Source organism: Hemitrygon akajei, chromosome 16, assembly GCF_048418815.1.
Source record: "Hemitrygon akajei chromosome 16, sHemAka1.3, whole genome shotgun sequence".
Taxonomy (NCBI): Eukaryota; Metazoa; Chordata; class Chondrichthyes; order Myliobatiformes; family Dasyatidae; genus Hemitrygon; species Hemitrygon akajei.
In genome coordinates this window covers 82,244,549-82,496,830 of record NC_133139.1, presented here as the reverse complement: position 1 = coordinate 82,496,830, position 252,282 = coordinate 82,244,549, and the positions used below count along the sequence as shown (strand labels likewise).

The following is a 252,282-nucleotide window of genomic DNA, read 5'->3' as shown; positions in this document are numbered from 1 at the left end:
CAACCACAAGCTGATCTAAGTACTCCTAAAATTTGTAGGAATTCTAAAAATTCGCTCTCTTAGGATCCAGCACCAACCTAATTTTTTTCAATCTGCCTGCATATTGAAATCATCATGACTATTATTACGTGACCATTTTTACATGCCTTTTTTTAATCTTCCATTGTAAATTATATCTCATATCCAGTCCACTGTTCAGAGGCTTGTATATAACTCCCATCAAGATTGTTTTACCCTTGCTGTTTCCTAAATCAACCCACAAGGATTCTACATATTCCGAACCTATGTCACCTCTTTCTAAGGATTTGATTTCATTTTTACCAACAGAACCACCCTACCCCACTCTGCCTACCTCAAATTTCAAAATTCAAAGTAATTTTATTATCTAAGTATATATATGTCACCATTTACAACCTTGAAATACATTTTCTTGTGGGCATACTCAATAAATCTATTTAATGATCAGCATAACAGAATCAATGAAAGACCACCTAACTAGGGTGTTCAGCCAATGTGCAGACAACAATAGACTGTGCAAGTACAAAAAGAAGAAATAATAACAATAATAAATAAATAAGAAATTAATATTGAGAACATGAGATGAAGAGTCCGTGAAAGTGAGTCCATTGTTTGTGGAAACGTTTCAGTGATGGCCAGGTTAAGTTGAGTGAAGTTATCCCCTTTGGTTCAAGAGCCCGATGGTTGAGGGGTAATAACTGAACCTGGACCGAGTAGTGTGAGTCTTGAGGCTCCTGTACCCTCTTCCTGATGGCGCGGCAAGAAGAGAGCATGTTATGGGTGGTGAAGGTCCCTGACGTAATCAGTATACTCTCTGGGAAGGATTCCTGATTCAATATGTAGACGGGCCAGCTAGAGGAGATTAGCATCTATATAAGTTTGTCATATTTTCAGATGCCATGCCAAATCTCCGCAAACTCCTAGGAAGAGGAGGTGCTGTCTTGCTTTCTTTGTAATTGCACTTACGTGCTGGGCCCAGGACAGGTCCTCCAAAATAATAACACTGAGGAATTTTGAGTTGCTAATCCTTTCCACCTCTGATCCTCCGATAATGATACCTGTACTTTCGATACAATACGTATCCTTGGATGTTAAGTTCCCAACTATGATCAGTAAACGTCTCATCTATGTGGTTTTCAGCCTCCCAAACAGCCCTGAGTACATCCACTGCTTTGTCTCCTGCCTGTCAGCCAGGCTTCTGTCCGTACCAGTATCTTTCTGGAATATGATGGGTTCTTGTTTAGCTGAAGTTAACATGCAAGTACACAGTTAGGAGTGAAAACAACAGTACATTGGCCTTTACTGGAGCCCTCACTGCAGCTATGGCAGCTATTGGAGAAACCATGCCTACAAAAGAATGTGGCTGCCAAGGAGACAATGCATCAGAGCTTCACTGGAGTTCCACCTTGCTCCAGCCAATGAGATCGGCTCTCAGCCCTCTTGCCACCACTGTGTTTATGGAAGTCCTACTCCAGCTATCCTCAGAGAATGATACCATCACCCCAAGACTTGGTCTGTTGAAGCATGTCTGTGAGACAATGTGGCTACAACTCCCTGCTTTTGACCTCAGATTATGCTGCTGCAAAACGGGATGTTTGTGGACACAAAGGATTAATTATAAATGCAAATCATTCATGTAGAGGTTGAGTGGCTGGAGCACAGACCATGTTATTGCATTAAACAAGTCCCATTGTTCCTTTGAGATGGAAGGGGGGCTTTAACTTGGTGAGTTCTGGGACTCAGAGAGGAAACTCTCAGTTTGTTGTTTGCTTATTAATCCATAATTCCCTGGGATCCTGGCCTCTTCAGAACATAGAACATAGAATGGTTCAGTGCACATGACCATTTCCACTGTCACTGCAATTCCTGGAATTCTCCTTCCACCCCAAAAAGCAGCTGGCTAGTTGCAGCCACTGTTATCTGTTACCCTCTGACCCATAACCCATCTGATCATTATTTAAGTATGACTGATGTTGGATTGGGAGATTCTTCGGAAGTCAATATGAGGTATAAAATTCGGTGGTTATGGCCATTTTATTACAAAGAAGGGAAAAAAAAGAAACCATGGTTGTCTCATACTCAGACTAGAGATAAAAGCACATTCCATTGATGAGATGTAACCTATGAATTAGCCAGATTCAAACAGCGAGACACCTGCTGCACAGAAACTGGGGAGCTTCTAGAAAATACAAATCATCTACACTATAGTGACTGGAAAATTTACTGACAATTACACATACAGTCAGTAGCCACTTTATTAGGCACTCCTGTACTTAATGAAGTGTGTTCGTGGTCTTCTGCTGCTGTAGCCCATTCACTTCAGGGTTTGACATCCTGTGTGAGATGCTTTTCTGTATACCACTGTTGCTACTTTCCCCTCCTCCTGAACCAGTCTAACCGCGTTCACTATCAAGGCATTCTCGCCCTTAGAAATGCCACTGAATGGATTTTGGGTTTTTTTCCACACCATTCTCTGTAAACTCTAGAAAATGCTGTGCGTGAAGATCACTGGAGATCAGCAGTTTCTGAGAAACTGAAACTTCCCTGTCTGGCAACAACAATCATTGCACGATCAAAGTCACTGAGATCCCATTTATTCCCCATCCTGATGTCTGGTCTGAACCTCTTCATTAGTAGTGTCACAGCTGAATAAAGATCATGTAGGGATTATCTACTGAGTCAGTGTGGGTGAAAGTCAGAAACAGGAAAGGAGAAACCACTCTATCGGACGTATTCTATAGCCCCCCTAATAGCACCAGAGACACTGAGGAACAGATTGGGAGGCAGATTTTGGAAAGGCACAAAAATAACAGGTTGCTCTCATGGTGAACTTCAGCTCTAATATTAATTGGTAGCTCATTAGTGCAAAATGTTTACAAGGAGCAGAATTTATTAGGTGTGTCCAGGAAAGATTCCTGATTCAGTGTGTAGACAGACTGGATCTGGCACTAGGCAATGAATCAGGTCAGGTGTCAGATCTCCTGGTGGGTGAGCAGTTTGGAGAGAGTGACCATAACTCCATGGCCCGGGAGAGTGGTAGGAGCAGGCGGCAAAGAAAATAATTTAGTTGGAGGAATGTGAATTACAATGACTGTTCCTGTACCTGGTTTTGAGGGACCTAAGGCTCCTGTACCTCCTTCCTTATGGCAGCATTGAGAAGAGAGCGTGGCCTGGACAGTGGGAGTTGCTGATGATGGATGCTGCTTTCCAAGGACAGAGACCAGACTTGCTTGTATGCAACAGCTGAACATGGTAGGACCAATTAACCAGGTAGCTGATGAATTATTTGACACCCTGAACTTAGTACAAAAGACAAAAGACAATGCTGAACTTTCATAAAACACTAATTTGACCTTATCTGGAATATGAGTCCAATTCTAGCCATGGAAAGTTTGAGGGAGTATTGAGGGATGTATTGGTCTGTGCCTAGAATGAAAGACTGGAGAAGTTGGAATTGATCAAAATCTGAATCAGGTTTATTATCATGGACACTATATCATGATGTTTGTTGTGTAATGGCAGCAGTACAGTAAAATATATAGTTAATTGTCCATTCAGAAATCCAGTGAGGGGAAGAAGCCATTTCTAAAACATTAGCTGTGCGCCTTCAGGCTCCTGCACCTCCTCTCCAACCATAGTAACAAGAAGAGGGTATGTTCTGGGTGGTGATGGGTTCTTAATGACAGATGACGCTTTTTTGAGGCATTGTCTTTAGAAGGTATCCTCGATGTGAGAAGGCTGCTGCCCATAGGGGAGCTGGCTAACTTTACAGCCCTCTGCAGCCTTCTCCGATCCTGTGCAGTGACCCCTCCATACGAGATGGTGATATACACCCAGTTAGAATGCTCCCCGCAGTACATCTGTATAAATTTTCGAGAGTCTTTGGTGTCATACCAGATTCCTAATGAAATATAACCACTGGTGTGTCGTTTTGTAATTGCATCAATATGTTGGGCCCAGGGTAGACCTTCAGAGATGTTGATACCCAGAAACTTGAAACTACTCACTCTTTTCACTGCCGATCTCTCAATGAGTTTGTATTCCCTCAACTTCCCCCTCCTGAAGTCCACAATCAATTCCTTGATTGTTCTCAGAGTCAATAACATCAAGAGGAAATTTGGCGGAAAAAGGGTTTAGGTAAAGTAAGCAGACACTGTTTCAGGTGGCTGAATATTGTGTAGCCTGAGATGCCTGTTAAAGAGGATTGGCCAATAAGTAGGTCGATGGGAGTTGGGGTGAAAGGTCACTTTACTGCCCAGAGGACAGTGAACATCACAAGACTCAGAATGGTTGGAACGTGAGGTCAGCCACCCAGTTGACTAGTTCAATCAGACCCTTCATACAGAAAATGGAAAAATGACCAAAGGAGGATAAAATCGAAAAATAAGGAGCAAAAATGGTTTTGTCTTAGTTGAATTTTGAGACTTAATTACCAGGGAGAGGGTCTGGTCTTCAGGAGTTAAATTCCAGGAAGTATCTGTCTTTGAAGCTCTCATCCCTTATCAGTGAAAGAACACACAAGAATGTGCCATTGGAAAATAATTCCCATTCCTCAACCTTAATAGAAAGTCCCTGCAAATGTACTTCAGAGTGGAATATCCACCCTGGAACTGGGAGGTAATGAGGCTCTTGGAACTGATACTTAAATCCTTTACTCAGCCCTTTCATCCTCTGATATCCTTTCCCAATTAAAATGCAATGCCTTAGAAGCTCCAAATGTCCTTTTGCACCCAGTCCTTTTGGAGCAAGAATTCCAGATTTCCACCAGCTTTTTGTGGAAAGAGATGTTCCCTCATTTTCCTCTTGAAAGGCCTAGTTCAAATTTTCTAGACAGAACTTCTACTCTCAGTGTTCAATTCCCCCCCCCCCCCCACCCCACTCCATCAATACTGCCCACCAACAACCAGAGCTCAAGTTTACACAGATTGATAGGGTATAAGCAGAGGGAGTTCCTGGAGTGACAGAATTTGGATAAAGGATTTTCCTTGATTGGTGGGATCCAGAGAAATGGAATTCCTTGTGTGTTGGAATATGTGTTTGGAGACATAAGAGACTGCAGATGCTAGAATCTGGAGTTAAAAGCAAACTGCTGAAGGATCAAAGATCAAGAAGTCCAGCAGCATCTGCAGAGGGAGACACACAGTCAACATTTTAGGACAAGACCCTTCTTCTGGTTTTGGAATGGTTGGGTATTTGGGGCATTCTGGCTTGTTCCATGTCAGACAGAAGACTTCTGAGATTATAGGAGTTAGGCGAACACCACACAACCCCCTCATTAGTCAAGAAGGCACAGTATCATCTACATTTTCTGATGATATTAAGGCAGGCAGGTCTCCCCGTTCCCAATTTAACAACTTTCTACAGGAACTCCATCGAGAGTGTCCTGACTGGCTGCACCATTGTGTGGTACAGAAGCTGAGGATTTACCAGAGCTGTTGTATATGAAGGGCTGGAACAATTTTAAGGATTCCAACCATCCATGCCACAATCTGTTTGATCCATTACTATCAGGAATGAGGTTCAGGAGCATCAGGACTAGGATGGGTAATCCTGCCACCACAGAGGTCTCATCACAAGGACAGTGGCCTGTTTACTGTACTGCTCAGTTTACTCATGTCACACATTTCACTTGCACTTTGAATTAAATTGTATTAACATATTTATGGTAATGCTTTATTTTCTGTGCTGTGTGAGATATATGTATCATGGATGCACCATGGTGTAGAGGAATGTTGTGTTGTTTGGTTGTGTTTGTACAGTCAGATGACAATAAACTTGACGACTTGGTGACTGTGTGGCGGAGTGTTCAGAGACCTGTTGAAATGGTGAAAATTCCTTCATCAGCTTCCAATGTAATACAGGTAGAGCATTCCCTTATTGACCTGAACATTCTACGGGGAGCTGTGTGACACACAGGGCACTTTAACCTCCCAGTAAATAGTTTACCAGCTCTTCTCAATACATGGTGTAGGTCGAGCCAGGATTCTAAGGGTTTACAGTGCAGTGGTTGTGCTTCCTCCACAGTCCTGCTGACAGCTGGGCCCATAGGTAGGATACAGGAGCAGCCCATTGAACTTACTCTGCTATTCATCTTAGTTAACGTTTTTCTCAACCTCATTCTCCTCCCTCTCCCTGTGATCCCCACTACCAATCAAAAACCTATCATTCTTTACTTGAAACAAAAACACCCAATAATTTTCCTCCACAGTTGTGGCAATGAATTCTGTAGGTTCCCCACCATCTAGCTCTAGAAATTCCCCCTAAACTCAGTTCTAAAGGGACTCCTTCATTTTGAGGCTGTGCCCTTAGATCCTACACTCTCCTACTAATGGAAACAGCCTCTTCATCCTTCCAAACATTGAGTTCAGGTCCAGGGCCGCTGAATTTATCCAGATACATTTAACCTTTTGTTCCGGGGGTCATTCTTGTGAATCAATTTCACCAGGGGCAGCACATCGTTCGTTTTATATAGGGCCCAAAATTTCCTATTCTATTTCAAATGCAGTCTAACCGAAGCCTCATAAAGCTTCAACAATACATCCTTGCTTTTTATGTTTTAGCCCTCTTGAAATGAATACTAACACTGCATTAGCCTTCTTTACCTTAGAGTGACTCTGCGCAGGAGACCCACATCAGCTGGTGTACAGACCATCTCCTGGCCCTGACAATGGGGAAGGTGGACAGAACAAAGGGAGCTGAGACCAGATTCAACCGCAACCCGTCCTGATCATTCCCACCAATGGTTGTGCAGGCAGGTGGTTCCTGCCTTACAGCTGTTAATGCTTTTGCTCGCGGTCACAGCGAGGGGAGCTCATCGGTGGAAATATTCTGTCTGAAACAGAAAGGGTGATTTGTGAAGGGATTAAGGCTGACAAGGGGCGCTGAGGGATTTATGAGCAAAGTCTGCAGGATTATTCGGGGAAAATTCAACTGAGCATTTCAAAGTGTTGTGCGTGTCAAAAGCATCTTGTGCGTGATGGATTGATGGGTGAAGCACCTCCTTCAGAAAGTCCATAGGAATTCCCTCAGCATTCCAGGTCTGCTAAGAAGCAGATGCTGCAGGAGCCAGCTTGGTGGAAGAGCGACTGTTCCTCTCCGGCCCACCACAGGACTCCTGTGCTCTCCCGCTCTGGGAACCAGCTCCTGAGTGATGATGACAATTCCTGTTGAATAACCATCCGGCACTCAACAGAGGATCATCTGCTGGTGGTGTGATGGCACCTAATGTCTGAATTACCCATGGCCAGTTGTACAGCAATCAGAACAACCCATTCTGTTAACCCCCAGGTCCCCCTCCTTCCCTTTCTCTCCTCTCCTATCAGATTCCTTCTTGTCCAGCCCTTGACCAATTCCACCCACCTTTTTATTCTGGTATCTTCCCCCCCCCCCCCCTTCCTTTCCAGTCCTGAAGAAGAATCTCAGCAGAAACATCGACTCTTCATTCATTTCCATAGAGGCTGCCTGACCTGCTGAGTTCCTCCAGCATTTTGAGTCTGTTACTCTTGTCATTACGTTACCTTGATATTTATATTTAGATGGGAATGTGGATTGCAATAGTTAGTCACTGCCTGTTGCACCGCTGGTGTTTAGGGCAGCAATGAAGGTCCTCCATGACTGCCTGTCCTTGGCCATCTTCTCTGTTGTGCCCCAGGTGCGGTTCACCGTGCTGTCGGATCCGAATCACGCTGTGTGTATGAGAGGTGTGCTGGGCAAGGAGCTGGTAGATGATGCAGGAGGTGATGTATTGCCGATGGTTTATATAGAATATACAGTGTGACTGGTGACCCATACTGAAGGTACGAGTAGGTGACAAGTTACGCAGTGCTTAGTCCAAAAGATCAATCAGAGTTATTACCACTGACTATGTGATAGCAAATTTGCTGTTTTGCCAGGAGGGATGTTGAGGCTTTGGAGAGACTTACAACAGTTCTACCTGGTTTAGAGGGCATGTGCGATTACAAGAGGTTGGATAAACTTAGGCTGTTTTCTTTGGAGCGGTGAGACTAAGGAGAGATCTGATAGAGGTTTATAAGATACTGAGAGGCGTAGACAGAGAGCATGTTTCTCAGGGTAGAAACGTCTAGAACCACTATAGGTGAGAATGGGCAGGTTCAAGGGAATGTGAGGGGTAAGATTTTTACTCAGACAGTGGTGGATAACTGGAATGCACTACCTGGTATGGTAGTAGAGGCAAATACATTAGAGGCTTTTAAGAGCTGTTTAGATAGGCACATGACTGTGAGGAAGGTGGAGGGATGTGGACATTATGCAGGTAGGAGGGATTAGTTTTGGGTGCTTTTGATTGGCTTTTTAGCGGGTTTGTGGGCTGAGAAGCCTGCTCCTGTGCTTGTACTCTTCTATGTTCTAAATAAAAGTAACGAGGTTGGGCTTGTGGACCATCCTGTAATGCAATAGCTCCAGGGAAGAGGTGATGGCACGGTGAGGAGTGAGTGAACATGAGGTGAAGTGGAGGGAACGTGGTAGTGATATTCTTGTGTGTTTGAAAGGCTTCTACTTCTTGGTGGTAAAGGCCACAGAGTTTGAAAGGTCTTGCCAGATTAGCCTCAGCAAATTACACGCTGAAGGCACTGTGTACCAGTTGTGGAGTGAACGTATGTTTCAGTTGGATGAGCCCCCAATCCAAACCAGCTGCTCTGTCATGCTTGTTGACTAGTTACTTGCATTTCTTCGAGATGGCAGACATTCCTCTGCGCTCCTGCTGCGTGCTGTAGGTGAAAAGGAGAGAGGAGGCCAGTCTCCCTCTTGTAGCAGTCCAGTTAAATCCTCATCAACTCTGACATTGATTGCAGGGGACTGGTGAATGCTCAATATTATGAAATATGAGTAGATTTTGTTGTTGACGATGGTTCTTGTAATCATAAATGCTGCTTGCCACTTTGAAGTCCAAGGTCATTTATGGCCCAGATTATTTATACAAGTGTGCTGGACTCTGGCATGAGGGGCACTGGACACGGCTAGAATGCATTGAGAGCTCTGGACAGAATGTAGACGTGCAGAGGTTTCAGAACACTGTCTGATGGGCTTTGGAAGTATCACGTGAGTACAGGTATAAGATGAGTCCTGGGCTCTCAATGTGGCACGAGTGTACGATGGGTTTGGTTCACAGGACAGGTGCATGAGGGTCTGGGTGTGACACAGGCTTGAAATGAGACCCAGGTGCACGGGTCAACCCAGATGTGACCAATTGCACCACTGGTCTGGTGTGTGCTCACACGTAGAACATGTGCAGGTGCGTTACAGTAAGGGTCTGGTGAATGCAGTACTCTGTGCACACTTAAGAGGATTGAACTGAAATTTCTGAAGTGAGATTGGAACTCCAAGGTTAACAGAGGAGCCAGAGAGCTGCCTCTGCTCCACTCCCATCCTTTTAAGGAAGTTTAAGAATAAAGCAGGCCGATGCGAGGGAGGGTCCTCCCGGAGCGGTCTTGACACATGTGCTGCCTCTGGAGGACTCTGCAGGTAGTGCTGCCTTACAGCTGGTGACTCATTGGCTGGAGCTGGATGAGATTTGTTTTACTCATGGTTAACGTGGTTTCTGCAACACTCTGAGGTATTTGGACCTGCTGACACCCGGCAGCTCACCGGCTAGCCATGCCAGGAATGTCGTATGAAATATGTGTCAGTGCAAGGATTCAGGGTACAGATGCGCTTTAAATACTCCAATTCACTCACTCCATCACAAACACCCAGCAGCAGCGAAGCAACAGCAGCTGAAATTAAAATCAGATAAAGAACTCAGAGCAAGCGCAGGGAACTCACTCTGCTTGGTCATCGCAAGAGTATCTTCTTTTGTGGAGAGGCATTCTGCACACTGGGACAATGGCATCCCCATGGTTGCTAACGCTCCTGGTCATTTTTCCCATTGCTTATCAACCAGCCAGGGGAAGTGGATCTCCGGAGGACAGTGACCCAATGCCGCATCTGCCTGGTAAGTAAAACTCACACGTTCACTGATGACGAGTTTCAAGATAGAGTGAGAGAGTGTGCGAACACACACAGGCAGTCACGGTAGTATAATGTCTGCGTGACGTTATTACAACTTGGGCATCAGAATTTGGAGTTCAATTCTGTTTTCCTCTGTAAGCAAGTTCCCTCCCATGTGCATATGGGTTTCCTCCCAAAGTTCAAAGACATACCGGTTAGGTTAACTGGTCATTGACAAGTCTCCCGTGATTAGACTAGGGTCGGGTCGGTGGAGTGCTGGGTGGTGCGGCTCAAAGGGCCAGAAGGACTTATTCTGCGCTATATCTCTAAATAAATATTTATAATTGAATGTCAGTTTCATAAAATAACCTGCACCGAGATTATTAATCCTATAAAGCATAATCCAAATGAAGTTCCATCCGGGTGAGGGTCCATGTCCAGTACTGGAAGGAACGGAGACCAGGTTCGTGGCTCCTGCTGGAGACACCTACCTAGGTGAATAGAGGGATCTGTTTCCACTTGCACAGAGAATCTGGATTACATAAACAGGCCTGGGATGTGATCCCAGTAGATGTCAACCTGGGATTCCCCTGTTTGTAGCTTTTGTTGGAAAGAGGCAAACTTCCCCAAAGTTTTACTCCGGGTAACGTGCACCCGTGCTTCCTCCACAACTTCAAATAAACCCCCACGAATAAGCAGCTGGTATCAGTAACATGACCACAAGCCGCAGGATTGTTATAAACAACCTGTCTGGTTCACTAATATCCTTTAGGAAGCCTGATGTTCTTTCAATATCTAATCTAAAAAAACACCAGACCCAGCAGAGTAGTTGTGATTAGCTGGTCACCCAGGAATGGAGAGACATTAGTTTTGCTTGTAAAGGCTCTGTGGTTAGTGAGTAAAACCTCTGATGAAATGGTTGAAATGAAATACTGTATGAGTTCATTTTCTGCTTTTGCCAGAGATGGGGGCTAGTACGCTCCAACGATCCGACGGAGATCCAGATGGGGAATTCGTCATTTCACCGTCTCCTTCATCAGTCTCGTCTCTGGAAGCTTCAGACCCACAGCCGTATGCAGGAAGGTCACGAAGAAAGCGGAAAATGTCTGTGACAAGGAAGGGAGAGGCGTGGGAGGAGAGGAGCTGCCGGCTGCGGGCACTGCAGCTGCGGGTGCATGACCTGGGTCTGGGCTATCGCTCCGATGAAATTATTCTCTTCAAGTACTGCAGCGGCAGCTGCCCCCTGGCTCGCACCAACCACGACCTCACCCTCTCCCTCCTCCTGCGCAAGGCCGACCTCCTCAACCTGTCCCGAGAGAAGATCGTTAGCGACCCGTGCTGCCGGCCGACACAGTTCAAGGATGTCAGCTTCCTGGACAACGAAAACCGCTGGCACAGGGTGGAGAAGCTGTCAGCTTCAGAGTGCAGCTGTATCGGGTAACCATTGGTGGTGGCAGGGGGGTGGGGGGGGGGGGTGGTGGTGGGATAGTGAAGGGAATTTAGGAAGACCAAAGGGGGAATCCAAACGAGGCAAATTCTTGAGCTGGTTGGGGGTGAAGAACAAAGGTCAGGGTGTGGGCATGAATGGAACCACTTCCACAGGGTAACCACAGGTTGCCTTTGGTTGTGTTGGGGTAAATGACTGAGACCGGTCCCTGGAATAATGGTTGAGGGGAGGGTTCTATATGGTGGAGCTCTCTCTCTCTTCTGTGCATCTCCTTTCCATCCCAAGTTCCTCAACTCAGCAGGATTGGGCTGGAGGCTCAAAGGTGCTTCAGTACCAGCAGGCAGTTGGGAATATGTCAGCATGACCGTGAGCGGTTGGAGGGGTGGATCACAGGTCCACCGTGCCGTTCCCACACTGCCCGCACTCTGCAGTCACCGGCCCAAGGAACTTTGCACACAGAGACAGACAGACATTTGAGATATAACACAGGAGGTGAATGAGGAACTGATGCCTCATCGGACCAAAGGTTTCAGAGAGGGGATTGGGGGGGGGGGGGGGGGGTTGTGGTGTTCAAGGAGAGAATAATGGACTTTTGAGAAACATAGACTTTCTGTTGCCTATTGAACTGCCGCTAAGCTCAATGCTGTAAATACAATAAGTATTTATACTGAACCTGGCACTCTTTAACATTTCCACTATCTGTGACGAAGGTAGTTCGATGTTTAGGGTGGGTGGGGGAGTAGGAGGTTGACTCAGCAACAAGCTGCTGGAGGCTGAGATCGCCAGTGGTTCATATCGTCAGAAATATTTATGTATCTAAATTATTTATTTATTTTAAAGACTGCTGTTAAACGCTTGGACTTATTCACTCTATTCAAATAAAGGCCTCTGTAGTCTCAGCCCAGTGTGTGATTACTGTGAGTGAGTGTGAGAGTTGGGGAGAAATTGCCAACAAAACCAAACAGCACAACTCACAAGTTGGATTAACTTATAAATGAACATTGGTTTATAAATTACCATGGGTACATGAGGGATGATCAGCTGACTCTGAGCTGATGGGCAGGTTCCTGCAAATAATGGAAATCCGCCGATCTCGAGGTACTTTCTGGCTTCCGAAGAAGGACTCTTCGTCTCTGAGGATCTGGTGGCTGAACTGGTATCGGGCAGCTCCCCTGTAAAACATACCCAGTGGGGTGATGAAGAAGTATCTGTAACTCCTTCTAATCTCACCCACTCGTCCCACACCACACTCTCTCCCCTTTCCCTTCACATCGCATATCACCTTTCCCTTCTTCCATATGCAAAAACGTACACCCAGGTACAGACACAGACCCACACAGATTGAGACGTACACACACAGATACACGTGCAGACAGAAAGAAACACAAACGCACAAGACATTTTTTAATAGAAACAGCACGGTAACAGGCTTTTCTGACCCACGAGCCCCACTGCCCAATTATACCCATGTGACCCATTAACCTCCTAACTGGTACGTCTTTGGGATGTGGGAGGAAACTGGAGACCCATAGGAAACACATGCAGTCACAGGGAAAACCTACAAACTCCTTACAGATAGCAGTGGAAGTGAACCCAGGTTACCGGTACTGCAATAGTGTTACACTACTGTGCCCACTTATCCCATCTCCTCCCCGCATTGTCCCTCTACCATTCCCACAAAACCCTCTTTTCTTTCCTCCCATCACAAACGAGATGCTGGAAATCCGAGTAACACACACAAAATGCCGGAGGATCTCAGCAGGTCAGGGGGCATCTAGGGAAAGAGTATAGTCGACGTTTGGGGCCAAGACCCTTCATCAGGACTGGAGGAAAAAAGCTGGAGTAGATTTAAAAGGTGGGGGAGGGGTGAGAGAAACACAAGGTGACAGGTGAAACCTGGAGGGGGGAGGAGGAAGTAAAGAGCTGGGAAATTGATTGGTGAAAGAGACAGAAGGCCATGGAAGAAGGAAAAGAGGGGCGAAGCACCAGAGGGAGGCCATGGGCAGGCAAGGAGATACAGTGAGAGAGAAAAAAGGGGATGGGGAATGATGGAGGGTGGGGAGGGGCATTACTGGAAGATTGAGAAATCAATGTTCATATCATTAGGTTGGAGGCTACCCAGATGGAACACAAGGTGTTATTCCTCCAGCCCAAGTGTGGCCTCGTCACAACAGTGGAGGAGGCCATAGATGGACATATTGGAATGGCGGGAATGGGAAGTGGAATTAAAATAGGTAGCCTCCATCATTTGTCCTCTTCATCCTACCATTTATCATCCCCCCCAATACACATGCCCCACTCTGCAGCTCACCTCAGGACGTACGCAGACCGGCGCTGTAGTAGCAAATCTACCCAATCCTCACTGCTGTCTTCACTCACCAGCCGCATCACACTGCTCGACAGGAGGCACATGCCAGCAATCGTGTCCCCGCAGAACTTTGAGGGAGAGAGGGATGTTGACATGTCAGCACAGATAGAACAGTACACCTTCACACACACACAGTCAAAATCCATCAGCAAAAACGTGCGACTTGAAGGGCCTATTCTGCGCTGTATCTCCAAAACAAAATAGGGAAAATATGTGAGAACAAGGGAGAAACAGTAAAAGATTAGCAGGAACCTTAACAAGAGAGTTAAAGAAAAAGTGAAGCTAATTAGGGAAAGGTATGCACTCAGTGGCCACTTTATTAGGTACACCTATGCACCTGCTCATTAATGCAAATATCTAAACAGCCAATCATCTGGCAGCAACTCAATGCAGAAGAGCATGCAGACATGGTCAAGAGATCCTGCTGTTGTTCAGACCAAACATCAGAACGGGGAAGAAATGTGATCCAGTGACTTTGACCGTGGAATGATTGTTGGTGCCAGACAAGCTGGTTTGAGTATCTCAGAACATGCTGATCTCCAGGGATTCTCACACACAGCAGTATCTAGAGTTTACAGCGAATGATGCAAGAAACAAAACACACCCAGTGAACGGCAGTTCTGTGGTGAAAATGTCTTGTTAATGAGAGAGGTCAGGGGAGAATGGCCAGACTGGTTCAAGCTGACAGGAAGGCAACAGTAACTCAAACTGTTACAACAGTGGAGTGTAGAAGAGCATCTCTGAATGCACAGCATGTTGAACCTTGAAGTGGATGGGTTACAGCAGCAAAAGACCATGAACATACACTCAGTGGCCACTTTATTAGGTTAGGGGGTTCCTAATAAATGCCACAGTGTGTATATCCAAGGTAAAAGCAAATCCTATCTTCACCAGAGAACAGAAAAAAAAGAAACTGGTTACAATTAAAATAAATAAGTACAGGTTTCCCCCGCTATCCGAAGGTAAAGCATTCCTGTGAAACTGTTTGTAAGCCGAAATGTCATAAAGCGACGAAGCAATTACCATTAACTTATATGGGAAAAAATTTTGAGTGTTCCCAGACCCAAAAAATAACCTACCAAATCATACCAAATAACACATTAAACCTAAAATAACACTAATATATAGTAAAAGCTGGAATGATATGATAAATATACAGCCTATATAAAGTAGAAATATTGTATGTTTGGTGTAGTTTCACTTATCACAATCGGGAAGCCAGCAAGCCAAAATCGATTTGGAGAAAAAAAATCGGCATGTACACACATGCGCACACAACTGTACGCACAAGACTTCATGGTCACGATAGTCTTTCTCAGGGTAAACACACGTATAAAGCGGGCGTCTTTTTTCGTAAAAGCAAAAATCCTCTTTGGTTAGCGAAAACAGGCACTAATGTAGGTCTTTCCTAACAGCGAGCTGTTGTAAAGCGAATGTTCGAAAAACAGGGGCCACCTGTAAGGGGTTATGGTGACTGACATTACTCATGGTAATAAGTCACTTCAGGTTCATCCTGTGTTGACAAGAGAATATGGTGAGGCACTAGCATGAACACTGATGACAATCCTTAAATCTTTCTTGGATGTAGGGGCAATTCCTTCATAAGTACAATTCTGAAGAAAGCATGGCAGCACTCTACTTCCTTCGGAGTTTGTGGAGATTCGACATGACATCTAAAACTTTGACTAACTTCTATAGATGTGTAGGGGAGAGTATATTGACTGGCTGCATCACAACTTGGTACAGAAACACCAATGCCCTTGAAAGGAAAATCCTACAAAAAGTAGTGGACATGGCCTAGTCCATCATGAGTAAGATAGTGGTGCCTTCGGACATAGTGGCCTTTTGGGGGATGACCAAAGGTGTTTTTCTCTTTGTTAATTTTTTTTTTACAATCCCAAGACAATACTGGACTCACAAAAACTTTGGGTACTGCTGGCCTAGCCCATAAGTAAGATGCCTGTTGATCAGAGGAGCTAGACTAGGTGCAGACCATGTTACTGCCTGCTACTGAAAAGCATTGAAGGCATCAGAGTCAATGCGCAAAGGCTGCATGCATTGTAACCGTGGGTGATCGTACTGAACATTTCTCTTGCAATCACAAGAATCTGTTGGACATTATCAGTTGCCCTTGTTTGGTGGTGTGACAGACAGCGGGAGAGCTGCGTGGCCTCGGTTGTAGTAAGGCTCAGGCCACAACCTATGGCCTTGCCTGCTGCTGCAGTCCAGGTGAGGAGAAGTGAAGAGAATTGTTTCCAACTGGAGAGAGATGTTCAGATGCTAAAGTATTGGAGAAAGCCTAAAGACTTGTCCTCCAAGAGGTCCACAACCTTGTTGTAGGGTTTGGAGGCTTGTGTGCCTCAATGACCCGGAGATCTATGCTGGCTGGAGTCAGGGCTTTACGCTTTGGCTCTTGGTAGGGTCACACATGCCAAACATGTCAAAGTGTAGAAGCTGGACTAAGAGTGGCCCACAGGTCCTCCAGGTTCAGGGGTTTAACTCAGGGCTAACAACCCTGACTGGTAAAACAAAATTGTTACGGAAACAGCAATGAAGAATCCTTCTGCATCTGAGTGTGACGGTATTCCTGAGTCTCCACACAGGACTTGAATGGCTGATGGTAGTGAAAACCAAGAAGAACCATAGGATATTACAGCACAGAAACGAGCCTTTTGGCCCTTCTTGGCTGTCCCGAACCATTTTTCTGCCTAGTCCCACTGACCTGCACCTGGGCCATATCCCTCCAAACCCTTCTCATCCATATACCTGTCCAAGTTTTTCTTAAGTGTCAAAAGTGAGCCCGCATTCACCACTTCATCTGGCAGCTCATTCCACACTCCCACCACTCTCTGCGTGAAGAAGCCCCCCCCCCCATGTTCCCTTTAAACTTAACCCATTCACCCTTCACCCCTTCACCCTTAACCCATGACCTCTGGTTTTGTTCTCCCCTGGCCTCAGTGGAAAAAGTGAGGATTATGCTAAAGCTCATCAATTTGAAAAAAAATCGACGCAATGAAGGAAGCCCGGAACACAGCTGGAGATGAGGTACCCTCACGGCTGCTCTAAATACCAGCAGTGTAACGGCCAGTAAATAGTTGACTTGTAAGTAATGACAAAGTAGCGAACAAGGAATTCCTGCTAAACAGGGCAAACTGCAGGCCAGGCCCACTGGAGAACTGTATATAATTCTGGCTCCACACCTCAAAATACACAAAGGTGATTTATTGAGATGTATTGCCAGAGGTTTCAGATGTGCAGACCCTCCTCAGAAGGTTATAGAAGTTTGATTGCAGAGATAGGAAGCATCTTTGCAGTGAGAAGCAGAATTCAGTAGCAGCTGCATGTATATTTAAAAGTAATTAGCAGAATAATACAAGGGGAAACGAGAAAAGTCTGTTATAGAGCAAGTTGTTCTGTTCTAGGGTGTGCTGCCCAAATATGCTACAGAAGGAGATCTCAACAAGGTCTTTGAAGAATTAAATTAGGAAGAGAAAGTAAATGAAACTTTCCAAGGGGGCAACAAATATTTGTCCTAACCCCAATGCCAACATTCTCCGAACAGACTGGATAGATCAAACTCAACACAGGAACTTGGGCCAAACAGCCTGTTTCTGTGTTGTAATTTTCTGATTCTCTGAGTGGAAAAGGAAGGGTAGAAGAAAGAAGAGCCCAGCATGCTGTACATCAAACTTGCGACTGACAGAGATAACATACAGCAGCCTCAGTCACTAACCTTCACACTGTCCACATGGGGATTGATGAAGCCAGTCTTTTCAAGGTCCAACACATGCACCATTGAGAGCTGAGGCACCCCTGGCAGGAAGGCAACATCTCGCAGTCGCTGCAGGACGGCTATGTTCTGCTCGGTCCACTGCGACTTCTCTATCTCTCGATATCCATGGATTGCCTCATATCAGTTAACACAATTTTAAAAAATTCAATTAAAACCCCGAACCATTTACAGGAGAATATTCTTCACTATGCAATTAGCAGGGCAAAGAAGTGGCACAAGATGTCACTAGCGGCCAAGATTAAGGAAAATCTACAGCACACTCCAAAGAGATGGCTACAATTCCAATATAAAAGCAAGGATTTAATGGTGAGGTTTTATAAGACGTTGGTGAAGCCTCACTTGGGAGTACTGTGAGCAGTTTTGGGCTGTTATTTAAGAAAAGATGCATGAAGAGCATTTGATGGCTCTGACCCTTTACTTGCTGGAAGTTAGAAGAATGGGTGTGTGGGGGGGGGGGGAGTATCTCACTGAAACCTATCGGATGTTGAAAAGCCTAGATAAGGTGAATGTGGAGAGGATGTTTCCTATGCAGGGGGAGCACAGGATCAGAGGGCACAGCCTCAGAATAGAGGGATGTGCTTTAGTACAGAGATGAGAAAGAATTACTTTAGCCAGAGGGTGGTGAACCTGTGGAATCTGTTGCCACAGGCAGCTGTGGAAGCCAAGTCATTGGGTATGTTTAAAGCAGAGGTTAATAGATTCTTGATTAGTCAGGACGTGAAAGGTTATGGGAAGAAGGCAGGACAATGAGGATGAGAGGGAAATGGAGCAGCCATGACAGAATGGTGGAGCAGACTCAAAGGGCCAAAAGCTTAATTCTACACCTATGTTTTATGGTCGACAAGGTTTAAAACACATTTGGACAACCTCATGGATAGGGACTGTTTACAGCAGGGGTTCCTTATGCCAGTAAGCAAAGGGTCTATGGACCCAGATTGTGAACCCCTGGTTTAGAGTAACGCAAGCCACGTACAGGAAAATGGTACTGACTCAGGAAGGACCTTTAGTCACAAGGGCGTTAGGCCTGTTTCAGGGCTGTATAATTTTATGTATATTAAGGGCAAGAGCATTACCTGGGACAGAGTAGGGCCCAACGTGTCCAGCTGTGCATGGGCCCAGAGAAAAGGTCGTAAATGAATACCGCTCATTGGTTTTCAATGTAAAAAGGACATTGTAGTTGGAGATCAGTGGTATTCAAGAACAAACCACAACTGAAAAGTCAGAGGTACTAGATGTCTTAGAGTCTTTAAAGGTGGATAGATTTTCAGACTATTAATCAGGTCTATAAGAGATTACTAGGGCTCTCTTACCTCTGACATAAATTTCAAACCTTTTCTACCACAGAAGGGGTGACAGATGACGAGACAAGTGTGATACAAACATTTGCTTAGATGCAGAGAATGTGAGTGAGGTGCTTAATGAGTACTTTGCTTCAATATTTACCAAGGAAAAGCATATGGAAGACGACGAGATCACTGCTGAGTTTGTAAGTACATTAGGGTGTTTAGAGGTCAAGGAGAAGGAAGTGCTGGGCCTCCTAATGAGTATTAAGGTGGTTAAGTCCCCATGGCCTGTTAGGATTTACCCCAGGTTATTGAAGGAGGCAAGGGACAAGATTTCTGGTGTTTTTACTAGAATCTTTGTGTCCTCTCTTGCCATAGGCAAGGTTCCGGAGGACTGGTATGTGGCTAATGTTGTACCTCTACTTAAGAGGGGAACATGGGAAAATCCTGGGAACTATAGACCTGATGTCAGTTGTGGGGAAATTGTTCGGAGAAAATCCTTAGGGATAGAATATGTGAGCATTTGGAAATCCATGGCATAATTAGGGAGAGCTAGCATGGCTTTGTGTGGGGGCAGATCGTGTCTTACAATTTTGATTGAGCTTTTTTGACAAGGTCACGAAAGAGATTGATGAGTGTACGGCAGTTAATGTTGTCTATGTGGATTTTAGTTATGTGTTTGACAAAGTCCCTCATGGAACATAAGTCCAGAAGATTAAGGTGCAAGGGATTTGTGACAAAATGGCTGTTTGGATTCAGAGCTGGGAGTGGTTGAAGGGACTTATTCGAGCTGGAGGTTTGTAGTTAGTGGTGTTCCACAGGGTTCTGTGCTGGGACCTCTGCTAATTGTGATGTATATAAATGACCTGGATGAAAATGTAGATGGGTGGGTTAGTTAAGTTTGTGGATGATAACCAAGATCGGTGGAGTTGTGGATAGTGCAGAAGACTGAAACAAATGCAGTGCAATATAAATCAGTTGCAGATATGGGCAGAGAAATGGCACATGGACTTTAACCCAGATAAATGTGAGGTGTTGCACCTTGGTAGGACAAATGCAAGGAGACAGTACACTGTTAATGCAAGATCCTTAACAGTGTTGCTGAGCAGAGAGATCTTGGCATACAAATTCATAGCTTCTTGAATGTAGCTACACAGGTCAATAAGGTGGTTAAGAAGGCTTATGGAATGCTTGCTTTTATTAGTTGAGGCACTGAGTTCAACTTTATAAAACTCCAGTTAGACCACATATGGAGTATTGCGCATAGTTCTGGTTGCCCCTCTATAGTATGGATGTTGAGGCTTGAAGAAGGTGCAGAGAGGTTTACCAGGATGCTGCCTGCTTTAGAGGGGACGTGCTATCGTGAGATGCTGGACAAACTTGGTTTGTTTTCTTTGAAGAGGCAGAGGCTGAGGGGAGATCTGATGGAGGTTTATCAGATTATGTGAGGGATAGAGAAAGTAGGCAGGGAGTATCTGCTTCCCAAGTAAAAAATTCTAATACCAGAGGCAAGCATTGAAGACAAGAAGGGGTAGGTTCAAAGGGGTATGTGAGGGGTAAGTTTTTTTACTCAGAGAGTGGTGGATGCCTGGAATGTGCTGCCTGGTATGGTGGTAGAGCCAAATACATCAGAGGCTTTTAAGAGATGTTTGGATAGGCACATGGATGTAAGGAAGATGGGGGATATGGACATTGTGTAGGTATGAAGGACAAGAGTTTGGACGTTTTTGGTTTGCTTTTTAGCTGGTCAGCACAACATTGTGGGCTGAATGGCCCGTTCGTGCGCTGTACTGCTCTATGTTCCATATGATAATCTTAAGTGCCAGAAAAACCTATTTACGATGAGATTTGCTAGGCTGGGGTTGTTTCCTGTGGAAGGAAAGGAAAACGAGAGGGAGATTTAATTGAGGTTTCTAAAATTATGGCTGAGCTTGTGCAGGATGAACAATGAGGACCCCGTGTAGAGTACAAACACTATGGACATGATAGGACAGTAATAAAAAGCAGCTGTACTATGTCAACCATGAGAAAGATTCTTTTACACATAGAATCTGTTCATATCTAGAATGTGTAAACAGAGGAGTTGGTGTCAATTTAAGAGACATCTGAATTGGCACGGCCACTGAGCACATCTACATGAAAGGCTGTCATAGGAAAGCAGCTTCCATCATCAGAGATCCCCCACACCCCAGAACATGCTCTCTTCTTGCTGCTGTCATCAGGTACAAGAGCCTCACGACTCACACCACCAGATGCAGGAACAATTACTGCCCCTCAACCACCAGGCTCTTGAATAAAAGGGGATAACTACACTCAACTTCACTTGTCCCATCATCGAAATATTCCCACAACCAATTATTTCACTTTCAAGGACTCTTTGTCTTTATTTATTGCAATTTATTTATATTTGCATTTGCAGAGTTTTTTTTGCTTTCTGCACTCTGGTTGATCTTTCAATGATCCTGTTACGGTTACTATTCTACGGATTTGCTGAGTATGCCCATAAGAAAATGAATCTCAGGGTGTCATATACAAACTTTGATAATACATTTACTTTGGCATAGGAGGATATGGACTTAACCCGGGCCAGTGGCATTAGTGCAGACTGACAGAGCATTTCTGGGCTGCGTGGATGTGTACTTAATTTTCAATGTAGGTCCCATCTGCTGACTTATGCGGGAAGAGGCTGACCTTATTTAACTCCCAGAAAGTGCTGGAGGAACTATGGAAACGAAGTCAACGTTTCAGGCAGAGACCCTCTTCAGGACTGAGAAGGAAAGGGAAGACCACCAGAATAAAAAGGGGGTGGGGGGAAAAGGAGGCTAGCTGAAAGGTGATAGATGATGCCAGATGGCTGGGAAAGGTCAAGAGCTTGAGTAAGAGGACTCTGATTGGAGAGGAGAGTGGACCACAGAAGAACGGGACCCAGGAAATAAAAGGCAGGTGAGAAGAAGTGGGGAATAGAAGAGGACTGAAGATTCATTTCTATAGATGCTGCGTGACCTGCTGAGTTCCTCCAGCATATTATGTGTCTGTTCCCTGGATTTCCAGCATCTGCAGGCTTTCTCATGTTTATATTTAACCCTCAACCATCATCCCTGAACTCTGATCACCTTTGCCCCTCATTACAACACCTCTCCCGCCGTGAGACCGCTGGCTGTCTCGGTCGCTGTCAGTTTCCACTCAACAGACGTTGCTTTCCTCGTCGCTCCGGACCCTGCGGCCTACCTGGTCCCAGTGGTCCCGCTGGTAGCGCTGCCGCCTCAGCCGCGGCTCCCGCTCCAGCTCCTGCAGCAGGGCCGTCTCCTCGGCCGGGCTCAGGAAGTCGGGCCGCAGCTCTATGTCCCGGGATAATCGGCGGAGCAGCGCGGGGCTGGAGCCCAGCATCAGCTGCAAGCCTGAGGCTCCATGGGGCCTGCGGGGGTCGAGCAGAGGCTGCTGCGGGGTCAGCGCCTTGCACCGTCCCAGGACCCGCACACACTGACCGCTCAGACCCATAAACAGACCGATGGCACAGGGCTCAAGTGGCCGCCATCAGCAGGCTGTGCACTGTCAGCAAGGCGCATGCGCGACCTTGACGTCCCGTCGCAGGACATCGGCCATTCAGCCCATTAATTTCATGCTGGTTCTCAGGGCAAGCCCATCAGTTTCACCACCCCACTAACTTCCGTTACCTATCCTTCCTGAAATATCAACTTACTTCATCCTCTCACTCACCTACACTTGGGGCAATTTACAAAATAGTGTAACCTTCAGTAGAATATGCAAACTCCACACACAGCGTCGAAGTTGTGATTAGTTACCAACAGCAAGGACAGCTGCATACCTGAAGATACTGGGAGAAGATCAAGCAGAAGCGGGGATCTGTAACCATGTAAGGAAATAGGAGGCAGATTTGGGGGAAGGCTGACTGGAAGGGAGAATCAAATAGATGATAGGATGGGGCTGGGGAGGCGAGAGAGAATGATAGATAACAGGAAGATGGGGAGCAGTTTCCTCTCATCAAGAGGGGAAATTGACGATTCCTGTCTATTGCACCAATGAGGCAGTAAAGAGTCTTTAAAAAACTGGCAGGGTAGATTGAAATCAGTGGTGACCACAGTTGAAATAAAGGCGTGTTCTAGATGAGGCCACAAGGAATGTATTGGTGGTTCAGTTAAATCCTTTGTCTGTCCTACAAAGGAAAAGTAGTCCTTTTTACATTATCCTTCATAATATCCCCATGTGATTAGCATAGACTGGCTCTCACTATGACTGACATTGCAGCCAACTCACAATCTTGGAGAACTAGCCAGGATCTTTGTGCTTGCACATCCAGAGGTCTGACAACACAAGTATTAATCAGATCACACTCCCACAAAAACAATCACCTGCTCGGGCGGGGATAATGCAGCTGTGGTTCACTTTGATCATGGATTGATGACCAGTCACTGTGAGCAGTGGACCATTGCTCTCATAGTTCAAAGTATTAAGAAGCCTCTCTTCATTCCCCTCAATCACACCTCCTTTCTCTGCTAACATCCCGTACTGGATGAGTCCTGAAGGGTCTTGGCCCAAAATGTCAACTGTTTACTCCCATCCATAGATACTGCCTGGCCTGCTGAGTTCTTCCAGCACATTGTGTGTATTCCCTTGTCTTCCATCCGGGTAGCCTCCAACCTGATGGCATGAATATCAATTTCTCCCACCGGTGAACAAATACCCCCCAACCCCTTCCTCTATTCCTCACTCTGATATTTCGTCTCACCTGCCTATTACTTCCCCTGGTCCCTTTCTCCTATTGGCCACTATCAGATTCTTTCTTCTCCAGCCCTTGACCTTTCCCACCCACCTAGCTTCACCCACCAATCACTTTCCAGCTAGCTCTTCCCCCTCCCCCCACCCACTTTTTATTATGGCATCTTTCCCCTTCCCTCTCAGTCCCGAAGAAGTGTTTATTCTTTTCCATAGATGCTGCCCGACCTACTGAGTTCCTCCAGCATCTTGTGTGTGTTGCTTTGGATTTCCAGTAACTGCAAACTTTGTCAAGTTTGGTCACTCTTACAGGTGAGACATGGTTAAATTGTAAAGAGTGCAGAAAAGATTTATGGGAATGTTACCAGGTTTTGGCCAGGCTTGCTCTTTATTCCTTGCAATGTAGGAGAATGAGGAACGACCTCATACGGGTTTTCAAAATCAAGAGAGGCATAGATAAGGTGGATGATAACTCTCTTTTTCCCTGGGTAGAGGAATCCAAAGTTAGTGGGCATAGATTTTGGGTGAGAGGGAACATATAAAGGGGGCCTGAGGGGCAGACTGTGGTCAGTACTTGGAATGAGCTGCCAGAGGAAGTGGTTGAGGCAGGTACAACAATATTGTTTACAATGCACTTGTATAGGAGTGGCCTATACAAGAGAGGGATATGGGCTAAACACAGGAAAATGACTAATTGGGCTGAAGGCCCTGTATCTGTGCTGTATTGCTCTATGAATCTATGCTACTCACCGGCATACTCAGACAAATTACCCTGTCAATTGAACCTGCCAGAAAGTCATTAGAAAGTGAGAGAAAATCGGAGCAGCAGGTCAATGCCACGCAGGAGAACGTGCAAACTCTACACACACAGCACTTTAGATCAGCATTGAACCCAGACTGCATGAAGCAGGTAGGATATGAGGCGACAGCTCCACCAGCTCTGCCACTGTGCTGACCGGGTGCTTGATGGCCGGCCTGGATTTGGCGGGCCATGCTGTGACACTCCAATGAGGCACCTCAGCACATTCTACCGAAATGAAGAGCTATAAAATACATGGAACTTGCTGAAGCTGACAGCCCGAGCTCTACACACTCCAATGGTAACGGACGTCACGGTTCAAGAACAATGAACAGCCTGGTCAGTGATATTGTTCCGTTACACTAGCTATAAACTTGGGAACATTCAGCAATGCCCATTGGGCGATGCCTTAAAAAGGGCGGCACCCTTCATTATGGACCCCCACCACCCAGGACATGCCCTCCTCTCATTGCTATCATCAGGAGGGAGGTACAGAAACCTGAAGGCAAACACACAGCTTCTTTCCCTCTGTCATCAGATTACTGAATGGACATTGAACCCATTAACACTACCTCACTACTTTTCTTTATTTCTGTTTTTGCACTAATTTTATTTAACTATATTGTATATAAGTGTGTGTGTGTGTATATATATACACGCATAGTAGTTCGGTATTTTTCTATAATGCAAAGACAGCAAATTTCATGACCTTTGCCAGAGATATTAATACTGATTCTGATTTTGTGCATGGTTGTACAGTAGTTCAATGGGCCTCAGTGGTCTGTACACAGACACAGCAACCATCAATACAACCTGATACAGTATCACAATTCCAACGCCCTTCTGCAGACTACACACATCCCCGGTCAAATTTATTTACTGAGTTATTGAGATACAGCATGGTATCAGTAGCCCTTCAAACTGCAATTCCCCAGTTTAACCCTAGCCCAATTACAGGACAATTTACAATGAAAAATTAACCTACCAATCAGACTGTGGGAGGAAACCCACAAGGACACTGGGAGAACATACAAACTCCTTACAGGTAGCGGCAGGAATTGAACCCAGGATGCCTGCACTGTAAAGCATTGTGCTAACTACTACGCTATCATGCCATCCTCACCTTTGTCACCAAAACTCCTCCAAGATCACAACTGAGGTGTGACCCCCTACTCCTACCAATCCCAAGCAATAAGATATGATGGCAGTAAGATCTTAATGTCTTACCAAGTGATAACAGATCCACACATTTCACAGAGTTATGATTAAAACATTAGCAACCAAGAAGTTCTATTTGAGCAATAAGTTAGACTTTATTCAAACCACCGATTAGTGCTGTGACAGATATTACTGTAATGTGCACACTGCACAATTCAACAATGCTTCCTCACTTGGAAGTCAGGGCCAGCATTGCCACCAGAACTCAGGAGGAAGGCAGCTGGCATTGGAACGATGAGCATCCTGTACCCTTGGCATTAATGTTTGCCCTAGCGATAGGGCAGGGGAGGGAGGCGTGTTCCTGCATCAAGGAGGAGGGTGGGGAAGGATTGGATTTACAATATTCCCTCCCGTGTGCATTACCAGACGGGAATGTGGCAAAACCTTTTACCACGGCGGTGACATGGGCTGTGGGTTCTGAAGGTACGACATCACCACAGCTGAAATCGACAACCTGCAAAGCCAGACAGAAAGGTGAGGTGAGGTGCTTATACAAATCAAATCGCACAGCTACCCAGCCTCCTTGACTGCCTAACAACTAGTCACTTCACCACTGAGATCTTTTTACACTTCCCAACCTTCCCTGTTCAAGTCCCGCTACAAAACGGCATTTATCAACTTAGCTAGGAAGCAGCATACTGTCCTTTGGAGGAGATAACATTGTCTGCGCTTCAAAAATTCTTCGACATCTGTATGTTGTTCTGTAATGTCCTGATATGATAAATTCAGAGACTCAGGCTCTACAGCCCAGTAAGTCTGTGCCAAACTGCACTCGGTGTCCACTTTATTCTGACACCGGTGTGTCTGTTCATATCGAATCAGCTAATCATGTGGCAGTATCTCAATGGGAGGTTCAGATGTTGTTCAGACCAAACGGCAGAATGGGGGAGAAATGTGATCTAACTGACTTTGACTGTGGAATAATCGCTGGTCCCAGATGAGGTGGTTTGAGTATCTCAGAAACTGCTGACCACCCGAGATCTTCACACGCAACAGTCAATAAAGTTTAGACAGAATGGTGCAGAAAAACTAAAAACTTCTAGTGAGTGGCAGTTACAGGGGCAAACCCGCCTTGTTAATGCAAGAGGTCAGAGGAGAATGGCCAGATCAGTTCAAGCAGACAGGATGTGTGCACCCAACTTGTCAAACCTTGGCTGCAGCAACACAAGACCATGAATCTAACAGAAATACACCCAGTGGCCACTTTATTAGGAACCTAATCCTACATCAATCCGCTTCTATTTCCCCACATTTTCCTCAACTTCCCCAATGTTCTATCATTTACCTGCTGATTCGGAGCAACTTACAGCCGCCTACTAACCCACATGACTTTGAGAGGCGGGTGGAAATGCACCCAGTCACAGGGAGAACGTGGAAACTCTACACAGAGATATCTAGAGTTCTGGATTGAACTGGGTCTCTGGCTCTGTGAGGGATCACCTCTACCACTGTGCCATTAATGTGCCCAGGACGCCCTCTACTCATTGCCTGAAGGCACACACTTAACAATTCAGGAACAGCTTCTTGTCCTTTGCCATCAATTTCTGAATGGGCATTGAACCCAAGAGCACTACCACACTTTTTATTTTCTATTTTTGCACTATTTGTTTAACTATCTAATTTATTTTTATATATATATATAAATTTACTGAAAGTAACAGTTTTTCTCTTTATTTTTCATGTTTTGCATTGTACTGCTGTCCCAGAGTTAACAATTTTCACGACATAAACTGGTGATATTAAACTTGATTCTGATGTGTTTAAAAATAATGGGTTTCACTCACATGAAACTGCTCATCATCTGTTTGGTGTCTTCCGAGCTGCGGGAGTTAGCGAAGCTGATGAAAGAGCAGTACACGGCAATCCAAGCACAGCATTTCAACTGGGAAAGGAGGAGATGGCCATTAGAGACTGGACACACTACATATCACACTCTCAATCCCAAACCAGTGTTTAAAAAAAACCCTCCCCAGGCCCAAATGATGCCAGGTTTGATTAGGAGATTAGGAAAAAAATCAGCTAAATCCTCTGTTCTGGAACTGTCTGTGAAGGCAGCAATGAGTTGACTTGCCTGACACCGTACACAGGGAGTTGCTCACGGTGACTTGCCTGACACCGTACACAGGGAGTTGCTCACGGTGACTTGCCTGACACCGTACACAGGGAGTCGCTCACGGTGACTTGCCTGACACCGTACACAGAGAGTTGCTCACGGTGACTTGCCTGACACCGTACACAGGGAGTTGCTCACGGTGACTTGTCTGACACCGTACACAGGGAGTTGCTCACGGTGACTTGCCTGACACCGTACACAGGGAGTTGCTCACGGTGACTTGTCTGACACCATTCAGAGGGAGTTGCTCACGGTGACTTGCCTGACACCGTACACAGGGAGTTGCTCACGGTGACTTGCCTGACACCGTACATAGGGAGTTGCTCACGGTGACTTGCCTGACACCGTACACAGGGAGTCGCTCACGGTGACTTGCCTGACACCGTACACAGGGAGTTGCTCACGGTGACTTGCCTGACACCGTACACAGGGAGTTGCTCACGGTGACTTGCCTGACACCATTCAGAGGGAGTCGCTCACGGTGACTTGCCTGACACCGTACACAGGGAGTCGCTCACGGTGACTTGCCTGACACCATTCAGAGGGAGTTGCTCACGGTGACTTGCCTGACACCGTACACACGGAGTTGCTCACGGTGACTTGCCTGACACCGTACACAGGGAGTCGCTCACGGTGACTTGCCTGACACCGTACACAGAGAGTTGCTCACGGTGACTTGCCTGACACCATTCAGAGGGAGTTGCTCACGGTGACTTGCCTGACACCGTACACAGGAAGTCGCTCACGGTGACTTGCCTGACACCGTACACAGGGAGTTGCTCACGGTGACTTGCCTGACACCATTCAGAGGGAGTCGCTCACGGTGACTTGCCTGACACCGTACACAGGGAGTTGCTCACGGTGACTTGCCTGACACCGTACACAGAGAGTTGCACGCGGTGACTTGCCTGACACCATTCAGAGGGAGTTGCTCACGGTGACTTGCCTGACACCGTACACAGGGAGTCGCTCACGGTGACTTGCTTGACACCTTTCAGAGGGAGTTGCTCACGGTGACTTGCCTGACACCGTACACAGGGAGTCGCTCACGGTGACTTGCCTGACACCGTACACAGGGAGTTGCTCACGGTGACTTGCCTGACACCGTACACAGAGAGTTGCACGCGGTGACTTGCCTGACACCATTCAGAGGGAGTTGCTCACGGTGACTTGTCTGACACCGTACACAGGGAGTTGCTCACGGTGACTTGCCTGACACCGTTCAGAGGGAGTCGCTCACGGTGACTTGCCTGACACCGTTCAGAGGGAGTCGCTCACGGTGACTTGCCTGACACCATTCAGAGGGAGTCGCTCACGGTGACTTGCCTGACACCGTTCAGAGGGAGTTGCTCACGGTGACTTGCCTGACACCGTTCAGAGGGAGTCGCTCACGGTGACTTGCCTGACACCATTCAGAGGGATTCGCTCACGGTGACTTGCCTGACACCGTTCAGAGGGATTCGCTCACGGTGACTTGCCTGACACCGTTCAGAGGGAGTCGCTCACGGTGACTTGCCTGACACCATTCAGAGGGAGTTGCTCACGGTGACTTGCCTGACACCATACACAGGGAGTTGCTCACGGTGACTTGCCTGACACCGTTCAGAGGGAGTCGCTCACGGTGACTTGCCTGACACCGTACACAGAGAGTTGCTCACGGTGACTTGCCTGACACCATTCAGAGGGAGTTGCTCACGGTGACTTGCCTGACACCGTACACAGGGAGTTGCTCACGGTGACTTGCCTGACACCGTTCAGAGGGAGTCGCTCACGGTGACTTGCCTGACACCGTTCAGAGGGAGTCGCTCACGGTGACTTGCCTGACACCGTACACACGGAGTCGCTCACGGTGACTTGCCTGACACCATTCAGAGGGAGTCGCTCACGGTGACTTGCTTGACACCGTACACAGGGAGTTGCTCACGGTGACTTGCCTGACACCGTTCAGAGGGAGTCGCTCACGGTGACTTGCCTGACACCGTACACAGGGAGTCGCTCACGGTGACTTGCCTGACACCGTTCAGAGGGAGTCGCTCACGGTGACTTGCCTGACACCGTACACAGGGAGTTGCTCACGGTGACTTGCCTGACACCGTACACAGGGAGTTGCTCACGGTGACTTGCCTGACACCGTACACAGGGAGTTGCTCACGGTGACTTGCCTGACACCGTACACAGGGAGTTGCTCACGGTGACTTGCCTGACACCGTACACAGGGAGTTGCTCACGGTGACTTGCCTGACACCGTACACAGAGAGTTGCTCACGGTGACTTGCCTGACACCGTACACAGGGAGTCGCTCACGGTGACTTGCCTGACACCGTTCAGAGGGAGTCGCTCACGGTGACTTGCCTGACACCGTACACAGGGAGTTGCTCACGGTGACTTGCCTGACACCGTACACAGGGAGTTGCTCACGGTGACTTGCCTGACACCGTACACAGGGAGTTGCTCACGGTGACTTGCCTGACACCGTACACAGGGAGTTGCTCACGGTGACTTGCCTGACACCGTACACAGGGAGTTGCTCACGGTGACTTGCCTGACACCGTACACAGGGAGTTGCTCACGGTGACTTGCCTGACACCGTACACACGGAGTTGCTCACGGTGACTTGCCTGACACTGTACACAGGGAGTTGCTCACGGTGACTTGCCTGACACCGTACACAGAGAGTTGCTCACGGTGACTTGCCTGACACCGTACACAGGGAGTTGCTCACGGTGACTTGCCTGACACCGTACACAGGGAGTTGCTCACGGTGACTTGTCTGACACCATTCAGAGGGAGTTGCTCACGGTGACTTGCCTGACACCGTTCAGAGGGAGTCGCTCACGGTGACTTGCCTGACACCGTACACAGGGAGTTGCTCACGGTGACTTGCCTGACACCATTCAGATGGAGTCGCTCACGGTGACTTGCCTGACACCGTACACAGGGAGTTGCTCACGGTGACTTGCCTGACACCGTACACAGGGAGTTGCTCACGGTGACTTGCCTGACACCGTACACAGGGAGTTGCTCACGGTGACTTGCCTGACACCGTACACAGGGAGTTGCTCACGGTGACTTGCCTGACACCGTACACAGGGAGTTGCTCACGGTGACTTGCCTGACACCGTACACAGGGAGTTGCTCACGGTGACTTGCCTGACACCGTACACACGGAGTTGCTCACGGTGACTTGCCTGACACTGTACACAGGGAGTTGCTCACGGTGACTTGCCTGACACCGTACACAGAGAGTTGCTCACGGTGACTTGCCTGACACCGTACACAGGGAGTTGCTCACGGTGACTTGCCTGACACCGTACACAGGGAGTTGCTCACGGTGACTTGTCTGACACCATTCAGAGGGAGTTGCTCACGGTGACTTGCCTGACACCGTTCAGAGGGAGTCGCTCACGGTGACTTGCCTGACACCGTACACAGGGAGTTGCTCACGGTGACTTGCCTGACACCATTCAGATGGAGTCGCTCACGGTGACTTGCCTGACACCGTACACAGGGAGTCGCTCACGGTGACTTGCTTGACACCTTTCAGAGGGAGTTGCTCACGGTGACTTGCCTGACACCTTTCAGAGGGAGTTGCTCACGGTGACTTGCCTGACACCGTACACAGGGAGTCGCTCACGGTGACTTGCCTGACACCGTACACAGGGAGTTGCTCACGGTGACTTGCCTGACACCGTACACAGAGAGTTGCACGCGGTGACTTGCCTGACACCATTCAGAGGGAGTTGCTCACGGTGACTTGCCTGACACCTTTCAGAGGGAGTTGCTCACGGTGACTTGCCTGACACCGTACACAGGGAGTCGCTCACGGTGACTTGCTTGACACCTTTCAGAGGGAGTTGCTCACGGTGACTTGCCTGACACCGTACACAGGGAGTCGCTCACGGTGACTTGCCTGACACCGTACACAGGGAGTTGCTCACGGTGACTTGCCTGACACCTTTCAGAGGGAGTTGCTCACGGTGACTTGTCTGACACCGTACACAGGGAGTTGCTCACGGTGACTTGCCTGACACCGTTCAGAGGGAGTCGCTCACGGTGACTTGCCTGACACCGTACACAGAGAGTTGCTCACGGTGACTTGCCTGACACCATACACAGGGAGTCGCTCACGGTGACTTGCTTGACACCTTTCAGAGGGAGTTGCTCACGGTGACTTGCCTGACACCGTACACAGGGAGTCGCTCACGGTGACTTGCCTGACACCGTACACAGGGAGTTGCTCACGGTGACTTGCCTGACACCTTTCAGAGGGAGTTGCTCACGGTGACTTGTCTGACACCGTACACAGGGAGTTGCTCACGGTGACTTGCCTGACACCGTTCAGAGGGAGTCGCTCACGGTGACTTGCCTGACACCGTACACAGAGAGTTGCTCACGGTGACTTGCCTGACACCATTCAGAGGGAGTTGCTCACGGTGACTTGCCTGACACCGTACACAGGGAGTTGCTCACGGTGACTTGCCTGACACCGTACACAGGGAGTTGCTCACGGTGACTTGCCTGACACCGTACACAGGGAGTTGCTCACGGTGACTTGCCTGACACCGTACACACGGAGTTGCTCACGGTGACTTGCCTGACACTGTACACAGGGAGTTGCTCACGGTGACTTGCCTGACACCGTACACAGAGAGTTGCTCACGGTGACTTGCCTGACACCGTACACAGGGAGTTGCTCACGGTGACTTGCCTGACACCGTACACAGGGAGTTGCTCACGGTGACTTGTCTGACACCATTCAGAGGGAGTTGCTCACGGTGACTTGCCTGACACCGTTCAGAGGGAGTCGCTCACGGTGACTTGCCTGACACCGTACACAGGGGAGTTGCTCACGGTGACTTGCCTGACACCATTCAGATGGAGTCGCTCACGGTGACTTGCCTGACACCGTACACAGGGAGTCGCTCACGGTGACTTGCTTGACACCTTTCAGAGGGAGTTGCTCACGGTGACTTGCCTGACACCGTACACAGGGAGTCGCTCACGGTGACTTGCCTGACACCGTACACAGGGAGTTGCTCACGGTGACTTGCCTGACACCGTACACAGGGAGTTGCTCACGGTGACTTGCCTGACACCGTACACAGGGAGTTGCTCACGGTGACTTGCCTGACACCGTACACAGGGAGTCGCTCACGGTGACTTGCCTGACACCGTACACAGGGAGTTGCTCACGGTGACTTGTCTGACACCGTACACAGGGAGTTGCTCACGGTGACTTGCCTGACACCGTACACAGGGAGTTGCTCACGGTGACTTGTCTGACACCGTTCAGAGGGAGTTGCTCACGGTGACTTGCCTGACACCGTACACAGGGAGTTGCTCACGGTGACTTGCCTGACACCGTACATAGGGAGTTGCTCACGGTGACTTGCCTGACACCGTACACAGGGAGTCGCTCACGGTGACTTGCCTGACACCGTACACAGGGAGTTGCTCACGGTGACTTGCCTGACACCGTACACAGGGAGTTGCTCACGGTGACTTGCCTGACACCGTACACAGGGAGTCGCTCACGGTGACTTGCTTGACACCTTTCAGAGGGAGTTGCTCACGGTGACTTGCCTGACACCGTACACAGGGAGTCGCTCACGGTGACTTGCCTGACACCGTACACAGAGAGTTGCTCACGGTGACTTGCCTGACACCATTCAGAGGGAGTTGCTCACGGTGACTTGCCTGACACCGTACACAGGAAGTCGCTCACGGTGACTTGCCTGACACCGTACACAGGGAGTTGCTCACGGTGACTTGCCTGACACCATTCAGAGGGAGTCGCTCACGGTGACTTGCCTGACACCGTACACAGGGAGTTGCTCACGGTGACTTGCCTGACACCGTACACAGAGAGTTGCACGCGGTGACTTGCCTGACACCATTCAGAGGGAGTTGCTCACGGTGACTTGCCTGACACCGTACACAGGGAGTCGCTCACGGTGACTTGCTTGACACCTTTCAGAGGGAGTTGCTCACGGTGACTTGCCTGACACCGTACACAGGGAGTCGCTCACGGTGACTTGCCTGACACCGTACACAGGGAGTTGCTCACGGTGACTTGCCTGACACCGTACACAGAGAGTTGCACGCGGTGACTTGCCTGACACCATTCAGAGGGAGTTGCTCACGGTGACTTGTCTGACACCGTACACAGGGAGTTGCTCACGGTGACTTGCCTGACACCGTTCAGAGGGAGTCGCTCACGGTGACTTGCCTGACACCGTTCAGAGGGAGTCGCTCACGGTGACTTGCCTGACACCATTCAGAGGGAGTCGCTCACGGTGACTTGCCTGACTCCGTTCAGAGGGAGTTGCTCACGGTGACTTGCCTGACACCATTCAGAGGGAGTCGCTCACGGTGACTTGCCTGACACCATTCAGAGGGATTCGCTCACGGTGACTTGCCTGACACCGTTCAGAGGGATTCGCTCACGGTGACTTGCCTGACACCGTTCAGAGGGAGTCGCTCACGGTGACTTGCCTGACACCATTCAGAGGGAGTTGCTCACGGTGACTTGCCTGACACCATACACAGGGAGTTGCTCACGGTGACTTGCCTGACACCGTTCAGAGGGAGTCGCTCACGGTGACTTGCCTGACACCGTACACAGAGAGTTGCTCACGGTGACTTGCCTGACACCATTCAGAGGGAGTTGCTCACGGTGACTTGCCTGACACCGTACACAGGGAGTTGCTCACGGTGACTTGCCTGACACCGTTCAGAGGGAGTCGCTCACGGTGACTTGCCTGACACCGTTCAGAGGGAGTCGCTCACGGTGACTTGCCTGACACCGTACACACGGAGTCGCTCACGGTGACTTGCCTGACACCATTCAGAGGGAGTCGCTCACGGTGACTTGCTTGACACCGTACACAGGGAGTTGCTCACGGTGACTTGCCTGACACCGTTCAGAGGGAGTCGCTCACGGTGACTTGCCTGACACCGTACACAGGGAGTCGCTCACGGTGACTTGCCTGACACCGTTCAGAGGGAGTCGCTCACGGTGACTTGCCTGACACCGTACACAGGGAGTTGCTCACGGTGACTTGCCTGACACCGTACACAGGGAGTTGCTCACGGTGACTTGCCTGACACCGTACACAGGGAGTCGCTCACGGTGACTTGCCTGACACCGTTCAGAGGGAGTCGCTCACGGTGACTTGCCTGACACCGTACACAGGGAGTTGCTCACGGTGACTTGCCTGACACCGTACACAGGGAGTTGCTCACGGTGACTTGCCTGACACCGTACACAGGGAGTTGCTCACGGTGACTTGCCTGACACCGTACACAGGGAGTTGCTCACGGTGACTTGCCTGACACCGTACACAGGGAGTTGCTCACGGTGACTTGCCTGACACCGTACACAGAGAGTTGCTCACGGTGACTTGCCTGACACCGTACACAGGGAGTCGCTCACGGTGACTTGCCTGACACCGTTCAGAGGGAGTCGCTCACGGTGACTTGCCTGACACCGTACACAGGGAGTTGCTCACGGTGACTTGCCTGACACCGTACACAGGGAGTTGCTCACGGTGACTTGCCTGACACCGTACACAGGGAGTTGCTCACGGTGACTTGCCTGACACCGTACACAGGGAGTTGCTCACGGTGACTTGCCTGACACCGTACACAGGGAGTTGCTCACGGTGACTTGCCTGACACCGTACACAGGGAGTTGCTCACGGTGACTTGCCTGACACCGTACACACGGAGTTGCTCACGGTGACTTGCCTGACACTGTACACAGGGAGTTGCTCACGGTGACTTGCCTGACACCGTACACAGAGAGTTGCTCACGGTGACTTGCCTGACACCGTACACAGGGAGTTGCTCACGGTGACTTGCCTGACACCGTACACAGGGAGTTGCTCACGGTGACTTGTCTGACACCATTCAGAGGGAGTTGCTCACGGTGACTTGCCTGACACCGTTCAGAGGGAGTCGCTCACGGTGACTTGCCTGACACCGTACACAGGGAGTTGCTCACGGTGACTTGCCTGACACCATTCAGATGGAGTCGCTCACGGTGACTTGCCTGACACCGTACACAGGGAGTCGCTCACGGTGACTTGCTTGACACCTTTCAGAGGGAGTTGCTCACGGTGACTTGCCTGACACCGTACACAGGGAGTCGCTCACGGTGACTTGCCTGACACCGTACACAGGGAGTTGCTCACGGTGACTTGCCTGACACCGTACACAGAGAGTTGCACGCGGTGACTTGCCTGACACCATTCAGAGGGAGTTGCTCACGGTGACTTGCTTGACACCTTTCAGAGGGAGTTGCTCACGGTGACTTGCCTGACACCGTACACAGGGAGTCGCTCACGGTGACTTGCCTGACACCGTACACAGGGAGTTGCTCACGGTGACTTGCCTGACACCTTTCAGAGGGAGTTGCTCACGGTGACTTGTCTGACACCGTACACAGGGAGTTGCTCACGGTGACTTGCCTGACACCGTTCAGAGGGAGTCGCTCACGGTGACTTGCCTGACACCGTACACAGAGAGTTGCTCACGGTGACTTGCCTGACACCATACACAGGGAGTCGCTCACGGTGACTTGCTTGACACCTTTCAGAGGGAGTTGCTCACGGTGACTTGCCTGACACCGTACACAGGGAGTCGCTCACGGTGACTTGCCTGACACCGTACACAGGGAGTTGCTCACGGTGACTTGCCTGACACCTTTCAGAGGGAGTTGCTCACGGTGACTTGTCTGACACCGTACACAGGGAGTTGCTCACGGTGACTTGCCTGACACCGTTCAGAGGGAGTCGCTCACGGTGACTTGCCTGACACCGTACACAGAGAGTTGCTCACGGTGACTTGCCTGACACCATTCAGAGGGAGTTGCTCACGGTGACTTGCCTGACACCGTACACAGGGAGTTGCTCACGGTGACTTGCCTGACACCGTACACAGGGAGTTGCTCACGGTGACTTGCCTGACACCGTACACAGGGAGTTGCTCACGGTGACTTGCCTGACACCGTACACACGGAGTTGCTCACGGTGACTTGCCTGACACTGTACACAGGGAGTTGCTCACGGTGACTTGCCTGACACCGTACACAGAGAGTTGCTCACGGTGACTTGCCTGACACCGTACACAGGGAGTTGCTCACGGTGACTTGCCTGACACCGTACACAGGGAGTTGCTCACGGTGACTTGTCTGACACCATTCAGAGGGAGTTGCTCACGGTGACTTGCCTGACACCGTTCAGAGGGAGTCGCTCACGGTGACTTGCCTGACACCGTACACAGGGAGTTGCTCACGGTGACTTGCCTGACACCATTCAGATGGAGTCGCTCACGGTGACTTGCCTGACACCGTACACAGGGAGTCGCTCACGGTGACTTGCTTGACACCTTTCAGAGGGAGTTGCTCACGGTGACTTGCCTGACACCGTACACAGGGAGTCGCTCACGGTGACTTGCCTGACACCGTACACAGGGAGTTGCTCACGGTGACTTGCCTGACACCGTACACAGGGAGTTGCTCACGGTGACTTGCCTGACACCGTACACAGGGAGTTGCTCACGGTGACTTGCCTGACACCGTACACAGGGAGTCGCTCACGGTGACTTGCCTGACACCGTACACAGAGAGTTGCTCACGGTGACTTGCCTGACACCGTACACAGGGAGTTGCTCACGGTGACTTGTCTGACACCGTACACAGGGAGTTGCTCACGGTGACTTGCCTGACACCGTACACAGGGAGTTGCTCACGGTGACTTGTCTGACACCGTTCAGAGGGAGTTGCTCACGGTGACTTGCCTGACACCGTACACAGGGAGTTGCTCACGGTGACTTGCCTGACACCGTACATAGGGAGTTGCTCACGGTGACTTGCCTGACACCGTACACAGGGAGTCGCTCACGGTGACTTGCCTGACACCGTACACAGGGAGTTGCTCACGGTGACTTGCCTGACACCGTACACAGGGAGTTGCTCACGGTGACTTGCCTGACACCGTACACAGGGAGTCGCTCACGGTGACTTGCTTGACACCTTTCAGAGGGAGTTGCTCACGGTGACTTGCCTGACACCGTACACAGGGAGTCGCTCACGGTGACTTGCCTGACACCGTACACAGAGAGTTGCTCACGGTGACTTGCCTGACACCATTCAGAGGGAGTTGCTCACGGTGACTTGCCTGACACCGTACACAGGAAGTCGCTCACGGTGACTTGCCTGACACCGTACACAGGGAGTTGCTCACGGTGACTTGCCTGACACCATTCAGAGGGAGTCGCTCACGGTGACTTGCCTGACACCGTACACAGGGAGTTGCTCACGGTGACTTGCCTGACACCGTACACAGAGAGTTGCACGCGGTGACTTGCCTGACACCATTCAGAGGGAGTTGCTCACGGTGACTTGCCTGACACCGTACACAGGGAGTCGCTCACGGTGACTTGCTTGACACCTTTCAGAGGGAGTTGCTCACGGTGACTTGCCTGACACCGTACACAGGGAGTCGCTCACGGTGACTTGCCTGACACCGTACACAGGGAGTTGCTCACGGTGACTTGCCTGACACCGTACACAGAGAGTTGCACGCGGTGACTTGCCTGACACCATTCAGAGGGAGTTGCTCACGGTGACTTGTCTGACACCGTACACAGGGAGTTGCTCACGGTGACTTGCCTGACACCGTTCAGAGGGAGTCGCTCACGGTGACTTGCCTGACACCGTTCAGAGGGAGTCGCTCACGGTGACTTGCCTGACACCATTCAGAGGGAGTCGCTCACGGTGACTTGCCTGACTCCGTTCAGAGGGAGTTGCTCACGGTGACTTGCCTGACACCATTCAGAGGGAGTCGCTCACGGTGACTTGCCTGACACCATTCAGAGGGATTCGCTCACGGTGACTTGCCTGACACCGTTCAGAGGGATTCGCTCACGGTGACTTGCCTGACACCGTTCAGAGGGAGTCGCTCACGGTGACTTGCCTGACACCATTCAGAGGGAGTTGCTCACGGTGACTTGCCTGACACCATACACAGGGAGTTGCTCACGGTGACTTGCCTGACACCGTTCAGAGGGAGTCGCTCACGGTGACTTGCCTGACACCGTACACAGAGAGTTGCTCACGGTGACTTGCCTGACACCATTCAGAGGGAGTTGCTCACGGTGACTTGCCTGACACCGTACACAGGGAGTTGCTCACGGTGACTTGCCTGACACCGTTCAGAGGGAGTCGCTCACGGTGACTTGCCTGACACCGTTCAGAGGGAGTCGCTCACGGTGACTTGCCTGACACCGTACACACGGAGTCGCTCACGGTGACTTGCCTGACACCATTCAGAGGGAGTCGCTCACGGTGACTTGCTTGACACCGTACACAGGGAGTTGCTCACGGTGACTTGCCTGACACCGTTCAGAGGGAGTCGCTCACGGTGACTTGCCTGACACCGTACACAGGGAGTCGCTCACGGTGACTTGCCTGACACCGTTCAGAGGGAGTCGCTCACGGTGACTTGCCTGACACCGTACACAGGGAGTTGCTCACGGTGACTTGCCTGACACCGTACACAGGGAGTTGCTCACGGTGACTTGCCTGACACCGTACACAGGGAGTTGCTCACGGTGACTTGCCTGACACCGTACACAGGGAGTTGCTCACGGTGACTTGCCTGACACCGTACACAGGGAGTTGCTCACGGTGACTTGCCTGACACCGTACACAGAGAGTTGCTCACGGTGACTTGCCTGACACCGTACACAGGGAGTCGCTCACGGTGACTTGCCTGACACCGTTCAGAGGGAGTCGCTCACGGTGACTTGCCTGACACCGTACACAGGGAGTTGCTCACGGTGACTTGCCTGACACCGTACACAGGGAGTTGCTCACGGTGACTTGCCTGACACCGTACACAGGGAGTTGCTCACGGTGACTTGCCTGACACCGTACACAGGGAGTTGCTCACGGTGACTTGCCTGACACCGTACACAGGGAGTTGCTCACCGTGACTTGCCTGACACCGTACACAGGGAGTTGCTCACGGTGACTTGCCTGACACCGTACACACGGAGTTGCTCACGGTGACTTGCCTGACACTGTACACAGGGAGTTGCTCACGGTGACTTGCCTGACACCGTACACAGAGAGTTGCTCACGGTGACTTGCCTGACACCGTACACAGGGAGTTGCTCACGGTGACTTGCCTGACACCGTACACAGGGAGTTGCTCACGGTGACTTGTCTGACACCATTCAGAGGGAGTTGCTCACGGTGACTTGCCTGACACCGTTCAGAGGGAGTCGCTCACGGTGACTTGCCTGACACCGTACACAGGGAGTTGCTCACGGTGACTTGCCTGACACCATTCAGATGGAGTCGCTCACGGTGACTTGCCTGACACCGTACACAGGGAGTCGCTCACGGTGACTTGCCTGACACCGTACACAGGGAGTTGCTCACGGTGACTTGCCTGACACCATTCAGATGGAGTCGCTCACGGTGACTTGCCTGACACCGTACACAGGGAGTCGCTCACGGTGACTTGCCTGACACCATTCAGAGGGAGTTGCTCACGGTGACTTGCCTGACACCATACACAGGGAGTTGCTCACGGTGACTTGCCTGACACCGTTCAGAGGGAGTCGCTCACGGTGACTTGCCTGACACCGTACACAGAGAGTTGCTCACGGTGACTTGCCTGACACCATTCAGAGGGAGTTGCTCACGGTGACTTGCCTGACACCGTACACAGGGAGTTGCTCACGGTGACTTGCCTGACACCGTTCAGAGGGAGTCGCTCACGGTGACTTGCCTGACACCGTTCAGAGGGAGTCGCTCACGGTGACTTGCCTGACACCGTACACACGGAGTCGCTCACGGTGACTTGCCTGACACCATTCAGAGGGAGTCGCTCACGGTGACTTGCTTGACACCGTACACAGGGAGTTGCTCACGGTGACTTGCCTGACACCGTTCAGAGGGAGTCGCTCACGGTGACTTGCCTGACACCGTACACAGGGAGTCGCTCACGGTGACTTGCCTGACACCGTTCAGAGGGAGTCGCTCACGGTGACTTGCCTGACACCGTACACAGGGAGTTGCTCACGGTGACTTGCCTGACACCGTACACAGGGAGTTGCTCACGGTGACTTGCCTGACACCGTACACAGGGAGTTGCTCACGGTGACTTGCCTGACACCGTACACAGGGAGTTGCTCACGGTGACTTGCCTGACACCGTACACAGGGAGTTGCTCACGGTGACTTGCCTGACACCGTACACAGAGAGTTGCTCACGGTGACTTGCCTGACACCGTACACAGGGAGTCGCTCACGGTGACTTGCCTGACACCGTTCAGAGGGAGTCGCTCACGGTGACTTGCCTGACACCGTACACAGGGAGTTGCTCACGGTGACTTGCCTGACACCGTACACAGGGAGTTGCTCACGGTGACTTGCCTGACACCGTACACAGGGAGTTGCTCACGGTGACTTGCCTGACACCGTACACAGGGAGTTGCTCACGGTGACTTGCCTGACACCGTACACAGGGAGTTGCTCACCGTGACTTGCCTGACACCGTACACAGGGAGTTGCTCACGGTGACTTGCCTGACACCGTACACACGGAGTTGCTCACGGTGACTTGCCTGACACTGTACACAGGGAGTTGCTCACGGTGACTTGCCTGACACCGTACACAGAGAGTTGCTCACGGTGACTTGCCTGACACCGTACACAGGGAGTTGCTCACGGTGACTTGCCTGACACCGTACACAGGGAGTTGCTCACGGTGACTTGTCTGACACCATTCAGAGGGAGTTGCTCACGGTGACTTGCCTGACACCGTTCAGAGGGAGTCGCTCACGGTGACTTGCCTGACACCGTACACAGGGAGTTGCTCACGGTGACTTGCCTGACACCATTCAGATGGAGTCGCTCACGGTGACTTGCCTGACACCGTACACAGGGAGTCGCTCACGGTGACTTGCCTGACACCGTACACAGGGAGTTGCTCACGGTGACTTGCCTGACACCATTCAGATGGAGTCGCTCACGGTGACTTGCCTGACACCGTACACAGGGAGTCGCTCACGGTGACTTGCCTGACACCGTACACAGGGAGTTGCTCACGGTGACTTGCCTGACACCGTACACAGAGAGTTGCACGCGGTGACTTGCCTGACACCATTCAGAGGGAGTTGCTCACGGTGACTTGCCTGACACCATACACAGGGAGTCGCTCACGGTGACTTGCTTGACACCTTTCAGAGGGAGTTGCTCACGGTGACTTGCCTGACACCGTACACAGGGAGTCGCTCACGGTGACTTGCCTGACACCGTACACAGGGAGTTGCTCACGGTGACTTGCCTGACACCGTACACAGAGAGTTGCATGCGGTGACTTGCCTGACACCATTCAGAGGGAGTTGCTCACGGTGACTTGTCTGACACCGTACACAGGGAGTTGCTCACGGTGACTTGCCTGACACCGTTCAGAGGGAGTCGCTCACGGTGACTTGCCTGACACCGTACACAGAGAGTTGCTCACGGTGACTTGCCTGACACCATTCAGAGGGAGTTGCTCACGGTGACTTGCCTGACACCGTACACAGGGAGTTGCTCACGGTGACTTGCCTGACACCGTACACAGGGAGTTGCTCACGGTGACTTGCCTGACACCGTACACAGGGAGTTGCTCACGGTGACTTGCCTGACACCGTACACACGGAGTTGCTCACGGTGACTTGCCTGACACTGTACACAGGGAGTTGCTCACGGTGACTTGCCTGACACCGTACACAGAGAGTTGCTCACGGTGACTTGCCTGACACCGTACACAGGGAGTTGCTCACGGTGACTTGCCTGACACCGTACACAGGGAGTTGCTCACGGTGACTTGTCTGACACCATTCAGAGGGAGTTGCTCACGGTGACTTGCCTGACACCGTTCAGAGGGAGTCGCTCACGGTGACTTGCCTGACACCGTACACAGGGAGTTGCTCACGGTGACTTGCCTGACACCATTCAGATGGAGTCGCTCACGGTGACTTGCCTGACACCGTACACAGGGAGTCGCTCACGGTGACTTGCTTGACACCTTTCAGAGGGAGTTGCTCACGGTGACTTGCCTGACACCGTACACAGGGAGTCGCTCACGGTGACTTGCCTGACACCGTACACAGGGAGTTGCTCACGGTGACTTGCCTGACACCGTACACAGAGAGTTGCACGCGGTGACTTGCCTGACACCATTCAGAGGGAGTTGCTCACGGTGACTTGCCTGACACCGTACACAGGGAGTCGCTCACGGTGACTTGCTTGACACCTTTCAGAGGGAGTTGCTCACGGTGACTTGCCTGACACCGTACACAGGGAGTCGCTCACGGTGACTTGCCTGACACCGTACACAGGGAGTTGCTCACGGTGACTTGCCTGACACCGTACACAGAGAGTTGCATGCGGTGACTTGCCTGACACCATTCAGAGGGAGTTGCTCACGGTGACTTGTCTGACACCGTACACAGGGAGTTGCTCACGGTGACTTGCCTGACACCGTTCAGAGGGAGTCGCTCACGGTGACTTGCCTGACACCGTACACAGGGAGTTGCTCACGGTGACTTGCCTGACACCATTCAGAGGGAGTCGCTCACGGTGACTTGCCTGACACCGTACACAGGGAGTTGCTCACGGTGACTTGCCTGACACCGTTCAGAGGGAGTCGCTCACGGTGACTTGCCTGACACCGTACACAGGGAGTTGCTCACGGTGACTTGCCTGACACCGTACACAGAGAGTTGCTCACGGTGACTTGCCTGACACCATTCAGAGGGAGTTGCTCACGGTGACTTGCCTGACACCGTACACAGGGAGTCGCTCACGGTGACTTGCCTGACACCGTTCAGAGGGAGTTGCTCACGGTGACTTGCCTGACACCATTCAGAGGGAGTCGCTCACGGTGACTTGCCTGACACCATTCAGAGGGATTCGCTCACGGTGACTTGCCTGACACCGTTCAGAGGGAGTCGCTCACGGTGACTTGCCTGACACCATTCAGAGGGAGTTGCTCACGGTGACTTGCCTGACACCGTACACAGGGAGTTGCTCACGGTGACTTGCCTGACACCGTTCAGAGGGAGTCGCTCACGGTGACTTGCCTGACACCGTACACAGAGAGTTGCTCACGGTGACTTGCCTGACACCATTCAGAGGGAGTTGCTCACGGTGACTTGCCTGACACCGTACACAGGGAGTTGCTCACGGTGACTTGCCTGACACCGTTCAGAGGGAGTCGCTCACGGTGACTTGCCTGACACCGTTCAGAGGGAGTCGCTCACGGTGACTTGCCTGACACCGTACACACGGAGTCGCTCACGGTGACTTGCCTGACACCATTCAGAGGGAGTCGCTCACGGTGACTTGCTTGACACCGTACACAGGGAGTTGCTCACGGTGACTTGCCTGACACCGTTCAGAGGGAGTCGCTCACGGTGACTTGCCTGACACCGTACACAGGGAGTTGCTCACGGTGACTTGCTTGACACCGCACACAGGGAGTCGCTCACGGTGACTTGCTTGACACCGCACACAGGGAGTTGCTCACGGTGACTTGCCTGACACCATTCAGAGGGAGTCGCTCACGGTGACTTGCCTGACACCGTACACAGGGAGTCGCTCACGGTGACTTGCCTGACACCGTTCAGAGGGAGTCGCTCACGGTGACTTGCCTGACACCGTACACAGGGAGTCGCTCACGGTGACTTGCCTGACACCGTTCAGAGGGAGTCGCTCACGGTGACTTGCCTGACACCGTACACAGGGAGTTGCTCACGGTGACTTGCCTGACACCGTACACAGGGAGTTGCTCACGGTGACTTGCCTGACACCGTACACAGGGAGTTGCTCACGGTGACTTGCCTGACACCGTACACAGGGAGTTGCTCACGGTGACTTGCCTGACACCGTACACAGGGAGTTGCTCACGGTGACTTGCCTGACACCGTACACAGGGAGTTGCTCACGGTGACTTGCCTGACACCGTACACACGGAGTTGCTCACGGTGACTTGCCTGACACTGTACACAGGGAGTTGCTCACGGTGACTTGCCTGACACCGTACACAGAGAGTTGCTCACGGTGACTTGCCTGACACCATTCAGAGGGAGTCGCTCACGGTGACTTGCCTGACACCGTACACAGGGAGTTGCTCACGGTGACTTGCCTGACACCGTACACAGGGAGTTGTTCACGGTGACTTGCCTGACACCGTACACAGAGAGTCGCTCACGGTGACTTGCCTGACACCGTACACAGAGAGTCGCTCACGGTGACTTGCCTGACACCGTACACAGGGAGTTGCTCACGGTGACTTGCCTGACACCGTACACAGGGAGTTGCTCACGGTGACTTGCCTGACACCGTACACAGGGAGTTGCTCACGGTGACTTGCCTGACACCGTACACAGGGAGTTGCTCACGGTGACTTGCCTGACACCGTACACAGGGAGTTGCTCACGGTGACTTGCCTGACACCGTACACAGGGAGTTGCTCACGGTGACTTGCCTGACACCGTACACAGGGAGTTGCTCACGGTGACTTGCCTGACACCGTACACAGGGAGTTGCTCACGGTGACTTGCCTGACACCGTACACAGGGAGTTGCTCACGGTGACTTGCCTGACACCGTACACAGAGAGTCGCTCACGGTGACTTGCCTGACACCGTACACAGAGAGTCGCTCACGGTGACTTGCCTGACACCGTACACAGGGAGTTGCTCACGGTGACTTGCCTGACACCGTACACAGGGAGTTGCTCACGGTGACTTGCCTGACACCGTACACAGGGAGTTGCTCACGGTGACTTGCCTGATACCTTTCAGAGGGAGTTGCTCACGGTAACTTGCCTGACACCGTACACAGGGAGTTGCTCACGGTGACTTGCCTGACACCTTTCAGAGGGAGTTGCTCACGGTGACTTGCCTGACACCGTACACAGAGAGTCGCTCACGGTGACTTGCCTGACACCGTACACAGGGAGTTGCTCACGGTGACTTGCCTGACACCTTTCAGAGGGAGTTGCTCACGGTAACTTGCCTGACACCGTACACAGGGAGTTGCTCACGGTGACTTGCCTGACACCTTTCAGAGGGAGTTGCTCACGGTGACTTGCTTGACACCGTACACAGAGAGTTGCTCACGGTGACTTGCCTGACACCTTTCAGAGGGAGTTGCTCACGGTAACTTGCCTGACACCGTACACAGGGAGTTGCTCACGGTGACTTGCCTGACACCTTTCAGAGGGAGTTGCTCACGGTGACTTGCCTGACACCGTTCAGAGGGAGTTGCTCACGGTGACTTGCCTGACACCGTACACAGGGAGTTGCTCACGGTGACTTGCCTGACACCGTACACAGGGAGTTGCTCACGGTGACTTGCCTGACACCTTTCAGAGGGAGTTGCTCACGGTGACTTGCCTGACACCGTTCAGAGGGAGTTGCTCACGGTGACTTGCCTGACACCGTACACAGGGAGTCGCTCACGGTGACTTGCCTGACACCGTACACAGGGAGTTGCTCACGTGACTTGCTTGACACCTTTCAGAGGGAGTTGCTCACGGTAACTTGCCTGACACCGTACACAGAGAGTTGCTCACGGTGACTTGCCTGACACCGTACACAGGGAGTTGCTCACGGTGACTTGCCTGACACCGTACACATGGAGTTGCTCACGGTGACTTGCCTGACACCGTTCAGAGGGAGTTGCTCACGTGACTTGCTTGACACCTTTCAGAGGGAGTTGCTCACGGTAACTTGCCTGACACCGTACACAGAGAGTTGCTCACGGTGACTTGCCTGACACCGTACACAGGGAGTTGCTCACGGTGACTTGCCTGACACCGTACACAGGGAGTCGCTCACAATACGGCCTCTCCACAGGGAGGTGCTCAGGAACAATGAGCCCATTTAGGGAAAGGGGGAGGAAGAGCATGACAAGGGATGTGAGTACCTTCAACATCAGCCCACACATACTGAAGATCATGCCCAGCAGGTTCATGTAATCGGGCGTCGGGTCCTCCAGCGTTGGATTATTGTCACTGGCGGGCGGCTTGTACCTGCAAGAAAGCAGAATTGTTAGAAGCCAGTGGCAGCCATTCAGCACCCGCCACCAAGCCCACTCCGCCATTCATAAAGTTCAGGGCTAAACCCTGTCCTCACGTCTTGCTTCCCACCTGATCCCATGCCATCCAATTCCCTCAAATGTCTAAAAAACTACCGATTTCAAACAGGAATTAATGTAATATCAAAGCATTCTCTGAAGCAGAGAATTCCAAAGATCCATAATTCACTGAAGTAGGAAATATCTTTTCATCTCAGTTCTAAATTTTTGTACTGGTTACTCATCCCTATGTTTCAGTCCAGATGAAGATTCTCAAACTGAAATGCTGACAGTCCATTTCCCTTCATAAATGCTGCCTGACCTACTGAGTTCCTCCACCTTTTTGTGACTTCAAATTCCTGGGTGTCACTATCTCAGAGGACCTGTCCTAGACTCACCATATTAATATAATTGCGAAGAAAGCACGACAGCGTCACTACTTCCTCAGATGACTCTGGAGGTTCGGCGTGTCATCAAAAACCTTGGCAAACTTCTACAGATGTGTGGTGGAAAGTGTACTCACTAGCTGCATTATGGCCTGGTATGGGAACACCAATGCCTTTGAATGGAAAATCCTACAAAAAGTAGTGGATTTGGCCCAGTACATCATGGGTAAAAACCTCCCAACCATTGAGTACATCTACATGAAACATCCATCAAAGATCCTCACCACCCAGGCCATGCTCTTCTCTCACTCCTGCCATCAGGTTGAAGGTACAAGAGCCTCAGGACTCACACCACCAGGTTCAAGAACAGTTATTACCCCTCAACCATCAGACTCTTGAACAAAAGGAGATAGTTACATTCATTTAAGGACTATTTTATCTTGCTATTTCATGTTCATTATTTATTTATATCTGCATTTGCACAGTTTGTTGTCCATTGATCCTGTTTAGTTACTGTTCTGTAGATTTGTTGCTAAGTATGCCCACAGAAAACGAATCTCACATTGTGTGTGGTGACATGTGTGTACTCTGATAATAAACTTTACTTTGAACTTTTGTGTGTTGCTCCAGATTCCAGAATCTGCAGAATCCCATGCCCACAAACTATCAAATACTTGTTCAACTTTAACAAGTGGCTGTATAATTTTTCAACTCAAATGAATGACCCTATCCTTTGCTACATTATATCCCACCTGTGAAATCCACACCATTCACTTAGCCTGTCTATAAAGATATATATAGACACAGATCCCAACATACTGCAATCTAGGTGTAATAGGACAGCAGGGTGGCGTAGTGGTTAGCACAACGCTTTACAGTACCTGCAACCCGGGCTCAATTCTTGCCGCTGTCTGTAAGGAGTTTGCACGTTCTCCCTGTGACCTTGTGGGTTTCCCCCGGGTGCTCCAGTTTCCTCTCACAGGCCTAAGATGTACCAACTGGTCTTTGTAAATTGTCCCGTGATTCAGCTAGGGTTAAATCCGGGACCGCTGTGCGGTGCGGCCCAAAGGGCCTGTTCCACACTGAACCTCAATAAACAAACATAAAAAAGACCTTTTTGTCTATCTGTTAATCAATTCTCAGTCCGTGGAAGGATTCCCTCCCCAATCCAATGTACTCTTATTATACTTAATAATCCTGAGAATGGCTCTTTGCAGAAGACCCACTGGAAATCCAGGAACACCTCAGCAGTTGGCTTACTCAGGCCTACAGGTAGTATCTTTTAGATCGAATCTCAGAAAGTGCCAGGACAGCATAGCAGTCAGTGAGACACTATTATAACCATATAACAATCACAGCACGGAAACAGGCCATCTCGGCCCTCCTAGTCCGTGCTGAACTCTTAATCTCACCTAGTCCCACCTACCCACACTCAGCCCATAACCCTCCACTCCTTTCCTGTCCATATACCTATCCAACTTTACCTTAAATGACACAACTGAACTGGCCTCTACTACTTCTACAGGAAGCTCATTCCACACAGCTATCACTCTCTGAGTAAAGAAATAACCCCTCGTGTTTCCCTTAAACTTTTGCCCCCTCTCAAATCTTGTCCTCTCGTTTGAATCTCCCCTACTCTCAATGGAAACAGCCTATTCACGTCAACTCTATCTATCCCTCTCAAAATTTTTAAATACCTCGATCAAATCCCCCCTCAACCTTCTACGCTCCAATGAATAGAGACCTAACTTGTTCAACCTTTCTCTGTAACTTAAGTGCTGAAACCCAGGTAACATCCTAGTAAATCGTCTCTGCACTCTCTCTAATTTATTGATAGCTTTCCTATAATTTGGTGACCAGAACTGTACACAATATTCCAAATTTGGCCTTACCAATGCCTCGTACAATTTTAACATTACATCCCAACTTCTGTACTCAATGCTCTGATTTATAAAGGCCAGCGTTCCAAAAGCCTTCTTCACCACCCTATCTACATGAGACTCCACCTTCAGGGAACTATGCACTGTTATTCCTAGATCTCTCTGTTCCACTGCATTCCTCAATGCCCTACCATTTACCCTGTATGTTCTATTTGGATTATTCCTGCCAAAATGTAGAACCTCACACTTCTCAGCATTAAACTCCATCTGCCAACGTTCAGCCCATTCTTCTAACCGGCATAAATCTCCCTGCAAGCTTTGAAAACCCACCTCATTATCCACAACACCTCCTACCTTAGTATCATCGGCATACTTACTAATCCAATTTACCACCCCATCATCCAGATCATTTATGTATATTACAAACAACATTGGGCCCAAAACAGATCCCTGAGGCACCCCGCTAGTCATCGGCCTCCATCCCGATAAACAATTATCCACCACTACTCTCTGGCATCTCCCATCTAGCCACTGTTGAATCCATTTTATTACTCCAGCATTAATACCTAACGACTGAACCTTCTTAACTAACCTTCCATGTGGAACTTGGGATTACAGCTCGGGACATCGGAGTTCAATCCTGGCATCCTCCCTGTGGAAGGCATGGGTTTTCCCCAGGTGATCCGGTTTCCTCACACAGTTTAAAGATGTACCAGGTAGGTAGGTAAATTGTCCCATGATTGGGTTAGGGTTAAAGCAGAGTTGCTGGGTGGTGTGGCTCGAAATGCTGGAAGGATCTATTCTGCACTGCATCTCTTCGTAAAACACACGTTTCTCAACCAAGGTGATGCAGCTGTAGTGCTACTGCCTCACTTTCCACGATTTGAGCTTTTGTGTTGTCAGTCTCGAGTTTGCATGTTCTTCCTGTTACCACATGGATTTCTCCCACCTCCATGTAAATTCGTGGGTTACCTCACAGCCTTAAATTGCCCCCCAGCACAGGTAGAAGTCTGGAGTTTTGGGGAGGGGGGTGAATTGATGGGCATAGGTTGCAGGGAAATAAGTGGGAGAATAGGATTGCTCTCAGAAGCAGCAGATTTGATGAGCCAAAAGGCGTCCTATGTTGTCAGGAGATACAAATCCGACATTGTACTGGAGTAGGTGGCACTCCAAATCCATATTTTGCCAGGATTAAGCAAACCCACTGATAAATCGTCACTCCTAGAGGCCAGGTGAGTACTAAAACCCTGGGAGAGGACGATAGGTGGGCCTGTTTTTCTCTGCATTTCTCCACACCCTCAGCTTCGTTCCCATGTATCCACGCTGACTTTTCCCAATTGTCCAAGTGCCTTTGTGCTCCCTACTTCGGAGGGGGGTGAGCGTGTATAACCCCATCGCCGTCTCATCCTTGACTCTAAACATTCTGCTCTCTCGCCCTGACCCCGTACACCCAACTCTACCCTTACCCCCGACCCAAGAACCCAGTTGTCCACACCCCTACACAGTCCACTCTCTCCAGTTCCCTTCCCACTGGACCCCAAACACCCGGCTCTTTCTCTCTCCCGACCTCGAAACCACACACACGGGTCTCTCGCGCTCTCTCTCTATATATACACCCAACTCTCCCCTACCGCAAGATCTTGTTCGGTCTCCGTGGGTCCGCCATGATGCTGACGACAGAATCGTAACTTTGCCCCCGGAAGCGGAAATCATCCTCCAGTAGCGGGGCAGGGTTGACGATGACATTCCCCGCACCACCGCCGCGGTTACCGCAGTTTCCAAACGAACAGTTCAGAAAGTTGGAGTGTAAACAGGGCGCCGTGAGAGCCGTGCGTTTCAACGGTGAGTGCTGCCCGCTGAGACTGAAACCAGTTAGTGTGGGGGTGGCCACACTGAGTTAAGATGCAGCTGTCGCGCCCCCGGTGGCGCGGAGGACCTCGAGAACCCTCCCTGGACTACAGGTGCAGTTGACGCGCCCCTAGCGGCGGGGAGGACCTCAAGGACCCTCCCTGGACGACAGGTGATAAACCGCGTCACTACAACACCCGAATCGCCTTAACATCACCGTTCACACATCGAGACACGAACTGAAAAGAAAACTTCTGAGTTGATTTGTTTACTTTCTTTCCACGCGATTCCTCAAGAGTGAATCTCCCAGTTTCCCAGGAGAATGTTTTTCCCATGGTACCTTGGCTGGCTTGTTGGCTGAAGCGTTAAAACTGGTCACATTGTCTAAATCTCAGATGAGTCACGGGCCATGAGAACGTGAAGAAGCTGAGGTCAGATGAGATGGTGCTATTTGAGCAGTTGAAACCTTGAAATTAAAGGCAGAAGTTCCTGCTGGAGCAAAGGCATTATAGGATAAATTCATAATATTTAATGTGTTGAGGCTGTACCAATGAGGAAGGAGAAAGTGGGTGGATCTTGTGGGAGAGAGTTGCATGCTTATTTATTTTCATACAGTAGACATCTCTTGCAAATCCAGCATTTAATGGAAATTTTGAACTATCTGCCCAAATAAGTCCCAATTATGCGACCACTGATGCCAGGTAGACAATCTCTGAAGAGTATTGATCATGGCTGGGGGTCACTTGTCTTGTAAAGAAACTGCCCAGAAGAAGGCAGTGGCAAACCACTTCTGTAGAAAAGTTTGCCAAGAACAATCATGATCAAGACAGTGATCACCCACGTCATACGACAGGAACTTAATGATGATGCCCCAATAGCTTTTGACTCTGGGGGCTCAGACTGCTCTGTGTTTTGTTGGGATTTGGAGAAGTGACAGGGAAATGGTGATGAGTTATGATTTGACCATGACGTTAAATGATGCAGTGGCTGGGTGGATCCTTAACGGTTTATAAATAGCTTTTCTTTATCAGATGCATAACTGACTTGTACTTGGTGTAAAGGGCACTGTTTCCAAATCAGCAGCTGACACAAAACTGTGAGGTCTGATGAATTGTGAGGATGATTGCACTAAATTTCAACGAGATGGAGATGCATCGGGCAGATTGGGTAGATGGATGAAGGATGGAATTCAGTGTTGAGAATGCCGAATGCTACATTTTTGGTTGGATAAATGAGAAAAGGTGACATGAATTGGATGCCATAATTCTAAAAAGGCATGAGCAGATATTTGAGGATTTATATGAAATGTTCATTGAAAGTGGTTAAAAAGAGCATTCTGGAGGTTGGGTTTTATGGACAGAAGCATAGAAGAGTAAGGAGCACTTACAGAAAACACCAGTTCAATATTAGCTTGAATGGTGTGGCTGGGTGCCTCGGCTTTGAACAGCTCTGCGTTGGAGAAACGTGGGATCCTTGCCGATCACCAGACCCATTCTTTTCCTCCTGGTAATGGAACAATTGATTGATTTGATAAGCAACAGCAAGAAACTCATTGTAACTTATCTCTGCAGGCGCTAGTCGTTGGTTTGCGTTTTTCAGTCTATAGCTAGCATTGGTCAATTCATTGGGGATATGCAAGTTTGCATCAGTATTTTTTCTTTGCCAGTGTAGTGCTCGAGGAGACACAATACCTTTACTTCCAGGATAAACTCTGCACTAAACTGAGGCTGTGGCCTGCAACTAACGGGCTCCTGGACCAGCTGCGGTGATGACCGGCTTCATGGCTCTGAACTCACTTTCGTGAACTTTTGTTCCGAATGTTATTTACTTACATTTTTTGGCACTAATTGTTCTTTTTTCCACACGTTGGGTGCCTGGCTGTCTTTTTAATGGGTTCTTTGTGTAAGGAGACGAACCTCAAGGTTGTATATAGTAGTGTATTTTGAACTTAGTAACTGTTTTATGATGCACACCTGTGTTGGTGATTGGGTGTTCAACAAAGTGAATAATTCGAGCTGCATCTGAGATAAAAATTGCTAGAAATCTGCTGGGCTTAGTTTTTGAATAGCAAAATATATGTTATAAATTGTGTTGTGATTGGTGGCATCTGTTAATCTCGCGGGACCACGGATCTGTGCCTGGAATGATTTCCAGGGCGCAGGCCTGGGCAAAGTTGTGCGGAATACCGGCTGTTGCCCATGCAGCAAATCTCCCCTGTCCCCGCCATCGATGTTGTCCAAGAGAAGGGCAAGGGCCGATACAGCTTGGCACCAGTGACGTCGCAGAAGTTGCCAGAGCGAGGTTGAAGGTAACGTCGGACTGCCTTAGGGACTCCAGCTCCGGATTTATCCTCAGGGTTTACTCCTGAAGCCTTTCCCATGAGTGGGTATGACCGCAAGGCAGCGGAGGTTTGAAATCAGAGTTTTCCCTCTCTTAGATGGACTGCCTTCCCAGGCTGACGAGCTCCATCTACCCGAAGCACTAGCTTTAAGGCGCTAGGACACGCCTCCGCCCCTTCTCCTGTCAGTAGAAACAGTTCGGCCAGGTTTAGAGGCTAAGCCACACGAGAAGGCCAGGAGTTGGACTTGGTTGTCAGAGGCTATTTGAGGCGCATGCCATGAGGAGCATTTTTAAGTAGTGGGAGCTTGTCCCCACTACCACCCCTCGGCTTGACAACCTTGGAACCGGTGTTGTGATGGAGCAGCAGAATTCTGCAGATTATTATGAAAGATTAAAGAGGTGCTGGAAACACTTAGCAGTGAACATCAGTGGGATGAGGAACAAAAATTAACATTTCATTTCAGTCAACGCTGGACAAGTGAGAAGTTGGTTATAAGTTGCAGACTGGGTAAAGAGGGATGGACAGGACAGATCCATTATGATGGATTTTCAGAAATCGAATTCAAGACACATTAGTTGTGGAAGTAGGTACAAGGGGGATGTCAGAGGCAAGTTTTTTTACAGAGTGGTGGGTGCATGGAATGCATTGCCAGTGACAGTGATAGAAGCAGATACAATGGGGTCTTTTAAGAGACTCTTTGATAGGTACATGGAGCTTAGCAAAATAGAGGGCTATACCCTCTATTTTCTAGGTAATTCTAGGCAGTTTTTAGAGTAGGTTACTATAGAGTAGATTTCTGTGATTCTATGATAGTCCATCATCTGCTGTTACTCACTTCCCGGCTAATTCAAACCCAAATCACTTTTGTGGCATCTTCACTTTTAAATCTCAAAGACTCCACCACATCAAGTTCCTGACCAAACTCCAAGTGGAGTCAGCTTGGGCTTTGTTTACTGAACATCTGTTACAGAAGGGACGAGCCAAGTTGCAGCACAGAGACAGAAAGGGAACTGGTGTATTACAGGCAACCTAGTTACTGGGTTTTGAATCACATCAGTCCTGGACAAGTGCTAGTGTTTGTCGTCAAGGACAATTGTCCATGTTGCATGTTTGGTAATTCTTTGCCTGTCATACTTTTTTTCTCCCTTCCAGTGGACGGTAATTATTGCCTGACCTGTGGGAGCGACAAGACCCTGAAGCTGTGGAATCCACATCGAGAAACGCTCCTGAAGACTTACACTGGCCACGGATATGAGGTTCTGGACGCAGCTGGGTAAGGCGCTCCAGGAGAGGCTGTGTGCACAGATGCCACTTTCCATCCTTGCAAGGCTGTCGTCTCCTTGTGCTGCATCCTGCTGGCCAATCTTTTGCTGCATTCTTCTTCGCTCCCCTAGACCATTCTCACTGTTGGCAAGAGACGATTGAGTGGCTTGAGAATCGAGAATAAGAGCGGGAGTGCTGGTTAATCTTACCTGTTTTCTTTGTCCCCTCTGTAGTTTTATCACTGTTCCAGTGCTCTCCTCCCTGATCACCAGGCCCAGTGCTTTGTCCAAGTGTTTTATGCACCATTCTGACACTGATTTGCCCTCAGCTGTCTGACCTTTCACCTTCGCAGGTCCTGCGATAACAGCCAGATCTGTTCGTGCAGTGGTGACAAAACCATCATACTGTGGGACGTGGCGACGGGGCAGCTGGTCCGGAAGTATCGGGGCCACGGCGGGGTAAGAGCGGCTCTGGTACACAGATACAGTGTCACCAACAAGCTACGGTAGCATCTGCTTTTGTGGGATGTTGCTGAGGGAAACGGTGGATGAGATGCAAGGGCAACATATTCTGGTGCTGGGGCTGTGCTGGGACGGGATGGTGTGGAGGAGAGGGGTGATGAAAACATGGTTCAGTATGACCTTATTAAAGAATCAATGCTCCTCGATAGTCTCCCTTCTCCAACCCAGATACTGCTTTGTTGTTTTAGCTGGTGGGTCGACCTCCAGTGTTCAGCAATGTGATTGATTCATAGAGAAATACAGCACAAAGCAGTACGTGGTGTCCATCAAACACTCATTTCCACACTAGTTCATTTCCCCTGCTAATTCATTTTCTTCTCCCCATATTCCCATCAACCCCAACACCACCAGTCCACACTCACTTCTCACTGCTGCCATCAGGAAGAAGGTACAGGAGCCTCACCACACCACCAGGTTCAAGAACCTTCCTCCCAGATTCCACCACTGGCCTACACACCAGCTGCAATTTAATGCAGCCAGTTATCTACCAAACTGCGTGTCTGAGAAGCGGGAGGAAACTGGAGCTCCTGGGGTTGGAGGAGGGGGAGCACATATGATCAGAGGAAGAACGTACAAGCTCATACAGACCGAGCTGGGTCGTTGGAACTGTGTGGTAGCGGTTGCACCCATTGCTCCATTGCTTCGGCACAGTTCCCTGAAAATGGGACACCGTAAGACAGAGAGGTGAGGAAGGCATTTGCCACACTTGCCTTTATCCATCAGGGCGTTGAGTACAATTGTTGGGTCGACTCGTTACAGCAGCACAGACGCTGGGGTGACCGTACGGTGGGCAGTTCTGGTTGCCAGGGCATAGGAAGCATGGAAAGGATGCAGAAGAAAAATTGATAAGAATAGCTCTGAGAATGGAGAGCTTGAGCCATAAGGAGAGACTGGACAGGCTGGCACTTTTACATGGAGTGCAGGAGGCCGAGGAGTGACCTTGTAAGAGGGTTATAAAGTCACGAACGGCAGAGATAATGCTTTTCTTTTTCCCAGGGTAGGGGAATCTAAAACTAGAGGGCTTGGGTTTAAGTGAGAGGGTGAAGATTTACGAAGGACCCAGAGGGTGAAGATTTACGAGGGACCCGGCGGGCAGGCTTTTCACACTGAGGGCAGTGGGTATATGGAAGGAGCTGCCAGAGAAAATGGTGGTGGCAGGTACGATTAGAGTGTTCAAAAGACACTTAAACAGGTACATGGACAGGAAATGCATGGACTAGCTGAAGTAGACAACGTGGTTGACGTGGACGAGCTGGGTTGTAGGGTCTGTTCCATACTATATATCTCCATCACTTTGCTCTTCACCCTCCCCAGAGTCCTTTCTCTACTCTGACTGAAAAGCCTCTCACTTCTCTCTTACAGAAAGTGAACTGTGTTCAGTTCAATGAGGAGTCGACGGTCATTATTTCAGGTGAGGAAGCTGCTCGGATTGGGCAGTGTGCGATATTGAAAGCCATGGCAGTACACCGGTGGTCCACTTCCAGAAGGCTTGGCAATCCTCGGTTCAGATCAGCCTGGGCACTATCAATTCACTGTGGGGACAAACAGATGACAAACTCTGAGCCCCAGCAAATTGTCGCACATTGGCTCAGCTCACTCTCCACCCTGAATCTACCAATCCCTCTCTCTAGATTTAACTTATCAGTGGAGCTTCACTCTCACTCGGGCTGCATTTAGGGAGTGGATGGAGAGAGTCAGTGGGGAACTGTTCACTGGCAAGATGATAGAGGGTAAATAATTTATTAGTGGAGAGTCTGATGAGCATTAAGGCAGCTATTTCCCCTCCCCACAGTGGTTCTGGTAGGGACCTTGTGTTTGGGAGTGTTTTTTCATGAAGAATTGAAACATTTATGACAGAAGGCCATTCAGCCAATCACACGTGCACTAGTTGTAAAAGAATGAGTGCAGAGAGTTGTGGGCACAGCTCAGAACATCACAGGAACCAGCCTCCCCTCCAGGGACTCTGTCTACACTTCTCACTGCCTCAGTAAAGCAGCCACAATAATCAAAAGCCTTATGATTCTCTCCTCCCTGCTCCCATTGGACAGAAGGTACAAGAGTTTAAAAGCACATACTTCCAAGCTTCTATCCGAACCCTAGAACACACCACATGAACAATAACATGGACACTTGACCTCACAATCAACCTCATTATGATCTGCACTTTACTGTTTACCTGCTCTGTATTCTGCATTGTTACTGTTTTACCTTATTCTAGCTCCATACACTGTGTAGTGACCTGACCTGCGTGAACAGTGTGCCAGCCCAGCTTTTCAGTGTCTTGCTACACAATTATAGACCAAAGCAACAAAACCCAGTAAAAGCTCACCTTCCGGTACAGGATCAATGGCCTGTACGTCACTGGTCAGGTACACTACGCAAGCTCAACACTGAAGCCACTTGTGAGGGGGAGACAAATCTATATTTCTGTCATTCAGTCCCCCTGGTTCCTGAAGGTTGTCATAGCCGGGGTGGTAATGGGGACAAGCATCCATAAAATGCTCCCAGTTATGTGCGCTTCAAATAGCTTCTGACAACCAAGTCCAGCTCCTGGCCTTCACACGTGGCTTAGCTACTAAACCCTACTGACAGGACAAGCCGACAAAGGTGGGTTACTGGTGTCTTAAAACTAGTTGCTTCGAGCATATGGGGCGTGTCAGCTGTGGTTGGCAGCTCACCTAGGAGAAGGAAACTGATCTCAAACCTCCACTGCCTTGTGGCTGTACCCACTCATGGGGAAGGCTTGGAAAAATGCAGAGCTGGAGTCCCTGATGCCGTTGTCTGTTGAGTTCATGGGAGTTTCCTCCAACTTTCTGTCCTGTGACTGAGGACAAATCCAGCTGATCATCTGATTGCAGGTTCCATTGACTCCTTGATTAGATGTTGGGATTGTCGCTCCCGGAAACCAGAACCCATTCAGATTCTCGATGAGGCAAAGGATGGGATCTCCAGCGTGAAGGTTTCCGACCATGAAATTCTGTCAGGGTAAGAGTTGTGGTGGGAACGTCACCGTTGTGTGGCAGTGCGCAGAGTGGGAATGTCAGTGCTATTCAGTGGCGCGTCGAATTGGAATGTCACCGTTATAACGGGTGTGGAGTGGGAATGACACCGTTATAACGGGTGTGTGTGGAGTGGGAACATCACTGTCATAACCGGAGTGTGTGGAGTGGGAACGTAACCGTCATAACGGGTGTGTGTGGAGTGGGAACGTCACCGTTTTAACAGGTGTGTGTGGAGTGGGAACGTCACCGTCAGAACCGGTGTGTGTGGAGTGGGAACGTCACCGTCAGAACCGGAGTGTGTGGAGTGGGAACGTCACCGTCAGAACCGGTGTGTGTCGAGTGGGAACGTCACCGTCAGAACCGGTGTGTGTGGAGTGGGAACGTCACCGTCAGAACCGGAGTGTGTGGAGTGGGAACGTCACCGTTATAACCGGTGTGTGTGGAGTGGGAACGTCACCGTCAGAACCGGTGTGTGTGGAGTGGGAACGTCACCGTTATAACGGGTGTGTGTGGAGTGGGAACCTCACTGTCATAACCGGAGTGTGTGGAGTGGGAACATAACCGTCATAACGGGTGTGTGTGGAGTGGGAACGTCACCGTTATAACGGGTGTGTGTGGAGTGGGAACGTCACCGTCAGAACCGGTGTGTGTGGAGTGGGAACGTCACCGTCAGAACCGGAGTGTGTGGAGTGGGAACGTCACCGTCAGAACCGGTGTGTGTGGAGTGGGAACGTCACCGTCAGAACCGGAGTGTGTGGAGTGGGAACGTCACCGTCAGAACCGGTGTGTGTCGAGTGGGAACGTCACCGTCAGAACCGGTGTGTGTGGAGTGGGAACGTCACCGTCAGAACCGGAGTGTGTGGAGTGGGAACGTCACCGTCAGAACCGGTGTGTGTCGAGTGGGAACATCACTGTCATAACCGGAGTGTGTGGAGTGGGAACGTAACCGTCATAACGGGTGTGTGTGGAGTGGGAACGTCACCGTTATAACAGGTGTGTGTGGAGTGGGAACGTCACTGTTATAACCGGTGTGTGTGGAGTGGGAACGTCACCGTCAGAACCGGTGTGTGTGGAGTGGGAACGTCACCGTCAGAACCGGTGTGTGTGGAGTGGGAACGTCACCGTCAGAACCGGAGTGTGTGGAGTGGGAACGTCACCGTCAGAACAGGTGTGTGTGGAGTGGGAACGTCACCGTCAGAACCGGTGTGTGTCGAGTGGGAACGTCACCGTCAGAACCGGTGTGTGTGTAGTGGGAACGTCACTGTTATAACCGGTTTGTGTGGAGTGGGAACGTCACCGACATAACCGGTGTGTGTGGAGTGGGAACGCCAGCACTCTGTGAAGTGGGACGAGTGAGTGAGGTTTTGGGAATGAGTCTTGTATATAGGAGGTTTGTTGGCCACTCTAACTAACGCTGTGCTCTTTTAGGTCTGTTGATGGACGGGTGCGGCGGTATGACCTACGGATGGGACAGCTCTTTGCGGATTTCATTGGAAGTGAGTACTGGACAACAGAGCCGTTCTAATGCTGGATACGATGGAATAAAAGTATGTCTGTCTGACTCTCTTTAGTACGACAATAGACACAAAACTCAGCAGGTCAGGCAGCATCTTTGGAGGGGAATAAACTGTCACCGTTTCGGGCTGAGACCCTTCGTCAGGATTGGAGAGAAAGGAGGCAGAAGCCAGAATAAAAAGATGGCGGGGAGGGGAAAAGAGTACAAGCTGGCAGGCCATAGGTGAGGCGAGATGAGGGAGAAGGTAGGTAGGTGGGGGAAGAGGGATGAAGAAGTAAGCTGGGAGATGATACTTGGAAAAGGTGAAGCTTGAAGAAGGATGAATTTTATTGGAGAGGAGAGTGGATCATGAGAGAAAGGGAAGAATGAGGGGCACTGCAGGAGCTAATGGGCAGGTTAGGAGAAAGGAAAGGGTGACAGAGGAATCAGAATGGAGCATGGAAAAAGAGAAGGCAAGAGTTTTATTGGAAGTTAGATTAATATGAACAGATTTTCAGTCTGTCTGCTTGTCCTGTAAAGTCATCTGTTTCACTGTGCTACAGATGGACTGATTGTTTACTTTTGTGCTTGTTCTACTGATTACTGTCTCTTTCTCATACAGGTCCAATAACAAGTGTATGTTTCAGCAGAGATGGGCAATGTACACTTAGCTCCAGCCTGGATTCCACACTTCGCCTCTTGGATAAGGAGACTGGAGAGTTACTAGGACAGTAAGTGAAGCTCTTGAGGCAGGAAGAGCACAGTCACATGACTCCCAAGCCTCTTCACCCACAGTACAACTCCCTTAGTGTCGCAGTCTAATTGCTTGTGTCCCCCAGTCCCCTAAGAACATACTTAACACAACTCAATTCACTCAGCATTCACCCAGTGCTTGAGAGCTCCATGCCTTCAGTTGTATAGAGACGGCTGGTGGAGAGGAGTAGGAAGATAGAGATGTAAGACAAAGGACTATATGAAGATTGGTTAATATACACTCAATGGCCACTTTATTAGGTACCTCATGTGCCTACAGAGTGGCCATTGAATGTATGTTCGCGGTCTTCTGCTGCTGTAGCCCATCTACTTCAAGGTTCAACTTGTTGAACGTCCAAAAATGCTTTTCTGTGTTCCACCATTGCAACACATGCTCATTTGAGTTACTGTCCCCTTCCTGTCAGCTTGTCGTGTTGCAACAACAGACTTGCTCTCAATGTCAGTAAGACCAAAGAATTGGTTGTGGACTTAATGAAGGGGAAGTCGAGGGAACACACACCAGTCCTCATTGAGGGATCAGTAGAGGAAAGGGTGAGCAGCTTCAGTTTCTGGGTGTCAGCTTCTCTGAAGATGTATCATGGCCCAACATATTGATGTAATTACAAACAAGGTATGACTGCAGCTATATTTTATTAGGAGTTTGATGAGACTTCGTATGCCACCAAAAGCACTCGCAAATTCCTGCACATGTACCATTCGAACTGGCTTGCATTGGAAGTTGTGAACTCAGACAGCCCCATCATGGGCACCTGACTCCCCGGCATCAAGGACACCTTCAAAAGGCACTGCCTCAAAATCACGGTATCCATCATCAAGGACCCCCATCACCCTGGTCATACCCTCTTCTCTCTGCTACCATCAGAGAGGAGGTACAGGAACCTTAAGACACATACTCAGTGTTTTAGAAACATCTTCCCCTCTGCCCTCAGATTTCCCAATGGACAATGAATCAATATACACTACCTCACTACTTTCTTCTTTTTTGCTGTACTTATATACTTGTGTGTATATGTTGTAATTTAGTTTTTAATTATTATGCATTGTAATGTACTGCTGCTGCAAAACAACAAATTTCATGACATATGCTAGTGATATTAATGCTGATTCTGAGATACTCAAACCACCCATCAACAAGTATTTCAGTCAAAATCACTTCGATCACACTTCTTCCCCATTCTGATATTTGGTCTGAATAACAACTGAACCTCTGGACCATGTTTGCATTGAATTGCTGCCACGATTGGCTGACTAGATATTTACATTAACAAACAGATGTACAGGTGTAGCGAATAGGAAAGTATGGATTAGATGTTAAGGAGCCTAAGTTCTGGCCATTGGAAGAGCATTGTAGAGAAATGGTATAAGAAGGGACATTAATAAAGGGTGGTTATGAAAGAAGTTTATATTCGAAAATTCAGTATTTATTCTAAAAGGTTATAAAGTGCATAAACACAAGATGTTGCTTGCGTGGGCCTCAATACTGACAGTGGAGGAGGCTGTAGACAGATAACACGGATGGGAGTGGGATTGAAAATTAAAGTGATGTGTAGCAGAAAGCTCAGGATTACTCCTGTGGATTGAGTGCAGGCACTCCACAATCACCCAATCTGCATCAGTTTTGTGAAATTGCTCTCTGTTCTGTTTCAACAGGTACACAGGCCACAAGAGTGAACAGTACAAACTGGACTGCTGCTTCAACGAGTCCGATACACACGTGGTCAGTGGCTCCGAGGATGGGCAAGTGTATTTCTGGGACCTAGTCGAGGTGAGTGAACCCTTCCCCTGACTCACACCCTCCTGTTCTCTGGAACACTGTTGGATATTGTAGTCGTGAATAGGACAGAATCAGCCCAATGCCTGATGTTGTCCCAGCTCACACAAGAAAAACAGCCCTTTGATGACCTGGCTGTGGCTCTGGGACACCCACTTTTTCTCAGAGTAAGAAGATCATGGGTTTGGGTTCCATGTTGAAGGTGAATGTCACTCTAGACTGACAGTCCAGCAGTGATTTTGAGAGAGTGCTGCACTATTGGAAGGGCATTGGCAATATTGAGGGGACACTTCCACCAGGGTGGTTCGAGAAAGTACTGCATTGTCATCAGTGGGCAGAAAGGGGAGATGCTGAGTCTGAAATAGAGGCCCTGCTATTCAGAGCAGGGAGACTCCGTCAGTATTTCTCTCTCTACCAACCAGCACAGGAAAAACACACCACTTTGTATTTATCCTATTGCAATTGGTGGGATTTTGCTATGGACTAAGTGGGTAGTAATCCCCTCTTCTCATCAGGCAGGAGACAAAGAGGTTTAGGTCCTACACCACCATGTTCAGGAACAGTTATTACCCTACAGCCAACAGACTCTTGACCCAGCGTGGGTAACTTTATTTATTATTAGTCTGAACTGATTCTCACTTCCAATGAGTTCCTATTACTCATGTTCTCAGTATAATTTTTATTTGCATTTTGTCTTTTACACATTCTCTAACAGTCTTTGTTTAGGAATAGTTTTTTATAAATTCTATTGTATTTTTCCTGTGGATGTCTGCAATTAAATGAATCTCAAGGTAACACTTACTGTCTGTTCTTTTATGTTTACTTCAAACTTTAAGCACAGTTTTTGCTGTCAGTGAAACGCTTGTGATGTTTGAATCTGACTCGATGTGTCTACTGTTCGCAGGGCTCCCAAGCTGCAACACTAAATGTTGGGAAGGGTGTGGTACAGAGTCTGAATTATCACCCAACACATTCGTGCTTGCTTGTCGCCACAGAGGGGACCGTGCAGCTCTGGGGAGACCAAACGTACGCAGCCGAGATGCAAGCAGCCACGTGACACTCTGACACAGGCTCTGAGCCTATTCGGCAGATAAGCTCTTAGCCTCTGCCCTGGTTACAGACTAAAGGAAAGACGCTATCGCTCTGGTCAGTCTGCTCTCGTGATGCACAGGGATCCACAGTGTAGTTAACTGTAACTGGCAATTGTCCATTGCCCAGCATCTCTGCCCTCCATAATTTACACATCAGTTTTCTGATGAATAAAAGGATTTGTTTTGGAAAATCAGAGTTTCACTGAGCTGTGTCATAATTCCAGATGGCAAAACTGGGACATGTGGTGAACAAAATCATCTTCAGACACAATCGCTACGTTTTCAGCCATTGATTTTATTCATCTCCAGACAGCAGTCAGAACCTCAAGTAAGGATTTGATTTTTTAAAAATTGTGCAAGTTTCTCCAGTCTTCTCCCTCTACTCGCCACCCATGCAGCAAATACCAGTTTAAAATGTGGGCGTAGGGATCTACCAGCACCTATTGAGGAACAAAGTGGCACAAGCCAGGCATTCCAAGCTCTGCTTACATCTGTAACACAAGAGATTCTGCAGATGCTGGAAACTCAGAGCAACATACACACGAAATGCTAGAGGAAGTCAGCAGGTCAGAGTCTCGATGAAGGACCTTGGCCCCAAACATCAATACCATCTTCCTCTCCATGAATGCTGCTGGACGTGCTGAGTTCCTCCAGCATTCTGTGCGCACTACACTGCTTACATTTGCTCATGCAACTGGCCCATGGTTTAACTCATGAAAGCCTTCATAAGTTTTTAATGAAGTAATATGTTCCTGACCATTCTCTGCTCCTTATTTCCTCACTTTGTGTGCAAGCATCCACCACAGCCTGTTACTCAGCTTCCCTAATGACATGGAAAAGCAGGAAGGAATCAGAATCAGCAACTTATATTCTAAATCACAAAGCAAACATCCATTTCTCCCAGTAGTTTGGTCAGGTACTGAACGTGGACGAAAGATAATCGCCCCACATTGCTCTCCTTCCTTCCAACACTGTCGATCTGTGAGATTAGGAATCACAGCCTGCTCCTGTGGCAGCAGCAGCTTCCCACTAGCGGGGAGAATATGTGGCAGACGGGATCCCGAGGGCACCGGAACACAAGGGATGGTGTCATCGGCAGCAGCAGCTCGTAGGATTTGCTCGCCTTGCGCGGGCAGTGGATTAAATCATCTTCAGATGAGATGAAAATGCACTCGACTTGGTCGCAAATGTTTCTGCGACCAGCAGAGGGAAAATGAGAGTGGCGTCGGCACAGACCTAGGAGAGAAATAACAAATGCAGTGACCTCTCTTCCCACGCTCCAATGACCACATCCCAGACACTTCCATCAACACCAGCTTCCCCCCTCCCCACCATCTGAACTTCCCACACCAGGCAACAGTGCTGTAATTTGGACCACCGCAGGCAAGTGGAAGAAACCCACCTTCACAGGCTTAGCATCCATACGAATTTTACCCCAGGAGACAGCTTCATCTGGCCTGGCTCCAGAATCAGAGCCATCAAACTCCTGGCCTGTGTTCACGTACACCGAGTAGTTCGCTCCATTCCTCTGGGTATAGTGGGAAAGAAAAAGCAGGATCAAGAGACAATAAATGGACCAGGGTCACAAGAATAACTCACAGGACAAACACCGAGTACTGACCATGAGGTTGGCATTGGCTATGTGATGCTTCACCACACCCCCTCCCAGAATGATCATCCCTGTCTGTTTGGCGTACACTGCCATGTTGTTTATTCTGCGAATGTCTGGAGAGAGGAGCAAAAGAAATGGGAGTCATCGTAGCACTCTGAATTTCACTCCCCCCCCCAATATCTTAAATCTCCCCCAATATGTCCACATTAACGACACCTCCCCCGCACTGCTGAAACGTAGCAGTTCCCAGCAGTAAATGTGGACAATATCCAACACGTGTCCACTGATAAGTGTGTGTAACCATTTTGCTAAGGTCTCATTTGCTGACCAGGCTTTGGGCCCACTAAAGTTATCAACTGGAATATGCTACGATACTATATACAGTCAAGGTCCACACACCTTCAACAATGTCAAGCACCAGCCCAGGGTTCTTGTAGGAGTGGAAGTAGATCATGTCACCGATCGAGCCGTCCGTCAGGGCAGGGCTGAAGACAGGAATATTGTTCTGCAAATGAGGATCAAAGTTGGAGGGTCATGGAAACAAACTGTAGTCTGAGCCAGAAACAAGACACAGCTGTACACGTGGGGATGCACACACGGACACACACACACCAGGAAAATGGAGCTATTAGGAAGAATGGAAAGAAGCTTAATCAGAAGGTGTGAAGGATTTTAAGAGAGGGTGTTGTCAGACTGGGAACTAATTTTAGTCACACACAGGGTTCACAGGGCTTCATGGGTTGAGCACACTGATGTGCTGAGACTGAGAGATGCGAAAGCTATCTGTGCCAACATGGCTGAGTGCAAGGTAAACACTCCAATCGAGTTGGACACGCAGCCATATGTTGTCACGAGAAGGGAAGTTGCTGGTCCTTGTGATAGTGAGGATGTGGGGCTGAATCTTATACTTGAAGTCAGAGACAGTGGTTCAACTTGCATCAAGGAAGAAGGTATACATTGGTGAGGGTTCAGCGGTTATCGGTGGAGGCAGAAGGCAAGGGCTTGCTTTTGAATATTTCAATGGTATAAGCTGGCCTGTCCAGGTATTGGACAAGCAGGCGGAGAGAGAGCTGGCTGTTGTCTGTGTATTTGTGATTTCTAATGCAATATCTAAGGACGACGTCTCCACGGTATGAGCTGTCGAGAAGGGACATGAAGCAGCTCCTTGAGAGATTCCACAGGACATCTTTCAGGGTTGCAACTCAATGAGGGAATCAGGAACCAAATGAGATGCTGAAGGGGCACTGCTGGGCAGATGTAAAGAAGTTTTCACTAGTGCCAGAGGCTTATACGAAGGGATATGGTTACAAGATAAGACGTTAATAGTTGAAAAACATAGGAACTTCTTGCAAGGGTGGTGAATCTCTGGAATTCTCCACCTCCGAATTACAACAGCTAGGTCAATGGGAAATAGGCACAGAAGAGTTAACTGAACACCTATGACTAAATTGAATGATGGGACAGCTAGAGGGGCTGAGTGGCCTACTGCTGCTCACGTTCAGGCGCGAGCAGTACCACTGATGGGATAACAGGTTCACTCATCCCTCAGGACAGAGAAATGGTGCGAAACGATGGTACTCAGCAGCCATAATCCACACGAACTTTGATCAGGGTTTTCTCAGTGCTGAGAAGACTATGTTCTTTGGGAAGAGACACGGACATGCCAAGCAGGATCGGAAAACTGCAAAAACACGGTGTCAGACTCAACGAGTGACCCATAGGGCAAATCCCATACCTTGTAAGCCCAGTAGTAGACCGACTCTGGGTTATCGATTTCTTTCCCTAGTCGAGCAATCACCTTTGATGGGGTCCATTTCACTCCCTACAGTATAAACACAAATGTAAGCACCGTCTATCGTACATACAAAAAAAAAACATGACAACTGAGCACAGGATTGGGGCTGCTGACAATTCATGCTTTAAACAATCACCCACTTTTAGCACAAAGGGGTTCCTTCAGTGTCTCGCGGCACAGGACTGTGGAGGGACAAACACCACTTAGTGAATTAGATGCTGAGCCACTGGGATTTCCGAGTTAGACAGTGGATTGTCAGAGTTTGACAGCACATTCTTTGTCAGTTCCAGGCCCACGCAGTTATCGTGAAGTGGTCCCGCTCTACGTGGACAACATGCACACATCCCTGCCTGTGTGGGTGTGGTTTCTGTTAAATCCAGGCTCAGCACTGACGTAGGCTCATTGTAGTATGGGTGTTGTGGCTCATTTGCCAGTTGAACGCCGCTTCTGCATTGTCGACCGTGAATGGTCAGCAGCCGCCCTTTCCCACTGTGCGCCGCAGCACCTGGTGTCCAGTTTCCTTTTATTCCCAGGGCATGACTCACAGAACCATTTGGCAGGTACGCTCCACGCACACTATTAGCTAAGTGTCTGTTCGTTGAATATTTAGTTCCGTAGTTTGTGTAACTTGGAGGATCTTAAATGCTTAGTCAAATTTTTTACTGTTTGTAAATAAATGATTAATGTCTATTCACAGTCAGTCTCGCTCACCAAACCCGAGAACCTGCTTCCACATTACACGAGCTTACTGGATGCAGTTACCTCAACAATATCACACAACTGTCAAGGCAGCTGCTTCTGCATTTGTCCCACTGGCTGATGTTTGTCCCACTCCCTTCTGGCTCAACACCAACAACCTTGCCCTGATGGACCAGAAGATTACAAGAACAAAGGAAATCTGCAGATCAAGGAGTTTTTATCTAACGCTGTACAGCAAGGAAACTCTACTGGCTTATTAAGCTGCACAAGACAATGTCGGAGTTCATCATAAAAACAGGATGAGTTCCACAAGCCTGCCGGGCAGAGATGGCGGGCTGCTTTTTGGCACCTGCATACCCAGAGGGCACACAGCTCATCCCTGGCACTGCTCCACCATCAGAATGTCACTCTGTACAGCAGTGAGCATTCTCATACTGAGAGCATCAGAACAGAATTCACAGCTCTAATCCCTGGGTGACGGGGGTCTGCTATTTTAGGAAACATTACAAACAAGAGGTCATTCAGGATCTCAAATCAAATCATGGTCTCTATACCTCAGCCAAATGCAACCATCTTCTCCCTCAAGTCTCTTGTTACACCCCCCCAATTAAAATCTACTAGCCTGCTTTAAACAATGGCCCCCAGCATCTATCATGCACCAGAGAGAGGAAAAAAAACCTTGATTTCCACTAACTATTCTTCACCTAGTTTTTGACACCAGAGGAAAATTTCTCACGATTTACCCCTATGAATTACTTTGCCATTTTACACTAAGTGGCACCTTTATTAGGTACACCAGATCGTTAATGCTAATATCCATCACTGGGCACCAACTCGATGCACAAAAGCACGCAGGCATGGCCAAGAGGTTCAGTTGTTGAGATTAAGCATCAGAACGGGGAAGAAATGTGATCTGAGTGACTTTGACTGTGGAATGATTGTTGGTGCCAGACGGGGTAGTTTTGAGTATCTCACAAACTGCAGATCTCTTTGGCTTTTCCGCACACAGCAGTCTCTAGAGTTTACAGAGAATGGTGCAAAAAACAAAATAAAACATCCGGTGAGCGGCAGTTCTGTGGGTGAAAACGCCTTGTTAACGAGGGAAGTCAGGAGAATGGCCAGACTGGTTCAAGCTGACAGGAAGGCGACAGTAACTCAAATAACCACACATTACTACAGTGGTGTGCAGAAGAGCATCTCTTTATGTGGATGGGCTACAGCAGCAGCAGACCATGAACATACAGAAATAAACTCTGAGGCCACTTCAGTAAGTACTTCCTGTGTCTAATAAAAGTGGACACAATAGACAATAGGTGCAGGAGTAGGCCATTCAGCCCTTCTAGCCAGCACCGCCATTCACTGTGATCATGGCTGATCAGACACAATCAGTACCCTGTTCCTGCCTTCTCCCCATATCCCTTGACCCCGCTATCTATAAGAGCTCTATCTAACTCTCTCTTGAATGCATCCAGAGACTTGGCCCCCACTGCCTTCTGGGGCAGAGCATTCCACATATCCACCTCTCTCTGAGTAAAAAAGTTTTTCTGCATCTCAATTCTAAATGGCCTACCCCTTATTCTTAAACTGTGGCCTCTAGTTCTGGACTCACCCATCAGCGGGAACATGCTTCCTGCCTCCAGTGTGTCCAATCCCTTAATAATCTTATATGTCTCAATCAGATCCCCTCTCATCCTTCTAAATTCCAGTGTATACAAGCCCAGTTGCTCCAATCTTTCAACATATGACAGTCCCGCCATTCCGGGAATTAACCTTGTGAACCTATGCTGCACTCCCTCAATAGCAAGAATGTCCTTCCTCAAATTTGGAGACCAAAACTGCACACAATACTCCAGGTGGGGTCTCACCAGGGCCCTGTACAGCTGCAGAAGGACCTCTTTACTCCTATACTCAATTCCTCTTGTTATAAAGGCCAGCATGCCATTGACTGATGTATAAGAACACCTAGATCTCGTTGTACTTCCCCTTTTCCTAACTTGACTCCATTTAGATAGTAATCTGCCTTGCTGTTCTTGCCACCAAAGTGGATAACCTCACATTTATCCACATTAAACTGCATCTGCCATACATTTGCCCACTCACCCAACCTGTCCAAATCACCCTGCATTCTCATAACATCTTCCTGACATTTCACACTGCCACCCAACCACAAAGTCATATTAACCAAGTTGTACGACCAGTTCTCTTGTTTAAACCTTAAACAGTGTGGGTGACAAGCACTCACGCTATGCACAAGTAAAACAAATGTTTGAGTCGTAAGAGGTCATGTGTTCTGGGCCCAACTATTTTTTTACTGCTAATGACAGTTACTTCAACAGTTTCTATGAGGACCTACCGAGATGACTAACCCTTGGCTTTGTTATACGGGAGAAAGAATTCAGCCCCGGTAGCCAATCAGTCCTAAATCACAGGCTGCTCGTATTTGAGCAAACGACTGTCTGCCATGAGGGAGGGGGCCTCGGCGGTGTAGTGGTTAGCAGAACACTATCAGAGTTCAGAGTTCAACTGCGGCATCCTCTGTAAGGAAGTTTATATATTCCTTCCCATGTGTACGTGGGTTTCCTCTGGGCGCTCGGGTATCCTCCCACTGTCCAAAGATGTACCGGGTAGGCTAACTGGTTTTTGTAAATTGTCCTGTGGTTCGGTTAGGGTTAAATCGGGTTGTGATGGGTACTGGGTAGGGCAGGAAGGGCCTAAAGCTGCATCTTTAAATAAATAAAATAAAATCTACAACAAGATCGACAGCTTCATTTTGTTCCATTGCCTTCGAGAGACTGGGGGTGTCACCTTACCTGCTCCTTCTGCTCCAGGACCATCTGATCCAGGATGGGCATCAACCAGTCCTCAAACTTGCAATAGTTGTCATTGGGAACGAGAAGATTTCCAATTCTGTCAAGTAATCGTGAGGCAATTGAAAATAAAAACCATCAAAAGGCTGTATGAGAAATTAGCAGTGAGCTTGACTCCATCGTTTCACATCTGTGAAAACAGTTCACTATGTAGAGACTGGAGCCAAGATTCACTGTGGACACAGTGCAAAGTGAGATCCACCCTATAATCTCGCTGTCCCTGCCCTGGATACGTTTGAGGAGACTGTGTTGAGGGAGCGGTGCTGTATCTAACCAGGGCCATTTTACTCACCCTAGCCTGTTCACACGTCAGATTTCCAATGCACACCCCAAGCATCTCCCTGTCCCATGGGCACCGATGGTTGCTGGGTCCAGATCCACAGGCATTGAGCTTTCTCCAGCGCCTGGGCAGGAGCTGAGACAGAGAACAGCAACAAGCAATGCGACAATATATCGAAGCCCAGCTTCCCCGACATCTGAACACGACTCCAGAGCCCAGGAACTGTGCAAGCCACAACCTGCGACTCCGACTGCCTGCCTGGCTGAGATCACACTCGGCAAACACTATTAAAGGCACCTGGTTGGTTTAACTGACTAACACGATGCATTAATCCCATCCACAGTGCCTTGTTGGGGCAGTGTGAGGCTGAGGAGGTCCAGATGATAGGACGATAGTTAACTCCCTACCTGTTAATCCCACTGACACGCAGCTCTTTACCCTTCAGGCTGAAATCGCCAAGATAGGTCGGCGCCAAGCACTTGATGAGATCCTCCTCAATACCGCCTGCCGTGGTCACCACACAGTCAACCTGCAGGGTTGGGTGGGGGGAGCAAGTTAAGCCAGTTAACAGGAAGAGTGAAATGCTCTAAGAAGTAGCATTAATAAACCGTTTCCTCCCTTAAACACGATGCACAGAGATCCTCATCCAGGGCCTGAGAGGAAGACGTCGCACTGACATGCATGAGTGACCACACAGTAGCGATGCTTTGGCACCTCTGCTGGGCAGTTTTCTCACTGGGCTTCCTCCTGGAGAGTTGCCAGGGTCCATCAGGAATTCTGAAGCCGTACGGCTCTCTGCACGCTAAGCAAGTGTGGGTCTTCAAACAGCTGGGCGTTGCGGTTAGTAGAGCTGATGTGTCAGCTCCAACAGTCCAGCTTCAGCCCTGGCCTGCCAGGCTGTCAGTGTGGACTTTGCTTGTTCTCCAGCTTTCTCACACATCATAACCATTTTATTATTGATTGATTGATTGAGATACAGCGCAGAATAGGTCCTTCAAGCCACACCACCAATTTAACCCGAGTCTTAATAATGAGAGAATTTAGAGTGATCAATTAACCTGCTAACTAGTACGTCTTTGGACCGTGGGAGGAAACTGGAACAACCAGAGGAAACCCATGTAATGACGTACAAACTCCTTACAGGCAGCGGCAGGAATTGAACCAGGGATGCCTGCACTGTCGAGTGCAGTACCACCCAGATGTGTGCATCGGTGGGTTAACCGGCCACCATAAGATGCCCTTAGTGTGTGCCATCCTTCAAATGGCCACTAGAACGGAGGGAAGACACTACCCAGGCCATACCATATTGTGCTGCACAAGATATCGGATAGTCTCCCGGATCCCAGAACTGATGAGGTTCGAGGTGTATCCCAGGAAAATGGTGCAGCCCGTTATCTCCCGCTGGCATGGGTTCAGATTTATTGCATTCTTCTCAGATTCATCCAAGGGTTCCAACTTCTTCTCAATCTAAGGGGAAAGCCATAGAGACAAGCCCTTCAGCCTGACACATGCATGCTGACTGTGATGCACAGTGAGCGAGTCCAGCAGCAGGCAGCTCATTCCAAACGTGCACTACCCCTTGTGTGAAGAAGCTGCCCCTCATGTCCTTCTTAAATTTCTTGCAATTGATCTGAAACCTATGCCCTCTCTGAGAAAAAGACTACGTCCCTCAGGATCTTACACACGTGCATCAGGTCACCCCCTTCATCTCCTACGTTCCAGGGAATAAAGTCCCAATCTACACAACGTTACTTTGTACCTCAGGCACCCCCCCCCCCACCCCCAAGTCCAGGCAATACCTTGGTAAATCTGTTCTGCACTCTTCCTAGTTTAATAATTTCCTTCCTATATCAGGAATTTCCTAAAACTATACATAAGACTTCAAATGCAGCCTCACCACCGTCTTTTCTAAGAAATGAACATACATGCCAGGAATGGAGCACACAGTGCACCGAGACAGAAATAGAACATGCCAGAAACACTGAGCAAGGTAGGCAGCGTTAATGGAGAGAGAAACCACCGAACTAAAACACTGGCTGAGCTTCTAGCTTCTCCTTCCACAGATGGTCTGTTGAACTGAGCCACGAATGTGCTAGACAGTGACTTCTTTGAGCTCCCCCGAGGAAACAGTTTAATTTCTACCTTTTTCCTTTTCAAGGTGGATTGGGTTCTGTCGAAGACCGGGACCTAGAGCCACCCCCAAACTTTGGTTCTTTGCAGCGAAGGGACCCACTCTCAGGACTCACCGATATCCCACGGACGGGGCCTAGAAGACGAGTGTGCTGTCAGGGTTCTGAGGCTTCGCAGCCCCGGGTACGAGTCGATTCTATGCCTGTGCCGCCTACTGAAGCGTCACGGGAAAAAACTGAACAACAGAAACAGCAGATCAGCTGTGGGGGGGGGGGTTCTATTCACAGATCGTACTCTCTCTCTCGTTAGTGGGGGAGAGTTTGTTGTTGATTCTCGAGTCAGAGAACTCGGGGGGGGGGGGGGGGGGAGTGACATGGCAGACTTTAACACTGTGAATCAGCAAGTCCTTTTGTTAAGGTCTCCCCTGTTGCTGAGTGACACCTTTCTGTCCCTTTATTAGGGAGAGGGGGAGCCTGTGGTACGTCAAGTTGTCAAATGAACAATTAGTTTTTCTTCTACAGCTGTTTATCGTCTTTACTGGGGGCTTTGCTATTGCTATTGCTTGCTTGGTGTGTGGAGGGTGCTGATGCTTTTTTGCTGAAATAAGTAGGGGAGAGGGAGGATCGGTGCTTTGCTGCTGCTTGTGCGTGGGGGGGTAGGGGGGCTTTGGGGTTCTATCATTTTTACTGTCACTCATTCTTTGGGGCACTCTTCTGTTTTCATGGATGTCTGCGAAGAACAAGAATTTCAGGTTGTATACTGTGTACACTCTCTGATATTAAATGGAACCACTGAGCCAGTTCTGCTACCTTTTCTAAATTTGGTGTCAGGTTTCCAGCATGTGTGGTTTCCAACAGTACACCGGAACAATGTGTTCACACCAGACTCAACATTCCTTCCTCTGCCTAAGCACTGCAGTCCCAATGCTTGCATCCTGTATCCTGATGTGATGAAGAGTACTCGGTAAACACACTCCTCGCACGCAGAAACCTTGCCTGGACACTCTGCTGCTGTTGTGCTCAGTGTGCATACATAGGGTCCTAATCTGAGCTGACGCCTTCCTACCCTACACGATGGATTATTCCCTTTCTTTAGTAATGTGGATGTGTAAGTATGTACATGTTGTTTGTATACTGTATTTAATGTGGAATTTTCTAACATGATTGTAACTACTTTGTGGGGTGTGTCACATTCTAATTCATGGGTAGCCTTAAATTAACCTGGCTGGTAATTGATGATGGTGTGTCCTAGTGCCTAAAATAAAGGGCAACTTTGCTCTCAGTGGGACGGAGATGGAGCTGCCAGCAGATCACTGGCCAAGTACAAGTACAGAACTAATATTGGATTTTCTGGTAGATATCTTTCTGTAAATATTTCACTAATTTTTGTAAGTTTCATTTTTGATAAACACCCTTGCACTAAAGTGCTAAGCAACTCCAGCCATTTTTCCTTTGGTCATAACCAAGCGTATCTAACTCCTGACAACCCTGGGCATTTCATGACTCCAACCTTCATTTCTTTTATTCTTTCCTCCCTCACCCTTCCCCCTCCACATCTCTCCCCGCCCTCCACCCAAACCAATTCTGGAGTTCTGGCTCAGCTTCCAGCCCAATGCCCCATGTTATGGTTTGTAATCACTATCCTGCATTGTATTACTGGTAAGTTGTGTCTGATACCACCCGAGACAGGAAGGTACTTGCCATTGCATTGATCTGGTGCACAGCCTGGCCAAAATTGGATGCCTGATAACCCGTGGTCAGGTAGGACTGCAGCAGCGCGTGGTAGTCAACACCTCTGTTGAAGTCATAGCCCTTGATCTGCACTGAGCCCTCAGGCATCGCGGTACTCCGTTTGAGAACTGAGTCCACGGCCAAGGATGGAACCGGTTCTGCCATTCCCTCTGTTTCCATCGGCTGGTCAATGAGCTTCTTCTGGGGTACGGCCTTGGAATGGATGAGGAAGCCAGTCAACTGTAAAGACACCCATGTTATAGGATTACAGCCTGAGGCCGTGCCATGGTCATAGAACTACTTATAAACTGCACAAGCGGTCCCCTTGGCACATCAGCTCCACGCCTCCCGTTGTATCTACCTATATTAACCCCACTAGGCCCGGTGCTTTCTAATGCTAGTGATCCGTAGTTATTGCAGCGCGGAATCTCATGCAGGCTGACTAGGTTGCCTAGACGCTTCGTACATAGGCGCAACCTCCGCCTCTGGGCAAAAGCCTGGGACAAAACGAGCGACGGGAGGCAGCAGCAACATGGGTCCGAGCAGCCTTCTCAGACAGGGGAACACTTTGGTTGCACCGCAGCAAACGCCGCCGCAGCCGACCTGTAAGAGCAAGATCCCAGCAGGGGACAGCGGGTCAACAGCGGCCCCGTTACCCGACGGGCAGACGCTCGGTTTCGTGACTTCCCACCTCGTCTCGGGACCTACCCACCGCGATCTCCGCACAGACCCCAGACCCCGGACCCCGGACCCCGGACCCCGGACCCCGGACTCGCTTGCTCTCACCCGGCGTGAAGATGCCCAATCTGCGGCCGTGCACTGTGACCCCAGCCGGATGCAGAACACAAATAGGCGGGGCACCGCCTGTTACTCCTACTGGATGTTGGGACACCGTCTCTTACTCCTATTGGATGAGGCAACGAATGCAGCCAATAGCAATGCACGGAAATAAACCCATATGTCACACACACAAAATGCTGGAGGATCTCAGCAGGCCAGGCACCACCTATGGAAAAGAGTAAACACTCGACGTTTCGAGCTGAGATGCTGCCTGGCCTGCTGAGTTCCTCCAGCTTTTTTTGTGTGTGTTACCTGGATTTCCAACCTCTGTAGATTTTCTCTTGTTTGTGATTGGAAAACCACGTGTACACGGCTTCTCAGTTGAGGTCTTTGGTCGTGCCCACCTTGCTGGGGAGTTGGGTTTTCACACCAGCTTCTGTGGGAAGCGGATGAAAAGCAAGTATTTCAGGTCGATCTGCCCTGATCAAAACTTGGAAAGTAAACTTTCAAAGAGAAACAAGAGGTAGAATTGTAGAGGGGAAAGGGTCATTATGAAGAGCAGACAAAATTGAAAACCTTCAATTTAAGTAAGTGCAATTATAATTTTATGAAGGCGAATCTGTCTAAGGTGGACGAGAAAAATAAGCTAAGAGACAAAAAATGCCGTATTTAAGTTTGCTAATGACACTATTGTTGGCTGAATCAGTGTATAGGAGGGAGATTGAAAATTGGACTGAGTCGTGCTACAACAGCCTCGCACTCAATGTCAGTACAACCAAGGAGCTGATTATTGGCTTCAAGAAGAGGAATCTGGAGCTCCATGAGCCAGCTTTCATCAGATCAGAGGTGGGGAGGGTCAGCAACTTGAAGTTCCTTGGTGTTATAATTTCAAAGCATCTGTTCTGGGTCCAGCACATAAATGTCATTATGAAGAAAGCACAGCAGTGCCTCTACTTCCTTAGAAGTTTGCAAAGATGTGGCATGGCATCTAAAACTTTGAAGAACTTGTATAGATGTATGGTGCAGAGTATATTGTCTGTTTGCATCACAGCTTGGTTCAGAAACACCAATGCCTTTGAATGGAAATCCCTGCAAAAAGTATTGGACACGGCCCAGTCCATCACGGGTAAAGCCCCAACAACAACCTTTCACCCAGTGTCAGCAAAACCAAAGAGCAGATTGACCATATCTACTGTACATGGGAGTGTTATGGCAAGAAAGCAGCATCCATTATGGACACCCACCACCCAGACTATGCTCCCTTCTCATTGCTGCAATCTGGAAGGGGCCCAGGAGCCTCAAGATCTACACCCCCAGGTTCAAGAACCATTATTACCCCTCAGCCATCAAGGTTTTGAACCACAGGGGATAACTCTTCTCACCTCATCACGGAACTGTTCCCACAACCATGGACTCATTTTCAAGGACTCTTTATCTCATGTTCTTGACATTTATTGTTAATTTATTATTACTTCTTTTTGTATTTGCAGTTTGTTGCCTTCTGCACTCCGATCGAACACCCTAGTTGGGCAGTCTTTCATTGATTCTATTATAATATACTTTTTTCTCTTTTGTATTTGCACAGGTTGTTTTCTTTGCATATTAATTGCTTGTCTCTCCTGGTGGGTACAGTCTTTCATTGATTCCATTTCCTTTCTTGGATTTACTGTGTATGCACAAAAGAAACTTAATTTTCAGGGTTGTATATGGTGACATATAGGTACTTTTAATTTGAACTGTATAAATTTACTTTGAACAATGGAATAGTTGAATAGTGGCAAATATTCAATAAGAAGGACCAAAGCAATGTATTTCAATTAGAAAGAGTAATTCCTTGAGAAGTAATCTGTGGTTAGGGATCAAAGGAGGTCAAAGATGATGAGCTGATGACTGGGAAACTTTCAGGACTCAGCAGCTAAAGATTCAAAAGCTCACAAGAAGGGAGAACATCTATTTTGATAGAAAACATTTGTGTAATATCACAACAAATAGTTTATAGAATATACTGTAAACAGGAAGTTATGGAATATACTGTAAATATGAAGGAGGCAGCTAAACTTAGTATAAGGCATCAAGAAAATGAGCCTGGTATATTAACAACAGGATGTAAAGGTTACGGGTGAAGGCAGGAGAATGGGGTTGAGGAATAATTAATCAGCCATGGTTGAATGACTCGATGGACTGATTGGCCTAATTCTGCTCCTATGTCTTATGGCCTACTTAGCAGATTATATTAAATTAGTGTTTTTTATGCGTCAGTCTTCTTAGTGACAAACTGTAAATATTCCTTAGAAAATAGATGGACCTGTTTCAAATAAATGAAATTGTAAAGCTCTCGATAAAATGGAACATAGTATTTGAGAAACTCGCAAGTCTAAAAGCAGACTAATTGCTGGAAGCTGACTGCCTGTGCCCAAGGGTGTTAAAGGAAATGGCTGCAGAGATAGTGAGCCAATTAGATTAGCTGACAATTTTCAAAACTCACTAAATTCCGGGTGTGTACCAGAAGATTGGAAAATAGCCAATTTAACTCTTGTTTGAAAAAGGGATCCAAATCAGAATCAGGTTTAATATCACCGGTACATGTCATGAAATTTGTTGCACAAGTAAGTACATGTTCAGCACAGCATTGTGGGCAAAAGGGCCTGTTTTGTGCTGTGGGCTTTCTATGTTTTTAACCAGTTTTCACATCCAATGGGTTACTATTGTCCTGCAGCCTTCTACAAATGAAAGGCTGTTGACCTATTAGATTAACTCAATTCTCTTTTTGCGGACACTGTCTGACCGTCTGAGTATTTCTGCTGTTTCAAGATTTTATTCCAGAGTTCCACGGATTTCTGGGTTTTAATTCTCCTCCCCTGAAAGCACAGCGTGCACCTCAGAGCAACTCTGGCGGGGAAGTTTGGATCTGGGCTTCACAGTGGCCTGTGCTTTGGCTGGGTAGGAGCTTTGCAGGACCCTCTGTTCAGATGGTTTTAGCTTCTTGTGAAGTGCAAGGTGAAGAACTTGAACAGGCAGCTTTAAATCAACACAAATCCAAAGGGAATGTTAATATCTTTATCAACCACCTCCCAACTTCATTTATTGTCACAGACACCCCTTGAAGCATTAGAACAGGAGAACTGAGCTGGGGCTCCTCAAGGATTAAAAGAATTCCAAAGGGGACTCATTTTGAAAACAAAGACTTTATAAATAAGTAAAGAGCAGCAGAAGGAGGGATGGGTTGTTTTGAAGTCTGACATTTAACTGTATGACCCCTCGGTGTGAAGGCAGCTTTCAGCGAGTGAGCTGCCATTCTGAAGCACCAGGTAGCAAATAAATCAGGCAGGGAGGTGGGATGGTGGCTTAGTGTGAGCCTTGCCCACTAGCAGCAGTGGTACATCAGTCAGTCAGAGGACTCCACTCCAAGCAGGAGGAGGGGCTGCAGTCTCTCTGATTCTCCCTTCAAAGGAAAATCAGGTTCCCATTTGAAGTGATTTACCTGCATTATCTACACGGAGCTCCGAAGAGGGAAAGCAGAAACTGGAAACTGCTCCTTGCCTCAGGTATGTAGTTCTGTCTAATCGTGGTCAATTAACAAACTGTTTTCAACATCTTATTAATATAATCAAAGCTATTTGAATAAGTTGATAAACTACGGTAAAACTCTGATCATTAACAAATCCAACTCATCGCTGCCTAAAGCTCGTCTGCCAAGACTGATGCTACCTCCAGATAACTTAGCGTTTACTTACACTGTCCCAATTTTGATCCTTTCCCAGATTTCAACTCTCTGCCACTGGTATTTCCACCACCACTTTCCCTAAACCTCTCTTTTCACAATCTTGAGCTATTCATAACCAAGCTTAGTAACCCACCCTAACCCCCTTATTTTTGATTACTCTACGGTGGAGTATCTTCAGATGGCTTGCAGTGTTAGAGGTGATGAATCTCTGGGAAATGCTGTTGCTAATGGACGGTACATCACACTAACTGCAGCTGCTCTGAGACTCTGGCAGCATTCTGTGATGACATCCATCAAAAACATCTGTGCTGAATGTTCTCTAAGGTACCCCCTGTTGTGGGACTGCTCAGACAGAAAGAACGATCGGAGCCTGAAGGTAAGACATGCTAATAGGACTAGGAATGAAATTTTTGAGCTAATTTCAATATTCTCAAATGAGGGAGGGGAGAGAGAAGTATATACTCTGTAGCCACTTTGTTAGATACACCTGCTCATTAAGGCAAATATCCAATCAGCCTATCATGTGGCAGCAACTCAATCCATAAAAGCATGCAGACATGGTCAAGAGATCAGTTACTGTTCAGATCAAACAGGAGAATGGAGAAGAAATGTAACTTTAACTGTGGAATGATTGTTGGTGACAGATGGGGTGGTTTGAGTATCTCAGACACGACTGAGTGGCAGTTCTGTGGTCGAAAATGCCTCGTTAACGAGAGGTCAGAAAAGATTAGAGAAGCTAGACTCGTTCAAGCTGTCAGGAAGGTGACAGTAACTCAAATAACCATGCCGGGGGGGGGGGGGGGGGGGGGCTTTGTTGTCGCTTGCATGGTGGAGGGTGGGAACGCTGTTGCTTTATGCTAGAATAAATGGAGGCGGGAAAGTTGATGCTGCTTGTGCATGGGAGGGGTCAGGGGGCTTTGGGTTCCTATATTTTTCCTGTCATTCGTTCTATGGGGAGTTTCTTCTGTTTCGAGGATGTCTGTGGAGAGTAAGAATTTCAGGTTATATATTGTATATATTCTGATATTAAATGGAACTAATACAACCATGGTTTGCAGAGCTGCATTGCCGAATGCACAACACATCGAATGTTGAAGTGACGGGTACAGCAGCAGTAAAGCACACCAGGTCCCTCTCCTGTAACTAATAACGTGGTCATTGAGTGCAATTTTAAACAAAGTACTGGAGGAATTGAGCAAGTCAGGTTGCATCTATGAAAAGGAATAAACAGTTAATGTTTTGGGCTCAGATCCTTCATCTGGACTCAAACAGTCAACAGTTTGGGCTAGGACCCCAGGATCTCAGCCCAAAACACCAACTGTTTATTTCCCTTCATAGAAGCTGCCCGACTTGTTGAGTTCCTCCAACATTTCAGCATCTGCAGAATCTCTTGCTTGTTGATACAATTCTCAGACCAGAATCAATGCAGCTGTATGTTCAATAGTTCTGGCCCACAGCTGCTTTTGGAGACAAAATTATTTGCCTGGTCAATTAAGATGGTGATAGCATAGCCACAAATGAATCAGCAAACCCCCAGGAGTTTGGGGTGAGGGCAGTGAAGTGCCAGCACTTTTAGAAAATCCTTGGAATTGGGCACAACATCAAGGGAACAGGAAGTCCATCACTGAACCTCACACCATGAAGACAAAAGTGAATATTCTGCTAAACCAGACCCAGCAGGTCTGACTGATTGGGGAAGACACGGATGGAGAATTGGGAGCACTGACCCAGACAGACACTGTGATGTGGGGGAGATCAGATTAATTGCTCTCTATTTATTAATCAGTCTTTCACTGAGCCCCTGAAAACTGATACCATCATTCAGACATAGGTCATATCCTGGAACGTAGCCAACCTTTATCCATTTTGGGAGATTAAAACCCATTATTTACCACGAGGGGCCATGTTTCACAACAGCTTGTTACTTCAGCAAATGCTGAGATGTTGATCGTATTCTGTAGATGTACACTTGTGTTTTCTTGTACTTGCTCCTTGAGTTCTGCCCTGTTTTGCCTCCCGCAGGACTGTTGCTGGGCTTGCTAACTGTACTTCACACAGGCTCAAGAATGTCCACAAAGGCGGTCACAGCAAATTACATTGCTCACACTAGAAAGGCGGTGGAACAGCTGCGGATGGAGGCTGGCATCGACAGGATTAAGGTACTTTAGCAGTCCCAATTGATCAAAAGATTATCTGGAGAATATATCAGGGTAGTAGACGCTGGACGGCAGACTGATAGCAAAATAACAGCAATTGCAGAAAGGCAAATAATTGGCAAGTGAAGTTCAACACATAAATACTAGGTAGTACATTTTGGTGCAAAAATAGGCAGATTACTGAATGACTAGGCATGGTAGAGGAACAGAAAGATTTGGAGCAGATACACAAATTACTTAAATTTGTACCATGGGTTAACGTAGCAATTAAAACTATTCAATCCAAACACTAAGGTTTAAGAAAGGGGAAGGTACCATTAGCTGAAGGCATCTTAATTAAGCCACATGAGTACCACATTAAGTTGTGGTGACAGTATTGTACAGTGTTGAATAGTGAGGGATAGACCAAGGAGGAGGTGGACATTCAGTGATGGGACTGGGTGAAGGGGAGGGGGAGTCAGTGAATGACTGACCTAGAGGAAGGGAAGGGGTGGACGATACTGATCTAGTAGTTCTGGACACATTGAGCAGAGGACACCCTGACCAACTCCACCACAGATGGTTCCCAACCCCAGCTGCAAAAGGAGGAGGATTGGGCATGGGGCTAGCAACTCCATCCCCATTAGAACCCAGAGCGACAGAAACACCAACAAAAGCTCCAAAGATCTATTCCCTGGGAGAGGAAGGATAAAATAGGCCACTTGGAAGAGTGGCACAGGACAGAGAAATCTGGCAAGATGCTGCCCGCAGCCTATGCCCTCAGTATGGGTGATGGGCTTAAGAAGAAGACAACACCCTGATTGTATGGTGGTGATGCAGCCCTTGACTGGCTCACTGACTTCCAGTAGATTCAAACTCAGTGGCAAATGGTGTAAAACGGGCGAAGGATTGTTAGTAATTCTATAGGAAAAACAAAAATAAAATCAATGACAAATCTGTCCAAGCAGAGAAGACATGTTCCTGGATTTTAAGAACTTTTTAAAAATCAGACAGCAGGTTACATTCTTAAACTTAATCCTAAAATCATCTTTCAGCAAACTAGCGTAGTGATTATCACAACACTTTACAGCATGTACAGGCAACCGGGGTTCAATTCCCACCGTTGCCTACAAGGAGTTTGTCTGTTCTCCCCATGACACATGGGTTTCCTCCCAAAGTACAAAGACTGACTGGTTGGTAGGGTAATTGGTCGTTGTAAATTGTCCCATGATTAGGCTAGGGTTAAATCAGACATTTCTGGGTGGCACAGTTCAAAGGCCCATTCCCTGCTGTATCTCAATAAATTTGCATCTCTCCGTAATTGAGTACATTTTAAAGTCTGCTTCATCTTATTTTGTTTCATTCAAGCTACATGAAGTAAATTCTGATCAATTTCATACATCAGTAAAAAACTGGTGTGGATATTGATCACAAGCAGGATTGGCTCCATCTTTTAACCACCACCTCTCTTCCTATCAGCATATCTTTTCTACTCCTGTCACCCAATTTGTTTATCCAGACAATGCCTCAGAAAGGACACCCATCACCCAGGACATGCCCTCTTCTCATTCCTACCATCGTGAGGTGGCACAGGAGCCTGAAGAGAGACACTCATTATTTTAGGAAGTTTCTTCCCCCTCTGCCATCAGATTTCTGAATGGACAATGAACCCACATACATTATCTCCTTTTATTTGTTTGCTCTTTTTGCACTATTTAATTTTAAAATATATTTTGATTGCAATTCAGTATTTTTTTTTATTATGTATTGCAATGTACTGCTGCTGCAAAACAAATTTCATGACCTATGCCAGTGATATTAAACCTGTTACTGGGTCCCCAGAAACACGATAGTACTATTCTCCTCAGTGACAGCCCTTGTGTAACAGTTCCACATTCTTCCTGAATTTCTAATGGGATTTGTTGGCTTTATGTTCTGCCAGGCTCCAGGGATGATTTTACTGTTGAGGGTGGGGGGGGGGGGGGGTGTAGAAGAGGGAGGGAAAATGCTCATAATTAGTCATACTGTCTTGTACCGGAGATGAGTTGCTGGTAAGCTGGACAATTTAACTACCAGGGGAACCAGCTCCAGGGCTGCTCCCTGCAAGATCAGCTGTGAAAGGTCTCAAGCACCATGACTTTAAATCAACACACACAAAATGTTGGAGGGACTCTGCAAGCCAGGCAGCATCTATGGAAAAGAGTTCTGAGTTGATGTTTCAAGCCAAGACTCTTCATCAGGACTCATAACTTCAATCTCATTTTTATGGTCAATAACTCTGGACTGGGGAAGAGATGTTTGAGTTAGGTGTATGTCAACCACCCCTCCTGCTAGCATCACCCCATCTCTCTCTTTCCCTGACCCAATTTCTCTTCTAGGTTTCAAAAGCTGCAACAGACCTGATGAACTACTGCGAGGAACACACGACAAAAGACCCACTGCTGATAGGAATTCCAACCTCGGAGAATCCTTTCAAAGACAAGAAGCCTTGCATCATATTGTAACCTTACTGACACATGTTGACACCCAGCATCTACCACATCCTAGAACCACAATCCATTCCTGCATTATCCTAATATGATCAGCCTCTCATTCCTCAGCTATCATTTTGGATGACGTATTCACCATCCTTTCAAGAGTGGGAGGTTGCAAAGGGAAAGGAGCTTGTCATAAGACTGAGGAGAGTGACAGCAGAAACATAACTCTAGAAACATAGGAAATTACCCAAGCACAAATGCTTCAAATGTCATTTGTTTTATAGCTTCCCCAGAGAGTTGAGTTGAAGAGTGGGAATGACACAGGGCCTTTGTGTCTTCCTGTTTGCCCAGAATTTGACTGTTCACCTCAGACACTGCCCTGCATACAGGCTGCATTCTGACTTCAGCCTTGACGGCAGAACTAGTTAGCAGGGACCCTGGAGGCTGGGCAGAAAGGCAGGCAAAGGGTGGGAAAAGGTGGGGCTGAGGCTGATGCAGTAGTTTATAGGGATCATCAATTTTGAAGCACAATTGTTGGAAATTAAAGGCTTTTGTCACATTTCACATTCAGCTTCAGCCTTCTGTTTGTCATGACTGAGAGTGCTCCAGCAATATGGTGTGACAGGTGATGAGTTATTTGATTAGCATCTGCCCCAGTTTCCTCACGTTCCACAACAGCAGCAGGACGTCCCCAGTTCAACAACAGCAGACCGAATCCAAAAGGTATCAGTGTCAGTGTGAGGAGGGAGTGAAGGGATAACACGAAGATAATCAGACACTAAGATTCAGTTAGTTATCCAGAATGTTATGTTCCTTCTCCAAGAAGGGTGAACAGGAAGCATTCAGTGTCAGAGAACAGTTGTGATGGAAAGGGGAAGGGGGAAGAATGTAAGCTAGGTGGGGAGTGAGGGTGGACACTGGTGTATTGATACCAGCAAGAAGCTTCAGGATTATGACATGTCTAACCTGGAGCTGGGCTGTATACTGGTGAAAACTAATACCACAGAGCAAATTAAAGATAGGCATTGAATGGTTCCAAGGTCAATTTGCTCTTGTAGTGATGGAAATACAGTAGTATATTCAATTTTCTTTATAGCACGCTCACAAGAAGAGTGATGTGATCAGATAGTTTTATTGAATCCCGTACAACAGTGTGACACACTCCCAATGCTGCCCCTTGTAGTGGATGTCACAACCTTACTGCCGTCCCACTAGCAACACAGCATATCTTCAGTGTAATAGTGTTTGGAGCTGCCCCTCTGACTCTCAGGCATCTGTGAGAGCAGAAGGCCAAAAAAAACCCACTTGTGATCAGAACATGTCAGCTCTGGGCCCTGTGTGCACCTCTTCATGGGGTGTGGGTTATCCAGTGAAGAGACACAGGACACAGAGTAAACAGCCTGGGGATTCATCAGTGATTTCAGAAAATACTGCAGGTTAGGCAGCATCTGTAGAAAGACAGAGCTAATGTTACATGTAATATTAACTCTTCCTCTCTCCACAAATACTGACTGATAGCTGAGTGCTTCTAGAATTTTCTGATTATGTTTTAGATTTGTCATCTGCAGATTTTTGCTTTTCAGTATTTTCAATACTGTGTCCATTTGTGTTTTCACTGCAGTGCGGAGCAGGATAACCTCATTTATACAGTTACTCTCTGTAACTCTGGAAAAGATTCAGGCTAGCAGTCAGTGAGCTCGAATGAGGTCACTTCCCTGTCATAGTTTGATCTCTTAACTAGTCAGCATCTCATTGTAGCCTCATGTGCTCAATAACACCACGGTCCCTCCCAACGTTGTGTCACCAGTTAAGGGCTAGGGATGCAGTAAAGGAAGAGCACTTCTAATAGGACCAGATCTCTATATTACACCTGATCTTGCAGCTCTGTGTCTCTGCCTCCATGGTGGAAGTAGAATTCCACCACAGCAACATATACAGGCACAAAAACTGCACACATATAGTGAACAGATATACTGGAGCAATACACACTATGTGCTGAAGGATCTCAGCAGGTCGGGCATGGGAATAAACATTGCGTGTATTGCTGTAGATTGCCAGCATCTGCAATACCTCTTAGGTCTAAGATATACCAGGGCATTGAAGAGGACCAAGTACAGGATACTAATGTTCCTTTCCTCCTCCTCAGACTAAAGTGAAGAAGTCTTGAATGCAGTTGGACAACTATTAAAATAAAGAACCTTTCAAGTATTAAATTTACAGCATTCTCTTACGTTAAGTTTCTTTCTGCTATTTGGGTACCATCTCCGCATCTTCCCTTCCATCACCTGCTCCACTCGAATATTGTTCAGAGCCATATTTTATACTCAGAGAGATTTAGTCTCCACCCAATTCAAGCAAGGCTGATCAATTGCCACACAGACCTGTCTTAGGCCAGTGCCTAGATGAACGGACAGCTTTTATACCCTAAAATCACAGCTATCAGGGATGTCAGTTGGAGGATTTGTGGCCACATAGGGTGAAAGACTGTTGGGGTTCTGTTACCTAAATGATACTAAAATTCCTGCCTTGAGCTCTAATCTCAGTTGACCAACCTTGTCCCAAAAAGGAGTGCTAAAGGAATCCACTCATGGGTACATTTATCCAGTGTCCTGTGTAGCCTCAGAGAAATGAGGAACAATGGTGAAACCTGTGCACAGATTCCAACCGACGCAAAGTCCCATTACTCAGTAGTCTGTGCTGCCTGGGAAACTTGGCAACTGATTTGCCCAAACCTAAACACCTCAAACAACAAGATGTTGGATGGTCACATAATGTGCCTCTGGAGTACAGGCTTAGAGGTTAATTTTTCCTAGGATAATGGAGAAAAGTCATAATACAATATGATAGGGTCTTTTAAGAGACTCCTGGATAGGTATATGGAGCTCAGAAAAATAGAGGGCTATGGGTAACCCTAGGTAATTTCTAAACTAAGTACATGTTCGGCAGAGCATTGTGGGCCGAAGGAGCTGTATTGTGCTGTAGGTTTTCTATGTTTCTAAGGACGTATTTAGATTGACTGGTTGATGATGCTGAAGTCAGTTCATCACGGTGAGACCCACAGCTCGTTCTGTGTATGCACTGGTGCCATATGCAAGGAAAAGTTCAGATACCAGGATTGCATACAGGCAAATAGAACTAGTGTCAGAGTTGCATGCCAGCAAGGGTATGGATTTTATGAACAACTAAGTCGGAGGCATTGCCACAGTTATTTTGAACCCACGTGAAGAGCAGAGTGATCATCCAAAACCACTGCACTGGAGTGTCAATCTCACTTATTGTGCTGACGTCACCAGCGTAGGAATCAAACCACAACTTTCTGATTCAGGCAAATGTGCTAACTCGCAGGTAAGAGTAACTACCCGCACTAAACCCGTTTACAGAACAGGCACAATTCCTATAATCACAGAGGAAATGATTCACCAATGGAGAGGGAGAGAGGGAGGGTGGGAGTGAACTACATGGCCTGTTCTGTGATGCCATGGAACTTTACAAAGTGATTCTTCATCCAGATGTCAGCACAATCTTGAGTAAGAGTCGCTCTTCAGCGTACAGAGCCTGAAAAACAGACAGAATGTCCACCATAAACATCCCACCACTGGTCACTTAAGGTTTGAGGGAGGGTATCACCATTCCCAGCCCAATGCTAAGCCCCTCACCAAAACAGGTGCATATTAAACATGCAGTTATAACTTCACGTCTCTGAATGAGCGTCAAAGAAGCAGGTGGAGGGATCCCAAATCATGGATTGGAATTGCTACAGGAAGAAAAGTTGATCTAAACCAGAGTGGCGTCAAACTTTGGCATATATTGACAGGGCCGTTCACTGACATCACAACCAGCTCTTGATGTCCAGTTCTGCTCTCTTAGCACCTTCCACTCCCACATAGAGAAAGGAGAGATTCAAGCAACCACAGGAAGAATATTAGTGTGTAAGTGTCTCATTCAATAGGAATTTAATGCATTAGGAGAATGATGGGGGTGTTGTCTGTAGTCATATGATGCCAGTGGAGGTTCTTACTGAAGATCCTGACAACACCTGTAGCCTTGCTGATGATGGCAGGGGCTGAAGACCTCCTGGTGCTGCTCTTCAGGAACCCAAACACTGAGCTCAGGCCAGTGTCCTCATCACTTGCCCATTCTCCAGATCTCCACAGACATGGATCCAGAAGCTGCTGCCAACACGTCCTTCTCCACACTTATCTGGAGCAGAGAACACCGTTCCAGCATTAGCAGGGGGTACACCCAATCCAAAGTATACAGCTCTCCCCATGCCCTTCTGGCATAGGATTCTCTCCATTTCTCCACACACTCAGCCCTCCCACACCCACTCGTGTGGAGGTTCATGGAGATCTATACCCACCCTCACCGCTCTCCCACCTCGTCTAGGGATTCTACGGATTGACTGATTAGCTTTATTTGTCACGTGTATATTGAAACATGGGGAAATGTGTACTTTCTGTCAAATCAAATTGGTGAGGATTTCGCTAGGCTGTCTGTAAGTGTTGCCATGCTTCCAGTGCCAACACAGCATGCCCACAACTCACTAACCCTAACCGGATGTCTTTGGAGTTGGGGGGAGCCAGAGCACTTAGATGAAACCCATGTGGTCGTGGGAAGAACGTACCAACTCCTTACAGACAGCGACAAGAATGAAATGCTAATCTGCGTGGAATCAATTTGAACTGGCTGATCTCACCCCCGTGTCCATTTTCCACATGGGTGAGTGCTGCCTCAAAACTAACAGAGCCGAGCCACACCTGGTCCTCACCAGACAGCCCAGTGGGAAGTGGGGGTAATTGATCTTCCCTTGGATAAGCCAAGAGACCCTAGATCCAAACCTGGTCTAACCCTGGCCAGACCTGACCCTCATCAGACAGCTCAGCGGGAACTAGCAGCATGCTGATCTTTCCCTGGATGAGCCAAGTGCTCCTAGATGAGGGGTTCCCAACCTTTTTTATGCCATGGACCGCTACCATTAAGCAAAGGGTCTGTGGACCCGAGGGGGGAACCCCTGCCCTAGATACTCTTCAAATGTGTAACACCAGAAGACAGAGGGGTAAAATTGGATCATTTGACCCATCCAGTGATCTGCCATTCCATTATGACTGACTCATTATCTTTCTCAAACCCTACTCCTGCCTCCTTCCTGAAACCTTTGATGCCCTCACTAATCAAGAACCTATCAACATCCGCTTTAAATCTCACCCAATGACTTGGCCTCCACAGCTGTCTGTGGCAATGAATTCCAGAGATTCACCCCCCACCCCCAGCTAAATATATTCTTCCCCATCTGTCTGTGCCCTGATCCCAGACTCCCCCAGCACAGCAAACATCCTCTCCACATCCACTGTGTCTAAGGCCTTTCAATGAGAGCGCCTGCCCCCGACTCATTCTAAACTCAAGAGAGTATGGGCCAAGAGCTATCAAATACCCCTCATACTTTAACCTTTTCTTCCTAGGATCATGAACCTCCTCTGGAGCCTCACCTTCCACAGCCCCACCCTCTGCCCACATCGTCAGTTTCTGAGACTATCATACTGAGAGACAGGCAGCAAATAAGCACCAAACCATAAGTACTGACTCAGGAGTAGCCACGTGCAGATATTGTACTCACCCCATTCACGACGTCATTGTGCGGTAAAGTGCAAATTGTGTGAGGTGGCGCTGTTGGCAAGTGCACCTGTGGACAAAGTAATACATACGATTACAGAAACCTACCAGCAAATCAGAAGGGTGCTGGAGCTCCGCGGTGGGGCACAAACTTGGATAAACCACATGCAAAGTTCCCTCTAAGGTGCGCGCGCATACATGTCTTTTGCTACTAGCGCACAAAGGAATTTATACTGTGCACAAAAGGTTGTCACCCTCTATCACATTGGCATGTTAAATATATTTCACAATCATACACAATCACACTTCCTTTTTCTGGTTTCTGATGTGGACGGTATTGGCAATGTAGAGTTTGCAATGATTTGTCTGCAAATTTTAGAACTGGCTTATTTATACCTTCTACTCAAGAAATAATTGATTCACTACATCAAAATCCAAAGCAGCAAATGGCGTGAAGCTCAAAAGAATTGCTAGTTTCTTTAAAGCGGAATAGCTTAATGAAACAGTAGAAACTGCTACACCAAAAGCAATGAACAATAAACTGGACTTGGAAGTTTATTATCCTTATGATAGCTTCAGGTTTACTTTCACTTAAATACTCAGTGTGCACCTATTGTCGACACTGGGTAAAAATTGCACAGCACAAGTATTTTTGCGCACACTGGACATTGCAAATTAGAGGGAACATTGACCATGTGTTCCGACAGGGTAAGATCTGATCAGTGTTTGGGGTGAGAGGATCAGAGAAAAGTTTCCCAAGGCCAAACTAAGGAGAACAATCTTGACACCAGGAGGTAGTCACTGAATTTATTTTATCTCATATATTGTCTTCTAAAGTATGAAGATTTTTGGAATGCATTTAAAAGGTTATCCTCCAAGAGGACCACAACCTTGTTGTAGGGTTTGGAGGCTTGTGTGCCTTAATGACCCAGAGATTTATTTTGTCTCTATTCAGGGCCTTGTGCTTTGGCTCTTTGTAGGTTCAAAGCCAAAGGAATGGTATGAAAGGAATAGTACTTTCATACTCTGTTACCCTCCTCCAAGAGGACCACAACCTTGTGGTTGGAGAGTTATGTGCCTCAGTGACCTGGAGAGCTATGCTGGCTGATGTGAGGGTGCTTTTGGTAGGGTCACCCATGCCCAACAGGTCAAAGGGTAGAGGCCAGATTAAGAGTAGTCCGAACAGGTCAAAGGGTAGAAGCCAGACTAAAAGTGGTCTACCATTCCTCCAGGTTCAGGGGTTCAGCTGACAACCCTGACTGGTCAAAATAAATTGTTATGGAAACTGCAATGAAGAATCCTTCTATATGGACAGAGATGGAGGACTTTCATTGCTGCCCTAAATGACTGTGGTGTAATGGGCAATGAGTTAATAGGTTATGAAACCAATGAATATAGAATAAAAAAGTCAGGATTTAACTGAATGGTATAATATATCTGGAAGGACTGAATGGATACCCCTTGTTCCCTTCGAACAGTCTTCACGATCTGTGACCTGATTCCACAGACAAGGTTCCAGGTCCTGAATGATATCTCATTATGAGTTGTCATAATGAGTTCATTAGGAATTGCAGATATAATAAATCCTCTGGTTTCTGGCATCTTACACCAATGTTAGCCACCAATAGTAAACAAGATTAATCTGTGCCCTTTCTATTATTCAGGAATTAGGGGTTTAGTGAACAGAGATTAACTGATTTTTACCTACAAAGGCTGCTGTAATGTGAAATACAGGGAATAGTACTTTTAGCCTCTGTTATCCTCCTCCAAGAGGGTCACCTTGTTGTGGTTGGAAAGTTGTGTGCCTCAATAACCTGGAGAATTATGTTACCTGGTGTGAGGGCCTTGTGTTTTGGCTTTTGATAGGGTCACCATTGCCCAACAGGTCGAAGAGTAGAGGCCAGATTAAGAGTGGTCCACCAGACCGCCAAGTTCAGGGTTTAGCTCAGGGCTAACAGCCCTGACTGATAAAATAAAATTAATATGGAAACAGTAATGAAGAATCCTTCTACATCTGAGTCCGATGGTGTTCCTGAGTCTCCACCTGGGACTTGCAAGACTGACAGTAGTGAAAACTGAGAGAAGCTAATGACACGGTAAAAGGAGCCCTAAATGAAGCATCCTGAACACACCATCATTGCCGCCCTACATGCCAGTGATGTAATGGGCAGTAAAATAAAACTGTTACTCTACAGGAGGGCCATTCAGCCCATTGTGCTCATCCCAGTTCTCAAAGCTGTCCAGTCAGTCTCATTGCCCTGTTCTCTCTCACATACCCATCAACTTCCCACACGACACTTACAGCAGCCCATCAGTCTACCAGAGTTGGGTCGAGGGAGCCAAGCACACCTAGTAAAATGGTACATGAAGCGAAACTATGCTAACCAGCTCAGGCACCTACCTTAATAGTTTTATCCATTGAACAAGTGTAAAGGGTGCCTACAGAATGTCTGATTCCCGTAAGCTGGGAACGATGGCCAACATTGAAGCACTGGGGAGAAAAGCAGAATTGTTAATTGTGAGACAAGATCAGTCTCAACACTTGATGAAAAACCATTTCCTTTTCCACTATTTCCAAATCCATAACCCGCAGGCTGTTTACACTCAGAAATGCTCCACCAGCACACACAACTCTCCCTTATTGTCAAACACAACAATGAAAAAAATGTATAGGGCCTTACCTTGGCATGCTGGAACTTGCCATCCTGTTGGTCGAAGACGTGGACCAAACCCCACCTGTCTCCGGCCCAAAGCTCACCACGTTCATATGACATGCTCAACAGGTAAGAATCAAACTGAGAGAAGAGATAAAAGCAAGTGGTATTAGACATTTCAAAGTTGGGGAAGAGATGCTGTCTACTCTATCTATGCCTCTTATGAAACCCTATCAGATCACCCCTCAGCCTCAGCCACTCATTATACCACAAGCCCTCTAATCCAGGCAGCATCCTGGTAAACCTCTTCCACACCCTCTCCAAAGCCTCACCATCAAAATGGGGCAACCAGAACTGTATGCAGTACTCCAGATGTGGCCTAATTAGAATTTTATGAAGCTCCAACATAATTTCCTTGCTTTTGAACTCAATGTCTTGACAAATTAAAGGCAGGCATGCCATAAGCCTTCTTAACCACCCTATTAAGCTACGTAGCCACTTTCAGGGGGCTATGAACCTGGACCCTAAGCTCCCTCTGCTCATCATCTGTTAAGAGTCTTGCCTTCAACAGTGTTCCATCCCTTTGCATTTGACCTACCAAGGTGCAACACTTCATATTTCGTCCGCTTAAACTCCATCTGCCATCTCTCCGCCCAGATCTGCCAGGCAGACACCTTTTGGCCCACTGAGTCTGCACCAATCATTAAGCACCAGCAACACTAAACAGGCTCTAATTTTATTCTACTCCCAATATTCCCTTCATTTCTCGTCCATATTCTACCATTACCACTCGCTGTAAGTTGCCGCCAATCGATCAATCCACACGGTCACACAGAATATCTGCAAAGTATACATGTGTATACACAACAATGGACACCAGGGTTGAATCCAGGTCGCTGGAGATGTGAGGCAGCAGCTCAGCCAGCTGTGGCACCTTCAATTCAATGCCACTGCTCTGTATACTATTATTCACAATAAATGGAGCTGGAGGAGTGATGGTTTTGGCAAGTGCACCACTCTATAGAGTTGATTGACAAGGTACTGACAGGTTAGATACCTGAAAGGCCATTCCTTTCAGACAAGGAGTCTACTAGTTGGGCACATGGCCTCAGGACCAAATCACATTTAGAAATGGAGAGAGAAGTTCTTCTGCAGAGTCTAACGATACTCACATGGAGAGTAAATTCAAAGCTGACATTGATAGACTCGTGTACTCAATAGAACATAGTAGTACAGCACAGGAGCAGGCCCTTCAGTCCACACTGTAGTGCCAAACCAATTAAATTAATAATCAAATGGCCAATTAAACTACACAACATCCATTTCCCTTACACTCACATGCTTATCTAAACGTCTCTTTAAAAATACTCAATGCATTTGCCTCTACCATCACCCCAGGTAGCATATTACATGCAGTCACCACTCCTTACATAAAAAACCTTATCCCTCATACCTCCTTTGAAATTACCCCCTTACCTTCAATGCATGCCCTCTTGTATTAGACATCTCAACCCTGGGAAACAGACACTGTCAATTCTATCTATGCCTCTCATTTTCTTATAAACCTCTATCAGCTCTCCCCTCACACTCTGCCACTCAAGAGAAAACAATCCGTTTGTCCAACCCCTCGTGATAGCACATGCCCTCTAATCCAGGCAGCATCCTGATAAACCTTTTCTGCACCCTCTCAAGAGCCCCAACATCCTTCCTACACTGGGGCAACCAGAACCGTATGCAATACTCTGCACAGGACTTAATTAGAATTTTATGAAGCTCCAACATAGCTTCCTGGGCTTTTGACTCAAAGCCTTAACTAATAAAGACAAGTATGCTAAATGCCTTCTTAACCACCCTATTAACCTGTATGGCCACCTTTTGGAAGCAATGAACTTGGACCGCAAGATCCCTCTACTCATTAACACTATTAAGGGTCTTGCCTCCAAGTGTTCTGTCCCTTTACATTTGACTTACTGAGGTGCAACACTTCATATTCTGCCGGCTTAAACTCCACCTGCCATTTCTCAACCCACATCTGCAACTGACCCATCTTCATTGCCAGTTTTCTACACTATGCACAACTCCACCAATTTTGCAAACTTACTAACCGACCCTTCTACATTTTCACCCAAATCAGTCCGGTGAGTGGTTTATGAATCAGCTTTGCGGCCATCCTGTTCCTACACAGTGAGTGAGTGAACGGGGAGAGCAGGGAGGTGATGGCGAATGGACCCAAGGGGCATGGGTGCCCAGGCGGGGTCCAAAGCAGGTTGATCGGTGACAACACATACCTGCAGCCTTTGTAGAACATGATTAGTTCTGCGATCTACTACCACCAGGGTCCTGTCCTCACTACTAGACAGTACAAAACGATCATCGGCTACCAGGGAGAGAACAGCGCTGGAGTGCAGCTTCCATCTGGCCACCACGGGGTTATCGACTGTGGAATAGAGGACAGTGCAATTAAACAAATACCGACTTGCCTACAGCAAACTATCAAAATGATACACATCACTGCTCAAACCAGCGTCTACATGAGATTGCCCACTGTGCGCGTATCAGGAGAACAAGGGATGAATTCTACCCCTTCCCCCATCGGAAGAAAGCACATACTGACCTCGTGGATCGTACATGGTGACCAGCTTATCATATGATCCTGCTACCAGGACGTCGGGAAGATACACCAAACAGAGCACAGCCGCTTTCCCGCTGTGGAAATAAAATCTCAGTCAGCAATACAACAGTTTGCATTACGCATCCTGCTGCCTCACATTTCCCAACTGCACCATAAGGGGGCAGTTCAGACACTAATTTGCCTCGTCTCCCCCTCCCATGCCACCCAGTGGCTCAGGAACACACCTTTGCCTCTGGTTTCTCAGTGAAGAGCATTCTCTTATGGGGAAACTGCATTCTGTTGTTACCTCATATCTACATGTACATGGCAAGGACTTAGACAAGATTGGGCGAGGGGGGTGGGGTGTTTATGCCACAAGTGCAGTGTAAACTCCAATGCCTCCTAAAGAAGTCACAACTCCTGGACTGATACACAACTTAAAATTTGTATGACCGTACATATATGAAACAACATTCCCCCAGACCATGGTACATCCACAAACATCACATTAACCTAAATATGCTCATAAGTTAATAAAATATAATTCAAAATGCACAACACAGATAAACAGTAAACAGCTCGCAATCCTAGTGATGAGACCTCAGTGGTGACAGAATATTCATTAATCTCACAGCCTGAGGGAAGAAATTGTTACCCAGCCTGGCAGTCCTAATCTGAATGCCTCTGCACCTCCCTCCTGACGGTAGTGGGTCAAAGATTGTGGGATGGGTGGTAGGGATCCTCGACAATGATTCAGGCCCTTTATCTGCAACAATTCCAGTAAATGTCACAAATGGGGAGGGGGAAGGGAAGAGGGAGATCACAGTGATCCTCTCAGCCATTTTTACAATCCTCTTTAAAGCCTTGTGGTCTGATAGCTTCCATACCTCACGATAATGCAGGCAGACAGAACACTCCATGGTGCTCCTGTAAAAAAGTTGTTAGGAAGGGGCCGGGAAGCCTCGCATGTCTCAATCTCCTCAGAAAGTGTAGATGCTGCTGTGTCTTCTTCAGTGAGGTGGTGTTGTGGGACCAGGTTAGATCGTCCGTTATGTGCACACCAAGGAACTTTGTGCTCTTCACTCCATCCATGACAGACATCGATGCGCAATGGAGAGTGGTTTGACTTGTACAGTCACTTCTTTTGTCTTATCCACACTGAGACTCAGGTTGCTGTTCTCACACCACTTTCCAAACCCCTCTACCTCCTCTCTGTATGTCGACTCATCATCGTTGCTGAAGAGGCCAACCACTGTAGCATCAGCAATGATGATGTGGTTTGAGCTGGATCTGACAGTGCAGTTGTGAGTCAGCTGCATGAACAGCAGTGGGCTGACTGCACAGCCCTGGGGGGGGGGGGGGGGGTACCAGTACTCTGTGATGAAGCTTGAGAATTTGCTGCAAACTCGGACTGAATGGGCCCTTTCCGTCAAGAAGTCCAAGATCCAGTCACGGGGAGGGGCATCGAGTCCCAACAAGGACAGCTTACCCACCAGCCCCTGAGGGATGATCATATTAAACAGCAAGCTGATGTTGATGAACAACATCTCAGTGTATGAGACATTGTTTTCCAGGTGGGACAGGACAGAATGGAGGGCTATGGCATCATCAGTAAACCGGTTTGAGTGTAGGCAAACTGGAAAGGGTCCAATGTAGCAGGAGGGTGGAATTTTACACAATCCATCACCAGCCTCCCAAAGGACTTCACGATTCTTGAGGTTACTGAGTGGTAATTGTTTTGGCCAGTTACCATCGCTCTCTTGAGCACAGAAATGATGGTGGCTGCATGAAGCTTGTTATGGTTGAATACCTTGTCACATGCACATGTCCTTGGCGTCACAAAGATGTCCGTGAATTTCCTGTCAGTACTCACGCTTTGCTTTCCTAATGGCACTGATCAGCATATCCCATTTTTCTGGAATATTCTGGTGGAAGCAGGGAGCCATGCAGTATGAACATTCAGCAAGTGTGCTGACTGTGAGCCAGAGTGATGCAAGTGTCTGATAGCCTCCACACTATGGAAAACTGAAGAATCACACAGCCACTCAACTCATGCTCTCAGATTACTCATCTCCTAAATCAGGAATCGAGAATGAGATGGAAAGCAATGAAGCCAAGACATGTGTGGACACCTGGAACGATGAGCCTGAGCAACAGCACTGGCTGCTTTGAGAGGCATAGAAAAGTACAGAACAGAAACAGGCCCTTCGGCCCATCTGAACTATGCTGAAAACATTTAAACTGCCTACCCCCATCAACCTGCACCAGGACCATAGCCCTCCATACCCCTATAACCCAAGTACCTATCCAAACTTCGCTTTAACTTTGAAATCAAGCGCGCATGCACCACTTACGCTGACAGCTTTTTCCAAACTCATGCGATCCTCTGTGTGAAGAAGTTTCCCCTCGTGTTCCCTTTAAACTTTTCACCTTTTGCCCTTAAAACCATTTCATAACCATCTAATTGTCTTCTGGAATATGAATGGGAAGCACAGGCTGATGGTGTGTGCAGTAATGCCTCTCTGGGCACCTACATCCCAACTGCCCTGAGATATCCAGTGAAGTGGAATGCTTGAAACAGTGAATGACTAGCACCACTTCAGTGGGTTGGGGTCTAACCTCCCACTGTCACACAATGTTACTTCACTCACACCTCCACTCCCTAGACTTAGACGCTACCTCATGTCTCGTACTGCTGCACCATCTGAAGCCATGTCCCAGAGCTTGACACTGCTGTCCCACGATCCAGAGCACAGCATATTGTCCTGGGCTGCGAGAGCCCAGACCCAGCCCTGCAACAAGAGCAGAGATAGGGTGGCAGAGCTAAAAGAATCAAAAAACATCCCACTCAGAGCCAGAACAAAGTCCACATTTCTACAGTACTTTTCACCTCAGGATATTTAATAGTGCTCCAAAGAGAATTGGTTTAGAGGTGCAGTCTCTCTGTTATACGGTAGGAAAAGTGGCTGTCAAAATATGCACATCAATCTCCCATTAAAAAGCAAAATCACTCTGATCAAAGTAATTTTGAGTTAATAGAAAGAGTTGGAAAAACTCATCAAGTCAGGCAGTATCTGTGGAAAAAGAACAGTAAAAAAACCTCCCTCTCCTCGTTCTGATAAAGGATCTCGGACTTGAATGAAACCGTTACTCTTTCCACAGATGCTGCCTTACCTGCTGAGTGCTTACTGTACTACTGATTTTTTTTTTTACTTCAGATTTACATGATCAGTTTATATAAAGTTCATTTAGTTATTTGATTGATGTTTGAAATCTTTACTCTTCTTCCACTGGTAGCCATCAGATGGTTAATGTTCAACTGACAGAACAGAGAGTTTATTCCTAAACTAAATTCACCTCCTTAAACCGACTTCTCCCCTCCCTCACCCCTCTGTCCTTTTCCACCATAAGGCTCCTCACTGAGTACAATTCACTGCAGCCCTACAGAATCTCATACTGCAGACTGAGCAGGAGACTGGCTCAGGGATGGTTTCCCTGACCCGAGGAAAAACAAAATTCTGAGGCTGATAAGGTCACTATTGGGCATAGAGATTGTGTCAAAATCCCTGTTATAGATTTTTAAGCTGGCATCCTCACCCTGTGAGTTCCCTGTTGTTCATGTCCAAGAGTTTTCACCAGAACCTTCTCATTATCCTGGGACAAACGCCGTAGGTCCCAGATGTTAACATTCCGATCCCTGGATCCCGAAATACAGAGCGAAGCATTCTGAGAAACATGGAGAAGCAGGGATGGTTAAACAGTGTGTGCTGACAGAGACAAAGAGAAGGGGGGGGTGGGGGAGAAGAGACAGGGAGGGGGAGGGGGAGAGAGAGAGAGAAATAGACATGGACAGAGCCACAAAAAGACAGGCAGAGACACGGAGAGGAAAATACAGATGTCAATAAAGGCTGACAGAGGAGGAGAGGGAGAGTCAGAAACAGAAAAACGGAGGCATATAGAATGGGGGAGAGAAGGCTGGGGAGGGAGGAGAAGCATCAGTAGACATAGGTGTGGCTTTGCTGGGATCAGCTGATGAGCACGTGGACAAGACCTGGAGCATTACCTGAATCAGCAGCACACAGTCCACCGAGGCAAAGTGCCCCTCATTCAGTGTAAAATGCTCCACCTTGGGATTCATGCCTGACCAATGGGAAAGATGTTCTTCGAGCTCAATGCATGCAGTTGGCCAATCAAAGTCTTTACCTATTAAAAAAGGAATGAATGAAATGAATCAGAATTAAGTCTGCCTGAATTTCACCCACTGAGTTTAGTCTCTTCTCTCTCACACCTCGTCTCCCTACCAGGCTTAGAGACAACCCCATTTCATGCCCCATTGTCTAAGAATGTAGCTTGTACTCTTCCCAACCTCTCTGCCCTTATCCCGAAACCTCACTCCTTGTCATTTCCCCCTTCTTTCTCCTCTAAAGTTCATCCTCTGCCATCTGTCCCTGATGTTCCTCTCCCTGATCTCAACAGCTTGGAGCTTGTGTCTCTGAACTTGTGAATATTTGAATATTTTCTCAGCTCCTCTTGGATGTTCTCCAAATACACTTGCCGAGCCTGGACACCCTTTCCAACACATACCTAAGTACATATATGTCACCATATGCAACTCTGAGATTCACTTTCTTGTAGGCATACTCAATAAATCAATAGAATAATAACCATAATAGAATCAATGAAAGACGGCATCAGTGTTCAACCAAGGTGCAAAAGAAAATAAACCGCACAAATACAAAAAGAAAGCAATAATAATAATAAAATAAGCAATAAATATCAAGAACACGAGATGAAAAGACCTTAAAAGTCCATAGGTTATGGAACATTTAAATGATGGGGCAAGTGAAGTTGAGTGAAGTTATCCCCCTTTGGTTCACAGTCTGATGATTGAGGGATAGAAACATAGCCTACACCTGGTGGTGTGAGTGCTGAGGCTTCTGTACCTTCTTCCTGATAGCAGCAGTGAAAAGAGAGCACGTTCTGGGTGTTGGTGGTGGTGGGGGGGGGGGTGTCCCCTGCTGATGGATGCTGCTTTTCTGTGACAGTGTTTCATGTAGATGCACTCAGTAGTGGGGAGAGCTTTACCCATGATGTACTAGTCCAAATTCACTACGTTTTGTAGGATTTTTCATTCAAGGGCATTGGTGTTTCCATTTTAGGATGTGATGCAGCCAGTCAACATACTCTCCACCACTGTCTATAGAAGCTGGTCAAAGTTTTAGATGTCACTCCCTCTGAGCTGGCATCTATTCTACAATTGTGTAGCCCCCACCACAACCACCAAGTGTGCACCCTGCCCCTTGTTCAAGTTCAAACTCCAAGCCTTCTCCTCCTTCCTTGTGGGCCTAAGTATATATCTTCAGCCATAATGACTCATCTCTTCTCGGCACTCCCATCCAATGCACAGTCCATCAAGCCCCAATTTGAACTCTCAGCCTTCTCATCACCCCTGACCTTGTCTGTACTTCCCCCATCACATTTTCCCAAATATCCCCTCTTTGGGTTTATCACCATAGCGATAACAATCTCAGGGGAATAACGCAGAGCAATAAAGATTAGGATGCAATGCCATGGCTTTATAAGGCATTGGTCAGACATTTGGAGTACTCTAAGCAGTTTTGGGCGCCTAATCTACAGACGGATGTGCTGGCGTTGCAGAAGGTTCATAAGAATCTTCACAAGAATAATCCCAAGATTGAAAGTTTTAACATGAGGAGCATTTTATGGCTCTGGGCCTGTACTCATTGGAGTTCAGAAGAATGAGGTGGGATCTCATGGAAATCTCCTGTAGAGTGAAAGACTGGACACAGAGAGGATGTTTCCATGGACCAGAGGGCATAGCTTCAAAATAGAAGTGTCCCTTTAGATTAGAAATGAGGAGGAATTTCTTTAGCCAGAGGGTGATAATTTGTGGAATTCATTGTCACATATCGCTGTGAAGGCCAAGTCATTGGGTATATTTAAAGAGGAGGTTAATAGGTTCTTAATTAGGGGTACATCAAAGGTTATAGGGAGAAAGCAGGAGAATGGGATTGTAAGGCAATAATGTATCAAACATTGAATAGTGGAGCAGACTCGATGGCCAAATGATCTAATACTGATTGTATATGCACAAATGTAGAGCTCTATGCCAAGTCATGGTCATTTCCTTCTCCGAAGTAAATTAAATGAAGGGCCCTGTATTCAACATCCATAAAATAAAGATCCTCTGTCAACCTACCCACCAAGTAAAAAGTTCACAACAATCCCCTTGGGGGAAAAAAATACCTTGAGAGCCTGAGCTGACTGATGTAGGAACTGCAAACTCTGCCATGGGTGGAACAGGTGGTTGGGTAGTTTGAGAGAGTGCACACTCTTTCTATCGTTTATACTGGGCTACAGACTGCGCTCAACCAATGGATCAAGCTTCTCAGGACAATCCTGAATGTTCCTTCTCCATTTTCAGCAGTCAGGGACTAGGAACTTCCAGGCAATGAGGATGCTACATTGTTTAAAGGGGCTCGGAGTACAATTCTAAATCTTTTCTTGTCCAGCTGGCAATGGTGTGTCATGATAGAGCCCAAAACAGATCGACTGTTTTGGGAGTCTGGTGTCAGGCATAGAAATGATGCGGCTCACCCAGTGACTCTGACTGAGTCTAATTAGAGCCTCAGTGCTGGGGATGGTGGCTGGGGAGAAGATGCTGACAATGGTTTTGCATACCATTTGATGGCTCTGGGCCGTCTGTGCTGGAGTTTCAAAGAATGCAGGTAGGATTTCATTGCAACCTACCGAATATTGAAAGGTCTAGATAGGGTCGATGTGGAGAGGATGTTTCCATAATTGGGAAGAACCCAGAACCAAAGGGCTCAGCCACAGAATACGTTTGTCTATTTAGAACAGAGATGAGGAGGAATTTCTTTAGCCAGAGGGGGTGAATCTGTGATTTCATTACCACAGACTGCTGTGGAGGCCAACTCATTGGGTATATATAAAGCAGATGTTTATAGATTCTTGATTAGTGAGGGCATCAAAGATTTCAGGAAGAAGGCAGGAGAATGGGAAAAGGCAGGGATAATAAATCAGTAATAATGGAATGGCAGAGCAGTGGATAGGCCCAATGATCCAATTCTGCCCCTCCGTCTTCTGGTGTTACGTATTTGAAGAGTATCTAGGGCACGGGTTCCCACCTCGGGTCCACAGACCCTTTGCTTAATGGTAGCGGTCCATGGCATAAAAAAAGGTTGGGAACCCCTGATCTAGGGACTCTTGGCTCATCTAGGGAAAGATCAGCATGCTGCTAGTTCCCGCTGAGCTGTCTGATGAAGGGTCAGGTCTGTCCAGGGTTAGACCAGGTTTGGATCTAGGGTCTCTTGGCTCATGCAGGGGAAGATCAATTGCCCCCACTTCCCACTGGTCTGTCTGGTGAGGACCAGGTGTGGCTAGGCTCTGTTAGTCTTGAGGTAGCACTCACCCACGTGGAAAATGAACACGGGGGGGGGGGGGGGGGGGGGGGGGGGGGTGAGTTCAGTAGTGAGCCAGTTCAAATTGATTCCACTTAGATTCCAAACCGAAGTAGGTTTGGATGGGACCTTGCACCACTGCAGCACTCTACTGCAATGGGAGGGACATCCGTATCCCTGCATTCTCCACATTGCAGCCAATAGCAGAAGTGGAGGGGATTCAATATTCCTGAAATTCTCACACCAGTGTGGAGTGGTGGAAGAATTGATATCCACAAAATCCTTTGCAGTGGGAGAGATAGAATCTCTGGAAAAATCACATTTGATCAGGATAATTAACATCATTAGGTATATTTAAAGAGGATAGTAGATTCTTGAGTAGTAAGGGCATCAACGGTTAGAGGGAGAAGGCAGAAAAATGGGGTTGCGAGGAATAAACAAATCAGCCCTGGGGCAAATGGCGTGTTCTGCCCCGTGCCTTATGGTCTTATGTCTTAATGTCAACGTCGCACAAATCACAAACCTTCCAATATTGGGTAGCTCAAGCCAAGGATCTTCTGTGCTCGGATTCTCCAGGTCACCTCATCAGTCAGGATATACTGGAATGTTCGGCACACCAACGGGAGGACGCCAAGCACAAATCTGGCATCTAGATAGGAGAAGATCTCCAGGATGATCTCCCAGGGGAGGGAGAGCAGGCTGGACTGCACGTTGTCAGTAGGCAGCACCTGACTGGATCGCAACTTCACGCTCAGGTCAGAAGCACTGGACCTGCTGCTGCGGGGCTGACACTCCGTGCTCAGCTCCGGTGGGCAGCTGGGGGGCCTGGGGCCACATAGGTCAGGGTTCCAGATTCGGTCCACGTACTCCTGGGCCTGGAGCTCTAGCTCCTCTTCTGTCTCCAGATCCAACCTGCCCTCGGCCTGAAACTGGTCACACGAGAATTCATCCGATCCACTTGCCATACTGCATTCACTGCCCCAGGGTCAGCAGAACAGGCTGCAAGAACAAGGGAGTATAAGTTTACCTGCTGAATGCTCTGACCACATTAAAAGATGCAACACAGAATATCCTAGAGGAACTCAACAAGTCAGGCAACATCTATGGATGCTACATTTAGGATTGAGAGGCTTCATCTAATTCAGGTGAAGTCTTTAAGGTTTGAAGTAAATTTATTATCAAAGTACATATAACTACCTTGGAATTTATTTTCTTTCAGGCATTCACAGTAGATAAAAAGAAACAGAATCAAATCAATGAAAAACTACACACAAACAACCAATGTGCAAAAGGTGACAAATCGTGCAAACAGAAAAGGAAAAACAAAATTATAATAAATAAATATCAAGAATTTGAGCGAGAGTCCTTGAAAGTGAGTTCTCAAGTCCAGGAATCAGTTCAGTGTTGGCGTGAGTGACATTATCCACTCTGGTTCAGGACGGGTAATAAATCCCAAAGATCACTGTGTTGCCTGCTGCTCCAGACTCCAGCATCTTCACTCTATCAAGTCTGAGCCTTGCATTCTAAGAACTCAGGTTGCTCATGATCTGCCAGGACTTGCATTGCTCATGGACCCTTCCCAACTCGTTTCCCTGTTTTCCTACCTCTCCGAACAAAGATCTCAAGCCTCACTCTAGTCACAGCAGAGATCACACAGGTTATGGGATACCTTACATGCTTCATCAGTCCATACACCAATGACAGGGTCAGGACACCAGCCTTGTGTTAACCTTTGTTCTAAAAAGGATGAATCAGTTAGGTTTCCAGCTCCTGATTACAATTCAGTGCCTATAGCTGGTGAGTGTAGTCCCAGATGGGCATTTTTGGCTACATTCCGGCAGCAGCAAGTACCAGAGCCAAACACGGCATCTGCTCCCCCCTCTCTAACAATTGGGAATCCCTACAATCTTTAAAATTTACTAATTAATTTAAATACAAAAATTTTCAAGGCTTGCATAGCCTCTAAAACCAATCACAGGCAACAAGACCTGGCCTAAAACTAAATGAAAGTTGGACGTCACAGGGATTAAATGCATTTCATTTTTGCATTATATTCTCTTTGATAAAAGAGGCATTTAGGTCTGATTATAAACAAAATGCTCCTTTTATCTCCAATTCCACCCCTCCCTTAAGTAGTAATCTCGAACAAATACTGTTGCAGGTGTTTGAGACAAGTACCTGATCATATGCCTTCACTACACATTCTTACTTAAATCCATCACTTTTAGTAAGGATCTGAGAGATAATTGCTGTAGGTAAACATTTGAGGACAGTGGTGGATGGGGGGGGCGGGTTCAACTGAAACATTTAAGAGAAGTTTGGATAAATACATGGATGGGAAGGGGAATTTATTTATTGGGGTACAGCAAGAAACAGGCCCTTCAAACTGCACCACTCTGATTTAACCCTAGCCTAATCCCAGGACAATTTATAATGACCAATTATCCCACCAACTGGTGCGTCTGTGGACTGTTGGGAGGAAACTGGAGCACCCGGAGGAAACTCAGTCACGGGGAGAATGTACAAACTTCTTACTGGCAGCGGCGGGAAACGAAACCAGTATTGTAGTGCACTGCGCTAGCCACTATGCTACCAAGCCGCCACATAGAGGGTTATGGCCCCAAGTGCAGGTTGATGGGACTTGGCAAAAAAAAAACCAAACAGGTCAGGCAAGTACGAGCTGGGCCAAAAGTCCTGTTTCTATTCTGTAGTTCTCTATGACTCTTGTGTCGCACACACCTGGTGCCAACATGGCATGCTCACAATGGTTGAAACGGACACTTAAATCTGAAATATCAAAATGCTGGAAACACTCAGCAGGTCAGTCAGCATCTAGAAAGAGAAACCGTTTCTAAGTAACAGGCACAGACCTAAAAAGATTACTTTTTCTCCTTCTATACACACTGCCTGATCTGTTAATGTTTCTGACATTTTATTTTTAATTATGGTCTGTACAGAGTTAGATGTCTTGAGTGAGGAGTCTAGGAGCCACAAAAAGTGTTCCTGGTTATAGAGACAGAGAGGTAGTTCAGTCAATGCTTCTTAGCTGATCACCTGTCTCTGCAGGGGGCATGTGCATGAGCAGTGAATACTGGATGAAATCACCATTCAGCTAAACTTGAAGAATCAGAGAGCCATACAAAAGTACACAGCCTTTTGGCCCATCTAGTCATGCCAAAACCACTTAGATTGCCTACGCTCATCGACATGCACCAGGACCATGCACCTATCCAAACTTCTCTTAAACACTGAAGTCGAGCTTGCGAGCACCATTTGTGCTGGCAGGGCATTCCACATTCTCACGGCCTTCCGAGTGAAGAAGTTTCCCCTCATATTCCTCTTAAACTTTTCACCTTTCACCCTTAACCCATGTTCTCTAGTTGTAGTCTCAACCAACCTCAATAGAAAAACCCTGCCTGCATTTACCCTATCTGTACCCCTCAATTTTATACACCTTTAGCAAATCTCCTCTCAATCTTCTACATTCTTAAGTATACAGTCCTAACCTATTCAATATTTCCCTATAACTCAGGTCCTCCAGACCCAGAAACATCCTTGTAAATTTTCTCTGTACTCTTTCAACTTTATTTGGCCGGAGGTTTGCTAATGGGGATGGTTTAAACTAGATTTGCAGGGGGGTGGGAACCGACATGAAGAGGCAGAGATAAGAAGGTTGAAGCACAAGTAGAGACAGCTTGTAGGGAGTCTGTGAAGGATAGGCAGATGATAGAGCAAAGATGCACTCAGCCTGATGGTTTGAGATGTATCTATTTTAATGCAAGGCGTATCATAAATAAGGTGGATGAACTTAAGAGCACGTAACACTACGTGGAACTGTAACGTTGTGGCCATTACAGAGACTCAGATGTCTCAGGAGAAGGAATGGCTGCTGAGTGTGCCAGGCTTTAGATATTTCAAAAAGAACAGAGAGGAAGGCAAAAAAGATGGGGGTGTGGCATTGCTAATTAGGGATAGTGTCACGGCTGCAGAAAAGGAGGATGTCATGGAGGGATGGTCTACTGAGTCAGTGTGGGTGGAAGTCAGAAACAGGAAAGGGGCAATAACTCTACTGGGTGTTTTTGTTGACCTCCCAATAGCAACAAGGATAGGGAGGAGCAGATAGGGAGGCACACTCTGGAAAAGTGCGATAGTCGTAGGGTCATTGTGATGGGAGATATTAACTTCCCTAAGGTTGATTGGCATCTCCCTAGCACCAGGGGTTTAGATAGGGTAGAGTTTGACAAGTGTGTTCCGGAAGGTTTCCTGACACAATATGCAGATAAGCCAACTAGAGGAGAGGCTCTACTTAATCAGGTATTGGGAAATAAACCTAGACAGGTGTCAGATCTCTCGGTGGGAGAGCATTTTGGAGGTAGCGACCACAACTCTATATCCTAATCCATAGCGCTGGAAAGGGATAGGAGCAGACAATTTGGGAAAGCATTTAACTGGGGTGGGGGGGGGGGGGGGGAGGATATGATGCTATTAGGCAGGAACATGGGAGTCAAAATTGGGAGCAGATGTTCTCAGGAAAATGCTCAGCAGAATTGTGGCGAATGTTCAGGGAACATTTGCATGGAGCTCTGCATAGGTACATTCCATCGAGGCAGGGAAAGGATGGTAGCGTTAAAGAACCATGGTGTACAAAATATGTAGAAAATCTGCTTAAGAAAAGCTTACGAAAGGTTCAAGAAACTAGGTGCTGATAGAGCTCTAGAAAATTACAAGATTGCTAGGAAGGAGTTTAAGAATGGAATTAGGATACCCAGAAGGAGCTATGAGAACGCCTTGGTGAGCAGGATTAAGGAAAACCCCAAGACATTCTACAACTATGCGAAGAGCAAGAGGATGAGCGGTGTGAGAATAGGACCAATCAGGTGCGATAGTGGAAATGTGTGCATGGAGTCAGAGGAGATAGCAGAGGTACTTAATGAATACTTTGCTTCAGTATTCACCAGGGAAAAAGACCTTGGCAATTGTGGGGATGAAGTGCTTGAGCATATAGACATTAAGAAAGAGGATGTGCTGGAAAGCATGAAGTTAGAAAAGTCACTGGGACCGGATGAGATATACCCCAGGCTACTGTGGGAACCGAGGGAGGAGATTGCTGAGCCTCTGGTGATGATCTTTGCGTCATCAATAGGGACGGGAGAAGTACCGGAGGATTGCAAATGTTGTTCCCTTGTTTATGAAAGGGAGTAGAGATAACCCAGGAAATTATAGACCAGTGAGTCTTACTTCAATAGTGGGAAAGTAGTTGGAGAAGATCCTGAGAGGCAGGATTTATATGCATTTGGAGAGACACAATCTGATTAAGGATAGTCAGCATGGCTTTGTCAAGAGCAAGTCATGCCTTATGAGCCTGATTTAATTCTTTGAGGATTAAACAAAACACATTGATGAACGTAGAGCAGTGGAGGTAGTGTATATGGATTTCAATGAGGCATTTGATAAGGTTCCCTGTGCAAGGTTCCTTCAGAAAGTAAGGAGGCATGGTATCCAAGGAGACCTTGCTTTGGGGATCCAGAATTGGCTTGCCCACATAAGGCAAAGGATGGTTGTAGATGGTTTGTATTCTGCACAGAGGTCAGTGACCAGTGGTGTTCTTCAAGGATCTGTTCTGGAACCCCTCTGTGATTTTTATAAATGACCTGGATGAAGAAGTAGAAGGGTGAATTAGTAAATTTGCTGATGACACAAAGGTTGGGGGTGCTGTGGATAGTCTGGAGGGTTGTCAGAGGTTACAGCAGGACATCAATAGGATGCAGAACTGAGCTGAGAAGTGGTAGCTGGACTTCAACCCAGATAAGTGTGAAATGGTTCATTTTGGTAGGTCCAATTGAAGACAGAATATAATATTAATGGTAAGAATCTTGGCAGTGTACAGGATCTGAGAGATCTTGAGGTCCGTGTTGATAGGACACTCAAAGCTGCTGCGTAGGTTGACAGTGTTGTTATGAAGGTATATGGTGTGTTGGCCTTCATCAATTGTGGGATTGAGTTAAAGAGCCATGAGGTAATGTTACAGCTATAGAAGACCTTGGTCAGACCCCACTTGGAGTACTGTGTTCGGTTCTGGTCACCTAACTACAGGAAGGATATAGGTACTATAGAGAGTATGCAGAGGAGATCTACAAGGATGTTGCCTGGATTGGAGGGTATGCCTTATGAGAATAGGTTGAGTGTACTTGGCTTTCTTTCCTTGGAGCGACAGAGGATGAGAGGTGAACTGATCGAGGGATATAAGATGATAACAGGCATTGATCGTATGGATAGTCAGAGGCTTTTGCCCAAGGCTGAAATGGCTGAATCTAGGGGGCACAGTTTTAAGGTACAGAAGTAGGTACAGAGGGGATGTCGGGGTAAGTTGTTTACGCAGAGATTGGTGAGTGCGTGGAATGGGCTGCTGGTGACTGTGGTAGGGGTGGATACAACAGAGTCTTAAGAGGCTCCAGGATAGGTACATGGAGTTTAGAAAAATAGAGGTCTACCAGCAACTCTAGGTAATTTCTAAAGCAATTACATGTTCGGCATAGCCGAAGGGCCTGTAATGCACTGTAAATTTCTATGTTCATATTGACAGCTTTGACCAAAACTGCGCACAATACTCCATATTGGGCCTCACCAGTCTTACACAACTTCAACATAGCATTCCATCTGCTGTACTTTGATTTATGAAGGCAATATGCAAAAAGCTTTATGACCCTATCTACCTGTGATGTCACTTTCAACGAATTATGTACCTGTATTCCCAGATCACTTTGTTCTACCACACTCCTCAGTGCCCTAACATTCACTGTGTAAGACCTACCCTGGTTGATCCTTCCGAAGTGCAAAACCTCACACTTGTCTGCAATAAATTCCATCTGTCATTTTTCAGCCCATTTTCCCAGCTGATACAGATCCCTCTGCAGGCCATGATAGACTTCTGACTGTCCACTACACCCTTAACCTTGGTGTCATCTGCAAATCTGCTGATCCAGTTAACCACATTATGATCCAGATCGCTGATACAGATGACAAAGCAAGGGCCCAGCACCGATGCCTGTAGCACACCACTAGTCACAGGCCTCCAGTCAGAGAGGCAACCCTTTATGACCACTCTCTGGCTTCTCTCACAAAGCCAATGTCTAATCCAATTTACTACCTCAGCTTGAACGCTGAGCAACTGAACCTTCTTGACCAGCATCCCACGAGATACCTTGTCAAATGCCTTAACTAAGGTCCATGCAGACAACATCCACTGCCCTGCCTTCATCCACTTTCCTGGTAACTTCCTCAAAAAACTCTAAGATTGGTTAGACATGACCTACAATGCATAAAACCATGCTGGCTTTTCTTAATCAGTTCATGTCTATCCAAATTCTTACATATCTGGTCCTTTAGGATACCCTCCAATAAACTTCCCACAACTGATGGCAGACTCACTGGCCTATAATTTCCTATTTTATCTTTAGAATCTTTCTTAAACAGCAGAACAACATTGGCTATCCTCTAGTCCTCTGGTACCTCTCCTTTTGCTAAGGATGATATAAATCGCTCGGCTAGGGCCTTGACACTTGCCTACCGTAGGGTCCGATGTGATACCTTGTCCGGCCTGGAGGATTTATCCACCCTGATTTGCCTCATGATAGCAAACAACTCCTCCTCTGTAATCTGTACAGGGTCTATGAAGTTGATGCCACTTTGCTTCACTTCTATAGACTGTGTCCATCTCCTGAGTAAATACAGATGGAAAATATTTACTCAAGATCTTCCCCATCTGTTTTGGTCCACACATGGATTACCAGTCTATTCTTCAGGAATACCAAGTTTGTCCCTTGTAATACTTTTGCTCTTAACATATCTGCAGAATTCCTTAGGATTCTCCTTCCCTTTGTCTGCTAGATCAATTTCATGCCTTCTTTTAGCCCTGCTGATCTTTATATTAGCATTCCCTTGCAATTCCTGCACTCCATAAGCACCTTATTTGTTCCTACTTGCCTATACCTGCTGTGCACCCTTTTTGTCTTAACAAGGGCCAAAATACCTCCTGAAAACCAAGGTTTCCTACACTTGTTATCTTTATCTGTTACTCTGACAGGCACATACAAGCTTTGTATTCTCAACTTTACTTTTGAAGGCCTCCGACTTACAAAGTACACCTTTGCCAGAAACAGCCAGACCCAATCCACAATTGTCAGATAACTTCTGATACCATCAAAACTGGCTTTTCTAAAATTTAGAACTCAAAACGTAGACCGGACCTATCTTTTTGCACATTTACTTTGAAACTAATGGCATTGTGGTGACTGGATGCAAATTGTTTCCCTACACAAACTTCTGTCACCTGCTCTGTCTCATTCCCCAACAGCAGATCCAGTATTGCGCACTCCTTTCTATGTACTGAAGGAAACTTTCCCAAACACATTTGACAAACTCTATCCCACCCAGTCCTTTTACAGTATAGGAGTCCCAGACAATATATGTGGAAAGCTAAAATCAACTACAGTAACAACCTTGTTTCTTGCAACAGTCTGCGATCTGTCTACAAATTTGTTCCTTGGAATTCCTTGGGCAGTTGGTGGTTTGTAACCCCTCCCACACTGTTGTATCTAAAACAATAGAACCCCAGAATATCAAGCATAGGACTTCTGCTTTTCTGCCTATGTCATTGGTGCTAATGATCACACCCTCAGCCTCTTGAATGACCCAAAGTTCATCTAGTTTCAGCTCCAACTGCTTAACACTAAAATGGAAAGTATCATGCAAGCAATTCATGATATAAACTAGAAGTTTCAATAACCAGAATAAGCTAATTATTGGATTTTGTGTTGCCCACAATATGCAAATATCCATTGGTAAAAGGCAGGCAGTAGGCTATAACGAACAGGGGTGTTCCATGGAAGCCTGTTGTAGGCAAATTAGCTGCTCCATACCCTACAATGGAAACCACATAAATAAGGCTCCACACAACTCAAGGTGAACTTCAAACAAAACTGTAGCCAAATTGTGAACAAGACAAAGTTCAAAACATTCAAGGTAAATTTATTGCCCAAGTACATATAAGTCACCACATACTACCCTGAGATTTATTTTCTTGAATCATTGAAAAATTGTACACAAACAACCAATGTGCAAAAGACAAAAAAAATTGTGCAAATACTAAAATAAAAACAAAATAACTACATACAAGTAATAAATATTTTTGAGAACAGGAGGTATAGAGTCCTTAAAAGTGAGTCTACAGGTTGTGGAATCAGTTTAGTGCTGGGGTTCAGGAGCCTGATGGTTGAGGGGTAATAACTGTTCCTGAACTTGGTGGTGTGGGAGCTAAGGTTCCTGTACCTCCTTCCTGATGGCAGCTTTGAACTTAAGTTGTGCAAAAGTAAAATTACTTTTATTAATTCAGTTTATATGCAAAAGACAATACAGGTATTCATTTCTGTGAGGAAAACTGCTTAACCTACATAAAACATGTCTTAAACATAAAAAAAAATTAAATCCGGTTATTAAAACATGCTTTTTAACATCATTAACCATCATATTTTACCCCGCAACCTACTCGCCCCAAAGCATGCTTCTCTGAACAATAAATTGCTCCAATCCAGGAATGTGACTGGTCTGTTTTGCAGTGTTGGCTGCAGAAACAGGCATATCTGGGATTGGAGATGCAGAATATAAATTCCAGAAGAGTCTCCAGGAGGTGCTTAGGGACCTGAACTGTAGGGAAGATGTTAGGAAAGAGTGAGTCAGACAACACAACCCATTCCAGTAGAGGCCCAATAGTATGGGACTTACAAGGAAGGCCTTACGCATAAATAATTTCACCGGTTGTGAAGAACTTTGGGGTGACCTTGGGTCTTCAAAAGACACTGCAAAACTTATTTTGAACCAATACTTTGTGCAAGGCTCAATAAAACATTGGTAGAATGTCAGTGCTCAGATTATTCTAAGTGTGGTTAAAAGGCAAAGTCATAGCAGTAACTAAACAAAGGATAAAGTCGTCACATGCAAAGAGAAGATACTGAGTGCAAGACTTACATTTCAGGAATAGTCCTCAGCTGAAGAACACTGATGGAAAATGTCTCCACAAATCACTTGATGCCACATTGCAATTCATCAGTTGGACTGAAATCAGTCTCAACAGCCCCTCCTGCAAAGCGAGAATCGACTGGCCTGCGTGGCTCGTACAACACCGTTCTGAGGTTGTGTTTCAAGAGTCAGCACTAATCAAAGAAAGATCACAAGTACTTTACCCAGGTTTAAATACACAAGCCAACTTTTCCCCATGCTCAGAGTCTAAATACTTTGATCCCCAATGCATCAAGTTAAGAAATTAGACTGACATGGAATTGTCATGGAATTCAGGGTTATGCAGAAAGAACAGGGTTTAATTAGAGAGCTCTTTTACTTTATTGGGTACAACTGTACACCCACTCATTAATGCAAATATCTTATCAGCCAATCACTGGGCAGCAACACAAGGAGCTTTCAAGGAGCCAGTGCAGAACAATAGCTTTAGAGTATATCATTATGATGCCACAGTGACATTAGTCTCACAAAGCAACAAATACTTTTTGACCAGCTTGTAATTCTATAAGTGATCCTTCCTAGTTTCCTACCCCAAGATTAACGCTGAGGTCCCAAAATAAAAACAAGAAATGCTAGACTCACTCAGAAGATCCGGCAGCAAGAGAAACAGAATTACCATTTCAGATCCATGTACCTTCATTGGAACAGAGAACGAGAAAACATTAATTTTCAGTATCACTAAGATGGGAAGGATGGTTAGCACAAAAGCAACAGCTCAGATCGGCCGAAAACAAATGAGTTCAGCCTATCAAGTCTGCTCCACCATTTGATAACGGCTGATTTGGTTTCCCTCTCAACCCCATTTTCCTCTAACTTTTGATGCCCTACCTCTGCTAAAAACACTCAATGACTTGGTTTCCACTGCTGCATGTGGCAGTGAATTCCACAGAATCACAACCTCCTGGCTGAAGATATTCCTCCTCACCTGACATCCTTCTGTTCTGAGGCTGTGCCATCTGATCCTAGACTCACCCACTATAGCATGCTTCAATAACACACCCTTAATTCTTTCTAAGCTCCAGCAAGTAACAGCCTAGAGCTATCAAACACTCCTGATATGTTAAACCTTCCACTTCCAGTATCATTCTCATAAACCTCCTCTGGACCCTCTCCATTGCCTTTCTTAGAAATAGGGCCCAAAAACTGCTCACACTACTCCACGGTGGTCTGACCAATGCCTATAAAGCCTCAGCATTACATCCTTGTTTTTATATTTTACTCCTAGAAATGAATGCTAACATCACATTTGAATTTCTTATTATTGACACAACCTGCAAGTTAACCTTTAGGACTCCCAAGTCCCCTGGCACCTCCGATTTCTGAATTTGCTCCATTTACAAAATGGTCGACACCTTTATGTCTTCTCCAAAGTGCATGACCATACACTTCCCTACAGTGTATTCCATCTGCCACTCACCTGATCTGTCCAAGTCCTTCTGCAAACTCAGTTTCTTCAACACTACTTGGTAGATGGTGATATATCATCCAATTTGGTGATAAGTAGTGGAAGCAACATCAATCCCTGTGGAACAGCAACCAACCACAAAAGGTCCCCTTTATTCTTTCCTGTTGCTTTCTGCCAGCCAGCCAAGTTTTCCGTTCATGCTAGTATCTTTCCTATAATAAAATGGGCTCCTGGCTTGTTTAACATTCTCATGTGCTGCATCTTTGCAAAGAACTTCTCAAAGGAAAGAGTTAACTGTGATTCCTCCTTGGTTCGTGCCAAAATAAAATGGAAGTTCGAAGTCGACATGGTGTGAACTTGGAATGTGGAGTTATTCTGTAGCTGTACACTAGCACATATCCCTAAGATTAGAAAATGAAGACTGTTTTCCTCCTTACAGACCTGTCTGTTTTCCTAAATTGTGTGCCTGGGCTGAAGGCTGTAAGAGGTAAGGGGGTGTACCTCACAAGGATGGAAAAGAACTGGAGTGACAATTATGTTATTGTTTTGAAGGAATTATTACATCTTCTGCAAATCCAAGTAAACAGCATCCACTGACTCTCCTTTATCTATCCTTCCTGTTATTTCCTTAAAGAATTCCAACATATTCGTAAAGCAAGATAACAAACCTGATTTCAGACTATTTCAAGTACCATGAAACCTCATCCTTAATAATGGTCTCTTAACATCTTGCCAACCTCTGGTCAGGCTAACTGATGCATAATTTTCTGTCTTTTGTCTCCATTTCTGTGATATTTGTGATTTTGTGGTCCTCTAGAATCTAGTGATCCTGGGTTCCTTCCCCTTCCTTTCCAGGTCTGAAGACACAAGGTTGTTTGTGTCTTCAACAATGAAGACTGATATTGAATACTTATTCGGTTCGTCCGCCACTTCTTTGTTCCCCATTACTACCTCTCCAGTGGCACTTTCTAGTAGGTTCATGTTCACTCCTGCATCCTTTTTACTCTTTATACTTATGAAAAAAAAACTTCTGGTATCTTCTTTTGTTATTGGCTAGCTTACTTGCCCTTCCATAGAACTTTGGCCAGTTCCTCTCTCATGCCTTTACTCAACTGAAATACTGATATATCCAAATTTCAGCTTCTCCCTCATGAACTACTACAGGGTTAATTCCATTATATTATGATCACTGTCTCCTTAGGATTCCTTTCCCTTAAGCTCCCTAATTAAATGTTTCACTACACAACACCCAACCCAGAAGTGCCTCTTCCCTAGTGACTTGACGACACTGCTCTAATATACACTCAGTGGCCACTTTATTAGGTGCTTCCTGAAACTGATACGAGTGGCCACTAAGTGTGATCTTCTACTGCTGTAGTTAATCCACTTCAAGGTGTAACGCGTTGTGCATTCAGAGATGCTCTTCTTCACACCACTGTTGTAACACTTGATTATTTGAGTTACAGTCACCTTCCTGTCAGCTTGAACCAGTCTGGCTATTCTCCTCCGACCTCTCTCATTAACAAGCCATTTCTGCCCTCAGAACTTCAACTCTGGATTTTTTTTTTGTGGTTTATCGCACCATTCTCTGTAAATTCTAAAGACCTGAGTGAAAAATTGCAGATCAGCAGTTTCTGAGATGGCTCCAATCATTCTACAGTCAAAGTCACTTCAATCACACTTCTTCCCTCTTCTGGTATTTGGTTTCAACAACTGATTCCCTTTTAGGCACTGTGTTGCTGCCCAGTGATTGGCTGATATTTGCATTAATGAGTGGGTGTACAGGTGTACCCAATAAAGTGGCTACTGACTGCAACTTCTCTAGGGATCCAGCACCAACCTGATTTTCCCAATCTATCTGCAGATTTAAATCCCTCATGACCACATAACATTGCCTTTTTAAAAAATCTCTCATTGTAATTTATACCCTACATTTTGCCTACTGTTCGGAGGCCTGTGTGACTCCCATCAGCGCCTTTTTACACTTGCAGTTTCTCATCTCTACCCACAAGGACTCTACATCTTCCAATTCTATTTCACTGCTTTATAAGGATTTTATTTATTTTTTTAAACCCACCAACCAGTGCTCACAAAGGGATCAGAGTGGGGAGAGTGAGCAATTTCAAGTTCCTGGGTGTCAACATCTCTGAGGACCTAACCTGAACACAACACAATGATGCAGCTATATTTCATTAGGAGTTTGAGAGATTTGGTTTGTCAACTAAAGCACTCAAAAACTTCTAGAAATGTACCACAGAGATATTGTGACTGGCTGCACCACCATCTAGATATTGTGGGGTGGGCAGGGGGGGGGAGCTAGTGTACAAGACTGAAGTAAGTTGTAGAAATTTGTAAAATTAGTCAGCTCCATCATGGATACTAGTTTATACAGAATTCAAGATATCTTAAGGAGCGACTTCTTAGGACAATGATATACAAAATTATCAATATAATCACAGTCCTTTTCCTAGGGTCAGGGAGACTAATACCAGGAAGCATAGGTTTATACTGAAATGGGAAAGGTTTAAAGGGAACCTTGAAGCAATTTCCCCCCCCCCCACACACACACACACACACAGGTTGGTGGGCATGTGGAGCAAATTTTAAGAAGAAATGTAGGCAAGGAGTTAAAGGGATATAGGCCAAATGCAGGCAAACAGGACAAGCTCAGGTCGGCATCTTGGTCAACGTGGGCAATGATCTGAAGGGCCTGGTTCCGTGCCATATATCTCTCTCTGACTCTAATCTCAGCTATGTTTAGTACTCCTACACACGAGCTTGAATACAAATCAGAAACCAGTCCCTTACCCCACCTTTCATTGTTTTGATACCTTTCTTTTCCAGCTGAGATGAAGGGTCTCGGACCTGAAATATTAACTTCGCTTTTCTTTCTATGTATGTTTCAACCAATGTTCTATTATTTGCCAAATTTCAGACTTCTGCTAAATTTCCATTTACTGAAGTTCTGCAGGGAGGGAATTGGGAAATGACAAATTTCACGACATATGTCAGTGGCAATAAACCGGATTCTTAGGATAACGCAAGAAAACCCCCGACATCACCAACCATCTCCTTTGGCTTATAGATGTACCAAGGCAACCTGCTCCCTTGCATCCCTCCACCCTTTCCCAATGGCCCCAACCTTCCCCCCTCCAATTGACCTCGCCCCTCAAGCTAACCCTTGACCCATACCACCAATAGCCGGTCGCGCCCGGCACGTAACTGAACCCTTCTGAGGCGCCGGCCTGTGTCGAGAAGCTGGGGGGTCCGGATACCTCCGGCGGGCGGCAAACCCTCCCCGACCCGCCTTCGCTCCCGCTTAGCCGCCGCATCTTGGCTCCGCCTGCCTACGACGCGTGCTGCCCGCGTCACAAATGCCACGTGACGCACTGCGCACCCCGGCTGCTTGTTATGACGTCACTGCCCAAGTACCGCCCCCATCTTGTGCTCGGAGTCCTCCGGCGCGTTGCCTCGGGTTACGGATGTATTGGGGTAGACAGAGCCATTCTCCGTGAGGTGATGTGGCTTGCTGGCCGGGCAAATGCTCGGGTTGCGATCCGGCCCCTTCAATTCCTCATCTCCCAAATTACTGCGGCTTTCTAATGTTGCCATTGGCCTTTTCTAACAGGATCTTCTTTTAAGAATCACATTAACACATTTAGTTTTGACATATCCTAACAACTCACGTTGTTTGTGCACTGAACCACGTTATAGCTATTAGAACTGTAGACGCTCTTGCTGAAATAATTTCTCGCTTTCATGCCTACATTTTCCAGCGTCAAATACCCCCAGAACTGTTTTCCAACTATTTCCACCAACCACCACCTGTTTCAATTTGCCCATGATCCCCCACCTCTACCTATCAGCCCATTTCACACCTCTCTAGCTTGGCTTTCTTCTAAGCTCTCAATCCAAAAGCAGTGCATCAAGTTGAAATTTGCTGATTTGCTAATTTGCTGATCCAATTTTTCTCTCAGCCCCAATCTCCAGCCTTCTCCCTGTATCCCTTCATGCCTCAACCAATCAAAAATCTATCAAACTGTATACATAAATATTTGGCCTCCACAGCTGCCTGTGGCAGCGAATTCCACAGATTCACTTAAGACTAGTTAGTCACCCCTTGTTCTTCTGAAATCTCATGAATAAAGGCCCTGAGCTATAAAACGCTCCTCCTATGACAAGCCATTCAATCCTGGAATCCTGTTTGAGAATTTCCTTTGAACCCTCTCCAGTTTCTAAGTGGCCACATCTCCTCACAATACTCCAAGTGAGGCTTCACCAGTGCTTTAAGTCTCAACATTACATTCTTGCTTTTATATTCCAATTCTCTTGAAATAAATGCTACCTCACCAGACTCAACCTGCAAATTAACCTTTAGGGAATCCTGCAGAAGGATTCCCAAGTCCCTCTGCACCTCCGTTTTTTGTATTTTCACTCCATTTAAAAAAATAGTCAACCCTTTCATTTATTTTGCAAAAGTGTATGACCATACACTTCCTGCCACTGCATTCTATCTGCCATATTTTTGCCAATTCTCCTAGTCTAAGTCCTTTTGTAGCCTCTCTACTTCAAAACTACCTCCCCCCTCCACCTATCATACGGTCATCAAATTTTGCAAAAAAAATGCCATCAATTCTATCATCCGAATCATTGACATATAACATGAAAAGAATCAGTCCTAACAGACCCTTGTGGAACACCACTAGTCACTGGCAGCCAGAAAAGTCTCCCTTCATTCCTACTCTTTGCCTCCTGTCAATCAACCACTTTTATCCATGCTAGAACCTTTCCTGTAATACCATGGGATCATAGCTTGTTAAGTAACCTCATACATGGCAACCTGTCAAAGGCCTTCTTTAAATCCAAGTACACAATATCAACTGATCCTCCTTTGTCCATCCTGCTTGTTATTTCTTCAAAGAATTCCAACAGTTTTGTCAGACAAGATTTTCCCTCGAGGAAACAATGCTGGCTGTAGCCTATTTTATCATGTGCCCCCAAGCACCCTGAGAACTCATCCTTAATTTTCCCAACCACTGAGGTCAGATTAATTGGCCTATAGTTTCCTTTATTCTGCCTCTCCCCCTTCTTGAAGAGTGGAGTGACATTTTCAATTTTCCAGTCTTCCAGAACCATTCTAGAATCTAGTAATTTTTGAAAGATCATTACTAATGTCCCCACAGTCTCTTCAGCCACCTCTCTCAGAACTCCGTGCTGTACATTATTTGGTCCAGGTGACTTATCTAGCTTCAGACCTTTCAGATTCCCCAAGAATTTTCTCTCTTGATATGCTAACTTCACACAGTTCATGCCCCTGCCACCTGGAACTTCTACCATACTGCTCATGTCTGCCACAGTGAAGACTGATGCAAAATACTTATTCAGTTCATCTACCATTTCATTGTCGTCGTCCCCCTTACTACCTCTCCAACATCGTTTTCCAGTGGTCCAATATCCGCACTTGCCTCTGTTGTACACTTTATAGAACTGAAGAAACCTTTGTCTCCTCTTTAAGATTGTTAACATTTGCTCCATGTTTCAGCAGCTTCCACTTGTTTGTATGGTTAAAGTAGGTGGGAATGAGAGGAAGACATCTAAGTCAACACTTGCTGCAAGTATCACTAGACAGGAACCATTCTAACCTCAGATTAGACAACTGAATCAACCACCCCGACTGTCCAGAACACAAAATACACTGTAGATGCTGGAAATATTTTCAGCAACAGAAACAAAATGCCAGAGGAACTCAGGTAGCGTCTATGAAGGGAGTAAGCAGCTGATATTTTGGAAAAGATAAAGTGGGGGGAGGGGGAACAGAAGTTAGAAAAAATCATGTTCATACCTTAAGGTTGGAAACAACACAGACGAAAATGAGGCGTTGCTCCTCTGACTTGAGTGTAGCCTCATGGCAGGCACGCAGAATGGCAGGGCACTGGGAAACACCACCTTTTATACTGGATGGAGTGAAGTTGCTTGACAAAGCAAGCAGTCCCTCAAACTATGCCATGTCTCACCAATGTAGAGGAGGCTGCACTGGGAGCACCAAACACAATAGATGACCTCGAAAGACTCACAGGTGAGGTGTCGCCTCACCTGGAAGGACTGATGGACAATTTCTTTGCATTCAATTTAATTGAATGTCATATAGCCATCTGAAATTTCAAAAATCCAAAAACCTCTGAAATCCATTAAAAATTCACAAGATACTGGGAAAGTTCCGAGGCAATGCACAGGTCTCAGTGCACCACAGACAGATCTGAGACGTGGCATGACATACGCAATGAACAGAAGTAAATGAACTAAAAACTAAAGTTAATTGAATATTCAGCAGGCAGTTCGCAGAAACTTAAGAAAAGGCACTGCCTTAAGATTTTAAAAGATAAAGCGTCTGCTGACCATGATGCTGCAGATAAATTCATACATCTGCAAAGATTGTCACCAATGAAAATCTAACACCAGAACAAATCTATAATGCTGATTTTTTTAGGTTTTTATGCATGTAAAATTAAACAAATAGAGTGTACTGTAACCTTTTAATCTTAACATAACACCGTGGGTGGAGACTGAATACCTGATTCTGGTATTCTCTCGATGCTGCTATGTTGCTCTGGATACCCTGCACACATTATAGTTTCACAGATACGGTATGTAGATAAGCCTACAAGAGAGGCTGGACTTAATTTGGTATTGGGAAATGAATCTGGTCAGGTGTCAGATCTCTCAGTGGGAGAGTATTTTGGAGATAGAGATCACCATTTCTATTGCCTTTACCATAGCGTTGGAGAGGGATAGGAGCAGACAAGTTAGGAAACCATTTAATTGGAGTAAGGGGAAATATGAAGCTATCAGGCAAGAACTTGTAAGTATAAATTGGGAACAGATGTACAGTAGAAATGTGACAAATGTTCAGGGGATTCTGCATATGGAAACAATGCAGACGATCCTGACGAGGGGTCTCGACCCGAAACATTGACTGCTCCTTTCAACGGATGCTGCCTGACCTGCTGAGTTCATCCAGCTTTTTTGTACGTCTCAGTTTTAAGGTGCTTGGTAAGTTGTTTTTTTTTAAATGCAGAGAGTGGTGAGTGCATGGAATGGGCTGCCAGTGGTAGAGGCAAATACGATAGGGTCTTTTAAGAGACTCTTGGATAGGTACATGGAGCTCAGAAAAATAGAGGGCTATGGGTAACCCTAGGTAATTTCTAAAGTAAAGACATGTTCGACACAGCATTGTGGGAAGAAGGGCCAGTATTATGCTGTAAGTTTTCCATGTTTCTATTATATTAATAGTATGTAATAACTTACTGTTAAGCACGTGTGATGAACAAGTATAAGACAAAGAATGATAGAGCTGGAAATGATGGCAATCCCAAGCTATCTCATTATAGGTTTCAAAATCAGAAAGCCGAAACACTTCCAGCCCTAAGCATTTCAGATAAAGGGTACTTAACCTGTTCTATATACGTATTACTCAGGTTGAAGGATCTTTAAGTACTGTTATTTTCAACATATTAATTTTATTTTATCGTTTACTGGTCTTAAGTGTTAACCAAACATTGTTTTTTGTTTTACGGAACTGTGCATGAAGTTCATTGAATAATTTACTCCGGATCAATCAAAGGGAAGGGAGCAGGAGCAGCAGTTTTGCACAAGCTGGTGACTTCATGCGCTAGTTAATATGCAAACAATACTTTATAAACAGCCTATTTGTTATTGCCTGCAATGGGCTTTCGTCGCCACTGTGGTGTGCGTTGATTATGGTTCAAAGCAGTAGGGTCTGGACTTTACAACTCCATTATGTAACAATGTAGAGCAGCACAGAGTCACAAACCTGACAATGGGTATAAGAAAGAGGTAAATAAGGCAAATAGGAAAAATCTTTTCAGTGTTAAGTCAGAGAAACATTCATACTTACAGTCCTTTAATTAGCAGGAACCAAGGAAAGGAGTGGGCGGACTACAACACCAATAGAAAGTGGATGCCTTAACTCTATAGCAACATGCCCACAAAAGAAACACAACCGACTTGAATCAGCTGCTTGGAAAAGCCAAAAGCCATAACCTGCGTGAAAAGTTAAAGCTCATCGATTGCACTATGGTGGGGTGGAGGGAGAAGGAAGAAGCATTGGAGAATTCACGAAAGCAAAGCTGTGGAACAGATTGAACATGAGTAAAAGGGTAGGAAACATTGGAAGCATTTGCAGACCATTCAGCATATTACTTTTCCTGCCATTACACATGGAATAAATTTAAAGCACGTGTAACAAATGAAATGCTATGTTGTGAAGGATGTGAATCTTCAAACAGACTAAATGACCTAAAACTGCAAAAATACTTTCAAGACAAAACTAACAGTATGCAAAAAAAACTAGGAACGGGTTAACTTCAGAATTAATGTGATATAGATAGTTGTTAGGAAAGCTAAGAAATGGTTATTTCATAGAATTTAATAACTAAGGTAGATAAAGGAGAAGCCAGTCTAGAATATTTAAATTACCAAAAATATTCATTAACATGCCATAATTAATTACACTGTTAGAGTCCCTGCATTAGGGAGCTTTGGGAAATTTTCCAAGTTGGTGAGCTTTCAATAGTGGAGTAATGAAATACTGCAGCTATATAGGACCCTGGTCAGACCCCACTTGGAGGACTCTGCTCAGTTCTGCCATAGAAAGGGTGCAGAGATTTACAAAGATGTTGCCTGGATCAGGGAGCATGCCTTATGAGAATAGGTTGAGTGAACTTGGCCTTTTCTCCTTGGAGTGACAGAGGATGAGAGGTGACCTGATAGAGGTGTACAAGATGAGAGGCATTGATCGTGTGTATAGTCAGAGACTTTTTCCCAGGGCTGAAATGGTTGCCACAAGAGGACACAGGTTTAAGGTGCTGGGCACTAGGTACAGAGGAAATGTCAGGGGTAAGTTTTTTTTCTCCGAGAGGTGAGTGCAAGGAATGGGCTGCTGGCAACAGCGGAGACAGATACGATAGGGTCTTAAGAGACTTTTAGATAGGTACATGGAGCTTAGTAAAATAGAGGGCTATAGGTAAGCCTAGTAATTTCTAAGATAGGGACATATTTGGCACAACTTTGTGGGCCAAAGGGCCTGTATTGTGCTGTAGGTTTTCTATGTTTAATCAATTATTCATATAAATAGCAGACTACAGAGACCAAGTGTAATTTATCCAAGTTTCTTAATGCAAGATTAGATAGGATTTTTAAAAATTCTTTGAGATACAGCACAGTAATATACCCTTCTGGCACAATGTGCCCACACTGCCCAATAACACAGATGATCAATTAACCTATTAACTCATGTGTCTTTGGAATGTAGGAGGGAACTCAGTCACAGGGAACGTACAAACTCCTTACAGAAAGTGGCGCCTTTGACCCTGGATTGTAAGCAGTAGCTGGAAGGTCTCTTAATAGATCAAAGAAAGAAGCAAATGACTGGAGGACAAAACCATGCAAAGTTATTATAGAAAAATTACTAAATATTTCTTCTGATGAAAGACATGTTTATTTGGCAGGAACTGGATGCTCTTGTATACAAATCGCAACCAATTTGGGGGGGGGGGGGGAGGAGAGAGAGAAGGCTATAGCAGCTGCTTCACAGTTTTAACAGCCTGGCCTCAATCCCAACCTTGTATATTCTCCCTGTGATTGCTTGGTATGTCAACAGGTACTCTTGTTTCATCCCACATCCCAAAGATGTCAATTGGCAGGTTAATCTTCTGTTGTAAATTGTTCATAGTGCAGGTAGGCAAAAGAATATCATAGGGGACATGAGGAGCAGGTTAGGCAAGTTATTGGGAAATTGGGAAACGGGGAGTCTGCACGGATCTGAATAGCTGCTAAGTCATAAGGAATGGCGACACCAGGACATTAGCCTTTATTACAGAGGAATTGGACTAGGAGAGCACTTAAGTATTACACAAGGCTTTGGTGAGACTATGTTTGTTTGTAATTTTGTTTTTCCAACTTAAGGAAGTCTGTGTCAAGCAAGTGCCACAGACATTCACTGGATTGGAACTGGAGAGAAGGGAGATGAATGTGGTAATAGGACATCAGTAGACTAGCACTGCATTCTCTAGAACAAGATGCAATTATATTAAAATGAAACCATAAAGTCTTGACAGTAATTCCTGAATAGAGATTCCAGAACTATGATGACCTCAAAGTATCCTCACCACACTAATGGCAAATCTTTGGAAATTTTCTACTCAACCCGAGCATGCATTTTAAAAAAAAGCTGAGTACTACCCAGATCTATGGTGTGAATATAAAGGGGCATAATGATTTTGGGGGAAAGATCTTGGAGGTTGATGATCAGTGGTCTTGCAGGGATCTGTTCCAGGACTCCTGCTCTAACTTTTATAGATAACTTGGACAGGGAATTGGAAGGGTAAGTTAGCAAGTTTGCTGATGACACAACGGTTGTTGTAGATTCAATGGGTCATTGATAGCATGGAAGTACAAAATCACACATTGTAAGTCTGGCTTGAAGGCAGAATTCTTAGCAGTATGAGGAATGGTTGGGATTTTGGTGTCCATATCCAGATCCCTCAAAGTTGCCACACAAATTGATAGGGTGGTTAAGGAGTATGGTGTGTTAAACTTCTGACTAATGAAGGCCAAGTTCAAGCGTCATGAAGTATTATTGCAGCTCTATAAAACTGGTTAGATGACGCTTGGTATTATGGTCAGTTCAGGTCACCTCATTATTAAGGATGGGAATGGTTCACCAGGATGCTTACTGAGAGCAAGAAATTTGACTTGTCTTCTGCAATGCTTTTATTTAAGAGTTAGGATATAAATACATGTACTGTTTACAGGTTAAGGTCATCAGAGCCAGGGGCGATAACGGGGATAAGCTGCCACTAGCTATCAAATACTCCCGAGGCATGCGCAAATAGCCTCTGAGAACCAAGTCCAACTTCTGTCCATCATGCTTGGCTTAGCTACCAAGCCCAGTGAAACCATTTCTGACAAGGCACAAAGGCAGGTTACTGGCACCATAAAAAGTCACTTCAGGAAAATGGAGCTTGTCTGCAATGGTTGGTAGCTCACCTATAAGGAAAACTGATCTCAAAAACCTGCTGCCTTGCAGTATACTCACTCATGGGGAAGGCGTTGGGAGTAAACCCCAAGGAAAAATTCAGATCTGGAGTCCCTAAGGCAGCCCTGAGTTGAGCTCTACACTGACAGGCAAAGGGTGCTGCATGGAGAGGGGGAGCTTGCTGCATGGGCAAGACCTTGATCCCGATATCATACTGTCCTGGCTCGCTTGTCATGCAGACAGCTGGAGGCTAATTGCTGACAAGGTAACATTGGATTCTGGGCTACATATCAGACACAAGGAATATTTTTAGACTTTGAAAAGGCAGTTTGCCAACTATCCGATTGTGATTAGCACACTTTAGGATGAAGCATGAGATACCGAGAAACAATTTACTAAAATAGCTCCCAGTGAATTAAGTTTGAGGACCAGCAAGGTGGTTGTTCTTCTTGGAGCAGATGTCAAGAGATTTGATAGCATAGATCACGATAGGTTTAGATATGCTAAACTGAGATGAACTATTCCCATTGGTAGTGATATTTAGACATTAAATGTAAATATACTATTTAAAAAGGTCATGATTTAGCCTCTGTACCATTCCCCTCAGTTACGCTATAGTTCAAATGAACATCAGTCTTAATTCTGAATATATTGAATGATACTGGGGACAGAATGGTGAAGTTTCTTGATTCAAATTCCTCATCTTCACTTTTAATCAGCAACCCCTTATTCTAAAACTAGGTCCCCTTGTAGGAAATAAGCCCACCTAAGCTCAATTCCACTCAGTTTTGTTAATTTTGTACTACATTATATACTCAAAGCTCAATTTGTTTTACTACCTTTCTTTGTGTTTACAGGATAAATTAATGTTTTCCCATATTACTCTCCACTGTCAACTTTTAAATGCCACAGCCTGTCTTCATTTCCTTGCAGGCTTTTTGGTGGCATTTTTACAAACTTAACTCAGATTCTAGCAAATCTGTCAAATACATTTCCTTCACATTAAGCAAGTTGATTCTTATCACTCCTGATGAAGGGTTTTGGCCCGAAACATCGTCACTACCTCCTCCCATAGATGCTGTCTGGCCTGCTGAGTTCTGCCAGCATTTTGTGTTTTTATTGATTATTTTGAAACATCCTGGCCTTACGTAATGAATTCCAGTACTTCCTAGTGATAGATCATAGACTAATTGGTCCAGAAATTCCATCTGCAGCTTTCTAATCCACTTGGACACCTCCAGAACCAGAACATTGTTATATTCATAGTCTGCAACCACTAAACTTTCTTCAATGCAGGCCTTCAGGTCCAATGTACATCATCCTTTAAATCAGTAGTCTGTCTAGTGTTAGAAATTGTTTGCTTGTTTCTCTATAGCCCTGTGATCATCTTTATCAAGATGTTTTGTCTTCTGTGATGAAGAATTCAAACTGGTACAATCTGCCCATTATTAATCTGTCAGTAGCATTTATTTTAGTGTACATAGCTTATAAAGCTTGTGTTTTTATATCATTTGCTAGTTTACTACCATTCTCTTCACGTCAATCTTTGTTGGTGTAAAATAGTTTTCTAATCTCACCTACTATTAACCTTTGCAGCAGTGCACACCTTGTTCATAACCTTCCTAAATTCCCTTCGGCAGCCAAAGATGACATCTTTTTCATGAAGCCTTTCTTTCCCAATGTGGTGCAGGTGAAAGCTTCAGACCACTGTCGATCAATGTCGCTAAAGCTAGGCTCCGAAACATGAGACCCAATTCAGTGAAATCATAATAAAAAAAAACAGGACTGCACAAACTAGAGTCACAAGAAACCGATTTTAGTCCATAAAGGAAAAAAATAAAAAACAAATTTATATAAAAATGAGAAAAAATCTCAGTTGAGCAAAGGTGCAAACGGCCGGCATTACACTGATCAATTCACAGGAAACACACCGCACATTTACAAATATACAACTCAAAGGTTAAAAGGGGACAACAGCATAACACTTGTACAGGAGTTTAGGGAGGGGTCAGTTTTAGTCATTGGCTGAGGAATAAGAGTATCTGAGAAACAGTCAGTTCATCTCTTCTGAGCACCCAGTGTGATAACAAATTCTTTGACAGAACAGCACACCTGCAAGAGCTTGCCTTCATGCAGATCAGGACATGGCAAAATCCAGCAGGGAGACTGCGGCCTTTTCTCAGATACTTTCTTTGCCTGAACCAGATTTCACAGCTTACAGTGTTTTTATTCTCAATCTTTTCTGTAAACCCAAATTCCATAAAAATATTCTGAAATAGGACTGTTTGAACAGTCAACCATTATAGTTTGTTGTATAATTGGTAACTTTTGACAGAAGAATCAAGCTAAACCATCTTTTACAGGCCACTGAGATTAGTGTCAGTGATAATGTTAACACAGTACACAGTACACTGACACAACTCACTTCCTTTCTAGTGGTCCGCACAAGACAGGTATAAGAGTCCATCCCAATGTGAGAAAATGTGCCAATCCTCTGCCCACTCAAAGTCTGTGCACAGGGCCCACCATCTGCAAGCAGCAGTGGAACCAGGGAGCAGCGAAATTCCAATTCAGTCTTCATCTCAGTCATGTTGGTTAGACCAGTACCCAGCATAGCCAGGAAGCAGACCACAGCAAATGCAGTTGCTCGACTCTCAGCCAGAGGAAAGGAGACCTAGAATTCAAATCACTACAAAGGTTTCCCAATGGGTTCCCACCCCTCCCTTTAATCATAATTTATTAATACAATTTATTAATGCAATACATATCAGACACCCCTGTAAAAAATGCTTGCTGTTTCCAGGCGCGCTCCCACCTGGATTTCCTCTTTCCAGGTAAAATGACTGCTCTGCAGAACATCAGGGGAAATCTCACCTCTGCCTAATTCCAACTGATTGCAGGAACACCAAACAATGGAAGAACACCTTTCAGCCAACAATGCCTGGTGTAGGCCTTTGACTTTTTTGGTGTAACTTCACTCACGGAAATGGCAGTGAGTGAAGCAAAAAAAACCCAGAAACTCTTGGTCACACAGTTAAAACAAAGCAGCTCGATATCTGTTCAATGCTCTGTCACTAACATCCCAAATTACCTTTTCTTCCCCCCTCCCCATTTACCTTTCCCCCTAACCCACCCAACTCCCTGAAATAACCACCTTCCCAGTTTAGATCTTCAAACAATATACCCAGGTTACATCAGCATGACAAAGATACACTGCTGTCTACATCTATGAATAACACTTAAGGATACGGAAAGTATGTGTCACATTGAGCATGCTACATCCAGTCCACAAGTGCTCAGACAGTCTGAGATACAGCCAGATAAAGTCAACTGTTTGCTTCTAGATGTTATGGCAGAGGAGCACCACAAACCCTTTAATAGTTTCACTCACCTTCAAAGATCATTCTTGCCTACTTACTGGTACTGTAGAGAGCCACAGCTAAACACACACTTAATAAATTAAAACAGACAATGAACACAATCTATTGGCAGGTACTCCAAGCACAGCTTTCTTCAGCACCCATTGCAAGCCATACAAAATACAACTCGACCCTAGTCTTGGTGACTGCTGGTAAAGATAATATATTTGGACTTGCTTCACGGAGGAGACCTAGGCTCTCAGTCCCATTTTTTGTCCAAAGGGAATTCCATACCCATCCACTGCACCCCCCCACCAAAAAAAGTCAATTCCTGGCAGGTTTGTACCCTACCATTCCAGTGGCAATGTGTCTGAAGATCTGCGATTAGGATCTATGGCAGCAGACAGAACTAACTGCCTAGCGCCACTTCAAACTGCAGAAATCAGAAATGTACAAGAATACCTCACTTTGGGCAGGGAGAGAAAGGGTTATTTAAAGATACTACAGAATAGGTCCTTCCAGCCCGATGAACCGCATCCACTGACTTAACCCTATCCTAATTACAGGACAATTTACACGGGCCAATTAACCTACCAGCCAATTCTTGGACTGTGGGAGGATTTCTGGGAATGTTTGTAGAAAATCAAACACAAGACAAAGTTGAAGGCAAGAAACTGGGAATGAAATCCTGACATTAAGGGCAGGTGGGCAAAAATGAAGTTACTGGGTCTGGTCCAAAATTCCTGCTCAATTTTCACCCCTTACCACCAAGTGGAACACCAGCTAACACCAAGTCTGGTTACATATCAAGGGTTTAAGCAATCTATTTGCCTGGCAATATGCATGAGTGACCAGGGCCTACAGAGCCAGACACTCCACATTCCCCAGCAAAATCAAACTCACTTGCAGACCAGTTAAATTGGATAGGCAAAAATCTTTCACTTTTAAGCTTAAAGACAAACCAGAGGAATGCAGTCAATAGAATCCTGCCTAACTAATGCAACAGACGCACAGACTCTGGGCAAGTTTGACCACCAATCGTAATCCTTATTTCCCTAGAACTTCACTTAACAGCTGGAAAACATTTTTAAGACTCTTCACAGGAAGAAACTTGCCAAGAGAAAACAGTACAGTCAAAAATGGTTAAGAACATTGCTTCCCTAGGATAAGAACAATGGGTATGAATAGTTCACACTGATCAACACAGCCAAAGTGCACCAATAAACGTGGGAAGTTGTATCCATGTCATTGTAAACCAGTTATACAGCACTATTTTTGGTGGGAAACTGGTGTGATACTAATAATCTACATGGTAATCAAAATGGCGACACTTTGCTTCAGAGATCAGAGTCCACAGCAGGCTGGATTCAGGTTTGATAGACAAAAAGCTCAATGCTTACATACACAAGGCAAAGGCATTCAAGTCCTTGGGTGTAATGGAACTGAACACTCATAATAGGATATAGGCCATTTGCAAAAATATTAATCATGACACTTTAATCTCCACAAAATACTACATCAGCTATGCAGGACTGGGAGTGAAGCTGTTTCATGAGCGACTCACTGAGATGCTTTGTCCTACAATGCCAGGTCAGGTCTTCAAGTGTGTAGGATCTATAGGAGATTGCCACAGTGATCAAATTTAGAACCACTGACCTTAAAAGCAAAACTGAGAACTCCTAGCATGAAGCCACCATTACCCATTATTTCCCTAATGGCAAAGAGTTCTAATTTCAAGGACCCCACTCTAAGCACAAAATCACAGTCACAACACTGACCAAATGGTGGCAAAGTAACCATGAAAACCACCTAGGACGCAACTTATCCAATTCCCACCTTCCCACCAGCTTGTGGGTACTGAGAGACTCGTGGCACTTCCCTTTGCCACTCCTAATGCAGCAGCTGGATCAGTTAGTCCCTCATCTGTTCAAAGAACAACCATCTCCCACCAGTCTCTACCATAATCACATCCATGTCAAACTGCAGTTCAGGAAGATAGAATCAACTAAAGAAAATTTAAATAAATCACAGGACCTACCAAGGGTATTTTGTTAAAAAAGTTTCTCTTTTTGAACACTTGCCTTTTCAATTTACACATTTTTTTAAAAAGAGCGCAGCAGCACATTATCACAAAAGATAATTAGGAACAACTCAAACAGTTCATCGTTTAACAGGGCATTGCCAGAGCCCGACAGTACAGACATGCTTCATTACAGGATCAAGGTACAGACTTCAGCTCCTCGTCTCCCCCCTCCCCCCCACCTCCCACCCACTCCCTCCCCTTCCCAACGACGATCTCTTCTGCCCACCGTTGGGCTCGAGGGAAGCAGAAAGCTGAGCGCTACTGTATTGGACCAATCCGTTACAAACCATCGGAAATGATAGTGAAGCCTTGATCTATATAGAGACACATGTTATGGTTCATTACATTCTGTTCAGAGATCACTAGAGTATTACAGCTCACCACCATGCAGTCTTAGCTTGAAACAGTGACTCTTTAGATGACTGCTGGGGGATCTATGCAACAGTACAAAGCTTGGTATGCTCTCTAGCTTTAATGTGTTAAAAAAAAACTAACTTTTAAAAACTTCTACTCTTAAACCACGGCACAAGCATCAGACTTGATGTTACCCAAATTTAGATGGACCAGGCTGTTTAAACCTAGCCAATTTCATTAACCTTTTAGAATTCTTCCCTAAGCTTGCCTAGATTTTAATTTTTTCCCCTAAATTTCCCCAACACGTTTTGCCCCCTCCCGAGTTGTCCAACTGAGAGATTTCACTCTCAGGAATCTTTGGATTATCCCGTGTGTAGTGGCAATCGCCTCATTAGAGAGAAGGCGTGCAAGATCTTTCAGCCTAATTAATCCTGTTTGCTCTGCTTTAGAGGCTCTTTTCCCCCGATATTTCCGGAGAAAGGGGGTGTTTATTTTAGTCCCACCAGCTCCACCCTAACCCCCCGTTGACAGGGCATTGCAACTCCTAGATGTGGATGATTTCCCAGTAGCCCTCCCAGCAACAGAAACCTGACAAAAGAAAGAGAAAGAGACTTTAGTATATATCCAATGCATTACAGAAATAAATGAAATTCATTCTTAATCGGTTTAAACTCAGCATTAAAATCATATAACCACCTGCCTGCCTCTCCACCTACAGAAGACATCTTAAATCTAGACTACTAAAGGAATTGCCCAGCCAGCTTTTGCGCCAGATACTGGGATTGCTGTCAAGCCCAACCACTGGGGGGAAAAAAAATTAAACAATAACTACAGATGCCAGGAAGCCAAAATAGAAAATGCTGGAAATACTCCAGATGTGGCTCGACTTGCTAAGTAACAGAAACAACTTTTCAGGTTGAGGACTTCACATCTGAAATGCAAGCTGTTTCTCTTTGCACAGATACTACCGAGCTTCAGCATTTTACTTTATTTAGAGACATAATAGACGAAATAGGCCTTTCCAGCCCTTTGAGCCACATCACCCAGCAACCCCGATTTAATCCTAGCCTAATCACGGGACAATTTACAATGACCAATTAACCCAACAACTGGTACATCTTTTAGCCCGTGGGAGGAAACTGGAGCACCCGGCCACAGGGAGAACTACAAACTCCTTACAGGCAGCAGTGGGAATTGAACCTGGGTCGCATTGTGCTAACCACTACGCTACCATGCCGCCCCTTAAGTCATGCTACTTCAGATAATCCTTCTAAGAGGAAGACTTCCCATTCTAAAGCCAATAAACAGAGGTGGAGAACTGTGTACACTCCAAATCTCACTTGAAAAGCCAAGGAGATATAAACTGAAGAAATACCAGATCTTGCCACTCCTGGACACTATCCTTGTACCCCATTAGTCTCAGGCACAGGACTCTTACCTGACATGTCCCTTAACTTCAGCTATACGCCATAGAATGCAGACAGCCGCTCCTTCAGAAGTGGTGGGAACTGTTCAGAAAATTGTTGCCAGTTCTGCTCACCAACCTGCTCCTTGAACCCATGCAGTATCTGCAAGGCAGAGACAAATACATAACATTACAGAGTACTCAGAATTAAGTCTCATCTTCTAGTAGCAGTTAAGACCACACATACACCACAAAGTTCCAGATCAGATCCTGAGTATCTACTACACTGAGGACAGCAATATGCTATTCTTCATACTCCTAAACCTGACCACAATGAATGGACACAGCTCTGCAAACATTGTAAAACAAGCCAAGTGCACTCCCCAGAGAATCAGTGAAAATGTTATAACACCAAACTAAATTCTTGATGAAAGGAAAGGGCTTTAAAATCATCTTAAAAGAACAGCCTGAGGAGGAAACCTGAATGTAAAAGTACAAGATATAATGACAGTGGGACTTCAACAAAAGAAAAGCTGATTTATGGTTATGCACTCAGAGCTGACAAAAAAAGTTGTAAGCACATCTCAGACCCAAGAGATTCTGCAGGTGCTAGAAATCTTAAGCACACAATATGTTGGAGGAAGTCAGTGGCAGCATCTATGGAGGTAAATAAACAGTTGATGTTTCAGGCCAAGAAAGACTTGGTACAAAACGTCAACTGTGTTTGCCTCTATAGATGCTGCTTGACCCAGAGTCCCTCCAGCATTGTGCGCTTTGGAGATGCATCCCCAACTCATAGGCTATGAATGGTTAGATCAATTTGTTGCTGAAACAGTGCAATACCTTCTGACTTCACAATATTTCATCAGGAGACATTACAGTTCATTCAATACTGGGTAAACATTCTGACAATACAACAGTAGCATTGAGAAATACCAGCAACTTGTACACATACACATGAAGAATCACTATTTGAGACACCAGATGGCCCAGGAACCTCCACAATATCTAACTGTTAATGTGACAGAAGTTGAATTCTCTCCAATTGTTTAGAAAGTGTCTCCAGTCTACAGACTCACTTTCAAGGACTGTGCTCTCAGCATTATTTGTGTTTTTTTAAAAATTATTTGCACAATTTGTCTTTTGCACATTGGTTGCTCGGCAGCCTTTGTTTATTCATAGTTTTCTTAAATTGTACCGCAATTTATTTCTTAGTAAATGCTTGCAAGAAAATGAATCTTAAGGTATATTTAGTGACAAATACATACCTCGATGTATTGTAGGAAAAGAATGTGGGACTTGAGAGGTTAATGGGTTGCTATAAGTTCCCACTGAGCAGGTGGGTAGTGGGTTGTTAATGTAGCAGAATGGATGGCGTCGGGCCAGGAAATGTAACAATGCAATCGGTCCCAGCTCGTCAACCGCAACGCGTCCTATATTGTCCTGTGGTAACTGTACCATGTAGGCATGTAGAGGCATTGTACAGGATATCCTTGTCCGTGTAGGCATGTAGAGGCATTGTACAGGATGTCATTGTTCTAAGAAGATATCTATTGTTCTCATTGTTCTAAGGGGATATATAAAGGGGCCAGGGGCTGTGAGGTGCAGAGGAAGACAGGGAGAGGACGATATGCAGTCCGTGGAGAAGGACAACAACTAGCAAGACCAGAAGGAACCCCAGGTGGGGACGAAACATCCCAGGTGAAGACCGCGTTCGCTGGCGTGGGTGCTTCATCACACCTGTTCCTGGCCCCGTATGAGTCGTATGGGAGTGGGATTAACCACACGTTGATAAGTATTGCTTGTATCGGGAAAAGGGCAGTTGCACAGCGTGGGTAGTTAAGCTAAGCCGCTTACCGCAATGAAGTGTCATTTATGCTAATATTTTACCTTACCAATAAACAAGTGTAATCCTGTGATCTGGTGTATAGTCTCATTCTTGTCGCGGATACATTTTCTCTGATACCACGTTCCTGCTTGGTCGGATAACTTTCCGTCCATAACACTCGATAATAAATTTTCTTTGACTTTGAAAATCTTTTAGCTCTATTCACAATAAGATAACCAAAAGGTGATCACTACTCATTTGTTTTGTCCCTTATAACTACTTTTGAAATAATAGCTGCTCTCCATTTTGCTGTACAAACTGCAGATAGCTAAAGAAGAATCCAGTCACTCGCTAGGGGAGCGAGTGCAGTGGCCAAATAGCCACAGATCTCCAGGCGGGCAGAAAGTCACAATCAACAGTACAAGCACTTACCTTATAAAACATTTCGCGCAGGTCATCCTTTGGGTTCACCCATGAAGCAACAGCATCACAAAAGAAGATGAAATCCTAGAAGGAACAAATCGCTCAGTTTTCATCTGCTATTGAGTGCATCTCCTCCACATACCGAACATACTGTGTATGACTCACCCATGTAGACACTGATTAAAATTAGCAACAGGGAATGCAGAAAAATGGTGAACATTCTCATTTCACCACTAAAAATACCCAAGGAAAATCTCACACAACCAACTCCCTCTCCACATGGCATTATCCTCTGTATGACGATGGGCATAATCTATTTGGGATACAGTACTGAATAGGTCCATCAAGCAAACCACCCAGCAATCCCCTGATTTTTAATTTGAGCCTAATCACAGGTCAATTTACAATAACTGATTAATCCACCAACTGGTAAGTCTTTGGACTGGGAGGAAATCCATGCGGCCACAGGGAGAACGTGGCAGTAGAGGGAATTGAAGCCAGATCATCTGCACTGTAAAGCGTTGTGCTGAACGCTATACTACTTTGTCATCATTTGTTTCCCCCAAGTATCTCACCTACAATAAGGAGTTCAGCAAGGAGCAGGTAAAGCAGCTTGCCTCTAACCTAGAAGCACAGGGCTAACAGTTGATCAGTCACCTCAGCATCAGTTCGGGTCTGTGTGGTTCAGCCAGAGGGCAAGACGACTGAAAGAATATCTACCTGGACTACACCCCCTGGATTCACTCCAATCATCATACAGATCCCTCGGAATGCAGAATCCTTCTCTTCGTTGTCACGGATGTTTCTCAAAGACGTGCACCTGTGAATGACAAGTCATACTTATGTTTAAAAGCAGCATTACACAAATTTCTGGCATAAAGATCCCCGACCTCTGACAAGGTATATGACTTCCAAGTGAGGTCACCTTAAATCAGAGTAATAGCCCTGGACCAGAGATCACATCTGGATGGCTTTGAGGGCTGGGGAGGAAAGTGATGGTGGTGTGTTTGCAGGTAGATTGAGATGTTAATGGAACACTCACCATGGCCTAATGAATTGCTGCAGCATGGGTGCTACTTCCTGAGGACACACATAACCCAAGCGACCAATGGTTATGGCTGAGGAGGAAGAAGTATAAAGTCAACAAACATTAACACAAGTCAATTGAAACACCTCTCACAGCAAATTTGCTCAGAATAGAAAAATTCAACATTTAATTCAGGATTCAAATGTCTGCATTTTCTAATCATCACTGCAGTGTTGCCAGGTGTCAGCCACCACCCTCTCTCCTGGCTTAAGGATCTAACAATGGTGACCCAGGATAGGCTCAACATACCTGTACCAGGTTAGAATTGGTACAGGAAAACAAAGGCAGATAAACTAGACAGCTTTAGGGAAGTGTAGCTACTTTAGCTCAGAGTTGTCAGTCACGACATAATTGGTATAGAGATCGGTTTCTTACCTGTGTTTTCAAGCAGAGTTTTGGGAGTGTTTGGTCTATTGATGATTTCCACTAAGTTATTCAGGACTAGTGACACATAAGGCTGCATCTCTGAACCTAATCAAAACAAAGCAAGGCTTATATACAGAATACATCGCTCAAAAATAGTCAACAGCAGATAAAACAGTAAAAAAAACAAAGCTTTCCCAAATGAAAATCAGGCACAAATTGAAAATTAATCTCCTTTAATTTGAAACATTTAGCTTGTAACTGATTTTTCATTTGAAGATAAAGCAACCATTCACATTTCAAAGGCATTTTACACACTGTACCATTAAGGTATCTTTATGGATGCCCTTTGTCCAAGGTAACACCAAAAACAACAACACAACCCAAGGTGCATCATACTTGGCTAATCAAACTTACCCATCTGCATGCAGATCTCCCCAATTGCCCAGGTGGCATTGTTGCACACAGATATGAACTCTGGGTTCAGATTGGTTCCCAAGATGGGCATGAACTCAGCTGGAGAGAGTAAAAGGAAAATATCAATCATAACAGTAAAATGTTTCATGCACTGCTACATCCACACCAAAAGGAGAGATGCAAGACAGACATTGCCATGGCCTGCACCAAATGAGCATGTCAGATTTAGCCTCTTGAGGCAAGACACAGAAGGTAGCCATTCTAACTAGCTTCAAAGCTGGTGCAAGCCACCAACTTAGCATCTAGGGAAGGAAAGGAGTCTGGAATATGTGGTAAATAAGATAATCTGAGAGTAGAATCAGGTCAGACTATGTAAACCGATTAGCTCAGCAATATTTGGAAGCATTCCTGAAAATGACAGCTGAACATGGGATTTTCACAGAAGCTTACAGAGTCATATAGGTAATGCCCGCAGTTCTGTAACCCAGTGAAGTCAATGCCTGTGGAACAATACACTTAAGTTTAGTGCCTGAGAGTTCATGCAGAGTCAGAGCATGGAAACCGCCCTTCAGCCCAACACATCCATGCTGACCAAGATGCTTATTGAAACTAGCCCACTATCTCTCTAAACCTTTCCTATCCATATACCCGTTCAAGTGTCTTAAACATTGTAATTGCAACTGCCTTTGCCACATCAACAATCAGACTGCCACCTAGACATAGACAGATTTGTGGCTTTAAGCCCACACACTCACCTATACATGGTTTAACATGCTGGAAACAGGCTTTGGTGAGATCTCCTAAAAGTGCAAATGAACTCTGACGAACCTCTGGCATGGTGTCCTGTAGGAAAGAGACTCAACAAGTCAGTGATATTGCCAAACTCATGGACCAGAATGCTGCATTAATTGATCTTATTCCTCAATCCTGCTCATTTTCTGTACTTGATGCTGATACCAAAAGAAAACTTCATTCTTACATTCAAGAACAACTCTGCATTACCTAGTTTGATGTTAAATCAACAGCAAAGACAATCAAGTAGCAGCACTTTCTCTGAGAAACCGCCCAGGGTGTAATGTAAACCCAAGGGTCCAAAACCTTCAAGAGGACCACAGCCATGTCATAGTTTGGAGGTGTGCCTGCCTCAGTGACCCGCAGTACTAAACTGGCTGAAGTTGGTGTTTTTTTTTTTGCCAAACACATCAAAAGGTAGAAGCCAGACCAAGTGTGGTCCACCAATCCTCCAGGATTGGAGGTTCAGCTCAGGGCTAACACCCCTGACTGGTAAAAGAGAACTACAGAAACAGCAACAGTACATCTGTGTACTCCTGAGTCCAGAGCAGAAGCTACTGACACAATAAAGGAAGCCATGCACACCGCCAGAGATGGACGACCTCCATTGCTGCCCTAAACACCAGTGGCGTAATGAAAAAAAGTAGAGGTCCAAAAGAACCAAAGGTTAGAAGGATGAGTCCATCAGCAGACAACAACCAGGTTCACCTTCAAGTAAGAAGTCATTTAGTTCAGAACTACTGCTATTTTTCCCTTTACTCAATGGCAAAAAAATAGAACCCATTTCAAAGTTGAGCAAAATCAGTGCCAAACTGAACTGGTGCATCACTTTACTTGCCTGCATGCACTGAAATAGAAGAGTCATGATATTACTCCGAGCAACCAACTGCTCCACATTGCCCCCAAGACCTTCTGCCAAGCCACTGAGCAGATCCAGTGCCACAATCATGAAATCCTTGTCTGGAGCCTCATACTGATCCGGTTGAGTATTGTACATCTGAGGGCAAGAACAGCACAGTGGGGAGTATTAGTCCACAACATGGAAAGGAATCTGCCCTATTCTTACATGGAGAGCATTAAAAATGGTACATGCTGCACTCAGAATAAAAATATTCAACAGATTTTTTTCAGTATTCAAATGTCTGCATTTTTATTCATCACAGCAAAGGCATATCCCACATTTAACTACTTGCAATCAGCATAACCAAGCTGAAAGTCTCCGTCACTTTCACCTACCTAGTCTTTTGTATCTCACATGGGTTAAATAGCATCTTCATCACAGCCTGCAGAGAAGGCAACTTTAAACATGTTTTGACCCACTCACCCAACACCACATAGCGTATACACATATTCCATTGTGTGACACTATGATCTACTCTACAGATACATACGCTGCGGTAAATGAATCTGTTTAGCTATCTTTAGACCAAAAAAAGAGGTAAATGTCACCAATAGTATTCTTTATGGATTTAAACACCAGCAAAAGGATCTTACCATTGCCTGGGCTAGTGTTTTCTGGACAAGAGTGACACAACGTTGATAAACAGGCTCACAGTAAGGGAGGAAGCCACTCTGCAGAGCTGTGGCCACTGATGAAAGACACTGGGGAAGAAAAAGAATCAATGAATATGACTAAAAATGGGAATATTAAGATCAATGGAAAATGTCAGATCAACCACACAGGTAACAGGGAGGGAACCAACATGGTGGATTACTTAAGAGCCTGAATGAGGCAATTATTTTATTATGGAACCCAAATTCCCACAGCACAGACACTCACTCCATCACAAGCTTCCACGTGGCAGTGAACTCTGACGCAACTTAGTTCCATGCCCAGAGATCAGCAAAAATCCGAGGTGGAACCTAGAATTTCTGGTGACAGTGTCAAACAATTTAGAAAGCACAGCCCACGCTGGGTTTTGCATTCCTTGCACTACTGCTCCTATAATATCTCAATTTTCCACCATTTGTTATACTTGTAGAAATAATAAATGTACATTTGCTTAAGGTTCATATGACTAGGAAGAGGCAATAAAAGATTTTCAGTGATGTGGCAGCTGATCAATTTGAAAAGAGCACAGTCGACATTTCAGGCCAAGACCTTACATCAGGACCAGAGAGAAAAAAAGGATGAGTCAAAGTGGCGGAACGGGAGGAAGAGACAAGGTGATGGGTGAAACCAGGAGGGGTGAAGTAAAGAGCTGGGAAATTGGTAGGTGAAAGGGATACAGGGCTGAAGGGGAAATCTAATAGATGACAGAAGGTCATGGAAGAAAGAGAGGCACCAGAGGACACCTTTACTGTCATGTCATGATAAGGTCACACTCAGTTTGTTGGACCGATACCTTGTATACCAGCTGGATAGCCTCCAAACTGATGGCATGAACATAGATTTATCGAACATTCAGTAAATGTAGTACCTCCCCCTCCCTTCATCATTCCCCTTTCTCACCTCATCTCCTAACCTGCCCATCACCTCCCTCTGGTGCTCTGCCCCCTCCCCTTTCTTCCATGGCCTTCTGCCCTCTCACAGACTCCCCCTTCTTCAGCCCTGTTTCTCTTTCACCTATCAACTTCCCACCTCCTGGTTTCACCCATCACCGCGTTTCTTCCTCCCCTCCCTCCACCTTCCTACTTTGACTCATCTTTATTTCCCTCCAGTCCTGATGAAGGGCCTCGGCCTGAAATAGCGACTATACTCTTTTCCATAGATGCTGCCTGGCCTGCTGAGTTCCTCTAGCATTTTGTGTGCGTTGCTTGCATTTCCAGCATCTGCAAATTTTCTTCCGTTTGTAATCAATTTAAGCTCAATGTAGATGAAAGGCAGTTGGGGACAACATTAGGGTATTTGGCAAGAAACCAATAAAGCATTCAAAGCACTATTTTAAGAGCTGAGGGTCATCAACAGAAGAAATACGTGGAAATCTTTGAGAGAGCCAGTGGAAGCATGAAAGGTTGGATATTTCTTTCACTACAAAGTTTTCAATTCTATTCTGCCACTTTAGGGTACTGAGATAGCATATGGAATATCCACACCTATATCTATATGATATGACTCCAGGCATAGGCATCTCTGGGAAAATAACACCCAATGATCACTCACCTCCAACAGAGGGAAGAGATCCTTATCTTCATCCTTGAGTTCATTCCATTTCTGAATGAGTGGAGGCATTAGCTTCTGGATGTATTCCTGTGGACACAAGTTGTTATAAACATCTACTCTTATACAAATGAAGCTCTATGGAGCCACAAACTGTGCACATACAGGGCACTAACCACACAAAATTACTGAATAATTTCCGATACACTCCCATTAATATGAACACTGTATTATGTACATTACTCTTTGGGAAGCCTGACAAGGGCAGATGAATCTGAAGGCTGAGAAGATTGTTAAAATATCACAAATAAAACAGCATCTAGGACGAAATGTAAATATTACAGTAACTGAGTGCACTTTGGTAGGAGAGAAAAAGTATAAAGGCTCAAGACAAAACACCAAGAAAATGACTGTGTGCTACCAATGTCAGCACTCTCCATCACTTTGGTGATTGAGACTTGACTGGCTCAATAAAAAATAATCCACTAATTAGCCTGATACATATCCCACTTTATGGATAGAGAACACACTTAGTTAAGTTTCCTCACTGTTGGGTAGACCGTCATGAAACTATACTAGAATAGCTTGGTTACAGCTACAGCTTCTTTTCACAGCATTTCTTAAACTGACTTCTGTATGATTGATTTGCTGTGAAAGATCTTCTGTGTGACCAGCTGTGAATGACAGGATCTCAGGAAGAAGCGATAGTGGATCATTTATTTTACACAGCTGGATGAACAGTTGCAAATGCCTCTGCCATTCAAATACTGGGTCTCATGACTACTGACAATGGAATGTTCCCGGAGCCGCCCTCTATCACTCGTTAACTGCCTATCACCATTTGTGATCAGACCTGGCAAGACGGCATAGCTTTGATTGGATCCACTGATTGCATGCTTGCTTACTTCTGTCTCTCTAATGCTGTTTGTGTTCAGCTGCAGTGTCTCCAGGCTTACACCTAATAAACTAGGCTTGATGCTCAATATTGCAATGGGACAGCAAAGAGCACGCACTGGGTAGAATGAAGCAATAACACAGGGTTACCAACCCACCTCATGGATGCCTATTCTTGAATGTTTTTTTAAAAAAAAAAATCTATTCTGGATTATCCTAAATTCAGTATCATTCAAATTATGTATTGGGACGATGTGGGTCAGGGGGTTTTCACCTACTTTTGAGTCAAGACCAAGTCACATCTGCCTACCGGCTGATTGAGATGATGTCCAACAGAGTCTGCCAGAGTGCCAATAGCATCATACAAGATCAGCAGGTTCTTGTGCTGATATTTTCCAAAGGCAAATACCAGTGTATCGAGGATATAGCTGAGATACGGCACAAGCTCAGTGCAGGCCTCTTCCTCTAACGTCGCAAATGCACTGGGGGGGGGGGGGGGGGAGAGAGGGGAGAGAATAAAAGAAAGTCAGCATTATACAGATAGAAATTTCCAAGTGATCAATGTTTAAGTTGCCATGCGCAAATTATCTATATTGCTTCAACTGTCAATTGGAAAAAAAACCTGGTTCATATCCATCATACTCAGTCTCATTTACAGAATCTTGATCTAGGAGTATTAATGTACACACCATGACACTTCATGCACTCAAAGATAATGATTATCTACTTTGTAGGACTTACTGAAAATGGTTCAGCAGCATCAGGCTTCTCAATTAACCTTCAGCTTCTTATACACACAAGACTTGGATCAATCATACATTTTCAGTACTAATTCATTACATCCTCAAAAGGAAGAAGCTGAACCATCTGACCCAGCTTACCTGCAGGCTGCCTCTTGGACTCTCTTATTTCCATCCAGGATTCGTTTCAGAAGCTCAGTCATCAATGGCTTAAGGTACTGATCTGGTGGCTGACTGACAACCCAGTGTGCATAGCGACTCAATGTCCAGCAGGCAATTGAACGCACCAGTGCCTTCTTATCCGGCAGACACTGAATGAGGTGCGGGATTAACTCCGGGAGGTAGGGAACCATCCCTTGCATACAACCTAACAGCAGAAACAAAGCTTTAGGTAATGAGTTGGGTGGTGGTGGTGGGGCAACGAGCCATAGTGCTTAGAAGCGTCATAAAGTGGAAAATTCATTAAACCAGCAAGCACAATATACATTGGTTAAGCACATTCAGATTAGGAGTAGATCAGATTGTAACTTGGTTTCTTACAGCGAGGCAGGGCTGAAGTCTGCACCTCTAGAATTTTGGAAGCAGCTACTACAAAGGATTTTGCACATGGTTTAGAGAGCAGCAGCAGTCTCATTTATAAGATAATTTACAAAGCAAGGCAGGCAAACAAACACAGGCTTTAAGGATTGATTCTCATTCATCTTAGGAGAGGCAGCATGGTAGTGTAGTGGTTAGCACAATGCTTTACAGTACCAGCATAACCTGGGTTCAATTCCCATCACTGATGTGAGACGTTTGTACGTTCTCTTGTGACATGGGTTTTGTCCAGGTACTCCACCTCCTGCCACAGTCCAGAGACGTACCAGTTGGAAAATTAATTGGTCATTGTAAATTATCCCATAATTAGGCTAGGATTAAATTGAGGGATTGCTAGAAAGGTGGTATGATTCTAACGGAGTACTGTCAGTAAATAATATCCACCCTGAGCTGTTTCAACTCTTTTTTAAAAAAAACCATACCTTCAGCAATTGCGCCTAAAACCAAGATTCCAGACTCCTTAACAACCCAGTCCGGATGGAACAACAATCCTTTCAGCAGTGGCAGAAGGTGAGGCAGAAGATCATCTCGGAAAACATTTGCCAAGACGTCCAGTGCAGCAGCCGAGCACTTTCCTGATGTGAAGGAACAATGACCATCAGCACCCACACGTCCATGGCTACTCACAAGACAGCATGGAAGTGCTGGTCTGGAGTGCATATAGACCCACCAGAATTCATTTACCCACCCAAAGAGTAAATAACCAATAGGAAAAGTCTTGGTGTGTCAAACAATGTGCTGATAATAAACAATGGTCAAAGGTCAATGGTCAATACCAAATGCAAAGTCATTCAAAGAATACCTTCTTTTCCTGTTCTCAACCTGGTGAGATAGACTAATGGAAACTACAAGGCTATAGATCCCTCTTGTAGTCTCAGTGTGAAGTCCCTCCCCATGCATCTGTGTTGCACCTAAAAGGCACTGATTTTCATGTATTCCAGAATTACAAATAGCCTGTGACAGGTGAGGGTATTCAGAGGTGATACAATAGTCAAGGAAATGTGTGGAATGGGCTGCCAGCAGCAGTGGTGGAGACGGAATCAATAGGGTCTTTTAAGAGACTCCCGGATTGGTACATGGAGCTTAGAAAAAATAGAGGGTGATGGGTAAGCCTAGGTAGTTCTAAGGTAAGGACATGCTCGGCACAGCTTTGTGGGCCCAAGGGCCTGCATTGTGCAGTAGGTTTTCGATGTTTCTGTGCCCTCATTTACAGAGCACCCTGCACAGTAGGAATTAGTGGTCCCTATCCACCCCATTCAGCAAGCACAAGCCAAGTATACCCTCTAGGAGCCCTGCAACCAGAAGCAACTAAACTAAACTACAGTGGGTTGGATGGCTTCTGGATTTTAACACTGTCTCCAGCGTACGAGTAAATATCCCTTCCTGGCAAAAGCCACTTAAAATAATCATACTCAGGTTCCAATCTGAAAGCGTGTCATCATCGTCATCAAAGTCCTCATCTTCCTCAGTGGCATCCTCCTCATGCTGCAGGGTAACCGTGCGGGACTTGTGAAAACGGGGCTTTATATCTTGCTCACTGTCTGGGACGGTATCATCCTCTTCCACATCACCCTATGGGCAAATGTTAAGACAGTGAGAAACATCATCAGATTCAGACGATACAACAATTTTGATTTTTAAAATTCTATAAAGTTTAGAAAAAGCCAGCCCATGAACTGAATAGCAGATCCACTTGTGCACCATGCAAGTCCCAGCTCCAATCTAATTCCCAGAAAGCATTACAAGCGTTAACTGCCCTCACCTTTAAAAGGATTATGTCAATCTCCGAGTATTTCATTCCATTCACTAAAATAGGAATCAACCTTAAAGACAAAAAAAAAACCATCAGCTCTCATTTGTAACCAGAATAAACTGCCTCCACCAGAGCACTAAGATATCCAATAGCCAGCACCCTCTAGTATAACCTAAAGGTCAGTTCACTGCTTTCACATCAATAGAACTGGAGAACATGGCCTAAACGTGGGGTAATTCAAACTGATCTAATGAAGTGATTTGGTGAGTACTCTTTAGACAGTGTTCCTTAGAAGATGGCAGAAGCACTCAGGTTTTTTAGCTATTCTATCGATCGGCTCAAAGCTGCAAGTTATTTCAGTAACAAAAGAAAATGTCATTTGGAGCAGTATTGTAATTCAGACCATCTGTAAAGTGCTCATTTTTCCAAAGCTCTCCACCACCAGTTTACCTCTTTTTTTTATGACTATCAGAGTATCAGAAGGGGAAGCAGCAATCTGTATTTCTAATGAACCCCATTCCTTTACTTACTGGATCAAATGTCCCGATAGGGCCTCTTTACAGATTGGCTGTTCAGCCAATGTCAGCCAGAACTCGCACGCCTCCAATGCTACATTTTCATCAGTATCTTGCGTCCTCTGCAACATGTACTGAGATGGGGGGGTGGGGAGAAGAGAATCACATGTGAAAGAATGGAAAGAGGTCATTAGATGAACTACAAGAATTGTAATTGCAGCACATAAGTTTGTAACACTAGCTAGAATGCTAGTTTACTCAATTTCTGTACAGTTAGTGCTTACTCAAAAACACTATCCCCCACACAAGTCAATGACCTAAAAAGTCTGGTAGCAAACAAGAGAAAATCTACAGACGTTGGAAATCCAAGAACACACACAAAAAATGCTGGCGAACTCAGCAGGCCAGGCAGCATCTATGGAAGGGAGTAAATAGCTGACATTTAATGGATCCTGATGAAGGGCGTTGGTCCGAAACATTGACTATTTACCCTTTTTCGTAGATGCTGCCTGGCCTGCTGCATTCACCCAGCATTTTGTGTGTATAATCTGGTGGCAACTTTTGATAACTTCCTTAGATCAGAAAAAAGCATTACCCAAAACAGTCACACTTTATGCATGAAAATTCTATGGCGCTTCTTAAACCTTTGAAGCTATCCTTCACTATAGTTGCACGCATGTTCAAATTTAAGTTCTTTATGGAACAACTCAGCTTGGTTCATTATCATACTGCCCGGCAAGTTGATTCCATGACTCCAACACTGACGAAACCATTCAATCAACACTCAATCATGCTCATACCAACTTTCATTGTTTTTCTAGTGTTCATTTGTTTTAGCAAATCACTGTATACATAGAATTGTAAGATGTTCTCTTTGGTGCTTTATATCATACACAGTTGATAAACCAATGCCATACAAGTCACACAGCTTATGCACAGAAGCACCTTGGCACAGTTTTTTTCAACATTTCCGCCTTCTTAGATCAATATTGACTGATGTTTATATTTGACACCACCACTGGTACTTGCACTCATTTTAGAAGCCACAGCTAGAGTTAAATTTGCATAAAATAAGCACAAATATTGGGACTACCACCAAGTGCAATGTAAATAATAAAAATAGTGTGCTTTTGTTAAAATGAGTCCGGCCGCTGCGTGCACTACACACAGTGCCATCTGATGGCAGACCAGTAAACCACGTTTTGTAATTTCATTTGAATTAAAAGAGGTGCTGAACCATCAGTTTCTGGAAAATCAGTGGACAACTTAAGTTACTGACAGAGGAATTAATCCATTGAACACTTGTGTTCTTTTGATTAACTGTAAATGAACAAAATCAGCACATACATCTGGTACGGATAATACTTGAGTCAACTGCATCTTTCTAATCTTCATTTTTGTTGTAGAATTCAAGATTATTGTTGGTACCTTCATAATCCCCATCTCTTTGTAGTGAAATGGTTTTATTTTTACTCCCGGCTGTTTTTGGCATTTCCAAGCCTGAAACAGCAGTAAGCAAAACACTTCTGAATTGTCTTACTGCTTATTTCTTACCAACTATCAGTGACAAAAATCACCATTTTCTGAACACAAACATGCACAACTGATGCTATTTAAGAACTGATCGCTTTAAGCAGTTGTAGTGTCTAAGAGCCACTCAAGTGCATGCACTTGACACCAGTTAGAAATAGGTCAAGAGTAGTCTTCTGTCCCAATTAAGCAACATAGTGTCCCAAATAAATAAAGGGAATCCTGGCTATTTTCTTGATTCAGTTTTTTTTGTTCTTTAAGTATTTTCCAAATAAGTCATTATCCCAATTAACCGATGGTCCAATTACCAGAATCCACTGTAAATTGTAGTTGTGTATTTTAAATAGTTCATTTAGTTTGGTTGATTAACAGACCTCATTGAACTTCTATAAAGCTGAAGAGCTTCCAGGTTCATCAACATTCTATTGGTGTGATGGCAATTTAAGCTCCTCTATTAAGTCGGGTTTGGAGTAGCTGTACCATGTAGGAGAAATTCTATTTTAATAACTTCCATAGGCAGCTCAAAGAACGTAATGAGGTGAAATGAATGGATTGCTAGGAGGACGACGAATTTGCGAAGCTCAGCTAAAAAAAACCCAGTCCTGAGCAGGTGAAACTGTATTATTCTGGCTATGCACACCTAGGAAAACATTAGCAATAGAAGATCCCACAGGATTCAAACAATCTAAGGATGGAGCTACCATAAGGTGCTCCAATGCAGCAGGTACTCAAGATGTAAACCACTGGTAAGCAGGAAAAATAAATACCTTAGAGCCTTGAAAGGTGTTAAAATTTACCCAGTAACATATTGCGCAAATAGAAATGACTGGATTATTATGGTAGAGTGGTTTGAAAAATATTTTGTGCCAGAAGCCAGAGCACATTGCACATCTATAAGTCAAAATTCTTATTTTGGATAACTATTCAGCTCACCCCAAACCTGAACTCCTGTGTAAGAATGATTTTATAGTGTATTCAGCACCAAACTGTACATCGCTTATCCAACCTCAAGACAAAGGAATACTGCGCACTCTAAAGGCCAGGTATCACTTATTTTTCATGAAACATCTGTTTCATGAATCTGATGACGTGAATGCTAGCAATTCTGTACAGATATTTATTAAAAATTTAACATGGATGCTCTTTAGTTCATTGCTTGAGGGTGGGAGAAGTTATAACATTCAACACTAACGAATGGCTGGTATAAGCTGTGGCCTGCCTTGATGTTTGATAAATGCACCTGAAGCTGAAAGCTTGTTGATGATTTTACAGGATATCACGTACCAAAGGAAAAAATTGTTTGTGATTTGCTTGCGTATGCAACAAGTGTTACAGGACTTGCTTTGAAAGCTATAGCAAGTAGTCTCAATGAAGAAAATCTCTAGAGTGGATGATTGTCAATGACAAAACACCTGTTCTACATCACCATACAGACTCAAATTATACAGTGCTCTGAATGCTGAAAAACACTGCAAGTGATCAAGGTGGCAACGATGATGATAAAACAGATGAAACTGAAAGATTTACTATTGACAAGTTAATTGAGCTGTTGTGTGATTTAATCAAAGAATCATAGAAATGAATCTTCCTTACGGAACAAAAGTGAATGAATTTTTATATGATGCAAGAAAGTTACACAGGGAGGGATCAAAAAACATGAAACAACTTTGCCCGGATGAAATGTTTTAAAAGATAACTGAGAAGCAACATTTGTAGGTACAGTAATTAATTTACTTTTAATTATTAATCCTTTTCAAGCTTCTACGGTCCATTTTTCTCACTATTATTGCAACTCTTTTAATCAGGCAAAAATGTTAATCCAGCAAAGGCTCAGGAATAGTGGGAGCCGGAAAAATAGGTGGTCAACCTGTGTTAGGAATAGTTTTGTAGTACTGTAGAGGAACTGGTAGTGCTCCAATTTATTCTGCCTTTCATTTAAATACACAATTTATTACTCAGATAAATGGCAGTTTTAAAAAAATACCTTTTAACCATTTCCATGAATCTTTAGATAATGAGGCAGCTGCTTAATTGGGCCAAAATGTACTAGTCCCAATTAACAGAGTCCACTATATTTTACATGAAATAGACAAAATAATCAAATCCTACACATTCCTCATTAGAGGAAATGAACAGTGGTCTGCTCACAGGGGTCAATTTTCTATCTTGCAAATTTTTAAACAGGTGTAGAGTGGAGCATTTTGACAGGCTGTGTTGCATCCCGCTATGGAGGCTCCAATGCACAGGATCACATGCAGCTACACAAGCACTTGTAGAAATGGCAAGATCCACCTCCTCTGGAAGGAAGGGTCATCTTCAAGAAACAATTCATCAAGGCAGTGGTACTAAACACCCTTGCCACCTGAGACATGCTCTTATTCTACCATCAGGGAGGTGGTACAGCAGCTTGAAAGTCCACAATCTATGATTCTTCACCTCTGCCTTCAGGTTACTGAGCAGTCGATGAACAACTCTACATGATTCTGTTATAGTGCACTATTTTGTAATTTATAGTAATTATGTATTTTGATACCACAAAAAAGTAATCTCAAGTCTTAACAGTGATAAACCTGATCCTGATATAAAGTTTGGTTCTAACAATTAAAACGTATTAGACACAGGGACTTCTGGTTTGGAGTGGGGTGGCCGAAGGATTTATCTAGAGGAAGGTGGAAATGGAATTGGTTTATTATTGGCACATATACTGTGATGGTGATAAACTTTTCACGCAGATAAAATGTGTTCACACAGATGCAATCATACACAGTGCATTGAGGCAGAACAACTAAAGCAATAACAATGCAGAATAGACCACAGCTACAGAGAAAGTACATGAAAACAATGAGCTCGAAGATCATAGCAAGGCAGAATACAAGGTCAAGAGTCCAACTTATCATAAGAAACTGTAGCTTCAGGCTAGAGGTTGGTTCAGCCTGGTAGTATGTGTGTTCAGGCTTTACATCTCCTTCCATTGGAAGAGGAAAGAGAAAGTCCAGTCCTGATAATGGGTCTCGGCCCAAAACGTCAACCGCTTACTCTTTTGCAGAGGTGCTGCCTGACCTGCTGAGTTCTTCCATCATTTTGTTTCTTTGCTTGAATTTCAGCATTCTCAGACTTTTTCATTTTAGAGAAATTCCGGTGGGAGGGGGGTGAGTCAGGGAAGTGTTGTATTAAATTATGCTAACTGCTTTACTGAAGTAGTGAGTAGAGTTCACATAGGCTAGTTTCTGTGATGAGATGAGCTCTCTGCAGTTTGCAGTTATGTGCAGAGCAGTTAACACATTAGTGATGTGCTGTACTTCTGGCAAGATCCTATATCAAGGCTATGCTTGAAAGCTCCACCTGTTCAAACTAACCCCCAAAGATATTGCCCAAAATTGCTCCTAGCAAAAAGCAAAAACATGGATGCCAATCACATTGATGCAAACAGCCTTGCATAAGGATACTGTTTATTGGCTACAAACAATGAAGATTTGAGTACTTCCTTCTACGGCAAGTACAATAACTAATGCTACACTTGCATTTATTTTCGCTGGAGTGAAGGAGACTGAGGGATGGCATGATAGTGTAGTGGTTAGTACAACACTTCATAGTACAGCCAACCCAGATTCAATTCCTGCTACTGACTGCAAGTAGTTTCTAAGTTCTCCCCATAACTGTGTGGTTTTCCTTCAGCTTCTTCCCACAGTCCAAAGACGTACCGGGTGGCAGGTTAATTGGTCATTGTAAATTGGGGGATTGCTGTGCCGCATGGCTCGGAGGGCCAGAAGGGCCTACTCTACGCTGCATTTCAATAAAATTAAAAAATGACCATAAGGTGCTTTATAAAGTTATGAGAGGTATTGCTAGGGTACGTGGTCAATCTTTTCCCTAGAGTACAAGTCCAAAAATTGCAGGCAAAAGTTTATGATGAGAGGGCAAGATTTAAAGGCCATCCAAAGGGCAAGCCCCCCGCCCCCCCCCCCCCCCACTCCATACAGGGCAGTGGGTTTATGGAACAAATCGTCAAAGGCAATAGAAGCTACAGTTATTTAAGAGATTTGGACTGGTACACAAACATGGAGATTTAAAGCAGGGATTTCCAACCTCCTTTATGTGAATAAGCCTAACCAAAGGGGTTGAGAACCCCTGGTTCAGAGAGATATGGGCCAAATTCTGTCAAGTAAGATTAGGTCAATCAAGTACCTTGAATGGCATGGACAAATTGGGCTGAAGGCCCCATTTCTGTGCCATATAACTCAAAAGTTTGTGCACACCTATCCATGAAGCTTTGTGCATGCTTTAAAAAAAAAATTGCGATATAGCCTAGAACAGGCTCTTCTGGCCCTTTGAGCTGGGCCGCTCAGCAACCTGATTTAACCCTAGCTTAATCTTGGGAAAATTTACGGTAACCAATTGAGCACCTAGAAAGCCACATGGTCACAGGAAGAACAAACTCCTTACAGACAGTAGCAGGAAACAATACACACAGTAGATATCTTACCTGGATTATACTGTGCATATGTGGGATTAGGCGGTCTATCCGAACTTCCAGCAGCATCACCAGTGCCCGGCATACATTCTTCCTCACTTCTGAATCCTCATCTGTTGCCAACGCAAATAGGTGCTGCAGGAAGCAAGCCAACACTATCACCTGATCAGAACTCACACTGAATAATGTTTACATTTATATAATGACATTAATATGCAAGTATATCACTTACTACCAATTAAACCATGAGCCAGCCAAGTGTTTTAACACTGCCTTTTACATTTATCCCATGAACTCGCCCACGCTAAAAGGTCAGCATTGAACACAAACTGAACTTGATACACAAATCAGACTGCTTTCCAGTCAAAGGCAAGCGTGGTGACTATTTACAGTCAGGCACAGTCTAGGAGATAAAATTAAACCTTAAAATCAAATAGAATTAGTAAAATGCAAGGAAAAGGAGCTTCTTTTTTAAAAAAAATGAACAACCCTGGTATTTAAAATTGTAGACAAATGGAATTGAAGGGTATCAGCAGCCTGCATACAAAACTAAACAGCAGGCAGCAGTAAATGATCATTTGTCAGGAGTGAAGGACAGTAGATTGTGAATCCAGAAAGCAATGTTGGAAATCATTCTTTTTATAATAATGAATTATTGAAAGATGGATGTACGAGGCAAAATTTTCAAGTTTGCAGATGACAAAGTTTTGAAGTTTGATAAACAGAAAGAATGTAATAGACTGCAAGGCAGTAAGGAAAGGCAATTGAAATTTTAATACTGGAGTATGAAGTGATATACTTACACAGAAAAGAGGAGAAACTAAACAGCACAATTTTAATGGGAATGTAGGAACAGAGGAATCAGGGTGTGCATACAAATTACAGAAGACTAATTGATAACAACCTTCAATAAAAGAGTTGGAATGAGACTGATGAATTTGCTGGTTTAGACTTGCATAATTCAAACTAAAACTCTTTCACCGAGGGCCAAGCATTTTCAAAGAGTCCATGACATACCTTTAAAAGCCAAAATAAAGGAAATACAAAATTTAGTAAAATACCCTTCAATTTATTGTCAAGTCAGCCAATTCTTACTTCATTCAGATCATTGTGCAAACCTCCCAACCCTCACCAAGAGCTTACTTCATATTGGTCTGACCACTTTGGAGAAGTACACAGGAGCAATCAAGAAGTACATTCATTTAAGGTATAATACAGAGTGCCCAGAGGCTGCTCATTTGCTGTACCTTCAATAATGAACTTCAGATGCATATCGGCAAAGAAATAAAATGCTAACACTGTTTCAAAGGCTGCCGCTCACACTCTCCTCCCCTTCTGCAAACATCTAAAATACTTCCTTAAGACCCAACTCTCCACAGCAGAGCTAGCAAATGTAATAGGCAGCCTCTGTATTTAAACAGCTTACAATAGGATTCTTAATATGCTCGGGAGCAGGATTCCTGGACGAATCCTCTAATTTAGGAATCCCCACTCCCCAACAGCTTAGGAATGTGGTTAGGGATTCTTGAACAGATGGGATCACAGCCTTCAACCCAACTACCGAAGCACTTAAACATGATACCTCAATGAAAGTATCGACATTGTCCATGAGTGCCTGGGCCCTGCCGATGATGAACTGATTCACACAAGCGATTGCATGGGATCTGTGAAACAAAGACACACACCAATTTCAATAAAGAACCCAGGGCCTCTATCTCTTGCATAGCTCACAAGGATTAAATAATTTCTTACCTGATCTTGGGACTACAATGTTTGAAAAACTGCAAGAATTTGGGAATCATGATGTTGAGAGGTCTATTCAAAGCATCACTGTCCAGCATTTCAGAAGAATCCTCACAAATTTTTTGTAAAGCTCCAAAGGAACCCTCACATGTATTGTAATCTTCAGAGTTGAGCAGGTTACAGAGTTGAGGAAGCAGCTCTGGCCAAGCCTGCAGCTCTCCCTTTGAAGCAATGGTAGTGATCAAAATACCTGAAAAAGATTGTAGGGTCAAGAAAAAAATTGCAATTCAATGGATCAATAAGTAGCAGAGCTGTATCATTCAGCCCCCAAAGTATATTTACACAGATCACAGCTGACCTGAACACAACCTCAACACCACATTCCCATCTAGCCACAATAACCTTTCACAGCATTAGAAGGTCAGTAAAATTAGATGGAAGAGGTTGAGTGAGAGGTTAGTCAGAGGTTCAGATCAGATGAATCATGCACACTGGAGCTCAGCTCTGAGGTATAGATGTGCAAATGAATACTGCTAGAGACTCTCAATCAGGATCGTGTAATATCACTGGCATATGTCGTGAAATTTGTATGGCAACAGTACATACAACAGAAATCTGACAGCACAGGAGAATAAATTTGTTTCTGAATCACTGAGTGTTCACCTTCAGGCTCCTGTACTGCCTTCTTTTTGGTAGCAATGAGAAGAGGGCATGTCCTGAATGATGGATGCCACCTTTTTGAGGCATGATTTATTGAAGATATCCTGGGCATTACGAGCTTCCAGTAGAAGTGGTAGAGACAGTTTTGATAGTCATTCAAAAAAAATGGATAGGTATATGGACAGGAAAGGAATGGGGTAATGGGCTGAGTGCAGGTTGGTGGGACTAGGTGAGAGCAAGCGTTCAGCATGGACTAGAAGGGCCGGGATGGCCTGTTTCCGTGCTGTAATTGTTATATGGTTATATTAGGGAGGCTAGTGCCCATCTTGGAGCTGAATACATTTACAATTCTCTGCAGTTTATTTCAATCCTGTGCAGTGGTCACACCCCACTCCCCATACCAGACAGTGATCAGCCAGTTAGAATGCTCTCCTCGGTAAATGTAGAAATTTGCGAGTGTCTTTGGTGACATAACAAATCTCCTCAAACTCCTAATGAAATATAGTCGCTTTGCCTTCTTTATAACTGCAAAGATATGTTCAACCCAGGATAGATCCTCAGAGATACTGACATCCAGGAAATTAAAATTGCTCACTCTCTCCACTTCTGATCCCCGAGGACTGATGTGTACCCCCTCATCTTACCCTTTCTGAAGTCCACAATCAATTCTTTGGTCTTACTGACATTGAGTGCAAGGTTTTTGCTGCGACACACTCAACGAGCTGGTACATATTGCTCCTGTACACCTTGTCAACATCTGAAATTCTGCCAAAGTCAAGTCATCAGCAAATTTGTAGCCACACAGCCATGGGTGTAGAGAGTAGAGTGGTGGGCTAAGCACACATGCTTGAGGTGCGCCAGTGTTGATTATCAGCGAGATGGAGACGTTATTTCTGACCCACACAGACTGTGGTCTTCTGGTGTGGAAGGTGAGGATCCAATTGCACAGGGAGACGAGAGGCTCAGATTTTTAAATCAGAACTGTAGGAATGATTATGCTAAATGCTAAGCTGCAGTCAATAAACAAAAGCCTGATGCAAGTATTAGTATTGTCTAGATTATTCAGGGCCGCACAAGGAACCAATGAGATTGCATCCACTGTAGACATATTGCGGTGACTGGCAAATTGCAGGGGATCCAGGCCACTACATGACTCCCCCACAATACTTACACCCATGAGGACCATGTGTGGATCTAACACACTAAAAACCATTTCCAAGTGAACCATAAACAAGAGAAAAATCAGTAGATGCTGAAAATCCAAGCTGGAGGACCTCAGTAGGCCAGGCAGCATCTATGGAAAAAAGAAGTTTGTAGCGGTGTGCTACAAGCAGCGCTGAAATAACGACACGGAGTCGGTGAGCTGCAGTTGCAAAAATAGATTTATTCGAACTTGGTGGCCTTGCTTTAAAGCCTTCCTGATCCCGCCCTCCCTGGGCGGGAAATGCTGTAGGGGGCGCGTATTCACAGTCCCATCCCGCGTGCGGGCTTTTCCCCTTGCTGGTGAAGCAGACTTGGCGCCCCCTTTGGGACCGGCCTCAATGCCAGCGTGTGCCACTTTGTGAGCCGGTGCGAGTGCGCTGGGAAGTGGGTCGCCACATACCCCCCCGCCCCCCCCCCCCCCAGAACCAGCGATACACCCCCCCCAATGTCCACAGTCTGGGTCGGACTCTGTTTGGGAGGTCTGACTCTGCGCTACAGTGCCGGAATCTCGACCGGCTGCACCAAGTGCACATGGGCCGGTTTGAGTCGGTCCACCATGAAAACTTCCTCTTTCCCCCCAATGTCCAGCATGAATGTGGACCCGTTGTTTCTGATCACCATAAACGGCCCCTCATAGGGCCGCTGTAGCGGTGCCCGATGTCCGCCCTGTCGTACAAAAATGAACTTACAGTTTTGCAGGTCTTTGGGTACGCAGGTCGGGTTCTGCCCATGCTGCGAAGTGGTTATGGGGGCCAGGTTACCGAGCCTCTCGCATAGTCAGCCCAGGACTGCTGCGGGTTCTTCCTCTTGCCCCCTTGGGGCTGGTATGAACTCTCCTGGGACGACCAGGGGTGCGCCGTACACCAACTCGGCCGACGAGGTGTGCAGATCTTCTTTGGGCGCTGTGCGAATTCCAAGCAGGACCCAGGGAAGCTCGTCCACCCAGTTAGGTCCTCTCAGGCGGGCCATGAGAGCCGACTTCAGGTGACGGTGGAAACGCTCCACCAGTCCATTCAACTGTGGGTGGTAAGCAGTTGTGTGGTGCAGCTGTGTCCCCAAAAGGCTGGCCATAGCTGACCACAGACTGGAGGTGAACTGGGTGCCCCTGTCAGAGGTAATGTGGGCCGGTACACCAAAGCGAGATACCCAGGTGGCAATCAGTGCTCGGGCGCAAGATTCAGAGGTGGTGTCGGCGAGCGGGACCGCCTCTGGCCATCTTGTGAACCGGTCCACGATAGTCAGGAGGTGCCGCGCTCCTCGCGACACTGACAGGGGGCCCACAATATCCACATGAATGTGGTCGAAATGCCGGCGGGTGGGGTGGAACTGCTGCGGCAGAGCTTTGGTGTGCCGCTGCACCTTGGCTGTTTGGCAGTGCGTGCACGTTTTGGCCCATTCACTGACCTGCTTGTGGAGTCTGTGCCAAACGAACATGTTGGCCACCATCCAGACGGTTGTCCTGATGGAGAGGTGCGCTAAGTTGTGAATGGAGTTGAAAATGCACCGCCACCAGGCTGCCGGAACGATGGAGTGGGGTTGGCCGGTGGTGACATCACAGAGTAGGGTCCTCTCACCTGGGCCTACGGGGAGGTCCTGGAGCTGCAAACCGGAGACTGCAGTCCTTAAACTAGGGATCTCCTCATCTGCCTGCTGCACCTCCGCCAGTGCTTCATAGTCTACCCCCTGGGACAGGGCTTGGATGTTAGGGCGGGAGAGTGCGTCCGCCACAACATTGTCCTTTCCCAAGACATGCCGGACATCCGTCGTGTATTCAGAGATGTAAGACGGATGTCGCTGCTGGCGGGACGACCAGGGGTCCAATGCATTTGTGAACGCAAAGGTAAGAGGTTTGTGGTCCGTGAACGCGGTGAAAGGCCTACCTTCTAAGAAGTACCTGAAATGCCGGATTGCCAGGTATAGCGCCAACAGTTCCCGGTCGAAAGCACTGTATTTGAGCTCGGGTGGTCATAGGTGTTTGCTGAAAAATGCCAGGGGTTGCCAGTGACCCTTGATGAGTTGTTCCAGCATTCCACTGACTGCCGTGTTAGATGTGTCCACTGTGAGGGCGGTAGGGACGTCCGTTCTGGGGTGCTCTAGCATCACGGCATTTGCTAAGGCTTTTTTGGTTTTATTGAAAGCAGCGGTGGACTCCTCGTCCCAGGTAATGTCCTTGCCCTTACCCGACACCAGGGCAAACAGGGGGCGCATGATTCGGGCAGCTGAAGGGAGGAAGCGGTGGTAGAATTTCACCATACCCACGAATTCCTGAAGGTCTTTGATTGTGTTGGGTCAGGGGAAATGGCGGACCGCGTCTACCTAATAGTAGTTATGTAGTAGTAACGTGTGGCATCCGAGGTTATCTGCCGAATGTGGAATTGGGCTTCTGCTTGCTGGAACCATAGGTGAGGTCGCAGCGTCCAGAAGCTTGGCAGTTTTAACGAAACTGCATGAACAGATGTGGCGTTGTTCATCTTCGGCCCAAATATCGTTTGGGCCGTTGGGGTCACCAATTGTAGCGGTGTGCTACACGCAGCACTGAAACAACGACACGGAGTCGGTGAGCTGCAGTTGCAAAAAGAGATTTATTCAAACTTCACGGCCTCACTTTAAAGCCTTCCTGATCCCGCCCTCCCCGGGCGGGAAATGCTGTAGGGGGCGCATATTCACAGTCCCGTCCCGTGCGTGGGCTTTTCCCCTTGCTGGTGAAGCAGACCTGGCGCCCTCATTGGGACCGGCCTCAATGCCGGCACGCACCACTTTGTGAGCCGGTTCGAGTGCGCTGGGAAGTGGGTCGTCACAAGTTGATGTTTTGGGCTGAAATCACGCAGCAGGACAGTCAAAAGGTCTCAGCCCAATACATCGACTATAATTTTTTTCCCCCCATAGATGCTGCCTGGCCTGCTGAGTTCTTCCTCCAGCATTGTGTGTGTTGGCTCACTTGGAGCAACCAGAATCACCAGATTAAACACACCTGGGGACTTTCAATTGTGCAAAGTTCCTTCCAACAACCCATTCAAGGTAGAAGTAACCAAATCAAAAGCATTTAAAAGATGTACAAGAATGCAAGTGTCAAGCACACATGCAAATAATCTTAACCCATGGTTCAGAAACTGCACATTTGGAGTTTTAGTACGTTGCCGTGCATAATGTTGCACAGGCACAGCTTGATCAAAGGTAGCCTGATTTCTCAACAGCTACTGAATTCAAACTGGCACTTATGACACTGGCTGGTTGGGGAACTAATTTACATACATGTCCACTTAGAACTGTATTAGAATATTAGTCAACAGATTCATGTGATTGATCAAAAATTAACCACTGAAAGAAAGTGAATGTTAAGATGACAGGAATAAAAGGAGCTGTGCTAATCTCTTCTGCAGAAGGGTGGTTCTGAACAGATCAATTCTGCTTACTCAGCTATCTGGTATAATTTCAGCATTTCCCCTCGTGCCAAAGTTATCAACTTTGTATAGCGACAAATGCTATAGAGGCCATCTTGTCTCTGAAGAAAATGGATATGTTGAGAACAATTAACTGTCACATTTCACTGAATTCCCCAATGATTGATAATTAAACACCTAGTTGGTCAAAATTCTAAATAATGAATTGAAAGTATATTAAAAGATTGCTTTTAAAATTCTAACTTTCAAAATGACGACTTTTAAAGAGCTATGAAAGAAATTAACACAAGACTTCAGATGTCCTTTAGTTTTGAAGGGATTTAAAATAAAATAAGATGTTGCCAAGTCTCCAGGGCTCTAGTTTTACTCAAAAGCCACCAAATCATATTATAGGAACATTCAAGGCTTAAATTACATTTTCTGTACAGTAGTTGCAGCCATTTAAACTCAAACACAGCCACTGATCACATGGAAATCTGAATGCAATAAACAATTTTGAAACCGAGATTAACTGTCCTTTGATTTTAATTTAAAGGACAATTAACTCAAATTTAAAGGTACTGATTACAGCACATTGGGTTGACCCGTCAGAAGACTTAATAAGTGTTTAAAGTGAGATTTGGCACACCGCTTCAATTTCATAGCCTGGCAGGTGAGGTTAATGTGGTCCAGGCTGGAGGCAATTCTTTTATCAGTTACGCATCTTTCTCCCCAGGTAGAAATGTCTAATTGCAAATTTAGACATTTAATGTCTAAATGACTAATTGCAGAAAAAAATTGCTCTTAACCGAGTGGAATAGTATAAATAGAAAGGGACAAATAACTACTTCTAAATTAAAATTTATTGAGGTATGCTGTAAAGAACGCGGGCATTAAATTTAAATCCTGACCCTGCCCATACAATTCTCCCAGTGCTCGGATAGAAACTTTGCAGATCACCCCACAGAAAGAATATTTAGTTCACCAAGGTCCGAAGTTTGTGCAGAATTCAACCTTTGTTCTCACCATTCTTCCCAGTAATCATCTGGAGGCTGGAACATGAAGTAATGGGACATAGTGCAATGGCTTGTCACCTAAAAGCAGACCACTACCAGTTCAGACTAACTTCACCCAGGACCACCGACCGAGTGTCCAGGGCCTCGATATATGCAGCCGCCAATACGGGAGTGTGCGGCTCCGCCTATGGGCGGGAAGCGGATTGAAGCGAGCGAGGCCTAATACCAAGGGGGTATGCAGTGAAGGTGAGAGGGGTAGGTTCAAAGGGGATGTGAGGGGCAAGTTCTTTTTAAAAATATAGAGAGTGGTGGATGCCTGGAATGCACTGCCTGGTATGGTGGTAGAAGTAAATACAGAGGCTTTCAAGAGACACACATGGATGTAAGGGAAATGGAGGAATATGGACATTGTGTAGGTAGAAGAGATTAGTTTTTGGGAGGGTTTAATTTACTTTTTAGCTGGCTCAGCACAACATTGTAGGCCAAGTGTCTGCTCCCATGCTGAACTGTTTTATGTCTAATATGCTTACTATAGAAAAATTAGATATGCCAAAATGAAATTTCAAAATCAAATTTCAAGTTAAGAAAGTTGCATCAAACAGTTTAAGATGGAAACAACAACCCCCACCCACTTCCCTAATCCAGTTTGCAAAGCCAAAATGTGGCAAGTCTGTCCAAAGCTGCAGACCTCCATACTTCAAACATCAAGAACAAAACTAAACAAGCAGATCCAAAGCTCAATTCTTCCTGAAGATGACAGAAAGCCACATTCATTGGAACCTACTTACAAAGGCAAATGTTAGTTTATTAAATCCAAGCCCCTTACATTGCAATACACAAATAATTATCGGGTGGAGACTGACTGGCGAATATATCAAGTTCTCCTACCGAGTGTCCACACTGGTCTGGTTAGTAGTTACCTATGGTTGCTCTGATGAGTGGGGAGGCATCTCCAATGTTATTTAAACACTCCTGTTTGATGAATTCGGCAACCCCCTGGGGAAAACTCTGGTAATGAGCTTTCACATTGTTCTTGAGAATGAGGCCACTGAGGGACCGCGTTGGTTCATCTGAAAGGAAAGAAACAATGTTATTTGCTAGAATTGCCCAGATTACAGTGTCATAGTACAGCATCTCTGATATAAAAACATCACTTAGGTACTGTCACATCTCAGCCATGCACTCTTCCAGTGACAAGGTGAAAATTATTTTTTCTCTCAGATAATTTTAAGGTAAACAGCACCTTCAGATTTCAGTCTGGTCAGGACAAAAATCAGGTAGTTGTTGAAGTCTGGATACTGGTTCAGCTGCTCCAATTTCTGGGAAAAATGGCTCAGGAAAGTAAGACAAAAAATGTAGACGTCCTCAACAAATATCAGTTATAGATGCCACAAAGAAAATACCCCAGAACTCCATAAGTCTGAAAATCCCCAATCTCAGGGAAAGAATCTAGGATTAAGGACCATTTCCAATTTCACTCCTGTTTTTTTTTTTTTTAAATTATCCCTCATTACATTCCCTACAACTAATTTCTTGTAGCTAATTAAAACCCCCTTAATTCTGCATACCCGTACTTATAAGAAAGTGGTCAGAAAAACAATTCTCTTCAACTCTGTTTTCAAATTATAGCGTACGCAGTGTTTCAGCAGTTCAGGTGAAGGAAACTTGCCCTTACCAAATTCACAAGTCAAAAATTGGGAGATTTTTTTTACAGGCCTCTGCCTGTGAGGAGTTTGTACATTCTCCCCTTGACCACATGGGATTCCTCCAGGTGCTCTGGTTTCCTCCCAGTCTAAAGGTTAATTAGTCATTGTAAATTGTCCCATGATTAGACCAGGGTTAAATCGCGGGATTGCTGGATGGCATGGCTCAAAGGGCCTATTCCACACTGTATCTCAATAAATAAATATTCCATTATTGTGTACCATTTCCTCAAACTGAGAAAATATGTTTAAAACTACTGTCCTATGTCTTAAGCACACAAGGGTGACAGGGTGGAGATACATCTCTGCCAAAAGGTGTAAGGTGCTCCTTCCCTCTGCTAGCCTGTTGCTCACCTTTAGGCAAGGTGTAGCACCTGCTTAACCCCCTCCTCAGATCAGGGTCACGTGAAGCCATAGGAGCGGGTGTGGTACATATCACAAGTCCCGGTTATGCAACCACCGACTCCAGGCAATCTCTGAAAGTCTTCGAGTCTTGATGACAGCTGGGGTGGGGGGGAGGGAGAATACCCGTCTTGCAAAAACACTGCCCAGAAGGTTGCAATGGCAAACCACTTCTATAGAAAAAAAAACTGTCAGGAACGAGCGTAGTTATGGAAAGACCATGATTGCCTACATCACATAACAAATGAGTATCCTATGTTAGTCAAAGAAGATTCTGCACTCCAAATTCTCCTTTAAGAACTGCAATTGCATAACTTTTTATTTGCTTTCCACCTTTTTCACTTGCACCCAACTACCCAAATTTCTCTGCTTCCTATAACTCCTGGTGATAACAATTTAAATTTCAAATTATTGGTCCAAAGTGGATAATCACACATTTATAAACCACTTGCCAGTTTTTTTTCCATTAACATCTTCACGCACATTAGCAACTGTCATGAAATCATCTACAAACCGTTAGGGAATTCCAAATAAATCTACATTTGCCCCGTGACCATATGGGTTTCTTTCAAAGGCGCCACTTTCCTCCCACACTCCAAAGATGTATGGGTGAGTAGGTTAACTGGCCACTTGGGTGTAATTGAGCGACATGGGCTTGCTGGCCCTCTGCTGCATCTCTAATGAATTTAATACACATAGCAATAAGTCTATGTACATTTTTTTAAAAAGAGAAAGACAAATCCCCATAGGCAAAGGAACCCTCGAATCACAGATTTTATCTGGATTTTATCTGTATTTAGCTGGAAACTAAATACAGTGAACTCTGATATTCCATCAATTTGGTGGTGCTACATCTGCAGATTTCTGGGCTGTCAGATGTTATTCCTTTAATATCCAATGCTTTCATGCTTTAAGGAAAAACACATTGTATAATTAAATTTCCAGTAAACCCTGTCAATTTAAAGGGAATGTTAAATAGAAAGCTGCAGGTTTCAGCTTATTGGCTTCAGTATGTCAGAGTAAGCTGAAACATGCAAATACACTGTAAATTGGCTATAGCTGCAAACCTACTTATATTCTTAAGTCTGACCCTGACTGCTGTTGCACGCTGGATGCATTCTGGACCCTGGCTCTCACACAAAACCAATGGGCTAGATACTAAGCCATCAGCAATACCGAAAATTGGTCACTGGACTATTGTTGTCTTTCTAAAAATTGCAATATACAGCAAGCCGGCTGGTGGCATAGTGGCATCAGCGCTGGACTTTGGGGCGAGAGGTCCTGAGTTCGAATCCAGCTGGCTCCCATTAAGAGCTGGTGATCTCTTTAAAAACTCACCCAGCAGAAGGCAACGGCAAACCACTGTTGTAACGCCTTGTACGCGATTTCCCAATATGTCGGAGTGGTGTGAAAGGATATCGTCTGCTAACTGGAAATAATTCTGGATGTGACATACCTTAAAAAATATACAGCAACAGGGCTAGGTAACACCTAAAGCACTGGAGGATTAGCAATAGCCACAGAACTCCACTTCCCCTACTGGCAGCAGATGAACAATGGCATTGGTCATTGGTGGTAGGACGAGCATCCTACAGCAACTGCAACTTCATTATGTCTTTTGTTAACCTTAACTGGGAAGAAGGTTACAGAAGATGCCTCAAACATATGCCTTCCTATTGCTCCTAGCTGAAGACCACACCTAGAGGGATCTCCAACAATGCAATATGAATAGAAAAGACCTAACCTTCTGAACCTGATGAGACAATATTCAAACAAATGAAGGAATGATCTAGAATAAGAAATACCACTATAGCCCAAATGCCACTATAGGCATGAAAGACCAATACCAAGATTAATGGGGGATACATCTTCCCAAGGGGAGGGGGGGGGTAAAAATCAAGCAGTGACCCCACTGCAGAGGCTCAGGTTTGCTGTCAGGAACAGTGCTGCAGGCACATACCCTGAAATTGCCTTGGCTATCAAATCACCCTTTGTCTACACCTTAAAAACCAACACATCACGATATCAATCATTGAAGCACACATTTCCCAACTCTGTAATGGAGGACAGGGTAAGATTTTACTCAGGTTGCAATAATGTCCTCGTCTATACATCAGAGAACTAGAAAGAAATTATCACAAAAATTACAAGGGAATGCCAATGTTAACAGCATCCCATTTTTGACGACTGTGCTCAATGTGGCTTGATAATGATAAGCATAATCTTCTGCCAAAAAGCTTAGCATCCTACGTGCTACCTACCAGACCAGGCCACAGATCATGCTCTGTCTGCCATGATGAGATGCCATTAGGACCAAATGGAGGACCTCTGGATCAATATGACAGCCTTTAGAAATTTGCACCCACAAGCATCAATGTCTTGCTCCAGTGTTATTCATGTACATTTTGGCCTTAATGGTTTGCCTTCAAGCTTTCATGTGTTACGTACTGAATGTAATGACGTGCCAGACTTGAGTGATGCTGTTCTAGTGAGGGGAGTGGTACATGTTACAGTGGAGATTAACAAAGAAACTTCCACTGTACATGGTTAGAGGTGGCTATCCAGTGCTTCTGGGCTGCTCGTGATTGGAACAGCTCAAACTCTACTGGCACGAAGTGCACTTGATCAGTGGGAGCACTGATCGACAAGAGGCTTTGAAGAAACACAGAAGTATTCAATGGCGAACTGAGCAGTATGAAAAGAATCACTGCTAAACTGACAGTTAAGCCTGACACCAACCTAAATTCATGAACACAGGTCGTGTTCTATATGTTCTCAAACCAAAAGCAAAGGCTGAATTGGAAAGTTTTTTTGACATGGGGACGATAGAGAGATTAATGAGGGTAGGATAGTGGATGTCATCTATGCGAATTTTAGTAAGGTTTGATAAAGTCCCTCATAAGAGGCTAACCCTGAAGATTAAGATGCATGGGGTCCACAGCAAATTAGCTGTTTGGATTCAGAGCTAGCTTGCGGATAGAAGACAGAGGGTAGTAGAAGGGACATTCACGCTGGTGGTCGATACTAGTGGTGTTCTGCTGGGACCTTTGCTGTTTCTAAAATTATATATATATATATACACATACACGCACACAACGTACAGGCAGTCCCCACATTACGAATGGGTTCCACTCCTGAGTCCGACTTTAAGTCAGATTTGTATGCAAGTCGGAACAATTACATCTGGTATTATTTAGAATCATTCGAACATTTGTCTTTGTATATAGTATATATTTTACCTTTCTATGCATATAAAACACTTAAGAAACGTATGTATTCCAATAATTAAACCACTGCGTTGCTTAGTAATAATTGTAGCTGTCATCGGGGCAGGGCCTTTCACATGCTCCATTATTCTCACTTTACCCTTTAAAATTGTTGACCGATTGTAGTCTAACACTTTCCAATGACAGATGATGTTTCACCTCTTTCCAAACGCTTTATTATTTCCACTTTATTTTTAATCATGATCACTTCCTGTCCACGGAACAGAAACACTGCGGGCAGCGGGTCCCAAGGTCCGCCGGGTCCTAAGGACCACCACACTGTGACAGGTTAAATGGGACAAGTGGGGGATGTGCTGGGCTTGGGTATTTGATCCTCCACCATATTCTGCACGGGAGTTTAAACTGGAGGTGGCAGTGTTATTTTTTAACGAGGTCGAGTTGCGAGCTCAACATCAACCCGGCATGGGTGGAGAGCGCGCTCAGGAGTGGTCTGTCATTGGATCAAACTCGGGAACTTCCGTTCTCGAGCCCAGCAATGATCTCACTGCGCCACCAGCCAACTGGAAAACGTGGGAGGGGGAGGTCAGGGGGAATCTTGATAAGAAAAGTTTAAGCCAAATACAAAGTTACACACTCAGAGTCAACGGCAATGACTTAAAATGGCGGACTGCGCTCTCCTTCCTCGGTTCGTAAGTACGAGCTGTTCGTAAGTCAGACACTCGTAACTCAGGGACTACCTATGTGTATATATGAACTTGGGTGAAAATGTAGATGGGTGGGTTAGTAATCTGTGGTTGATACCATGATTAGTGGAGAGAGGCAAAGAATTCAGCACAATATAGATCAGTTGCAGATACGGGCTGAGAAATGGAGATGAATTTAACCCAGATAAATCTGAGGTGTTGCCCCTCAGTAGGGCAAATGCAAGGAGACAGTAGACTGTTAAAGATCAACAGTGTTCCTGAGCAGAGATACCTTGAGATCCAAGTCCATAGCTCCATGAAAGTGGCTACACAGGTTGATAAGGCGGTTAAGGCAGCTTATTAGTCAAGGCATTAAGTTCAAAAGTCAGGTTATGTTGCAACTTTATAAAATTGCTATAAAACACCAAAACCTCATCCCAATTGTGAAGCATGGTGGAAGGAGCATCATGGTTTGGCCCTGCTTTGCTGCCCCAAGGCCTGGACAGATTGCAACTGTTGAGGGAACAATTAATTCAAAATTGTATTAAGGCATTGTACAGAAGGTCAGAGTAGCAGTTCGTCACCTGAAGCTTAAGAGACGTTGGATGATGCAACAAGATAACGATCCAAAACACAAGAGAAAATCAACAGAATGACTTAAAAAGAAAATTTGTGTTCTGGAATGGCTAAGTGAGAGTCCAGATCTTAACCCAATTGAGATGCTGTGTCATGACCTGAAGAGGGCACTTCATGGAAAGTATCCCATAAATATTGACGAACTGAAACAGTTTTGTATGGAGGAATAGTCCAAAATTCCTCTTTGCCATTGTGCAAGTCTGATCAACAGCTACAGGAAACATTTGGTGGAGGTTATTGCTAAGGAGGTTTTACCAGTTATTAAATACAAGGGTACACATACTTTTTTTTAGCCTGGACTATGAATGATTAAACAATGTTTTCAATAAAGATATGTAAAGTACAATTGTTTGTGCAATTAGTTTAGGCAGATTGTCTATTATTGTGACTTAGATGAAGATTAGACTCCATTTTCTGAGTAATTAATGCAGGAAACCAGGTAACTGCAAAGGGTTCACAAACTTTTTCTTGCAACAATGAGTCAATTAAGATCTTTCTTAGGACTACAAACATGCTACAAAGTTTGTTCCTAACCTAGCTAGAAAGCTAAAAACTTCAGATTTTAAAACAAATCAACACATACTGGCAGTTGACAGATCACTATGAAGAAGATTTTAGTTTTGTCACAATCTAAAGCACTCACATGCATCCACCTGTCACTGCCCATACAGTTGTCCTGCAACCCATCACCCTGTGGTGTGAGGGCAGTTATCTCACACATCACGCCATCGGGTGAAGTCTCCAATTGCTTTAAATTCCAAGGACATTAAGGCAGAAAGCCACTGTGCCCATATTGGGCAGGAAGCATATGCAATTGTCTTTGGAATTAAATCCATCAAATCTTCTTTAGTTAACAATTTACATTACTGAGGTCACCACGACACCAAGGAGGCATTCCTTCCCTGGTTGGTAGTCATATGGAACATTGGGCTCTGTTACTATCTGCACATCAGCATGATGTAAAGTACAAGAGATCCAAGCACCATTTAAATGCTGATGGACCACCCAGACTTCCCTTTGCTGTTAGCTGCTGGGCAAGCCCGGAAGCACACATATACTGAAAATGCAGTAACCAAGCCAAGATCTATAAATACAGGTAGTCCCCGAGTTACAAATGTCAGATTTACAAACAACATGTACTTACGAACCGAGGAGGGAGATCCCCGTCTGACATTTTAAGTCGGATCGCGACACAGTCCACCATTTTAAGTCGTTGCCATTCACACTGTGTTGAGTGTGTAACTTTGTATTTGGCTTAAATTTTTCTTAGCAAGATTCACCCTAACCCCGCCTCCCCTTTTCCGGTCGGCTGGTGGCACAGTGAGATCAATGCCAGGCTCAAGAATGGAGGTTCTCGAGTTCAATCCAGTGACAAACCACTCCCGAGCACATTCTCCATCCGTGCTGGGTTGATATTGAGCTCGCAACTCGACCTCATAAAAAAAAATTGCCACGTCCAGTTTAAATTCCCACGCGGAATATTGTGGAGGATCAAATACCCAAACCCAGCACAGACCCCACTTGTCCCATTTAACCTATCTCAGTGCAGTGGACTTTAGGATCCAGGGAATTCAGTGCGGTGGTCCATAGGACCCGGTGGAGCTTGGACACCCCCCCCCCCCCCGCCCACAGTGTTTCTGATCTGTTGACGGGAAGCGATTACGATTGAAAATAAAGTGGAAATAATAAAGCATTTGGAAAGAGGTGAAATGTCATCGGTCATTGGAAAAGCGTTAGGCTACAGTCCGTCAACAATCGGAACAATTTTAAAGAATAAAGGATAAAGTGAGAATAATGGAGCATGTGAAATGCCCTGCCTCGATGAAAGTTACAATTATTACTAAGCAATGTAGTGGTTTAATTATTGGAATACATATGTTGTTTAAGTGTTTTATAAGCATAGAAAGGTAAAATATATATATACTAAGACAAACATTTGACTAACTGAAGCTGAATAATACCGGATGTACTTGTTCCAACTTACGTACAAATCCGACTTAAAGACGGACTCAGGAACGGAACTCATTCGTAATCCGGGGACTGCCTGTACACCACCAAGAGATGAAATAAGTTTAGCATCATCCCTAGGTTGCTGATACACTCACAGGAGCAGGTAGCCACCAGACCAATTGAATCACATTTAGTGACTAACCCTTCGCACACAGAGTAGAATAATCCCCAGGGTTATGTCTGGGAATAAAGGCAGTCTATACGCTTTCCCTAGTTTAGAAAAAAAAAGATTTTTTGTTGTTGGTTGAATTTGATGATTACTCCATTGAATGTTAATAGTTCAGCAGCTGGCCTGTATATGGAAGGGGGAGAAACCTTTAAAATACGGGAGGAAGGATATGTTATGTATTCACGTATATTTTGACCTTACAGGTTGTGATAAAGCTTTCCCATGTGTTACGTACTAAATGCAATGACTTAATGAAAGGGGCATTCTGGGTAGACTTACAATTAAAGTAAACTGCGTACATTTTGTTTCTTCAACCCCCCCCCCATCTCTCATGTTATTTATGGCCATCCGATTTCACAGCACCACAAACATCCAATGCACAAGCTTTTGCATCCAGATGCCAGAGAACAGCAACCCTCACTGAATTTTCCTCTCCCAGTTCTCCATTGACCAAATCTTAGAAGTCAGCAATGGAGAAAAACAAAGAGCACTCAGTGGATCTAAAGGATGGAGGCATTGACTTCAATGACTGAGGTAAAAGCTGCTAACTACCTGATATGGCACTACCCACAGCAAATGCGATTTTACAGCTCAGGAAGTCATTGCCCGTGCAGAGTTACAGTGAAGGAAGAAATGGGAACACCCACCCTCAGCAACATCAGGCCCCAACTGGCAAAATGCATATCCACCCAGAATCAAGCTCATCAATAGGTGATATGGTCATGTAGCACACACTTGCTACCCACCACTTTACCATCAAGCACAATCTACATTAACCCATACAAGTTATCCCATTTCATTCTGTCCATGTTCCAAACAATACTACAGATCCTACAACTCATCCATGCGTCTGGGAGCAGTTTATAGCAGCCAGGAACCCCATGCAATGGTAGACAGAATGTACAAATTCCATGTCAGGAAATACAAGATCACTCCATTTGGAAGTAGCAGCAGCAATGCTGACTGTTTCAGGGAACAGGCCGGTACATCAGGCACAACTGAGTATACTGACAACTAGCTCACTATCTAAAGAATTTGATAAGATGGCAGTCCAGGTTACTAAATCAGAGAGACCGTCTGCCTGGCTGGGATACGACTGAGCAGATTTACTTTGCAATATATACAGTATATGGTGAACAGTGATAGGATACTTGTTGAACTGCCCGTTGTGTTGCTGTGTCTGGTGATTGAGAGTCTTTGAGCAGCTGGAGTACTTGCTGAAGACCCTGTTCATCAGGTTGCCACTCCATCGTAAACAACAAACCTGTAATGAAGGGAGAAAAACCATGAGAGACCTGGTTAAATCAGGACCCAAGCACCAGTTTGTAACTGCATAACTTGCAGGGGAAATTAAATCAGATAGCAGAAGATACACAAGCATAACTAATAAAGCAAAACCAAGGTCGCGTTTGACTGCTGGGGGAGTCCAAATGTACAAAACTAGTAAGCGGGGTCACCTCAAATTAAATGAGCAAACCAGTCACTCTGAGCCTGGTTAATATAAAATGTAACAGACACATTGTAATGGAATTTAATAATGGGTGGAGATAGTCTCTGGACTACCTTCACTGTCCTCTTCCATGATACCCTGTGCAACCTAACAACTGCATGTAGCGGAGCATAATATAAACTTTCACTCAACATAAGCAATGCCTAGAGATCATACATGAATCATTGATGAGAAAGCCTGAAGAACAAGTGATGAATATCACGGTCACGAGTAATACTCAAGCCTCTCTAGAACTTGTGGATTGTCAATGTCCATTTTTAAACAAGCTTAAATGGCACTCTGTTTTAGGCCCCAAACAAATCTCTTTTAATAAAGAGGCCATACAATTGACAATACACCTCCTCCACTTTTGCTCATAACACTAATCAAGTCTGAGAAACACTTTGAAACCCTCCCCAGTCCAGGTGAAATTTCCTGAAAACAGAAAATACCACTGATAAGGCTCCAAACTGTTCAATTGGAATAACATCAGCATCGATACATCTGCTGCAGACGAACTTGCTCAGCATCTAGTTTAACCAAAAGTTAACATACAGCTAGCAGATAAGCTGAAGGATCAGAGGCTGAACTTAATACCAAATCATATAAAACTGGATATTGGAAGAATCTGTAATGCTGAAGGAAAGGACAATTTTTGACATTCAAGAAAGTCTGTAAAGCCAGAGTACAAGTTATAAGCAGATTTTAGCTGTTGCTTGTTTAATCCAAAGGCTCAAAGTAAAAACATGGCATTTTACAAAAGAACACAAAATGCTATCAGGACTCAGCATCTATGGAAATGAATAAGCAGTTGATGTTTTGGGCTGAGATCCTTCTTCAGGATTGATAATGAATGGAGAAGATGCCAGAATAAAGAGGTGGGGGGGGGGGGGGGAGAAAGGAGGCTAGCTGGAAGGTGCTGGGTGAAGCCAGGTGGGAAAGTTCAAGGGTTGGATAAGAAAGAAATTAGTGTTACATTAGCATTACAAAGGTACTGATATAAATATTATAAGAGAAGTAAAAAGAATACACAGAAACAGGAGGGGGGTCATCATTTCCCCAGCTATAGGTTGACTCATTATAAAGCCTAATGGCAGAGGACAAGAATAACCGCACATATCACTCTTTGGAGAAGTGGAGTTATCTTAATCTATTACTAAAAGTACTCCTCTGTTCAGCCAAGGTGAGAAACATTATCCAGAATTGCCAGGATTTTCCATAGGGTCCTTTGTTCTACCACAGCCTCCAGTGTGTCCAGTTTGACTCCTGTAACAGAACCAGCCTTTCTAATCAGTTTATTGAGCCTGTTGGCATCACCCATGTCCATTGTCTGGGAGGAGAGTGAAAAAGAAAAATGCCAGGTAGATGAAAAGAGGTAAAAGAACAGACTGGGGAATAGAGGGGCCAGGGGATTTAGTGGAAGGAGAAATCTAACTTTATGCCATCAGGCTGGAGGGTACCCAGACAGAATACACCTTGGCACAAGAGGCAGCCATGGATCGGCACGTCAGAACATGAATGGGACTCTGAAATAAGTGTTTAGCTGCTGGGAAGTCTTATTTGTGGTCGATGGTGCAGAGGTGCTCGATGAAACAGTCCCCCAATTTACAAATGGTCTCAGCAATGTAGAGAAGGCTGCATCAAGAGCACAAGCACAATAGACAACCTCAGATTTGCAGGTGAAGTGTTGCCTCACCTGGAAGGACTGTTTGGGGCATTGAATGAATGGAGGTGGTGTATGGGCAGGGATAGCACTTAGGCTGCTTGCAGAGTTGAGTGCCGAGGGGGGTGATTAGCGAGTAGGTGACAAAGGAAACTGTGGAGGAAGTGATTCTCGGAAAGTGTGGTGGGGAGGGAGTAAAGATGTGCTTAATGGCAGGATCCCTTTGTAGATGGAAGATGTGTTGGATGCGGAGACTAATGGGGTGGTAAGACAAGAGGAACTCTGCTACCATTAAGGCAGCGGGAAGATGGGGCGAGTGTGGATACATGGGAAAGGGAGACCGAGGTCCTTTAACATCTGCCGGACGATGCTGAGGAGCTGAGGATGTTCTACGAGTCTGTGGTGGCCAGTGCTATCATGTTTGCTGTTATGCGCTGGGGCAGCAGGCTGAGGGTAGCAGACACCAACAGAATCAACAAACTCATTCGTAAGGCCAGTGATGTTGTGGGGGTGGAACTGGACTCTGACGGTGGTGTCTGAAAAGAGGATGCTGTCCAAGTTGCATGCCATCTTGGACAATGTCTCCCATCCACTCCATAATGTACTGGTTAGGCACAGGAGTACGTTCAGCTAGAGACTCATTCCACTGAGATACAACACTGAGCGTCATAGGAAGTCAGTCCTGCCTGTGGCCATCAAACTTTACAACTCCTCCCTCGGAGTGTCAGACACCCTGAGCCAATAGGCTGGTCCTGGACTTATTTCCATTTGGAATAATTTACTTATTATTATTTAATTATTTATGGTTTTATATTGCTATATTTCTACACTATTCTTGGTTGGTGCAGCTGTAACAAAACCCAATTTCCCTCTGGGATCAATCTGTCTGTCTGAAAGGGAGGAGATATGGGTAAGGGCAGCATCAACAGTGGAGGAAGGGAAACCCTGTTCTTTAAAAACCACATCCTGAGAACAGGCAAAGAAACAGAAGGGAATAGTGTTTTTTTTTAAAAAAACAGGATTTTTACAAACTGGTTTTTACATTTTTAAACAAAGGATTTAGAGAAGAAAGAACTCAGGTGACAGCATTATTTGTGATGTCTTGTGAGCTCAAAAAAAACAGCTTTGTAAAATCACTTGCTTTGGTTCCTGAATGCCTTCAATTGTCTGACAAAACATGTGCAATATTTCAGCAGTTCTAACAAGATGCCCCACACAGACACCATCTTAATCAATTGGCTGTGCATCTTTCACACTGCTTTAATATACAGTCCATCGTTCATTTTAATTAATTACAATAAATCCACTGTTGCTCAGGGACATACTGAACTCAGGAGCGACCTCAGAATCCATTATGATAGCAAGTACAAATCAGAATCCCTGCTTTACTGAACTATTTTTCCTCAACCTACACATTATGGGACACAATAAAAAAAAATATTGCTCTAACGGAGTGGAATAGTATAAATAGAAAGGTACAAATAACTACTTCTAAATTAAAATTTATTGAGGTATGTTGTAAAAAAATGCGGGCATTAAATTTAAATCCTGACCCTGCTCATACAATTCTCCCAGTGCTCGGATAGAAACTTTGCAGATCACCCCACAGAAAGAATATTTAGTTCACCAAGGTCCGAAGTTTGTGCAGAATTCAACCTTTGTTCTCACCATTCTTCCTAGTAATCATCTGGAGGCTGGAACATGAAGTAATGGGACATGGTGCAATGGCTTGTCCCCTAAAAGCAGACCACTACCAGTTCAGACTAACTTCACCCAGGACCGCCGACCGGGTGTCCAGGGCCTCGATATATGCAGCCGCCAATACGGGGGCGTGCGGCTCCGCCTATGGGCGGGAAGCGGAATGAAGCGAGCGAGGCCTAAAGCCTGCAGTTGCTCGGCGCTGGCCGCGAACGAGACCAAAGGGGAGCCCCAAACAGCGGCCTGCACACATTCCCGCCCCAAGCAGCGGACTGTGGTAGCACCTTCCTCTCAGTCCGCAGCCGCCGTGGATCCGGCGCCTCGTCCCAGTCTGCGCACCCTCCACTGACCCGAGCCTCGGCTTCACCGGAGAGTCCGTGCTCCTTCTCCCTTTCCTCCCCCACCGTCAGGGCTACGAAACCACCTCGCCTGCTGCCTGACCGGGCATTATCACCCACTGTCTTCGGCATCACCTCATCTCTTCGCAGACCCAGCCACCGGAGCAGCCCACAGCCCGTTCACTCAATCCCCACTACCTCCGGCCCCTCTCCCCCCCCCCCCCACCCCAAGGCCTAAACCTCCATCCTCTCCCTTAGGCTCTCCTCCAGTCCAGAGGTTTGTGCCCCAGAACCTTTAGCTATGCCGCCCCTCCAACCATAGGCCTCGACTCCTGGGGTTCTATTGATGCCTCCGCCGTCTCATTCTACGACCTTTACATAGGCCTAGGCCTTTACATTACTCCCCTCCACCTGCTCCTCATCCGGCCACCAATCCGTGGAATACACCGACACCGCTTCTACACATCCTCCACCTCCCTTACCCCCCCCCCACAACACCCCTTCTCGTCCTCCATCACCCCGAACACCCCTTCTCGTCCTCCATCACCCCGAACACCCCTTCTCGTCCACCACCTCCATCACCCCCAACACCCCTTCTCGTTCTCCCCTATCCCACCATCCCTCCTCAACCTCCCTTACACCCCCTAGTCCTCCCCCTCACTTGCCCCCCAGCCTCTCCTCATCCTCCCCAGATCCTTCCTCATTCTCCCACACCTCTCATCCTCCCCTGTTGGCCATCCCCACCCCTCTCATCCTCCAACCCTGCCCCCCCCCCACCCCTGGCCGCCCTCACCCCTCTCGTCCTCCACCCCTGGCCGCCCCCACACCTATCGTCCCCACTTGGCCCCTTCATTTCCTCATCCTGGGCCCCACACTCAGACCCTCCAACCCATCCTATTTCCTGGGTACCACGTCCACTCCCACCACTTCCTCCTCCTGGAACCCGCGGTCCCCTTTCGTTAGTCTGCCTCCAAAGAATCCCGTCATTACAAATCTGGTCAGCAATCCCCCTCTGGAGGGCGAGGAGCCCGCCCTCGCCGCTCTCCTCCTCCTCCTCTCCTCGGGCCTATTTGATCCGAACTTCTCCCTCCTCCTCTCACCCTTCGCATCGTGAGATTCCGGCACACCACCCACTCCAACCTTCCCCTCCTCCTCCAGATTCTTACCCTCAGCCGGTCCTGCCTGCCTCCCTTCCCCTTTTCACTCACCTCCTTTTCCTTTTTCTCCCTCTCTCCGGGCTACTCGCGCCGCTGCCCTGGACCCGGTTTAAATTCTCCTCCGCCAATCCTAGCCGCAGCTTATCTACACGTGACCAAGAGCCTGTTCTACCCAGAAGGCGCTGCGCTCCGAGCATGCGCTGTTAGGTGAGGGCGGCTTACCTCCACAACCCCTCCCCCTACATGCCGTGTTGCTAGGATACGTGCCAGATGCTTGGCTTCAGAATGAAGCCCACCGTAGCTGCAAATGGCTAATTATGTTTTTAAAGATTGTAGCTATCCATTTTTATTAATTCAACGTCATTAACTAATTCTAGAGAGGGAGCATAACTTGTATTTATACAATTGTTCCAGACTGAAGCAGGGATTGTGGGGAGGTGCCCACTTTGGCCGGCATGAGGCTTCAAAGGATATCGAGGCAACGAAGGAGGTAGGTAGGTGAGCTGCTAAGTACGAGCGAGGTTCAGAAGAAGAATTAGGTAATTCTAAAGAATAGAGAGTATTAACGTTGAGTGGGCTGGAGCGAATAGACAGCAAGTTCAGTTATCCTGAGGTTGCACCCGTAGAATCTGCCCAAGCTGGAGTGGGATGTGCGCAATTGGGTAGTTGGGTGATTGGGCAGCTTGGATGGTGGCACATTCCTTCCGTAGTTTGACCTTGACTATTGTCAGAGCCTGATACATGAACACAATTTCTCAGCAAAAGCACAGATGATGATCCCTCTTGAGTGGTCATGAACTCTCTTGGGACCAGCATCAGAAGAAGCACAAACGACCCGAAAATAATCCGCGTGCTTCCTGGTATGGAATGTGTGGGTTCCACAGTAAACCTCAAAACCTATTAAATAGGAGGTCATGCTTGATTGTGAGGAACTCAATAGAAATCATTGAAATTATGAAAACTGAGAGAATTCAACATCCTGCATAATTATCTTACAAAATTTGATTGCCGAGGAAAACAGCAAATTATCACTCCCATTGTGGCGTGTACTGGTGCCCAAGGTGTGGTGACCTGCCTCAGTGATTATCACCCAGTTGCACTTAGATCCACAGTGATGAAGTGTTTTGAGAGGTTGGTGATGAAACATATCAGCTCCTGCTTGAGAGGCAACTTGCATCCACTCCAACTTGCCCACCAGAGTAACAGTCCCACAGCAGATGGCATCTTGTTGGCTCTTCTCTCAACCCTGGAACATCCGGACAGCAAAGATGCATACAGCAGGTTGCCCTTTGTTGACTATCGCTCAGCATTCAATATCATCATCCCCTCAAAACTGATCAATAAACTCCAAGATCTTGGCTTCAATACCTCCTTATGCAATTGCATCCTGGATTTCTTTACTTACAGACCCTAGTCAGTTCAGATTGGTGAAAACATTGCCTCCGTGATCTCCATCTGCACAGGTGCATCAGAAGGCTGCAAGCTTAGTCATCTGCTCCGCTGTGTGGCTAAGCACAGCTCCAATGCCATTTTCAAGTTTGCTGTTGTGGGCTGAATCAAAGGTAGTGGTGAATCAGCATACAGAAGGGAGACTGAAAATCTGGCTGAGTGGTGTCGTAACCACAACCTCTCACTCAATGTCAGCAAGACCAAGGAACTGATTATAGACTTCAGGAGAGGGAAACCAGAGGTCCATGAACCAGTCCTCATCGGAGGAGCAGTGGTAGAGAGAATTAGCAAGTTTAATTTCAGAGGACCTGTCCTGGACGTAGCACGTAAGTGCAATTGCAAAGAAAGTATGGCAGCACCTTTACTTCCTTAGGAGTCTACAAAGATTCATCATGATATCTAAAACTTTCACAAACTTCTATTGGTGCATAGTGGAGAGTATATTGACTGGCTGCATCACAGCCTGGTATAGGCAAACATCAATGCCTTTGAACGGAAAATCCTACAAAAGATAAGTGAATTTGGCCCAGTACATCACAGTTAAAGCCTTCCCAACCATTGAACACATCTACCTGAAATGTTGTCGTAGGAAAGCAGCATCCATCAGACTCACACCACCATCCCTCAACCATCAGGCTCTTGAATAAAAGGAGATAACTACACTCACTTATCCCATCAGAGAAATGTTCCCACAATTAATGGTCTCACTTTAAGGACTCTTTATCTGATTATTTCATGTTCTCATTATTTATTGCTATTTATTGCTTGACACAGCTGCCGAAGTTAAGGATCAATTGTGGTTGGAAAATTGAGATCATAGTTAGACTTGTTCATTTAGGTGTAAATTATATGGGCACGGTAGTTGTATGAATCAGAACAGAGGCCACACCTCTCTCTCTCACACAGAGGCACTGTGAGTATCTTCCACTGGGCAATGCAACAATAAGGAGATGAGCAATTCCTTGGGGCCAAACAATTATCAATGATCATTATCAAAATGGTAATGGTTCCTTAAGGTTGTTATAGCCAGGGGTGAAAATGGAGACAAGCTCCCACTACCTATTAAATGCTTCCCATGGTGTGTGTCTCAAATAGCCTCTGACAACAAAGTTCAGCTCCTGAGTTCAATGTCAACTGGCAACTCTTGCGATGCTGCTGGTAGCAAACTGTATCAGTCTCTGCCATTCCTTTGGGTTCATCAGATGCATGGAGTGGGGGAGCTTGCTACATGGGCAACAGCATGCTCTCCACATCGTACTGACCAGGCTTGAGTATCTAGATAGCTAGGATGCAATATCCACGGTCAATTGTAATAGAAAATTTCTTGGTAGTGGGTTTAGATTTTTTTGTATAATAAAATTATCACTTTTCAATATTACGATTCAATTTAATTTACATGAATATGGGGTAATGAGACTGTAAGTGTGATTCAAATATGTTGTAACTGATATATCTATCCTCCTGTACTCTGTATTCTTTTTTGTAAGAAATCAATAAAAATATTGAAAAAGAAAGGAAACTGCCCAGCAACAAATCCTGACGTAGTAAGTTTGACAGAACGGGATTTCACTCAGGTCCACTGCCTGAGTAGAAAAGGGAACAGCTGGTTGCAGCAGCGTAATAGAGCTTTGAACAGCGACCAATCCGCGTTTGAGATTGATTAGCAAAAGCAAACTAAAGAAAGATGGGCAAGCGCAGTGGCCATAGTCTGAGTGGACAGAGTCAGAGGGGTAATCTTGAGACTTTAGCTCTTTGAGGCTTCAGTCAGAGAAAGCAGAAAAAAAGAAAAGCTGTAGGTTAAGTTTCTTTTCCTTCCCTTCTTCATATCTGCTCAGTTAGGACGACTAGACATGCCAGGCAGGATAGTGGAATGCTGCTCTTGTGGGATGTGGGAAGATAGGGAAACCTCCAATGTCCCTGACGACTACAACTGCGAGAAGTGCATCCAGCTGCAGCTTCTAACAATCCACATTAAGGAACTGGAGCTGTATGAACTCTGGATAATTCAGGAGGCTGAAGGGGGGATGGATAGGACGTAGAGAGAGGTAGTTACATCCAAGGTGTAGGACACAGGAAAATGAGTGACAGTCAGGAAGGGGAAAGGGGTGCAGAGTATCCATGTGGCTTTTTCCCTCAACAACAGGTACAGTATATCACTTTGGATACTGTTGGGGGTGTTGATCTTACAGAGGAAAGTCACAGTGGTTGGCTCTCTTGCACTTTGTTTGGTTCTGTGACTCAGAAGGGAACGGGGAAGAAGAGGCACGCTGTGGTGATAGGTGACTCATTAGTTAGGGGAACGGACAGGAGGTTCTGTGGGTGAGAACGAGATTCCCAGATGTTATATTGCCTCCCGGGTGCCAGAGCCCGGGACATCTTGGATTGAGTCCTCAGCATTCTTAAGTGGGAAAGCAAGCAGCTAGAGGTCATTGTCCATGTAGGAACCAATGATGTGGGTAGGATGAGTGATGAGGTTCTGCATAGTGAGTTCTGGGAGTTAGGTGCTAAATTCAAGGGCAGGACCTCCAGGAATATGATTTCAGGATTGCTACTCGTACCATGTGCTCGTGAACTAGGAAGATTATACAATTTAATATGTGACTGAGGAGTTGGTGTAGGAGGGAGGCATAAGATTTTTGGATCATTGTGCTCTCTTCCATGGAATTTGGGGCCTGTACAATAGGGATGGTTTGCACCTGAACTGGAGGGGGACTTAATATCCTAGTGAGAAGGTTTGTTAATGCTGCAAGTTGGAGTTTAAATGAGAACTCCAGGGAGATGGGAATGAGAGTGCCAGAACAGTAGTGAGGTTGTGGTAAGACCTCTGACAAAGTTAGAAATCAAAAGATTGAGTATGGTGCGACTGGTGCCCTGAGCTGCGTATGTTTCAATGCATGTATTGTAATAAAGGTAGATGAGCTCAGGGCATGGATCAACACCTGGAATTATGACTTTGTAGCCGTTAGTGAGACTTGGTTGCAGGAGGGGCAGGACTGGCAGCTCAGTATGCCATGGTTCCATTGTTTTAGACATGGCAGAGTGGGAGGGATTAAAGAAGGAGGGGAGGTGTCAGGGAAAATATCATGACAGCGCTCTGTCAGGATAGACGGGAAAACTCGATTAGTGCAGGTGGAACTGAGAAATAAGAAAGTTTTGACCATATTAAAGTTGCTATATTACAGACCACCCAAAAGTCCTAGGGATTGAGAGGAACAGATTTGTAAAGCGATCGCAGACTGTTGCAGGAAAAATAAGGATGTTACAGTAGTTGATTTTAACTTTACACATATTGACTGGGAATCTCATACTGTAAAAGGACTAGATGAGATAGTGTTTTTCAAATGTGTTCAGGAAAGTTTCTTTCATCAGTACATAGAAGTCCCAATGAAAAGGCATGTGATATTGGATCTGCCATTAGACAGAATGAGACAGAGCAGGTGACAGAAATTTGTGTAGAGGAACACTTTGCATCCAGTAACCACAATCCCATTAGTTTCAAAGTAATTATGCAAAAATGTCTGGTCTGCAGGTTGAGATTCTAAATTGGAGAAAGGCCAATTGTGATGGTATTAGAAATAATCTGGCAAGTAGGGATTGGGACATGCTGTTGTCCTGGAAAGTGGGAGGCCTTCAAAAATGAAAATTTGTGAGTACAAATCTTGAATGTGCCTGTCAGAATAAAAGGTAAAGATAATAAGTGTAGGGAACCTTGATTTTCAAGAGATATTGAGGCCCTGGTTAAGAGCAAAAAGGAGGTGCATAGCAGGTATAGGCAAGTAGGAATAAATGTTGTGCTTATGGAGAACAAGAAATGCAAGACACCACTTAAACAAATCATGGAGGTTAAAACAAGGCATGAAGTTGCTCTAGCAGACAAGGTGAAGGAGAATCATAAGGGATTCTACAGGTATGGTAAGAGCAAAAGGATTGTTAGGGACAAAATTGATCCTCTGGATAACCAACATGGTAATCCATGTGTGAACCAAACAGATGGAGGAGATCTTAAATGCATTATTTGCATCTTTATTTCCTCAGGAGATGGATACAGAGTCTATAGAAGTGAGGCAAAATGGCATCAACTTGATGGATCCTGTATAGATTACAGAGGAGGAGATGTTAGCTTGCTTGAGGCAAATCAGGATGAATAAATTCCCAGGGCCTGACAAGGTGTTCTGTTTCCCTCAGAAATTACGAGGCCCGAGCAAAGATATTTAAAATGTCCATCATGACAGGAGGGGTACCAGAGGACTGAAGAATAGCCAATGTTATCCTTCTGAAGGCTCTAAACAGACACCTGGAAATTATAGGCCAGTGAGTCTGACATCAGTTGTGGGAAAGTTATTGGAGGGTATCCGAAGGGGCCGGATATATAATTATTTGGATAGACTGATTAGGGATAGTCAACATGGCTTTGTGTGTGGTAGGTCATGTCTAACCAATCTTGGAGAGTTTTTTGAGGAAGTTATCAGGAAAGTGGATGAAGGCAGGGAAGTGGATGTTGTCTGCATGGACTTTAGCAAGGCATTTGACAAGATCCTGCGTGGGATGCTGGTCAAGAAGATTCAGTTGCTCAGCATTCAAGCTGAGGTAGTAAATTGGTTTAGACATTGGCTTTGTGGAAGAAGCCAGAGAGAGTTCGTAAAGGGTTGCCTCTCTGACTGGAGGCCTGTGACTAGTGGTGTGCTACAGGCATCAGTGCTGGGCCTTTGTTTTGTCATCTGTATCAGCAATCTGGATCATAATGTGGTTAACTGGATCAGCAGATTTGCAGATGACACCAAGGTTAAGGGTGTAGTGGACAGTCAGAAGTCTATCATGGCCTGCAGAGGGATCTGCATCAGCTGGGAAAATGGGCTGAAAAATGACAGATGGAATTTATTTCAGACAAGTGTGAGGTTTTGCACTTCGGAAGGATTAACCAGGGTAGGTCTTACACAGTGAACGTTAGGGCACTGAGGAGTGTGGTAGAACAAAGTGATCTGGGAATACAGGTACTTAATTCGTTGAAAGTGACATCATAGGTAGATAGGGTCATAAAGAAAGCTTTTTGCACATTGGCCTTCAAAAATCACTGTGTTGAGTACAGAAGATGGGGTGTTATGTTGGAGTTGTATAAGACTCTGGCGAGGCCTAATTTGGAGTATTGTGTGCAAGTTTGGTTGCCTACCTACAGGAAAATGTAAAAAAGGTTGAAAGAGTGCAGAGAAAATTTTACAAGGATGTTGCTGGGTCTGGAGGATCTGGGTTATAAGGAAATATTGAATAGGTTAGGACTGTATTCTTTAGAATGTAGAAGACTGAGAGGAGATTTGAATGAGAAAGACAAAATATGTGGGGTTCTAATAGGGTAAATACAAGCAGGCTTTTTTCCACTGAGGTTAGGCACGAGTATAACCAGAGGTCATGGGTTACGTGTGAAAGGTGAGAAGTTCAATGGGAACATGAGGGGAAACTTGTTTACTCTGTGGGTTGTGAGAGTGTGGAATGAGCTGCCAACACAAGTGGTGCATACGAGCTCGATTTTAATGTTTAAGAGAAGTTTAAATAGGTACATGGATGTAGGGATATGGAGGACTATGGTCGTTGGGAGTAGGCAGTTTAAATGGATTTTGGCATGGACTAGATAGGCCAAAGGGCCTGTTGCTGTGCTGTACTTCTCTATGACAATGATTCATCAGAAAAGGTGTAAGTGAATCACAGTCAATACCATTGCTTGGAGAAGGTGACATCAATCAATGGTATAAGTTATGGTTACGGATTCTACAACCTGCCTGGGCGTAGGGGTGCTGTATAGATCAGCGCTGCATCAGTTGCCTCCATCTCTCTCAGTTGTGGGTGAGTGCCTGGGTTGCGGCAAAGCTCTCTCCAGTCCACTCTGCAATGTTGACTGCCCATTTCTTCCCTTGTCTGCCCCTTTTCCTTTTCCCCTGCACCATTCCCTGAAGAGAAGTCTTTGAGAGTCCACTTAATTTTGTTATGTGGCCATACCATTTCAGTTTCCTCTTCTTTACTGTGGACAGTGGATCTTTGTGGTGTCTCATGTGCTGGGTGCTGGTTCTTTGCACTTCATTGTTTGAGACATGGTCAGTTTAAGAGATGCCGAGGAGCGTTCTGAAGCATCTCATTTCTACTGCCTGGAACTTCTTTTGCAGTTCTCCTGTCAAAGTCCATGATTTGCATGCAGGACTTTCAACTTGGATCTGAGATCCAATAGAAGTAGAGCTGTTTGTGGAGAATAGTTATTGTATGTGGTGGTGTGTTTGTACCTTATTGTGTCCTCTGACGTGAAAAACCCTTTGCAGATAATTCATCGTGTTTACAACAGTGACAAGTACAATTTAGAGCGAATACAGTTATTTGGACACATCGACTTCATTGAGATGAAGAAAGTGGCCGGCCCATTTTTAGCTTTGTTGGATGAAGAATTGACTGTGGCCAAAGTTCCACCTCTAATTTTGCCATGTGACCTATCACATTGATTTGCAAGGTTAGACGACCCTTTAGTAGTGCAGTCCTTCTCTTTGGGCTGTAGCATAAGTGCCTAATTAAATTAGGTGCTCAAGTGTGGAATACCAAGTTGCCTGAAAGTAACACAGAAATCAGTGCTGCCAACTGAGCCAAGGTAATTCTGTGCATGTAGGAAATGCATTAGGTGACAAGTATTTGTACAAACCCCATTTCCAGAAAAGTTGGGATATTTTCCAAAATGCAATAAAAACAAAAATCTGTGATATGTTAATTCACGTGAACCGTTATTTAACTGACAAAAGTACAAAGAAAAGATTTTCAATAGTTTTACTGACCAACTTAATTGTATTTTGTAAATATACACAAATTCAGAATTTGATGGCTGCAACACACTCAACAAAAGTTAGGACAGAGGCATGTTTACCATTGTGTTACATCACCTTTCCTTTTAATAACACTTTTTAATCGTTTTGGAACTGAGGATACTAATTGTAGTAGATTTGCAATTGGAAATTTTGTCCATTCTTGCTTGATATAAGACTTAAGCTGCTCTCCTCTTCATGATGCACCATACATTTTCAATAGGAGATAGATCTGGACTGGCAGCAGGCCAGTCAAGCACACGCACTTTGTCTACAAAGCCATGCTGTTGTTGCCCGTGCATTGTCCTGCTGAAATAAGCATGGACGTCCCGGGAAGAGACGTCGCCTTGATGGCAACATACGTCTCTCTAAAATCCTAATATATGCCTCAGAGTCAATGGTGCCTTCACATACATGTAACTCACCCATGTCGTGGGCACTGATGCACCCCCATACCATCACAGATGCTGGCTTTTGTACCTTTTGCTAATATCAATCAGGATGGTTGTTTTCATCTTTGGCATGGAGAACTCAACGCCTGTTTTTTCCGAAAACTAGCTGAAATGTGGACTCATCTGACCACAGCACATGGTTCCACAGTCTTTTGGTCCATCTGAGATGAGCTCGGGCCCAGAGAACTCGCTGGCATTTCTGCATAGAGTTGATGTATGGCTTCCTCCTTGCGTAATACAGTTTCAAGTTGCATTTCTGGATGCAGCAATGGACTATGTTTTCCAAAGTACTCCCGAGCCCAGGTAGCTATAATTGTCACAGTAGCATGACAGTTTCTTAGGCAGTGCCGCACCCATCCTTGCTTGCAAAGACTGAGCCTTTGATGGACGCAACTTTTATACCCAGTCATGATACCTCACCTGCTACCAATTAGCCTGCTTAATGTGAAGTCTTCCAAATTGGTGTTACTTGAATATTCTGTGCACTTTTCAATCTTATTTTAACTCTGTCCCAACTTTTGTTGAATGTGTTGCAGCCATCAAATTCTAAATTTGTGTATATTTACAAAATACAATTAAGTTGGTCAGTAAAACTATTGAAAATCTTTTCTTTGTACTTTTGTCAGTTAAATAACGGTTCACGTGAATTAACATATCACAGATTTTTGTTTTTATTGCATTTTGGAAAATATCCCAACTTTTCTGGAAATGGGGTTTGTACAAGGAGTAGGTATCCTATGTGGCAGCACTAAAGATAGTGCTAATTACGTGCACCATGTTTACTCACAAGCTGCCTAATTATTGACAGTGTAACATAAGTGTACTATGTAAGTGCTAGGAAGCCCCTGTATGAACTATGCATATTTACACAGTCCACATGGGAGAAATACCTGTAAGAACAATGGGTGCAGAGACAGCTGATATATGGGGAATAGATAGTGGCAGCCTCACTGACTACACACTTCGAGACATTTTATGCACAGACCACACAGTGTGCAGGCAAATCTTTATTATTATTTATTGCGATACAACGCAGAATAGGCCTTCCAGCCCTTAGGGCCACGCTGCCCAGCAACCCTCTGACCTAACCCCAGTCTAAACATGGGATAATTTACAATGATCAATTAACCTACCAGCCAGCACATCTTTGGGCTGTGGGAGGAAACCGGACCACGTGGAACAAACAAACTACTTACAGACAGCAGCAGGAATTCAACACAGATAGCTAGTACTGTGAAGCGTTGTACTAAGCACTGTGTTATTATGCCGCCCCATCTTGAATACTTATTGTATCAACAAGATAGACAGGACAGCAGAGGAGGTGGCATTGCTCTATTGGTTAAAAAAAGGAAATCAAATCATTAGAAAGAGGTGACATAGGGTCAGAAAGTGTTGAATCATTGTGGATACAGCTAAGGAATTGCAAGGGTAAAAAGACCTTGATGGGAGTTGTATACAGGCCCCCAAATAGTAGAAAGGATGTGGTTTACAAATTACAGTGGGAGATAGAAAATGCATGCCTAAAGGGCAATGTTACAATAGTCATGGGGGATTTCAATATGCAGGTAGATTAGGAAAATCAGATTGGTGCTGGATCCGAAGAGAGGGAATTTCTATAATGCCTAGAAGGTGGCTTTTTAGAGCAACTCGTGGTTGAGCCCACTAGGGTATCAGCTATTCTGGATTGGGTGTTGTGCAATCAACCAGAATTGATCAGAGAGCTCAGGGTAAAAGAACCTGAGGGGCAAGTGATCATAGGTGGGCATGGATGATGGCAGAGCAGCAATTCGGAAGCCACAGGATACATACATCCCAAAGAAGTAGTAATATTCAAAAGGAAAGATGACACAACCATGACAAATAAGAGAAGTCAAAACCAAGTGAGGGCATATAATAGAGCAAAAATTAATGGAAATTTAGAGGATTGGGAAGCTTTTAAAAACCAACAGAAAACAACTAAAAGTCATTAAGAAAGTAAAGGTGGAATACGAGAGTAAGCTAGTCAATAATATTAAAGAGGATACCAAAAGTTTTTTCAAATACATAGTCTGAAAGGGAGATGAGAGTGGATATCAGACTGCTGGAAAACTATGCTGAAGAAAGTGAATTCTCTGGTGGAAGGGAATGATGCTGGGGGACAAGGAAATGCCGGATGAACTGTATAATATTTTGCATCAGTCTTCACTGTGAAAGACTCTAGCAGTATGCCAGAAGTTTGAAAGTGTTGGTGGACAGAAATGTGTGAAGTTGCCGTTACTAGGGAGAAGGTTCTTGGGAAACTGAAAGGTTTGAAGGTAGATAAGTCACCTAGACCAGATGGTATACACCCCAGGGTTCTCAGAGAGGTGCTGAAGAGATTGTGGAAGCATTAGTAATGATCTTCCAAGAATCACTGGATTCTGGAATGGTTCCAGAAGATTGAAAATTGCAAATGTCACACCACTCTTCAAGAAAGGAGAGAGGCAGAAGAAAGGAAATTATAGGCCAGTTAGTCTGATCTCAGTGGTTGGGAAGATATTGGAGTCAATTTTGAAGTGTGTGGTTTCCAGGTACTTGGAGGCACGTGATAAAATAGGCTATAGTCATTATGGTTTCCTCAAGAGAAAATCTTGCCTCTTGGAATTCTTCAAAGAAATAAGGAGGAGGATTGACAAAGGAGAATTGGTTGATGTTGTGTACTTTGGCAAGGTGCCACATATGAGGCTGCTTAACAAGTTATGAGCCCATTGTATTATAGGAAAGATTCTAGCATGGATAAAGCAGTGGCTGATTGGCAGGAGGCAAAGAGCGGGAATAAAGCGAGGCTTTTCTGATTGGCTGCCGGTGACTGGTGGTGTTCCATAGGGGTTTGTGTTGGGACCGATTCTTTTTACATTATATATCAATGACTTGGATGATGGAATTGATAGCTTTGTTGCAAAGTTTGCAGACAATACAAACTTGAGTGGAGGGACGTGTAGTTTTGAGGAAGCAGAGAGGCGATAGAATGACTTAGATAGATTAGGAGAAAATGGCAGATGGAAGTGTTTGGTCATGCATTTTGGTGGAAGAAGTGAAAAGCTAGACTATTTTCTAGATGGGGAGAAAATACAAAAAATAGAGGGACTTGGAAGTCCTTGTGCTGGATTCCCTAAAGGTTAACTTGCAGGTTGAGTCTGTGGTCAGGAAGGCAAATGCAATGTTATCATTCATTTTAAGAGGACTAGAGTATAAAAGCAAGGTTATAATGTTGAGACTTTATAAGGCGCTGGTAAGGCCTCACTTGGGGTATTGCGGACAGTTTTGGGCTCCTTACCTTTAAAAAGATATGCTGAAACTAGAGGGGGTTCAAAGGAGGTTCACGAAAATGGTCTTGGCCCGAAACGTCGACAGTGCTTCCTCCTATAGATGCTGCCTGGCCTGCTGCATTCCACCAGCATTTTGTGTGTGTTTCACAAAAATGATTCCCGGATTGAATAGCTTGTCACATGAAGAGCGTTTGATGGCTCTGTGCCTGTTTTCAGTGGAATTCAGAAGAATGAGGGGTGACCTAATAGAAACTTATCAAATGGGAAAAGGTCTTGATAGAGTGGATATGGAGAGGCCATTCCTATGGTGGGAGAGTCTAAGACCAGAGGACACAGCTTCAGAATAGAGGGGTGTCCTTTTAGAACAGAGATGAGGAGAAATTTCTTTAGCCAGAGAGTAGTGGATCTGTGGAATTCGTTGCCACAGGCAGCTGTAGAGGTTAAATCTTCATGTATATTTAAGGCAGAGGTTGATAAGATTCTTGATTGGTTAGGGCATGAAGGGATATGGAAGGAAGACAGGAGATTGGGGCTGAGAGGAAAAATGGATAAGCCATGATAAAATGGCAGAATGGATTCAGTGGGCCAAATAGCCTACTGCTGCTCATTTGTCTTATAGTCTAAGTATTCAGGGCTCTGCTTTGCCAGCTTATAGGCATCTCTAAAACTCATCTTTAAAGGAAGGTGTTTCCTTCAGGAGACTTTTGTTTAGATCAAAAATTTTGAATATAAAAATTCCAAAATGACATTCCCAAGTTAATAATAGTCACAGAGTCTGCATTATAAAAATAATAAGAGCTATTTATTGGGAGAACATCAAGTTCATTAGAAAGTCTTATTTATAATTCTCTAATATGGCTTTGTAACATTAAAACATTAAAAAGCTGCCGGTGAATTGGAGGCACCCAGTTCCTCGGGATCTCAGTACTAGTAGAGAGCAGAGTGAGTGAGGAACAACTGAGTGAACCTGAGCTTTCACAGTACAGTGCATTCATGATATTGTTACAGGGCGTAGCAACATTCGGAACTTACTGTCACAGGTAAACATATTGGATGTTGTGCAGGTTGAGCAATTTCTTCATCAAAAGGATAGGCCATGCTTGACATGACTCTGAGGAACTAACAAATCCATGAACAACTTAAAAAAGGATTGAATTCTCCATTTGCCTCTCAATGTCCAAACCTAGGAACTCATTGTGAGAGGTGGAAATAGGTAAGGCTAGACAACAGGGCTCTGGTGAAGTTGTGTAGGCCAGTCCCCTGTAGAGTGGATGCAATGGATTACAGACACATTGATGAACTCCAACCAACTTTGTTTGAAGGAGACAAGAAGTGTACAATGGTACAGTATATGCTCCACTGGTGCTAAGAGCCCAAGACAAATTCTTCATTAGGAGATTCAAGTTGTTTTCTGTTGAAGCCTGAGTTGAATAGGTTCCAAAGCTTCCCTCACCAGTCACATTCACTTTCTATGATTAGATTGATTAAAGTTAACTCTTCAGGAATGCCAAAGCTAGCAGTAATGCACAATGCTCAGAGCAAGATGTTGAAATTCTGTGGTAGCTTGGATGTATTTTAGTTACCCCGGCTATTTTGAAGGTTCATTGTTGGTATTCCTCCAAACCCAGCCACTGCTCTTTTCTGTCTAATTGCCATTCATCTTCAAGCAGTTCATCTGGTGATGGCACATAGTGCTTCTCATAGCCAGAGGTGATGCAGGCTTTTCCTGGTACTTTTGCGCTGACTGGCTTTTCTTCAAGTTCTATATCCTGATCAGTGCAGGTGTGTGGAGAGTTCTCTCCATTCTGAGTTGGTATGTTTTCTAGTAACATATCCTCAGTGTATAAGCTTTCGGTTTCTCTCAGAGTAAGGCTGTTGCTAGTTGTTTGGGGAACCAGTGTCACAGTCTCTTCCACTTTAACAACTTCTGGATCATTCTCAATCATTCCAAAATGGTCTGGAGTGATAAGATTCTGAAAGTAGATGCAGGGTATTGCAAGAGTTAGTATTGGGTTCAAAGGTAATTTGGTTTCCCATGGAGAATACATCCTTATTATTAGCTCAAGCATTATTCCCCTCTAATATTCCCCCAACTGTGGTCCCAAACTTGCATATTTCTTCACCTTCAATCCTCTCCCATCTTATCCAGGTCGATAGATGGTTAAGAAAGTTTATGGAATGCTTGCTTTTATTAGTCAAGGCATTAAGTTCAAAAGTAATGGGGTTATGTTGCAACTTTATAGAACTCTGGTTAGGCCACATCTGGAGTATTGCGTACAGTTCTGGTTGCCCCACTATTAGAAGGATGCTGAGACTTTGGAGATGCTGCAGAAGAGGTTTGCCAGGATGGTGACTTGTTTAGAAGGCATACGCTATCACAAGAGGTTGGATAAACTTGGGTTGTTTTCTCTAGAGCAGCAGAAGCTGATGGGAGATCTGATAGTGGTTTATAAGATTACAAGAGGCATAGATAGAGTAGACAGGGAGTAACTTTCTCCCAGGGTAGAAGTGTCTAATACCAGAGAGTATGCATTGAAGTTGAGAGGAGTAGGTTCAAGGGGAACGTGAGGGGTAAGATTTTTACTCAGAGAGTGGTGGGTGCCTGGAATGCTCTGCCTGGTATGGTGGTAGAAGCAAATACATTAGTAGCTTTTAAGAGATGTTTAGATAGACACATGAATTTGAGGAAGAAGGAGAAATATGGACATTGTGTAGGTAGGAGGGATTCATTTTTGGGTTTTTTTTGATTTACTTTTCAGGGGATTGGCACAACATTGAGGGATGAAGGGCCTGTTCCTAGCTGGACTGTTCTGTGTTCTTTTTATCCAAGACTTCTGTTATCTTATGCATTTGACCTTTAATCTCTCCCAGAGCCCACCCTATTCCAGGAAATTATAGCTGAGGAAGAGCAATGCACCAAAAATAGTTTCAGGTTAGTTCCATTTTCTAGTATTTGGTCCTTAGCCATAATAGTCATAGCTGATGCACCATCAATAACTCACTATGAGACGTAAAAGCGAGGTATCGGCTTTTATTGACTGGAAGAAGGAACAAGCAGTGAGTGACCACTATACTACATCCTGGAGACAGAGAGGCCGGGCTCAGACCTCCATCACCTTTATACAGGGGTCTGTGGGAGGAGCCACAGGAGCAGTCATCAGGGGGCGTGTCCAGACAGGTATATGTAGTTCACCACATTCACCCCCCCTTTGTTTTAAAAAGAGTCCCCATGTGGCAAAGTTTCTTACAAGTATATTTACAGGTTAAGTCTATCAGGTGGTCGAATCTGTCGCTGCGATCTACGTAGCACCGGCTGTGATTGTACAGATGCCGGTGGTGGTGATTGCACAGGTGCCGGTGGTGCTCGCACCGGAGACGGAGGTTGTGCTGGTTCCGGCCTAACTGGAGGAGGTCTGAGCCCGGCCTCTCTGTCTCCAGGATGTAGTATAGTGGTCACTCACTGCTTGTTCCTTCTTCCAGTCAATAAAATTGATGCACCATCAATAACTCACCCTGAGACGTAAAAGCGAGGTATCGGCTTTTATTGACTGTAAGAAGGAACAAGCAGTGAGTGACCACTATACTACATCCTGGAGACAGAGAGGCCGGGCTCAGACCTCCATCACCTTTATACAGGGGTTTGTGGGAGGAGCCACAGGAGCAGTCATCAGGGGGCGTGTCCAGACAGGTATATGTAGTTCACCACAATAGCATAACAGCTATTTATGATGTTAGGTTGTGTGTAGTTTCTCATTGATTCTATAGTGTTTCTTTCTATTTATTGTGAATGCCTGAAAGAAAATGAATCTCATAGTAGTATATGGTGATATGTATGTAGTTTGATAATAAGCTCACTTTAACTCTGCCATGTATGGTTCCAAGCCCAGCTGCAAAAGGAGGAGATTTGTGCATGGGGTTAGCAACCCCATCTCGTAAAAATGCAAAGCTACAGAAACGATAAACAGAAGCTCCAAGGGCCTCATCCCTGGGAGAAGGATACACCAAGAAGATGGGCTACACCTGGAACAAGATGGAAGAATGGCCTGGGACTGAGGACCCGGGTGAGCTACTGTTGGCAGCCTTTTCCCCAGTAGCAGTGATTGGCTTAAGAAGGAGAATAAACTTACTTTGAACACTTAATTTTTTTGTTCCTTTCTTTCCAACCTATTTTCTTTACATTTTAACATGAAGTTTCCTTTCACAGATCCCAGTTCTGATGAAAACCTGATTAACTTGGTACATCGACTCTGCTTTTCTCTTTACAGATCATAAGTTTCAAGGCATATTATATTTTTATATCAGATTTACAGAATCTGAATGTTTTATTTGTCCTGGTTTTGAGGTTCTTTCGTTTGTTTTAACCCCTCTGTATCACAGTAATTTTGAGTCCTCCAACCTCCCCAAGATATCTTCACTTTTATATTTTCATTCTTTTAATTGTTTTGTCAAAGACCCAAGCTCAAATTCCCTGTGTTCACTTTACTACCCTTTAGTACGCTCTTTTTAAAATGTACTTTTTTTTGACACAGTCACTTTGCCAATTTCTCTTAAATAGTTTTGCATCAGTATTTTTGTTTCAAAATGCTACGAAGTAACCTGGGATGATTTCTTTTCTTACAGGGACTATCTGCACACACTGCTGGAATTACTGCCTCCCTGTGCATAGAGCCCGTATTCTCTTGCTAATATTCCCTTTCCATTTTTTTCCCCGAAGGTGCTCATACTCAATGAGGTGCAAGTTCCAAGGATATCAGTTACGCACCGTTCTTAACCGTGCTGCACAAAGGAGTCCACACCTTAGGTGAGTTTCTTGCTTTTTGACAAATCCAAGATGAAATCCTGATAACACTTGGCCCTCTGTAAAAGCTTATTATGTATCTTGCCACATTGATAATGATATCAAAAGGAACTTGCATTTTGGTAGGTGTTTCATGACCACATCTTTGAATTTGATACCTCACTGGATTAAAAAGATGCTTACTTCTAATTCCAACATGCAAGAGGCTACTGGGCCCATGGGGGTTTGTGCCTGTTCACAGTAAGCAATCACATTAGTTCCATTCCTCCTCTCTTTCCTGGAATATCTACAACATATTTTCTCTCACATGCTCATCAACCCTCGTTTAATTCTTTCCTTTATCCCATGTGTAGGGGAATGGGAGGATAATGGAGAACATGCCCATAAATGGCTGTCACTGAGGGTGAAAGAAGAAAAATTTAGAGTTGGCAAAATCTTAAAAAGCCAATCCACTACCTCCTCAAGAGTAAAGGGAAAAGAAGGGTGCATAAGAACGTGTTAATTTTTTCCCTATTCATTGTTTTTATTCATTGAATCTTTAGAGGAGACTTGATTAAAACATGTTCAAGTTCTCACCTGCTGGAGCCGAGTACGGATAACTTCAAGATCTGGGATTTTCTGGCAACACCACTGAGGTATCAAGAAGGAGCCAAGGCTTTTTATCCTGAAAAATAAATAGCAGATTTGTTTAAGAAAGGTAGTTGACATAATCCTGTGAATTATAGACCAGTAAGTCTTAGGTCATTAGTGGGCAAACTATTGGAGAGGATTCTCAGAGACAGGACTTATGAACATTGGAGAAGCATAGACTGTATTAGGGTTCATCAGCATTGCTTTGTGAAAGGTAGGCCGTACCTTTATACTTTATACTTTATTGTCACCAAACAATTGATACTAGAGCGTACAATCATCACAGTGATATTTGTTTCTGCGGTTTGTGCTCCCTGAAGTACAAATCTAAGTAAATATAATAAAAATTTAAATTATAAATCATAATTAGAAAAATAGAAAAGGGAAAGTAAGGTAGTGCAAGTCAGGTCCAGATATTTGGAAGGTACAACCATATCCAGGTCAGGATCTGTTCAGCAGTCTTATCACAGTTGGAAAGAAGCTGTTCACAAATCTGGCCGTATGAGTCTTCATGCTCCTGAACCTTCTCCCGGAGGGAAGTGGGACAAAAAGTGTGTTGGCTGGGTGGGTCTTGTCCTTGATTATTCTGGCAGCACTGCTCCGACAGCGTGTGATGTAAAGTGAGTCCAAGGATGGAAGATTGGTTTGTGTGATGTGCTGGGCTATGTTCACGATCTTCTGCAGCTTCTTCCGGTCTTGGACAGGACAATTTCCATACCAGGTTGTGATGCACCCTAGAAGAATGCTTTCTACGGTGCACCTATAAAAATTAGTGAGGGTTTTAGGGGACAGGCCAAATTTCTTCAGCTTCCTCAGGAAGTAAAGGCGCTGGTGGGCCTTCTTGGCAGTGGACTCTGCTTGGTTAGACCAAGTCAGGTCATTTGTGATATTCACCCCGAGGAACTTAAAGCTTTTGACCTGTTCTACCTGTGCACCACCAATGTATATGGGGTTGTGCGGTCTGCTACTCCTTCTGAAGTCAACAACCAATTCCTTCGTCTTGCTGGCATTGAGGGATAGGTTATTGTCTTCGCACCATGCCACCAGGTTCTTAATTTCCTCTCTGTACTCAGACTCATCATTACCCAAGATACGGCCTACAATTGTGGTGTCATCAGCAAACTTGTATATTGAGTTTGATGGAAACTTGGCTACACAATCATGGGTGTACAGTGAGTACAGCAGGGGGCTGAGTACACAGCCTTGTGGGGCACCGGTACTCAGAGTGATTGTAGAGGAGAGCTTGTCCCCTATTTTTACAGCCTGGGTCCTGTCTGTCAGGAAGTTGAAGATCCAGCTGCAGATCTGAGTGCTGAGACCCAGGTTCCGGAGCTTAGGAATCAGTTTATTTGGAATGATGGTATTAAAGGCAGAGCTGTAGTGAATGAAAAGGAGCCTTACATATGCGTCTTTATTTTCCAGGTGTTCTAAGGAGGAGTATAGTGCCAGGGAGATGGCATTTGCCATTGACCTGTTGCTCCGGTAGGCGAATTGCAAAGCTTCGAGGTTGACCGGCAGGTTATGGTTGATGTGTGCCATAACCAATCGCTCGAAGCACTTCATAGCAATTGATGTCAGAGCCACAGGTCGGTAGTCATTCAGGCTTGCCACCTTGCTTTTCTTTGGCACCAGGATTATCGTTGCCTTCTTAAAACGCGAGGGGATCTTAGACTGAAGCAGGGAGCAGTTGAAGATGTCAGCAAACACTCCAACTAGCTCGCTTGCACAGGCCCGGAGAACCCGTCCCGGGACGCCATCTGGGCCCGTCACCTTCCTTGGATTTATCTTCAGGAAGGCTCTTCTAACATCTTCCTCAGTGACGATGAATCTTGATGCCACCAGGTCCAGTTCATCCAGAGGGGGCAGGACACTCCTCTTCTGTTCGAATCTTGCATAGAATACGTTAAGTTCGTCAGGAAGAGAAGCGCTACAGTTATTGATATTCCCAGCCTTTTCTTTGCACCCAGTGATCTCATTTAGACCCTGCCATAGTCTACTGGCATCCCTCTGGTTAGCCTGGGCTTCCAACTTGTCTCGATATTGCCTCTTGGTGTCCTTAATGGCTTTCCGGAGTTCACGCCTAGATTCCATGTAGTGACTGGTATCTCCGGACCTAAAAGCCACTGCTCTAGCCTTCAAAAGGGACTGGACCTCATAATTCATCCAAGGTTTTCAGTTAGGGAATACCCGGATCGTCTTGCGAGACACACAGTCCTCTGTGCATTTCCAGATAAAGTTCATGACAGCTGAGGCATACTCATCGAAGTTAGCTGCCGAGTCCTTGAATACTAACCAGTCCACCGATTCAAAGCAGTCACGGAGGACCTCATCCGTTTCCTCTGTCCAACGCGACACCACTTTTGACACCGTGACCTCCTGCTTCAGTTTCTGTTTGTAAGCCGGGAGGAGGAGTACGGCCTGATGGTCCGATTTTCCAAAGTGAGGTCTTTGGACAGAACGGTAGGCATCCTTGACTGCTGTGTAGCAGTGGTCAAGTATATGTGGCCCTCTAGTGGAGCAGGAAACATGTTGGTATAACTTTGGCAGCGCTTTTCTAAGGTTGACCTGGTTAAAGTCCCCGGCTGTAATGAGCAAAGCCTCCAGATACCTGGTCTCAAGTTCACTGATGTTGGCATACAGTGTATTCACAGCACACTCCACGTCCGCCTGGGGGGGGAATGTAGACCGCTGTCAGTATTACCGAGGTGAATTCCTGTGGCAGATAATAGGGATGACACTTCACCTATAGATGTTCCAAGTCCGGACTGCAGGAGCTTGTCAGTGCCACTGTGTCCGAGCACCATGCAGTGTTGATCAGTAGGCAGACTCCACCTCCCTTCGTCTTGCCCAAAGACGCTGTGCAGTCCATCCAATGGATTGAAAATCCCTCTGGTTGGATAGCACAGTCGGGGGTGGCAGGGGAGAGCCAGGTCTCTGTGAAACAGAATACACAGCAGTTCTGCATCTCCCTGCAGTAGGTAAGTCTCCCTTTAAGATCATCCACCTTGTTCTCTATGGCTTGCACATTAGCTAGTAGGCTGGTGGGCAGAGGGACCCTAAAGCCCCTCCGCTTCAATCTGACCAGCAGCCCAGCTCTTTTCCCATGCTTCCTCGGTAAATAGTGCATCTTTCCAGGTTTCCATCGATGCAGTGTGTTGTTGGCAGCTCTTTGAGGTTGGTGGACGCGTCCCGCGGGGATCGATCGGCAGGTCGTGTCGTCAGGTGCTCCAGGTCGGGCCGAGTGACGGGGGAGGCTCCACTGCCACTTCCAACTGCTGGGGGCCTGGGCTGTCAATCGGGTCGGGCCCCGAAGCTGACACTTAATCCCAGAGGGCCGGTCTGCCGGCTGAAACAAGTCCGTGAACTGTGTCACGGTTGCAGAGGCCTCCACTCCATCCAAGCCCCGGGCTCAATTTCCGAGGTCGGCGGCGGAGGCCTCACTTCTGGCAGCTGTGGATAGCCACCAACGAGGCTCTACGGTGGTCACTCCAGGGAAGCATCTGGGGTATCTTGAGGACTCCGACGTCACTTCTGTGTGGTCGTCTGCTTTGGAGAGGTGCTGGTCGGAATGGGCCGCGTCTCCAGGAGCTCAGACACGGTAGCAGACCGCAGGTCTCCGGGAACGTGGTGGACCTGGACCAGGCCTCGACGATCAGGTCCAGGTACGGTCCGGAGTTGAAGCAATTCTGGCGTGTCGATGATCTCCAGCTGGGTCAGTAACTTCGCCAGGGTGTTGTTGAACTTGCTAGATGTAGCAAATTGGAGGTTTAGAAGGGTTTCTCGGGTATAGGATAGTGTAGAGGGCAGTTTGCTCAGGAGAGCACGCGCAGAGTCGCCAGTTACTGGCACCATCTTATGAGCCTGATTGAATTCTTTGAGGAAGTGACAAAATAAATTAATAAAGGGAGAGCAGTGGATGTGATGTATATGGACTTTAGTAAGGAGTACTACAAGGTGCCACATTGTAGGCTTATTTAGCAGGCAAGGGAATCAAGGAAATTTAGCAGTCTGGATTCAGAATTGGGTTGCCTGCAGAAGGCAGAGAATAGTAGTAGATAGGAGTGTATTGTGTGTGGTGGTTGATGACTGGTGGTGTTCCACAGGGATCTGTTCTGGGACCTTGCTGTTTATGATATTTAAAAATGACTTGATTAAGGAAGTGGAGGGTGGGTTTGTAAATTTGCACATAGAAAAGATGAGAAGTGTTATGGATGACGTAGAAGGTTGATATAGGTTACAGTGGTACATTGACAGGATGCAGAGCTGGGCAGAGAAGTGGCAGATGGAGTTCAAACTGGAAAAGTGTGAAGTAATATACTTTGGAGGTTGATCTTAAAGGCAGAATACAGGGTTAGTGTCAGAAATCTTAATAGTGTGGAAGAACGAGGGATCTTGGAGTCCATGTTCATAGATCCCTCAAAGTTGCCGCACAAATTGATACGGTGGTTAAGAAGGCATTTGGTGTGTTGGCCATCATTAGTCAAGGATTAAGTTCAAGAGCCATAAGGTAATGTTGCCGCTCTATAAGGCTAGTTAGACTGCTCTGGAATATTATGTTCAGTTCTCATTGCCTCATTATAGGAAAGATGTGGAAGCTTTAGAGAGGATGCAGAGGAGGATGCTGTCTGGATTAAAGAGCCTGTCTTATGAGGAAAGTTTGAGTAAGTTCAGGCTTTTCCCATTGGGATGAAAGGTGGATGAAAGGTGACTTGACAGACGTGTATAGAATGATAAGAAACAGAGATATAGAAGACAGTCAGCACCTTTCTCCTCAAGGTAGAAAGAGTTAATACAAGAGGGCATAATATTAAGGTGATTGGAGGTGATTGGTTGGATGTCAGGTAGGCTTTTTACATGGGAGTGGTGGGTGTGTGGCGCACGCAGCTAGGGTGGTGGTAGAGGCAGATACATCATGGACGTTTAAGAGACTCTTAGATGGGCACAAGAATGGAAGAAGAATAAGAGGGTTATGTAGGAAGGAAGGGTTAGAATGATTTTGGATAGATTAAAGATCGGTGTAACATCATGGACTGAAGGGTGTGTACTGTGTTGTTATGTTCTATGTTCAGATTAGGTACATCACAGCAGATGCAAGCAATTCACCCCAACAACCCTTTCATGCCATACCATTAGATCACAGCTGATCTGAATCTTAACTCTATCTGTTCACTTTTGTTCTTAATCCACAAATATCCATCAACATCTGAGAATTTTATTCACCTGCACTATTGATAAAGAGCATGTTGAATTTCAAATCATCCTCTGCAACAAAGTATTTCTTAACATTGCTCCTAAAGGATCTATCTTTAATTTGATTATGCCCCTTTATTTACCTGAAGAAATAATCCACTTTATTTACATCGAAGAAGTGGATCATTTGGTCTAATTGCTTCATATTGAGTCCCTCAAGCGTGAAATCCATTTTCCAGCACTTTTTGTTCTATCAGCATTTGATTTCATCATTTTCTCTCTTTTAAGTGATGCCATCACTGTGAATTTCTATTGCTCTCCATATGTCCCACACCTGCTATATCTACCCTTTGAAAAATGAACTGCATGTTCTTATGAAAGCTGCTTCTACAATACCTCCAAGCTAATAACTCATAATCTAGATCAGGGGTTCCCAACCTTTTTTATGCCATGGACCAACACCATTAAGCAGGGATCCATGGACCCCATTTTGGAAACCCCTAATCTAGAAGGATTTGGATAAAGCTCATTGTTCTTTCATTGCTAGGCCTTAATTCTTGAATTGCAAACTCAATAACTTTATGGGAGCATATTCAAAAGATCAGGGCTGTACCACACTGCCATCATCTCAAGGAAAACTGGGGATGGACAATAAGTGAAGTTGTGAATAAAAGAGACATCTCTGTCTAACCAGTTCATAGGTGGGTCCTCAGAGTTTAAGGTGATCATTTTAGAGAGGAGGCTGCCCGTGCATGAATTACTTCAATATAGGATGGCTGTTACAATCTAGTTACTACACAATTTTCATAGCATAAGGTCACTATCCAATTGTAATGGGATTCAAGATAATTGACATTAGTCTTTGTTTAGATGGATTTTATATACATATATACATGGGCGTATTGATAAATATCTTGTATTTTACCAACAGGAGTAGAGCTCTTTCCGCACACATATGAACACATGTGTGTGTACAAACCACTCTTGGCTGCTTTCTCATACCCTTCCTCAAGATGCCTTCTTCACCAGCTCCCAATTTCCCTTCCTCTGAGCCTTTCCTTTTTTCCCAAATCCTCCATTCTTTCCCTATTCCATCTGATTCCCTGTCCTGCATTTCCCTTTCACTCCCTCCACCAACTCACTGCCACCCCCTTGCTCCAATCACAAATACACTCTATAATTTGCCATCTTTGTGTCTTTTGCTAGCCGTGTTCAATTACATTCTAACTGCATTTTCTAATAGGACGTTATCGGTATCTGCAATATCACATAATAGATGTCATCTGTGAATATTAGGTCATTAGACATGGAAGCTCACAATGCTTACATATAAGCACTGTCACATGCATGGCCACATATTTGCAATAGGGTTGAGTTACCTGATGCATGCAGGCTCAAATATACAAAATTCCACAAATATAAACATCTAGCTGCATTTTGAGCAACTTTTCATTAATGTCTACGACGTGTGTCTATGCAGTTGGAAGAGGTCAGCTCACCTTTGATAAAAGCAGCATTTTCCAAAGATAATGCAAAGGAGAATACCTGCCAAGATGACAAGTACCAACACAATATGCTTCCAGATCGGAATATGTGGAGCTAAACACAGCAGAAAAGTAATGTTAGAACAGAAAAAGCTATCCCATTGTGAGAGCACTACAATACATCTGACAAATAAAGCTAAACTTTAAGTCTTTATTTTTAAAAAGTTAGTATCCTAAACTGGAGCTTGGCTTATTATGATGATATTCATGATAACAAAAAGCAGTGGCTGATTCAGAGAGACTTTTGGCATATAAAGTGGCATCTGGCAAGTGGGAAGTGTGGTAGGGAGAATCCAGAGCCAATATGTGCCTGTCACAGGGAAGGGTAAGGCTGGCAGGATTAGGGAACTCTAGATGATTAGAGATTCAGAGGCTGTGCTCAGGAAGGAGGAGGTACATGTCAGGGATAGGAATTTGTGATCAAGTGAATCCCTTAAGGAGTATAATGGATGTAGGTGTACACCTAAAAGGGAAATCAGGAGTGCAGAACAAGGACATGACAAATAAGGTAAGGGAGAATCCTAAGAAATTCTGTAGTACTATTAAGAACAAAAGGGAAACTCGGAAGATAATAGGTCCCCTTATGGATCACTGTGGTTGTCAATATGTGGAGGCACTGGAAATGGATGAGGTCTTAAATGAATGCTTGTCATCTGTATATTTCTCTTGGAGAAGGTCAAAGAAGCAAGGTAATTCAGGAATGAGAATAGTGATGCCCTAAATCATATTCACATTAAAAAAAAGAGGAGGTTTGGTAATCTTAAACACGTAAAGGTAGATAAATACCTGAGGTCTGATTAAGTGTATCCTAGCACATCGTGGAAAGCCAAGGAAGAAATTTCTGGGGTTCTCGCAGAGATGTTTGCATCATCATTATCCATGGGTGAGGGACAGGGAGACCAGATGGGCATGGGTTCTAATGCTGTGCTTTATTTAAAAAAGACTGCAAGGACACACCAGGATATTACAGGTCAGTGTCTAACATTAGTGGTGGGAAGGTTTCTGGCAGGGATTCTGAGGGCAGGATCTATTTGGAAAGGCAAGGACAAATTGCACATGGCTTTGTGTATGGGAAATCATCTGGTCAAGCACCTGTCCAACATTACCTTGTGTCTTCAATTTGAGGTGTGATCCATTTTTGCTTTCCCCTTTGATAGTGGAAGCTGTCATCCAAATCTTGTAGGTACTTGCAGGCTCCAAATTCGATAGCATGAAACTGTGTAATGCAGAACTTATATTGAGGACTATGAGAAAGAACACATTTTTTTAACATTAGGAACATTGAATTTATGCACTCTCTCATCCCCCTGTGAACTTAATTATTCACTGATTAGCTACTCAATCAGTTGTTCATCAATATCATTGCCAAGGTTAATGGTGCAAGAAAATGTGTAACAATTAGCCCTACTGCAAGATGAACCTTTCCTCCAAGAGGACTACAACCTTGTCGTTGGGTTTGGAGGCTTGCATGCCTCGATAACACTGAGAGCTATGTTAGCCGGAGTCAGGACTTTATGCTTTGGCTTTTGGTAGGGTCACCCGTTCCAAACAGGTTAAAGGGTAGAGGCCAGATTAAGAGCGATCCACCAGTCCTCCGTGTTCGGATGTTCAGCTCAGGGCTAACAACCTTGACAGGTAAAACAAAGTTGTTAAGGAAACAGCAATGAAGAATCCTTTTACATCTGAGTGTGATGGTATTCCTGAGTCTCCACCCGGGACTTGAGTGACTGACAGTAGTGAAAACCGAGAGGAGGCTACTGACATGATGAAGGAAGCCCTGAACAATGCCAGGGATGGAGAACCTTCATTGCTGCCTGAAATGCCAGTGGCTTAAGTGGCAGTAAGTAAATAAGTAAGATGACCCTTTCTAGTAAAGCTCCAGTCCAGGTATATGCATTTCCAATGTTGGAAAACCATAGCGGCATAGCCCAGACAGACCAATCGGCATATTCATTTTGCTGCCATCATGCTAGTGTGACAAGGTGTAATGAGAGGAAGGTAGCGGAGATGAACTGATGTATCATGAGCTTCTCTGGTACCAGATGTTAAATAGATCAAGCCTCTCACAAACCAGTACAAAATTTTTTCAAGCTTTAAGTCAGTGAAAACCAGGCACATCAAATGATTTGCTATTTTTGGAAATGGGTTAGGTCTTTGCCAGTGGAAGCAAGATCTGTGTGTGATCCTGGAATATTCCTCTTACCTTTTTCCCTGCTGTCTTCTTGAAGACTCTTTATGTAATATAGAGTGTAGTAAAGAATAAAACCCTGGCAGAGGTTCAGGGGAACAGCCTCAAACGTCAATGTGGCTGAAGTCTGAGTAATGTTATATATTTTGGTGGTGGGGCCTGTGAGTGGCACTGTATAACAGAAGAAAGAGAAAACTCTTGAGAACAATAAAGATCACATTTTACATTTTTAGCTGAATGTTTCAAAAATATACACTGCTGCCCAGGGAGGAGAGCCAATGTCAAATAGGATCTGGATTTATTGAACTTGAAATTGGTTACAACATTTGGACAGGAAGCACAGATATTCCAGAACCAGAACAGAACACAAATCAAGACCAAGGAATAGTTTTAATAATGGCATTCCATGTTTTAACCACTCTGTAAGGATTGCTTTCTTAATATCACATCATCAAGTTCCCAACCAGAAGTAAAGGGCTTTCTCCATCATTCTACAAAACTACTTGAGGTGACTATTTCTATTAAATTTCATCTCAGGCTGTCTGGTTTACAGAGAACAATTCTTGTACCTTGGGTCACTTCTCATAACCAAGGTCAGAATCAGAGTTAGGTTTATTATCACTGGCATAAGTCATGAAATTTGTTAACTTAGCAGCAGCTGTTCAATGCAATACATAATATAAGAGAAAAAATAACATTAATAATAAATAAATTACAGTACTGTATACCTATATTGAATAGATTAAAAATCATGCAAAAACAGAAATAATAAATATTTTAAAAGTGAGGTAGTGTCCAAGGGTTCAATGTCCATTTAGGAATTAGATGGCAGAGGGGAAGAAGACCATAAGACAAAGGAGCAGAAGTCAGCCATTCAGCCCATCGAGTCTGCTCCGCCATTTTATCATGAGCTGATCCATTCTCCCATTTAGTCCCACTCTCCCGCCTTCTCACCATAACATTTGATGCCCTGGCTACTCAGCTACCTATCAATCTCTGCCTTAAATACACCCAATGACTTGATCTCCACTGCCGCCCGTGGCAACAAATTCCACAGATTCACCACCCTCTGGCTAAAAAAATTTCTTCGCATCTCTGTTAGGAATGGGTGCCCTTCAATCCTTAAGTCATGCCCTCTCGTACTAGACTCCACCACTATGGGAAACAACTTCGTCACATCCACTCTGTCCATGCCTTTCAACATTCAAAATGTTTCTATAAGGTCCCCCCTCATTCTTCTAAATTCCAAGGAGTACAGTCCAAGAGCTGTCAAACGTTCCTCATATGTTAACCCTCTCATTCCCGGAATCATTCTCCAACGTCAGCACATCCTTTCTCAAATAAGGAGCCTAAAACTGCACACAGTACTCCAAGTGAGGTCTTACCAGTGCCTTACAGAGCCTGAACATCACATCCCTGCTCCTATACTCTATTCCTCTAGAAATGAATGCCAACATTGCATTCGCCTTCTTCACCACCGACTCAACCTGGAGGTTAACCTTAAGGGTATCCTGCACAAGGACTCCCAAGTCCCGTTGCATCTCAGAATTTGGAATTCTCTCCCCATTTAAATAACAGTCTGCCCGTTTATTTCTTCTACCAAAGTGCATGACCATACACTTCCCGACATTGTATTCCATTTGCCACTTCTTTGCCCATTCTCCCAATCTATCCAAGTCTCTCTGCAGACTCTGTTTCCTCAGCACTACCGGCCCCTCCACCTATCTTTGTATCATCAGTAAACTTAGCCACAAAGTCATCTATTCCATAATCCAAATCGTTGATATACAACGTAAAAAGAAACGCCCCAACACAGACTCCTGTGGAACACCACTGGTAACCAGCAGCCAACCAGAATGGGATCCCTTTATTCCCACTCACTGCTTCCTGCCAATCAGCCAACGCTCTATCCACGTATGTAATTCCATGGGCTCTTATCTTGTTTTGCAGCTTCATATGCGGCACCTTGTCAAAGGCCTTCTGAAAATCCAAATACACAACATCCACTGCATCTCCCTTGTCTAGCCTACTTGTAATTTCCTCAAAAAATTGCAATAAGAAGCTGCTCCTGAATCGCTGAGTGTGTGCCTTCAGGGTTCTGTACCTCCTTCCTGATGGTAACAGTGAGAAAAGTGCATGCCCTGGGTTCTGGAGGTCCTTAATAATGGATGCTGCCTTTCTGAGTCAACGCTCCTTGAAAATCATGCAAAAAACAGAAATAATATATATTAAAAAAGTGAGGCTAGTACCCAAGATGGAGCCAACTAAATTTACAACCCTCTGGAGCTTCTTTCGGTCCTGTGCAGTACTATACCATACCATACAGTGATGCAGCCTGTCAGAATGCTCTCCACAGTACATCAATAGAAGTTTTTGAGTGTATTTTTTGGCATACCAAATCTCTTCAAACTCCCAATGAAGTATAGCCACTGTCTTGTCTTCTTTATAACTGCATCAATATTTTGGGACCAGGTTAGATCCTCAGAGAACTTGACACCCAGGAACTTGAAACTACTCATTCTCTCCACTCCACTTACATTACAGAGGCCCAGGTTCTGCAACTTCTCAATCAGGATTGTGGGAATGATAGTATTAAATGCTGAGCTATAGTCAATGAACAGCATCCTGTCATAGGTGTTTGTGTTGTGCAGGTGGTCTAAAGCCGTGTGAAGAGCCATTGAGATTGCATCTGCCAATAACCTATTGTGGCGATAGGCAAATTGCAATGGGTCTAGGTCCTTGCTGAGGCAGGAGTTCAGTCTTGTCATGACCAACCTCTCACAGCATTTCATCATTGTCGATGTGAGTGCTACCGGGCTATAGTCATTAAGGCAGCTCACATTATTCTTCTTAGGCACTGGTATAATTGTTGCCTTTTTGAAGCAAGTGGGAACTTCCACCCTATCAGTGAGAGGTTGAAAGTGTCCTTGAATACTCACGCAAGTTGGTTGGCACAGGTTTTCAGAGCCTTACCAGGTACTCCATCGGGACCTTCCACCTTGCGAGGGTTCACTCTCTTTAATGACAGCCTAACATCAGCTTAGTTTCACCACTCTAGGCTGTGTGTCCTTCCTCCATACTGTTACATAACTGTGAGTGCACAGGGTTTCTGTTTTTAGCAGAGAAACAACTATTTCTGCTCAATTCTTTGCAGTTTATGCTCGAAACAAGTTTCCTCCCAACTCTCTTTATCTCACTCTGTCAGTTTACCCTTTTGTTCTTTTCTCCTTCATTACTTGATTGCCAACTCTTGCCAAGGAATAATGAACATCTTCACAAAAGCTGTTTCCCTGCACAGTATATGAAGAGCGGCAAAAAAAGGGAAATAGTGACAGGTGGTCAGTAGGCTGCAGTCCAAAGCAAGAGACTCAAGCAAACTCCCTAAGTTTAAATAGGGAGGTTTCTTCTGAATTCATTATTGGATTGATTGGTACCTCCTTCTGATATCCTACATATATGTTCTCCATCAGATTCCTTCATGATATTAAAGATTTTTCTTAACTTAATGATCAGTTTTGATCTGTACAGGGTCTCAATGTGTTCAGTTTTTCTTAGTGGTACTGTATGCAGAAATAATTGTTAAAAGATCTCCCTCTGCAATACATAACACACAATAACAGCTACATAATGTTATAGTACCTCCTTCTTCCTTGTAGACTATGCTGGATACTGCTCCACCCAGGCCACTCTCATATCGAGTATACACTGAGACATTGTATGGAATCCAGGGCTGCAGAACACCTGTGGAAAAAGCAAGCTCATCATGATGTCTGCAACTATCTCTAGTTGCTTACGGACTAAATCAGGAATGAATCAGCACAAATGGATATACATAAACTCAACACAGCTACTATCATTGATAGACAAGATACCCAATGATACTAGAAATATCACTAATGTTATAGATCATGATGTTATTTTCAGATTGTATTGGATCTTCTTCCCCTCTGCCATCCAACTGCTGAATGGATGTTTGACCCACGAATACTACCACGCTGCTTTATATTTAAATTATATACTTACTGTAATTCATGTCTTTTTTTCCCTCTATTATTATGTATTGCATTGGACTGTTGCCACAAAGACCAACAAATTTCACAACATATGCTGGTGATATTAAACCTGATTCTATAGTACAAATTTATCTCTATATTCTCACTTCCAGTACTTACAGGTGAAGTTCACCACAGTTCAGATACACAGTAAATGTCCCTCTACATTATTCAAACAAACTCTCCTATTGGGAGTTGCGGCATGAGTTAAATATTTATTTTTCAGCATGTGAGTATCATGTGCAACACCAGCATTTATATCCCATAATTAATTGATCCTGGCTTTATAAGCTTCTTCAGATATTCATGAGTCACATACAGGTCAGACTAGTTATGAACAGCACGTTTTCTCTCCTAAAGGACAGATGTGTTTTTACATCAATCTGGTGATTTTGTGAACTTAATTACCACAGTCCTGGAATTATGCTCCTCCTATTAGAGGTGGGATATGAGGGAGAAGTCCAGTACCCTTGTTGACTATCTTTGCAGGAAGTATGTCTAGCTGCAGCACCTTTCAGTCAGCATAGATCTCCTGGAGTTGTATGAGAGGCTTTCCAGTAGTCAGGAGAATCAGAAGAGCAGATATGTAGACAGATCACAGAAGAGTGTAAAAGCAATAGGGCTGTAGTAGTGTTAGATTTGATCTTTCCAAATATTGTCTGGAATTGCCTTAGTGGAAGGTGGAATTCATAATGTGCATTGAAGAGCTTTCATTTGAAGCAGTATATACAAAGTCCTACAATGGAGGGGGTTATGCTACATTTAGTCTTTGGGAATGAGGATGAGTAAGTAATAGAAGAGTCTGTAGAGATTTTTGTTTGGAAACAGTGACCGTAGTCCTGTAAGGTTAAAAGTAGTCAGGAGAAAAGATATGGCTGAGGTAGTACCCTAAACTGGATTGGGGAAGGGAGTCAGATTTCAATAATTCAGGATCTTATAGAAGTAATGCACACAAAATGCTGCAGGAATTCAGCAGGCCAGGCAGCATCTATCAAGAGTAAACAGTTGACATTTCAGGCTGAGAACCTGCATCAGGACTGAAGGGTTCTGGCCTGAAACGTTGACTGTTTACTCTTTTCCACAGATACTGTCTGGCCTGCTGAGTTCCTCCAACATTTTGCATGTATTGCTTTGATTTCCAGCATCTGCAGATTTTCTCTTGTTCAGGATCTGATAGAAGTAGCTACCATAGGTGAAAACACTATCTCATAAGTGGGAGGTATTTGAAAGTGACCTAATAAGAACTAAGACTCATCATTGTCCCTGTAAGGTGAGAAGCAAAGGTAGCAAGTTTGGGGACCTTTGCTAACAATATTGAGTCGATAATGAAAAAGAAGTAAGCATATGTCAAGTATTGGAAATTGGTATTGAGCAATTCCTTTGAGATTTGTAGAGGATGTAGGAGAAAAACTAGTATGGCAAAAAGGGGTCTTAAATGACATTGGCAAGCAAACAAGGAGAATCCTAAAACCCTCTTACAAGTATTAGCAGATACTAGCTACCTCCTAGGTAGATAAAAGGTACCAAAGGGATAATACATGTGTGAAGCCAGCAGATATGCGGAAATTATAATTGAATACTTATCAGTCTTCACCAGGGAGAAGGATGTAGAGGCTTTAGAGTTAAAGGGAAGGGTACGGTCATATTCTGAGCATATACATTCACTGCCACTTTGTTATGTATCTCTGCTCATTAATATAAATATCTAATCAACCAATCATGTGGCAGCAACTCAATGCATAAAAGTATGCAGACATGGTCAAGAAGATCAGTTGTTGTTCAGACCCAGCATCAGAATGGAGAAGAAGTGTAATCTGAGTGACTTTGACCATTGGAATGATTGTTGATGCCAGACAGGTTGGTTTGAGTATCTCAGAAACTGCTGGTCTCCTGGTATTTTCACACTCAGCAGTCTCTAGAGACTTCAGAGAATGGTGCAAGAAATTTAAAAAAAAACATTTGGTGAGCAGCAGTTCTGTGGGTAAAAATGCTTTGTTAATGAAAGAGGTCAGAGGAGAACTGCCAGATTGGTTCAGGCTAACAGGAAGGTGTCAGTAACTCAAGTAACTATAAACGTACAATGTGCAGAAGAGCATCTCTGAAAGTACAATTCATCAAACCTTGAAGTGGATAGGATGAAGCAACTGAAGACGATGAACATAAATTGGCTACTTTATTAGGTAGAGGAGGTATATCTGTATCAGGAAGGAGAAACTGTTATAAATATAGGCATTCATCAGGGCAGATAAATGCCCAGTACCTAATGCGATCTATCCCGGGATGCTAAGGGAAACACAACAGAAGATTGCTGGGACTCTAACAGAGAATGTTGCATTTCCATTAGTCATGGTCTGTACCAGATTACTGGAGGATAACATGTTGTCCTTTTGTTCAAAGAGCATGGTGGGGATAAGCCAGCAGTAGGAAAGTTCTTGGAGGAGATCCTGAGGGATAGGATTTAGAGTATGCTTAGGCATGGGCTGATTAGGAATAGGTAGCATGATTTTGACATGGTAGGGGAAATCTTGTCTCACAAATTGGATTGAGGCTTTTGAGGAGGTAACAAGAAAATTGATGAAGGCAGCACAGTAGACTTGATTTTTGTGGATTTCAGAAAGGCTTTTGACAAGGTCCCACATGGTAGGTTGGTCTAGAATGTTAAGGCACAAAGGATCCAAGGATTGTTGGCAAATTGGATCCAGGATTTGCTTGGTGATAGGAGGTCAAGGATAGTGATATATGTAAAACTTTGATAAGAATATAAGTGGTCTAATTAGTGACTTTGTAAACAATATGAAAATTAGTACAGTTGTAGATGGTAAAGAAGTTCACTTTAGGATGCAGCAGAATGTAGATGAATTAAAAAGTGTGGTGGAGCCATGGCAGATGGTAATTAATCTGAACATTGTTAGATAATGCACTCTGGGAAGTCTAATTCTTGACATAATACAGCAACCTTAGGAGTGTTGATGTACAGAGGGACCTTGTACTGGAAGTTCCTAGTCCATGAAAATGAAAACAGTGTAGATATAGTAGTGAAAAATGGCTGAAGTATGCAGTATTAAAGTTGGGATATCATGTTGTAGCTCTAAAGTACATTGGTCAGACCACACTTGGAGTATTGTTCCCCCAGTTGTAACGCCACAGGAAGTATATATGTTAGCAATAGAGAGATTGCAGAAGAGATTCACCAGGGTATCCTTTGAAATAGAGGCTGTGATAAAGAGAAATTGGATAGACTGAGTCTGCTTTCCCTGGACTGAAGTAGGCAGAGTGTGTCCTTACAAAGGTCTATGAATTTATAAGGGGCATGGACAGGACAGATAGCCAGAGTATTTTACCTAGTACATGAGAGTATAGAAGTGGAGGGTAAAGGTTTAAGGCAAAACAGAAGTTTAAGGGAGATCTATGAGGTAGATTTTTACACACAGAGGATGGTGGTTATCTGGAATAAGCTGCCAGAGGAAGTGGTACAGGCAGATACTGTATAGGATGTTTGGACAGGTACCTAGAAGGAAAGGTTTGGAGGGATACGGGCTTAAATACAGGTAAATGAGATTAGTGTAGATGGGTATAACAGTCAGCATGGATGAAGTAGGCTGAAGGGGCTCAATTTCCATGTTGTATGGTTCTACTAATTATTTTTTAAATTACAGATTTTTTTACTGTATTTATATAAAAACTTTTGGGATTCGAATTTGGGTCTTTTGATTGATAATTTAGTTACAGTACTCATCTAGTAATCTCTGAATCACCACCATATTCTATGAACAAACCTTCCTGTACAACCATCATAAAAATTGAGTCAGGAGGCTACCTACCACTTCTCAAAGCCATACATTCGTTCAGTGCTGGTATTTTCTTCCATTCTGGTTGATGATCTGGCAAGTTCATGTTACTCCATTCCACCACAAACTCGAGCACTTTTTTGGGTGGTGCCTTCCAGCACACTTGAATCTCATCATTATACTTGAGAGTAGTTAAATTCAATACAGGTGGCTGACCTGTGAAATAACATGCACGACAAACACCAAGAATTAGTTTGATCTCTCCTCCTAATTCAGTGCCTTAGTTCAATGCTCACCCTTTGATACTTTAACCAAGCAGTTACTTGTGGTTGTTACATTTATTCTTTCCAGATTGTGGATGGTTCTGGCAAGGCCTAGCCTTTTATCCCTATACCCAACTCCCCTTGGACTAGTAGGTGTGGGTCTAGAGTCACCTATAGGCCGGATCAAGTAAGATGCCAGATTGCCTCCCTTTAAGGAATAAAATGGATTTTAGTGACAGTCCAGCAGTTTCCTGGTTTCCATAACCAATTATAGCATTTTGTTTCAGATTATTTACTGATTTAAATCTTCCAACATCCTTAATGAGGTACCAGGCATACAGGGTCACACTGAATTCCATTAGAAACATTTGTGTGTGTATAAGTACATGCCGAAGTTTGTAATCCATGTGCATACATAGCTGTGCACAAGTTACTCAACCTATTCTCATAAGGCATGCTCTCCAATCCAGGCAACATTCTTATAAATCTCCTCTGCACTCTTTCTATAGTATCCACATCCTTCCTGTAGTGAGGTGGCCAGAACTGAACACAGTACTCCAAGTGGGGTCTGACCAAGGGGTTATATAGCTGTAACATTGCCTCATGGCTCTTGAGCTCAATCCCAAGGTTGATGAATGGCAATACACCATACGCCCTCTTAACAACACTGTCATGAGCCTGGCATGGGGAACCTTATCAAATGCCTTACTGAAATTCATATACATTACATCCACTGCTCTACCTTCATCAATGGGTTTTTAGAATCAGAATCAGGTTTATTATCACCGGCATGTGACATGAAAGTTGTTAACTTAGCAGTAGCCGTTCAATACAATACATAATATAGAAAAAAATAACAATATACGTATATTGAATAGATTAAAAATCATGCAAAATACAGAAATACTGTATAGTAAAAAAAGGTGAGGTAGCATCCAAGGGTTCAATGTCCATTTAGGTAGGAAGCGGGTGGCAGAGGGGAAGAAGCTGTTCCTGAATCACTGAGTGTGTGCCTTCAGGCTTCTGTACCTCCCACCTGATGGCAACAGTGAGAAAAGGGCATGCCCTGGGTGCTGGAGGTCCTTAATAATGGATGCTGCCTTTCTGAGATACCACTCCCTAAAGATGTCCTGGGTACTTTGTAGGCTAGTACTCAAGATGGAGCTCACTAAATTTACAACCCTCTACAGCTTCTTTCGATCCTGTGCAGTAGTCCCTCCATATCAGAGAGTGATGCAGCCTCTCAGAATGCTCTCCATGGTACATCTATAGAAGTTTTTGAGTGTATTTGTTGACATGCCAAATCTCTTCAAACTCCTAATGAAGTATAGCCACTCTCTTGCCTTCTTTAAAACTGCATCGATATGTTGGGACCAGTTTAGATCTTGACACCCAGGAACTTGAAACTGCTCACTCTCTTCACTTCTAATCTCTCTGTGAGGATTGGTATGTGTTCCTCTGTCTTACCCATCCTGAAGTCACATCTTGCTCCTGTACGCTCTCACGTCACATGAGATTCTACCAACAATGGTTGTATCGTCAGCAAATTTATAGATGGTATTAGAGCTATGCTTAGACACACAGTCATGTGTATATAGAGAGTAGAGCAGTTAGCTAAGCACTGCCTATCATCCTCAAAGAATTCAATCAGATTCATAAGCACAACCTGCCCTTGACAAAGCCATGCTGATTATCCCTACTCAGATTATGTCCCTCCAAATGCTCATAAATTCTTTTTCTCAGGATCTTCTCCAACAACTTGCTCACCACTGAAGTCAGACTCACTGATCAATAATTTCCTGAGTTATCTCTACTCCCTTCCTTGAACAATGAAACAACATTTGCAACCCTCCAATCCTCCAGTACTTCTCCCGTCTCTATCAATGAAGCAAAGATCGTCGCCAGAGGCTCAGCAATCTCCTCCTGAGCTTCCCACAGTAGCCCTGGGGTATATCTCGTCCGGTCCCGGTGACTTGTCTAACTTAATGCTTTTTGAATTTTCCAGCACATCCTCTTTCTTAATATCTATATACTCAAACATTTCAGTCTGCTGTAAGTCATCCCCACAATTGCCAAGGTCCTTTTCCCTGGTGAATACTGAAGCAGTTTTAATTTTGGTTTTATCATGGCTTCTCAATACTCTCTCAATGACTGTCTTGATGACAAGGGAAGACCACCCTTGGAATTCAGCCCCTTTATCCATGTTTGGATAAAGACAGAGATATGTCTGGAGCAGAATAGTCCTGGTGAAACTCTAAATCAACATCAATGAGTATGCTAGTGGTGAGTAAGTGCTTTGCTAATGACCTGTTTGGGCAGTAATTAGCTAGATTTGATTTTCCTTCATTTTGTGAGTATAATTTTGGACACATCTGGGAAGATACCAGTGTTCTCACTGTACTGGATGCTTGGCCAGTGGTACAGCTGCTTCTGGAGTGTAGGTCTTCAATCTTACAACAGAGGTATATTCTCGTCCCATAATGTTTGCTGTACCTAACACCCTTAGTAATTTCTTCTGTGATGGAGAGGATCTCTGTTTGCGAATACTTCAATCTTGCCTTTGTCAATTATATTCTGTGCCTGGTCATCATGGGGATTTCTTTGAAGCCTCCTCTTTTTCATAAACTGTTGAATTGTCCACCATCATTCACAACTAGATGGTGCAGTACTACAGAACATTGATCTAAGCAGTTGGATGTATGATCATCTGTTTCTATCTTTTGGGTGGTACTTTTTCTGTCAAACATTTATGTGGTTCTGTAATTGCATATTTGCAGTGTATTGCTGCTTCCAACGTATCTTTCTGCCTTCCTGATTGAACTAGGGGTGATCTTCAGCTTGATGATAAGGTAAAGTGCAAGAGATGCCAGGTTATGAATTTACAGATTATGGTAAAATAGTTTTCTGCTGCTGATCAGAATCAGAATCAGGTTTATTATCACTGGCATGTAACGTGAAATTTGTTAACTTAGCAGCAGCAGTTCAATGCAATACATAATCTAACAGAGAGAGATAAAAAATAATAATAGATAAATAAAACATAATAAATAAACAAGTAAATCAATTACATATATTGATTAGATTTTTTTAAGTATGCAAAAACAGAAATACTGTATATTAAAAGAAGTGAGATAGTGTCCAAAGCTTCAATGTTCATTTAGGAATCGGATGGCAAAGGGGAAGAAGCTGTTCCTGAATCGCTGAGTGTGTGCCTTCAGGTTTCTGTACCTCCTACCTGATGGTAACAGTGAGAAAAGGGCATGCCCTAGGTGCTGGAGGTCCTTAATAATGGACACTGCCTTTCTGAAACACTGCTCCTTAAAAAAGTCCTGGGTACTTTGTAGGCTAGTGCCCAAGGTGGAGCTGACTGGATTTACAACCCCCTGCAGCTTCTCTTGGTCCTGTGCAATAGCCCCCCACCCCCCATACCAGACAGTGATGCAGCTTGTCAGAATGCTCTCCACGGTACAACTATCAAAGTTTTTGAGTGTATTTGTTGACAAATCCAAATAAATATACAATGGTGATTGATAAGTTCGTGGCCTAAGGTAGAAGGAGTCAATTTTAGAAAACCTAGCGCACTTGTTTTTCAATATAGTCTCCTCATACATTTACACACTTATTCCAGCAGTCATGGAGCATACAGATCTTGGACCTCCAGAAAGTGTCCACAGATGGGTGATTGATAATTTTGTGGCCTAAGGTAGAAGGAGGTGAGTTATACAGCTCTCATTACATGCACATGCAGTTCAACTCTTTGAGTGATTATGCAGGAAGTTTGAAGTTAATAACTCATCTCCTTCTACCTTAGGCCACGAGTTTATCAATCACCCCTTGTACCTGCGGTCTTGCCTTCTTTATAACTGCATCGATATGTTGGGACCAGGTTAGATCCTCAGAGATCTTGACACTGAGGAACCTGAAGCTGCTCACTCTCTCCACTTCTGATCCCTCTATGAGGATTGGTATGTGTTCCTTCGTCTTACCCTTCCTGAAGTCCACAGCTCTTTCATCTTACTGACGTTGAGTGCCAGGTTGTTGCTTCGGCACCATTCCACTAGTTGGCATATCTCACTCCTGTACACTTTCTTCTCACCACCTGAGATTCTACAAACAATGGTTGTATCATCAGCAATTTTATAAATGGTATTTTTGCTATGCCTAGTCACACAGTCATGTGTATACAGAGAGTAGAGCAGTGGGCTGAGCCCACATCCCTGAGGTGCCCCAGTGTTGATCATCAGCGAAGAGGAGATGTTATCACCAATCCAAACAGACTGTAGTCTTCCAGTTAGGAAGTCGAGGATCCAATTGCAGAGGGAGATACAGAGGCCCAGGTTCTGCAACTTCTCAATCAGGATTGTGGGAATGATGATATTAAATGCTGAGCTATAGTCGATGAACAGCATCCTGAGCATAGGTGTTTGTGTTGTGCAGGTGGTCCAAAGCCCGTGTGGAGAGCCATTGAGATTGAGCCTGCCGTTGACCTACTGTGGTCTATAGTATCTCACAGATGCTGACTTTGAGCTGCTGGACTTGTTCTGAGGCTGTCCTATTTACAGCATGTGATCTATCCTGCACAAAACCATGCTGACTCCTGGTTTGTCCCTGTCTTCCCAAGTAAATATAAACCTAGTCTCTTGTGATCTTTTCCAACAACTCTCTTACCGTTAATGTAACTGGCCTGTAGTTTCCAGGCTGAGCCTTATCACCCTTTTTTTTGCCAAAAGGCCAACAGTAGCTATCCTTCAGTTTTCTGATATTCTGATCTGTGGCTAACGAAGCTGCAAAAATGTCCACCCAAGTCCTGGCAATTCTGTAGGTTTAGTCCTTGAGTTGGCTCATTCACTATCTCCCACAGACTTAATTCAGAAGATAGGGCCTTCAGGGCTTGTCCAGCTTAAGTCAGTGTGCTGCATCCAACCATTTTGTCCTTCTTCCAGCTGTTATGCATCATAGAGGAACAATGTTCATCAGCTGAACGACTGTAGGTGGTGAACAGAAGGTTTCTTTGCCTGTATTTGACCTGATGCCTTGGAACCAAGCACAGATAAAGGGCCTGGGGTAAATGTCAATGGCTACTCCTTTCCATCTATTTATTAGCACCTCTGGTGGGTCTAACCTGGTGGTAGGATAACATGTGTTCTCGATCTAGCACACTGTCTGTAAATCATGATCCTATGAGTAAAATAATATCATGCTGGTGCTTCACAAATATACGTCTGTTTTTGACCAGGATTTTTCAAAATAAATTGGGCTAGAAGTGACTCTGCTCTTTACAAACCAAATGTCTATGTTACTTGCTGGATAGTTTGGCTGTCTTACTCTTTCTTTTTTCAACATAGTACTATGATGAAGATGGCCCCAGAGGTTATTGCAGGGGTGGGGGCAGGGGGCAGAGGAGACTTTGGAGTTCTGACATTTCTGTCATTCATTTTTTTGGGGGGATTTTTTTTTCTGTTTTGTGGATGTCTGTGAAGAGTAAGAATTTCAGGTTGTATACTGTATACACTCTCTGAACCATTGAGGGATTTGCTTGACTATTTCAAAGCCAACTGTGTTAGTGGATCCTGAACCACACAGAAGGCAAGCCAGGTGATGATGGCAGATTTCCACCCCTGAAGGGCATTAACAAACTAAATTTGTTTTTATAATTGGTTGTTTTGTTGACATCATTACCAATTTATTTTATAATTCCTGATTATTAATTTGGATTTAATGTTCGTGATTGTCATGTAGAATTTGATTTCAGGGTTCTGGAGTCATACTTTTGGTCTCTAGGCTATTAGACCAGTTCCTAATCAACTGTGTGAATAGGAACAAGATGTCAAACTGGTGAAATTGCAGAACATAGCAGCATGCTAATCAGCAAAAACATTTGTAATTGGCAGAGCAAAAGCAATCCCATAACAAAGCATCAGATCATATTTGTGCAGTCCTGCTGATTGATACAAATGCTGATGAACAAAATCAGAATCAGGCTTAATGTCACTGGCATATGTCATGAAATTTGTTGTTTTGCAACAGCAGCACATTGTAATACGTTCAATAATAATAAAATAATAACTATATATTATAACTATATATGTGTGTGTATATAATTAAGTAGTGCAAAAATAGAGGGAAAAAAGAAAAATAATGAGATAGTTCATTGTCAATTCAAGAACCTGATGGCAATGGGGAAAAAGCTGTTCTTAAAACATTGAATGTGTGTCTTCAGGTTCCTGTGCCCCTTCCTTGATGTTAGCAATAAAAAGAGGATATGTCTCAGGTGATGAGGTCCTTAATGAGAGGCATCACCTTTTGAAGATAGCCCCGCGGTGCTAGTGCCTATGATGGAGCTCAGTGAGTTTGCAACTTCCTGAAGCTTTTTCCAATCCTGTTGGAATGCAACCAATTAGAATGCTCTCCGTGGTACATCCAAATAAATTTTCAATAGTCTTTGGTGATGTACCAAATCTCCTCAAACTCTTAATGAAATATAGCCGTTGTTGTCCCTTCTTTGTAATTGCTTCAAGTTGTTGGGATCAGGATACATCTTCAGAGGTGCTGACGTCCGTAAATTTAAAACTGCTCACCCCTTGATGAGGACTGGTGTGTGTTCCCTCAACTTCCCCTTCTTAAAGTCCACAGAAGGATGAGGCCACCAAGAATCTGCCCAACCTCATTTTTGTCATAGCCAGAATCCAGGTGCTAAAGACAAAGCTGAAGTGCCTGCAGTCACATTCAGTCAGAATCGCATAGTGGATGATCCATCTTGACTTCCTCCTGAAATCAGTCTTTTGTCAATTTGGTTCACTCCATATTTAGAAATAGATGAAAGCACTGGATACAACAATGGCTATGGGACCAAACAATTGACTGGATACAGGATTGAAAGCTTGCTTTCCTAAACTTGCTGTATCTGTAATCAATCTGGTGCTACCGACTGTGTGGAAAACTGCACAAGTATAGCAGGACAAATTAAATCTGAGTATTTGCTGCCAAGCAGTGTTCTCCTAGTCATTAGCAAAGTAACAGAAGGTGTCGTTGCCAATGCTGTCAAGTGGCACTTACTGATTACTGATGTGCTTACCTGATTTGGGATTTGCTAGGACCACCTAGGTCCATACCTCATCGTAGCCTTGGACCAAATATAGATAAGAGAATTGAGTTCTAGTGAAGAGGTGAATGTGACTGCATTTGACATCAAGTCAGTAATTAACTGCATGTGGCAGCAAGCAGCCCTGATAATACTGATGTCAAAGGGTATCCTAGGTCCAACGTTCCAGTGGCTTGAATCGCACCTGGCACAAAAGGAGACGGTTATAGTTTTTGGAGCCAAATATCCCTGATCAGGACATCATTGTGGGTCCTACTCCTCAATGACCTTAGACCTGTCAAAAGGTCAGAAGTGGAGATACTTGCTGATGATTGCACAATGGTCAATGAAAATTGCAGTTCTTCACTAAACAAAGCAACATTCAGGCATAGACTGATAAGTAGCCAAGTAATGTTTACACTGCAACCAAGAAGTAATAATTTCAACAAGACAGAGTCTTAACTACATACTATCAATAGTTAATGGCAAATGAGTGCTCCATCATCAACATTCAGGGAGTTACTGCTGACTGGGAACACAAATAATCCAGCTAAATTAAGTGTGGTGGTGGCATGTGCAAGACAGAAGCTAGATCTTTTGCAATAAGTAACTCATCGTTGGGAATGTGAAAAAATACTCTCCATTTATCTAGTGTAGTTGCAGTACCATTCAAAAAAATGTGCCTTCTTAGTTAATTCTCTGTCCTTGAACCTACATATTCATATCCACCACCATTGGCACAGAATGGCTACAGTGTACCCCATCTACAAAATGCTGGCCTTGGCTGATCTGACAACATTTTGCTAACCTATATCCTCTGTCACCAAAAAGGATAAATGCTACAGGTGCATGAGGGCACGACCAGCTGCAGGTTCTCCTCAAGATGCAAACCATTATCTGTACAGTATCTGCCCTTTATTGCAAGCCAAACTGAATTCTCAAACTCCAAACCTAACACAGCCAATGGAACACCTTCACTAGAGGGATGGCAACTGTTCAAGATCATGGCTCAGCATTATTTCTCAAGGGCTTTTAGGGATGGACTAGTTCTTGGCTAGGTTCCAAAAAAAAGTATAAATATACTGTAAGTGCCCAAGCTCGGGCATTTAAAGATGCATTTAGTATGTTCTCTGGGACATTTTTCTGTGAGGGCACTTGGATGTATGTGTTATGTATGTGTTTACCTTTAACCAGATTGAGTTTAGCCGGCTCAGTAGCTCCAACAGAGTTGTAAGCAGTGACATTCACATGCCGAGTGTTCTCAGACAGACTGATGTTACAGCAGGTAATGTTGGTCACCTTGCTCATTTCTTCTCCATCCCCTTCACTCACAGAGTACTGGTGAATTATTCCTCTCGCTTGATGTTGTTCAAGAGGCTGCAAAACGCAATTCCCACCCCCCACCAAAAAATAAATTATTGTTTTTTGATTAAGAGACTCAGTGAAAGGCCAAGGGGTCTACAACAGAACCATAAGCAATGCAAAAAAAGAACTTTGTCTTTACCAAACAAGATGAAACGTCTTTGAAATTTAAAAGCCTGCTGAATTAACAGCAGAGGCTGAGGGATAAAGTTACACTTTTGTCACATCCTAAGATCTAATGAGTGAGTGGGAAATGCACAGAATATCAAGGAAGAGTATGTTGCATCAAGTCTTTGGAGCATCAGAAGAAGAGCATAGAAAGTGGACCATTATGGTTATTGAGAGAAAAGGCCACCAAAGATTGCAACAGATAGATGTTGGAACTTAATGGCAAAGACTTTAAGAGTTGGAGTCAGAGTAGAAAGAGCATTCAAGACTTCAATTAGAATTGAAACTTGAGGAATTGAATAATAAATCAGTGAAAGGCAAAGAAAGATCAAAGACATGTGAGAGACCCAAAATATACAATCCCCACAATCAGCAGTGTAAACTGTGGTATAGACTAAACATAAAGAAACTGTATTTGAAGAAATAGAAACAGCAAAGGTGCCTGTTAGATCATAGTGTCAAAGTTCACCCACCCATCATGAAGGTCTACAGTTCAAAGGTAGGCAACTCAAGTGGACAGTTCAGAGAAAAACAGATTGGTGATTAAGAGGCAACATTGATAGTAGCTATTATCTAACTCTTAAAGTGATTCTGGTATTAATGAAAAATGAAATGACCTTCAATAATCAATTCAGAGAAGAAGTAAACCAGTCATACAGTGTGGCACTATTGTGCAGCCTCATCAGTTCCAGTGATCCAGATCCTGACTTCTATTTCAGTCTCTGTGTAACTTGCACTTTCTCCCTATATGGGCTTTTCCCAGTACTTCAGTTCCCTACCACATCTCAAAGTCATGCTGGTTGATAGGTTAATTAACTACAGTGAATTATCCTTAATGTAGTTGGGTGGGAATTGATGCCCATTTGATACAGAATAGGTCACAGGGAAATTACTGGGAGAATGGAATTGCTCTGAAAGCCACTATAGACTCAATGGGATTAATGTTTTTTTTCCATTTTGTAAGGAAACGCAAAATAATATAGTAGCACCTTTATAAGGAGAGCCTGTTGAAGGAAGAAGGCAGCTAACAACTTGCAAGGTGTTCAAGCCAAGATTTACCAAACAAGCTTCAGTAACCCTGCTGATAATGTAATCATGGCATTTTCCGTCCCATAATCAATTCTGCATAGCTTGGGCTGGTGACTGTCCTCTGAACTGTTCATTCAACCTTGTTCTTTGGATGTACTGCTGATGCATCCTTTGGGAAGATGATTAATTTTTGGACAAATCACTTCTACTAATAATCAGCCCTTTGAATGGTGCTCTTCCTTCTCCACACTCCTTGGATCGATGACCAAATATTATACTGTTGACTAGTCTTTGCACCTCATACTCTTTTCTCCATCCAATGACTTAGTATCATTTGTAACCATACAGTTAATATTAGCTAACAAGAAAGGGACCCTCAGACTTTTCAAGGTGAGCTGGACACCTCACAGTATGTTTAATCACTGAGACTCTTAATTCTATTGAATCAACAAATCAAATGGAAAATTATCAGTCAAAAATTCTGGGGATAAATTCTGCAGTATGCATATTTCAGGGCTGTAAAGAATAATCCTACCCACCATTATTTATAAAGAGGGCTGGTTTGACAGTGCAATATAAAAGAATATGAAAGTTTAACTGATTAATGTCAGAGTGCTAAATCGTTGGGCTAGTGAGGTAATATGGAAGAAGTTGTAACAGTTTACTCTTTACCTTCCACAGTAGAGTAATGGAACCTAGTCTTCTTTGCATAAACCACACATCAAGAACACCGTCAGGACCTAGGATTCAAATGAGAGCAGGACAGGTACATTTAAATTCAAGTTCAAAATGTTATTCTGAGGGGTCTTGGGTAAATATTGCTCAAAGCATGGCTATGTCAAATACAAAATGTGTGAATTTAAGAGTAAGGTGTGTACAGTAAATCAGAGGATGTTATAGTTCGGGATGTGTGATTTATCAGGGAGTTTTACATAAATAGTTGTGGGTCTTTTCCTGCGTTGCAAGGGTTTATCTGAGAGGTATGAACTGTATTAGATTGAGGATGAGTTAATATACAGAGTTTCAGAGAGACTGCAATATATCATGGAGTGCTGCAAAAAAGAGTATTGATTTTTTCATGGGTTGTTACAGTGAAAGAGTATGGGATGCATTACAGAGTTGTATCTTCTTGAATTTAGAAGGAATGCGATGTAGATCTGTTTTTCTTGTAGGAGAATTGAGAACTATGGGCCATTGATTAAAAATAAGGAGTTGTCCATCTATGATAGAGGTGAGACAATTTTTTTTCTTTCAGAGAATCAGGAAAGTTTGAAACACTTCTCAAATTATGGTGGAAGTAGAGTCTTTGGATATTTTTAAGGTAGAGTTAGGGTGATACTTGATAGGCTACACGGTGGAAAGTTTCCATGAGCTGATTGGAATGAGCAATTGAAGTTACAGTCAGATCATCTATGACCTTATTAAATGGTGCAGCAAGCTTAATGGGCCAACTGGCCTAATCCTTCTCCTAATTTGTATATTTGAATCTGTGTGTACCAGAGAATGTTACAGTGAGGAGCATGGAGTACAGAATAGAGATTCCTTGACTTGTATGGAATACCAGAGAATGTTACAGCAAAGAGAGTGGTGTACAGTTTGGAATGGTTCCATGACATGTGGGGTATATACCCATGGAAAGTTAAAGTAAGGTATGTATGGTATATTATACAAGGGTCCAATCAGATGTATGGGATCTGGTCACATTTAACATATTTATTGGAGTTCTTTGAAGAGGTAACTTCTGTTGTGGGAAAGGGAAATGTGAAAGTCCTATATAGACACAATGTTATCGTAAAATGTACTGAGACACTTCAATGAATGGTACTTAGTACATATTGTAGGGCTGGAGTTCCCAATTTTATATCATGGATCCTTACCATTACCTGAGGGGTCCATGGACCCCAGGTTGGAAACCCCTAGGGTAGGAAGTTACTGTGAAGAAGGGTTTGAGATATATCTTGGAGTGTTTCAGTGCTGGATGTTAGGTATATCCATATGATGATGAGCTACGTTGGGTATATCGTCATCACCTGGATGGTTGTGCTTGATGTTACACTGAGGAAATGGTTCCCACTTACTGGCCTCTAGGGTCCTGGCTTTGATCACTGAACTCCAATCACTCCACAATTTTTTGTTTGTCTCTCCATCTCGTCCACATCGGATACGGAATTCATACTCTGTAAATGGTTGTAGTTCTTCCAGACAGTAACTTATTGCTTGGACTTCAATTTCATCATGTGAAACCTTTAACAAAAAGAATAATTAGTTAACTACAAGTTACACAGAAAGCAAGAGTCTCCTCATTTTTGGACTTTCTTCCATTAGTGCTGTGGTGAGAGAGGTTCCTTTTTCTAGTAGGCACTTGACACACTATTAAAAGAGACATCAAAGGAGAAATCGCTCGCAATTTGACTTTTATTATTACTTAGTTATAGATTGCGTCTATTAGCCAACAATTGTCACCTATTTCCAATTTTTCTTGAGTTTCCTTCTTGAACTGCTGAAGTCTGTATGATGAAAGTTGTTTTACAATGCTGCTGGTGGGCACTTACAGGGTTAAACCAAACTTACAACATACTTCCAAACCAAGTTGGTATACAACTTGTAGAGGAACTTGCTGGTGACAGTGGTTCCATGTACCCACTATCCTCTAATGAATCTTAAGATAGTATTTGGTAACATGTATATACTTTATTAATACATTTACTTTGAACCTTGTTCTAAATAGTAAAAATTGTGCTTTGAGTAGTACTTCTCGAATAGTTGGCTGACTAATGATATTTAGGGAAGACCATATCACTTGATATAGTCTATGAATGATATCTTACCCATTGTTGTACTTTACTTTTTAATTGCCCTTAGAAATGGGTTAACAAGCAATGAAAAGGCATTAAAGATAGAGAACAAAGACAATGCTCACTAGCAACACCCACTTCAGATGACTAAAGGTAATGGAGGTGTATTTTGTATATTTCTCTACAAGTGTACAAAGCACACTTCCACAGTGTGCCAATGCTATAGTGAGTGGATGTGTAGGATGGTAGATGTAATGCTAGTCAAAGAAGATGTTTTGCCCTCGGTAGTGCAGAACTTCTTATGAGTTGGTGCAGCTACGGTTGTCCACATGTGGAGAGTACTTCATCATATTCCTAACTATGACATGTGGATGTTGGAAAAGATTTGGGTGTCAGGAGGTGGCCATGACTCATGTACACAAAGCCCTAATCAGACCTCTCTTACCCCATTGAAGACAGACCCAAATAAAATCATATCATGCCACCACAAATGAACATAGATTCTAGGTCATCCCACTCCAATCCAACACTCCTGAATATAGAACGTGAAACAGAGTGCTCTGATCCAACCCTTCTGAGCATGAACAATGACTCCAGGTTAAACCACTCCTTCCTGCTACTGATGAGCATAGACTCTACATCAGTTTTACCATGTCCTGTATATGGACTGCAGTTCAAAGCACTTGGATTCAACACTCATGAAGGGAGACCCAAAATCAGATCTCTCTGACCTGTCAGTTGTAAACATGGACCCCTAATCTGAGCATTCCCCACCAGTCACCCATGAACACAAGCTCCAGATCACATTTTTTGTGACTCGCCATTCATGTATACAGATACTAGATCAAACCTTTCCTACCCATCGTTTATGGACATGGGCATGAAGTCAGTCTGTCACTACCCTTCACTTGGGATGATAGGCTTAGTTATTTGTTGGGAGCAATAACCTTTCCAGAAATATTGCTGATGAGAGGCAAAGAATCATTCTTACCCCATGTGTATTGTTGCATCTCTCACCACTCACAGTGAGGGAGACCAGCGTAAGGTTCACTACCATCAAATGCTGAAGTGCCCGGGCCAGAAGCCGACTTACCTCAGTCCAATTTTTCTGGTCTGCCAATCTGTACTGCAGCTCAAACTGGAAATTAGATGTCAGGTCGAGGTTGGTGGGTTTTGTCCACTCTATCATAATTATTGTTGGATCATCCGGTGCAGGTATGGCAGACACATTAGCTGGAGGATAGGGCTTCACTAAAGCAAGAACAAAGCACAGCGTTCAGTAGTTTAAACAACCCTTGAAAGAATCACTTACTGACTTACAGTAACTTCTGAGGGTATTCTGCAATAGATGCTGCTATCTACAGGCAGAATGAAAAAAAGGACACATTAGAATTCCAGCCCAATAAACAATGCTGTGCAGTGATGTGTGCATGGCACTGTGTACAATTAATATCTGTGCAACTTGCAATAGGCATCATTTCCTGTGGATCTTTATCTCGATAAGTATCAGTGTCTGTGGGACTGCAGCTCAGTGAGATTTGTGTCTGTGGAACTGTAACCACCGTAACTGTAAGTCAGTGTCTTTGGACATAAGAGTATGTACTTGTAGCTCAGTTAACTTGGTTTATTATTGTCACATGTACTGAGGTACAGTGAAAAACTTTGTTTTGCATGCCATCAATACAGATCATTTCATTACAACAGTGCATTGAGGTAGTACAAGGGAAAACAATAACAAAAATGCAGGATGAAGTGTCACAGTTAAGAGAATAAGAAGGGTGCAGGTAAACAATAAGGTGAAAAACCATAATATTGTGAGGTAAAGAGTTCATCTTATTGTACTAGGGGATCATTCAATAGTATTATGATATCAGGATAGAAGCTGTCCTTGAACCTGATGTATGTGCTTCCAGGCTTTAGTATCCCTACCCCATGGGATAGGGTGAGAAGAGAAAATGTTCGGGGTGGGGATGAGATCCTTGATTATGTTGGCTACTTTACCAAGGCAGTGAGAAGTGTAGACAGCCACTGAGCAGATGCTTAGTGTCTGTGAATTTGTGCTCTGGTAATGTTGACCATGGAACTGTACCGAGTACAAGTCAGTACCTGTGTATCCAGAGATACCGGCCATGTGACAGATGCACTGCCACCTGGCTGGTCGGAGGACACACCACATGCCAATCAACATTTGGTCCCTCCCAACTAATCAATGCACACCTAAATTATTGGTCACCTTAATTGGATTATCTCACCCAGCCCCATGCTATAAAAGGTGAGACGTGCCTGGCTCACTCTCTCTTACAGACCACCTCATTGAAGGTAAGTGTATTGATTTATGTTTGGGAAGGTCTATCGTTTGTCCTGGTAAGGGAGCCACAGCTATCCAAGGTCAAGGGGGATAGCTGTCGTAGTGCTTTTCCCTTGTTCTTTGTATGTGTAACTGTACCCTGTCCCCACACCGCGTTCTGTGTATTGTAGTTGCTTGTGTTGACCCGACTTCCCCTTGTAAATAAATTCCTTATTATTAAAACTGTGTGTGTCCAGGCCTCTACTGTTGAGACTCAAAGAACCAGTTATTTCCATCACAACAACCTGTTAAAATTATAATCCAGCTACAAGAAGACCAAGAAGCACATTACTTTAACTGGGACACTGCAGAAGTTCTGGCACAGACAAACGTGAAGCAGGCTCGAGAATTTAAGCATGGTTCTCTTCTGATAACTCGGTAAGGAAACACAGAAATAGACACCATCTGCAAACCCCTATGAAACAAATAAATGCAAACCAATAGAATTCAAAGGTCAACTGAAGGAGTAGCTAATCAGGACTGAGGCAAGTGAACGTGGGGCTATATAAACAAGGGCACTGTCAGAGAGAAACACCATCAACTGCAAACACAGGATGTCAAGTCGACTGGTGATGAAACGTCTGCAAGCTAATTGCCAAGCTCGGTGAACACTGCAATATCAAAGGTCAATGGAACTGTATCCCAGTGCAAGGCGCTGCCTTTAGAATCATAACCCAATCAAAGTCAGAGTCCATAAATTAGCCAGCTTAACATCAATGGTCAATATCATAAACTCCATTCCTGAACTGGTACGTTTGTCTTTCGTGACATAGAAACATAGAAAATAGGTGCAGGAGTAGGCCATTCAGCGCTTCGAGCCTGCACCACCATTCAGTATGATCATGGCTGATCATCCAACTCAGAACCCTGTACCTGCTTTCTCTCCATACCCCCGATCCCTTTAGCCACAAGGGCCATATCTAACTTCCTCTTAAATATAGCCAATGAACTGGCCTCAACTGTTTCCTGTGGCAGAGAATTCCACAGATTCACCACTCTGTGTGAAGAAGTTTTTCCTCATCTCGGTCCTAAAAGACTTCCCCTTTATCCTTAAACAGTGACCCCTCGTTCTGGACTTCCTCAGCATCGAAAACAATCTTCCTGCATCTAGCTTGTCCAATCCCTTTAGAATTTTATATGTTTCAATAAGATCCCCCCCTCAATCTTCTAAATTCCAGTGAGTATAAGCCTAGTCAATCCAGTCTTTCTTCATATGAAAGTCCTGCCATCCCAGGAATCAATCTGGTGAACCTTCTTTGTACTCCCTCTATGGCAAGACTGTCTTTCCTCAGATTAGGGGACCAAAACTGCACACAATACTCTAGGTGCGGTCTCACCAAGGCCTTGTACAACTGCAGTAGAACCTCCCTGCTCCTGTACTCAAATCCTTTTGCTATGAATGCCAACATACCATTTGCCTTTTTCACCGCCTGCTGTACCTGCATGCCCACCTTCAATGACTGGTGTACAATGACACCCAGGTCTCGTTGCACCTCCCCTTTTCCTAATCGGCCACCATTCAGATAATAATCTGTTTTCCTGTTCTTGCAACCAAAGAGGATAACCTCACATTTATCCACATTAAATTGCATCTGCCATGAATTTTCCCACTCACCTATCCTATCCAAGTCACCCTGCCTCCTCTTAGCATCCTCCTCACAGCTAACACTGCTGCCCAGCTTCGTGTCATCCGCAAACTTGGTGACTGTTCTGGATAAGCCAATGTGTGAAATGTAAAACTGGGTTGAGTTATTGGCCACATCTGTTCTTTGTTGCCTTTATTATCTTTAGACTTGATCATTCCCAGCCATTCAACTTCCCCATTTTACATTTTGTTTAGACGTCAGCTTAACCCAATTCCTGTTACGTGTTTTTTTTTCTTGTGTTAAATCCTGTTAGTCCATCATTCTGTATTCTTTGAATTATACCAGCTATCAATTAAATAAGGTTTCCTTAAAACTTCTATTCAAGCCCCCTGGGACAACACTTCCTATTGTTACTTCCTCTGAACTTGCATCCCACTTTTTTTTTCTTTCCACAGTGGCCTCTTGAGCATCAGTGAATTTAATTATCCCTGAATTTTAGATGGTGATGAGGAGGTGTACAGAAGTGAGATAAACCAGCTGGTTGAGTGCCTTTGCAACAACAACCTTGCACTCATTGCCATTAAGACCAAGGAATTGCTTGTGGATTTCAGGAAGGGGAAATTGAAGAAGCACACACCAGTCCTATCAAGGACCCAGCGGTGGAAAGGATTAGCAGTTTCAAGTTCCTGTCAACATCTCTGAAGATCTATCCTGAGACCAACATATTGATGTAATTACAGAAAAGACATGACTGCTATATTTCATTAGGAGTTTGAGGAGATTTCGTATGTCACCAAAGACTCCAGTAAATTTCTACAGATGTATTGCGGGGAGCATTCTAAATGTTTGCATCACTGGTATGAAGGGGCCACTGTACAGGATTGGTAAAAGCTGTATAAAGCTGGAAACACAGCCAGGCACCATCAAGGGCACTAGCCTCCCCAGCAGTGAGAATACCTTTAAAAGGTAATGCCTCATAAAGGTGGCATCCATCATTAAGGACCCTGTCACCCATGACATGCCTTCTTCCCATTGCTATCATGAAGGAGGTGGTACAGGAGCACGAAGATGCATACTCAGTGTTTTAGGAATAGCTTCATCACCTCTGCCAAGAGATTTCTGAATAAACAATGAACCCATGTACACTATTTGACTATTTTCCCCTGTTTCTTGCACTACATTTAATTTATTTTTTATATAATTTTTAATTGTAATTTGTAGTTTTTTAAATTAAGTACAGTATTGCACTGCTGCCAATAAAAAAACAATCTCAGGACATATGCCAGTAATATTAAACCTGATTCTGATTTTAATCTCTGCACCTTTCACATCCATGCCTTCAGCTACCAAAGTCCTATGCTGTGTAATTCCCTCACTCATTTGCATTCATGTTAGGCCATATTCCCTCACAGGGTTGTCATACAAATTTACATGTTACTGATGCCCTATCATTCCATTTCACAAAAAAAACAACCATGGTATCTTATGAAAATGTTGACCCTCAGAATATCACACACCTATATCTTCAATGGTGAATTCGGAAGATGATAACCGTGCATTATTGGCCTCCACCCAGGCAATGTAGCGTTTCCCTGCAGAGAGGGCCTTCCTTTCCAGGATCACCGAAGGTAAGTGGGTTTTCACATTAAGTGGCTTTTTACTGTAGAGAAAAAAAAGAGAAACTCATTAATCAGTCTTGCTCCCTTGCATTTACTTTGACATTAACAATGCAGATCTAGGTCCCTGGTTGCATCACTGTTACAGGTCCTCGTTCATATCAGTGATCCTTGGTCACTGGTCCCTGGTCCTTAATTACAGGTACTGGCTCTTTGATTTGTTAATGGTCACTGTGCACAGATCCCTGGGCCTTGATCATTGGTCACAAGTTACAAGGAACCTTACACAACCTTTTTTGGCAGTGGGGGAAAGTTCTAAGCCATCTGCCCTATCCTATGCTTTCAGAATTGGGGCAGTATGGTAACGTAGTGATTAGCACAATGCTTTACAGTACCAGTGACCCGGGTTCAATTCCTGCTGCCTGTAAGGAATTTGCATGTCCTCCCTGTGACCACATGGGTTTCTTCTGGATGCTCTGGTTTCCTCCCACAGTTCAAAGGCATACCTAGTTAGTAGGTTAATTGGTCATTGTAAATTGTTGCATGATTAAGCTAGGATTAAATTGGAGGTTACTGGGCAGTGTGGCACAAAGGGCTGAAGGGCCTTCTCTCCGCTGTATTTCATAAATAAAAAAATAAATTGTTTCCTACAACATACAAAAAATGCAGGTGGACTGTCGACGTTTTGGGCCAAGACCCTTCATCAGAACTAACTGAAAGAAGAGATAGTAAGAGATTTGAATAATAAATAAATATATATATAGATAGATAGGTAAATAAATAAGGGATGGGGTGAAGAGGGGCATTAACAGAAGTTAGAGAAATCAATGTTCATGTCATCAGGTTGGAGGCTACCCAGACGGAATATAAGGTGTTGTTTCTCCAACCTGAGTGTGGCTTCATCTTGACAGTAGAGGAAGCCATGGATTGACATATCAGAATGGGAATTGGATGTGGAATTAAAATGTGTGGCCACTGGGAGATCTTGCTTTCTCTGGGGGACAGACCATAGGTGTTCAGCGAAACGGTCTCCCAGTTTGTGTTGAGTCTCACCAGCCGACTCACAGGTGAAGTGTCGCCTCACCTGGAAGGACTGTCTGGGGCCCTGAATGGTGGTGAGACAGAAAGTGTAAAGGCAGGTGTAGTACTTGTTCCGTTTACAAGGATAAGTGCCGGGAGGGAGATCGGTGGGAAGGAATGGTGGGGACGAATGGACAAAGGAGTCGCGTAGGGAACGATCCCTGCAGAAAGCAGAAAAAGAGGGGGTTGGGCAAGATGTGCTTGGTAGTGGGATCCCATTGGAGGTGGCAGTAGTTATGGAGAATTATATGTTGGACCTGGAGGCTGGTGGGGTGGTAGGTAAGGACAAGGGGAACCCTATCGCGAGTGGGGTGGCGGGTGGATGGGGTGAGGGCAGATGTGCGTGAAATGGGAGAGATGCGTTTGAGAGCAGAGTTGATGGTGGAAGAAGGGAAGCTCCTTTGTTTAAAAAAGGAAGACATCTCCTCCATCCTGGAATGAAAAGCCTCATCTCATCCTGAGAGCAGATGCAGTGGAGATGGAGGAATTGTGAGAAGGGGATGGCACTTTTGCAAGAGACAGGGTGGGAAGAGGAATAGTCCAAGTAGCTATGAGAGTCCGTAGGCTTATAGTAGACATCAGTAGATAAGCTGTCTCCAGAGATAGCAACAGAAAGATCAGGAAAGGAGAGGGAAGTGTCGGAAATGGACCAGGTAAATTTGAGGGCAGGCTGAAAGTTAGAGGCAAAGTTAATGAAATCAACGTGCTCAGCACGCGTGCAGGAAGCAGCGCCAATGCAGCTGTCGATGTAACGAAGGAAAAGTGGGGTCGGATACCAGTGTAGGCTTGGAACATGAACTGTTCCACAAAGCCTACAAAAAGGCAGGCATAGCTGGGACCCATGCGGGTGCCCATGGCTACACCTTTAGTTTGGAGAAAGTGGGAGGAGCCAAAGGAGAAATTATTAAGAGTAAGGACTAATTCTGCTAGACGGAGGAGAGTGGTGGTAGAGGGGAACTGGTTAGGTCTGGAATCCAAAAAGAAGCGGAGAGCTTTGAGACCTTCCTGGTGGGGGATGGAGGTATATAGGGACTGGACGACTATGGTGAAAATAAGGCAGTGGGGGCCAGGAAACTTAAAATCATTGAAAAAATTCAGAGCGTGAGAAGTGTCATGAACATAGGTGGGAAGGGATTGAACATGAGGGGATGAAACAGCGTTGAGGTATGCAGAAATGTGTAGGTAGGAGGTAGAAACAGGAAGTACAGGGTGTGGGAACTATGATTCCTACCTTCACTTTTGAAAGGCTGGTATCTGTTTGTTAAGAGTATGCCCCCTAGTAATAAACCTGTCAGTGGATGAAAATAATATCTTCCGATCAATTGCCCTCAATATCTTGGAAATCTTTAATTGAATCACCCCTAACTAGGAAATACATTCCTTGATGAAGTGTTAACTCAATTTCTGGAATTAAGTTTCATTCTAGATTAATGACCAATAACTGTCTTTAATCATTTTCTTGAGAATTAGCCCAAGGATCCAATGATATCTCTGCCCTGAGAGAGTAGATGGGTCCTCATCCCTAAAGGCAGAACCCCCAACTTCAGGGATGAGTTGTTAAACTGAGTACCATGGTGGAGAATCAGTCTGGAATATATGGTGGTGATTGTAAGGGCAGGGTAATATTTGACAGAATTCTGATGGAAGATTAAGTTGTGATATGAAGCCAAAACTGACCTGTCCTCCTCCTCCAAGTAGAAGGTGTACTCATTGGTCTTCAAGGTGTTGCTACTTGGGGTCCAGGAACAATTTATCTCTGAGTCCTTGTGCTGTCTGAAGCAGAATAAACCTTGAGATACAAGTAACAAGGAAAGAGTGAGGGTAAAGTTTTTTTCGTGGGACAGGAGTCATCATCAGTTTCTTTGTTAGTCTAATTTTACATACGATTTTGACGTAGCTTCCTGCCTGACATGCTTAATGAATGGAATTTAAATCCCTTGATGTTGCAGTGAGATTTGAACTCATTTATCTGGATCTTTGTAATGAAACTACTTGACTATTGTTCTGAATGTCCTTAAGGGTATCCCTGCTATCTTGGGACAGAAGGACGGTTGGTTCAATTAGCCTGGAATACTAGATCTCACCTTTCATCAAGGCTCAAGCCTCAATCAAACATCCTGACCAATCTTACTAATTGAATTGACTCATTGGGCAGTAAATGGCTGACAGTGACTGTGACATTGGATGTAACAGCAGACTGTGGCATTTCAGAAGGTTGAATGGAGAAGGCACTGCCCTGATTGATACTGACCACTTCAAGGACTTGTGATTAGAGGGTCAGGGAGACTGCAGATCCTGGAGATCAGAGCTTTCAGAAGTATCCCTATCGAAAATTATACAGGCATTGAGAAACGTTTTAATCACTAATGCAGCCTGAATCAGAAATATCACATAATTAATAATATCTTGTGAATATAATTATATGTCAGAGTTGAACTGACCTGGTTAAGAAAACAAAGGAAATGGGATTAGTTTAGGGAAGTGGCACCATTGTAAAAGCTCCTACATGACAGAGATATAGTGTTGTGCAACACAGAAAAAAGCCTGCAGCCCATCATGCCCATGCTGATCATCAATGTTCCATCTATACTAATCCCATCTACCACAACCTTCTATACCTTGCTGATTCAAGCACTTCTGTAGACACTTTTTAAAAATTGAGATTCTCTATCTCCATCAATGGTAGTGCATTACAAATTCCCCTGGGGTCCCTTTCTCCTACTGTCCACTCTCCTCTTTCTTCTCCAGCCCTTGATCTTTCCCACCCACCTGGCTTCAAAAACACCTTCCAGCTAGTCTCTTTCCCCTCCCCACATCCTTTTATTCTGGCATCTTCCCTCTACTTTCTCAATCCTGGGCCTCAGCCCAAAACATCGACTGTTTATTCATCTCCATAGATGCTGCCTGGCGTGCTGAGTTCCCCCAGCATTTTGTGTGTCTTGTTCTGAATTTCCAGCATCTGCAGCTTTGTCATGTTAATGTTTACTACATATATCCTTTCATAATTTTGTCCACCTCATTCGGGTCCCTCTTTGGCCTTCTGTGCTCCAAGGAAAGCAAACCCATCCTATCCACTCTCTCACAAACAATATCCTGGTAAATCTCCTCTGCACCCTCTCCAGAGCAATCACATCCTTTTTATTCTTTGATGACTAAATTTCCACATAGTACCCCAAATGCGATCTCACTTATGTTCACTTATTCAATGTCTTGATCAATGAAGGTTAACATCCTGTTTATTTCCTTAAAACCTTATTTACTGGTATTTCCATCTTCAGGGATCTGGACTTGCACCCGAAGGCCCCTCTCTTTCTCAATATTTTCTTAGGACACTGCCATTCTTTGTGTATGCACTGCCTTTATGTGAATTCCTACGTTGTACTTAGCAGGATTAAATTCCATGGCTCTGTCCTAGTATTCCAGCTGATCAATACTTTCTGTAGCTTAATATATCCTTATTATTCACATCCCCATTGTTTTAAAAAAAAAATTGTCCTTTCACAAGTTTAAGCCCCTCACCAGATCTGTATCATGTTTTCTCAAATATGAGGACATATCAATAAATTTGTTGAAATATCAGAGCCTTAGTGTGTTGTCTGCACACAGCACACTAACTGGTCCCAGATAAGTCTTCCCACAGGATCATTATTGTCTCTCATCTTTCATACTGCAAGACATTTGGATTAGGATTAGAATTCTATTAACTGGTTTCACGGCTTTATCAGTATTGTTTTGAATGCTCTGTGAAGCTATTCCCTTTAAATCCCACTTCCATTATCTAGCATTAAGTTCTTTTACAGTGTTACTCCCAGTTATTGCTTTCACCAAGTTCCTTACTTCACACTGATGTTGAATTCTGTCCTGTGTTGACCCAAATCATGTCACATCAACATCTTGCAGCTTCCAGTCAAGATCTATCCATCCTTCACATAATTCAACACTCTTGTTGCTTAGGAGTACTATAGTCACTTTATAACAGTACATAGGGTTGGTGTTCTTGAACAGGGATCTAGAGGTCAGAGAATCACAGTTATTACCTGTCGGGTTGCTGTGTTGTTTCAGTACTGCTATAATCAATAGCAGCTCACAAACTATTCTTATGGAGCGATGCATCACCTGTTGAGTGGAAAAAATTAAAACTAGCATTACATAGACCACTGCAAAAGTAGTGACATGTACTCTCAGGGTTTTGGTAGTCATCGGGCCGTTAGTATACACTTACCCATGTTCCTGAGAACGTGAGTCACATCCCTGGTGTGGGCCATGATAGTTAGTTCCAGTTCAGAAATTCTGGCTTAAAGAAAGAGCTTGCTGATCCTGAACACTAACAACTAGTGCATATGAATGGTGCTGACAGTAGGTGGAGACAGAGTGTGGTTGAATTAGATATTGCAAGTTCAAACTCACTGGTCAGAATTACACGTTAACAAAATGAGATTCGGGCATTAAATATACTCCAGAAAATATCATTACGTTTAGGAGAGGGAGACAAAATGCTAGAGAACTGATAATGAATTGGCTGGAAGTGTTGCATCTGTGTTCTTTAAACTGACATCCCATTGTATGAGTTGCAGCTCTCTTTCAAGCCACAAGAGGTGTACAGTTCCACGTGGAATCAGTGATTACTGAGTCCTTTACTGCTTTCCCTTCTGTCAGTAAGAGTTGCCATTGCACTGGTCACCCACTTCCAGGAGGACAAGACTTCAGCTGTGGCCAGTCAACAAATACTTAACTTACACCCCTCCCCCTGCACCGCTCACTTGCTTACTGACCACAAAGAATAGGTTATATTACTAGTTTGTTGGCTGACCAATATGAACCTGATCCTGTTTCTAATATTATTCAAGGACGTAATGCTTATAATCAGTCCTCTAGCCCCTGGCACCACCCTCTAAAAGATTGTATTTAGAATTTCCACACAGTCTTTACCTCTTTCAGTAACTTTCAAAGGAAAACTGGAGAACAATGTAAAAGGAAAAATGTGCCACAGTGGGAGAGAACGCGGGGGAGTGGCACTAAGTGACGAGCTCTTCAGAAGAGATTATATATTGTAGGTAAGATGGGCCAAACATGTAATATGATTTTATTATTTTGAGGATATCCACAGCAGCTGCTGACAGGAAATTTCTACAAACGATTTAACCAACAGACAAATGATCTGTCTGAGCTCAAGTTACACATCAGAATGAGTCTTTCACTGCACCCTTCACTGATCCCTCATCCCTCCAGGTAATGCATTAACTGACATTAGTCAAAGTAACCAGCCCGTAGCCAATGTATGCACCCTATTCTGGAAAATTTTGAGACACTGATTAGACCATAAGATATAGGAGCAGAAGTAGGCCATTTGGCCCATTGAATCTGCTCTGCCATTCAATCATGGGCTGATCCAATTCTTCCAGTCATCCCCACTCCCCTGCTTTCTCCCCATACCCTTTGATGCCCTGGCTAATCAAGAACCTATCCATCTCTGCCTTAAACGCACCCAGTGACTTGGCCTCCACAGCCGCTTGTGGCAACAAATTCCACAGATTTACCATCCTCTGACTAACTAATTTCTCCACATCTCTCTTCTAAATGGGCGTCCTTCAATCCTGAAGTCATGCCCTCTCGTCCTAGATGCCCGTACCATAGGAAATAACCTTTCCATATCTAATCTGTTCAGGCCTTTTAACATTCAGAATGTTTCTATGAGATCCCCCGTCATTCTCCTGAACTCCACGGAATACAGCCCAAGAACTGCCAGACATTCCTCATATGGTAACCCTTTCATTCCTGGAATCATTCTCGTGAATCTTCTCTGAACCCTCTCCAATGTCAGTATATCCTTTCTAAACTAAGGAGCCCAAAACTGCACACAATACTCCAAGTGTGGTCCCACGAGTGTCTTATAGAGCCTTAACATCACATCCCTGCTCTTATATTCTGTACCTCTAGAAATGAATGCCAACATTGCATTTGCCTTCTGCAGCATCGACTCAACCTGCAGGTTAACCTTTAGGGTATCCTACACAATGACACCCAAGTCCCTTGTGTCTCTGCATTTTGAATTCTCTCCCCATGTAAATAATAGTCTGCTTGTTTATTTCTTCCACCAAAGTGCATGACCATACACTTTACAACATTGTATTTTATTTGCCACTTCTTTGCCCATTCCCCTAAACTATCTAAGTCTTTCTGCAGACTCTTTGTTTCCTCAACACTACCTGCTCCTCCACCTATCTTTGTATCATCGGCAAATTTAGCTGCAAATCCATTAATCCCATAGTCCAAATCATTGATATACATCATAAAAAGCAGTAGTCCCAACACCGACCCCTGTGGAACTCCACTGGTAACCGACAGGCAGCCATAATAGGATCACTTTATTCCCACTCTCTTTTTTCTGCCAATCTGCCAATGCTCCACCCATGCTAGTAACTCCCCTGTAATTCCATGGGCTCTTGTTAAGCAGCCTTATGTGTAGCACCTTGTCAAAGGCCTTCTGAAAATCCAAGTACACCACATCAACTGCATCTCCGTTGTCTACCCTGCTTGTAATTTCCTCAAAAAATTGCAGCAGGCTAGTCAGGCAGGATTTTCCTTTCAGGAAACCATGCTGGCTTTGGCCTATCTCGTCATGTGCCCCCAGGTACTCCGTAATCTCATCCCTAACATCCCTAATGACTGAATCATTATCTGAGGGTGGACAGTTGTGGAATTTACCCATCTCCCACCCCTAAAGACAGAGGGGCTGCTGACCACACCACCTCTGATTCCTCCTGCCCATTTTTAACTCAGGTGGAAGTGAAAGGCCAGACTCACATAAACCTCCAGCGTTTTATTTTTGTGCGATGCTCCAGATTTTCAACTCAGCAGTCTTCCTTGTGTAACCTGAACGTGAATTGCTAACACTCAGAACAGCTGGTAACAAACCTTAAGTCCAACTCATGATTCTGTGGAGAGGGAAAATTTAAGAACCTATTCTCTGTTAAATTTTCCTGCTTTGACTAACTGTGTGGAATAAAATTGATACACTGTAAGGTCTCTGGCCAATCAATACCCCTCTCTCCTCAATGGCTTTTCCTCCCCACCTCTCACCATCACCCCCATTTGCTTTTCACTCCACTCTAAGTTCTTAAAGATAGTCATTTAATTTTAATTGATCCAAAAAATGTTGCTACTGCATAGTTTTATAGTGTGCTTAAGTCTAATTGCATGATTAATTACATAGAAAAATAGAAAACCTAAAGCACAATACAGGCCCTTCAGCCCACAAAGTTGTGCCGAACATGTCCCTACCTCAGAAATTACTAGACTTACCTATAGCCCTCTTTTTTTCTAATCTCCATGTACCTATCCAAAAGTCTCTTAAAAGACCCTATCGTATCCGCCTCCACCACCATTACCGACAGCCCATTCCACGCACTCACCACTCTCTGAGTAAAAAACTTACCCCTGACATCTCCTCTGTACCTACTCCACAGCACCTTAAACCTGTGTCCTCTTGTGGCAACCATTTCAGCCCTGAGAAAAAGCCTCTGACTATCCACACGATCAATGCCTCTCATCATCTTATACACCTCTATCAGGTCACCTCTCATCCTCCGTCGCTCCAAGGAGAAAAGGCCGAGTTCACTCAACCTGTCCTCATAAGGCATGCTCCGCAATCCAAGCAACATCCTTGTAAATCTCCTCTGCACCCTTTCTATGGCTTCCACATCCTTCCTGTAGTGAGGTGACCAGAACTGAGCACAGTACTCCAAGTGGGGTCTGACCAGGGTCCTATATAGCTGTAACATTACCTCTCGGCTCTTAAACTCAATCCCACGATTGATGAAGGCCAATACACCATATGCCTTCTTAACCACAGAGTCAACCTGCACAGCAGTTTTTTTTTTTATTCACTTGATAGAATGATAACTCTAATTGCACAATCCTACCCACAAGCAGTAATCATTCATGCTCTGGCTTATTGAGAATCTACCTCTGCTTAGGAAAATCTAAAGTGTTTCCACCGGCCTTTGAAGAAGGCAGCATCAAAGACTCATGAGCAACTGAGAGAAAAAAAAATTGCCTCGTGCCTGTCTTATTTTTAAACAGTGGACCCTAGTTCTAGATCCTCCCTCAAGAATTTGTACATTTCACTAAGTACTTGCATACAAAAGCCTCAGCTGTCCTGCCTTTCTTCATACCACAACCCATTCTTGCTGGGTATCAGCTTAGTAAATCTCGACTGTTTGTATTAGTATCAAATAAATAACTAAAGCATTCCTCTTTCATATTCAGTTCCCTAGCAATTATGGGGGATTAGTGGTGGAAAGAGTCAGCAGCCTTAAATTCCTGGGTGTTAACATAGTAGATTACCTGTCTGGGCCCTGCACATAGAGGCAATCACATGAAATGTACACCAGTGTCTTTAAGTTTTTCTAAACACGTTAAAGAGGTTCAGCTTGTCACCAAACACTCTAACAAACTTCTACAGATGTATTGTAGAAAGTGTCCCAACCGGTTGCATCATGGTCCAGGAGCATGAGAACTTGCAGAGAGTAGTGGACTTTGCCAAATACATCATGAGCACATCCCTCCCCACCACTGGTAGTATCTACAGAAGGCACAACTCTAAGCACTGGAGTCAGCAATACTATGACCACATTAATCACTTTGAACAGAACAGACTCTTTTTGTTCTAATAGTGTTCTTTCCTGTCTTTAACATTGGATCAAGTCAAGTTTATTGGCACTTCAACCATAGACTGCTGATACAGTACACAGTAAAAACGAAACAACGTTCCTCCAGGACCCTGGTGCTACATGAAACAACACAAAACTACATTAGACTATGTGAGACAGCACAAGGCTAGACTAGAGTACATAAAACAACATAAAAACTGCACTAGACTACAGACCTGCACAGGACTACATAAAGTGCACAAAACAGTGCAGGGCAGTACAATAATTAATAAACAAGACAATAGGCACAGTAGATGACAAATTACAATATAATAATAAATTATGTGAAGCCTTTGACAAGGTTCCACATGGAAGGTTAGTTAGGAAGGTTCAATTGTTAGGTATTAATAATGAAGTAGTAAAATGGATTCAACAGTGGCTGGATGGGAGATGCCAGAGAGTAGTGGTGGATAATTGTTTGTCAGGTTGGAGGCCAGTGACTAGTGGTGTGCCTCAGGGATCTGTACTGGATCCAATGTTGTTTTTCATATACATTAATGATCTGGATGATGGGGTGGTAAATTGGATTAGTAAGTATGCAGATGATACTAAGATAGGTGGCGTTGTAGATAATGAAGTAGGTTTTCAAAGCTTGCAGAGAGATTTAGGCCAGTTAGTAGAGTGGGCTGAAAGATGGCAGATGGAGTTTAATGCTGATAAGTGTGAGGTGCTACATTTTGGTAGGACTAATCAAAATAGGACATACATGGTAAATGGTAGGGCATTGAGGAATGCAGTAGAACAGAGTGATCTAGGAATAATGGTACATAGTTCCCTGAAGGTGGAATCTCATGTGGATAGGGTGGTGAAGAAAGCTTTTGGTATGCTGGCCTTTACAAATCAGAGCATTGAGTATAGGAGTTGGGATGTAATGTTAAAATTGTACAAGGCATTGGTGAGGCCAAATTTGGAGTATTGTGTACAGTTCTGGTCACCGAATTATAGGAAAGATGTCAACAAAATAGAGAGAGTACAGAGGAGATTTACTAGAATGTTACCTGGGTTTCAGCACCTAAGTTACAGAGAAAGGTTGAACAAGTTAGGTCTTTATTCTTTGGAGTGTAGAAGGTTGAGGGGGGACTTGATAGAGGTATTTAAAATTGAGGGGGGTAGTTAGAGTTGACGTGGATAGGCTTTTTCCATTGAGAGTAGAAGAGATTCAAACAAGAGGACATGAGTTGAGAGGGGGCAAAAGTTTAGGGGTAACACTAGGGGGAACTTCTTTACTCAGAGAGTGGTAGCTGTATGGAATGAGCTTCCAGTAGAAGTGGTGGAGGCAGGTTCGATTTTGTCATTTATTTAAAAAAAATTGGATAGGTATATGGACAGGAAAGGATTGGATGGTTATGGGCTGAGTGCAGGTGGGTGGAACTAGGTGAGAGTAAGCGTTCAGCACAGACTAGAAGGGCCGAGATGGCCTGTTTCCGTGCTGTAATTGTTATGTTATATGATGTAGATGTCAGTCTAGACTCTGAGTATTGAGGAGTCTGATGGCTTGGAGGAAGAAACTGTTGCACAGTCTGGTCGTGAGAGCCCAAATGCTTCAGTACCTTTTGCCAGATGGCAGGAGGAAGAAGAGTTTGTGTGAGGGGTGCATGGGGTCTTCACAATGCTGTTAGTTTTGCCGGTGCAGTGTGTGGTGTAAATGTCTGTAATAGCGGGAAGAGAGACCCTGATGATCTTCTCAGCTGACCTCACTATCCGCTGCAGAGTCTTGCGATCCGAGACAGTGAAATTCCCGAATCTTAGAGATGTATAGCATAAAAACAGGCCATTTAGCCTACTACATGCTTGCTTCCCAGTGGTCACCATGCTGCACAAATCCCATCACCCAACAATAGTTACATACCCTTCAATGCCTAAGCAATTCAAATGCTCATCTGGAGATTTCCTAAATGCTGCCAGTGACCCTGCTTCAACCACTCTTAGGGAAAAAAGGAACTCTCTCTCTCTTCCCCCTGTCGTAAATCTATGCCCTCTTGTCTACCTCTGAAGCAGGGAAAGGTTTCCTGTAGTTATGTATACCCCACATAATTTTATTATCCTCAATCATATTCCCACTTAACCTCCTCCATTACAGGGGAACAGACATAGCTTCTCCAGTCTATTCTCAAAATCAACGCCCCATCTCAGCACCATCCACCGTAGTCCTATCACATTTTTCATGCCTTGCCCAAAAATAGGATGCTCTTTATCAACCACAGCTCAGCATTCAGTACCATCATTCCCTCAAAATTAATCAATAAGCTTCAAGACTTTGACCTCAATACTACTTTGTGCAATTGGATCTTTGATTTTCTCACTTGCGTACCCTAGTCAGTTTGGATTGGCAGCAACATTTCCTCCACAGTCTCCATCAGCACTGTGCACCAGAAGACTGTGTGCTTAGCTCCCTATTCTACTTGTTTTATACTTGTGATTGTGTGGCTAAGCACAACTTCAATCCTACATTTTTAGTTTGCTGATGACAGCACTGTCATAGGCCAAATCAGAGATGGTGATGAATCAGGAGGGAGATTGAAATTCTGGCTGAGTGGTGTCATAATAACCACCACTTACTCAATATCAGCAAGATCAAGGAGCTGATTATTTACTTTAGGAAAAGGAAACCAGAGGTCCATGAGCCAGTCCTCATCGGAGTTGGAGAGGATAAGCAATTTTAAATTCGTTGGTTATTATTTTGGAGGACTCATCCTGGGCCCAGTATGTAAGTACAATTGCAAAGAATGCACAGAAGTTTGTGAAGATTCAACATGCTGTCTAAAACTTTGACAAACTTCTATAGATGTGTAGTGGAGAGTGTAATGACCGGCTGCATCACAGGAATGTTGTTGTACAAAAAATCCTACAAAAAACCTGCGGATATGGCCCAGGCCACCTCACAATTGAGAACATCTACATAAAACATTGTTGCAGGAAAGCAGCATCCATCATCAGGGACCCCCAGCATCCAGGACATACAGTACTGTACTCTCTTCTCACTGCTGCCTTCAGGAAGAAGGTACTGGAGCCTCAGGACTCACACTACCAGATTCAGAAGCAGTTATTAGAATCAGGTGTATTATCACCAGCATGTGACGAAATTTTTTAACTTAGCAGCAGCAGTTCAATGCAATACATAATATTGAAAAAATAAAATAAAAATAATTATAAATAAGTAAATCAATTACAATCCATATACTAAATAGATTAAAAAACAGAAATACTGTATACTAAAATAAGTGAGGTAGTGTCCAAGAGTTCAATGCCCATTTAGGAATCAGATGACAGAGGGGAAGAAGCTGTTCCTGAATTGTTGAGTGTGTGCCTTCAGGCTTCTGTACCTCCTACCTGATGGTAATAGTGAGAAAAGGGCATGCCCTGGGTGCTGAAGGTCCTTAATAATGGACACTGCCTTTCTGAGACACCGCTCCTTGAAGATGTCCTGGGTACTTTGTAGGCTAGTACCCAAGATGGAGCTGACTAGATTTACAACCTTCTGCAGCTTCTTTCAGTCCTGTGTAGTAAACCACCCCCCCCCCCCCATACCAGACTGTGATGCAGCCTGTCAGAATACTCTCCATGGTACATCTATAGAAGTTTTTGAGTGTATTTGTTGATATGCCAAATCTCTTCAAACTCCTAATGAAGTATAGCCACTGTCTTGCCTTCATTATCACTACATCGATATGTTGGGACCAGGTCAGGTCCTCAGAGATCTTGACACCCAGGAATTTGAAACTGCTCACTCACTCCACCTGATCCCTCTATGAACCCTCAATCATCAGGCTCTTGAACCAAAGGGAATAACTTCACTTGCCCCATTATTGAAATGTTCCCACAACTTATGGATTCATTTTCAAGGACTCTGCATCTCATGTTCTCTATATTTATTGCTGATTTATTTATTATTTTTCTCTGTTAATATCTTTATTAATATTATATAAATTGCATGGATATAAATACAAAATTCTTAAGGATACAAGTAATAAGAATTACATTACATTTAAATCACAGTAATATGATCACAGTATCCCATATTCCAAATCAATTTATTATTTTAATTTCTTTCTTTTTTGTATTTGCACAGTTTGTTGTCTTTTTCACACTGGTTGAACATCTAAGTTGGTGCAGTCTTTCATTTGTTATTCTATTATGGATTTACTGAGTACGCCCTCAACAAAATGAATCTCAGGGTTGTATATGGTGACATATATATACTTTGATAATACAGTCGGCCCACCTTATCCGCGGATTCCACATGCGCGAATTCAACCAACCGCAAATCGCGAAAACCCGGAAGTGCTCTTCCAGCACTTGTTGTTCAAGCACGTACAGACCTTTTTTTGGTCATTATTCCCAAAACAATGCAGTATAACAACTATTTTACATAGCATTTACATTGTATTAGGTATTATAAGTAATCTGGAGATGATTTAAAGTATACGGGAGGATGTGCGTGGGTTATCGTGGATCGGGATCGGAAAAAATCGGAAGTTCTCTTACTAAGTAAGTTGGAACAGGTACATCCGGTATTATTTAGCGTCAGTCAAATGTTTGCATTCATATATACTATATATTTTACCTTTCTATGCATATAAAACACTTAAGAACGTATGTTTCAGCGCCGGGCTTGGGAAGTTCCCGAGTTCGATCTAGTGACAGATCGCTATGGAGTGCGCTCTCCACCGTGCCGGGTTGATGTGGAGGATCAAAAACCCAAAACCCAATAATTAAACCACTGCATTGCTTAGTAATAATTGTAACTTTCATCGGGGCAGGGCCTTTCTCACTTTATCCTTTAAAATTGTTCCGATTGTTGACCGACGTAGCCTAACGCTTTTCGAATGACCAATGGCGTTTCACCTCTTTCCGATCGCTTTATTATTTCCACTTTATTTTCAATCGTTATGGTGATTATTTTCGTGAACAGAAACACTGCGGATTCAGATCTCTACCGCTGGGTCCTAAGGTCCACTGCATTGAGACAGATTGAATAAGGGACTTGAGCATCCGCGAATTTTGATATCTGCGAGGGGTCCTGGAACCAATCCCTCGCGGATAAGGAGGGCAGACTGTAGTTTAACTCTGAACTTTGAAAACTGCACACAGTGCTCCTTGAAACACAAGACAAGTGATTGCTAATCTTTGCCCAGTCACTTAACCTATCCATATCCACTTCTAGTCTCTTTAGGTTCTCTTCATAATTTGATTTCTTATCTCTCGTTGTGTCATTCAATATATTAAACAAGCATGCATTTGGTGCCTTTTTGAAATTCACTTTCTATAAATTGGAGCTCCATGACTGGATGTATTCTGCAGCGATTTTACTAGGATCTTGCTGTTTGTTATATTTATAAATAACTAGGATGGAAACGTGGATTGGTGGGTTAACATTTTTGCAGATAATACAAAGACTGGTGGTATTTTGAAAATTGTGCAGGATTAACAAAGGATACAATGGGATATAGACCACCTGCAGATACTGGTGAAGAAATGGCAGATAAAGTTTAATCCAGCCAGGTGTGAGATATTGCACTTTGGGAGATGAAATTGAAAGGGAAGTACACTGTTAATGGCAGGACCCTTAGCAGTGTTGATGTACAAAGGGATCTTGGGGTTCAAGTTCACAGCTCCCTGAAAGTGCTGCATAGGTTGATAGGGTGGTAAAGAAAGTATATGACATGCGTGCCTTTATTAGTTAAGACACTTTCAAGCTATGCAGTAGCTTTATAAAACCAAACCTAGGCCACATTTGAAGAATTCCATTGACTTGTGGCTACCCCTTTATAGGAAGGATGCGAAGGCTTTGGAGAGGGTACAGAAGCGGTTTCCCAGAATGATGCCTGGATTAGAGGGCATGTCCTATAAAGACAGACTGGACAAAATGGATTGTGTTCTGTGGAGCAGCACAGGCTGAGAAGAGACCTGGTAGGAGTTTCTGAGGTTATGAGAGGCATCAATAGTGTGGACCACTGGCATCATTTTCCAAGGATGAAAAAGTCTAATACTAGAGGGTATGCTTTTAAGTTGAGAGAGGTAAGTTCAGAGGAAATGTGCAGGTCAAGATTTTTTACACAATGGTGAGTGAGTGAAATGCACTGCCAGGAATGGTAGTGAAAACAAATACAATAGAAGTATTTTAAAAGGTGTTTAGACAGCCACATGACTGTACAGAAAATGGAAGGATATGGATATTGTACAGGCAAAAGAGATTAGTTCGGCATTTAATTACTAGTTTTATTAGTGCTGTGAAGAGGCCTGCTTCTGTGCTCTACTGTTCTATGTACTAAATTGCAAAGAGCTAAGGCCACAGCATAAATCCCTAAGCCACACAATTAAAAGACCTGTTTATGCTTACTCCCTATTTCTTGTTAGATAAAAATTTTGCATTGATGCTGATATGTTAGGTCCATGAGCTTTTAATTCTTTTGTCAGATACCTTCTGGAAATGTAAGCATACGATTTCTTATAGTTCCACTTCATTCATGACACATCTTCAAAGAATTTCAATCAATTGGTTAAACATGATTTCATCTTCACAGAACCATTTGGCTCTGCATAATTGCCTGGAGTTTTTCTAAATCCTCTGCTCCGATGAAAAAGCAAAATCTCCTGACATTTACCCTACAACTGATGTTGGGTTTACTACCCTGCAGTTTCCTGATTCTTATCACCTCCCCTTTTAAATAAAGAAGCAATTATCTATTACTTGCTAATTTAATGAAATCTTTCCAGATTTGAAGAAGTCTTGGAAAGTTAAACCAAAATCAATTCTCACTACCTTTAAATACATGGGATGGAGCCTATCATAACCAGTGCATCAGCTTACACCTTCAACAATTCTCCCAATTAAGATTATTGGGAATAATGTTATATATATATCCCTGTACCGAAGATGCCGCGCCCCAGTGGCTCCAATGACTACAGACTGGTGGCATTGACCTCCCACATCATGAAGACCCTGGAGAGGTTTGTTCTAGAGCAGCTCCGGCCTATGGTTAGGCCACACTTAGACCCCCTCCAGTTGGCCAACCAGTCCCGACTAGGAGTTGAGGATGCCATCGTCTACCTGCTGAACCGTGTCTACACCCACCTGGACAAGCTGGCGAGCACTGTGAGGGTCATGTTTTTTGACTGGCACTGTGAGGGTCATTTTTTTTTTACTGGCAGACCACAGTACGTGCGCTTGCAACACTGTGTGTCAGACAGAGTGGTCAGCAGCACGGACTCCACAGGGAACTGTCCTGTCTCCCTTTCTCTTCATCTACACCTCGGACTTCAACTACTGCACAGAGTCTTGCCATCTTCAGAAGTTTTCTGATGACTCTGCCATAGTTGGACGCATCAGCAAGGGAGATGAGGCGGAGTACAGAGCTACGGTGGGAAACTTTGTCACATGGTGCGAGCAGAATCATCTGCAGCTTAATGTGAAAAAGACTAAGGAGCTGGTGGTGGACCTGAGGAGGGCCAGGGCACCAGTGACCCCTGTTTCCATCCAAGGGGTCAGTGGGGACATGGTGGAGGATTACAAATACCTGGGGACACGAACTGACAATAAACTGGACTGGTCAAAGAACACTGAGGCTGTCTACAAGAAGGGTCAGAGCCGTCTCTACTTCCTGAGGAGACTGAGGTCCTTTAACATCTGCCGGATGATGCTGAGGATGTTCTACGAGTCTGTGGTGGCCAGTGCTATCATGTTTGCTGTTTTGTGCTGGGGCAGCAGGCTGAGGGTAGCAGACACCAACAGAATCAACAAACTCATTCGTAAGGCCAATGATGTTGTGGGGGTGGAACTGGACTCTCTGACAGTGGTGTCTGAAAAGAGGATGCTATCCAAGTTGCATGCCATCTTGGTCAATGTCTGCCATCTACTCCATAATGTACTGGTTAGACACAGGAGTACGTTCAGCTAGAGACTCATTCCACCGAGATGCAACACTGAGTGTCATAGGAAGTCATTCCTGCCTGTGGCCATCAAACTTTACAACTCCTCCCTCAGAGTGTCAGACACCCTAAGCCAATAGGCTGGTCCTGGACTTATTTCCATTTGGAATAATTTACTTATTATTATTTAATTATTTATGGTTTTATATTGCTATATTTCTACACTATTATTGGTTGGTGCAACTGTAACAAAACCCAATTTCCCTCTGGGATCAATAAAGTATGTCTGTCTGTTAAGATGTCAATAATCATAGTTCCCTTTATGCTGTTGAATTTTTTTAAAATATGTCCCCAGATTTACATTAGGAAATTTTTATCTGTCTCCCCAGTACCCTCAGCCTTTACCTTATTTTTGCCCCTCCCAAATTTAAAAGGGTTGCCCTCCCTGTGACCAAAAACCATTACACCCCAGCCCGTGCCCTCAAGCTTTTCTGTCTCTCTGACTTTAGCCCCTCGCATGTTTCTTCAGCCTTAACCTCTTAACCTCCGTATGTACTTGAGCTCCACCTTCTCCAATGCCATCAAGCTTTTCCCTCACGTCCTGAACTTCTGTTCTGCTCTGACTTTCACCTGTATCCATGATGCCTCATCCTCCCAGTGCTGTCTACTCCTGTGCCTTCCCAGGTACCCTCAACCTTTTCTCTGCCTTAACCTCTACCCCTTCACGATGCATTCTGCCCCCTTGGTTTTAGCCAACTTCTCAGTGGCTTGACCTCTGTCCTCTCCCAAATGCCTTCTCCTACTAATAGTCTCCTTTCTGTGCCTTGTACCTTCCTTTGATTAATATCCCTCCCTTGGTTCCAAGGTTGTCAAGCCGAGGAGTGATAGAGGGGATAATCTCCAACTACCTAAAAGCGCTCCTCACAGCACGCGCTTCAAATAGCCTCCGACAACCAAGTCCAACTCCTAACCGCTAAGCCCGGCGGAACTGTTTCTGCCGACAGAAGAAGGGGCGGAGGCGTGTCCTAGCGTCTTAAAGCCAGTGCTTCGGGTAGATGGAGCTCGTCAGCCTGTGACGGCAGTCTATCTAAGAGAGGGAAAACTCTGATTTCAAACTTCCGCTGCCTTGCGGTCGTACCCACTCATGGGAAAGGCTTCGGGAGTAAACCCTGAGCACAAATCCGGAGCTGGAGTCCCTAAGGCAGTCCGACGTTGCCTTCAACCTCGCTCTGGCAACTCCTGCGACGTCACTGGTGCCAAGCTGTATCGGCCCTTGCCCTTCCCTTGGACAACATCAGTGGCGTGGAGAGGGGAGACTAGCAGCATGGGCAACTGCCGGTCTTCCACACAACCTTGCCCTGGCGAGGACACTCCAAGACTTTCCAGGCGCAGATGCATGGTCTCGCGAGACTAACGGATGCCCCACACACACATTGTGCCTTCATGCCTACCACATTGCCCCCTCCACAATGCCCTAATTACCTTATCTGACGAGTTCTTCAAGGATCCGTGCTCGTTGCTCCTGTCCTGCACTGGAAACCTCCAGCACAGGAAATTATTTATCCTCGCCGGGCTCAGAGTAAGAAACATGCAAATTACTAAATGCACCAATGTTCAGCAGAAATGGAAGATTGAAGAATTTTGGTCAGAGCAACGGAGTAATAACCAGATGGAAAGCCCCAGTCGCACATCACTTGCACAGAGTTGCAACTGCTCTCTGATGATTGATTTAAAAGAATACTGTATGAAGTTTAGCCACACCCTTGACAGTTTAAACAAACCAGAAAGAGAGAGAGAGAGCGAGCAACCACCACAATGACAGTGGGTGATAAGACAGCGACACACTTAAAGATGAAGAGCAAGAGAAAACCAGAGAAGGAGAGAGAGAGGAAAAAAGAGAACATTGAGTTTTTGAAAATAAAATTGAAAGGTAGTGAGTGAGAAGGAAAGAAACAAATAATGAGACAGCGAAAAGATCAGATAAAGGTTCGAGATAAGGAGATAGAGCAAGAGAGGCATATACATGAGTCTGAATTGACAGTGAACAGAGAGCCATCATAAGTTATAGCAGTAGAAATCGGCCATTTGGACCATTGACTCTACTCCACTATTCCATCATGGCTGATCCATTTCCCTATAGGCCCCAATCTCCTGCCTTTTTCCTTCATGCCCTGACTAATCAATAATCTATCAACCTCTGCCTCAAATATAACCAATGACTTGGCTTCGACAGCTGCCTTTTGGCAACAAATTCCACAGATTCACCACTCTCTGGCTAAGAAAACTTCCTCATATCCTGCTCTCTCTATTCTGAGGCTATGTCCTCTGGTCTTAGACTCCTCCCCTCCCCCCACCACTGAGAGGGGTGATAGAACGAAAGAGTAAGAGTTGAATAGAAGGAGAAGCCAAAAAAGAGCAGTGGGGAAAACTGATGGAGGGAGAGGATAGCAAGATTAAAATATGGTAAAACAATCACATGAAATTTCACTGTACGGTATTACAATACAATACAGTGTACTTTATTTCACTAAGAAATAATGATTATTTGGATGATCAATCTGTGATTAACCAAACAAGTTGATGGTATCAAATTGTGATTAAAAGACTTATCGCGTCGAGAAAATTTGAGAAACCCAAGCAAATAGTTTATAAAATAAATTTGTAAAAAGTAACTGTATTTCTTACTTCTACAGTTCTATACTCACTTCTACAAGTATATATGAAGGAAAAGAAGAAATCAAGTAAATATTGGTTCCTTGGAGGATGAGATTGTTTTAAATAATGAGAGGTAAGGAAATTATAAAGGTGTTAAACAAGTATTTTGTATCTGCCTTCAAAATTTAAGACATGCTGTATCCTAATAGTAGTAGTAAATCAGAACCAAAAGTAAGAGAGGAAATGAAAACAATTTATCAAGAAAAATTACAAGGCAAACTAATGGGTCTAAACATGACACATCCCTTGAGTCTGCTGATTTGCATCCTTGGGTCTTAAAGGAAGAAGCCACAGAGATAAATTCTGGAAAGGATCAAGTGAATTTTAAAATCATAATTTAAATTGTTCTACTGAAAAAGGCAAAAGCCAGAAGGAAAGAAACTGTTAGCCTTACATTTGTCATAATGAAAATGCTGGAATACATGATTAAGGAAGTAGTCACAGCTTACTTAGAAAACATTGATGCAATTAAACAGAGTCAACATTATTGTATGGAAGTAGAAATTATATGGACCGATTTATTAGAACTCTTTGATAATGTAATGAACAGAGACAGAGAGAAACTGAGTTATTGTTTCAGCTCAATAATATTTAATCATAACTCAATGGCCTAAAACATTATCTCTGTGGAACACGTGCAGCCAGAGTGTGGTTCCGCAGGCAGTGTTTGAGGTCAGTCGTGTAGATGTTTGAAGGGAAACTGAATGGCTCCATAAAAGAAGAATAGAAACCTATGCTGAGAATGGGATGAGGAGTAAGGCGTCATGTATTGGCCAGACGAAATGGTACGTGGTCTCCTCGTGTGCCACATGTTCTATATAATGCATTGAGAGAGAATTGGCTGTGTCCTCAGTAAAGACAAGGGTATTCCTAATGACTATTCTGTAACATTTTTAACTTCCTTACTCAAAGTCTGGTTATCAAGTGTCAGCAAACTTATCTGTGGTGGAAGCTTCCAGGAAAAAAGCATTATGATCATCAAATCATTACTGTAATGTGACTGACTGGACACTTCATTTCCTGGAGTAATAACCTACATTACAGAAATGCAAAGAGTGTCACTCCTTAGACTGAACAACATGAGGCACTATAGGCAATTTGTGCATTGCAGCCTCCCACAATTCCTCCCTCTTTCCTTGAAACATTATGTATCGAGAAGCCATTGAACCCACTCCCAAAATCTTTCGTCATGAGTAGTACTCAAAAGCTTCATCTCAGTTGCTGCCGATTTCTATCCACTCTAATTTCCACAGAGACCACCTGCTTCTTGGCTTCTTTTCCTCCATTTCAGAGACACGTTAATGATTTGTATTTGCTATTGGATCACTGCTTTGTGGAACACATTCATTCAGTCTACAAAGCAGCCCCAAGTATTAATTTTAAATCTGAATTCCATTACCTCTCTGACTTCTGGCTTTGGCCTCCAACATTATTTCAATAGAAAGCTAATCATAGAGTCACAAAGCTATATGGCTCAGAAACAGGCCCTTTGGCCCAATGTCTGTGTAGACCATGTTGCCCACCTGAGCTAGTCCTATTTGCTTGTGTTTGGCCCATATCACTGTGTCCACATACCTGTCTAAATGAATTTTAAATGTTGTAATTGTACCTGCCTCTACCACTTCCTGTAGCAGCTCATTCTAGAAACCCTTCATAATAATTTATTTCAATGTATGAAACAAAAAAGTGCAAATTAGAAAAGGCAATTTTAAATTAGTAATATTGCTGATAACCTTTAAAATGTAATATTATATTCCTGCTGAAGTATTTTGATCCCCAGTGTTGCCCATTACATTATTACGATCTCCTGTCATCAATCGTATTTTGAAAACCAGATTAGAGCTGAATTTCAAAAGCAAACACGAGGAAATCTGCAGATGCTGGAAATTTAAGCAACACACACAAAATGCTGGTGGAACACAGCAGGCCAGGCAGCTTCTATAGGGAGAAGCACTGTCGATGTTTCGGGCCGAGACCAGCATGTTGTGTGTGTTGTTAGAGCTGAATTAACTGAGAAAACAATGAATTTCTAAGATATACGGTAGTTGAAATGACAGGATGAACCTTTTACAAGTCTGCATTGGCAAATAAGAGACACAATTTCCCACTCACAAAGCCAGACTGATTTTCCAAATGCATGTAGATCCTGCCCCTCAAAGTCCCTTCTAGTACCTTACCCATCAGTGATGTTAGGCTCACTCATCTGTTTCCTTGCTTAAGTAAAGCATTAGTCATCCTTCACCTTGTCTGTAGTTAGTGGTGATACAGTTACCTCTGCTAGTAATTTCTTCTCCAGCTCCCCGCAATGTCGTAGGATATATGTAGTCAGGCACCAGGGATATGTTCACATTTATGCACATTAATACCATCAGCATCCCTTCTTTTGTATTGTAGTCTGTCTTCAAGGCAACACTATTACTTTTACTGAGTTCCCTAGCTTCCATGTCTTTCACTGTGATAAATATAGAAATATCGATTCTCTCAAAACCTTGCCTTTCTTCTGTGGCTCCACACATACATGACTTCTTTGATCTCTAAAGGCCCTATTTTCTTCCTCGTTACTCTTCTGTCCTAAATATATCAGAGTCAGAAACAGGTTTAATATCACTGGCATATGTTGTGAAATTTGTTAATGTAGCAGCAGCAGTACAATGCAATACTGCACATGATAAATAAAGGGAAAAAAATCAATTACAGTAAGCATATACATGTGTATTAAATAATTAAATTAAAAATAGTTAATAACAGAAAAAAGTGAGGTAGTGTTCATGGGTTCAACGTCTATTTAGAAATTGGACAGCAGAGGGAAAGAAGCAGTTCCTGAATCATTGAGTTTGTGCCTCCAGGCATGTCCTGGGTGGTGAAGGTCCTTAATAATGGAAGCGCCTTTCTGAGATTCCATTCCTTGAAGATGTCTTAGATACTATGGAGGCTAGTACCCATGATGGAGCTGACTAATATTACAACTTTCTGTAGTTTCTTACAATTCTGTGCAGCATCTCACCACCCCCCCCCCCCCCCATACCAGGCAGTGATGCAGTCTGTCAGAATGCTTCTCCACAGTACATCTGTAGAAGTTTTCGAGTGTTTTAGGTGACAAACCAAATCTCCTCAGACTCCTAATGAAATATAGCCACTGTCTTATCTTCTTTATAGCTGCATCGATTTTTTGGAACCAGGTTAGATCCTCAGAAATATTGACACCCAGGAACTTGAAATTGCTCACTCTCTCCACTACTGATCCCTCTATATACTTGTAGGATCTCTTTGGATTCTTCTTTATCTGATCTACCAAAGCTGTCTCAGTCTGATGTGTATTCCCTTATCCTTTATGACCCTATTTACTTGATCTCAGCCTATACCTGACATATGCCTCCTTTATTTTCTTGATCAGAGCTTCAATACCTTTTGACATCTGGAATTCCCTACTCCTGCCAGCCTTGTTCTTCACTCTTAACAGGAGCATGCTGGCCGTAAACTCTCATTATCTCACTTTTAAAAGCCTCCCACTTGCCCAGCATCCATTTACCTGCAAACAGCTTCACCCAATCAACTTTTGAAAGTTCCTGTTTAACGCTATCAAATTGGCCATGCCCCAATTTAGGACTTTAATTTGTAGATTAGTTCAATCCTTATCCGTAACTGTTTTAAAACTAATAAGAATTATGTTCACTGTTCCCAAAGTGCTCCCCCACTTATACTTCAGTCACTGCCTGATTTCCCAAGAAGAGATCAAGTTTTTCCCCTTCTCTAGTTGGCCCATCATCCTATTCATTGACATTTTTTTCTTAAACTCATTCAACAAACTCCTCCCCATCCAAGCACTTAACATTATAGCAAGCCCAGTAAATGTTTGGAAAGCTAAAATCCCCTATGTTATTACAATGTTGTTATTTTATAGTTCAAATTCAAGTTTTATTGTTATTCAACCATACACACATATACATCTAAACAAAACATCGCTCCTCCTGGCCCAAGGGCAAAACACAGTGCATACAGTCACACACAGCACGTACAGTCACAAGAATAATATTAGCACATGTCCCTGAGTGGCGTGGCCTGAAGATTGATGGTGCATGGGAAGTTGTCCTGGAGCCATGTTTCTGCAAAAACAAACACACAGCAGTTTCTTACCTTGCACTGGATTGGCTGCAGATAAAGGCAGTCCAGATTGTCTTCCAGGGAGTAGACACTGGAGAGCAGCACCAACGGGAGAGCTGGCCTGCAGGGATTGCCTCCCACCTAGCATGGATTCCAGTGTGCCCATTGCAACTCCATTCTCTTGCAAACCTAAGTGGGTGACGTGGTGCTAACTATGATCTCCTTACATATTTTCTCTTCTAATTTCTGCTGACAATTGAGTGGGGGGGGGGGGTTGGCTATAGTATAATCCTGTTAAGTGATCATCCCCTTCACATTTCTCAGATCCAAATATATAGCCTCATTAGCTGATCACCCAGAAGCACCCTCTCTGGATATTGTTATGATGTTCTCCCCTTCCTCTCTTACCTCCTTCTCTATTTTTCCTATTGTGTCTATATCACAGAACATGGAATTGTCAGTCTTTGCCCTTTCCTTGGGCGTGTTTCTGTAATATCCCAGGACCATGTATATATCCATGTCCTGAATTCATCTTCCTTATCTGTCAGTCCTCTTGCATTGAAATACCATCCTATCATTGGGCAGAAGGTAACATAGCATAAAGACAAGAACTGATAAGATGGGAAACAGCTTCATCCCCCAGGCCATAAGACTACTGAACTCCCTGACACCACCCAGGTCTCATCATGTATGAAGTGCCGGTAGAGTGAAACCCTGCTGGTCTCCTTGGCTGCGTCAGTGTAGGGAAGACACCCTCCAGTCCTGCCAAACCCATGAAATTGAGACAGCTCTCCCACCCCAAACCCCAGTTTGTGTGAATGCTGTGTAATTTGCAACCCTGTTACAACTCAGTGCTAAGAAACTACAGATAGCACACTGCATGCAATTAAAGGAACTATATTTATGAATCTTAACTAAAGGGTTAGTAAAGAAAAGAAAAAGCAAAAAGGGCCCATTATAATTAAACAGTCAAATGTGCACTAGTTGGAGCTCAATTCACTGATCCTCAGTCAATCTCAACGTCCGGCTCCATCAAATCATGATCTCCCCACCGGATTGTAACCTATGACCAGTTCTCTCCATCTCTCGCTGAACAAAAGACCCTGCTCACATTCCAAAGCATCCGTTGTCTCTCACCATAACCCAAACACTGCTGCTACAGAAAGACCATTCCATTAGCAGTGAAACCTGTCCCAGAGTGTTACACTCTTCCCCCCCCCACCCCCTCCAAATCACTGTATTGAGTACTGTACAGGAGTTGGGATCGAATGTTGAACTTGTATAAGACGTTGATGTCTAATTTGGAGTACTGCATGTGGTTTTGGTCACCTACCTGCCAGAAAGATGTAAATAAGATTGAAAGAATGCAGAGAAAATATACAGGGATGTTACTGGAACTTGAGGACCTTACTTATAGGGAAAGGTTGAATAGGTTAGGACTTTATTCCCTAGAATGAGGAAGACTGAGGAGAGATTTGATACAGATACACAAAATTATGAGGTGTATAGATGTGTATGAGGTGTATAGGCTTTTTCTACTGAGGTTGGGTGAATCAAAGGTCCTGGGTGAAAGGTGAAATGTTTAAGGGGGACCATGAGGGGAATCTTCTTCACTCAGATGGTGGTGAGTGTGGATGCAAGTGTAGGATGTCGATAGGATTTCAACATTTAAGAGAATTTTGGATAGGTACTGTACATGAATGAGATGGTGTCATGGTCCAGTCTGTGAAATCCGCATTCCAGTTTACGGCCCGCTCCATGTTCCTTATTCCAGGTTTTCCGGGTTTCCCCAGTTTCTGTTGCAGCAGCTGATTCTTGTTTGGGCTGGCTTCATAAATACCTTCAGGATGCAGCCTTGGGCTGCTGGATTGTTCCTGTCCAAACCCCCTTTCTGAATCCCTTCCCTTCACCTTCCTGCCTGGAGCCTCGCCCTGCCCCTGCCCGGACCCTCGCCCTGTTTAGAACTGTCTCTTTGTCTCCACACCTCTGCTAGGTAGGTCTGGCCGTTTTGCTGCTACCTAGCGTTGGGAACTGTCTCATCGTGCTCAGCGTTCTGTGTAATGAGTCCTGGCCCTACGTCCTGTATCCAAGGAGAGATCCTGGCTCGGTGTTCAAAGTTCCGGTCTCTCCCTCGGCTCTGTGTTC

General features: G+C 44.7%; 9 protein-coding genes across 18 annotated transcripts; 3 read left to right on the top strand and 6 right to left on the bottom strand.

Moving 5' to 3' along the window:
- The first annotated feature begins 10,003 nt into the window (after positions 1–10,003).
- LOC140740227 (neurturin-like) lies at positions 10,004–11,404 on the top strand. The gene has a single exon (XM_073069309.1). The coding sequence runs from the start codon at positions 10,928–10,930 to the stop codon at positions 11,402–11,404; it is 477 nt and encodes a 158-aa protein (XP_072925410.1). The 5' UTR covers positions 10,004–10,927.
- A 986-nt stretch (positions 11,405–12,390) lies between these two features.
- Positions 12,391–22,433, bottom strand: alkbh7 (alkB homolog 7). 2 transcript variants are annotated; one of them, XM_073069327.1, is made up of 4 exons: positions 22,083–22,433; positions 17,512–17,685; positions 13,790–13,846; positions 12,391–12,582 (listed from the first exon to the last, which is right to left on the bottom strand). In XM_073069327.1, the coding sequence occupies exons 1-4, from the start codon at positions 22,350–22,352 to the stop codon at positions 12,448–12,450; spliced, it is 636 nt and encodes a 211-aa protein (XP_072925428.1). In that variant the 5' UTR covers positions 22,353–22,433; the 3' UTR covers positions 12,391–12,447. The 2 variants fall into 2 exon arrangements, with proteins under 2 accessions (XP_072925428.1, XP_072925427.1); XM_073069326.1 differs by having other exon boundaries at positions 13,722–13,846; positions 22,083–22,430.
- A 3,242-nt stretch (positions 22,434–25,675) lies between these two features.
- Positions 25,676–50,918, bottom strand: wdr83os (WD repeat domain 83 opposite strand). Its single transcript, XM_073069331.1, has 4 exons — positions 50,763–50,918; positions 46,716–46,821; positions 27,390–27,487; positions 25,676–26,059 (listed from the first exon to the last, which is right to left on the bottom strand). Exons 1-4 carry the CDS (start codon positions 50,795–50,797, stop codon positions 25,993–25,995), a joined length of 306 nt encoding a protein of 101 aa, XP_072925432.1. The 5' UTR covers positions 50,798–50,918; the 3' UTR covers positions 25,676–25,992.
- On the top strand, positions 50,834–63,428 carry wdr83 (WD repeat domain containing 83). The gene is made up of 9 exons (XM_073069325.1): positions 50,834–50,973; positions 54,473–54,593; positions 54,936–55,041; positions 56,467–56,515; positions 57,963–58,089; positions 59,535–59,602; positions 60,224–60,332; positions 62,026–62,140; positions 63,051–63,428. Exons 1-9 carry the CDS (start codon positions 50,871–50,873, stop codon positions 63,201–63,203), a joined length of 951 nt encoding a protein of 316 aa, XP_072925426.1. The 5' UTR covers positions 50,834–50,870; the 3' UTR covers positions 63,204–63,428.
- An 84-nt stretch (positions 63,429–63,512) lies between these two features.
- On the bottom strand, positions 63,513–75,218 carry dhps (deoxyhypusine synthase). 2 transcript variants are annotated; one of them, XM_073069323.1, is made up of 10 exons: positions 75,137–75,218; positions 74,321–74,590; positions 71,793–71,957; positions 70,898–71,019; positions 70,154–70,250; positions 66,585–66,671; positions 65,249–65,354; positions 64,859–64,962; positions 64,640–64,765; positions 63,513–64,473 (listed from the first exon to the last, which is right to left on the bottom strand). In XM_073069323.1, the coding sequence occupies exons 2-10, from the start codon at positions 74,528–74,530 to the stop codon at positions 64,378–64,380; spliced, it is 1,113 nt and encodes a 370-aa protein (XP_072925424.1). In that variant the 5' UTR covers positions 74,531–74,590; positions 75,137–75,218; the 3' UTR covers positions 63,513–64,377. The 2 variants fall into 2 exon arrangements, with proteins under 2 accessions (XP_072925424.1, XP_072925425.1); XM_073069324.1 differs by lacking the exons at positions 70,898–71,019; positions 71,793–71,957; positions 74,321–74,590; positions 75,137–75,218 and adding an exon at positions 70,503–70,881.
- A 2,857-nt stretch (positions 75,219–78,075) lies between these two features.
- Positions 78,076–84,314, top strand: LOC140740235 (guanine nucleotide-binding protein G(I)/G(S)/G(O) subunit gamma-7-like). Of its 2 annotated transcripts, none has more exons than XM_073069329.1 (3): positions 78,076–78,675; positions 80,877–81,013; positions 83,368–84,314. In XM_073069329.1, exons 2-3 carry the CDS (start codon positions 80,921–80,923, stop codon positions 83,491–83,493), a joined length of 219 nt encoding a protein of 72 aa, XP_072925430.1. In that variant the 5' UTR covers positions 78,076–78,675; positions 80,877–80,920; the 3' UTR covers positions 83,494–84,314. The 2 variants fall into 2 exon arrangements, with proteins under 2 accessions (XP_072925430.1, XP_072925429.1); XM_073069328.1 differs by lacking the exon at positions 78,076–78,675 and adding an exon at positions 78,845–79,230.
- A 265-nt stretch (positions 84,315–84,579) lies between these two features.
- On the bottom strand, positions 84,580–119,296 carry fbxw9 (F-box and WD repeat domain containing 9). Of its 5 annotated transcripts, XR_012101814.1 has the most exons (13): positions 116,455–116,633; positions 111,807–111,991; positions 102,307–102,782; positions 98,405–98,544; positions 97,939–98,067; positions 97,021–97,133; positions 94,345–94,436; positions 94,019–94,167; positions 91,758–91,871; positions 91,478–91,567; positions 89,081–89,146; positions 87,485–87,666; positions 84,580–87,021 (listed from the first exon to the last, which is right to left on the bottom strand). XR_012101814.1 is itself a non-coding variant. In XM_073069322.1 (12 exons), the coding sequence occupies exons 3-12, from the start codon at positions 102,746–102,748 to the stop codon at positions 87,592–87,594; spliced, it is 1,410 nt and encodes a 469-aa protein (XP_072925423.1). In that variant the 5' UTR covers positions 102,749–102,782; positions 111,807–111,991; positions 119,105–119,296; the 3' UTR covers positions 84,580–87,591. The 5 variants fall into 5 exon arrangements, 4 of the variants coding, with proteins under 4 accessions (XP_072925423.1, XP_072925419.1, XP_072925421.1 ...); XM_073069322.1 differs by lacking the exon at positions 116,455–116,633 and adding an exon at positions 119,105–119,296 and having other exon boundaries at positions 84,580–87,666; XM_073069318.1 differs by having other exon boundaries at positions 84,580–87,666.
- Positions 119,297–126,113: 6,817 nt separating this feature from the next.
- LOC140740228 (transportin-2) lies at positions 126,114–173,375 on the bottom strand. Of its 3 annotated transcripts, none has more exons than XM_073069311.1 (24): positions 173,258–173,375; positions 168,013–168,125; positions 159,275–159,350; positions 158,952–159,101; positions 151,782–152,022; positions 151,612–151,693; positions 150,042–150,164; positions 144,044–144,162; positions 143,523–143,583; positions 143,173–143,332; positions 142,183–142,335; positions 141,305–141,530; positions 140,734–140,905; positions 139,533–139,619; positions 137,924–138,031; positions 137,268–137,426; positions 136,393–136,480; positions 135,638–135,736; positions 135,233–135,328; positions 134,813–134,888; positions 134,491–134,590; positions 133,780–133,854; positions 131,553–131,682; positions 126,114–130,702 (listed from the first exon to the last, which is right to left on the bottom strand). In XM_073069311.1, the coding sequence occupies exons 2-23, from the start codon at positions 168,109–168,111 to the stop codon at positions 131,575–131,577; spliced, it is 2,658 nt and encodes an 885-aa protein (XP_072925412.1). In that variant the 5' UTR covers positions 168,112–168,125; positions 173,258–173,375; the 3' UTR covers positions 126,114–130,702; positions 131,553–131,574. The 3 variants fall into 3 exon arrangements, with proteins under 3 accessions (XP_072925412.1, XP_072925413.1, XP_072925411.1); XM_073069312.1 differs by lacking the exon at positions 173,258–173,375 and adding an exon at positions 171,996–172,235; XM_073069310.1 differs by lacking the exon at positions 173,258–173,375 and adding an exon at positions 171,682–171,950.
- A 12,629-nt stretch (positions 173,376–186,004) lies between these two features.
- On the bottom strand, positions 186,005–245,026 carry LOC140740416 (interleukin-6 receptor subunit beta-like). The gene is made up of 15 exons (XM_073069561.1): positions 244,804–245,026; positions 230,779–230,857; positions 228,419–228,530; positions 225,563–225,705; positions 221,206–221,363; positions 219,396–219,561; positions 217,990–218,057; positions 215,943–216,135; positions 207,448–207,630; positions 203,214–203,315; positions 199,590–199,745; positions 198,493–198,630; positions 197,342–197,441; positions 190,599–190,686; positions 186,005–187,197 (listed from the first exon to the last, which is right to left on the bottom strand). The coding sequence occupies exons 1-15, from the start codon at positions 244,909–244,911 to the stop codon at positions 186,826–186,828; spliced, it is 2,166 nt and encodes a 721-aa protein (XP_072925662.1). The 5' UTR covers positions 244,912–245,026; the 3' UTR covers positions 186,005–186,825.
- Between the last annotated feature and the right edge of the window lie 7,256 nt (positions 245,027–252,282).

What these genes read in the sequence shown, in the direction of transcription:
- LOC140740227 (XM_073069309.1), top strand. Translation starts at nt 10,928, where the DNA reads ATGGGGGCTAGTACGCTCCAACGATCCGACGGAGATCCAGATGGGGAA.
- alkbh7 (XM_073069326.1), bottom strand. Translation starts at nt 22,352, where the DNA reads ATGGGTCTGAGCGGTCAGTGTGTGCGGGTCCTGGGACGGTGCAAGGCG. An exon ending in CCCATGTGGACAGTGTGAAG is followed by an intron (nt 13,847 to 17,511) that starts GTTAGTGACTGA and finishes TCTCCCTCAAAG; the next exon opens with TTCTGCGGGGACACGATTGC. An exon ending in CGGTCTGCGTACGTCCTGAG is followed by an intron (nt 12,583 to 13,721) that starts GTGAGCTGCAGA and finishes TATGTTTTACAG; the next exon opens with GGGAGCTGCCCGATACCAGT.
- wdr83os (XM_073069331.1), bottom strand. Translation starts at nt 50,797, where the DNA reads ATGGCGGACCCACGGAGACCGAACAAGATCTTGCG. An exon ending in AGACCGAACAAGATCTTGCG is followed by an intron (nt 46,822 to 50,762) that starts GTAGGGGAGAGT and finishes GCTTTCTTGCAG; the next exon opens with GTACAAGCCGCCCGCCAGTG. An exon ending in CAGATGATGAGCAGTTTCAT is followed by an intron (nt 26,060 to 27,389) that starts GTGAGTGAAACC and finishes CTGGCTTTGCAG; the next exon opens with GTTGTCGATTTCAGCTGTGG.
- wdr83 (XM_073069325.1), top strand. Translation starts at nt 50,871, where the DNA reads ATGACATTCCCCGCACCACCGCCGCGGTTACCGCAGTTTCCAAACGAA. An exon ending in AGTATCGGGGCCACGGCGGG is followed by an intron (nt 55,042 to 56,466) that starts GTAAGAGCGGCT and finishes TCTCTCTTACAG; the next exon opens with AAAGTGAACTGTGTTCAGTT. An exon ending in GACCATGAAATTCTGTCAGG is followed by an intron (nt 58,090 to 59,534) that starts GTAAGAGTTGTG and finishes GTGCTCTTTTAG; the next exon opens with GTCTGTTGATGGACGGGTGC.
- dhps (XM_073069323.1), bottom strand. Translation starts at nt 74,530, where the DNA reads ATGGAAACAGAGGGAATGGCAGAACCGGTTCCATCCTTGGCCGTGGAC. An exon ending in CGTGTCAGTGGGATTAACAG is followed by an intron (nt 70,251 to 70,897) that starts GTAGGGAGTTAA and finishes ATTACTTGACAG; the next exon opens with AATTGGAAATCTTCTCGTTC. An exon ending in TGGATGCTAAGCCTGTGAAG is followed by an intron (nt 64,474 to 64,639) that starts GTGGGTTTCTTC and finishes TTTCTCTCCTAG; the next exon opens with GTCTGTGCCGACGCCACTCT.
- LOC140740235 (XM_073069328.1), top strand. Translation starts at nt 79,167, where the DNA reads ATGTTCTCTAAGGTACCCCCTGTTGTGGGACTGCTCAGACAGAAAGAA. An exon ending in AGAACGATCGGAGCCTGAAG is followed by an intron (nt 79,231 to 80,876) that starts GTAAGACATGCT and finishes TGCCTCCCGCAG; the next exon opens with GACTGTTGCTGGGCTTGCTA. An exon ending in CTGGCATCGACAGGATTAAG is followed by an intron (nt 81,014 to 83,367) that starts GTACTTTAGCAG and finishes TTTCTCTTCTAG; the next exon opens with GTTTCAAAAGCTGCAACAGA.
- fbxw9 (XM_073069322.1), bottom strand. Translation starts at nt 102,748, where the DNA reads ATGGCAAGTGGATCGGATGAATTCTCGTGTGACCAGTTTCAGGCCGAG. An exon ending in AACAACAGGGAACTCACAGG is followed by an intron (nt 97,134 to 97,938) that starts GTGAGGATGCCA and finishes CTCTTGTTGCAG; the next exon opens with GGCTGGGTCTGGGCTCTCGC. An exon ending in ACAATGACGTCGTGAATGGG is followed by an intron (nt 87,667 to 89,080) that starts GTGAGTACAATA and finishes TCTCTGCTCCAG; the next exon opens with ATAAGTGTGGAGAAGGACGT.
- LOC140740228 (XM_073069310.1), bottom strand. An exon ending in CATTGTAGTCCCAAGATCAG is followed by an intron (nt 151,694 to 151,781) that starts GTAAGAAATTAT and finishes TTTGTTTCACAG; the next exon opens with ATCCCATGCAATCGCTTGTG. An exon ending in TTTAGGCGCAATTGCTGAAG is followed by an intron (nt 141,531 to 142,182) that starts GTATGGTTTTTT and finishes TTCTGCTGTTAG; the next exon opens with GTTGTATGCAAGGGATGGTT.
- LOC140740416 (XM_073069561.1), bottom strand. Translation starts at nt 244,911, where the DNA reads ATGTTTCTTACTCTGAGCCCGGCGAGGATAAATAATTTCCTGTGCTGG. An exon ending in TGAAGAACTCGTCAGATAAG is followed by an intron (nt 230,858 to 244,803) that starts GTAATTAGGGCA and finishes TCCACTCAACAG; the next exon opens with GTGATGCATCGCTCCATAAG. An exon ending in AGCCAGGACCCTAGAGGCCA is followed by an intron (nt 218,058 to 219,395) that starts GTAAGTGGGAAC and finishes TTTGAATCCTAG; the next exon opens with GTCCTGACGGTGTTCTTGAT.